The sequence below is a fragment of the Mauremys mutica genome, chromosome 20, assembly GCF_020497125.1.
Source record: "Mauremys mutica isolate MM-2020 ecotype Southern chromosome 20, ASM2049712v1, whole genome shotgun sequence".
NCBI classification, from domain to species: domain Eukaryota; kingdom Metazoa; phylum Chordata; order Testudines; family Geoemydidae; genus Mauremys; species Mauremys mutica.
Window position 1 is genome coordinate 297452 of NC_059091.1, and position 267801 is coordinate 565252.

The following is a 267801-nucleotide window of genomic DNA, read 5'->3' on the forward strand; positions in this document are numbered from 1 at the left end:
TCCAGTGTGTGGGGCGTACGGCCTTGGGGTTTAACGGGGATCTGTTGCTAGGACTCCTGGGTTCAATCCCCCGCTCAGGAGGGGAGTGGGGATCTAGCAGGGTGGACTGGAAGTCAGGACTTCTGGGTTTATCCTCAGCTTGGGAGAGGAGTGGGATGTAGTGGGTAGAGCAGGGGGCTGGGCACCAAAGGGGGGCAGGCCCCACAAGAATATAGTATTTCATAGTATTGCCCCACTTGCCACTCTGGGCGGCCCTGGGGCTGGGAGATCCTGAGCTGCAGAGCCAGGGCGAATTGGGTTCTTTGGAGTCCTGACCGCAAGCCCCCTTCTGCCCCTCCCCCCAAGCAGGAAGGGGACCCAGGAGTCCTGATCCCCAACCCACTAGACCCCACTCCCTCTGGGAGTGTGTGGCAGAGCCAGGACTTGAGCCTGGGGTCAGGGGCGCCCCAGCCTGGGAGCAGGGCCTGGGTGTGTTCTCTGCATGCCCACCGCCGTCAGCGGCTCTCTTTGGAGGGGTGGGAGCGACGCATTCAGGCCAGGGTCAAGCGTTACTAAAAATAGGTTTTACTTAATGAACAAAAGACAAACAAGAGGGGGCACAAGGGGGCACAGGAAAGCAGCCCCCCCCATCCCCCCCCGTTCCCGGCCATGGCGAGGGGGTGCCACAGCTAGTCACGACCCATGCCCGGAGCAGGTGTAGCTCCTTTTGCTTTCACTTCCCAGGATGGGTGGCAGGTCGTTTTAGCGGGTCAGCAGCCTCCCAGTTTGGGTTCAGTCTGCAGTGGGGGGACCTGGGGGGAGCGGGATGCGTGGCTCGTGCTGAAGGATGCAGCCATCGGGGCTGGGAGGCTGGCCTGAGATCATAGGTACACGCGCCGCAGGTCGGCGGGGGACGTGATGGCGTTGCACTGCGGGCAGAGCTTCTTGGAGCCCTGGAAGAAAGGGCAGCGGGAGACGTCAAGCTTTAAAAGAGATCTGGTAAATGGTTAACAATGCACCCCCCCGCCCCCGACTCCGGCCGAGCACCCTGCATTCAGCACGCCCCTCACCTGCCACTGAAATGCAGCTACCTCTGGGTGCTAAGTGTTAGCGCTAGGACTAGGAGCTGAGAACCCTAACCCCTCAATTCACTGGACCCCACTCCTCTCCCAGAACTGGGAATGGAACCCAGGTGTCCTGTCTCCCATCCTGCCCCCCTCTAACCACTAGACCCCACTCCTCTCCCAGAACTGGGAATGGAACCCAGGTGTCCTGTCTCCCATCCCTCCCCACCCCCCTTTAACCACTAGACCCCACTCCTCTCCCAGAACTGGGAATGGAACCCAGGTGTCCTGTCTCCCATCCCGCCCTCCTCTAACCACTAGACCCCACTCCTCTCCCAGAGCTGGGAATGGAACCCAGGTGTCCTGGCTGCCAGCCCCCCTGCTCTAACCACCGGACCAGACTTCCCTTCAAGAGCACAATAAGAAACCAATAGCAGTCATGTGAGTTGATGCATGATGGGCAGGTGCCCAGGGACCATGGTGATGAGCAGGTGCCCAGGGACCATGGTGATGGGCAGGTGCCCAGGGACCATGGTGATGGGCACGGTATGAGAGCTTGAATGGGACAGAACAGAGGGCTGGGCAGGTCTGACCTGCCATCAATGCCTGGAGTCAAGCCAGCATTGGGGGGGCTCACAGCAGCGACTCGGGGAGAGGAGAGCTAGCGGGGGGGTTATGCAGCGAAATGCACAAGGGGTGTATCTGGACTGTGTATTTCATGCTCTGGAGCGGGTAATGGAGCATGGGCAGGGAGCCCAAAGGGAACGGGGGGTGGGGGGCGTTACCAGGGTCCGGAGCCAGCACTGCTCGCAGTGGATGTGCCAACACTGAATCGAAGTCAAAGGCACAGAGTACGAGTCCTGGAAAGGAAAGAGACTGAACGTTGGGAAAGAACTGTAGGGAGCAGGGCAGGAGCGCTGGCTGCGGGGGAACTCCCGGCTAGTCCACCCCCAGCCTCTCCCAGCAGGGGGCGCTGTAGGGAGCAGGGTGGGAGCGCTGGCTGCGGGGGAGCTCCCGGATATTCCACCCCCAGCCTCTCCCAGCAGGGGGCGCTGTCGGGAGCGGGGCAGGAGCGCTGGCTGCGGGGGCGCCCCCAGCTATTCCAACCCCAGCCTCTCCCAGCAGGGGGCGCTGTAGGGAGCAGGGTGGGAGCACTGGCTGCGGGGGAGCTCCCAGCTAGTCCACCCCAGCCTCTCCCAGCAGGGGGCGCTGTCGGGAGCAGGGCAGGAGCACTGGCTGCGGGGGCGCTCCCACCTAGTCCCCCCCCAGCCTCTCCCAGCAGGAGGCGCTGTCGGGAGCGGGGCAGGAGCGCTGGCTGCGGGGAAGCTCCCGGTTAGTCCACCCCCAGCCTCTCCCAGCAGGGGGCGCTGTAGGGAGCAGGGCGGGGGCGCTGGCTGCGGGGGAGCTCCCGGCTAGTCCACCCCCAGCCTCTCCCAGCAGGGGGCGCTGTCGGGAGCGGGGCAGGAGCGCTGGCTGCGGGGGAGCTCCCGGCTAGTCCACCCCCAGCCTCTCCCAGCAGGGGGTGCTGTAGGGAGCAGGGCGGGAGCGCTGGCTGCGGGGGAGCTCCCGGATATTCCACCCCCAGCCTCTCCCAGCAGGGGGCGCTGTCGGGAGCGGGGCAGGAGCGCTGGCTGCGGGGAGGGGAGCTCCTGGCTACTCAAGTATCCAGAATGATGCCAGACTCTGGAGGGAGTGGAATCCAGACCTCGTGTTTTGGTCCCAAGCAGAGATGTGGGGGGAGGACATCACAGCATCTCCACCTCTAACTGCTCTGCACTGGGAGCCAGTCGCGTGAACTTGCTCGTTCAGATGCCAGGTCAAAACCCCCAGATCTTAATATGTCGGATCCGGGTCCAAATTTTGCTTCCTGGGCCCAGTGTGTGTGTGAGAGGGGGTAGTAACAAGCCGGGGGATGGGCCACCCTTACCAGGCAAATGTGGCATTTGTACGAGTCCTTTCGGAGGAGCCGTCGCCGCAGCTCCTGGATCTGAGCCTTCAGCAGCTCCATGGTGAGGGTGGCATCTCCCTCCTCCTCCTCCACCTTGCTGCGGGGACAGGAGAGGATTGGAGAGAAGCCGAGAGGCTGGCACTGGACATGAGCAAGGCCGGGGGGAGAAGGCGACTAGAGATTAAGCTAAGCCAGAATTCGGATCCAGACGACCCGAGGGAGTGCTGGGATTCTGGGGCAGGGCCGGGGAGAGAAGATAGACGGACGGCGCTGAGCCGGGGCCATCTCTTAGCAGGATGGCGCGATGGAGGGGGCAGGTCAGGGCAGTCGAGGGCACACACCCGGGAGCCCTTGGAGCGGCTCAGCCACTGAGCAACAGGGCACTGGAAGGAAGCCAAGAGAAAGCGGGAGCCCCCCCTGATTTACCCTCTTGCCGTCCCAGGTGCACCCAGGCCCCCTGGCTTCCTGCTGTCCTCCTCCGCTGGGGCGCTCTTCGAGACTGGAGACAGGCACCTGGTCAGGTGGCAGTGAAGGAAGAGACAATACCCTTACAGCCCCCTCCCCCCACAGCCAGAGAGCTCCAGGGATCTAGACAGTGTCCCCCCAAAAGCCGGGGCTGAAATCAGAGAGGTGGCCCAGGCTGAGTTTGCCGAAAGAGGCGGTCGTGGAACGTGCCGATTACAGAGCCCGTGGTCCAGGCCACGACGTGATACAGATCCCAAGTGTGCTTTGCCCTTCATTCAAGGATCTCAAAGCACTTTGCAAACTGGCTGGGGAAGGTGGGGAGGGGGAAACTGAGGCACAACAGGCAAAGAAACCTGCCTGAATTAAAGAGGGAGGCAGAGTTCAGTGCCAGGCCCAGAAAGTCATTTCCTGAGTCACCGCCCTCCTGCTCCAACCACTGGACCCCACTGCCCTTCCAGAGCCAGGACTAGAACCCAGGTGCCCCGGCTCTCAGCCCACGCTGCTCTAAGCCCTAGATCCCACTTCATTGAGTGCGAGTTCACCTCCGGCCCAGCACGACGCTTCAATCCAACCTTGGCCTCCGGTTCTGCTCCAGGCTGCCCGAGCGCTGATCAGCTGGGCTGGTGCTGATGGCAACTAGCGTGTGTGCTGTCTCCTCCCCGCTCCTATAGAGGGCGTGGCACATCACCAGCTGCTGGGTCCACGTGGGAGCGACTAAGGGACTTACTACCGCTGCCAGCCGGGGGAGCGCTCCATCAGCTCAAGCTGCAGGGCTGTGCGGCCTGGAAGCAGGGCCGGGCCGCAACTCTGTGAGTGGCGGGTGCGAATGGTGCAGCCGTGGGGTTTTGCTACCCCGCCACTTCTCTGAATGGCCACCTAGTCTAGGGGCAGAAGGGAAACCTCCCAGCCCTTACGCCTGCTCCTCCCTCAGCCCCACAGGGAGCAGGATACGTCTGCTTGGCGAAGGCCGGCAGCTCGTCACCATCCGAGTCCATGTCCGCCTCGTCGCTGCTCTGTGCCACCAAGAGTCTGCAGTCTGGGAGAGATGGGGAAGGGGCTCTTAATACAGCGCTGGGCATCAGCTGTACGGACCCCACCCGCGACCCCGAGATCTAACGGCGTCAGCCTCTGCTGGCTGAGGTAGAAAAGCCGGATCTCTTAGCCAAGGCTGGAGCCCACTCATCAGCCACTACGCGTGGCCAGCCGGGGATGGGGGAGAAACGAAGGGCATTACCGCTGTATTATGGTAGCATCTGACTGAGATTCCTCCCAACTGAGATCAGACTTCCCTCCCTGCCCCACATCACGCCAGGCGCTGCACAGCCCCACACCCGACTGGGATCACGGGCCCCTCCGTTGCACCGGGCGCTGCACAAACACCCGGCGAGAGACAGTGCCCCAGAGAGTTTACAATCTAAGTAGATGGAAGGTAGAGGGGAAACTGAGGCATGGGGCAGGGCGGTGACTTGCCCAAGGTCAGCCAGCAGCATGAGGAGGGAAGGGCGGACGAGGGAGGCCAGCTCATCGCTGTACCCCACTGGCCCGGTGGGGAACCCCGAAAGGACGGTGGCTTTGGGGAGCGGATTGGTGGAACAGATGTGCAGGGAAGGGGGGGCAGGGAGGCAGGTGGTGGGGTGGGCGGCAGGCAGGGGCACAGGCTCCTGAAATAAGGGTAGCAATGCCCCCACCCTGCCGCCCCCAGGGATCGTAATACAACTGTCCCTCGGGGGGAAGTCTCTGCTCAGATACCGCAGACAGAGGGGCGAGCGGAGGAAGTGGGAACCACAATGCCAGGGGATTCCGCCATGACAACCTGAACTGGGAGACACTGGGGGCGGGGAGGGGGGGGCGGGGAGACAGCCTCCCCAGCTGCACTGCTCTAGGGGCAGGAAGCCAGTGTCTGGCTCAGCAGCACCTCCCCCCTCCCAGGGACAGCAGATCCTGTTTCACGACAGCTCAGACAGATCCTGGGTGGCAACAAAAGTGGTGGGGGGGTGCCGGTGGGGGGGTGCCAGGGGAGTGCCAGACAGGCCCCGGTTTTAAGTACAAAATTAAACAGCCCTCTCCTCGCTCCCTTGCAACATTAGCATGGGACAACAGGTCTGTACAGCACCTAGCGTAATGGGGCCCTGAGCTGGACAGTATCACCACAATGCCCAATCGTTAAGAACAGGGGCCACTAGCTCCTCTCCGAAAGCCTCGGGACCCCCTGCCGCTTTTGTCCTCGGCGCCCAGCAAAGCGATAATCCCAACAAAAATTCCGTCTCATGCAAAGTTCACCGGGTTTGACGTTTGTTTTTGTTCAGCAAAACTCAGACTTTGCACAATCTTTTGTGAGGAAGACGGGGGGGCGGAGGATGGCAAGCAGAACTGGACTAAAACTCTGCCCCCCCCTCCCCCCCCGCCAGGACGAGTGTCAGTATAGTTCCTTATTTATTAGGTGTATTACGGTAGCACCTAGGCACCCCAGTCATGGCCCAGCAGGACTCCATTGTGCGGGGCGCTGAACATTATTTATTAGGTGTATTACGGTAGCACCTAGGCACCCCAGTCATGGCCCAGCAGGACTCCATTGTGCGGGGCGCTGAACATTATTTATTAGGTGTATTACGGTAGCACCTAGGCACCCCAGTCATGGCCCAGCAGGACTCCATTGTGCGGGGCGCTGCACATTATTTATTAGGTGTATTACGGTAGCACCTAGGCACCCCAGTCATGGCCCAGCAGGACTCCATTGTGCGGGGTGCTGAACATTATTTATTAGGTGTATTACGGTAGCACCTAAGGACCTCCTTGTGCTGGGTGCTGCACAGACCCAGAGCAAAGAGATCGTTTCTGCCCTAGGGAGCTTCCCATCTAAGATCCCCCAACAGAGATCAGGTTCCCAGTGCGCCTCGGACACAGAACAAGTCCTGCCCTGAAGAGTTTACGCTCCAAATAGACACAGGCTGGGAGGGGAAACTGAGGCACTGAGGGGCAACACAACTTTCCCTAGGCCACACAGTACGTCAGTGGCTGAGCCAAGACGAGAACCCAGGTGTCCTGAACGATCCACTCTATGGAAGCCGCTCCCTCCTTTCCAGTTAAGCCCCCGCCCAGCATCACACTGCAGGATTCCCGCCCCAGAGCCCACATCCTGCATCCATCCACCTCCTCCTGCTGCTGCTCCTCTGCCTCCCATGCAGCCTCTGGAGCCCATGAACTACTGGGCGCTAACAGGCCCTGCGGGGTCACACGCCAGGTATCCCCTCCTGCACTGACCTCTGTTGAGGGCCCACCGCCTCACAGACGGCAGCAACCTCCGCCCATGGCCCTGCTTAGTCGGTGACTCTGCCCCTTGCTCCATCCCACCCACCTGCCCCCCGGCTCTGCTCCAGCTGGGCCTGGAAGCTCTTCCGCCAAGGATCTCCGTCCTGTTCCCATGGGGCAAACCCCCCAGGAAAGGGGGGGGGGGTCTGGGGCAAGTTATTCCACAAGGGCCAGATCCTCAGCCGGTGTAAAGCAGCAGAGCTCCACCAACTCCAATGGAGTGGCACTAGTTTACACCAGCTTGGGAGCTGGTCTCCCACTGTGGAGTGACACCAGTTTACTCCACCTAGGGAGCTGGACCTAGGTGTCCGTTCTGTTGGCTTCCTGCTTTCCATTGAGGGATCTGAGGCTGCCCTCTCTCCTGCCCCACCCCCACCTTTGCTGCTAATTACCACTGATAATTAACAACGCGTTGTATTTTATAGTCTATCTTAGGCGGCCCCCATTCTCATTGCATCTGAGCACCTCACAATCTACACATCCTCACAACCCCCCAGGAGGCAGGGCAGGGCTATTATCCCCGTTGTACAGATGGAATAATACCTGAGGCAGAGACAGGCTAAGTAACTTGCCCCAGGTTACACAGGAAGTCTGTGGCCGAGCAGGGACTTGAACCCTGGTCTCCCACATCCTAGACTCATTGGAGCATCCTGCCTTTCTTCTAGCACCAGCCAGCTGAGCTAAGGATTGTGTCAAAGGGCTTTGGAAAGATTCACAACCCACCCTGGGAAGTATAACTCCCGTGATACAAATAGGGAAACTGAGGCACACTGGGCCCGGGGGAGGGGGGCATGACTTGACCATGGTCACACAGAGGAAGAGAACCCAGGTGTCCTGGGTCCCAGTCCCCTGCTCCAACCACTAGACAATACTCCCTTCTCCCACAGCCAGTGTTCTAAGCACTAGGTAACCACTGCCCTCCCACAGCTGGGGATAGAACCCAGGAGTCCTGACTCCCAGCCCCCCGTGTTCTAACCACTAGATCCCACTCTCCTCCCAGAGCAACTGATAGAAACCAGGAGTCCTGATCCCAAACCTACCCCCCCCCCAGCTCTAATCACTAGACTCCACTCCCTTCCCAAAGTTGGGGATAGAACCCAGGAGTCCTGACTCCCAGCCCCCCGCCCCCCCCATCCCATTAGGTCCTTTGGGATGTGAATGCCATAGCAAGGAACTGAGCCCAGGCTGAACTGAGGGCAGGAAGCGTGAAGTACAGGAAACTGTCAGATTTCTCAGCTGGGTTCTGCTGAGCCAACCAGTCTGTACAAATCCAGGTGTGGGTTTGAGGAACTGAAATTTGTGACGTTTCTGCATCTGGCTGGGGAACGTGCTGTGGAGAGGGGTTTGGATTTTAAAAACAAGAACAAAGCAGAGGGGGTGAATCTGCCTGGAATCTCTGCCCTGCGGAGCAGAGACGCCCTGGCTTTCAGCTAAGCCATACACAGGGGGCCTCGGAGACAGAGCCTTCTCCTCCTCCAAAGGGTTAAACTTCTGCTGCCTGAATTAAAGGAGAATCTCCATTAGCAATACAGGGCTTATGACACATACCGGAGCATTCTGATTCCATCCAGTAGAGGGCAGTGGTCTCGCCCCCAGTACACACAGATGTATCACACCCTACTTTAGTCTGACCAAGCCCATTTTCCAGCATCAAAGGTTCTGCTCCGACTCTAACACCAATGTAACAAACTCATCCGGTAGCTCCACAGCTGTGCACAGCCTCCTCCCTCTCCAGAGAGCTCCTTTGGGGAGGGGGTAGGAACACCAGGCTGGCTCAGAGCCGGTGCAGCCCAGTGCTCAACAGACCCAGCACGGGTGAATTCTCAGTTACTCCCTTCTTGTGCTTGGGACGGTGGAGGGAGAGAGGGAAAGTTGCCTGAAGCTACCTTTATGCTCCACACATTCCCAGCACGTGCTGCAGGTAGAGCAGCCTGGAGGCCGCTCTAAATTATGCTCCGCCCCCTAGGGGAAGGAGAGAATAGCCACAGCCCTAACTACGCCCCGATCCACCCCCCGTGGGCCCTGGAGGGCAGGAATAGCCACAGTGCAGTGAACGACCCCCTCCCTGCCAGACTGGTGCAGAACCCTAACCCCGGCCCCTTGCCAGCCCCAGAGACCCCTGGTGGGCCATTTCCATCCCAATTTAAGGTCACTAGAGCAGCCTAGAGGCACCTGGGAGTAACTGACCCAGAACAGCTCCAAGCCTCGCTCAGACGCAGCCAGAGCAGCAGGGGAGGGGGAAAGCGAGGAAGAGGGAGGGGCGAGAAGAGAATTCACATACCCGGGGGGGCAGGGACCCACACGCATGCCTCCCAAGCCACCCCCCCCCATCTGCCCCCATCGCGAGAGCTGCCCCCTACCTTTTGTCTCCAGGACGTTTTTCTTCGGGCTGCGATATTCGTACCCACCGCAGTGGCTCCCCTCGGAGAATTCGTCCTCCGCCTCGGCCAGCCTGGAGCCCCTGGGGAGAGGCCCCTCCATCTGGGCCTCCGGGAGAGACACAGACGCCGGACGTATGCGGGGGGAGTCTGTCCCTTGCTGCTGGGAGTTCGATCCTTGGTAGGGGTGGGAAGCAGAGACCGTCTCCCCTCAAGGGACACCTCTGCAATCTAGTATCCCCCCACCCTGGCCGCACTGCTGCGGATCAGACCCACGGGCTCAAGTAGCCCCATATCCCCCCACTTCCTGCCGTCCAGGATCAGACCCATGGGCCCATCTAGCTTGGTATCGAGCCTTGCTGGGGGCAGTTTCACTCTCCACACGACTGTCTCTACTGCAATCCCATATTAAAATGCCTGCCCTCATCCTTGGCCCTTAGGCTGCAGTTTAACACGGCACCACTCAGGGGCAATCTCTGGGGCTAAATCCCTTATATGCAGGGCCCGATCCACGCACACCCAGACACCCAGCCCCGGATCCTCACCTGCTCCTCCAGGCAGGGTCTGATCCGTTTAAACCGTCCGGCTCTGGCTGCAAGACAAGGGAGACAGATCGGAAAGCACCTTCCAGGGGGCGGCTGTGCATCCCTGGAGAGGGGGTTGATGGGGAGCGCTGGACAGCTCATGGGGGGTGGGCAACTGGATCTCCGTGGAGGGAGGACCTGGGCAGGGGACAACTCAGGGGGATGGAGTCACTGGATCGGGGCCCTGATTGAAATCCAGCCTGCTCAGGTTATTAAGTTCCAAAAGCAACAGGGTCTGCAAAACCAGGCATGGGCCCAGGGTCCGGCTTTCTGCTTCCAAAGTGCCTCCCCTGTGAGACTTTCCAAAGTGGCTCAATATTATTCATAGAATGTCAGGGTTGGAAGGGACCTCAGGAGGGATCGAGTCCAACCCCCTGCTCAAAGCAGAACCAATCTCCAGACAGATTTTTGCCCCAGATCCGTAAATGGTCCCCTCAAGGACTGAACTCACAACCCTGGGTTTAAGCAGGCCAATGCTCAAACCACTGAGCTATCCCTCCCCCACCACTTGACAAATATGGGGAAACCGAGTCACGGAGCAGTGACATGCCACGCAGTCAGTAAGAGGCATGGCTGGGAAAAGTCCACCCGCACCATTAGATGCTACTTCTCTTCTAAAACTAGAGTCCCAGCTCTAACCACTAGATGACACTTGGTGTCCAAGCCAGGAATTGAAACCCCTGTGTGTGCAGGTCCAGGTCTCGTGCCCTAACCACTAGACCTTCCCACCCCTTATCAGCATGGATCCACCACCAATGAAGGTTCAGTCCGACCCTCCCCTCCCAGTATAAATGCCACCCCCCCAGCCCAGATCCAAGCTGAGTCCCCTTCTCACCTCCCATGCGGCCCTCCCGGTTTGACTTCACCCGCAGAAAGGTCTGTGGGGGGAGAAAGCAAAGGGGTGAGTCTCAGGCGATGGAAGAAAACTGCTCTTGTGTCGCCTCCCCTGCCCAGGCAGGCTCTAAGCGGTTCGCCCCAGCTGGAGAGCGTGGGTGGATGGCGTCCCCTCTCCCAGATGCATCTGCGGAGCCTCCTCCCTGTCCAGGGGTCAGGGAGAAAGGGGATCCCAAGTCAGGCCCCCCAACCCCCACCACATGGCTCCAGGCTGGATTGCTAACCTCGTGCAACACCCTGGCTTAGTCCATGCAATCGTGTCTCCCTCTACTGGCAAAGTCTGGGTACTACAACAGCCAGCTACACCAGCTGGGGGAAGGGCCCCTTTATCTCCCATGTTTGGGGCTAGTGTCTGCGCAGCCGAAGGTCCCCAGTTCGAGTCCCCGTGGAGGGATGTGGTCGGGGGAGCGCACCTGCTGCCTGTCCACTTTGTTGTGCCCGTCCTCGTAGGCCTGCGGCGACCCCTGGGGAGAGTCGGTGCCATCCTGAGCGGAGATCGCTGGAGACTGGAAGGGAAGATGTGAGGGGTGAGCTTGCGCCGCTGATCATGTGGGGCTGGAGCAGCAGGGAAGAACAGCGGGATGGCTGGAGCCCCCGGGGGTTGAGTGATTATGGACATTTGGTGTCCAAGCTCTCCCAGTAGGGGGCGCTGGCTGTGGGGGGAGCTCCAGTCCCAGCCTCTCCCAGCAGGGGGCGCTGTGGGGAGTGGGGCAGGAGCACTGGCTGTGGGGGGGAGCTCCTGGCTGCTCCAGTCCCAGCCTCTCCCAGCAGGGGGCGCTGTGGGGAGTGGGGCAGGAGCACTGGCTGTGGGGTGAGCTCCCGGCTATTCCAGTCTCAGGAGCTCTCTGCGAAGAATCAGTGTTCACCACCTCTACCCTTGCCTCTTACAGCCTGTGAGCTGGGGCAATGGCTGGGCTGGGCTGGGTCAGGATAGCGCCCCCTGGAGTTCACCCACAGGGGAGACTGCAGCCTCTAGCTCCTTAGTGCCCCTCCCCAGGAAGGGTGATGGGGATGTGGGGGGAACCCCACGGGGAGGGGGAGAGGGACAAAACTCCTTTCCAACAGCCGTCCCCGGAGCCAGGAGGGAGCTCACCTGGGACGATCTCTGGGCGTCCTCCAGAGGGGTCGTGGCCTCCCTGCGGAGAGAGACGGAAAGAGTGAGCTGCGGGGGGAGGGAGAGTGCAGAGCCCCAGTGGAACCAGTCCACAAAGCCCCCCGCCATCCAGGGGTCTCGCTGAGTCACTGGGCTAGGGATGCTCCTGTGTCTGTCCATGGTGGGGGGTTCCCGTATCTGTCCATGGGGAGGGGGGAAGGGGACTCCCATACTTGTCCATGGGGAGGAGGTGGGGGGCTCCCGTACCTGTCCAGGAGGTGGGCGAGTCTCTCGATCTCCTGCTGCAGGTGCTGTCCCAGCTCTGTGCACTGCAGCTCCCTCTGGCAAAGGGGGCACCGAAGGGCCAACGGCTCCAGCTTCTTCTCCCCTGGGAAAAAGGAGGCAGCCTGGTCAGACCCCCAGCCCCGGGGACGTCCCGCCCAGCTGGCTGCTCCCCCACACACACCACAGCCAGCGCCCCTGCCCCGCTCCCCACAGCGCCCCCTGCTGGGAGAGGCCAGGGCTGGGGTAGCTGGGAGCTCCCCCCACAGCCAGCGCTCCTGCCCCGCTCCCCACAGCGCCCCCTGCTGGGAGGGCCTGAATCTGCAAGTCCCCGTCTCGCCTAAGGGGCAAGAGGGGCTGGTTGCCGAGCCAAGGCCTCTCCGGGGGGCCAGCAGAGGGCAGCTGGGGCCGAGGAGCCCGGGGAGCGGAGATCCCCAATCAATCAGTCTGGTCAATGAGCTGCAGCCCTCTGCGATGTGACCCCGGGAGCTTCTTCCTTCAGCCCTGGCTGGGGGTCAGGGCCTGGTTAACGAGCTATTAATCAATCCCATTGAGCCTTTGTCCGAGCTGCCTGTTGGGGTTATTGTGTCCAACCAGGGACAGCAGGGCACCTGCTGCCTGGCAGGGGTGGGAGGAAGGTTCTGAATGGAAGGGAGAGATTAAGGCTGGGGGAGGACAGAAGGTTTTGCAGCGAGATCAAAGGTGTGACACTTCTTCCTTACCAGCCGATGCAAAATCAGCCCTGGTTGTAGCGGCCAGAGGCAACAACCGAGACCAGCCTCCCCTCCCCCCACATTGTGCCAGGCGCTGTACGCACCCCAAGAGGCAAGCTGCACGCAGAGGCACTGCAATGTGATCCAGGGCACTGGCCTGAGGTCAGGACCCCTGGGTTCCAGCCCTGCCTTTGACTTCATAGCGGCAAAACTCCCGCTGACAAGCTAAATAGACAAAGGGAGCGGGGAGGGGAAACTGAGGCACGGAGCAGGCACGCTCCTCGCCCAAGGCCGTGGCAGAGCTGAGAGCTCATTGGGTCTCACTGACCTCATGAAATGTTGTTTCCCAAGCAGTGGGTTGTTTTTAGCCTTCCCCTCCGCCCCCACCTCCAATGTACTAGAGCTGAAAAGGGACCACGTTGCCCAGTTTCAATTCCACGTCCCAGGAGGCCAAAATTCAGCAAGGTGCCTCGGTTCTGTTTATTTGCCCTCAAAAAAAACCCAAACTTTCCAGCCGCAAGGTAGAACTTCCTGCGAAACTGACGCCTGCAGAGACAACGTGCATATCAATACTGATGGCTGAGCTTCTCACACAAGCTGATCCGGGCCCAGAAGGGAGGATCTGGGCCTTTGGAGATTTAGCCTCACTTCCCAGCTCTTCCATGGGCTCCCCGCACTGTTCAGGATTTTACTTCCTATTGAAACACCTAGATTTTCACCACAGTCTGGCTCCGTGCCTCGGTTCCCCCAATCTGTAAAATGAGGATAATTATTGTTGTTTCTATCCAAAATCAGAGCCCTGTTGCGCTTGGTGCTGTACAAACTCCAGGGGAGAGCCAGACCCTTCCTGGAAAGCTCTTCAACGTAGAGCGGCAGAAGGGGTCTTGGTAACTTATTTTGCAGATGGGGAAACTGAGGCACAGAGCCGGGCCGTGACTTCCCCCAGGGTACACAGGGAGTCATGGCAGAGCCAAGAATTGCAGCTGAGTCTCCGTCTAATGCCGTCACTACACGAACATCCTTCCACCATGGCAGTGGCTTAGCGCACAGGCTTTCACCCGGCCTTTGTCTGGCTTGTCTATCAGATTGTGAGCTCTGTGGGGTAGGGAGGGATTGTCTCCTACCATGTGTCTGGGCAGCGTCCGGCACAAAGGGGCCCTGATCTCGGTCAGGGTCTGGGCAGCACCTGACACAACGGGGCCTTGATTTCAGTCGGGGTCTGTGCAGCGCCCGGCACAATGGGGACCCTGATCTCAGTCGGGGTCTGTGCAGCACCTGGCACAATGGGGCTCTGATCTCGGTCGGGGTCTGGGCAGCGCCTGGCACATGGGAGGCCCTGATTTCAGTCGGGGTCTGTGCAGCACCTGGCACAATGGTTCCCCCCAGTTAGCGCCAGGGCAGGCGATATTTACAATATGCCATCTGACTGGAGTTCCCTGACAGCACTTTCTCCCCAGCTGATCTGTGCAGGCTCCAACTCCCGAGTTTCGCTCTGAGTCTCCACGTCAGACAAAACCCCGAAGAACCCCTCAAAGTGAAACTCAGCTCCAAATCTCCAACTTCCACCACCGAGGGGGCGGGGAGGGGAGGAACCACCAGTCAGTGCGGAGGCAGGGGGGAAGCCTTCCCACCAGCCAGGGGCGGAGCTTTGAAGGAAACCAGGCAATTCCCAGTGGTGGGGATTCCAATTTCACTGCAAACGTGTCATGAGCTGTAACAACAACACAACAGCGCAGGGGTGGGTGAGTGGGAGTGGAAGTGGGAGTGATTAGCTCAGCTTCATTGGGCATTTCTGTGATGGAGCGCACTGGGCCTCAGCCCTACTGTCAGAGACCCCGACCCCAGACGGGGCTGGGAGCCAGGACGCCTGGGTTCCATTCCTGGGTCTGGAAGGGGGGTAGGGTGTCGTGGTTAGAGCAGAGGGGTGGTGGGAGCCAGGACGCCGGGGTCCCAAAGGGGGTAGGGTGTCGTGGTTAGAGCAGAGGGGTGCTGGGAGCCAGGACGCCTGGGTTCCATTCCTGGGTCTGGAAGGGGGGTTGGGTGTCGTGGTTAGAGCAGAGGGGTGCTGGGAGCCAGGACTCCTGGGTCCCATTCCTGGGTCTGGAAGGGGGTAGGGTGTCGTGGTTAGAGCAGAGGGGTGGTGGGAGCCAGGACACCTGGGTCCCAAAGGGGGGTCGGGTGTCGTGGTTAGAGCAGAGGGGTGCTGGGAGCCAGGACGCCTGGGTTCCATTCCTGGGTCTGGAAGGGGGGTAGGGTGTCGTGGTTAGAGCAGAGGGGTGCTGGGAGCCAGGACTCCTGGGTCCCATTCCTGGGTCTGGAAGGGGGTAGGGTGTCGTGGTTAGAGCAGAGGGGTGCTGGGAGCCAGGACGCCTGTGTTCCATTCCTGGGTCTGGAATGGGGGTAGGGTGTCGTGGTTAGAGCAGAGGGGTGCTGGGAGCCAGGACGCCTGGGTTCCATTCCTGGGTCTGGAAGGGGGGTAGGGTGTCGTGGTTAGAGCAGAGGGGTGCTGGGAGCCAGGACTCCTGGGTTCTGTTCCTGGCTCGGGGAGGGGAGGGGAGGGGAGTCTAGTGGCTGGAGCAGAACTCCTGGGTTCCATTCCCAGTCTAGCCACTAGCTCTCTGCATAATCTTGGGAGACTCACTCCCCAGCGCCTCAGTTTCCCTAGTCTCTAGACTGAGGATAATGCTCCCCTGAGTCCCGATCTTTGTGCTGCTGACTCCAGACTGGGCCCAGTGAGGGTGTGTCTGCAGGGGGACGGGGTGTCCAGCTCCCCCCCCGCCCCCCCGCCCACTGGACCTCTATTGTTCAGCCCCTCCCTGGCACGGGAAGGAGGAGGCGGTGGATGGCTGCACAGTGCGGGGAGGGGGGAAATGGAGGCAAAAGTTCTGCTTGAGTTAAGATCCTGAAGGGCCATTGTCTACTCTGACCCCCTCTCCACCCCACCCCATCTGCCAAAGACAAATCGGGAGGGTGTGTCAGCAGGCATCATTCTGGGTTGCTTCGCAGGGGCTGGATCTGGGCTCCCCCCTCCCCTAGAGGCCGGGGCCCCCCTGGGGAGAATCAGCTACGCCAATTTGTCCTCTTCACGCCCTGTCACCGCCGGGGGCCTGACGGAGAGGCCCAAAGGGGCCTCCACCTCCCAGCCGTGCCGTGGGGGGTCCCGAGCCCGCCCAGCTGAGCGGAAAATAGGCTTTATGCCCCTAGCTGGGCGGCCAGTCACACCCGGGGAGCTGTGAATACATGTGAGATGTAATGGAGTCCCGGCCCCCCAGCACGGCCCCTTCCCCCTCATTTGTCACTGCCGTGGGGCGGGGTCAGGCATTCTCTTTCTAACCCAGGGGGCACTGGGGGGGGAGGATTTGGCCGCTGGGGGTGGGCAGGATCAGCTCCCCAGCCCCTCAGAAACCTGCACAGGGTCCCCAGTGTGTCTTAGCTGGGAGCGTGGGGCAGGGATAGGGGTACCCCCGTCCTGGGGACTGGCCATGCCTGACCTTTCTGCCCGGCCGGTGGGACCCAGAGACAGGCGGATGCTGCGGAGGTTCGGGTCTGAGATTCCCTGCGTTTTTCGGCCAGGGCGGGCAGGAGGCGGGGAGATCCGAGTCCTGGGGACGATGGCGCTGGAAGGGCCTTGTGGGGAGATTCTCAAGCCAAAGAGGCTGTGGCAGTGAAGGGTCATCGAAACGCCCAAGAGCGGCAGCATAGAGCAGTGTCATGAGAGAGCGGCCCGCGCAGAGGGGCTGGGAAGTCGACCCTAGATTGGAAACGCTCTGGGCAAGGCCTGTCTTTCTGAGGGCTGTCTCTGCAGCGCCTAGCACACGGGGGTCCTGGGCCGTGAGTTACCATAATACACCTAATAATGTACAGCACCTAGCGCAATAGGGTCCTGGGGCTCCTAGGCGTTACCGTAATACACCTAATAAATAACCTATAGCACTCAGCACAAAGGGGTCCTGGGCCATGACTGGGAGATCTAGACATTACCGTAATACACCTAATAAATAACCTACAGCACCCAGCACAAAGGGGTCCTGGGCCATGACACAATAAAAACAATGGACCGAGTGAAGTGAGATGCTACAATCAACTCAGCGGCGTGTCTCCATCTGCGCGATAACTTCTGAATGCAACATCTGAGTCCTTCCAAGCTTTCAGGGAATGTTTTCAGCACCGCTGATGTTGGTGAAAATCGGAGCACCGGGAAATCCTGATTTCCTCTCAACTCTGGTCCTGGACAGTGTCCTTTTGGTGCCACAGGCAATGAAATCTCCCTGCTGCTGTCTACACACATCACAGGCATGGGGGCCCCAGGCTGCTCACTGGGTGTAAAACAAGCGACCCGCTAGTAAATAACAATACTAGTGATTAAAGAGCTAGATAAACCCTCGCGAATCCATCGGGTGAAATCCTGGCCCTCTTGAAATCTACAGCAAAGCTCCCGGCCCAGGGAGTTTTTAGTTAAAGCCCCACCCCCTGGAGTCAGGGGATTAGGGGAGAATCTCAGCTTTCCATTTTTTTTCTAGCCCTTGTGGCAGAGAGATGCTGGGAAACGGGTCCCTAAGGAAAATACTTTGTTTCCAAGTGTTTAAGGCCAGAAGGGCGAGCTAGACCATCGAGTCGGACCTCCTACAGAGCACATGCTACAAAATTCCTGCCGGACCCCCCGTCCCATGCTGAGCCCAATGACTTTAGTTAAATCAAAGATTTGAGTCCACGGACGGCTAAAGTGTCATGCGCCAACGGCAGAGACCAGGAGGGACCCAGGTGTCACCAACGCCGGAGAAGTGATTAGGTGAGACATGCCTCTATGATCCCAGCCTCATGCTGCAGAGGAAGCTAAATCGCCCCCAAGATCTCTGCCCATCTGACTTGGGGAATACTCCTCCTCACTCCTAATCGGGCGATCAGTCTGACCCTGAGCAAGCCCCACCAGCCAGATAGCTAGAAAAGGGATTCTCTGGATCTGCTCAGAGCACCGGCCCACCCGGCCCCGTGTCCCAGTGGCAGCTGTGGCTGAGCTCTGATGCTTCAGAGGAAGGCAGGAAAAAAAAACAGGATCCATCTGGCCAATTGTGCATTTGGTGGGGGGGGCCTGGGACATTCCTTCCTGACCCCTGCATGCAACTGGCTGCAGCCCTGAAGCATGAGAGTGGATTCTAGTCATTATCTTAATGCAGAGCTGGGAGCATCAGGAAGCTTCCCAGGCCGAAAGGGACCTACATGACCAGCCCACCTGACCCCTGACCCACCACACACAGCCCGAATTTCTCCCAGAAGCTGGATTAAAAAACACCCATCAGAAGATCCTTACATCTCATTTTAAAGACTCTAAGCAATGGTCAGGCCATCCCCTCTCAGGAAAGCGGTACAATTTAAAATATCTAGGTATTGTTTTTAAAAAATCCCTCATGATTTTTAAGCCAATTTCATGGGGGGTGGGAGGACTTGTGATTTTTTTTTGAAGACTTGAGGGTTCTTGAAGTTGAGCCTCTGTATGAAGCATCGTTCTGTTTAACCCCGTAGGCACAGGTGGGCCCATGCTGTTTGCATGCTGCCCCAGTGGTTAGCAAGGTTCTTAGCCCCATTAGTAATGAGTGCCTGCGGGGGTAGGGAGGGGGACATGAACTGGATTATGGAGACTTTTTACCCTGCATCTCATCCATCTGCCACTGTTCTCCTGGCAGCCTGGAGATAATGAAGGGGATGAATACACCCAGAGAGGGGATTAGCATGACAAAAAGACAAGATCCAAGAGAAAGAGGGGGCCAGCCAGGCCCACCCCGAGCTCCCCCCGCCGGGGTGGGACAGCCGTGCAAAGTGGAGGAGGGGGAGGCCGGATTGCTCAGCGGCTCGTGAAAAGGTTGCGTTTGTACCGTGTGGTTGACTCCTGCTGGGAGATAAACAGAGGTTGCTCTGTTGTGTGCATCGGCCCTGCCATTGCCAAGTTACCACCCCCCCCCCCCGCCCCTCCTGGGCCCAGCCGCAGAGCAGGGACCCCATCCTAGCAGGATCAAAGCCAGCCTGCCCCGGCCCATGCCAACCTCTTCCACGAGACAACGGGGAGACCCCTAGTGGTGAGCAAGCCCGAGACAGCCACCGGGTTTGTCCTGGGTCCAGCAGCCTCAATGCAGAAGGCCCCTTTTCTATGACGTGTTGGCTCGTCTCTACTGCAAGAGATGCCCAGCGAGGCAGGAGGGTTCTAGCCCTGGCAGCTATGGGGCAGGGGGTTCCCAGAAGGCACTGGCACCGCTACAGCTGTAGGGGGCGGTGTTGCTCTGAAGACACACACACCAGCCGAGCAAGAGAAGCAGCCGCTCTCCCCGAAAGGGGTTTCCTCGCTTAGTGTAGACGCGACGTGATCCTGGGAATTTGGAGGTGCGGGGTTAAGGGTCATCTGATCTTAGACCCCAAATAGCCCTTAAAACAGTGGTTCTCAACCAGGAGTCCAGGGGCCGCGAGCAGGTTTCAGGGGGTCCGCGAAGCCGGGCTGGCATGGGTGGTATGGGGCACCGGGCAAGTGCCCTGCTTCCTACCCCATAACGCCGGCCCTGGCTTTTATATGCAGAAAACCAGTTGTTGAGACACAGGTGGGCTTTGGCGTTTTTATAGCAGGGTGTGGGGGGGGGACTCCGAAAGAAACAGGTTGAGAACCCCTGCCTTAAACTAACAATGGGACCCCAGCTCCAGAGACCGGGACCCCCCAGCCCCGGCACCCTGAGGCCGGATTTCTAGGTTCAGTTGTAAATTTGAGGGGCTTGGGTGAGCCATGCGGCAATGGGCGGCGAGAACGCCAGTGTCCTGTCTACACGGGCCTGCAGGTACAACGGCGCCCTCGGTAGGATCAGGAGTGAGGGCAGTTTCCTGGACAAAGCCAGCCTTAATGAGCCCCCAGCCATGGCTAATTCAGCTTATGCTGAGCAGACGCTCAATTTAAGCAGGCCCGAGCCTGCGGCAAAATAGAGCCCATTGGGCCTGATTCTGATCTCACCTACACCAAGGCACCTGCTGATTTACACCGCTTACTCCTGATTTATCCCGATGTGAGGAAGAAAAGAATCAGACCCACTGACTTGCCATCGGCGCCACACGCCTGCAGCTCTGTAGCGATGGGGAAACTGAGGCAGGGAAATGGCTCAAGGCCCCAAAGGGAGTCAGTGACAGGGCTGCTGGCTCGCTGCCTCCCCCTGCTGTCTGCCCAGCCCATGTGGTAACTCAGGAAGATTATGTGGGATCCCTAGAGTTTGCCACAGAGCTGCTGTCTGCGGTGAATTTGTCACAACCATTTTAGCCAGGGCTGTAATCTCCCAACTAGCCACGGCCCTGGCAGGCCCCGACCTGCAATTGTGGTTCACCGCAGGGAGTTAAAACAAACAGGGACGGTTTGCAGAGTGAGCACTTGCTGGGACAAGCCGCCCGCAGGAAAACAGAGGGATTGAAACAGCCTCCCCCCAAACAACAGAGTCCACCCCACGAGCACATCAATTTCAGGGGGCTCAGCAGATTTTGGGGGGGTCAGTGGAGAGAGGAAAATCCCAGCTCCAGATGTCTGGATTTGTGGCACACAGGGGCTGGGTTCTATTCCCCTCCCAGAGCTGGGACTAGAACCCAGGAGTCCTGGCTCTCTGCCCCCCATATTCTAACCACTAGACCCCACTCCCCTCCCAGAGCTGGGGATAGAACCCAGGAGGGCAGCTGGGGGGGCTGATGAGTAGTTTAAAGACCTACCTAAGCTTTGTTTGCTTTTCCCAACCTAAAGTTGCACTGTCAGGGCAGATGGGGAGGGGAGGGGAGTAGAGGGAGGGGGGGGCAGGGCGGGTGGGGGGGGGGGGCGTTGTGACTGTTTATAGGCTGCCCTTTCTGCCTGGTAAACAAAAGCGCGGTGCGGCCTCCCCCACACAATGGGCTTTTCCCTTTTCAGATGCAGCTGCTGCAGATGTGTGTGCGTGGGGTGGGGAGGTCCAGCTGTGTGTGTGTGCGTGAGATTGTCTCTGGGAGCGGATGATTGTGCCAGGGCCTGTGGGGTGTGATTGTGAGAGAGAGGCTGTGATGTGGGGGTGACTGTGTGTATCTGAGCAGGCGTGATTGGGGAAGCGTGCACGTGTGTGAGAGGGTGAGTGTGCAACAGTGTGCAGGGGGCGTGTGATTGTGAGAGAGAGGCTGTGATGTGGGGGTGACTGTGTGTGTCTGAGCAGGCGTGAGTAGGGAAGCGTGCGTGTGTGTGAGAGGGTGTGTGTGTGACAGTGTGCAGGGGGTGTGTGATTGTGAGAGAGAGGCTGTGATGGGGGGTGAGTGTGTGTGTCTGAGCAGGCGTGAGTAGGGAAGCGTGCGTGTGTGTGAGAGGGTGAGTGTGTGACAGTGTGCAGGGGGCGTGTGATTGTGATGGGGGGTGAGTGTGTGTGTCTGAGCGGGCATGAATGGGGAAGCATGCGCGTGCATGAGAGGGTGAGTGTGCAACAGTGTGCAGTGGGTGTGTGATCATGAGAGCGGATAGCGATGCAAGACAGAGTAGGAGCCCTGGGGATAATGACCCCAGAGCAACCAGAGGGCGGGGGGCTGGGAGAGCCATACCCACCTCCGCCCCAAGCCTTCCAGCCCCACTGGAGCAGGTGGCGGCCAGTCCATCTCTATGAGAAAAGCCCAGGGGGAGAATGCAGCTTCATAGGTCCCGGACTCCTGGTTCTGTCCCCAGCTCTGGGAAGGGAGGGCTGGGAGTCAGGACTCCTGGGTTCTATCCCTGGCTTGGGGAGGGCAGTGAGGTCTAGTGGTGAGAGCAGGGTGCTCATCCACTTTTCTGGGGTGACCTGGTCCAGGGTGCAGTCTGAGGGTAGGGAGCTGCGAGTACCTGAAATGGGCCCAGGAACCATCCACCCCCTGAGGCCCCTGGTGCAGTTTGTTCTTGGTCTGTCCTGTGGCTCCCTCGCTACCCACTATCCTGACTCAGATTGATGTGGGGGGGGGGTTCCCCATGAGGCACGCGGGGGGGTTATTGTTCCTTTCCCCGCTTCTGGCACCTTCCCAGCCAATGGTCTCCAACCATGTTGCAAAGGAGGATTGGCATCATTACCCCTCATTATAAACTGGGGGAAACTGAGGCCCAGGCCCAGGGATGACACATGCCCATGGTCACACGGTGAGTCAGTGGCAGGGCTGGAGGTGGAACCCAGGAGTCCTAACTCGCAGCGACCCCTGCTTTAACCACTAGGCCCCACTCCACCCCCCAGCTGGGGCTAGGAACCAGGCATCCTGACTCCCAGCCCCCCTTTGCTCTAACCATTAAACCCCACTCCTCTCCCAGAGCTGGACATAGAAACCAGGAGTCTGGATCCCCAGACCTCCGCCCCCCATTCTCTACCCACTCCATGCTGTCCCACCTGGGAGGTTTGGCTGCTTCACTTTGGGTGGGAGGTCCGGTCCAATCGCCCCCCTCCCACATCTACCCTGACCCCGTATTCAGGGGTCACGGGCCCCAGATCTTCTTAAATAGCTCCCAGGACATGAATACAGCGTGTAAGTGCACCACAACCCACCCACAGCGTCGCTCCCCGTGCGCGCCCCACACCCCGCCACTTCCCCGCCCCTCCGCGACAGCCAGTCAGGGCCGGACGCAGCCGCCAGCCCCTTCAATGGCAAGGGGGAGGTCCTGCGGCCAGTCAGGGGAGGAGTGGCAGCAGGGGACCCCGGGGGGAGGGGTCCCGGGATAGCAAGGGGAGGGGGGGAGTTGGAGACGATGAGGGGAGCTGGGGGTTACCAGGATGGGGGAGCAGCCCAGAAGACCGAGGGGAGGGGGGAGCTGGTGAATACAGTGAGGGAAAGTGGGTGTTGGCTGGGGGGGGGAGATCCAGACGGGGCGAGGGTGGGCTGCTGAGGAGGGCGAGGGAAAGGGGTGTGGACAGAAAGGCGGGAGAAGGGGTTCCCCAGGGGGACCCAGGCTTAGAGCCCATGGCCTGGGCAGGGGGGCAGACAAACCCCCCAAGATCCGTCCCCCACCTGGTTCTCTCTCCCTCTGTTTTCCCCCATTCTGTCCCCCCCCCCCCCCCGAGGGATGCTGGGGGTGCTGCCCTCGCCCCCTACCTGGCTTGCCATGCCGTGGATTCGGGGAGCCCTTATAAGGGTGCAGCCCGGACACCCCGCCAATGGGCTCCGGCCCCATCTGAGCGCGCTGGGCCTCCATCTCCTTCTCCAGCGCCAGGCAGCAGACCTGAGGCGGCTCCGACCCGCTCCGGCCCTTGGGCCTCTTGCCCGCCAGGAAGCCCCCTGGGAAGCAATCGACGTCGTCGGCGAGGTGGAAGGGGGCGAAGGGGGGCAGGGCACCGTAGCCCAGCATGGCCACCCCGCCCCGCTCCAGGCCGGGGGGGCCAAAAGGCGGCGGGAGGGGCAGCAGCTGCGGGGAGTAGTCGCGGCTGGCGGGCGCCAGGCGGTCGGGGTGGGGGTACACCAGGGAATAAGCCGCGCCGAGGAAGGGCAGCTGGGACGGCTTCTCCATGGCGACTGGCACCCCAAAGTGGCGGGGCTGCTGGCACGGGGTGCTGGTGCTCCGGGTGCCCTCCGAAGTGGAGGCCAGGACCAGGAGGGCTGGGGACGCCAGGGGGTTCAGGAGGCCTGGAGAGTTCTCCATCGTGCCACAGCACGGGGACCTAAGGGGAGAGAGAGACAATTAACCAATGAGCTAGGGGGCGCCGTGCTGCAGGGAGTGGGGCGGGGGCCAGCAGGGGGCGCTGTGCTGCAGGGAGCGGGGCGGGGCTCAGCAGGTGGCGCCATGGTGCAGGGAGCAGGGCGGGGGCCAGCAGGGGGCGCCGTGCTGCAGGGAGCGGGGCGGGGGCCAGCAGGGGGCGCCGTGCTGCAGGGAGCGGGGCAGGGGCCAGCAGGGGGCGCCATGCTGCAGGGAGCGGGGCGGGGGCCAGCAGGGGGCGCCGTGGTGCAGGGAGCAGGGCGGGGGCCAGCAGGGGGCGCCGTGCTGCAGGGAGCGGGGCGGGGGCCAGCAGGGGGCGCCGTGCTGCAGGGAGCAGGGCGGGGGCCAGCAGGGGGCGCTGTTTTGCAGGGAGCGGGGTGGGGGCTCAGCAAGGGGCGCCGTGCTGCAGGGAACGGGGCAGGGGCTCAGCGGGGGCGCCGTGCTGCAGGGAGCAGGGTGGGGGCTCAGCAGGGGGCGCCGTGCTGCAGGGAGCAGGGCAGGGGCCAGCAGGGGGCGCCGTGCTGCAGGGAGTGGGGCAGGGGCTCAGCAGGGGGCGCCGTGCTGCAGGGAGTGGGGCAGGGGCTCAGCAGGGGGCGCTCTCCCCTAGCAATCAGTGCTAACCCCAATGTCCCAGCGTGGCACTAGGGGGCGCTGTGCTGCAGGGAGCAGGGTGGAGGCTCAGCAGGAGGCGCTCTCCTCTGGCAATCAGTGCCATCCCCAGAGCCTCAGTGCAGCACTAGGGGGCGATGTGCTGCATGGAGCGTGGGGGCGGGGCTTGGGAGGGGTGCTTGCCTGTCTGAATCAGTGCTGACCCCACTGTGGCGCTAGGGGGCGCTGTGCTGCAGGGAGCAAGGTGGGAGGCTCAGCAGGGGGCGCTCTCCCCCAGCAGGAATGGCTGGCCCCACTACCCCAATGAAGCACTAGGGGGCGCTGTGCCACAAGGAGCGAGTGGGAGGCTCAGTAAGGGGCGGCCGTCAGTGCTGGCGCCAGTGCCCGAGTGTGGCTCTAGGGGGCGCTGTGCTAAAGGCAGCCTAGCATTGTTCACAATCAGCCACCCTTCGGAAAGCTGCTGAACGGTCTCTGCTAGGTCCCAAGTGGCATCCGAGCACGCGGGGCCGGTTCTCAAACCCGACCCGCCATCTTCATCTAGACGGCACTCAAGCAAGGCCGAATTCTCTCCCTGCCTTGGTGGGCCTCACAGTCATCATACAAAGGCCAAATCCTCAGCTGGTACCACCCACCCTAAGCTCAGTCAGCTGAGACTCACAAATGTATTTGGGCACAAGCTTTCATGGGCTAGAACCCACTTCATCAGATGCACGGGGTGGAAAACCCCACTCCATTTTAGTCTCGAAGGTGCCACCGGACTCCTCGCTGTTTTTGCTGATACAGACTAACATGGCTACCCCCTGTCAGCTGAGACTACGGCCTACAGATGCCGTAGGAGGGTTTATGACCCGTGAAGTCACTTCTGCCTCTGGCAGATATTCTGCTGTAAACAGGATTGAAATATACATCGTCTGGAGCTTGGAAAACATTCATTCGAGACTTTTGGTTTACTCCACTATATACGAAGTTCCTATAAGTGACTAGACGAGCAGTTATGTAGCATGATCTATAGATAGACAGGCACAAATACATTATTATCCTTATTTTACCAATGGGGAAACTGAGGCACGGAGCAGCAACATGATTCAGCGGCACAGCTGGGGACACAGTCCCGACTCCCAGTGCCCACTTCTTGCATCATTAAACCCCACTCCCCTCCCAGAACTAGGGATAGAACCCAGGCGTCCTGATTCCCAGTCCCCCAGGGTGCTTTAACCACTAGAGCCCACTCCCCTCCCAGAGCTGGCAGGGACTCCAGGAGTCCTGCCTCCCAGCCCCTGCTTTACCCACTCGCTCTGCGTGTTCCCATGTGGATCCTCTCTGGTAGTGGGGCTCAATGTTATCCGGCAACCCCCCCCCCAGGTGGAAACGCAGGCGGGGAGCACCTAACACCCCCCTCCGAGCCCTGTGGTTCCCTCGCAGCTGGGCAGGCCGGACTGTGGGTGGTCTGGGCGGGTGAATTACAAGGAATCAAGGAAGACCCCCTGATGGGACAAAGGGGAAAGTGAAGAGAGCAGTTAGATAAACAGCTGCTGGGGGGGGGGAGCGAGGGCCTGAGCCGATGGGCCGGGATTGTGGCTCAGGCAGCTCCAGAGAATGGGCTGCGAATTGGGAGGGGGCTGGGTCAGCTGGGAAGGGCCCAGGCAGGGGTGTGAGTCACTGACGCAAGGGGCAGGATACAGGATGCTGCTGGGGGGGGGGAGGGAAGGAGGGATGTGCCTGTTTGTGGATTGCTCCTCCACCCCCGCCGCTGCAGGGGGGCACTTAATCCCATTACTCTGCCATTAAAGGCAAATTAGTGCCCCTTTCTCCTGGGGTTTGCACATGCTGCACCACACACACACACACACACACACACTCGCAGAGGAGAGAGAATCCGGGCCCTTCTCTCTTCCTGGGCTGCAGGGGGCCCACAGGGCCTGCTTCTCCTCCCGGTAACACCAGGGTAATTTCACTGGGCCAAATCCCCAGCTGGTGTAAATGGGGCAACACCGCTTTACCCCGGTTGGGGCTCAGAGAGTGACATCTACAGCCCATTTACACCGGCTGGGGGTCTGCTCCCGTTTGCCCCAATGGATCGATGCAGATTTACACCAGCTGGGGATCTGGCCCTTTGAGGGCAATGGAGCGGCAGCCCTCTACGCCAGTGTATGCAAGAGCAGAATTTGGCCCAGTAAGTCATTTGCTCACTGCTATTGAGGCCAGCGTGTGTGTGTGTGTGTGTGTGTGTGTGTGTGTGTGTGCAGGCAGAAGCATGTGTATTTGTGCAAGGCCAGCATATGTGTGTGTGTGTGTGTGTGTGTGTGTGGGTGGGTGGGTGTGTGGGTGTGTGTGTGTGTTACCAGGCAGAGGCATGTGTATTTGTGCTTAACTTGAAGCAGATGCTAAAGACCAATTGAACGTAAAGCATGTTCTCAAACTGGGACTCCAATTTATGCCAATGTAAATCCCTGGGGATCAAGAGCTTGTTCCAGATTTACACGCATGCAACTGAGATCAATATCAGACTCCACTAGCCCAGTCCTCCTCGGCCAGCGGGCCTGATCCAGCGCCCTGGGAAACCAAGGGAAAGCTGCCCGCTGGCTCCGGATCAGCCCCTGCCACCGAGTCCCTCCTGATTTCAGTTCGTAACAAAATGTTTTCCCACAAAAGCTTTTAAGGGAAGGAAAAAAAAAAAAAAAACCATCAGCCACCACCACCACCACCACCAGAATAACAGAGCCGGCCCCCCATCGCCCGCCCCCCCCCACAACAACCACAACCCCAGAGAAAACCACTTTCACCCACTCTCGGTGTAAATCCGCGAGGCGCCAATGCTCACTTATACCCGCTGGGGAGCTGGCCAAGCTCGCCCAACTGCTGCGTTGGGGTTTGTCTTGTTTAATTCGGTTAGTGAAATCAAAGAGCCTTTTAAAAATGTTATTTCTAAAAATTCTCCCTCAACACCCAGGCTGTGGGTAGACCAGAATCATCCCCCGGCCTGATCCTGCTCGCAATCACAGCGAGGTGAATCAAGATCATTCAGGGCCACCGGGGGCGGGGGGCAAGTGGGGCAATTTGCCCCAGACCCCGGGCCCCACAGGAGCCCCCACGAGAATTCTATAGTATTGCAACTTTTTTTCATGGAAAGGGCCCCCGAAATTACCTTGCCCCAGGCCCCCTGAATCCTCTGGGTGGCCCTGAGATCATTGACACCACTGGAGTCACGCTGGCATAAGCGAGGTCAGAATCAGGCCAGCGGGGTCCAAAATATCGTTCCTCGTTCCATGAACCCCGGGTCAAACCTGGCCCTGAGTTGCTATGGGGTAAATCCGGAACAATAGACCCAAGTCCATGCTCCCCGCAGGGGTAAATCAGGAGTGACCCCCATGGAAGTCAACGGAGTTAAAGGTAAGTGAGAAGAGAAGCCGGTGCACTGATGTCACCGGTGTCCTGATTTACACCAGTGTAAAGAACAAAATTTGGCCCTGTGATGGATTTTTTTTTGTCACCCAAAGCCATGTGAAATAAGGGCCTGCTGCCGCTTTTCTACTTAGGCAGTGGCGTTTATTCCTGATTTACACCAGGGCGAGCGGAGAACTGGGCACACTGCAGTGGCATTTATTCCTGATTTACACCAGGGCGAGCGGAGAACTGGGCACACTGCAGTGGTGTTTATTCCTGATTTACACCAGGACCAGGAGGACGTAACGTCTGCCCCCCACCACATTCCTGCGTGGTTAGATTCACCCCACAGCCCTGGAAACGTACAACCCCCACCCCCCGATCCCCTCCCCGCCCTCCAGAAATGCCCCAGCGGCTCACTCACCAGAAGAGAGAGGACTGGGCCCGGGGCTGGATTTCCCCACAGCACAGCGAGAGGTCCGGGTCCCGAGCGCTGGGGAGGCTGAGGGCTGCGGCTGGGGAGAGCCAGCTCTGCTCGCTGGGCAGCTGCTCAATGCTCTTTCTTCTCTAGGGTCAGGCCAGCGGGGGTCGCCCCCCAGCCCCCTCCCTTCCTTTCACTTTCTGTTGTCAGGATGTTTCCACGCACACAGACTCACACAATGACAGGCAGACACACAACCACCACACAGACACAATCACACACAGATAGACTCACACAATGACAGGCAGACACACAACCGCACGCATACACCACACAGACACAATCACACACAGACCGAGTCACACAATAACAGGCAGACACACAACTGCACGCATACACCACAAAGACACAATCACATATGGACAGAGTCACACAACCGGCAGACACACAACCACATACACACACACTCTGACAGAGACACAATCATACACACACAATAACAAAGACACAACCCCCCCCACACACACACACAGAGTTACAAAGGTGTGTGCACATACACACAAAATAGGCTCCCACACTGACGCATGCATGGGAACACACATAGACTCGCACACTCACTCCCCCACACACAGATATCCCCACAATCCCACGTGCCACACAATCGCACAGCTACACCAGGACACATTCAGCAAGTCACGCCTACGATAACACAGAGACACGTGGACTCACTCACACACAGTGTCACACACGCCTAGAAAGAGGTTCCTAGAGACACAATCACACACCCAGACGCTCACGCAACAACTTTTCCCCTGCTTTTCTCTCTTTGATCACCCGGCTAGTCCATCCCTCTCAAACTCAGCTTAATTCTGTCTCTCTCCCTTTATTTCTCCTTCCTTTCCTCCATTTATCTCCTTTTCTTCTGGGGCCAGTTCCCTAGAGGGGCCGATGGGGGGGGTGCAGGGATCTCTCTCTCTTTCTGTTGCATTTTCACTATCCCCTTTTCTCTGCTTCAACAAAGAACTAATTTGGGCCACTCATCTGCTTTGCTTTTCCCTGCTGCTCAACTCCCCGACCCCCACCCCCGTCCCTTCCCCAGCTCAAGCCAAGAAATTCCCTCCCCACCCCAAGCTCAGGGGTTAAGGCAGGGCCACCAAGGGGGGGACACAAGTGGGGCAATTTGCCCCAGGCCCCACGGGGGCCCCCCGCCGCCGAAGACGCCAGACCCCCTGAATCCTCTGGGCGGCCCTGGGTTAAGGACCCACTTGCTGGCTCGGGATGGGGCAGCGCTGGCTGCAGGTGGCTTCTTCTTTGAGGAGAGAGTTAAAAGACCTGGGTGTGTTGAGTCTTGAGAAAAGAAGGCTGAGGAGGGACCTAGAACAGGTCCTCAGCCAGGGCTGGAGCCGAGGCCGGGGTTGGGGCCAGGAACCAGGGGCCGAGGCCAGGAGCAGAAGCTAGAGGCCACAGGCCATGGGCCATGGTGAGGGCTGGGGCAGGAGCTGTGGCGGTGGCCATGGCCGGGAGCGGAGCTGCAGCTGGGGCTGGAGCCGGGAGTGGGGCCAGTTTCCTCCATGTCCCCCAGAAGGTAGGACAAGAAGCAATGGGCTTAATCTGCAGCGAGGGAGACGTAGGCTAGAATTAGGACAAGGGGGAGCTTCAGCTCTGGATCGGGCTTCCAAGGGGGGAGCTCGGGGATTCCCCGTCCCGGGAGGTTTTTAAGGACAGGCGGGACAAACCCCAGTCCTTGGTCCTGCCTCAGCGCAGGGGGCTGGACTTGCCGACCTCTCAAGGTGGGTCCCCTCCCGCCCGACGTTTCTACGAGTCGATGTGCTGAGTTATCCTGCGCCCGCCTTTGTCTTTAGGCACAGAGGGGGAAGGACCCCAGCTTTGCGCCGGCTCTGTCCCTCCCTCCCTGCTCCCTCGGAGGTGCATGACAGTGAGCTGAAGGCCAGAAGGGACCGTCTGACCTCCCCTCTAACGCAGGCCAGCAAACGTCACCCCGCTCCCTCCCCGTGCCGAGTCCCACGCCTGGCGAAAGCCTCTTCCAGAAAGGCCTCCTGTCCAGGAGTGGCAGAAGCGCCTTAAAAGTGGGGGGGGCCACCGGTGCCTGAACCGTGGCCCCACCTGCTCGTACCGCCCCTTCCCACGAGGCCACGCCCCTTCACCACAAAGCCACGCCCTCTTCCCACTTCTTTCCCCCCCCCAGGCCCTCCCTCACTCCTCTCCACCCCCTCGCCCCAGTCGCTTGCCCTCCCACTTTTAAAAGTGATGGGGACCCCTGGCGGCCCCTGTTCCCACCTGGATCTGGGGAGCTCAAGAGAGAGTTCGATCTAGGGGTTAATCCCCCTCCCTGTTAAAAATCAGTGCCTCGTTATGACGTTGAATCCGTCTGGCTTTAACGTCTCACCACTGGCTCTTGTGAGAAGCTGAACAGATCGGCCCCTTTAAGCCATTCACCGTCAGGCGTTTTTCTCCAGCTCTTGGATCATTTCTGACTCTTTTTGCTGTATCCCCTAGACCATGGGTGGTGCATAGCCCCCCCCCTTTCGGGGAGGCTAGCCCCACGGCCCCGCCCCTTCCACATGAGGCCCCCACGGGCGGAGAAGCCCTGGAGTGGCCGGACCCCCGAGCCCGCCACCCATGCTTTAGATCCCCCTTCTCCTTCACAGCTGGGCTAGAACCCAGGTGTCCTGACTCGGAACAAAGAGTGTCCTGACTCTCAGAGTGGGGGGGACTCTATCCCGGGAAGCAGTGACCCTGACCAAGGTTTGGGGGCCGTGGCGCAGAATCAGCTGAACATGGTGCGTGACACTGGGGCCAAAAGGGCTAATGGGATCCCGGGATGCATCAATGGGGGAATCTGGAGTAGGGGCAGAGAGGTGATTTTCCCTCTGTATCGGGGACTGGGGGGATCACTGCTGGGATCCTGTGGCCGGTTCAGGTGCCCACAATTCAAGCAGGACGTTGACAGATCGTAGAGGGTTGAGAGGAGCCACAAGAATGAACAAAGGACTGGGGAAACCACAGTGATAGACTCCAGGAGCTCAACTGAGACAGCGTAACCACGAGAGGTGAAGGGGTGACTTGAACGCAGGCTAAACGCACCGACGTGGGGGACAAATATTTAACGGGGGGCTGCTCAGGCTAGCCGAGAACGAGATAACGCGCCAGTGGCTGGAAGTTGAAGCTAGACAAATTCAGACTGAAATAAGGTGTAAATACTTAACGGGGGAGAGTAATTAACCCAGGGTCGTGGCGGATTCTTCAGCACCGACAATTTTTAAACCAGGCTTGGCGCCGTTTCGAAAAGCTCTGCTCTGGGGCAGTTCTCCGGCCTGGGTTATCCAGGGGGTCAGACCAGGTAATCAAATGGACCCTTCTGGCCTTGGAATCTATCAATCCCCACCCCCACCCATAGGCGCCCACTCGGTGAGCTGGAGCACCCACAGGGAAAAATTAGCGGGTGCTCCGCACCCACTGCCAGCCAAGCTTCTCCCTTCTTGCCTCTTTCTGCCCCCGCATCCCCGCTCCTCCCCCTCCCTCCCAGTGCTTCTCACCCCGGCCGCCACCTAACAGCTAGGACTTTCCGGGAGGGAAGGGAGGAGCAGCGACACAGCGCACTCAGGGGAGGATGCAGAGAAGAGGAAGGACAAGGATGGGGGTTTGGGGGAAGGGGGTGGAATGGGGGCAGGAAGGCAGCAGGGCTGGGGTGGGGCAGGGATGATGTGGAATGGGGGTGAGGCGAGGGTGGTGCAGAGGCGGGGAGAGGGGGGGTTAAGCACCCACCAGGCAGAGGGGAAGTCGGCGCCTATGCCCCCACCCACTTTAACCATTAGACGCCACTCCTCTATCCCAGAGCTGGGGATGGAACCCAGGAGTCCTGACTCCCAGCCCTTCCCACTCCCATTTTTCAGCATTTCTGTCCTGTCCTTGCTCCAAGCTCTATGGAGATGTTCCCAGATCAGTCTGCTCCTGTCACCATATCCTTGCAAACACTCCCCCAGGCTCAGGCGCTGCTCCAGCCCTGGCCCCTATAACTGTTTGCAATGGGCCGGAATAGGCTACGGTGGGAATGACATGGAGTGTGTGTGTGTGTGTGTGTGTGTGTGTGTGTGTGTGTGTGTGTGTGTGTGTGTGTGTGTAGGGGGGATCCCAAAGCCCCGTTGCTCCTCAAAAGGGACCAGCAACCTGCCTGGAGCAGAAAAGAAGGGACTCAAGAGAGAGGGGAGAGATGCGTTGGCAGGGGACGGTGGGTTCTAGTGATTAGAGCAGGGGAGCCTGGGTAGCAGGACTCCTGGGTTCTATCTCCAGCTGTGACTGTGGGCAAGTCACCCCCCAGCCCCCACCCTGTCTGTGCCTCAGTTTCCCCACCTGCAAAATGAGGAGGATAATTTTTCCTTTTCTGTCTTGTCTAGTTCAGTGTTGAGCACTTTGGAGCAGGGGCTGGCTCTCACTCTGTGATTGTGCAGCACCCAGTGCGATTGGGGTCTGGAGCTCAGCTGGGGTCTGTGCAGTGCCTGGCATTCTGGGAGGGGGGGGGTCAGGACTCCTGGGTTCTCCTCCCAGCTCTGGGAGGGGAGTGGGATCTAGTGGTTAGAGCTCAGGGGGGCTGGGATCAGGACAATAATGGGCACCAAGGAGCCCCTGGCAATCGTCCTGTGCCTTGTTCTCAGCTCATAAGAGAACCTGGTGCCTCCCTACCGCAGCTCAACGCCCCCCCCCCCCCTTTATACTCAGCCTCCGGCTGCATGGTGCCATCTAGTGGCGACAACGGGGAGTTCCCTCCTCCAGCCCCAGCCCCAGCCCCAGCCCAGATGGATTCCCAGCCAAACCTGGCATCCCTGCTCCCAGCACAAACTGGTGCAGGCTGCAGGAGAGAAGCGCAACCAGCCAGAGATGGTAACAACCCCCTCCCTCACTGCTCTATCCTCTGATCTGGGTCTACTCCTGGGTTGGGGAGATGGGAGGGAGCATCACATGCCTGCTTCTTGTTAAATTGCACCGCCACTTACATGCTGCCGAGAAAAGGCTGAGGGGTGGGGCAGGGAGCAGAGGGTCCTTCGCAGCACACGGGGCTGAACCAAAAGCTCAAATGCTGATCCAGATCTGGGCTTCCCGGCAGGCTGGGGAATTACGGACTGGGGTCCTTCCCAAAAGTCTCCTCCCGCCTTCTGTTACCAGCTCTGCCCGTTACTTTGGGGAACACTCATTTATTAGGGTCATTCTTCTGGGGAGGGGGGGGGCTGTTCTGTACTTCTACCAATGTGCTGCTTGTGTCACTTGGGTTCTCAGACGGAGCTCTACTTCTCCCTGCTGCAATGGGGATACCAGTCAGCTGCGTGTTCTTGGGGAACCAGGGCGCAGTATCCAGCCTGCCTGACTCATGAAGGACACCCCCACCCCCCAGCCGCTGCTTGAACCAAAACCGATTAGAAAAAAGACTTACAGAAAGCAATGAAAAGGCCATGGGAGACACCCCGAAACCCCCCCAACAAGGGTGACAGGGTTAAGGCAACTCCCCTGGCCTCATCTGCATCAAAGATGGGACAAGGAGACATCTCCATGAGCACACAGAATGGAGAACAGAGATTCCAAGGCAGGAACTGCACTGAACTCTGGGACCAGAAAAGCAGGGACGCACTGCATCATGGGGGATCTCTGCTCCAGATGCTAACGAACCTACGCCTGCACACACCCAGCTCAGCAGTGATCAGACCAATTCTAGTAATGAATCCTTGACTGATATCCAAAATACTGAAGCACCCTAGTTGCATTGTGAGCTCCCTTGAAGGACCACCACCCACAGGCAGGAATGATCAGCCCCTCCTGTCTAGCCTAATGAAAACCCTTGAGTCACCAGTGTACCCATAAACAAATCTAGTGTTCTGCCTTGAACCATGGTTGTTTCTCTGCAAAACGCCCTACCCATGCTCAAGTGCGTTCTGATGCCTGGATCCAAACAATGCATCAGTTCCACTGGGACTTCATCTTCTCCTGACTGACCATGCTGGGGGCTCTGCCTGTCTCCAGCACTCAGGACCCCGAGCCAGGGGCGGCTCTAGCCATTTCCCCGCCCCAAGCACGGCGGCACACTGCGGGGGGGCGCTCTGCCGGTCACCGGTCCCGCGGCTCCGGTGGACCTCCCGCAGGCGTGCCTGCGGATGCTCCACCGAAGCCGCAGGACCAGTGGATCCTCCGCAGGGAAGCCTGTGGGAGGTCCACTGGAGCCACCTGTCGCCCTCCCGGCGACCGGCAGAGCGCCCCCCATGGCATGCTGCCCCAAGCACGCACTTGGCGTGCTGGGGCCTGGAGCCGCCCCTGCCCTGAGCTACCACCATCACCTGGGAACCCCGACCCGTTCAAGCTTCATGGAAGTGATGAGATCCCTCTCTCGCTCTCTCTGCTTTATTTTCTACCTCGGGTGTAACTTTCTAACCCTGACTTGTCAGGTCTAGTTTTCTATATCTGACTTTTGTAACCTTTAATAATGTAACTCTTATGTTGGTTTAGGCTCTCCTGGTGTGGTTATCACTATGATTCAATAAAGAACTGTTATGGTTCAGCTGGTTGCTTCCCTCTCTCTCTCTCGCTGAACTTCACTCTTTTCAGTTTTTAGCTTCCCCCATTCACGCTACAGCAACACTTCTCTTACCGAAGCTCAAGATCCCTGCAGCGCCCAAAAATCCGGTGGGGTTTGCTCATCCAGCGGGTTGCTACCAGAACAATTGTAACGTGACAGTGGGGATAGGGACGTGCTGAACCTGGGACGTACGAGGGTGGCAGCTTGGACGTGCTGCTCGGCCCAGACTACTGAGTCCAGGGACATATAAGGGCTCAGCTTGAGAGTGCTGATTGACCTGGTTCACTCAGACTTGGGTGGGTGGGTGGGTGTGTGGGTGTGTGTGGGTGTCCCCTGCAGGGTAGCTCCATTGGGAGGGGACTCGCAGCAGGGAGAAGCGGAGCTCCATGTGAGAACACAAGTGACACAAGCAGCACGTTGATAGAATTACAGACCCCCCCACCCCCGAAGAGTAAACCTAATAAATGAATGTACAAAGTAACAGGAAAATCTGGCAACATGGGGCTATCCTGCAGGACCTCGGTTCCCCCGGGCTGGGTTCCTCCAGCCCCAGGATCAGACGAACACAGACACACACATGAACAGAGCCCGTCTGAGCGGACCGGGTTAATCAGCACTCCCAAGCTGGCCCCTTACATGTCCCCGGCCTGAGCAGGCTGGGTCGAGCAGCACCTCCAAGCTGTCGCTCTCCTATGCCATGGGCACCGCACCAGAACAGAGTAACCCTGAGCAGGTTGGGTCAAGCAGCACCTCCAAGCTGCCACCCTCGTATGTCCCAGGTTCAGCACGTCCCTATCCCCTCTTTCACGTTACAATTGTTCTGGTAGCAACCTGCTGGATGAGCAAACCCCACCGGATTTTGGGGCGCTGCAGGGACCTTCTAGCTTGGGTACGAGGAGCGTTGCTGCAGAGCGAATGAGGAAACCAAAAGACACCCACGACGGGGAGAGAGAGAGAGAAGCAACCAGCGTAATCGTGAGAGTTATTTATTGCCAGGTAATAACCGTACGGGAGCCAAGCAAACAAAAGAGTGATGGTATTAAATCTAACTTAAACTTGATTATAAAGGTCAGGTTTAGAAAAGTGTAACTGATCTCACAAGTCAGGGTCAGAAGGCTACACCTAGAGAGAGAGAGAGCTGGGTTCTCACCACTCCGTGAAGCTTGAATTGATCGGGTGGCCCAGGTGGTACCTGAGAGTCCGGCGTGCTGGAGACAGGCAGAGCAGCCAACACGATCAGTCAGGAGAAGATGAAGTCCCAGTGGAACTGATGCAGAGTTTGGATCCAGGCATCAGAACACCCAGGCATCCAGAGCATGGGGAGGGGTTTTTGTAGAGAAACAACCACGGTTCAAGGGAGAACACTAGATTTGTTTGTGTGTGAACAAGGGAGAATAGCAACGTTGCTTTGTTCAGGCTAGACACGGGAGCGGCTCACGCCTGGCTTTGGGCGGTGACCCTTGGAGGGAGCTCACAAAGCAATTAAGGAGTTTCACTATTTTGGATACCAATAACGGATTTATTACTAGAATTGGGCTGATCACTGCTGAGCTGGGGGAGTGCCGGCGTGGGTCCATTAACATCTGGAGCAGAGATTCCCCCATGATGCAGTGCGCCCCTGCTTTTCTGGTCCCAGAGTTCCCTGCGGTTCTTACCCTGGAATCTCTGTTCTCCGTTCTGTGTGCTCATGGAGGTGCCTCCTTGTCCCATCTTCGATGCAAATGAGGCCAGCGGAGTTTCCTTAGAATCATAGAATCATAGAATCATAGAATCTCAGGGTTGGAAGGGACCTCAGGAGGTCATCTAGTCCAACCCCCTGCTCAAAGCAGGACCAAACCCAACTAAATCATCCCAGCCAGGGCTTTGTCAAGCCTGACCTTAAAAACCTCTAAGGAAGGAGATTCCACTACCTCCCTAGGTAACCCATTCCAGTTCTTCACCACCCTACTAGTGAAAAAGTTTTTCCTAATATCCAACCTAAACCTCCCCCTCTGCAACTTGAGACCATTACTCCTTGTTCTGTCATCTTCTACCACTGAGAACAGTCTAGATCCATCCTCTTTGGAACCCCCTTTCAGGTAGTTGAAAGCAGCTATCAAATCCCCCCTCATTCTTCTCTTCTGCAGACTAAACAATCCCAGTTCCCTCAGCCTCTCCTCATAAGTCATGTGCTCCAGCCCCCTAATCATTTTTGTTGCCCTCCGCTGGACTCACTCCAATTTATCCACATCCTTCTTGTAGTGTGGGGCTCAAAACTGGACACAGTACTCCAAATGAGGCCTCACCAGTGCTGAGTAGAGGGGGATGATCACATCCCTTGATCTGCTGGAAATGCCCCTACTTATACAACCCAAAATGCCATTAGCCTTCTTGGCAACAAGGGCACACTGTTGACTCATATTCAGCTTTTCGTCCACCGTAACCCCTAGGTCCTTTTCTGCAGAACTGCTACCCAGCCATTCGGTCCCTAGTCTGTAGCAGTGCATGGGATTCTTCCGTCCTAAGTGCAGGACTCTGCACTTGTCCTTGTTGAACCTTATCATATTTCTTTTGGGCCAATCCTCTAATTTGTCTAGGTCCCTCTGTATCCTATCCCTACCCTCCAGCGTATCAACCACTCCTCCCAGTTTAGTGTCATCTGCAAACTTGCTAAGGGTGCAGTCCACACCATCCTCCAGATCGTTAATGAAGATATTGAACAAAACTGGCCCCAGCACTGACCCTTGGGGCACTCCACTTGATACCGGCTGCCATCTAGACATGGAACCATTGATCACTACCCGTTGAGCCCGACCATCTAGCCAGTTTTCTATCCACCTTATCCCAGGGGTTTAGGGGTGTCTCCCAGGCCTTGTCAATGCTCTTTGTAAGTCTTTCTTCTGATGGGTTTTGGCTCAAGCAGAGGTGGGGGGGAGGGGAAGGTCTTTCGTCAGTCAGACAGGCTGGGTGCTGCGCCCTGGCTCCCCAAGAACACAGAGCTGCTAGGTAACACTGGCTGTGGCTGGATCTCCCCCACGCCACACACAATATTTAATCTGCCTTCGAGCAGGCCCAGGAGAGCGTCTTTCCGCTCAGGTCTTCATTCCAGGATCTTTGTGGGGCCTGCAGGGGATGGGGATGGGTCGGCAGCTGTTGTTTGGCACAGCCATGGTGCGCGCGGCCCAGCGCTCGCGTGCAACCCGGGACGTGCAGGCCAGACATCACAAGCAACCCTACAATAACAAACCAGTGCCCACAGCCCAGCACTCTTAACTCCAGCCTGTTCTCAACCAGCCCCCCTCCCTTCCCAAGCCCACAGCCCCACCGCTTTCAACAGGCCAGCAGCAACACTGGCTCTACATGGAGTGTGGAGGAGATAAAGAGCCTTTCTCAAACTCACCAGCAGGGGGAGCTCAGCTCCCATCCATCTCCCCACGCCCTCACCCTCCTAGTCCCCTCCTGACATACCGGTGGCCAAGCTGCCCCTGCCCTGCTATGGACAGTCCACTCTCCCCAGCAGGGGGCGCTGCATGCATCAGATGCACAAAGTCGCCTTTGGCTGTTCCCAGCCTCTGGTGGAACTGGGAGGATGGGAGACGTGGTGACGTGCAATGGCCAGACCCCTCCCAGAGGCCCCTCTGCAGCTGTTCTGTCAAGCGCTGCCCCAGGTGTGCGTGCGAAGGGAGGGGAGAGCAATGGAAACAGCCCCGGGCTTCTTCTGCATCATCTCAGCTGCTACAGCAGGGTTGTTGTTATTTGTATAACCACCAAGCTTTAGAAGTGCCCAGCTAAGATCAGAGCCCCGTCATGCCAGGTGCTGCACAGGCCCCGCCTGAGATCAGGGCCCCATTGTGCCAGGTGCTGCACAGACCCTGAACAAGATCAGAGCCCCACTGTCCTGGGCACTACACAGACCCTGAGATCAGGGCCCCCGTTGTGCCAGACCCTGAACCTAGCTCTCAATCCCATTAGGCTAGTTGCTGTACGGTGAGAGACGGCCCAATGCCCCAGGCAGCTTATAATCTAAATAGACAAAGCAAACCAGAAAACAAAGGCAGGAAGAGACTTAGCTGGGGATAGAACCCAGGTGTCCTGAGGCCCAGTCCAGGGCACCATCCCGCACTGCCTCGCAGTTACAGAGCCTGCTTTTGCCATTGGCTGAGAGCCAATCCTCGCAATGTACCTACTGAAAAACTTCCCCCCACACCGCCCCCTGCTGTTGGGATTCACCCCTGCCCTGGGGTGAGCAGGGAGCTCACAGCCTGTTCAGTAGGGAGGGGAATCAGGGTCCATTGTGTGTATTTATGGCCGTAGATACCAGTCCTGGAAGAAACTGGGCTGAGACCCCACCCAACAGGCTGAGCTCCGGGGATCGTGGATTCAGAGTGACTCTGGATTGACTCAGGTTTAAGAGGGGAGGCCAGAATCCACCCATCTGGTGATTTAGAGATGAAAGGATCCCTAATCTGGTATACGCCAGCCACCCCACCCCCTGCCAATCTAGACAGGAGTTCAAAGTCACCTCCCTCTGTTTGCTCTGCCCTCAAAGAGGCCGCCACAATGTTACCCTAACAGAGCTGTGACCTCCCCTACTGTTCCTAGCCGGCTGCCAAATTATTTAACCCTTTCACTGCTAACACATTTCTGATCCCCCCTCACCCCCTCCCCATTCAAACTTAAAACAAGGCAACGATCAAGTTATGTGTCATTTTGATTCCTTTTATCCGTGGATAGTTAGGAGGGGCCCAGGGGGTCGGGCACCGGCCAGGGAGTCAGGATGCCTGGGTTCTCTTCCACAGCTTCGCCTCTCAGCTGCAGGGTCAGACCCTGAGCAAGGGGGTTGGACTGAGGACACACAGGCAGCGTTCGGTCTGGTGTTTCCTGGCTGGCGAGAGCTTGGCTTTGCACCCTTAATATTCATTGAACCGCGTTTTTGTCTCATTATCCGTAGTCATTATTTTTACAACCTTTAGGCGCCCGGTCATGGTCCAGGGTGCCAGGTGCTGTACATTTTTATTAGGTGTATTACGGTAGCGCCTAGGCGCCCAGTGGTGGCCCAGGACCCCCATGGTGCTAGGTGCTGTACATTATTTATTAGGTGAATTACGGTAGCGCCTAGGCGCCCAGTTATGGCCAAGGACCCCATGGTGCTAGGTGCTGCATGTTATTTATTAGGTGTATTACGGTAGCGCCTAGGCGCCCAGTGGTGGCCCAGGACCCCGGTGCTCGGAGCTGTACGGACACAGTTTATTGGGTTGGGTTGTATTGCCGAGGCCAGGACTGAGCTCAGGGCTCAGTGTGGGGTTAAAGCTACACTGGTGTAAAGCAGCTTTATACTGGTCTAATGGCAACATCCATACACGGGGCTGTATCCCGATCCACCCCCCCATCCCCACTGGGCCCCTCATTCCCCCCACCCCTCCACTCTGGCCAGCCCCCACCCAGCCAGGCCCCTCCCTCACGATTCCAGCCACTCCCCCATAGCCAGACCTCTCTCCCCACAATCCTCCTCCTCCCAGCCGGGTCCCTCGCCCCCTACTCAGACCAGCTTGCCAGCTAGGCCCCTTGCCCCCCCATTCCAGCCTCTCCCCCCCCAGCTGGGCCTTTTGCCCCCTCACTCCAGCCAGCTCCCCAGCCAAGTCCTTCGCCACCACCACACGTGCACACACACTCACACACACACACACACACACACACTGCTCTTTCGGGCCTCCATTTGCACTGAAAAAGTTGCATAACACCCAGAGTTGGGCCAACCCGCAGGAAGCCTGCAACCCCTCTCTGTACCAGTAAAAACCCCCCAACCCTGAGTGGTGTGGTTAAGAGCAACACCCAGGGGGACAGGCAGACGACTTCCGCCCTTCAAAGTCAGCGAGCGTGGTGCAGAGACGGGTGCAAAGCTGGGGTGCAAATACAGACCTGGAGACTTTAAGGTCAGAAGGGACCGTTGTGGTCATCCAGTGTGACCTCCAGCAGATCGCAGGCCACACAACCTCCCCCACCCACTCCCGGAACAGCCCCCGAACTTCTGGCTGAGTCACTGACATCCAAAATCAGAGTTGAAAGACTTCAAGTTACAGAGAATCTACCAAGTGCTCTAGTCCAACCGTGCAAGTGACCCCACACTGCGGAGGAAGGGGAGAATCTCCCAGGGTCTCTGCCAATCTGAGCCGGGGGCCGATTCCTTCCTGATCCCAAACCTGGTGACTAGTTGGACCCTGGACGTGTAGGCGACACCCACAGCCAGACACTCCAGAGTTCTCTGGAGTAACTCGGAGCCCTCCCCAGCTAGTGTCCCATCTCCGTCTGTTGGGGATCTTTGCTGCTAGCAGCCGCAGATCGGCTTCATGCCATTGTAGGCCGTCCCGTCACACCATCCCCTCCAGCAACGTACCAGTTCCGTCTTGGATACAGTTAGGTTCTCCCCCGACGGCTCCCCTTGGAACAACCAACCGAAGGGGAGAGAAGGGAAGAATTACTAGTAGACAGCACAGGGGATGGAGTCAAATAGAAGGATCCAGCCCCTCCCCCAAACACACATTTTGGGGGCTGCTGTTTCCACGGGCGTTCCTGGTTTTCCCATTGCAAAACAGCCCCCTCTTTTCTTCCCAAACCCGAGGGGACAAAAACTTGCACAGAAATATCCCTGCCCCTACTTGGGAGTTTCTTCCATTTTTGCCGCAAGGTGGTGCTGTGTACCCCCAAGGGCCACACACGGGTGCAAAATCAGATGCAATTTAAAGCCATCCCTGCAAAAAGTACCTGCTCCTGCTTGCACAGGCCCTGGGGTTAGGGAATGGGGGGGAAAGAGCCAGGAGCTTAGCCACCATGTCCTGCCCCACTGAACTCAGTGGGGGTGTTACTGTTGCCTTCAGGGGGTGCCGGATGGAGTGCTAAAGGCCCCCTAGACCTAGCAATGCTCCCTGCTCGCTTGGCTGTGGGATTCCTCATTTGGAGAGACAGGCCTGGAAGGTGCGGACACAGGTCCCTGACTATCTTCATGCATGGGAGGGGGCCATTATGCAGGTATGCAATCTAGTGCAGGGGAGGAAGGCCCGTATAACTCAATAGGGACTGGAGTGAGGGTTCGCAGGGCTGGGCAGCTAGTCGGGTGTGTATGGGGATAGACAGAGAGAGGGGGGTTCCTGGGGATAGATAGCTAGATAGCAACTAATGCAATGGTGCCCCACCTGGAAATCCCTCTCCCAGCTATTCCCGCTCTCTAGGTTGACAGAGGGGAAGCCAGCCCCAGGGGACCATGCCGGTTATCTGGACAGTCCTGCCGCATGGCGCAGGCCAGAGGTGCCAGCGTCACAGCCAGGGGCGGCTCTAGGCACCAGCAAAACAAGCTGGTGCCTAGGGCGGCAAAATCTAGGGGGCGTCCCCTGCGGCCGGGGGGGCGGCAGGCTGGGCCGGCGGACCTGCCGCAGTCATGCCTGCGGGAGGTCCACCGGAGCCCCAGGACGACTGGACCTGCCGCAGGCATGACTGCGGCAGCTCAAGCGGAGCCGCCGGACCCGTGAACCGTCCGCAGCCGCGAGAGGTCCAGCCGAGCCACGCGGGACCAGCGGTCCCTCTGCAGTCATGCCCGCGGGAGGTCCGCTGCTCCCGCGACTCCGGGGCGCCTCCCGCGCATGACTGCTTGGGGCGGCCAAAAATGTAGAGCCGCCCCTGGTCACAGCCCATACCTGGCCAGGGAGCTAACATGGATTTATTAACTCAATTGAAGGTATTGACCTGGACTCTCTTACCGTATTATGTGAGCACCTCACAGCTGCTCTGTTGATCCACACACACACACACACACACACACCCATCCCGTGAGGGAGGGCAAGGTTGTTCGTCCCCATTGTAGATGGGGAAACTGAGGCACACCCTGGTTATAGTGACTGGCCCAAGGTCACAGGAGGGAACAGAACCCAGGCTTCCCCAAGGCAGAGGCTTGAGCCCTGCTCACTGGGCCAGCCGGGCTTCGGGGACCCCCCTCTCCCCACCCTGCTCAGTCCTCTCCACTCCCCTCCTCCCCCTAGGCCTGGGGGGGGGGGTCTCGACCCACTGCTGGCCCCGTGGCGATACACAGGAGGGTCCCAGCCTGGAGAGACGCTGATCCCTGCCAGTCAATCCCGCCCGGCTCTCCCCCCCGCTCCGATCCGTGCTCCAGCCCCTGGCCCGGGCCCCTCCCCAGAGCCCGCGTGGGGCAGGACGGGGAGGGAGGAGCCCCAGTCCCAGCCCCAGCAGCTGGAGGTGGAGGCAGCAGCCGTCGGCGCCTCTCGGTCCGGCGCTGGGCTGAGCAGGAGCCCGGGGAACGAGCGCCCCAGCCCGGCTGCAGGGAGACCCCCTGCCCCGCTCCCCCGGCGGCGGGGAGAGGAGACCGGCCCCAGCGAGGGGGGAGCCCAGGGCCGGTGAGCGCGGCAGCGGCCAACAGGTACCTGGAAGGGCTGCCCCGGGGGGAGCTGGGCCCCCTGTCCTGGGACTCCCCATCCCAGGCCCCCTGCCCCGAGGGGGAACTGGGACCCCGGCTGGCCCCCTGTCCCAGGACCTCCAGACCCCCCTTCTCGGGACCCCTGCCCCCTGAACCTCTCCTCCCCTGGGGGACCCCCCCCGTTCCCAGGATCTCTGCTCCCTATATGCCCCTTCCTAGGTGCCTCCTTGGGCCCCCCTGCCCCCACAGGGAGCTAGGACCCCATGACTAGATCCCCCTGGATCTCACCTGCCTGTGGGGTCCCCCAGAGGGAGGTGCCCTGAGCGCTGATCTTTGTCCCATCTCCGGGATGTGCAGTACCTCCTGGACCCCCCCTTCCTGAGCCCCACTACACCTCCCTTCCTGGGCCTCCACCCCCCTGAACCCCTGCCTAGATCCCCCATGGGATCCCCTGCCCAGATCCTCCTATGCCAACCCCCTGATTGCGCCCACCCATGGGGGGAGCTGGGCCCCCTGCCCTGACTCCCCCAAAGGGGAGGTTCGGGGGGGGGGTCCAGCCAGGGGAAGCTGTGATCTCTGCCCCCCCCCACACACACACCCTGGGCAGCTGCCATCTCCGCCCATGCTCCCTTGCAGCTGGCCCTGTGCGTGCCCCTCCTGGAGCTGGGATCTCTGCCCACAGCCCTTCCGATGCCGTCAGCCCTGGAGCATAGATCCTTGGGATCCCCCCTCCCCGCTACTGAGCCCCCGTCTCCCCGCGCTGCCCCCCAGTGCAGCCGCAGCCTTGGCTGACCTGTAGCTTAGAACCGTTTGTTTGTTTTTGCTGCTTTCCAGGCTCCCTGACCCCTGTACCGAGAGACGAGGAGGAGGAGCAGGAAAGACACCAGCCCTCTGCTGCTCCGTCCTTGTGCCAGGCTGTGCCCGGAATCCGGATTCCCTCCCAATCCCCTGCCCCTCCTGGGGCTGGAAATCCACATTCCCCTGGACCCGCTCTAGGAATCTGGATTGCACCTTTCCTCCCCCGCCCGAAGGCCATGCAAAAGGGCAGGTGTGAACTCCTCCCCGATCTGCCCCCCAGGCTCTCGGTGGAGCCCCAGGCATGGCCGGGAGGCCGAGACGTCCGGGTGACCGTCCGGGCGCCCAGCTCCCAGCCTGAGGATTATGCTGCCCCGGGGCTGGGGCAGAGAAAGACCCTGGTCGTCCTGGATATCGTCTGTCTGCTCGTGGGTGAGTGCGGCGCGGGCAGAGCCCCATGCGTTGTGGAGCCACCTTCCCCGGGACCCCTGGCTCCTGGTTCTCCTTCCCTCAGGGGAGCTGGCCCCCTCTGCCTCCCCGTTCCCTGGGACTCCTGCCCTCTTTGATGTAGTGCTGCGGATCCCAAAGCTGTGCCCTGGCCCTGAAATGCAGCCACCTCTGGGGAGGAAACTTGGGCCAGGACTTGAACTGGAGGGTATCAATGGGGGGAGGTTGACACCAGCTGGTCTGGGGGAGGAAGCAGAGTTACTAGCTGCCCCATGGAGGCAAAGACCATCTCTCCCTGTAGACAGAAGTGCCGGCTCTTATTCTGGGGCGGGGGCAACTCGAATCCAGCGCAGTTTGAAGTTGATGGCATGGAAGCCAGGTTAGCTGGCTGGAGTGTGAGGATCAGTTTGGTTTCATTCCCAGCAAACCCATGACTCCGGGGAGTCTGGATCTGCGCAAACCTGACGATTCAAAGCTCCGGGCTTCATGTGGCGTGTCCGGGGCATCAGTTAGGCCCCACACCTTCTCCTCTGGAAGGATATTTAACGGCACTGTAGCTGCAGGGGTCTCACTTCGATCTAGCCGCCTTTCCCCATCAGGGCTGCGTCTGGACCCCAGAGGGATCAACGCTCTCAGAGCCTGAGACCCACTAAACTGCTGGTGTCGCTGAGGGAAAAGCAAGGAACACACGTTAGGCTAGGAAGGAGAATAAGATGGAAAATATTCTAATGGCATCAATGGGCCAGACCCGCCAGGGGTGCTGGGCTCAGTTCAGAGCCGTCTGCAGAAGGATCCAGCATTAGACGGATGGAGCATGGCTTGAGGCCTGGGGGAAAGCCTCTTACGCGTGAAGAGAGAGATTAACATTGTGGGAGTGTTAGAGGCAAATGAGGCGGAGAAGGTAGATCCGTTGGCTGTGCCTCACGGTACAAGGAGAAATTGAATGAAGCCAAAAGGTGGCTCACTCAAAACAGAGCAAAGGAAATACTTTCCACACGCAGGTTGTGTCCTTGGCCTGTGGAACTCCTTGCTACAAGATGTCCTTGATTTCAGCAGGATTTTGTTTGTTTGTTTTTTAAAGGGGAAGGGCTAATGAGACTATCTGGAGTTAGAGGGCTAAAAATGTAATAACCAAGAGGTTTGAAAGGACTAGAAAGGGCCTGTTTGTGTATAAATCAACCTTTGAATCTTAGAGGTTAATATGTATTCTTCCTTAACTGCTGACAACAGGGTTTTATTCTCTGGCCCTGCCTGCTCTCAGAGGCAGGGTAGTGAGCTAAATGGATCCACCAGTCTGGGTTCTGATGTCTCTGTCTATATATAGGCAGAAATATCCTGGGATAATCTACAGGAGTGATCTATTTTGGGTACTGGGGGCCAGATAAGTAAAACTGGGCAGATAATGGATTTTGGGGGTTTGTTTCTTTCACCGAAACAGCAAAGCAAAATAATCGTTTTGGATGGAAGGAAATATTTCAGTTTGACAAAATCCAAATGTTTTGACTTGACTGCAACTGTTTTGAAACAACCCCTCCCTTCCCCCCACGATAAGTAAAACTGGAGGAAATTTTGGAAGGAAAAGAGTCGTTTCGAACCGAGAAATCGGAATGCTTTGGCTTTATTTGATTTCTGGGCACACAAGTGGTTGAGCAGACTTGATGCGCAGAACAACCCACAGTCAACTTATGGAACTCCTTGCCAGGGGATGTTGTGAAGGCCAAGACTATAACAGGGTTCAAAAAAGAACTAGATAAATTCTTGGAGGATAGGTCCAGCGATGGCTGTTAGCCGGGATAGGTAGGGATGGGGTCCCTAGCCTCTGTTTGCCAGAAGAAATGGGAGATAGGGGATGGGTGGGATGGTAGGGGGAGGGGCAGGACTGGCCTTACAGGTGGGGGACCTCCCGGGGCGCCGTGGTCGGGGGTTGCTGTGGACACAACTCTTTCCCCCCCCCCCCCCCCAGACAGCCTAAGACCCCTTTAGCCCCCGAGTGCTGGGCCCGGAGGAGGAGAAGGGCTGGGACACCCTACCTGGGAACTCCTACCATGAATCAGGCTCTAGCTTCTAGTCCCGGCCCGGCCAGGAAGGGATGGGATTTCCTTTTCCCCTGCATGGACCGTTCCCAGGGCTCGGTCAAACCCACCTCCGGACAGCTGCTGGCTGGGAGCCCTGCTCTGAAGGCAGCACCTCTGCCAGCAGCAGGGCAGAAGTGAGGGTGGCAGTCCCGTGTCGCCCTACAAGAGCCTTGTGACCCCCTCCCCCCCAGGACCTCCATTTGGGTCCGGACCCCCTCGGTTACAACACGGTGACGTTTCAGATCGAAATATCTGAAACCAGGACATTTACGATTTTTAAAATCCTATGACTGTGAAATTGTCCCAAATGGTCCGTGAATTTCATAGGCCCCTACTTACTGGCCAGGGAGCTGACTTAAGTTAAAGGGGTGGGGGGGAAAAGTACGTACAAAACCTGACATCAGTTCAGTTGAAGCTGATTGCACATGGAACCCACTGCAGAGAGGCTGTGCTGGTGTAAATCTGTTTCCGAACCGATTTACAGACCCTATTTCAGTTCCACTTCAGTCAAACAGGAGCATGGCAAAGCCCAGATAGAGCTCGTTCTTGCACGGCAGTCGCGTGCCCTGGTATCCAACCCCTCACCATCTGTAATGTACGTTGCCTCACAGCCCCTCTGCGTGGTAGGACCCCCTGGGGAAACTGAGGCACAGAGAGGCAAGTGACTTGCCCAAGCTCTGTGGCAGGGTTGGGAACTGAGCTCTCCCAGGTCCCAGGCTAGCACACTAATCACTTGGCCATCCTTCTTCTCTATGAGCCCCCTGACCCGACTGCACTAGCCATTGGGCTCAGAGGGGTAGTTAGTGGAGTGAGCCAGGGGAGTATCCTAGCACGTTAGCAGAGCTGGGGGTGCCCTGGGGGGGATCCGAGTCGGTTTGGCTTGGGGAGCAGCGAGAGACGCCGCGTCAGCCCCGCCACTCTGAGGGATGGGGGTTGCTGCTGGACTGGGGGAGCTCAGTGGCTGGGGGGGGCCTTCAGGTCTCAGGGGTTGGACCATGTTGGGGAGGGGGCAAGGTGGGTTGGATCATGGGACTGTGCCAGGGTGGCGTGGATCAGATCCTGGGGGAGAGGGAGGCTGGTGGAGTGGATCATGAGGGACGGGGTTGGAGAAGGGGTCAGATTGGTGGGGAGGGGGGCAGACTGGCAGGGTGGATCGTGGGGGTTGGGACAAGGTGGGTGGTGCTGGATCCTGGGGGAAGGGTGGGGGCAGGGGTTGTATTGCAAAGGGAGGCTATTTGGGGGGATTGAGTCATGGGGGGGTGTTAAATCGGGGGGGAGGGGAGGACCCACTGGTGGGGCAGGTGGTGGGGGTTGGGCTGTGGGGAAGGTGGGGGTCAGGTTGGGTGAAGGATGGACAATGCTGATCTGCTCTGGGATAAGGCATCAGGGGGAGGGGGATTAAGAAAGGGTCACAGGTTGTGCCAGGTCATGACCCCCTACCCCCACCGGGGCTCTGCCCAGATCCCAACCATCCCCCTTGGCCGGGGAGTGCCCACGCCATCGTCCCAACCCACGGGGAACCCCCCGCCCCCTGCAGGACCCCAGTGCTTCCCTCCTTCCGCCGGCACAGCCCACCCCAGGATCGGGACCTGGCTTGGGCAGCTTCCAATGCCCCCTGCCGGTACCTCCCCCCACACCCCATGCCACCAGCTCACTGCCCGCTAGGGGTCTGCGGGGGCGGAGGGGGGCTCCCCTCCTCTGTCTGCTTCAGCCTCTCGCCCGCGTTTCTCCTCCTCCTCCCGCCCTGGTCCCATCCCGTCCCTGCCGCTCTCCCTTCCTGGCCTTGGGCTCTTGGCTGCGGTTCAGAGCCGGCCGCGCCCTGCAGCTGTTCCCCGCTCCTCTCCCTAGGACACTCGCTGGGTGCCCCTTGGCCTCTCCCGCCGCCGGTTCCACCTGCTTCCGCCCCTCGGTGTCGGGCCCCAGCGGTGCCTGCTGAACCTACCCGGGAGTGGGGGAGAGCTTCTGGCCCTATACACCACCCCGGGGGCGGGCGGGAGGGGGGGCTGCAGGGGCACAGGGCTGGCACCCCCGTCCTGAGGGCAAAGGGTGCGAGTGCCTGCAGGCCTTGGGATCCGTTCACCAGAGCAGTCGTCCCAAGAGGCCCCCCCCCCCATACAAGATTGACCCACTGAGGCACTAGCCCCGGGAATCCCTCCCTCCCCCGCAGCACGGTAGGGAACCCCCTCCCGGGCCCTGTTCTCTCCCTCCCAGCCCGGCACCTGGGCCTGACCGGCAGGGAGCCCCTAGCCCCGGGCAGCGAGCCAGGGGGAGGGGGCGACGCCCGAACATGGACAAGAGAGGGGCTATTAATAGCCGAGCCCTGTCCGAATAGCCGGGAGGTTTGGCGTGTCTGAGATGACTGAGGCACCGCGGCTGGGCAGGGCTGGGTCAAGGGCAGGCTGGGGGCACCGGGCTGGCGTCGACGGAGCTGATATAGACCAGGGCAAGGGGCTGAGCGGGCGTCTCCCCAACCCCACCCCTTCACTGTCACAGTGGCGCCCCCCCGGCACACAGGGCATCTTCCCCTGCTGTTCCAGCAGTGCCCCCCCACCCCGGGTGGGTGAAGTGCCCCCAATGTCCTGACAGCGCCCCCTGGTGGGCGAGAACGGTGCTCCCCCGCTCACCGGGCTGAATCACGCCCTCTGTGGGCGCAGACTCATGCCCGGGTACCACGTGCGCTGGCTAAGAAGCTGCCTTCGGCCTGTGGCCCGCGAGGAAATTGACGGCTTCGCACGAGCCGCCGCGCGGTGGATGTGATTGCAGCCCCGCTCGCACGGCGGTGTCCTGGCAACAAGAAGCTCCCCCACGCTCGGCTAGCCGAACCCCCCTGCACACACGTTTGCGCCCCCCACCCCGGGCTGGAGGCTCTGGCGCTCCCCTAAGGAGACAGGTAGCTGAAGGCGTGATGGGCGCGTGCCCCTAAAGCCCCAGGCTGGTCTCTCGCTGCCGCGCAACCACCACTCCCCCCCCCCCCCTCCGGCCCGGATTTCAGGGTGTTTGGACTTTTCTTCTGTCCTCTGTGCTCCAATGGAGGGCGCTGATTTACACCAGCTGGGGATCTGGCCCCATGACTCCAATGGAGCGATGCTGATTTACACCAGCTGGAGATCTGGCCCCGTGGCTCCAATGGAGTGATGCTGATTTACACCACTAGCGATCTGGCCCCGTGGCTCCAATGGAATGAGGCTTATTTACACCACTAGCGATCTGGCCCCTTGGCTCCAATGGAGGGTGCTGATTTACACCACTAGCGATCTGGCCCCATGGCTCTAAAGGAGGGAGCTGATTTACACCAGCTGGGGATCTGGCCCTGTGGCTGTAATGGAGTGATGCTGATTTACACCAGCTGGGGATCTGGCCCCTTGGCTCCAATGGAGGGTGCTGATTTACACCACTGGAGATCTGGCCCCTTGGCTCCAATGGAGGGTGCTGATTTACACCAGCTGGGGATCTGGCCCCAGTGGGTTGGGGCTCCCAGTCACGGCTGGCGTGTCCGGCACCGCTCTGAACGTGCTGCTGCCGCTCCAGCCCTGGGCTCTCAGTACAAATACGGCCCTGCCCAGGCAGGTCACGGCGCAGCCGACTGAGGATGGAAACCTGGAGCCAGCTCAAGCCAGTCCCTGGGGCCTTGGTATCCGCACAGCGTGGGAGTCGCTGGGAGCTGGGTGGGGTCCAGCCTTGGCCCAGGCCAGCCGTCCCCATGAGACTCAGATCTGTGACGTCAAAGCCGGGGGTGGCTCCTTCCTGCCAGGGGGCTGCGTTCCTGAGAACGCCCCCTCCAGGCACCAGGGTGACATGCCCCTCTGGCCTGCCCAGCCCTGGAGGGCTCCTGCCCCAAGCTGGCAGTGCCCCCTGGTGGACAGTCCCAGCTCTGGCATCCTCGCTTTCTCCTTGCCTGTCTTAAGGGTGGTAGCGCCCCCTGCTGGCCCCCCAGGAGAGCACACCCAGCCCTAGCCACTCACCCGTCGCGAGGTGTCCCCTGCTGGGAGGAGGGAGTCGGGCGCCCCCTCCTAGGTCCCAAGGTGCTCTGCAGGCATCGCCCTGGCCCTTGGCAGGCGGCCTAGCCCGTCGGAAAGAGCGATCCTGAGAAAACTCATTTGCCAAGTGAGACGGGAAGGGAGGGAACCTGGGAACCAAACGTGGAAACATCGTTCTCAGCCCCAAAAAGGAGCCCAGAGCCCCCTGGGAGGGTTATGCAGCCTCGTTGTCTCTTAAAGTGACAGCCCAGCACTGCCTGCTAGGACGCCTGGGTCCCACCAGGGCTTGAATCCCACCAAACTGAAGCAGAAGGATGAACCGTTTGCACTCCCTACTGCTCCCTACGTTGACCTCATTGGGATCTTCTTCCATCTCTTCACACTCCCGTCCCAGCCTGCTACTGCACAGGTTCACGCTCCCAGCCTCTGAGTGCACCAGCATCCTCATGCCAGGGCACTAGTGCCAAGACATGCCCACCCTGCTCACCAGGATCCTCGTGCCAGGGTGCTAGTGCCAGGATATGCACACCCTGCTCACCAGGATCCTCGTGCCAGGGTGCTAGTGCCAGGACACGCACACCCTGCCCACCAGGATCCTTGTGCCAGGGTGCTAGTGCCAGGACATGCCTACCCTGCCCACCAGGATCCTTGTGCCAGGGTGCTAGTGCCAGGATTTGCAAGCCCAGCTCACTGGGATCCACACTCATGAGGGCACTAGCACTGTGGTTCCCGCTCCCAGTGTCTGATCACGCTGGTGTCCAAGCACCCGAGGGCCAGGCTTCCTGCTCCCAGCCTCGTGTGCAGCAGGACCCACCCGGCGGGATTCACACTTAAGTCCCCCAGCACGCTGGGATCCAGGCCTGTTCCCTGGTTTCACGCTTGTAGCCCCCACGTGCGACAGGATCTGTGCATGGGAGCATCTGGGTCTCTGCTCCCACCTCACCAGGGTCTGTTCACCGTTGTCCAGACTGGTGCTTCCAGCCCCCAGCGCTGCAGGGGTCTCTCATGAGTGCAGGGTTCATGGTGGAAAGGAGACAAGCTGGGCCACGTGGGCATTTTTCCTCTTCTAACGAGGGAGGGGGAATTTGGCTTTACTGCCCCTTTAAGAGCCAGGCACAGACGTGGCTTCTTGGAATCAGGAACTCACCCGTCCTGGCTGGAAGTTTAAGGCCTAATCTCCTCCCTCCCTGCACCCCCCCATCACTGGCTCCTGCCAGCAGCCCTAATGCAAAGCAGGTTGCACCCCGTCCCAGCATCCAAGGGCTGCTCCTGCTGGGATCAGAGGGGAGATCCCCCCGCTCTGCTCCCAGGTCAGAGTTGAGGGGGCGCTGCCACCTGTTGGGGTCTGAGCCATGTGCCCTGCCTTGGGGTGGTGGAGGCAGGGAGGGGAGAGTCCCACCAAAGCAATGAGGCTGGTTCCTGGAGGTGGGGTCTCAGGAGTGGGGGGGCTGTCACAGGCCAGTCATGGGGGGGGCAGCAGGATGGAGGGGGTGAGTCATGGACCAGACCCGAGGGGAAGCAGGATAGTGGGGGTGGGGTGTCCTGGGCTGGTCCCTGGAGGGGTGGAGGCAGTGGGATGGGGGTTGGGTGGTATGACATGATGCCTGGGGGAAGGGCAGTGGGATTTGGGTGGGGGAGGTGTCAGTATTGGGGGGGTTGTTGCAGGGTGTCATGAGCTGGTGCCCTGGGGTGGGAGAGGCAGTGAGATGGGGGTGGGAGAAGGGAGGGCAGTCCCTGAGGGGGGCAGTCAGACTGGGGTGTCCTGAGCCAGTCCCTGTGGGGGAAGCTCATGGGATTGGGGCGGGGGGGCCCCACAGATGCCCCCTGGGCTGGGTTAGCCCCTGCTCAGCGCCCCGCTCTCTCTTCCCGCTGCAGCCTCCGTCCCGTTCTTGGTCTGTGAGGTTGGCCTGGTCCCCCCCATGCGCCGCGGCTTCTACTGCAACGACAGCAGCATCCACTACCCGCTCCAGCGGGCGGAGACCGTCAGCGACACGGTGCTGATCTCGGTGGGGATCCTCATCACCTCCGTCTCGGTGAGTCGCTGTGAGAGGCGAGCGCCCCCTGCAGCACAGCGCCCCCTAGTGCCGCACTGGGGCCCGCGCTGCCTGCCAGGAGAGAGCGCCCCCTGCTGATCCCCTTGCGGGGTGTCAGGGGCTGGGGGTGAGAGGCTGGAGGTGGCAGAGGGGTGGGCTCTGGGTAGCTCACCCCCGTGTGCCCCTTACAAAATGCTAGCCGTGCCCCTCGGCGCAGAACACCTGTTTCCAACCCTTCCTCCAAAGCATCAGCCATTGGCCCCGGAGACAGGATCCCAGCCTGGGCACGATCCGCTGCCGCTGAACCCCACCTCCAGCAGGCTGCTTGCCTTGTTGAACTCCCTGCTGCAGGGTGTGGGGCAGGATAGGAGGGTGGGGGGCAGGGCTGGCTTTAAAAATGGGGATTGGGTGGGATGAGATTATAGGGTAGAATCATAGATTATTAGGGTTGGAAGGGACCTCAAGAGATCATCTAATCCAACCCCCTGCTCAAAGCAGGACTAATCCCCAAATGGCCCCCTCAAGGATTGAACTCACAACCCTGGGTTTAGCAGGCCAATGCTCAAACCACTGAGCTATCCCTCCCCCAAACCAAGGGGCTGGGACAGGGGATGCAGGGAATTGAGTTCTGCTGGTCTGCAAAGTGCATAGGGAGCCCCCCCTTCCCCAGCTTCCCACGGCCCTCGGGGATGGTCCGTGTCCCAACCCATGGAGCCGGGAGCTGGCTGGGACGGCTGCCCATCTCAAGCTGCCGTCCCCCGGTGCCTCCCCATCTTGCCATGCAGATCGCCCTGGGCGAGAGCTACCGCATCCACTCCCTGCACCTGGGCTCCCGCTCCTTCATCCCCAACCCCTACGTGGCCGTCCTCTACAAGGAGATCGGCGCCTTCCTCTTCGGCTGCACCGTGGGCCAGTCCCTCACCAACATGGCCAAGATCACCGTCGGCCGCCTCCGCCCCCACTTCCTGGCTGTCTGCCGGCCGGACCTCACGCTCCTCAACTGCTCCCGGGGCTACGTGGAGGAGTACGCCTGCACTGCGGGGCCGTCGCAGGAGAAGGAAGCCCGGTGAGCTCCCGGGGGCACCGTTCCTTTAAGGCAGGGTGGGGGGTTGAGGTAAAGGATGGGTCCCCCTCTAGTGGAGCCAGCTGCAGAGTGTGGGCCCAGATTGGGGGGGGGGGTCCCCTGGTGGTGACACCTGGCCTTACAGGCTCGGGGTAACTGCAGGGTCTGTCTGTGTCCAGCAGCCTGGCCTAAAACAAATCCCCTATAGATTCCCCACTGAGACCAGTGTGACGTGATGGGTGGCCAGGGGGAGTTCTGACATTTGACTGCCCCTTGCCCCAGTGTCATGCCCCCCCTTGCCCTGCCCCTGTATCTGGGGGGAGGTCCCCATGGAGAGTGTCGGGGGGATCCCCATACAACTTGCCCCTCCGCAGGGTCCAGGAGTGGGTCCCTTACACAGCTTCAGGGTTACCGCACCTCTGAGCCAGGCCGGGTTTGAACCGGTGTCTGCTCAGGGGATGTCCTCTTAGCCCCCCCGGAGATCTAGGCTTGCAGCCCCTCTGCAATTCCCTGCTGTTCGCCCAGCCACCCGCCTGCCGTTCTGCTCTCTCCCGGGGGCTAGGCCGGTTCTTCTTGGGCCAGAAGCGTTGCAGAGAAAACTCGGCGTAAACCAGCCAAGCTCCACCTCCTGAGACCGAAACCTCTGGGGCCCTCCTGCTTAGGGTGACCTGATGTCCCCATTTTATAGGGACAGTCCCGATTTTTGGGTCTTTTTCTTGTATAGGCTCCTATTACCCCGCCACCCCCCGTCCTGATTTTTCACACTTGCTGTCTGGACACCCTACTCCTGCGTCACGCCCCGAGCTCTGCTGGGACAGACCCCGGGGGGAGGCTTGTCTGCTCCTCAGGGACCGAGGAGTCCCGGTGACGCTCCAGCAGCGGGTTATGTAATCACCTGGGGCCCAGCACAGACCGCGTAGACAGATGGAGACTCGATGAAGATTCTGCTCAGCCCAGATCTCTAGTCACCCCCATTTGCAGGCCCTGTGCGGTCTCTGACTTCCTCCGTTCCCAGGTGAAAGACTCGTCGGGGTTCCCAAGCCAACTTATCCCCCACCGAGAGCAAACGTCATCCCTTCCCCCGCCTCACCGCTGGGCAGCCATGCAGTGTATCAGGGAAACTGAGGCTCACTCCGGCTTCACAACAAATACGACCAAAAATTCCCACTTCGGCAGGCCGCCAACTTCCGCCTGGGGGGCCAGGAGGTGCCCACGTCCTTCAGGCTCTTTGGTAGGGTGCGACCTCCTGGTTAAAGGTCTGGGTGCAGTCGCTCCCAGAGTCTGCAGTAATTGTCCCCGCTGAGTTTAGTTCCTGGAGGGAGCTTGGCACCGTGCCCCCAGGGGGGCAGAACGCGGCCCCTGGCTCGCACAGATGCTCCAAGATACCGTGTGTGTCCGTAATACCCGGAGGGGTCCCATGGCGGCTGCCCTGCCCCGTGGAGACTGCCCCGTGGAGACTGCCACCGCCGTGCTGGACACCCCCCCCCCCCGCCCTGGGCAGCAGCTTCGGAGCCCCCCGGCCTGGCCCTGGATGGGATCTGAGGCAGGCGGAGGGGTTGCTGGCGGGATCCCTCTGCACCCCCGGCAACGGGTGGTGCCGCCAGCTGTAACCCAGGCCTTTGTTTGCCCCCTTGTAGGAAGTCCTTCTACTCCGGCCATGCCTCCTTCGCCATGTACAGCATGACATACCTGGTGGTAAGTGCCCCCACCCGGCCCCACCCACCTTAACATTGCACGGGCCTGAGCTGACCATCCTAGAACCTCCCGCGGCAACATCCCTCGTGGGTCACGCCTCAACGCCCTGGGGCGGGGGTTCCCCTCGCCGGTGGAGCCCTGTGCAGAGGTCACTGGGGGGCAGGGGGAGATCTCCCCACAGAGCCAGACTGGGGGAGGTCACCGAGGGGGCAGGGGGAGATCTCCCCGCAGGGCCAGGCTGGGGGAGGTCACCGAGGGGGCAGGGGGAGATCTCCCCGCAGAGCCAGGCTGGGGAGGTCACCGGGGGGGGCAGGGGGAGATCTCCCCGCAGGGCCAGGCTGGGGGAGGTCACTGGGTGCATGGTGGGCTCACCCTGAAGGAGCAGCTGGGCCTGGCAGCCCCTCTTAGCCAGCGACCCCTGTCCAGGGTCCCACCCCGAGCCAGAGTGACTCCTGCGATTGAGACCTCAGCAGGGAGTGGATCCAAGTGCCTGGAATAACCCAGCAGAGGGTCCCTCCGTGCCGGGCACTTCCTGCCAGCGTGGCAGTTGGAAGGTTACGCACAGAGCTCACGGGGGGCCAGGACGCCTGGGTTCTATTCCTGGTGCTTGGAGGGGCATGGCTCCTTGGGGGTTAGAGCAAGGAGGGGCTGGGAGCCAGGACTCCTGGGGGAGGAGAGTGGGGTCTAGTGGTTAGAGCGGAGGGACCTGGGTTCTCTCTCTGGCTCTGAGAGTGGGGTGGGGCGAGCAGAGAGCCCCCTCCAGTGGCTGATGGCAGAAGAGTGGTTCTGGGCCCCACATGCCTACAGAGGCTTATCCGGCACCTGAGCAGCCAATCGTCTGCGGTGCAGCCAATGTCTGGCTGCCCCGGCTCCTGTCTCCTGACTGGAGGGTAGTGCGGTCCAGTGGGTGAGGGGACAGTCCTGACTCCCAGCCCCCATGCTCTAACCACTAGACCCCACTCCCCAGAGCTGGGGATAGAACCCAGGAGTCCTGACCCTGCTCTCAGCACCTGTCCCACTCACTCCCCTCCTTTCCTCCACTCCCCACACCTGACCGATCTCCCCCCTCATCAAAGGGAATCAGTTTCCGGCTGCCGCCACCGCACCCGAATGGCCCCTTCCCCCGCCCCGGATGCCTGGGTCCATGTGGCTGGCAATGGAGAAGGGCCCATTGTTCCCTTGGGGAGCCGCACAAACAGGTCCTTTATGCGTCCCTGGCTGACGGGTCTGAATGGTGGGTGGTGGGGGCTGGGAACGTGTCTCGGGCGGGGGCAGCGGTGACGCCACCGACTAGGACTGCGAGTAGCCCCCCCCCCCAGCTCAGATGCCCTTTATTCTTCTTGCTGTGCTGGGGGGGGCAGGGATGGGGGGAGCAGCATTTGGGGGTGGGGCGTGAGGGGTGGAGCGTAGGGGGGTAGGGGGCAGGAATCAGAGCGCGAGGGGGGAGCTGGTAGGGTTTTGGGGCGGGAGCAGCAGCATTTGGGGGGAGTGGCGACCAGGAGCAGTGCCCTCCCCCAATGCTCACCACCCCCCTTCTCCCCCCCCGCCCCCCAGTTCTACCTGCAGGCGCGGTTAACCTGGCGGGGCGCCCGCCTGCTGCGCCCCCTGCTGCAGTTCGTCCTGCTCCTGCTGGCGCTCTACACCGGCCTCACCCGCATCTCTGACTACTGGCACCACCCCTCGGACGTGGCCGTGGGCTTCCTGCAGGGGGCGCTCATCGCCTACTGGGTGGTAAGTGTGAGCCTCTGGCTGGCCAGCCGGCCCCCCACCAGCCGGCCCCCCCCCACCTGCCGGCCGGCCGTCTGTCCAGGACAGATCAGTGCCTGGACCCTTCTAGAGTCGACTCTGGCCCGGCTCCCGGAAGTGTGAGGAGTTTGTCTGGTTTCTTAGAGCATCGGAGTCCATGTCCCAGCCCTCCCCACACTCAGTCCATGAGCCCAGCTGGGAGCCAGGACTCCTGGGTTCATTCCCCAGCTCCGGGGTCTAGTGGGTTAAAGCGAGTGAGGGGACCGGGGTTCTGGGAGCCAGGACTCCTGGGTTCTATTCTTAGCTCTGGGAGAGGGAGTGGAGTCTAGGATTTAGAGCAGGATGGGCTGGGAACCAGGACTCCTGGGCTTTGTTCTCAGCTCTGGGAGGGGAGTGGGATCTAGTGGTTACAGTGGGGCGCTGGGAGTCAGGACTCCTGGGTTCTCTCTTCAGTTCTGGGAGGGGAGTGGGGTCTAGCGGTTAGAGTGGGGCGCTGGGAGTCAGGACTCTGGGTTCTCTCCCCAGCTCTGGGAGGGGAGTGGGGTTTAGCGGTTAGAGTGGGGCGCTGGGAGTCAGGACTCCTGAGTTCTCGCCCCAGCTCTGGGAGGGGAGTGGGGTCTAGCAGTTATCTCAGTGTGGGGGCCAGAACCCAGGACTCCTGGGGCTCCATTCCTGGCTCTGCCGCTGACTCGTGTGACCTCGGGCCAGTCCCTTTCGCTCTCTAAGGGGCTGCAGCGGTGGTGGGAACGTGTGGAGAACGCTCTGACCTCCTTGGGTGGCAGGCGCTGGAGCCAGGGCCAGGATTCTCCCCCATGCTCTCCCCACCCCCAGTCTTGAGGGGGTGGGGGCTGTGCAACCAGCCCGGAGCTGAGGGGCTGAAATGCCGTCGCTCCCAGGGCCATGGCTCCTGGGCTGCCAGGAAACAGCACAGGAAACGCCTCCTGCTTCAGCATTAGAACAGGCAACAGGGAGGAAATCTTCCCTCATCACAGGGCTGCTGGGCTCCCGGTCAACCTCCCCTCCCCTTCTGTGGGGGCCCAGCGGCCCAGCTCCCTCCCCGCAACCCTGGGGGTCCTTAGCACAGCCACAGCAGGAGGTGTGAACTCCCTTGTACTCATGTGGAAACTGAGGCACTGAGGGGGGACGCAGCCTGCCCGGGAGCATGGAATATAGAATCCAAGGGACTGGGAGTCAGGACTCCTGGGTTCTATCCCCAGCTCTGGGCGGGGGATCTGGCGGGTCAGAGCATGGGGGCTGGGAGTCAGGACCAATCCGTGTGTGGGATGACTCTTGTTATGGGCACCAATATGGAGGTGATCTGAGGTGGGGGTGGGGCCAAGGGGTTCAGGTGTGGGCTAGGGCAGAGGGTTGGGGTGCAGGGGGAGTGAGGGCTCCGGCTGGGGGTGCTGGCTCTGGGGTAGGGTCGGGGATGAGGGGTTCAGTGCGGGAGGGGGCTCAGGGCTGGAGCAGAGGTTTGGGGTGCAGGGGGATGAGAGCTGCAGCTGGGGGTTTAGGCTTTGGGGTGGGGATGAGGGGTTTGGGGTGCAGGCTGCCCTGAGGCCGCAGTGGGGAGATAGGACTCCCCCCCAGCCCTCTGTCCCCCCAGCAGCTCGGGGCCAGGGGAGAGGCTCCTCTCCCCACCGCAGCAGCTCCGGGAATGGGGGAGAGTGTCTCTCCCTGCTGCAGCAGCTCTGGGGATGGGACCGTGGGAGAGGCACCTCTCCCCACCGCAGCCCTGAGCACCTGCACAGCCCTTGATAGGCTGCTGCACGGCCCTGCAGCTTAGAGGGAACGTAGGTCAGGACTCCTGGGTTCTATCCCCAGCTCTGGGAGTGGGAGGGGGTGGGTTGGAGCTGGGGGGGCCTATTCTTGCCTTACATACTGATTCACCCTATAGCCTGGGCCTGTGGCTAAACTGGAGTCTGCCTCAGTTTCCCCTCCAGCTGTGGAATAAACCCCCACCCCGAGAGTGGGGTGGGGGGCAGGGTCACGTCAGTGCAATTAGCTCCCCCCTCCCTTCCTTTTAGGTCTCACACCCTGGTTTTCTCTCTCTCCTCCTTCCAGGCCTTCCACATCTCAGGCATGTTCCGCCACAAGCCCCCAGCCTCCCGCCTGCCCCCACTTTGCCCCGATAGCCCAGACTCCAGCGGCCACACCAACTGCTAGGCATCGTGACAGAACGGGGGACTGGAGGGATCACCCTGCCGGGACCAGCACCCAGCAGGCCCCCGCATGGCGGGGGGGAGAGCCAGCCCCGCTTTCTGCTCCTCCGCAGAGCACGTGGCCCCATGTGCTTCCTCTCCGGCAGGGCAGGGCTTTCCTGTGTTGCTCTGGTCGCCGCCGGCTGTTTTCCAAGCACTTTAATTTCCTCTTGGATGCCTGCCCTGGGTCAGGTCGTCGCCATCTCCCGAAAGGCTTCCTATTGGGCGGGGTTCTCCTCTGTCCGGCGCAGAAGGAAATCCTGCCTTCCTCTGGCTAGGGCATGGCAGGAAGTCTCACCTTCTTCTAACATGGATATTGCAGACGCATCGCAGGAAGTCCCACCTTCCTCTGGCAAGGGCATGGCAGGAAATCCCGCCTTCCTCTAGTCGGGACATCACAGAAAGTTCCACCTTCCTCCGGCAAGGGCATTGCAGGAAGTCCCACCTGCCTTTGGCACAGACGTCACAGGAGCGCTGCAGGAAGTCCCGCCTTCCTTTGACATGGGCATTACAGGAAGTCCCACCTCTTCCCTCACCGCCCCCACACACATTGGGATTTCTCAGCTCGCGGATGGATTATGATGACGATGTGCATGATACGCTTTGGCCACCTTCCCAGACTCTGCTACCTGCTCCTCCAATGAAATGGCCCCTCCCCGCCCCGCTGCCGGGGAGGAGGGCTGTGATTGGTGGACGGGGATGAGGAGGGCGGGGAGAGCGGCCGGTGGTCGAACATGAAGGATGAACCACAGGCTGCTGGGCAGGAGTGGGGGCCACAGGGACGGCTCAAAGGGGGCTCATCTGTGCCACGAGTGGCTCCCGTTCTCAGACGCTTCCGGGCCCCGCCCCGGGGGAGGGGGGGCGCTGGACTGTGCGTCTCGCCCCCTCCATGCCCAGCTGGCCCTGATAATGTGAATGGTATTTTTGTAATAAATGGTACAGACAATCGACTGGGTTGGCTCTGGGCTGGGGCTGGCTCTGGTGTGGGGCGCATGGGTCGGTCCCGGGGGCTTCAGGCAAGGGGCTTTCCTCCTCTCTGCAAGCCCTGCCTCGGCGGCTGCCCTCCAGCACTCAGGCAGGCAATTGGGGGGGGAAGGGAGGTTGAAGGAGGGGGCTGTCGGGGGGGGGATTGTTGGGGGACGGAGGGGCTGTGAGCCCAGAGCTGAATGGTGGTGGCGCAGGGGCTAATTCCTAGCTCACGCAGGAGCCACCTGGCCGCTGTGTCCTGGCACAAGATCCTTCCCCACATTCCTCCCGGCTGATAAGGCTTCCTCCAGCTGCGTCCTCGGGCCGCGTCCTTGTGCGCTGGGATTGGGATGGGGGGAGGGAAACTATCCCATCCCTGCCCCCCCCCCCCGGCACTGTTAACTAATAGGGGCTGTTGTTTTATTCTCCTTTCGACCGTACAATCAGCTGATCGGCGGATCCAGAGCTGGGCTAGCAGGAGGCTGCGGGCTGGGATTGAGGGGCACCGGCAAAGCTTGGGGGGGGACCTAGGGGGCTAGGATAGTGGGGGGCGGGCTGCTGGTCGGGATTGAGAGGCACCTGCACGGCAGTGGGGTGGAGCGGGGAGCCCAGAGCTAGGATAGCAGGGGGCTGTGGGTTGGGATTGAGGAACACTGGTGGGGCTGGGGGGGGATCCCAGGGCTGAGGTAGTAGGAGCTGTGGGTCGGGATTGAGGGACACTGGTGGGGCTGGGGGGGGATCCCAGGGCTGAGGTAGTAGGGGCTGTGGGTCGGGATTGAGGGACACTGGTGGGGCTGGGGGGAATCCCAGGGCTGAGGTAGTAGGAGCTGTGAGTCGGGATGGAGAGGCACCGCAGGGCTGTGGGATGGAGGGGGGATCCCAGAGCTAGGATAGCAGGGGGCTGCGGGTTGGGATTGAGGGACACTGGTGGGGCTGGGGGGGATCCCAGGGCTGAGGTAGTAGGAGCTGTGGGTCGGGACTGAGGGACACTGGCAGAGCTGGGGGGGATCCCTGGGCTGAGGCAGTAGGAGCTGTGGGTCAGGATGGAGAGGCACCGCAGGGCTGTGGGATGGAGGGGGGATCCCAGAGCTAGGATAGCAGGGGGCTGCGGGTTGGGATTGAGGGACACTGGTGGGGCGGGGGGGGGATCCCAGGGCTGAGGTAGTAGGGACTGTGGGTCGGGATGGAGAGGCACCGCAGGGCTGTGGGATGCAGGGGATATGCCAGAGCTAGGATAGCAGGGGGCTGTGGGTTGGGATTGAGGGACACTGGTGGGGCTGGGGGGGGATCCCAGGGCTGAGGTAGTAGGAGCTGTGGGTCGGGATTGAGGGACACTGGTGGGGCTGGGGGGGGATCCCAGGGCTGAGGTAGTAGGAGCTGTGAGTCGGGATGGAGAGGCACCGCAGGGCTGTGGGATGGAGGGGGGATCCCAGAGCTAGGATAGCAGGGGGCTGTGGTTCGGGATGGAGAGGCACTGGTGGGGCTGTTGTACAGCAGCGGGGTGGGAGATGGGATCCAGTAGCACCCTCTGGCTGACGGTGCCAACCCCAGGGAAAGACACGACTTCGTTCTCCCGCTAGGCTCCGCCTGGCCCCGTCCTGTCCGAGTGGCTCTGGACACTGCGGTAGGCCTGGCGCTGGGAGACATTCCACGCAGGTCCTTGACCCTGGGAGTGGGGCTGCGATGGGGGAGCGGCCGTGCAGGGGAGGCAGCTGGGCCGATGGGGCTGGGGGCCAGCAGGAGGGCCTGGCCTAGATGAGCTGAGTTCACCAGCTGGGCGCAGGAGAGGGGAGGATCAGGCCCAAGCCATGCCCACAGGCAGCTACTGCAGCCCAGCTGGCCCTGGATGTGGCACCAGCAAGGCCCCTGTGAGCTAAGGAGACACAGACATGGTTTGTTCTTGGATGGGAGACCCAAAAAGGCCAACAGTGCCCCTGCTCAGGGGGTGGGGGATCTTAGTGTGATGCTAGGAGGTGCTGTGGGACAGGAATGGTGGCTCCATAGGGGAACACTCTGGGCAGTGTGGCTGTTAACCAGCTGCCAGGCCTCACCCCAGAGCTGGCTGCATCTCAGAGCTGGGCCAAGCAGTCCCTGCCTAGTTCATCAAGTGTTTTGGACTTTTGAGGAATTCAGGACTGGTATCAGCAGGCCCAATAAACAAATCCCCAGGGGGAATCCAGGCAGGCCCCTGTCTGTCTCCTGCCTCCCACTGTTTCACAACAGCCTCTCAGGGGAGGGCTGCGAGTTCCTTTCAAAGCTGCCATGAATGACTCCTTTGTACCCCAGTGAGAACAGGGGCTGTGTGACTCCCAGCGCTAGGCTCAGGGGAACAATAGCGGGAGCCATGTCTGCTCCTTCGGAGCCCCAGGGCAGATGGGGTAACCAAGCAAAGCCCCACTACCAGCCCGGGAGATAAGGGATAATGAGCCATTTTTACCCCGGGGGAAACTGAGGTACAGGGAGAGGCCACGACCTGACCAAAGTCACGCAGCAGGGCACTGAACAAAGAGTCTTGACTGTCTCTTGCTCTAAGCACTACTCCCCACTCCTTACCCCAGAGCTGGCGATAGAACCCAGGAGTCCTGACTCCTGGCCTCCCCGCTCCAACTGCTAGACCGCATGGCCCATTCTGTGATCCCACACTGTGGCTTCTAGTGTCTCTGGATGCCTGTGGAAGAGGGAGCCAGTCTGGCTGCTGAGGGCGCGTGTGTACAAACACACACACACTCTCTCTCTCTCTCAACCTCATTGTACCACACAAACCATGGCTGTGGCTTCCCCAGGGATCCAGCAGGTTTCTGAGCAGGAGGGATGGTGGCTGAGGGTATCACAATTAGGAGGGGAGATGGTTGCTAAGAGCTGCTATGGAGACATAGGTTCTAATCCCACTACTGCCACCATGTTGCCAGCCACTTCAATTGAGAAGCCACTGGCAGGGTAAGAAGCACCGCACCGGACCTGACTGACTTACAAAGAATTTGGCTTTGGAGCAAACTCCTCCACTGCTTGCCACTACCCCCACCCCATAAGAACACACAGCATGTCAACAAACACCACCACACGGCATGTCTTCAAGGACAGAACACTTGCTCGCACGCTAAGAACTTGGAAGACAATGTGCAGTGATCCCCCACCCCATGCCCGAAGGCTCCCGCTGTAACAACAGAAACACTCCAGTAACGACAGCCAGGAGCTCTTTTCTGTATTAGAAATGTGGCCTTTGCTAAGGAAAAATGGTGGCCTGCCCCCTCGCCCTTCCCCCCAGGCTAGCCATGGGGGTGAAGCCAGCTCTGGATGGGCTCCTGGACAGGGGTGGGGGTAAAACGGACCAGCACTCTGGACCCCAAACCAATGCAATTGACGTGAGTTCCCCCTTGGGGATATCTCCAGGGTGGAAAGAGTCCTGATACCGCCCGCTCGGCCCAAGATAAACAGCGGCCGCAGGGACTGACCCAATTCTGGCAGATGCAGTGAAGGCGGGTGGGGGGGGGGAGCTTTGCACCAGCCAACAGCTGGGGGACAGAGAGGATTGTTGTGGGGGGGGGGGAGGCCTGTGGTTCCAGCTGTCCTTAACGAGGTCCAGCTGTTAGCTTGGGGCTCATCAGCTGGGAGAGAAGGGAAGGGGGGAAGCTCCCACTGTGCGGCGGTTGGGGAAGTGTCCACTCACCCCAGCCACGCGCTGCCATGTGTTTGTGGCGTTTTCAAGCTACCATCTGAGGAGTGAGTGAATGGGTACAAAGCAGGCTCGTCGGCTGGATCAATTCCCTCGGCAGGGCACAGCCCCGCACACTCAATCCTGGCCAGGGGCACCCCAGGCCCTCAGAAAGGGGCACGTTAATAGACCAGGGTGACTCGATACCAAATACCACCTGGGGCACAGGGGCAACGGCCTGCAAGGAAGGCACTGAACTAGGAGTCAGGCTGCCTGGGTTCTAGCCCCAGCTCTGGGAGGGGAGTGGGGTCTAGTGGTTGGAACAGGGAGGCCCTGGGAGCCAGGACTCCTGGGTTCTTTTCCCCAGCTCTGGGAGGGGAGGGGAGTTTAGTGGTTAGAGTTGGGGTGGGGTGTTGGGAATCAGGACTCCTGGGTTCTCTCCCCAGCTCTGGGAGGGGAGTGGGGTCTAGTGGTTGGAGCAGGGAGGCCCTGGGAGCCAGGACTCCTGCGTTCTAGCCCCAGCTCTGAGAGGGGAGTGGGATCTAGTGGTTGGAGAAGGGAGGGCTGGAAGCCAGGACTCCGGGGTTCTCTCCCCAGCTCTGGGAGGGGAGTGGGGTCTAGTGGTTGGAGCAGGGACGGGCTGAATGGTGTTGTGACCGTCAGTTCCATCACTCACCTGACTTGTGCCTTTAGGGCCCTGGGTTATGACACCCCCCCCCCCCCCCCCCCCCAGTTTACCAGCTCCTGGCCTGACTCCCACGTGCAGCAGATGGCTGGGTTGGCCACCTGCTCTACCAGAATCCTGCCGGGGCTTGTCCTGGGAGAAAGGAACCAACCTGCAAACGGCAGAGGGCGGAGGCTCGAGAATGGAGCCCCGACTCGCCCTGGCAGCAGCCCCCTTCGGGGCTCAGTGTGGGGAGAGGGGGGAAAGTCCTGCAATGGGATTGGAGCTGGGGGCAGAGGTTGTGTCTCCACGGCTCCCTGCTGACTCAGGTATTGGGGGTGGGGGGGACAGGTCTGCCTGCAGTTCTGTGTGCGTGCCCCCCCGCGCTGGGGTGTGCGTGCGTTCACCATATGCCGCCGTCCCCAGCGTACTTGCACCCAGCCCCAGGGCAGCTGGATATTAATTTCCTGGTTGTTTTTCCCATTGTGTAACTCGCTGGCTCTGAACAGGAACAGTCACTTCCCAGCCTGGCGGGCGGCCAGGCCTGGAGGGAGGCTGCCGGGCGGGAGCAGAGGGGGCACTTCAGCCTTGTCCCCGGGGCATATCTCGCGGCCCGGGGAGCCCAAACGCTACCTGCGCAGCCCTGCTGGAATGCACCCACCTCTGGGGTAGGGTAGGCCAGTTGTTTCCCAGCCGCACCGCACCGCTGCGCGGGGATGGCTCACCCAGCGCTGAAATGCAGCCACCTCTGGGGCGGGGCGCGGCAGCTGGTAACAGAGCACAGTGACGCTGCACAGGGGAATAAGCTGGGGCATTTCCCCACCCCCCTGTAGGAATGGGAGTTCAAATTGTGCCAGCCGCGTCACAGGGCGACCCCTCGTGATGACACCAGGCACCGCTGGCTGAACGCTCCAGCAGCCTGGGGGTCGGGCCTTGTGCCCAGCTGCCTCAACAGAGTCTGGCCAGCCAGCAGCTCTGGAGGGAGCGGGGGGGGGGGGGGGTGGCGCTGCAGAGTGTGTCCTGCCTGGGATGAACTTCCCTGGTGAGCTGGATTGTTTGGATCCAGGGAGAGGGTCAGCCCAGGCCGGCCTTCCTGTCTCCCGGGAGAGGGCCCAGGGAGCTGGATTTGTTTACTGCGTTTCTGGGCCGTGGAGTCTGTTCCGAGAGGCAGGGCCCCCCCCTCGCCGGCCCTTTGCATTAACATCGCATGCAAAGCTGCGTCGCGGGGCCACCGGGGGGGCGGGGGCGCGATGCCAAGAGCCTGGGGCTGCATCTCGGGGTGATCAGGGTGGGTCAGTGCTCTCACTAGGGGGCACACGGTGGAGGGCCAGCAGGGGGTGCTCTCTCTGGACAAGTACCGACAGCCCAGAGTGGGGGGCGGGGGGCCAAGAGGGGGTCGCTCTCACTGGGTATGGGGGGGAACTGGCAGCAGAGGGGAAAGCGCCGTTTGCTTGCCACCTTGCACCGCTGGGGCTGTCTCCCCGCCAGGTGGTGGGCACCCGGGTGAGTGGGGGTGGGGCTGTGTGGTGGACTGAAGGGGGATTTGGGCAGGCGTGTTTAGGAGCTGGGGGCGGGGAGCTGTGCCTGGAGGAGGATGGGGTGATTTGCTCCTTACCCCCGGCCTGCCCTCACTTGGAGCAGGGCACCCCCCGCCGACCACTCAATACAGCGGAGACGGGCCCTTTCCCGCAGCCTGCGGCTATAAATAGGGGTTTTAAATAGGAGGCTTCCCAGAACTGAGGCCAGGGCCAGAGCCAGTGATAGTGGGAGGGGATGATAACAACCCAGCTGCCATCATGGGAGGGGGGGGAATTGCCCCACCCAGACACTGGTGATGGAGATCCAGTAGGGGGCGCTCTCTCCACGCAGGCAGCGCTCCCCCTAGTGCAACACTAGGGGGGCACTGTGATGCAGGGAGCAAGGTCGGGGCTCAGTAGGGGGCGCTTGGCCCACACAGTCAGTGCTGACCCCAATGCCCCACTCTGTGCGTGCACCTCACGGCCCTCTGCTGGATGGGCTCAGCATTACCTGACTGTGTGTCATAGCCCCTGTAGTGCTAGTGTCTAACGGAGATCCTCCCTTACATTCCTCTTCATAGTCAGCATTAGCCAGACTGGGCTGCTGCACTCCTGGATTGGTGCCGTATGGCTAGGAGCCCCTGCCAGCCTCTTCAACTCCCCCCCCCCCCCCGCCGCATCCCCCCCAAACACTCACATGTAGCTGTGAGACTCCCTCCCCGCAGGGACAGGCCCTGCCAGCCCTGGGTCCCTGAGGTGGCAAGAACTGGTTAAACCAAATAAGCCGGGTTAGACGGGGGGGGGGGCAGGGAGAGGTCGGGGGGGGGCGGTTTACTCTGCAGGCTTGATGCTAGTGGGAGAGATTAGCAATGCCTAGAGCACCACCTCCTGGCTGAAAGTGGTATTGCAGATAGAGAGAGGGTGTGAAATCTCTCTCTCTCTCTCTCTCTCTTTCTCTCTCTCTCCAGCTGAGGCTCTCCATATATGAACATCTCCTCCCTCTTCGGCAGCCAACCCCAGCCTCTCCCCCCTCTGCACCCCCCCAGGAGCCCACATCACAGCTCCTGCCATCACCCCACGCCCTGGGGCCCTGCCCCCTCCTTCCCTTTCCTCTGTGGGAATCTGGTACCTGCTCTGGAGGTGATGGGGGACAGATCACGGGGCGGGGCCGTCCTTGGCTCATACCTGTCCTTTGAAAGGCCAGACAGAGATTTCGGCAGGATGGCTCAGCCCTCAAAATACCCCCAAAGGGGGCTCAAGGTACCCAGAGAGGGGGGTGGATATCACCGCTGGCCTTCATGTGTCAGGGGACAGGGCTGCTGCTTTCTAGTGGAGAACAGACCTACTGCGGCCGTCAGTGAGGGGACCCGTGCGGGCACTGCAGTGGTGGGAGCTGGGAGCTGCTGGAGCTGAGGGTCAGGGGTTCTGGACCCCCTACTCCCCAGGCAGATCTGAGGCTTTGGTTTAGATGCTGGGGTCATCCCCCTTGCCGGCTGGGATCTGTTCTGGGCTGGCTATAGTCACTGGGTGACAGGGCATGGGGCAGCCCTGACTGATCGGGGAGAGCACCCCACTCCCTGCGGCACTGTGCTGGGGTGAGCACAACGCTGGCTGCGAGGGGACAGCACCCCCAGCCTGAGTCGCTCGCACCCGTTCAGCAGAAGCCCGTCGGGGGCTGTAAGTGGTTGTGACCCCCATACAACAACAGCTGCCCCTCCCCCCTTGTGGGAATCACACACAAACACACATCATGGTGTGGGGCCTCCCTTCACAAATGCCCTGGGGTCAGACTCATTGAAGAAAGTAGAACCGTCCCCCGCACTTAGAGGGCCCCATTACACAGCAAATGCAGCTGGCTCCCTGCCCATGGATAGACAATCATAGACTCCTAGGACTGGAAGGGACCTCGCGAGGTCATCTAGTCCAGTCCCCGGCCCTCACGGCAGGGCTAAGTATTATCTCAACCATCCCTGGCAGGTGTCCGCCTAACCTGCTCTTAACAATCCCCAATGATGGAGATTCCACAACCTCCCTAGGCGATTTAGTCCAGTGCTTAACCACCCTGACAGACAGGAAGTTTTTCCTAATGTCCAACCTAAACCGCCCTTGCTGCAATTTAAGCCCATTGCTTCTTGTCCTCTCCTCAGAGGTTAAGAACAATTCTTCTCCCTCCTCCTTGAGAACAGTTTTCAAATAGGTAAAAGGTTGTTACATGTCCCCTCTCAGTTTTCTCTTCTCTTCTCCATACTAAACAACCCCAATTTTTTCATTCTTCCCTCACAGGTCATGTTCTCTAGACCTTTAATCATTTTTGTCGCTCTTCTCTGGACTCTCTCCAATTTGTCCACATCCTTCCTGAAAAGTGGCGCCCAGAACTGGACACATTGCTCCAGCTGAGGCCAGGGCCGGCCCACAACATTTTGGCACCTGAGGCGGGGAGCTCAAATGACGCCCCCTCGCTTGAGCCAAAACTTTGAAAGGTCTCAATTCTGCCTTCCTCCTGTTCTACTCCTCCCGTGGTCCTGCTCTGCTGCCTCCCCCAATAAAAGGAGAACTAACAACTTAAAATGCCTTGCTCAAAAATGTTAAGTGACACTTAACTTTCAAATGCCTGAACAGCAAATGTAACATTGCTTGTCTGCGCAGTAAACACTGGCATTTTCATCTGTTTGCACAATCACAGCGGTGCTTTCCGAGCCTTCTTGGTTGCAAAGATTCAAACTGCTTCCTGCTGAAGGGCACAGTCTGGGCCAGCTCGTGCTCTAGTGCAGGGGTGGGCAAACTTCTTGGCCCACCCGAGGGCCACATTGGGGTTGCAAAACTGTATGGAGGGCCGGGTAGGGAAGGCTGGGCCTCCCCAAACAGCCTGGCCCCCGCCCCCTATCCGCCCCCTCCCACTTCCTGCCCCCGACTGCCCCCCTCAGAACCTCCGACCCATCCAACCCCCCTGCTCCCTGTCCCCTGACCGCCCCCCTGATCCCTATCCACACCCCCTGACAGGTCCCCCGGGACCCCACTCCTATTCAACCCCTCGTTCCCCATCCCCTGACCCCTATCCACACCCCCGCCCTGACAGGCCCCCGGGACTCCCACGCTTATCCAATACCCCCCTTCCCCGTCCCCTGACCACCACCCCCAACCTCCACTCCTTATCCAACCCCCCGGCACGGCCCCCTTACCATGTCGCTCAAAGCAGCATGTCTGGCAGCTGCGCCCCCCGGCCAGAGCCAGACACACTGCCACGCTGCTCAACAGGAGTGTGCAACCCCGCACCCGCGCGGTGGTGTGGCTGCGGGGCAGGGGCTGGGGGCCAGCATCCCCAGCCAGGAGCTCAGGGGCTGGGCAGGATGGTCCCACGGGCCGGATGTGGCCTGCAGGCCATAGTTTGCCCACCTCTGCTCTATTGAGATGGTTGCAAGGCCGACCGGCCTCTCCTGTGTCATTGTGGAGCGTAGGTGTGTTTTTATTAACTTCAGCTTGGAGAAGCTGCGTTCTCCACTGGCAACGGGTACAGAAAGCGTTAGACGTACGCGCAGAGCAACAAAAGCATTTGGAAAGAGGTTGGTCATCTTCTTTGTGCACAGATATTCCAGAACAGCCTTTGGAGTTGATCCCGCTGACATGTACCTTGAAAGGACTTTCAGTTCATCACCTAAGTCACACGCATCAATATCACGCACATGTGTCAACACTGTCTCCAGTGCCCTGCATTGCTGGTGTAGGCAGGGCCGGCTCCAGGCACCAGCCCAGCAAGCAGGTGCTTGGGGCGGCCAACGGCGAGGGGTGGCTCATCCGGCTCTTCGGCGGCGGGTCACCCAGTCCCTCTCGGAGCGAAGGACCAGCCACCGAATTGCCACCGAAGACTGAAGCGGCGGCGGTAGAGCAGATTGCGATCGTGGCTTTTTTCTTCTTTCTGGGGGGAGTAGACCTCACTAATTACTATTAATACTCCATTAATGAACAGTAATTAATAACTAATCAATCAAGAATCTCACATCTTAATAAGTGAGACAGGCCTTGAAAAAGGCCCAGCTCACCCCGGGGTGTCGCTACAGCTCGATGCCCACTAGGTGGCGAGAGGCCCCTAGCCAAAGGTAACCCCTGAGCCAGAGGTGGAACGAATGCAGCAGGGCTCAGCTGAGGGGCACCCAGCAGGGGGCAGCGCAGCCCTGGTGTGGGCCTTGCAGAGCACAGGTGCTCATGTTGCAGCCAAGCAACTTTGCAACCACAACCTGTCCTGATTCAGGTGACCCACAGGTCGGGGGGGGGGGGGGAAAGAGGGGTGGCTAAGGCATCCCCAGCATCAGCTCTGCAACCTCTTCCAAATACTGGGAAGGAACTGGACTCCCACCCCCCAACCCCTCTGGCTCTTCCCAAACCAATCCCAGATTCTTGTGGCTAGAACCAGAAATTCCCCCCCTCCAGCTCCTGCTGGGCACCCCCACTAGAGCCACTAGGGAGAGGGGGGGCTGCCTGGGGAACCCGCCCCTGGACACTCCCGTGTGAGAGAGATCTCTAGGGAAAAGAGCAGGCCAGAGCCGGGGACAAGGGCAGCAGCAGGAAGGGCCTCCGGGGAGCTCAGAGCTGGGGCTGGTAACCCTCAGCCTCCCACTGCCCTGCTCTCCCATCCTGCCCTAACCTGGGTCTCCATCCCACAAGCCCCCCCAACAGGGCCATGCCCCATCGCCCCCGGGCAGGGCTGAACCCAGCCACTCTGGCTCTTAGAGCAGGTGCTAATGGCTGAGCAAGGGGCCCGTTGGAGCTGTGCATCGGTCACTGGCACCAGGGAGACACCGGCACCCCCTGGGCAGGGATGGGCTGTCGCTGTGTCTGTGCAGCGCCTGGTGCAATGCCCCCCCCCCCCCCGATCCCAGTCAGGGTCCAGGAAGTGACTGTTGCTTGGGGGGGGGGGGGGGGCTTACCCCAGCCGGCATCTATACAATGCTTCCCTGGCTGGACCTGCTGAGGTGGGAGGAGAGAGGCCAGGATGTCCCCTCCGCACCTGGGGAGGCCTCAAGGACAGACAGCCCCTCAAAATGTGCTATCTGGGAGCAGACCACCACCTCCAGGCCCAAGCAGAGAGCCAAGGTAGATTGTGTCCCAACCTCTGAGACAATGGGGGGGGATGCATCCAGCATCTTCCCCTGTGCCCCCCACCTCACAAAAAAACAAGGGGCCCCCTCCCATCCCCCCAGCCCAGGGATGGCTCATCATGTAACCTGCAGCCTGAGCGCCTCGACCCAGCTTTGCACTTAGCATGAACAAGTGCAAAGGGGACTTGGTGGAGGGCCAAGGGACAGGGGGGTGTAAAAGAGGGCGAGTGGAGGAAGGAGAGAGAAAGGTCCACAGGGAGGGTGAAGGCAGAATGGACGGGAACAAGAGAGGAGCACGTGACTAGGGGAGGGGCCGGAGAAAGCAGGGGATGGGGGGGAGGGGGCGATGGAAGGGGAGGTAGGCGAGGGAACTGGGCTAAGCTCCTGTGCCCATTACTATGGAGCAGGCTCATTTATTCGAGTTACTCTTCTGGGGGGCCGGGGGCGTGTCTGTAATTCTATCAACGTGCTGCTTGTGTCACTTGTGTGTTCACATGGGCTCCACTTCTCCCTGCCGCGAGTCCCCTCCCAGTGGGGCTATCCTGCACGACCTCGGTTCCCCCGGGCTGGGTTCCTCCAGCCCCAGAACCGGCTGAACACACCAACACCCACATTAACAGAGCAAGGCTGAGCGGACCAGGTCAATCAGCACTGTCAAGCTGACCCCTTATATGTCTCTGGACTCACTGGGCTGGAGGAAGCAGCACTTTCAAGGTGTCCCCCCCTTATATGCCCCTGGGCTCAATGGACTGGGTCAAGCAGCACTTTCAAGCTGTTACCCTGATGCGTCCCACATTCAGCCAGGGCCGCCCAGAGGATTCAGGGAGCCTGGGGTCTTCGGCGGTGGGGGGGGCCCCCGCTTCGGCGGTAATTCAGCAGCAGGGGTCCTTTCGCTCCAGGAGCCACCGCCGAAGTGCCCCAAAGACCCGTGGCAGGGCGCCCGGCCCTGAATTCCCACCGAAGACCCGGTACTTCGGCAACGGGTCCCGGGGCGGAAGGACCCCCTGCCGCCGAATTGCCGCGGAAGACGCTCCGGGGGCCCGAGCCCCACGAGAGTTTTCCAGGTCCCCGGAGCAAGTGAAGGACCCCGCTCCAGAGGCCCCAAAAAACTCTCATGGGGGCCCCTGCGGGGCCCAGGGCAAATTGCCCCACTTATGCCCCCCCCCCCCGGGCAGCCCTGCATTCAGCATGTCCCTATCCCCACTCTCACATCACAATTGTACTGGCAGTAACCTACTGGATGAGCAAACCCCACAGGATTCTGGGCGCGGCAGGGATCTTAGCTTAGGTGAAAGAAGCGTTGCTGCAGAGTCAATGGGGGAAGCTAAAAACACAAAAGAGAGAGAGAAGCAACAACTTAACCCTAGAAGTTATTTATTGAATAACACAACACACATTATTAAAGGTTAATACCGAAGGTAGAAAGGAAAACAGAGAGAGAGAGAGAAGGGGATCTCACTGCTCCCCGAAGCTTGAACTGGTCGGAGTTCCCAGGTGATGGCAGTCGCTCAGGGTCCTGAGTGCTGGAGACAGGCAGAGCCCCCAGCACGGTCAGTCAGGAGAAAATGGAGTCCAAGTGGAACTGATGCAGAGCTTGGATCGAAGCATCAGAACACAGACTGGAGGGCGAGTAGGGATTTTTGTAGAGAAAATACAATGGTTCAAGGGAGATTGGTTTATAGGTAAACTGATGACTCAAGGGTTTGCTTTAGGCTAGACAATAGGAGCTGATCACTCTTGGCTATGGGTGGTGGTTTCTTCCAGGGATCTCACAATGCAACTAGGCTGCTTCAGTATTTTGGATACCAATCAAGGATTCATTACTAGAATTGGTCTGATAACTGCTGAGCTGGGTGTGGGCAGGCGTAGGTTCATTAACATCTGGAGCAGAGATCTCCCATCATGCACTGCTTCCCTGGTCCCAGAGTTCAGTGCGGTTCTTGCCTTGGAACCTCTGTTCTCCATTCTGTGTGCTCAGGGAGAGGTCTTAATCTTGTCACCCTTGTCAGGAGGGGTCTCCGTGTGTCTCCCACCGCCCTTCATTGCTTTCTGCAAGTCTTTTCTCTGAGGGGTTTTGGTTTAAGCAGAGGCTGGGGCGGGTGGGGGGTATCTTTCATGAGTCAGGCAGGCTGGATACTGTGCCCTGGTTCCCCAGGAACCCAGAGCTGACAGGTGGTTGGGGCAGGTGGGATAGTTTGGGGCAGGTTGGAGGCAGCTGACCCAGGTGGGATAGTTTGGGGCAGATGAGGGGGTGTCCAGGAGGGCTTTAGTGCTAAGTTTCCAGCTGCCTTTCTCCATCCAGCCCAAATAAGCCCAGAGGCCCTGGCCCCATCTACAGTAGCCAGGAGGGGCTGCGAGAAACCAAAGCTCTATGGGGTGGGCAATTCCCAGCATGGACTGGGGTGAGTATGACTAGAGGGGGCACCATGCATTGTGGGGTGGCCAATTCCCAGCATGCACTAGACTAGCAGCAGGGGGTGCTAACCTTGGAGATGCCTGCAGGAGCCTGCGATGAACAGTCTCCTGCGCAGGGAACAGGCTGAACCAGCCCCAGGAGCAGCGAAGGGACTGCCCCCTTCACAGGGCAAATTCTGCCTCTTCCATTAAAGGGGCTTGGCCTGGGCAGGAGGGTAGCCTGGGGATCCTACAGGGATCAGAAGACCCCGTTGCTGGTGCATTGGGGGTCCCATTACCCAGGGTATAATTTGGATTGCTGGGTTCTCTCAATTCCAACCTGGGGTGCCTTTTACACAGCTACGCTGCCACTCCTGGTCTGCTCACACCCAGCTGCCAGCATGTAAATCACTCCCAGCGATTCTGTATGAGCGCTCCAGGCAGCCAGCAAATCCCAGGCCCAGCCTTTCCCCCGGAAGCGGGTGTCTTGGACTGCCCAACACCCTCCAGGACAACACAAGCTCCTATAAAAATCCATCATTTATCAATAGAAAATGACATGCCCAAATCCTGTTCTCCCCCATGGAGTTTCCCCAAACACTTCAATCCAAACACACTGGTTTAGAGAACACAGCAAAGCAAATGTAATCCCTTAAGATCCATCTCTCTGCAGTCAGCACAAGCAATGAGGCATGGAAATCAGGATTGGTTACAAAGAAATAAAAGGTGAAATGCAGCTAATACCAAACTTAATGAAGCAAAGAACTCTCTTACCCATCAATTACAACAGCCTTACTCAACAGGCAGGGTCTCCCCTGCTCCAGGACTGCTTCTTTTCTTCATCAAGTGTTGTCTACCCCCAGATCATTTGGGCTGATTGCTTTCTCCTCTTTAACGCCCTCTCAAGAAACACCTCCAGCTGGGGTTCATGAGACAGAAAGCCTGAGTGGAGGGGAATTCCCAGCTGTAGATTTTTCTGCTCACACCCTCTTTCCTGCCAAAGAATGGCCACTTAACTAGGTGATGGTCCACTGGATTTCACTGACACCAGGCTGAGGCCTGGGCCAGCTTTTGTTTCTAGGGAACTGATTTGTCCTTGCTCGGGACCTGTCTGAGGCCACATCTACACTAGCACTTATGTCGGCAAAACTTTTTTCACTCAGGGTTGTGAAAAAAACATCCCCCCAAGTGACATAAGTTTTGCCAGCATAAGAGCTCATGTGCACAGCACTATGTCAGCAGGAGACACTCTCCCACCAGCCTAGCTACCGCCGCTCGTTGAGCTGGTTTTATGATGTTAGTGGGAGAGCTCTCTCCCATGGGCATAACACGGCTACACGATACAGCTGTGCCACTGGAAGCTTGTTAGTGTAGACATGGCCTCAGTACTATCATACAGTGGAACGCTACATCTTTACACCCAATGCTGCCATGCATGTTTCATCAATACAATAATGATCAGCAAATTATGAGTTTTCAGATGATACCTCACGAGGCATACTTTGTACATAATTCATCACCTGTCTATGAAAGGGGTGAACATAGGGGGTACAGACTGTCACAACTAGTACCCTCGGAGATGTGAGGGCACAGAGCAATTGCAATGCTGCTGTATTTGTCTGGTTTTAACGTATACTGTCACTCAGTTGTGTTTTCGGAGGCTTCCGCTTGGGGTATGCAGGGTAATCAAGAGGGGAAACTCCCACCATTTAACACCCGGAGGCAGAGCAAGGGCTCATTTGTAGCAACAAGGCCGAGGATGGTGCTGGAGTACAGCTGTAATTGTTTGGAGCTGTGTGGTTTAGCCTTTAATTTCCATCCACATAAAGGCATGAGAGGCCTTCCCCTCTAGGGGGCACAGGCTCAGCTCCAGCCCCAGGTTGGGGGGATTGGCAGGCAGGGGATGGGAACTTTCCCCTATAGGGGGCACTGGCTCTGATCTAGATTCTGGGAATGGGATCTGGGGCCTTTCTCCTATAAGGTTTCAGAGTGGTAGCTGTGTTAATCTGTGTCAGCAAAAACAATGAGGAGTCCTTGTGGCACCTTAGAGACTAACAAATTTATTTGTGCATAAGCTTTCGTGGGCTAAAACCCACTTCATCAGATGCATGGAGTGGAAAATACAGTAGGAAGAGTATCAGAGGGGTAGCCATGTTAGTCTGGATCTGTAAAAGCAACTCTTTGCTGCTTTTACAGTAGGAAGAGATATAGCAGTACATGAAAAGATTCAGGCCTGAATAAAGACTGGGAATGGATGGGTCACTACAAGAACTGAAAAAAACACACCCTAATTTCTCCATGCTAATTTGCCCCTACTGGTACTCACACCTTCTGGTTAACTGTTTGAAATGAGCCACCCCGATTACCACTTCACAAGTGATTTTTCCTCCTGTTGAGAATAGCCCACTTCAACTGATTTGTCTTGACCCCGCACTGGGTGAGGCAACTCCTGTCTTTTCACCTACTGCTATAGATGCATCTTCCTACTGTATTTTCCACTCCATGTATCCCATGAAGTGGGTTTTAGCCCATGAAAGCTTCTGCCCAAATAAATGTGTTAGTCTCTAAGGTGCCACAAGGACCCCTCGTTGTTTCTCCTCTAAGTTCCAGTTCCTTCTCTCCCACACAGGTGAGGCTGATCTAGATGAACCTGTCCCCTAACCTGGAGCAACAGGTGTGGCCTAGATGGGCCCCTTCCTGGTCTGATCTACCTGGCAACGCTAACGGTGAAGGAGCAGGGTCATCAGCACTCCCCAGTGGGCAGGATGCTACTTGCTTACATGGGCAGGATACAGCCGGTCCCAGAATTTGGGCTGTTCCCCTGGGACGTATTGCTTCCCTCCTGAGCCTGGTACTCAAGGAAACCTGGTATTTTTGGCCTGCTTCCCCTGTGCTCCACCCTGGTCTGTTACCCTGGAGCACCCCATCTTTCCTGCTTGGCACCCCCCTGCACCCTGTTTTCCTGCTCAGCATTATAGGAGCTCCCCCACTTTTTTCCACCTCTCTTCCCCCTCATGCTGCAGACCCCCACCCCCCCTTCAGTAAATCCCAAGGAAACCTTAATAAACCCCACGTTCATCTGTGGGGTAAGCGGAGCAAGTCTTTCTTCCAGGGTGGGTGGAGTCTTGGGTGAGCCCAGGCTGGGGATGCAGAGTGCATGGGGTTATTGGGGGGGTGCTGCTGAAGCTGGGGGTACTGAGATGGGGGTGCAGGGTGCATGGAAAGGGGATGCAGGGTGGTGCTGTTGAGGGTATGGAGAATTTGGGGGGTGGGGCAAGGTGCAGCAGGCTGGTAGAGTTTGCAGACCGTGCACGGGGGTGCAGGTGCTGAGTGCTGGGGCAGTTTGGGGTGCAGAAGGCAGGGCCTGGGAACGCAGGAGCTATTAGAGACACGGAGAGGAATACGGGGCACAGGAGGGGTTAAGGACGCCGGTTGCAGGAGCACGGGGTGGGGGTGGGCGCATGAGGAACTGGAGCAGGGGTACGCGGGCTGCGGGGCGCTTTAGCCGGGGTGCACTGGAGTTGGGGTGCAGCTACGGGCGCGCGCACCGGGGGGGGGGGGGAGTCGGGCAGCTCCGGCCCATGCGCAAATTGCGCATCGCCTCTCGCTGGCCCGCCCCTCCCCCGTCTCCCCCGGGCTCCATTTAAAGGCGCATGCGAGGCCGCTGAAGGATTAAGGGACAAGCCGCAGCCGGAGCGAGACCATGCGGGAGATCGTGCACCTCCAGGCCGGGCAATGCGGCAACCAGATCGGGGCCAAGGTCAGGGCGGGGCCGGGGGGGGGCGGGACCCCTAGGTGGGAGCTGGGGGGGTGGGGCTCCGCAGGATCTCAGCCCTGGGGCGGGTAAGGGCTCTGGGTCACCCCCTTTGGTTTCGCTTTCCCTGCCAGGGTCCCTAGCCCAGTGCGACCCCCACCCCTGCCAGTGCCCTGCAGATGGGGGAGACCCCTCACCAGGCGCTTGTGTGGTGGGGCGGGGGCTGGTAACCTGATCGGACAGTTGGTCATTTTGTGCTCAATCTGGGGGGCGTGTTGGTGGGGGGGTCTGGCTGGGGCACCCCCCCCTTGCCACCCCAAGTCCTATCTGTGCCCCGATCCCGCCTGCCTGGAGAAGGACACGCCGAGCAGCTGTTTGCGGCAGCGAGGGGGTGGGGTGGGCAGAAGGGCTGGCTCCCAGCCCCCCCCCCGGTCCCTGAAATAGCTGCGGATCCACAGGGCGGGCTGAAATAAAAGGGCGAGATCGCAGGGGGCAGCCCCGGCCCACCCACCCAGGACGAAAATGCAGCTTTTCCCCCCACTGCGGGCGAAGATCCGTGGACTGGGGGAGAAATCTGCCATTGCCGCATGAATGCGGCTGGCTGGAGAGGCTGCCTTGCACACATTCACAATGGCTCCCTGCAGGGACAGCTAACGCTGCCCTTTGCAGGGAGCCCCTGTGGGGAGGGATGGGAGTCTGGACCGGTCTCTTGTTCTGTGGCATCAGTCCAGAGATCTCCAGCCTCTTAAAATAGCCCCTGGCTTCCCCCTCTGTTTGCGCCGTGCAGGGGCGGCTGGGCAGGGTGGGTCTCTTGCAGTGGCATGAGACCAGGGATGAAGATGGCTCCTCCTGCTGCTGGGCCCTGGGTCTGGCTGGCTGGCTCGTCCTACACCCAGCGGGTGAGTCACCAGAGCACAGTGTGAATTAGTCACCGCCAGGGAACCGAGGCAGGAATGGGGCGCAGGATCCGGTGGCAGTGAGATTCCAGGCCAGGCAGGCAGGGATGTGCCTGCTCAGCTGCCAGGCAGGGGAAAGAGATCTGAGCAATGCGGGAGTAATGCAGAGCCTTTCCCTTGGGGAAGCTGCTCCTCTCAAATGCCGGAGCGACCCACCCATCCCAGAGGGGGCAGAAACCGGGATGCGGCTCCCTGTGGCTCTGGCCCCAGCTTCCCCTGCCAGACCTCCTAAATGAAAGCCTGACAGGTACGGTTTGATGCTAGACAACATATGGCGGCTCTCCTCCCCACCCCCCAGTCGCTGCACACGTTGGCAGAAAGGCCCATTTCTCTTTACTGGCCCGGTCGCCCCATGCTGGAGTGGCAAGGGGCTGGGATGGCAAAGCACCAAGCCTGTACCAGGTCTCTCTCTCTCCACGGAGAGGTGCCACCTTGGTATAAATGCGGCGTGAATCTGACAGGACTGGTGTGGCTGTCTCTGATCAGGAGCGTGGCTGTCTTGCCAGTTGCACCTGTTAAATGGGCTCCATTCAGCCCATAGCCCCTGTCTAGGCTGGAGTCCTGGTCCACTTGTCTCTCTCAACATCCTCCAGCTGGGGGGGTTAAAACCCTGCAAGCTTCCCACCATTGTCTCTGCCTGTCCAAATGGAAGCCAGATCCCCCCGGCATGGCAAGCCCGGAGCGCCCTGGATCAAAATGCTGAGCTGTGGTGGGCAGCAGAGTAGCTTGCTGGGCTTGTTGGTAGCCGGTGCCGGAGCCACCCTGGGGGAATCTTGCCAGCTCTGGTATAGTGATGTCCCCGTCTGGCATGTCAAGATGCTGCCGGTTTTGGGGCGGGAGCTGAGGGCATAAAGTTGTGAGCATTGGGGAGCAAACAGCCCAGCTGTGCCTCAAAGAGGAGGCCACGGGTCACCCTGGGGGAGACCCTCCCAGCCCTCGTCAGCAATGAATCTCCTCTCAGAGGCAGAACTGCTGGGAGCTGCTTCGCTCCCCGCCTGATGCTGCGGTAGCTGCACGACTGATCCAGAAGCGGCACTTTCGCTTGAGGCGGGAGCCTTCCCGGCATGCACTTGGGGGCCTTATCGGCTGAGCTGGTACCTCGCCTGCCTGGCATTGCATCAGCATCGTAAAGCCTTTGTTACGAGGGCGGCGGGCTCAGAACCAGAGTAATTTACCTGCCATGGCCTAGCTCAAAGGGCAGCTTTCCCGCCCGGGGAGGGATTCCAGAGCCCTGAGCCCATGGGACAAAGGTCAGAAAGTAGGAGCCTGGAGCACTGGTTGGAGAGGGCGGATCTGGCCCTACAAGGCAGCTGTGGGCTGGTGACGCCCTGGGACGGGGAGTTCTCCCAGGCGTTCAGAACAGTGGCGGGGCTCGGCCCGGAGTTTCTGTGTCTGCCCCGCCCGGCCTTGTGTGGGGATGGCCTGGTGGCTAGGCCCCAGGCTGGCTCATGCCGCCATAGGGAGCAGGGGCAGGCCCTGAGCATCACCAGGTGGGGCGGACTTGCCCTGCTGCCAGTGGAAGTGGGGCGCGTCCTGATGCAGGCCACGTGGCCTCTCCTTCAGGGGGGGGTCGCTGGCAATGGTGCAGGGCGGCTGGGGTGTCCGGCTGCTCCATCTGCACTGTGTGGGGGGGTGTCCTAGGATCGCCCCTGTTCTCCTAATAGACACTTGATCTGCAGGGTCAACCTAAAAGCCCCTGGCAGCCCTGCTTGCCTGTCCCCCCCCCCCCCGCCCCCGCAGTAAGGCTGCTGGCAGGTGTTGCTTTGGGGGTGCAGATCCAGCCCACTCGGATTGCACTTTCCCCAAACATCTGCCCGCCCCTGGGATCCGAAGGCTTTTAACCAAAACCCAGTGGTGGTGCTAGCCCCTGGGGGGCCATAAGCAGGAATATTTTGGGGTCCCTCCCAACGCTAAAACAGGCACATTCTTATGAAAATAATAGCAAATGGAGGGGGCCCTTGAGCTGCTCGGGGCCCTAAGCAATCGCTTTGTCTGTTTGCACTGTGACACCCCAATTCCAGCCTTCCCTGTAGGGTGCGGGGGGGAGTTGCCTTGTTGGAGTGGCTCACCCATAGCAAGGCCATGCTGCGGGGGGGTGGCTGATGTGTCTGGGGCGGGGGGGGCGGTTCTGCCCAGTGTGGCTGTGGGAAGCCTGGCCCTGTGTGGTAATGGGCACAGGGCTCATGTTCCCACACGCCTCCTGCAGACAGAACAAAGCTCGGATTGAAACTGCCCCTGCGGTTACAGGCCCCTCTGCAAAGGGGGCTGGCGCTGCCCCCTCCCCCCCCCTTCAATTGCCTGTCGCTTTAAAAAGCCGAACCTGTCAGGCCAGGGCTGGTGCAGGGTGGAGGAATCGGCATGGGGGGTGGGGGCGGGGTTGGTGGATTATTTTTGGATCCCTGCTGGTGCTGGTGGGGGGAGGAGTGTTCAGTGGAACCTGGAGGGGAGTGGGGCTGTCTCCTGGAGGGAGGCTGAAACTAGCTCAATGGCTTGTTTCACCCCCTTGTTTTTAGGGGTTCGGTTCCTCCTGTGCAACCTCCCCCCCCCCCCCCACAAGATACCAATTCTCCTTCCCAGCCCTGTACACCAGCAGGGAACTGAACCCCTGAGATTCGGGGGTGAAGCCAGGCACCAGAACAGCTCCCTCCCTTTTTGTTACATCCTTGGCCCCCCGGAATGTACCCCAATTCTGGCCAGCTGGGATCTAACCCTCAATTCGAGGGAAGGACCCTGCTGCCTCCTCACACCCCAGTTTCAGCCAGCCAGGATCTCAGACCCCTGAAATATTAGCCCAGCAAGAGGGGAGCCTTGCAGCCTGCTAAAATCTGAAGCAGGGAGGGGGGAATTGTAGAGACCCCACCCCCAGATCTGCATCCCCATCCCTCTGGTTTCTAGACTCCACTCCAGTGTGGGGTCTAGTGCCTGGGTGGCGGGGGGGGGGAATAGGATGCCTGGGTTCTATTCCAGAATCTAGGGGTGCTGGCAAGGGGGGGCACCCCTTCCTGTAGCATGTGGGGGGGCAGAGGGGTAAGTGACAGCACTACAGCCAGGCAGAGGAAGGGAGGGGTTTTTTAAGGGGTGTGTGTGGGTGTCTGCTTCTCTCCCCCCCCCCCCCCCCCGGTTCTGCCTTTGTGGATTCCTTGCTGCCCACCCCCACTTCCTCCCATGTAGCCAGCGCCGGGTATAAATAGAACCTGCTGCAGCAGCAGCATCATAGTGGCGAGATCGAAAGAGGCGAGGGCTTGCGGCGGCTCCATTTTAGAGCCATGCTGCAGAATGTGTGTGTGTGTGTTTGTGCACACAACTCTGCTGGACAATAGACTGGTGTTAAATCCATGCTGATTTCTTTTGACCTGAATGTTGCAATCTCTTCTCTCTCTCCCCTGACCTGATTGTCTGAGGGGGAGGGGCAACTGGGAGGCAGGACTCCTGGGTTCTTACCCCTCCCTCCCCCCAGAAGTGTAGGGTCTAATGACTGGGGGCAGGGGGGGTCGTCTGATGGCTGGGTTCTATTCCTGGCTCCAGGAGGGGAGCTAGAGAAGGGGGCAGGGCTGAGATTCTGGATTCCTGGGTTCTCTCCTAACTGGGAGGAACTGGGTTTCATGGCTAGAGACTGGGGTTGGGGGTTGGACTCCTGGATTCTCGAGCTGGGACTATTCTAGTGGGTGAGGGAAGCGGGGGAGCCAGGACTCTGTCCTGGGTCCTCCACCCTCCCTCCAGTTCTGCCTGTGAGTGCAGGTGGGTTGATCCCCTCATTGTAGCGGGGGTGTTAGCCAGTTTGAAAACTGCTGTATTTTAAGCTGATGCCACAAAAGTGGGGCTTGTACCTTCCAGGAGGCCCTGGATAGCTGTGTGGTGCTAGAGACTGCCCTGGTCTGCGGGATGTCCCAGTACCCTGCAAATTCCCCTGGGTTCACAGGCGCTTAACCCAAGTACCCAACTGTACATTAGACCAGTGCTTCTAGGGGCGCTGTTCTGCGACTGACCAAATCACAAGAACCCAGCCCCGGGGACTGTGCTCGCAAGCCACCTTCCAGAGATGTCCTGAAACCTACCAGGTCAAACAGTCTCGCGTCCCTCCCTGGCAATGAAAAGGCAGAGATGGCTCTGTGGTGGGCTGGGATGAGAGAGAACTGACTTCAGTTCCCGTCTGGGTTCTCAAAACTCAGCCGTGATGGGTGGTGAATTCTCTAGACAATCTGGGTTTTAAGCACCCTAAATGGAAGTGGAGCCCTTGAAAAAATCTAGCTCTGCCTCAGTTTCCCCATCTGTAAGAGAGAGAACCCTTTCTCTGCAGTGTCTATTCTAGTTTGTAAACATTTGAGGGGGTGTGTGTGTGTGTGTGTGTTGGGTTTGAGGTCTTTAGTACTTCTGCTATTTTAAATAAGTCAGACACTTGTCTTGGGGAAATGGGGTAAGCAATTTTTCCCCCACTCTTTCCTCCTCCCCCCCCTTTCCTCCTCCCCCCCCCCCAACCTCCCCCAGCAAGCTGGGTCTGAGTGAAGTACTAACCCAGCTTGTGGAAAATGACAGATAATACCGCCCGTGTCCCTGTAACTGGTGCAAATGCCACCTGCAGTTAGCCTGGCTAGGATGACAGCCTGATAAATAAATTACACTCCTATCTCCCCGACTGAGGTGCAGAGACCATAGAAAGCAAATACAATACGCTCCTTACAATCAAGGGCATTCGATCAGTTTTCCTAAAAGGATCTGAGGCAGGCAGATGCTAATAACTTGGTGGGCGGGTGGAGAAGGAGATGATCTGGCAGGTATCTAGTTCCATCTTCTCACAGAGGAGGGGGGCAGCTGCAGCAGCTATCAAGCTGAGGCAGACCTGGGTAGAGCAGGTTTAATGATCATGCTTCAAGGCACAATCCAGTCACCAGCTGGTGGTCAGGAAGGAATTCGTCTCTCATGTGGTGGGTTAGTATTGCATAAGCTTGGGTGGGTTTCTCTGCAGCCAGCCCCGCTGCCAGGCTAGATCCAGTCTGCAGCTGCTTGCAGAAGGGTTTGTTTATGTGACTTTTTAAACCCCTTCCTCTACACCCTCCCTGCAGTTCTGGGAAGTCATCAGCGATGAGCATGGCATAGACCCCACTGGTACCTACCACGGAGACAGTGACCTGCAGCTGGAGAGGATCAACGTTTATTACAATGAGGCTTCAGGTACCGAGTCCAGGGCAGGTGGGGGGGGTGGAATTGTGGGGGCAGGGGTCTCTAACCACAGCCTGTCTGTGCATGGTGGGTCTAGAGGGATCTCCCCCATTAACACACTGCTTCCTGGTGGGTGCTTGAAGCTTCCTGGCTAGTTCCTTTGTTAATGTCCCGCTGGGAGGGAGGTGGCCTGGTTGGCAGTGCATCCTAGTGGGTGGAACACGGGACCAGGGAGTCAGGACTCCTGGGTCCTATACCCAGCTCTGGGAGGGGAGTGGGGTCCAGTGGTCACAGCAGGGGGGCTGGGAAGCCGGACTCCTGGGTTCTCTCCCCTGCTATGACCTTTTGTCAGATCACTCAGGTGCTTCATTTCCTCTCCTCGTCAAATAGCTAGTGGCCAGGTCTTGTGGGAGTGAATATGAGGCCGCACAATCCTTCCTGGTGCGCTCTGATGCACGGCAATCAGTGAGAAGCAAGTAGCTGGTGGCACCCACCTGCAGTGGAGAGTCTGGGGGGCTGGGGGTCTCAGCAGCTGCTCTGGCTGCATCTGTAGCAATCCATTGCTTGGGGGAGGGGAAGAAATCCCTCCCCCACCTCCCCCCAATACACACACCTTGGTCTCTGGCCTACTGAGGCAATCCCGGAACTCGGGGCTGGGCCCCACCCGCCAGCTAGACGCCCCCAGGGCAAATGGGTGACACAACCTGTGATGACACAACCCGGCCTCCTGAAAGCATCTGATCTCTCTCTTCCGCCAGGTGGGAAGTACGTGCCCAGGGCAGTCCTGGTGGACCTGGAACCTGGGACCATGGACTCGGTCCGATCTGGTCCTTTTGGGCAGATCTTCAGGCCTGACAACTTTGTTTTCGGTAAGGTGGGCAGCACTGAGGTGCTGGGGTCTTGTGCGGGGAGGGTCCCCATCAGTGCAGGAAGAGCTGAGGTCCCCTGCATGTTTCTTCCCAAAACAGCACTGTCTATAATTGGCTAGTTTCTCCACCACATGGCAGGGCGTCCCTCTTGGTGGGACCCGTGTTTCAGGGACAATGGGTAGGTTAATGATCCTGGCCCCACGAGCTACCCATGGAGGAGACTGACTTCCCCCCACAAGGCGGGATGGGGTGGCCAGTCTATCCCCAGCTCAGCCTGATTTCTCCCAGCGGGTGGGTGATGGCTTCTGTCCCTGCGCTCCTCGTCCCCACCAAGAGGAGGCGACAATGAGATGGTTAGGAAAAGTGGGGCTTGGGGTACCACCCCCCTGTCCCTCTCCCGCTTGACCCCTTGGGTTCTTGTGCTGGTTCTGGACAGCAGCGTCGCCTAGTGGTGAGAGCAGTGGCTGGGGGCAGGGGGAAGCCAGGACTCCCAGGTTCTCAGAAAACCGACTTCCTCCCCCAGAAAAGAGAGAATCTCTCCGAAGGGACCTGGGTGGGGTAGAACTTGCTGAAGAAGCTCAGAGCATGTGTGAATAGCTTTTAATTACTGGGCAAGGCACTTTAATTAACAACCCCCACCTACACCCTCTGCATCTTCAGGAAGGAATTGGAGAGCCCCAAGGCGTTGGCTGATTCATTCAGCTGTGGAGTTTTGCCAGTGTCTGGATCCCAGGCAGGATCAGATGGTGCAGGATCTGAAAGCTGCGGGGTTACCCCAGGCTCTCCAGTGACATGTCCAGGCTTCTGAGCAGAGTTCGGGGCCCAGAGTAGCTAGCGAGAGGCTGGGCCACCCCGACCCAGCTAAGAAGCTGAAGTCACGGGAAGGGGGCAGTATCTTAAACTTCCGCACGTTTGCAGCAGGCCCAACCTTTTGTGGCACCCTGAAGGGGCTGGAGCTCCAGCGGGTGGGTGCTTGGCTGTGTGAATTGGGCCTCTTTGGGGTGCCCAAGCTGAAACGCTAGAGCCAGTCTTGGCTGGGGAAGTTAGTGCGCAGTTGTGGGGGTGCTGTGTCCCCCGGCTCCCTGCCAGTCTTGTGTGCTTCCTTCCTGTCCCGTCACGGACAATCCAGTCTCCTTGGTCCTCTGCCCCAGTCTGCCGAAGGGGCCGGCTGCGTCTGGCAGCTGTGTGCACATGAGCTGTCCGGGTGGCCCATGTGTCGAGTTTGGTGGAACTCAGCCCTGGGATCATCCATAAAGCCACCAGGGCTGAGATCTGCTAAACTCAACACGCTGGTCTTCAACGGAGACCATGTCCTTCTATCTAGGGTTGGCTTGGCAAAGGGTGGACACTCCCATCCCCCTCCCCCCAAGCCATGCAACCCGTAGTGCTCCCGGCGTGTAACTGGACCCCCGTCCCCCCCTTCCTTGCTGCCTAGGTCAGAGCGGAGCTGGTAACAACTGGGCCAAGGGGCACTACACGGAGGGGGCCGAGCTGGTGGATTCGGTGCTGGACGTGGTGAGGAAGGAGGCGGAGAGCTGCGACTGCCTGCAGGGCTTCCAGCTGACCCACTCGCTGGGCGGCGGCACCGGCTCGGGCATGGGCACGCTGCTGATTAGCAAGATCCGGGAGGAGTACCCCGACCGCATCATGAACACCTTCAGCGTGGTGCCGTCGCCCAAGGTCTCGGACACGGTGGTGGAGCCCTACAACGCCACCCTGTCCGTCCACCAGCTGGTGGAGAACACGGACGAGACCTACTGCATCGACAACGAGGCCCTGTACGACATCTGCTTCCGCACCCTCAAGCTCACCACCCCCACCTACGGCGACCTCAACCACCTGGTCTCGGCCACCATGAGCGGCGTCACCACCTGCCTCCGTTTCCCCGGGCAGCTCAACGCCGACCTCCGCAAACTGGCCGTCAACATGGTGCCCTTCCCTCGCCTCCACTTCTTCATGCCCGGCTTTGCCCCCTTGACCAGCCGCGGCAGCCAGCAGTACCGGGCCTTGACCGTGCCGGAGCTGACCCAGCAGATGTTTGACGCCAAGAACATGATGGCCGCCTGCGACCCCCGCCACGGGCGCTACCTGACGGTGGCGGCCGTCTTCCGCGGCCGCATGTCCATGAAGGAGGTGGACGAGCAGATGCTGAACGTGCAGAACAAGAACAGCAGCTACTTCGTGGAGTGGATCCCCAACAACGTCAAGACGGCCGTGTGCGACATCCCGCCCCGCGGGCTCAAGATGGCTGCCACCTTCATTGGCAACAGCACGGCCATCCAGGAGCTCTTCAAGCGCATCTCGGAGCAGTTCACCGCCATGTTCCGCCGCAAGGCTTTCCTCCACTGGTACACGGGCGAGGGCATGGATGAGATGGAGTTCACCGAGGCGGAGAGCAACATGAACGACCTGGTCTCCGAGTACCAGCAGTACCAGGACGCCACGGCTGAGGAAGGCGAGTTCGAAGAGGAAGCAGAGGAAGAAGTGGCATAGACCTTCCCGTTCCCTCTGTCCCCCGACACACGCACCTTGTGCCCACCAGTCCTACTGAACCAATGGACCACGCTGCCCCTGCTGGCGTAGGCTTGAACGTTCTCCACCCAGCTAGAAACCGATGGTGCAAATCCTGCCCCCTACTGGTAGGTTGGGGAAGTTCAAGGTGTCTGTGTAGCGGTGGGAGGGTTTGTCGGCCTTGTTTGGGAATGGCAGCACGTGGTAATAGGTCTAGGTAGAAACACTGTCGGTCTCTTCCCTTTTCATCCACCACATCTCACCCTCCAGAAACACAACTCACCTGCAGTGAATTCTGTCTTCACGTCATGTACAGTCATGTGGTTTCTCGTTTTCTTTCCAGAGATGAGTATGCACTAACTCGTCACTTGCTCTTTTGTTTTTTTTTTTTGTTTGTTGTTGTGCTGGGCTTAAAATTAAAACTAGAGGATCGTGGAAGTCATGGGTGGGGGGGGTTGTGGGATGGAGCAGGCCGAGGAACTGATCTCCAGGGTGGGAATCTCCCCTAATCCCCTCCCAACCCCCGCCTGAGATCTTTCTGCTTTCGAAACAGTTTGTCTGTATGTTTCCACAATAAAATATTGAATAATATTAAAGTGCAAGTGTGCTGTGCTGGCCTCTTTCTCGCAAAGATCAGCCACAAACGGGTGCACTACAGGATGCTTGGGGGCTTCCATTGAAGAATGCAATTAATAAGTGCGGTGATCCTATCGATCCATAAATACCCAGAGGTGGTGGGGAAGGTTTGGACTTCCATTTTTGACTGGAATATGCTGATTGGTCCATATCGAGATCCTAGTGAATAGTGAGCTCCCCAGAGATGTGGATGAGACAGGACCAAGCTATTGACTCTTCTGGGGGGTTCTTTGGGGAGGTTTTTATTTTTATTTTTTGCAGAAAACAAAGGTCCTGATTTTTCCTCCTGCTGTGCAATGGGAATCTTCTTAATCCCCAAAATTCCCATGGGATGGGAAAGCCAATTTCCACCTGCCTCTATGCATAATGGTCATGTCGACCCTAAAAAGGTCTGGGCTCCTGTCAGCAACATGAGCCTCTGTTCTGTAGGCAGGGGAGAGAAGGTGGATGGAACCAAGGCTCTGGACTCAAATCCACTTTTACTTCCCCACAGTCTGGGTTGTGGTCTCTGTTCCTAGTAGACTTACTCATGCTGCAGCACTAACTATGTTCTCTTACATCCTTCAATACCATCATAATGGGGTGGGGGGAAGAGAAATAGCACCCAGAGGTGCTCTGAAGCTATCACCATGGTGTATATGGAGACATACCCTATCTCATAGAGCTAGCAGGGACCCTGAAAGGTCATTGAGTCCAGCCCCCTGCCTTCACTAGCAGGACCAAGTAGTGATTTTGCCCCAGATCCCTAAGTGGCCCCCTCAAGGACTGAACTCACAACCCGGGGTTTAGCAGGCCAATGCTCAAACCACTGAGCTATCCCTCCCCATGGAGGATGGGTCAACATCACACAGGGATTCTGGTAGAGCAGGGAACTGACCTGTCTTGCAGGTTCCAGGGGACCCCCCACCCCCTGTGGTCATGGTGGAGCCCCACTGGCATGGGGCGCAGAAGGCTGGGTTAGGGTGGCCGCATGGCACCCAATATTGCTCATGGCTCCAGAGCCCCAGAACCCTGCTCATCCTCCCTGCCCCAGGCTCCCTGTGGCCTCAGATTCTGCTGCTACTAGCCACAGGCAGTGAAACTGGCAAAGAGGCCAGCTGGGGTGGGGTCAAGCTCTCTGTGCAGGAGAGGCTGGGGTTATTGGATGTAGGAAATGGTGGGGGGGCTCAGCAGACAGCAGTCCGGCTGGGGTGGGCCATCTGGCCTCCCGCCGTGCCGTGGAGCGAGCGTGTCACAGCGCCTCGGGCCGTGCAGTGAGGTGGGACGGGCGCCCTGCTGCCACGCCACCCCCACAGGCAGGAGGCAGCTGGCGATGGAGCGTGAGACCCCCAGGAGCAGTGGTGGCGCTGATGCAGGTGGAGGAGGTAGCAGGGTCATGTCTGGCAAGAGCTTGATGCTCCCGGGTTGGGTTTGGGCTCGGCTCGGGGGTGGGCTTTAAAACTGGGCTCTGACCAAGTCTGGCCCTTGGGGCCAGTTTCCCTCCCCTGCCCACTCTGGCTGGGGAGTTGCATCAATTCCAGCCCCCCCTTTGCCCTTCCTCCCACGGGCGTGATGCAGCCCTGGGCTGGGCTTGCCCCATCATGTCTCCCTTGCAGCTCAGCTGCCCCCTGAAGCGTCCCCTCCTGGCTTTCGCTCCCCTCCAATGATCTCCTGAGCCCCTTCGCCCTTAAAGAAACAAGAGCTGGCAAAGCTGCTCATGCTGCAGCTTCTTCTGCCGCCCAGCTGGGCTTCTGGGAGCCAGCAACGGGGGCTGCCTGCTCCCCCGGCTTCGAAGAGGCCGGTTCTCTTCTAGCCGGAGCAAGGCCCGGGGAGCTGGCTGGGCTGCGGGGCACCAGCAGGAGCGTGCGGTTCTCTGCAAGGCTTCCCTGTGCTGCTACCCTGCCACTGGAGGCCCCAGGGCTTCTCCCGAGCATCAGTTCAGGGTCCCTTCAGGCGCCGAGGGCTTTATATCTCCTGGCTCGGCTCTGTGGTGGCCTGAGGGCGTAGATCTACCCCAGGTGGCAACGAGCAGGGTCAAACAAAAGCCATTTGCCCTCCCCGTGGGCCAGTGTGCATTGTCCAGCAGCAACCCTCCCTGGCATAGCCTCTGCCCAGCGCCATGGCCTCTCGCACAATGCGTTGGGTGGGGTGCATTGCTCCAAATGCATTGGAGGGGGGAGATGTGGGGGCAGCGTGAGATAAAACAGCCCTCCCCTAGCACGGGCTTCTGCAGCGGGAGAATCCCTGCGAGCAGTACAGGGCTCATGGCACGGAGTGGAGGAGCTCCGATTCTACTCAGCGGAGGGGCCATATTGAGCCCTAAGGCCCCAGAGAAAAGCTGCCCCAGTGTCTGTCTCACAGCTGCGGCCAGGGGAGCTGGCGTCCTCCGCCACTTTGTCTAGCAATAAATACACCAGGACTGCGGCACACCTGTTCCAGGCTCTGCAGCAGGCGGAGGGGGGCAGGGAGAACCATGGGGCTTAGGAGTGTTCTGTCCCCAAGGGGATAGGCGATGGGGTCAGGGACGCCGCCTGGATTGGGGAAAAGAACAAGGTGGCCCCAGCTGAGATCAGGGCCCCCGTTGTGCCAGGTGCTGCACAGACCCTGAGCGGGATCAGGGCCCCGTTGTGCCAGGTGCTGCACGGACAAAGAGTGACAGACAAACAGTGTCTGTCCTGAAGAGCTTACAGCCTAAATAAACTCAGGGTGCCGGGGAAACTGATGCCCAGAAGGGTGAAAACTCACCTCAGGTCAGTGGGGCTAGAACCCAGGTGACCTTAACACAGTTCAACCCACTGGACCATGTTGCCTTCCAGCCAAGCTGCGCGTTGAAGGAGAAGGAGGGTGACAGTTTCTAGGGGCGAGCTAGCAGCATGGGCTGAATAGGGCCCTGCTTTAAGAGTCAGGACACCCGGGTTCTGGGCCTGCCTTGAGACCTGGGGCACAGCACGTCCCTCCTCTGTCATTCAGTCTCCCCTGGCAGCCTGAGTCTAGTTAGACTGTAAATTTTGGGGGGAGGGACCGTGTAGCAAAAAGGAACGGGACGGCATCGCTTTAAATAGGTGGTGAGTGCTAGGGCAAGGCTCACTGCGTCCTAAGTCATCAAAAGCCACCCAGAGCAGCGGGCTGTAAGCATCTAGGCCTCGTGTGTGTGTGTGTTTAATGAACACAAACAAACTCTCTCGTTGTGTCTGTGCAGCGCCCGGCGCAACGGGGCCCTGATCTCTGCTGGGGCAGGGACCGTCTCTCGCTGTGTCTGTGCAGCGCCCGGCGCAACGGGGCCCTGATCTCAGCTGGGGCAGGGACCGTCTCTCGCTGTGTCTGTGCAGCGCCCGGCGCAACGGGGCCCTGATCTCAGCTGGGGCCTTGCCCTGCTTGAAAGTTTTCTGACAAAGAAAAGAGCCATGAGAATGACGAAAGGATTGGAAAACAGACAAGAGCAGGATCTATTCAGTTTAACACGGGGGAGGTTAAGGGATGACAATCTCAGACAAATCCCGACTGGAAATAAAGCCTAGATTTTAACCGGGAGGGGATTAACTATGGGAACAACCTAAAAGGGCCAGGGCAAAATCTCCATCCCTGGCAATTTTTGAACCAAGACTGGACATTTTTCTAAAAGCTCGGCTCTGGGTCACTCAGGACTGAATCCAGGCCTGCGTTTCGCATCTAGGAATGGTCCGTTCCCAAAGGAAATTTGGCAGGAAACAGCCCATTCAGGAGGAAAGCTGCTGGAATTTCTCACCCAGCTGAAAACTCCGAGTTTCCCCCAGCTCTAACGGGACCTTTCAACGCTATTGTAATTCACCAGACATGGCTGGGTCTTGGCCCAGAAACGCCAGGCCACAGGGCCTTCACCCAGATTCTCCTCCTTTCTAGCACACTTTTGCTCTGTGTGGGTCCAGCATCTCATGCGATGGGCACCTTGATCTTTGCCTACGGCCCCCAGGCGCCCCCACAATACGAATGAGCAATGTAGGAGCAAGGAGAGGAGATTTTGGCTCAGATCCTCAAATGTATTTAGGTGCCTAACTCCCAGTGAAACCCAGGGGACTTAGACACCTAACTAGCTTTAAGGATGGGGGCCTTTGTTCCTAGGCGCACGTGAGAACGAAACGCCCAGCTTGGAGCACGTTGGCGTGACTCTGTTTCCGCCCGCCAAGTCGCTAATCGGGCTGGGATTGTGCAACCAGCCACAAACTCTCTGAGGTCCTGATGTTCAGCCAATGTTCCCAGGACCTGCACTCCCTTTTGGAGCTCACACACACACCGAGTTTAGATGCTTTGTGTTGTTGCCACCAGGCATTAACTAGTGTCCATGGCCCTCTGTGCCACTTGTCAGAGGGACGAGCGGCTGGCCTGCCGAATGTGTCCCCAGCCCTGACACAGTTTTGTAGCTGCTGACTGTCTGGAAAGTTAGTTGTGTAGTGGTAAAAGCAGTGGAGGGGGTCAGGACTCCTGGGTTCTATCCTCAGCTCTGGGAGAGTAGTGGGATCTAGTGATTAGAGCAGGGGGCCTGGGAGCCAGGACACCTGGGTCCTATCCCTAGCTCTGGGAGGGGTGTGAGGCCTAGTGCAATGGTTTTCAACATTTATTCATTTGCGGACCCCTACAAAATATTGGATGGAGGTGCGGACCCCTTTGGAAATCTTAGACATAGTCTGCGGACGACCACAGGTTGATAGTGATTAGAGCAGGGAGGCTGGCTGGCTGGAAAGTTAGCTGTGTAGTGCCATGTAGTGGTTAAAGCAGTGGATGGGGAGTTAGGACTCCTGGGTTCTGTTCCCAACTCTGGCAAGGGAGTGGGGTCTAGTGGTTAGAGCAGGTGGGAGGGGCTGGGAGTCAGGACTCTTGGGTTCCGTGATTAGAGAAAGGGACATACTCCCCACCAACATACTCACACAGACACAGTCACACATATACACACACCCTACACCCATCGCTGAAACAAGCGCTGGCTTGGACACAAAGCCCCCCTCATGCCCTGGTACAAAACGCACATAGGTACCACCCGGACACATCATGCCCATCACACACAGACATGCCCGCCACACGCACAGAGAAAGCACATGCTCCGATTCCCCCACACGGGCACCACAGCCGCGCCCCACATCCCCCTCTGCCCGACACGCCACACACACGATAGCGACGTGCATGCCCCAGACGCACCGCTCTGGCCCACGCTCCCGGGTGCCATGCACAGACACGGGCGCACGTCTCACACCGACACCAGGCGAGGTACATCACGCACAGGTGCCGCGTGGGCACCGCAGGCATCTCTCTGCAGGCAGCTGGCTCGGGCACGGAAGGGGCGGGGGGGGGGTGTGAATGGCACTGGTAGATGGCAATCTAGGTCAGTGTCATATCGAGGGGGGAGGGGAGTGCTGCAGGGAGCCGACTCCCACCCACCCCCCACGCCAGCCGCAGCGAATGAGGTCAGCGCCAGGCCCCCCCCCCCCCCACGCCAGCGCCAGCCGCGGAACAAAGTGGCATTTGTCTCCATGGCAGAGTCTCCATGCAATCAGCCATGCGCACAGGATCTGGCTGATTGCAAAAAGCCACCCCCCATGCACTCAGGGGGCACGTGACCCACCTGCAGCACAGATTTCCCCCCTCCCCCGCTGCAAGGCTATTCAGTGCAAAGGGGCCCAGGCGCGGGTGGGCTGATCCTGAGGGGTCGTTTCAGGACAACCAGGAAGAGGGAGGTGGTGGAATGACTGGTTCTCTGCAGCTGGGGGTCTGGTGGGGGTGAGAATCAGGCCTCCTGGGTTCAGTTCTCAGCTCGGAGAGAGGAGTGCAGGGCAGTGGGTTAGAGCAGGGTGGGCTGCCCTTTGGGAGGGGAGTTGGGTTTAGTGGTTAGTGGATGATCAGGACTCCTGGGTTCTATTCCCAATGCTGGGAGGGGAGTGGGAGCAGCGGGTTAGTGCAGGGAGTCAGGACCCCTGGGTTCTATTCCCGGAGCCGGGAGGGAAGTGGGGGCAGTGGGTTAGCACAGGGAGTCAGGACTCCTGGGTTCTATTCCCGATGCCAGGAGGGAAGTGGGGGCAGTGGGTTAGCACAGGGAGTCAGGACTCCTGGGTTCTATTCCCAGTGCCTTTTGTTGTACTTAGGTCACACTCAAGTGACATTTGAAAACTTTTCTCAATGAGTGAGAGGGCTAGAAATGTACTTTCCCCCACATTCACGTGACTCTGGGAGCTGGGGCTTTAAGAAAAAACAGCAGATCTTGCCAGAGTTTGCAACACTGGAAAAATCCCATTTCTGCATGTGTCAGAGGATCTAATGTGGGGGTTCTTATCCCAGATTTCACACCCCTCCCACCCCACCCTAGATCCCAGCTAAAAGGGGCTAGGGTGTCCTTCAGAGAGGGATTCTACATGCTACGTTGAAGGTTAAGGATCCCTCGTCTGCCGTCTTGTCAGCACTGGGAGTGCAGCCACTTGTGCCAACCCCTCTACACCACGACAGCCTGACGTGCCCCATTGCAGCTCACCTGGTTTGACACACAGGACTCCTGGGTTCCAGTCTCGACACCAGGGCTCCCGGCTAAGTTGCATCAGAGCAAACTGTGATAGAGCATCGTAAACTGTGTCCGCATGAGGGGACCATAACGGTCCAGCTATAGCTTTGGATCCAGCCCCGGGTGCACCAGACCTCAGGACCCAGTGAACTCAACACAGGCTGGGGCTCCATTTAAGTCAATCGGGCCTGTGTGGACTGGGGCCTGCATATTGCCCTGTAAATGGCTCGAACCCCGGAGTCCTGACTCTCTTACCTCACAGCTAGACCCTGCTCCTCACCCGAGCTGGGGAGAGAACCCTGGAGTCCTGACTCCCAGCCCCCGCTCCTCCGCCATGCTCTAACCACTAGACACCACTCTCCTTCCAGAGCTGGAAATAAAACGCAGGAGTCCTGATTCTCCGTCTCCCTGCTCTAACCAGGAGACACCACCCCAGCTCCTCGGCTCTAACCACCGTCTCCCCGCCCAGAGCTGGGGAGAGAACCCAGGAGTCCTGACTCCCAGCTCCCCCTGCTCTAACCACTAGGCAACAAATAATCCAGGAAATTAATTTGCTGTCTAGGCACAGAAAGTGAAACTGACCGGGCTAGGTTCCCAAGCAGAAGTAGGTATAAAAGGTAGCGTCCCTTTAAATTAACCCCGAGTTGCCTGCAGGATTGTTTGTGGGGGCCCTACCCGGGGCCTAGGGACTGAGCTGTGGGGGGCTAAGCTACGGTGAGGGGAACGCCTCTGTTCCCACATGCTCTGAGCAGGATCGGGCTCCCATACACTGTACAGTCAGCTCGCCCCAGATGTCCGTCCAGAGCTGCATTTCATACCAGCCGCCCGCTGACCTGCAGACGGGGAAGGGAGGGCTGTACGCCCGCCTCCTGGTGGAGAGAATGGCACAGCTCCGCCCTCGAGTCAGTGCCGCTTTCAATGTGTTTCGAGGCCGTACGGCCTAGTGGCTAGAGCATCCGACGGGGACTCAGGAGGCCTGGCTTGGATTCCTGACTCTGCCCCTGGCCCGCTGGAGGATTTGGGCATCCACCACTCTGTGCCTCAGTTTCCCCACCTGTCAGGCATGGGTGATGATACTGACCTGCCGTCCTTTGAGAGCTACGGAGGGAAAGAGCTAGGTGGTGTTATTCACCGGCACGACGAGCGACGGAACCCCCTGCGCCCCTTCCCACCCCACCTGGGGGCTGATCCCAGTGGAGACCCACTCGTTTTCACCTGGATGTAGTGGGGCGCAGTCAGCCTCGGAGGAGGGTGGGGTCCAGGGCTGACCCTGCCTCGCTACATGGAGGTAAAAATTACCTGCTGCCTTCTCTCCACGAGAGAGAAGTGAGCGAGGGGTCATTGGGGTCAGCATTGCTCGGAGGAGTGAGCCCCCCTGCAGAGCCCCCCACTCCATTCCCTGCAGCACAGCGACCCTAGTTCCCCCCCCCCCCCCGGGGCATTGCCGTCAGCACTGATTGAGAGGGGAGAGCGCCTCCTACTGAGTCCCACACACTGTTTCCTCCAGCACAGCGCCCCCTAGTGCTGGGAAACCGCAGTCAGCACTAAGGGGGAAAGAACCCCCTACTGACCCACCCCCACCCTGCAGCACAGCGCCCCCTAGTGCTGGGACACCAGAGTCATCACTGGGGGTAAAGAACCCCTTACTGACCCACCCCCACCCTGCAGCACAGCGCCCCCTAGTGCTGGGACACCAGAGTCATCACTGGGGGTAAAGAACCCCTTACTGACCCACCCCCACCCTGCAGCACAGCGCCCCCTAGTGCTGGGACACCAGAGTCAGCACTAGGGGGTAAAGAACCCCTTACTGACCCACCCCCACCCTGCAGCACAGTGCCCCCTAGCGCCATGCCGGGGCATTGGGGTCTGCACTGACTGCCAGAGGAGACCACCCTCCACTGAGTTCCCCACCCCACTCCCAGGAGCACAGCGCCCCCTAGCGCCAGCATTGACTAGAGTGGCGAGTGCCCCCTGCAATGCCCCGGCCTGCTCAGCACGTGGGATCTGCTGCGATCTGCGGCCGGGGCTCCGAAGAGCAGGGCGACGGATCAGAGACGCCTCCGCCAATGAGGGCAAAACCGGACCTCCCGGCCTCCCCATCAGGCGGCACCCTCCCCCCAGCCGCCCCAGCCTGCCGGGCCCCCATTGGGTGTCACGGTGCTCAGACTTCCTCTAACGAAAAGCCACACAGGAAGCTCTGAAGCAACAAGAGAGCAATTTTTTCATAGTTTTGTAGATGCACCGTAAAAAAAAAAAAAAGGAGAGAGAGGGGTTTTTTTTTGTTTTTTTTTTAATACCCAACCCGGCCTTGAAATTTACCCTCCAGAGGTGCCGCGGGCACCACCCCCGTGGGAGGCAGCCAGCCTGGGATGCGACCGTGACGGGGAATGAGCAGTGAGAACCATGGGCTCGCGGATAAAGTAAGACCCCTTTGATTTTCTCTGGGTGCCGATCTCACGCAGGGCCTGGGCTTTAGCAGAAGGGATTTGCAGCCCCTCAGAGGAGCCCCCCGCCCCCAGCCTTCCTGCTGCATCGTTACCTGATCAGTGGAGAAAGTGAAATTGACTGTGGGCGACACCAAGGGGGGCAGACGGGGCCCTTTAAGACACCCCGTCTTCGCTGGTTTCAGTGCCTCAGGCCCCCACAGAGAGAGTGACACTGAGGGGATGGAAGATTTCTCCCTTCGGTGGGTTGGAGGCTCGGGCAGGGGGACGCCATGGAGAACTGGCCGCTGCAAAAGGGGTGGCAGGGACGGGGATCCCTAGTTTGGCAGGGTGCTGGCTCCTGCTGCTGTCTGGGCTGTGCCAGCTTTGGGATCCATCTCTTTCCAGCGCTGTTCACCAGCCGGGGAACCACGCTCAGGTTTGAGCTAGCCAGGCAGGTGAGCAGCCCTGGGTACCCCTGGGCAGGACTGCAGGAGCCAGGGGTGGGGGTTGTCCGCAGTTGGGAGGGGAGTTCCCCTCCATCCTCTAGGGACAGGCAGGATTATGGGGCGCACCAGGGGTGGTTTTTTAGCCCACTTGTGGAGCTGTTTCAGCTAACCCTGTTGCTGTCCTTTGGCATCTTCTAGCCAAAGATTCATCCTGCTTACGGAAGAATTCAGCCTCCCCTCAGAGAGGCGGGTCAGCGTTAACGTCCCCCTCATATGGGGGAAAACTGAGGCACAGAGAAAGGGAGTGACTTTCCCAAGTCACTCAGGCAGTCAGGGCAGAGCAGGAGTGAATTAGAACACAAGAGTCCAGATTCCCAACACACACACCCCTTCCCACTACACCCTACTCCCCACCCAAAGCTGGGCCTAGAAGCCAGGGGTCCCAGCTCTCAGTAATGTGTCTTATCTCCATGTGAGGGGTTCCCGTTCCATGTGGAGTCTGGATCCGTCGCCAGGTCCCCCTAAGGGGTGCCCAACCCCCAGCTGTGCCTGGCCTGTGCATTAAAAGTCGTGTTCCCCCCCAGGAGACAAGAAGTCTGAGCGGCCTAAATTGGGGCCTTCCTGAAAGGGTTTTCCCCCAGCGCCTCAGTGCAAACAGGCCTAAGATCAGCACGATCCTATGCACTGAGCTGTGTCCGTTCTCAGCCATTAGCCCCGACAGTGGCTGTAGGTTCCTCTCTTCTCCCCCCACCAGGGAAAATCCCCAGAAGACATTTGATTTGTTCTTCGAGGCAGCCTGCCCCACGTCTGCAGATGACGGTAAGTCCCTGAGCCCAGAGGCCAGCGCCGGGGCAGGTGGGTGGTGTGGGGTTTATCTGTGTTCTTAGAGGGGGTGGGCTGCACGGGGAAGGGCTGAGGTGAATGGAGACCAGAGTCATAACTTCAGGTTGTTGGTTCAAATCCAGCCTACCTTCCCTGGGGCTAAAAGTGGATCTCTGGTCTGGCAGTCAGGACTCCTGGGTTCTATTCCCAGGGGCTCATGGTTAGAGTGGGGGGGAGTCAAAATTCCTGGGTTCTAGTCCCAGCTCTGGGAGGGGAATTGAAGGGGGTGGTGCTCAGAGCCAGGACTCCTGGGTTCTATTTCCAACTCCAGGAGGGGCGGGACGTCTAATGGTTAGAGCAGAAGGCGGCCGTGGGAGTCAGGACGCCAGGGTTCTATTTGAGCTCTGGGAGGGTTCTGGAGTGTAGCTGTCTAAGTGGGGGCAGGGGAGAGGACTGAGAGTCAGGACTCCTGGGTTCTTTCCTAGGAGTGGGGGGGGGGTCTAGTGGTTAGAGCAGTTGTGGTTGCGTGTCTCTTCCATTGCCCTGTGAGCCAAAAGACCCATGGAAATAAGGGCCGTCCCATGGCATTTATGGGGGGTTGTCTTCACAAAGGACCCCATTTGGGATGGGTTTGGCAGCTGCAGTTCAGGGGAGACACGAAGAGCCTCCAGCTGTCTGACCTCGGGTGGGGATTTCCTCCGGGCCCCCGAGCCAAGCAGGGTCCAGCAAAGCCTGTGGTAGGGTTAGAGTCCTGGGGGTGCTGCAGGGTGGCAGGGGAACAGTGAAGGGGGGGGCTACGTCCCTTGGAGTCACTATGACTCCAATACCCCAGCCTGGTGCTAGGGGGTGGGGTGCTGCAGGAATTGGGGTGGGGGGCTCAGTAGGGGGTGCCCTCCCCTTGCAGTCCCTGTGGGCCCCACTGCCCCAGCATGGTGATAGAATTGATAGCTTCCCTAGCACTGTTTGTGTGTGTTGTGTGGTCAAGAGCTGAGGTGTTCATCCCACATCCTGTCTGTAGTTTATTCTGTTCTGCCTCCCTAAATCCTCCTGCAGTTTTCTTGTCCTGGAAACTGTTGTTCACTTCCTGTCCTAAACTGCTATATCTGGCTGTTCAACAGCCCTTGCATCCTACCCCAGCAATGGCTGCGCCTCAGTGCCGGGCGAAGGATCCCTGTGTAAACAGCCCCCTGCGTCCCACCCCAGAGGTGGCTGCCTCTCAGCACCAGGCGAGGGATCTCAGTGTAAACAACCCCCCTTGCCCCACCCCAGAGGCAGCTGCATCTCAGCGCTGGGTGAGGGATCCTTGTATAAACAGCCCCCTGTGTCCCACCCCCAAAGTGACTGTATCTCAGCACTGGGCAGGGTTCCATGTTTAAACAGCCCCTGTGCCCCACCCCAGGGGTGGCTGCATCTCAGCACCAGGCGAGGGAGTCCTAGGTAAACAGCTGCCACATGGCACCCCAGAGGTGGTTGCATCTTGGCACTGGGTGAAGAATTGCTATATAGGCATTACAACACAGCTCACAGTGGGGGTTACTGTGAGGTCCTGGGGAAGCAGAAACCCCTTCCCCATCCTCCTGCTGGGGGGAGGGAGCCGGCTCCTTAGGCAGGGCAAGGCCTGGGTTCAGAGGTGCGCCCCCCACCCCCATGCAGAGCCTAAGGGCCCTTCCGTCTGGGCTGCTCTCAGCAGCCACAGGAAGTGGCGAGGCGGGAGGTGGAGGCAGCTACCGTGTCTGGTGCGGAGCAGTGGAGGGGTGGGGGGGCATCCTGCCCTGCATGGAGGTAGTGGGAACCCATGCTCCTGAGTGCTACCTGCGGGGGGAGGGGGGAGCTGTCCCAATGGGAGGCTGCTCTCGGGGTGGGGGATGGTCCACTAAAGAATCCAGGTGCAGAGACCGACCTCCCCCGAGCCCCCGGCTCCCCCAGGGACCTGTGTGCATCACTCGCCTCCTAGGACCTTCGGACCCAAACAGTCCCCAGCTGCCGGGGCGGCTTCTCCCGGCCTGAGTCCCCTCCAGTGTCCAACCCCCATGGCCCAAGCAGCTCCGAGCAGTGGGGCCATCCCCCTGGTACCCCAGTCAGACCCATGGGCCCATCTAGGCTGGTATCCAGCCCCCCTGTGACCCCTGCCAGACCCATGGGCCCACCCAGCCTGGTATCCCGCCCACCCCCCATTATCCCTGCCAGACCCATGGGCCCACCCAGCCTGGTATCCCGCCCACCCCCCCGTTACCCCTGTCAGACCCATGGGCCCACCCAGCCTGGTATCCCACTCCCTGTTCCCCCAGTCAGACCCATGGGCCCACCCAGCCTGGTATCCCGCCCACCCCCCATTAACCCTGCCAGACCCATGGGCCCACCCAGCCTGGTATCCCACTCCCTGTTCCCCCAGTCAGACCCATGGGCGCACCCAGCCTGGTATCCTGCCCCCCTGTGACCCCACTCAGACCCATGGGCCCACACAGCCTGGTATCCTGCCCCCCTGTGACCCCACTCAGACCCATGGGCCCACACAGCCTGGTATCCCGCCCCCCCCCCGTTACCCCAGTCAGACCTATAGGCCCACCCAGCCTGGTATCCTGCCCCCCTGTTACCCCACTCAGACCCCTGGGCCCACACAGCCTGGTATCCTGCCCCCCTGTGACCCCACTCAGACCCTTGGGCCCACCCAGCCTGGTATCCCGCCCCCCGCCCCGTTACCCCAGTCAGACCTATAGGCCCACCCAGCCTGGTATCCTGGCCCCCCCCCCCCCCCCCCGTGACCTCAGTCAGACCCATGGGCCCACCCAGCCTGGTATCCTGCCCCCCTGTGACCCCACTCAGACCCATGGGCCCACCCAGCCTGGTATCCTGCCCCCCTGCTACCCCAGTCAGACCCATGGGCCCACCCAGCCTGGTATCCCCCCCCCATTACCCCAGTCAGACCCATGGGCCCACCCAGCCTGGTATCCCGCCCCCCTGCTACCCCAGTCAGACCCATGGGCCCACCCAGCCTGGTCTGTTCCCTGGGCAGGGGGACTGGCTGTCTCTTAGGGGTCAGGGAATGGGCTAACAGGGCACTTCCCCTCTGGGTTACAAGTTCAAAGCCAGGCCTCTCTAGTAGTATCCTAAAGTCATTACCATCCAGTGGTGCTGATCGGTGGCCTTTATGAAATGGTTTGGGGTTCAGGGGGAGCTGAAAGCCAGGACTCCCTGGTTCTATTCCTGGCTCTGGGTGGGGAGTGGGGTCTAGTGGTTAGAGCGGGGGAGCCAGGACTCCCTGGCTCTGGGTGGGGAGTGGGGTCTAGTGGTTAGAGCGGGGGAGCCAGGACTCCCTGGCTCTGGGTGGGGAGTGGGGTCTAGTGGTTAGAGCGGGGGAGCCAGGACTCCCTGGCTCTGGGTGGGGAGTGGGGTCTAGTGGTTAGAGCGGGGGAGCCAGGACTCCCTGGTTCTATTCCTAGCTCTGGGTGGGGAGTGGGGTCTAGTGGTTAGAGCGGGGGAGCCAGGACTCCTGGGTAATATTCCTGGCTCTGCCACTGTCTTTGGACAAGTCACTTCCTCTCCCTACTCCCCACTGGTGAGGGAGTGTTATAAACAGAGTGGGGGTAAAACCTGTGACAGGGAGGTTGTGGGGCTCAGGGGCTGGGGGGTCTGGGGGGCAGGGGTGTCATCGCGGCTCTCTCTCTGCTTTCCCCACAGACCCCCAGGTGCTGAGGCAGTTCCCAGAGGAGTTCGATGACCAGGTCTGCGCCTCGCTTCTGCGCCCCGCTCTGCCAAGCGCCATGTTTCCCCTGTGCCAGTGGAGGCCAGTTGAGCATCAGCCACTCACCCCACTGTGTGCTGGGGTCAGGCTGGTGTGTGGGCCCGGAGCCATGGATCTGGGCTTAATCTGCCCAACGTGCATCTAACCCAGTATCCCCCCTGCCCAGAGATCACACCCATGGGCCCAGCTAGCCTGTGCTCTCCCCCTCCCTGCCCCCTTGCTCAGACCCATGGGCCCCTGTTGCCCTGCCATCCCAGATCAGACTCATGGGCCTCTCTGGCGGATTAAACCAGCGAGAACCACGGGGGCTGTCTGCATCCAGCAGCCTGGGTCCAAAGAATCCCCCTTAAATTCCTCGCAGCTCAGCCCTGGCTTCTCGTCTGTTGCAAGGGCTGGGGTGTTTGATGGGGCTTTTTGGCCCTAGGGGTCTTTCCCTCCAGGCGGGGGCAAAGAGCAGACAGGAAATAAAGACGATCTGGCCTTCGCCCCCACCCTGGTGTGCTGAGTCTCTGTGATTTCTGCACTCGGGGGGGGGTGTCATTTTCACCTTGCCTTCTCCAGGAATCCATCCAGATGCTGCCCAAATTCTGCTTCCCCTTCGACATAGAGAGGTACACGGCTGCGCGGGTGCACGTCGGTCCGTGCGCGTGCACGGGGGCCGGGGGGGGGGGGGGGTTCTGTCCTGGGGTCTCCTCCGCCCAGTAAATCTCTCCGGTCTATAAGGCCTGGTCCCGGCTGAAAGCCATCCCACGCTGCATGAGGCCCCATTGCCCCTGTCCAAGCTGGGCTGGTGGGGGCGGGGGGCGGCTGTGGTGGAGCCTGGAGGCATCTTGATCCTGCCATTCGGGCCAATCTGATCAGGTGCTTGGTCTACGCCTCCTAGCTGGGGACACCGGCTGTTCCACCCTGCGGTCAGTGGCTCATGGCGGGAAAGTAGCCATGGGTCAGGCCATAGGCGTCCCTGGGCGGTGTCTAGTGCAGGAAGCAGTGAGGGCTGAGGGCCAGCCTCCCCGACCCCGCGCGCTCGGGAGGAGGATGAAAGGGAGAGGAAGGTGCTGAGCACCTGGCAGGATCAGGCCCAGTGAGCCCAATACACCACGGTTGGGCCCAGCAGTGGTATTCGAACCACTAGACCCCACTCCCCTCCCAGAGCTGGGGGTAGAACCCAGGAGTCCTGGCTCCCAACCCCCTTCTAACCCACTAGACCCCACTCCCCTCCCAGAGCTGGGGGTAGAACGCAGGAGTCCTGGCTCCCAACCCCTCTCTAACCCACTAGACCCCACTCCCCTCCCAGAGCTGGAGGTAGAACCCAGGAGTCCTGGCTCCCAACCCCCTCTCTAACCCACTAGAACCCACTCCCCTCCCAGAGCTGGGGGTAGAACCCAGGAGTCCTGGCTCCCAACCCAGGCCCAGGTTGGGATGGCAGGGGGCTGCGGTCGGCCATTAGCTTCCTCCTCTCCCGTCGGTCTCACCGGGTGCCCCCCCGCCCCCGCAGGGTAAAGGAGAGCTCCGTGGTGCAGAACTTCACCTTCGCCCTCACCGATCTGGAGGGGAACCAGCGCTTCGGGTTCTGCCGCCTGGCCGGGGGCTTCCGGACCTGCCTCTGCATCCTCAGGTACCGCGCCATGCAGCTGGGAGTGGGATGGGGGCTCCGCCAGGGGGCGCTCTCCCCTCCCTGTTAGTGTTAGGCGCACTAGGGGGCGCCAGGCTGCTGCAGGCGCCGTGTTTCAGAGCAGCTATAAAACCACGATCCCGGCCAATGTATCAACCCCCACGCTCTGCCAAATTCCTGCTCCGTCAATTGCTTCTATTCCGGTGGAACCCTGGATTTAGGGTTCTTCTTCACTCAGCACCGGGCGAAGGACCCCTGTATAAACAGCCCCCGCGCCCCACCCCAGAGGTGGCCGCATCTCAGCGCTGAGTGAAGGATCCCTGTATAAACAGCCCCCGCGCCCCACCCCAGAAGCAGCTGCCTCTCAGTCACTTCATCGCTCTGTACCTCAGAGGGAACAGCCCTTCCTTTGTCTGTTCAGACCGTGAGCTCTTCGGGGCACAGACTCTCTCTCACTCAAGTCTGTTCAGCGCCCGGCAGGATGGGTCCCCTAGTGGCTACCCTAACACAGACAATAAACTGCCCCCCGGCTTCTCCTTTTTCTTAGTTACCTGCCGTGGTTTGAAGTTTTCTACAAGATCCTCAACAACATTGCCGACCACTTAGCCAAGGAGCAGGTGAGCCTAGGACTCCTGGGTCCTTTCCGGCGGCTACCTCCACCCCCAATCTCGCTACATCCTGAGCATCTTGTCACTCCCTCGACCCCAGCTCCATTTGGACAGATCCGTTTCATCTTTCCTCTCTCCCCATCAGCTGAATGAACTGACCGAGCTCCTCTCCGCCCTCTATTGCCACCCGGTGCCCCAGCTGAACAGCCCCGTCAACCTCGAATTTGTAAGTATCAGCTCAGTCTCTCTCACAGGGGGGGCGCTGCCTTCCCTCCCGGTCCATGAGCCATCTGTATAGGGCGCTACCAAATTCACCATCCATTGTGGTAAATTTCACGGTCGTAGGATTAAAAAAAATCATGAATGTCACGGTTTCCGATATGTAAATCTGAAATTTCGTGGTGTTGAAACCGTGGGGGTCCCGACCCGGAAGTGGTCGTGGGCGGATCGCAAGGCTATTGTAGGGGGTTGCCACCTTCACTTCTGCACTGCTGCTGGAAGGGGTGCTGCCTTCAGAGCTGGGCTCCCAGGCAGCAGCGACATAGCTTCCTACAGTCGAGGGGGGGGGAGGGCGGTCCCGTAGGTGGGTCTGACCTGGCCCCGGGAGTGTTCCATGCAGGGGAAGAGGAAGTCTGGTCCTTCCCTAGCCCAGCCAGGACTAGCAACTGGAGCCCCCAGCCGGGGTACCCCCAACCCTGGCCCTCCCTGCTCCGGGCCATTGCTCAAGGCTTAAAGGGGCCTTGGGCTGGCTCTGTGTGTGTGTGCGTGTGTGTGGGGGGGTATAGTGCCCCTCCATCCCCAGCCACGATGCCCTGGGTGGTCACCCACCCATAGACCAGCCCTTCCCCCTCCCAAAAGTGACACCCCCCCACCCCACCAGACCATGCCACCCTCACTTCTGTGTTGCTGATGGTGGGGCGCTGCCTTCAGAGCCGGGCTCCTGGCCAGCAGCCCCCACTCAGGCCACCCAGTTCTGAAGGCAGCACAGAAGCAAGGGTGGCAATACCGCGATCCCCCTACAGTTTCTTGGGGGAGACCAGATTTCATGGTCCATGATGCATTTTTCAAGGCTGTGAAATGTAAGGCCCTACATCTGTGGCATTGAGGCAGAGCTGTGAAGAGAGAGGCACCTGCAGGGAGGATGGTGATTTTGAACCAGATTCTGAAATGAATGCAGAGCCGGTGTTGGGGCTTTCTTGGTGCACGGGGGACAATATGGACTGGGGAGGATGAGATCTGGCCCATGCCAGACTCTGGAGAGGTGGGAATTGAACACACAGATTCTGGGATTCCCACCTTCTGTCTGACTAAGCTTTGGAACAGGGTAAAACTTACAGCTAGTTGGAAAATAAGTTGCTGATTTCTTTTCCCCCATAGCAAAATTTTGCCAATCAAAACTTTTTAGCTTTTCCGCCAAATTTTCTGCAGAAAATATTCGACTTTTTGGCTGAAAACCAAAATATTTCAATTCAAACTAGTGCTGACGGGCCTTGTGGGAGTTGTAGTTCAAGTGCCTCACGCGCCCATTCTCTATGGGCCAGCTCCCTGGTTGGACTACATCTCCCAGGATGCAGCACCTTCTCCCCTTGTACTGAAGGGCAGGGGTGTGGCCTAGGAGTCCTTGGCTGTGGTGTATCCTGGGAGATGTAGTCAAACCACAGAGTCCTTCTGTCATGGAGTCCCCGGGCAATGCTCTGGAACTGCTCCCCACCAAGCCAGGCAGGACTCTGGGGAGCCTCCTCTCCCTTGGAGCAGACTGTCCCCAGGGCAAGAAGCTCCCACGGCTTCACCTCCTGGGTCTCTCCTTGGAGCATTCAGCATCCTCTGCCCGTCCGTGCGCTTCCCACAGCGAGTCGCCCCAGCGGGGTCCTGGGGAAGCCACAGGGTCCTGCCCCCCCACTTTGCAGTCAGACGTGACTCTCAGCCAGCCAGTAACACAGAGGTTTATTAGATGACAGGAACACGGTATAAAACAGAGCTTGTAGGTACCGCGAACGGGACCCCCTCGGCCGGGTCCATTCTGGGGGGCAGTGAGCCAGACACCCACATCTGCACTTCACTCCTCGTCCCCAGCCAGCCCCAGACTCAAAACCCCTCCAGCCCCTCCTCCTCTGCTCAGTTCCTTTCCTGGGCCAGGAGGTCACTTGACCTCTTTGTCTTCAACACCTTCAGTTGGCACCTTTGCAGAGGAGGGGCCCAGGCCATCACTTGCTAGGAGACAGTGTCAGGCATTTATGTACACTGGCCTTTTGTTCTGCAGCAATCACACACCCTTATTCCATCACCTAGATACTTAAGAACTGCATAGGGGACACTGAGGCACCAACACAGTATTCAGAGAAAACATTAAGAACATTCCCAGTTCGTCACACCTTCCTACAGTGGAGAACGGCAGCATGAGACACCAAGGTGCCATTTTGAGTTGACATATTTTGGTTTGGGGCCAAAATATTTCAGGTTGGGGTATTTTGACAAGATAGCGACACTTTCCAGGGGAAGCAGATGATTTCTGGGAGGTAGCAGGGAATCCATTTAGTCGAAAACTCAATTTTCCATTGAAAAATCATGGCTCTTCAATCTAGGGGCAGAAAGGCTAACAAGAGCCCGTGCCCGGGAGTTGAGATTAGCCAGGTTCAGACTGGAACTAAGGCGTACGTGTGTGGAAACAAGTGAATGGAGAACTGATATTTAGCTTTTCCCACAACAGAAAAACCAGGGGTCACGCACTGAAATGAACAGGCAGCAGATTTAGTCCAAGCAAGAGGAAGTATTTTTTCTACGCAATGCACAATTAACAGTGGAACTCACTGCCTTGGGATGTTGTGATGGCCACAAGCATAGCTGGGTTTAAAAAAAACTAGAGACGTTCATGGAGGCTAGGTCCATCGATGACTATTAGCCAAGGTCAGGGATGTAACCCCATGCTTGAGGCGACCCTATATCATAGACTCATAGAGTCATAGACTTTAAGGTCAGAAGGGACCATTATGATCATCTAGTCTGACCTCCTGCACAATTCAGGCCACAGAATCTCACCCATCCACTTCTATAACAAACCCCTAACCTATGTCTGAGTTACTGAAGTCCTCAAATTGTGGTTTGAAGACCTCAAGCTGCAGAGAATCCATCTGACTCCCAGAAATCAGGAGGGGACAACGGGGGTGTATTTCTCCATAATTGCCCTGTTTTGTACACTCCCCCTGAATCTCTGGCCACTGTCGGAGACAGGATACTGGGCTAGATGGACCAATATGTTCTTACTGGTTGTTTTTCTAAAAGGTCTGATCTGGGAATTATTTGGGGGAAGTGTTATGGCATTTTGGCATTAAAATCTCTTAATCCTCCGGACCCCACCAACCAAGCCCCCTCATCACGCTAAGGTGCACGGTTGTCCTGCTGGTGGAGCGCACGCGCGTCTCTATATTTTTATCCCCTCGTTGTCCCGGAAGGACCAGAAGTTGAACAAACTGAGAATAAGCACCGGCAGCTTTCTGAATGGCCGACACAGAGACCGGAGCCAGGAGCCGGCAGGCGGGACCGAGTCGGTGAGTCGGGAAACTCCGCCCGATTTTAACCAGCCGGAGTGTGCCGACTAACCGAGCGATCCCTGACAGTGCATGGTTCCCCCCCCCCGTCCCCCCCGCTGGGCGGTATGATCACCCCTAACTGGTGGCACTAGGGGGCACCTGGAAGAAGAGGACCCCCGAATCTTCTCCCCTCTCTAACCAGGGGAGCAAACTCAGCCGCCAACTAATTACAAGCTTAATGATGATTAACCCTGTGTGGCTTGGGTGAACAGCACTAACTCCGCAGCACGGCGCCCCCTGGTGGTGGGGGCCGTGCTAATGCCACCCCCCTTCTCCATTACAGCCCTCCTACTTCATTGCCCCGGACCTCGGCAGCCTGCCTACCATCCCGGAGAGCGTAAGTCCCTGCGCCCCCTCCCGCGACGGGCGGGTTTGGGGGCTGATTCAGGGGTGCGAAGAGCAGAGGCAGTGGAATGGGGAGGTGCCCTGGTACTGAGTGGGGGTGGGGGGAGAACACTGCAGGGAGACTGAATGCGAGCAGTGAAGGGAGAGGAGGGGGTGCATTACACTGTATGGGGGCAGGGTGGGGTAGGCAGGGGGCTGAGGGGGAGAGCACAGCGTGCTGCAGAGTAGGGGAGGAGGGGAGTGCATTGCATTGCAGGAGGGGGAGGGGAGAGGACACTGTGCTGCAGAAGCGGGAGAGCTCACTGCACTGCAGAATGGGGGGAGGGGAGAGCACACTACACTGCAGAAGCGGGAGAGCTCACTGCACTGCAGAATGGGGGGAGGGGAGAGCACACTACACTGCAGGAAGGGAAGAGTGGCAGAACACACTACACTGCAAGAAGGAGAGAGTGCACTGCGCTGCAGGAGGGGGAGCGGGTGCTCACTGTGCTGCAGAAGGAGGGAGGGGGAAAGCGCAGCACACTGCAGAGTGGGGAAGGGGAGAGCATAAGGCACTGCAGGAGGGGGAGAGCTCAGTACACTGCAGAATGGGGGAGTGGCAGAGCACACTACACTGCAGGAGGGGGAGAGCTCACTACACTGCAGAATGGGGGGAGTGGCAGAACACACTACACTGCAGGTGGGGAGAGTGCACTGCGCTTCAGGAAAGGGAGAGCGCACTGCGCTGCAGGAGGGGGAGCGGGTGCTCACTGCGCTGCAGAGAGGGGAGGGGGAAAGTGCAGCACACTGCAGAGGGGGGACGGGAGAGCACAAGGCACTGCAGGAGGGGGAGGGGCATGCATTGTGTTGAAGAGGGGAGTGCACTGCATCGGGAAGGACAGAGGGGGAGATGGGAGGAAGGGGAAGAGGGGGGAGCCCGGCACCTCTAACTTCTGCCCCGGCCTCCGCCCGCAGCGGAACCTGACGGAGTTCGTGGTGGCCGTGGATGTGCCCAACATGCTGCAGCTGTACGGGAGCATGCTGTACGAGCGGCGCATCCTGCTCACCTCCAGCAAGCTCAGCACGGTGAGGGGCACCGGGGGGGCGCACTCAGCTGTGCACGAGCACACACCCACTGGGGAGGTCGCAGGGATGTGCCCTGGCACATGCATGAAGGAGGGGGTGTGGCGATGTGCCCTGGCACATGCCCACTGGGGGGGGTCGCAGGGATGTGCCCTGGCACATGCATGAAGGAGGGGGGGTGGCGATGTGCCCTGGCACACGCCCACTGGGGGGGTCGCAGGGATGTGCCCTGGCACATGCATGAAGGAGGGGGTGAGAGGATGTGCCCTGGCACATGCATGCAGTGGGGACGCGAGGACATGCCTTGGCAGGGGCCCTGGGGGTGCTGCTGAGGGAGAGGTGCCCTGGCCCACGCACACAACCCACTATGGCCTAGGGCCAGGACTTGTGACACCCCAACATACACAGGACATTTCTTCAGGCCCCTGCCTCCCCCAGATCTCTCTGTGTCCCCCCTCCCCAGCTCGGTGACCCCTGCCCCCCACCGGAGCAGATCTAAAGCTGTGTCTGTGTCTGTCCCCAGCTCACGGCCTGCGTCCAGGCCTCCTCCGCCATGCTCTACCCCATGTACTGGCAGCACATCTACATCCCCACGCTGCCCCCACACCTGCTCGACTACTGCTGGTAAGGGCACGGGCAGCCTCTGGCAGGCTAAGCAGGAGCGGGCCGGGTGGGCTCTTGGAGGGGCGGGGGACCGCCAGCATGCTTCAGAGAGGTGGGAGGGGCGCTCTCCCCTGGCAGTCAGTATCTCAGACTGGCTCTAGGGGGCACTGTGCTGCAGGGAGCCGGGTGGGGGCTCAGCAGGGGGCGCTCTCCCCTGGCAGTCAATATCTCAGACTGGCCCTAGGGGGCGCTGTGCTGCAGGGAGCAGGGTGAGGGCTCTGTAGGGGGCGCTGTGCTGCAGGGAGCAGGGTGGGGGCTCTGTAGGGGGCGCTGTGCTGCAGGGAGCAGGGTGGGGGCTCTGTAGGGGGCGCTCTCCCCTGGCAGTCAGTATCTCAGACTGGCCCTAGGGGGCGCTGTGCTGCAGGGAGCGGGGTGGGGGCTCTGTAGGGGGTGCTGTGCCTTTTCAGCCAGTGCCAGCCCCTGCTTGGCCCCACGGGGTGCCGTGCCACAGGGAGCGGGGCGAGGGCTCAGCAGGGGGCGCTCTCCCCTTAGGGTCAGTGCCGGACCCAGTGTGGCGCTTGGGGGCACTGGGCTATAGGGAGCGAGTTTTGGGGGGCTGATCTCGTGCATTGATCCCTGTAGTCTCTGCTTTGAGGCACAGGTGCTACCGGGGCCGGGCAGTTTACGCTTCATTTGTCTGCATCTCATCAGCCTCCCTCCCTTCCCGCAGCGCCCCTATGCCCTACCTCATCGGTGTCCACTCCAGCCTCATGGAGGTGAGTCCCGCCCCTCCCCAGCGCCCCCTGGGGAGTGCAGCCTGCACTGCAGGCTGGGGAGGGGGGTGAGTCCCAGTGCAAGCTGGGGCTGCGGGAGGCCTGAATCTGGGGGTCCCCCAGGATGCAGGGGGGAGCTCCATCCGTTCCCAGGAGGAGATCTGGGACTGGGGGAGGGGGGCGGGCTTGTGTGGAGAAAGGGGTCCCACAGCTTCATGGGGGGGATTTACTCAGCCTTTGCACAGGGGGTGGGTCTGATCCCCTGGATGTTCAGTCTGGATCTCGTGTCAAAGCTGCCATGTGCTAGGAGCTGGTGGGGGCCCCGGAGCTGGAGCGAAGCCGGGTGCCAAGCTACGGGCTCTGGCCCCTTGTGGGTTGCTGCCGGAGCGGGTTTCCCTGGGGGAAGGGCCGTGAGCCTGGCTGCCTGGTGGGGAGGTGCTGAGCGCTGAGGCCGGCTCCGGCTCCGGCCCCTTCCCCTCTGGACGTGTCCTCTCCTGGCAGAGGGTGCGGGGCAAGGCCTTGGAGGACGTGGTGATCCTCAACATCGACACCAACACGCTGGAGTCGCCCTTCCAGGACCTGGAGAATCTCCCGAGCGACGTGGTCAGTCCCCTACCCATCCCCTGTCTCCAGCACAAGCAGCTGGGTGAAACCCTCCCCCTGCCCCCGCCCTGGAGGGGACCCCCACAGTCAACCTCCATGATCCTTGGCAAGCCCCACGCTGGGCTGGATCCAAAGCTGCCACCCTGTGGCCTGGATCTCCCCAGAGACCCCTTCTCTCCTGTTCTATGCCCCCTCCTAACACCTTGGGAATGGGGAGGGGGGCTCTGCGCTCCCCCCGGCATCTCGTGGCTTGGCAGCCCGGAGATCTCATCCCCAGTGCAGACGACGCCCTTTGGCTGTGTGAGGAAGGAGGTTCCCCAGCCAGAGCTGGAAGTCGGCTTCCTTCTCTAGTGGCAACGTGATCTCTGGAGATCCCATGGACGGATCCTTCCGTCCCTTTCCAGCGGGACCCCAGGAGATGGAAGGAGCGTGATCTGTCGGGACCCTGTGGGATCTCCCTCCCTCCCCACTCTCATGGACTCTCCCATCTAATCCAGGGATCCATCTCAGCCTGAGTGTACCCCAAAGCCCCCTGGGGTCTAGGGCCCGCACCACGCGGCTGCCCCTCCCCATCCTCGCTCATGTGGGTCCCTCCTCTCCCAGGTGTCTCTGCTGAAGCTCCAGCTGAAGAAGCAGTCGGCCACCACTGGCGACGGGGTGGCCCGAGCCTTCCTCCGAGCCCAGGCGCTGCTCTTTGGCGGCTACCGCGACGCGCTGCTTTGCACCCCGGTGAGGCTGGCTTCCCTCCCCGCCCAGGGCGGGAGAGCATGCAGCGTAAGATAGGATAGAGTCGGGGACTCAATGTCTCCCCCTCGTGGCTAGACATTTATTATTGGTATCTGGGACCCCCAAACCTGGTCCAGGACCCTGTTGTGCTAGTTGCTGTATATTATTTATGAGGTGTATCACGGTAGCACCAGGGAATTCCAGTCAAGGGCAGGACCCCACTGCGCCAGGTGCTGTACAGACACCGAACAAGAAGATGGTCCGTGCCCCATGTGTTCCCCTCCAAGGGTTCCCCGTTCTCTGTATGGCAGCCCATGTGTTCCCCCTTTTTTCCGGGCCCCACCCTGCGAGTGTCTGCACACCCGTAAGCAGCCGTGCTGCCACGGGCAGGGAGACCGGCAGAGTAGCATAGAGCAATCAGCCTTCTAAGTGTCTGTCTTCTCCCCGCGTCCCTCTAATGCCCCCCTTCCGGGGGGGATTTCCTGGAAATCCAGGGGCCGCTGTGGGTTTCTCTGTGCAGGGGGAGGCGCGAGCCCTGAGTGACCCCCAAGGATTTTATGTTGCAGAGCAGCTGCCCTGGGGGTGGGGGGCTGAGTTCTCCGGAAACGCTGAGGAACCATCCAGGGCAGCTGGAGCGCCCGGCTGCTGGCCCAGTAACTACCACATGGTCAGTGCCCTCAGGTGCTTTGGGCTACCTGCCAATCCCCGGTGCCTAGAGCAACCTGGCGTTCCCGGTCTGGGGCCCCGCTCCAGACCCCCCCCCCCCGAGCTGTCTCTGAGCTGGGCCCCAACCTCCTCCCCCCATTCACCCTCTTTGTGCCCTCCTCCCCCAGGGCCAGCCCATCTCTTTCTGCCAAGAGTCCTTCCTCAACCATAAGTCGAGCACCATGCGGGAGTTCCTGCTCAACGCCGTGCACCTGCAGCTCTTCAAACAGGTAAAGGGGGGAGCCTGGGCCTGGGGGTGGGAGGCCCAGGAATTCTGAGGCCTGGACCTGAGACCCCCAGGTACATTGGTAGCCCCCATCCAGTGGGAATGATGCACCCAGCCCCCTCCCCATGTGTGTGACCTTCTCTCCTGGAGGGGTGAGGGGTGCATCTAGGAGAGTTTGGGGGGCAGAGGGGGCCTGAGATGGGGGGTTGGTTGGGTCACCCCATCCCGGGTCATATTTTCTAGGGCTTTAAGGTGTCACATCACCACAAAAGCCATTAACGAACGGCCGCTCTCTCCCCCCATTGCTCCCATTGCCCTCCCCCATGTCCCCCATAATAATTTATGCTCCCACTGTATTATGTGCTCTCCCTGTAATGTCCCCTCTAATGGTTCCCCCCTCTCCATCTGCCCCCCCCGTGCTCTCCTCTAATGGTTCCCCTTCTCCACCTGCCCATGTACTCTTCTCTAATGGGTCCCCCCCTCTCCATCTGCCCCCCCGTGCTCCCCTCTAATGGTTCCCCCACTCCATCTGCCCCCGTGCTCCCCTCTAATGGTTCCCCCCCTCTCCATCTGCCCCCCCGTGCTCCCCTCTAATGGTTCCCCCACTCCATCTGCCCCCCCGTGCTCTCCTCTAATGGTTCCCCCCTCTCCACCTGCCCACATACTCTCTTCTAATGGTTCCCTCCTCTCCATCTGCCCCCCCATGCTCTCCTCTAATTGTTCCCCCATCTGCCCCTGCCATGTGCTCTCTCTAATGGTTCCCCTTCTCCATCTGCTCCGTACTCTTCTCTAATGTTTCCCCCCTCCATCTGCCCCCCATGCGCCTCTCTAATGGTTCCCCCTTCTCTATCTGCCCCCTGTAATCTGCCTAATGGTTCCCCCCTCTCCATCTGCCCCCCATACTCCCCTCTAATGGTCCCCCCTTCTCCATGTGCTCTGTGCGCTCTCCCCGACTCCCCTTGCACCCGCGTCTCCCCCACGCCACCCACTTTTCAGTTCATCGACGAGCGCCTGGAGAAGCTGAATGCCGGCGTGGGCTTTTCAGATGTGTTTGAGCAGGAAATCACCAACAGCGGGTTGGCAGCGGGTAAGGAGGGTGCAGCCACTGACCGCACCTCCCCCGGGGGGGCAATAGGGGCGCGGTGCCCCCAGTGCGTACACAGCGACCGTCAGCAGGCGGGATAGAACCAGGGACCTCTGGAGCTGAGTGCATGAGCCTCTACCTCAGAGGTCTCAAACTTTTTTACTGGTGACCCCTTTCACACAGCAAGCCTCTGAGTGCGACCCCCTGCCAACAAATTACGCACTTTTAAATATATTTAACACCATTATAAATGCTGGAGGCAAGTGGGTTTGGGGTGGAGGTTGACAGCTCGCAACCCCCCATGTAATAACCTCGTGACCCCCTGAGGGGTCCCGACCCCCAGTTTGAGACCCCCTGCTCTACCGCATGAGCTAAAAGCCAACTGGCTGTTAGCTAAAGGTCTAGAGCAGACTCATTTTCTCTCTCTCTCTCTCTGTAAGTGGTCTTGGTGCCACTAGATGGGACAGAACACCACACCCAGGAGGTGTGTGGGTTACACCTGCAGAAGTGACCCTTTAACGGTGGTGCCACCAGGGTTCCCTCACAATGCACCAGGGGTTGGCAGTGATGGTAGGGCCAGCCTGGCAATATGCACCTCCTCACCAGGGCGGGGGTCAGGCTTGGGGGCAGGGTGGGTAAGGACCCCACTTAGGGCCCTGAGTCACTCATGGCCTGGGAATTTACATCTCTCCCTTTTCTGTCCCTGTGCAGGTAACCTGAGGTCGTACCAGCTGTGGGTGGAGAGCCTCAAGGTATGGAGCTGCCTGATAGCAGCTTGTGGGGTCCACTGGAGAGGGTTGTGAAGTGGTGTGAGTGCAGGACTGAGAGCCGGGAATCCTGGGTTCTATCCCCAGCTCTGGGAGGGGAGTGGGGTGTAGTGGCTAGAGCAGAGGGGCTGGGATTCAGCGCTCCTGAGTTCCATTCCCAACTCTGGGAGGGGAGTGGGAACCCGGAGGCCTGGGTTCTATTCAACCCTGCCACTAACTTGCAATGTAACCCGGGGGGAGTCACTGCCCCTTTCTGTGCCTCAGTTTGCCCCCTCTGTAAAATGGTGATAATGCCAACCTAGCTGCATTAAGTATTACCTGCAGCTTCTAGTTCACTGGCTAGCGGCAAAGGGCCAAATTATTCCGAGGCAACATGTTAAGTTCCCTGTCAGTAAATGGGTCAAACTGGGCCCAAATCCAGACCCCCTGGAAATCAAGAGGAATTCTGCAATTGATGTCGGGGGGAATCAGATTTGAGGTTCAACTGGTGCATTTTACACCATGAAAAGCCGGACCCATTGACAGGAGAGGGGCCAAGATCTAACCTCCGCAACCCTGCAGGCTGGGAAAGAGCAGGTGAATAAGTCATAGAAGAGGTGAACGAAAGTAGCTGCGGCCCTGCTTTAATTTACCGCTCGCTGTGTAAATTAACTCCCCTGGGGCGTGTAGCTTACACATGCTCCTTAACACACCACCTCTGAATTAGTAGCTTGATTCTGATCCCGTTAGAGTTAAATCAGGAGCAGCTCCACAGAAGACACTGGAGTGTCCATAGTGGATTGAGAAGCTCAAGCCCTTAGATGCACTGACAATATTATGGTTTACTGTTGCCTCTCTCTTGAGAGGTACCAGATGCTCAACACCTGACATGCCAGCTTCCAATTGGAGGAGAAATCAGTGATATGGAGTCTGGGCATATTTGCAACTAGTTTATGTACACTCTATACACCACTCTTGGAACAGAGGTGTCACCAGCTGCACGCAGGCCAATCCCCTTGTTCAGGAATCCCAGCCCATTGAAAAAGTCCCTGCCCAGGGTGCAACGCTGCCTCAAGAATCGATGCCAATCGGAGACCAAGAGGGAGCAAACTGTCCAGCTGATGTCCCAGCTCCCGCTCCCTGGACCTTAGCACGGCCCCCAAATTAACTGCCACCCGCAGTGTGTGTCTTCCCACGACTGACCGTTCGCTCGCCTGCTGAAAAAAAAACACGCTTGGAGACCACATGTCCCAGCGCCGGCCTCCAGCTGATTCTAGTTAGCAGGACTGTGGCAGAGAGCAACCCCTCACTGCTTGCAACAGCTCCCACTGGAGAAAATACCATTGCAAAACTAGCAACAATGCGGTGCTGCTGAAAGAAAGACTGTGTGCGATAGCGCCACCTGGTGACTCCTGCCACAACTGTAGCCACCCACAGGCTCCCTCTAGCCGCAGGACGGTCAGGTTACTTGTGTCAGGGGGAAAGACGAAGCTAAGGGCTGCAGGAGGCACCAGGGGCCTATAGGGGTCGCTCCAAAGCAACATCTCTGTGCTTTGTCTTGCCAGAAAGGCGGAGGGGCCCTGATCCACACTATGAAGAACAAGACGAACCCAGCCGTCAGGAACATGTACAAATACGTAAGGTCACCAACTGGCTACACGGTCTTCCCCGTTCACTGGGCTCTGATAGCGGGGGGGGATCTTATCCGTGTGTGGGGGAGTTCCCGGGGGCAGAGGTATTGCAGGGGGATGCAGTCGTGTGTCTGTGCGGGGTCCCAGGCCTGGGGTGTCGCAGGGGGAAGCAGTCGTGTCTCCGTGTGAGGGGTCCCAGGCCTGGGGTATCCCAGGGGGATGCAGTCGTGTGTCTGTGCGGGGGGTTCCCGGGGGATGCAGTCGTGTCTCTGTGCCAGGATCTCTGAGTGGACAGTGGTATAACACCATAAAGAGCCAGGAATGGCCTTGTCACCCCTCTCTCTCCTCTCCTCTAGGCCAAGAGCCACGCCCGAGACAGGCTGAAGGAGATGCGAAGTCGCTTGAGGTACAGGGTAAGATTCCTACTGCAGCAATCCTCTTTGGGCTGGGGGATCCCGCCCAGCCTCCCCGCCCCCAACCCCCAACTCGGAGCCAGGGATTCCCCCTTGCTGAGGAAATTTCCCCTCCCTCCAGCTCCCCTCTGATCAGTGCTTCCTGGGGGATTGGGCGGGGCAGGAGCTAGGAGTGGCAGGTCATAAGGAGGGTTAAGGGTAGTAGATTGTGAATGGGGTTCAGCTCTGAGGTTGTAGATGAGAAAGGGTTAGGAGACAACAGGGGGGCTAAGGGTTCGGGTCAGGGGTAATGAGATCCTAAGCTGGCCAAGGAAACTTTCTAGTCTTCTGCCAGGGCAGATTCTACCTGGAGTCCCCATGATGCTCTGCTTGGAGATCCCCCTTGAGGGTCTTCAGAAGAAGACAAGAGGGTCCTTAGGCTGAGGCTCCGGAGATGATCAGGGAGATGCTGGGATGGGGGCCTCATGTAGCCCGTCTGCTTCCTGCCCTCGTCCCACAGGGATAGGGTGAAGCCCCCTCCCCACCGAGATGCATTGAGCTCCAGATGTGCCCCCACCCCCGTGACCTTTGCCCTCACCTGCCGGGCTAGCTGGCCGATTGAAATGTCATGAAGCCCCTATTAATAGCACTGGGGTTTGGAGCTCCGAAGCCACAGGTTCGAATCCCGCCCCTACTCCCATGTCAGCCGTGGCCAAGAGCACCTCGCCATGTGGGAGCATTTACTGCCACCCAGTTGCCAGTGGGCTGGGCCTCCATGTCACCCCCAGACCAGCCACCTGAGGTAGAGATAAGGAGGTGTTAGTACCGTTATACAAGGCACTGGTGAGACCTCATCTGCAATAGTGTGTGCAGTTCTGGTCTCCCATGTTTAAGAAGGATGAATTCAAACTGGAACAGGTACAGAGACGGGCTACTAGGATGAGCCGTGGAATGGAAAACCTGTCTTATGAAAGGAGACTCAAAGAGCTTGGCTTGTTTAGCCTAACCAAAAGAAGGCTGAGGGGAGATCTGATTGCTCTCTATAAATATATCAGAGGGATAAATACCAGGGAGGGAGAGGAATTATTTAAGCTCAGTACCAGTGTGGACACAAGAATAAGTGGATATAAACTGGTCATCAGGAAGTTTAGACTTGAAATTAGATGAAGGTTTCTAACCATCAGAGGAGTGAAGTTCTGGAATAGCCTTCCAAGGGGAGTAGTGGGGGCAAAAGACATATCTGGCTTCAAGACTAAGCTTGAAAAGTTTGTGGAAGGGATGGGATGATGGGATGGCCTAATTTTGGCAATGAATTGATCTTTGACTATTAGCGGTAAATATGCCCAGTGGTTTGTGATGAGAGGTTAGATGGGTTGGGATCTGAGTTACTAAAGATAATTCTTTCCTGGGTGTCTGGCTGCTGAGTCTTGCCCGCATGCTCAGGGTTTAGCTGATCATCATATTTGGGGCCGGGAAGGAATGTTCCTCCAGGGCAGAATGGCAGCGGGCCTCGGGGTTTTTCACCTTCCTCTGCAGTGTGGGGCAGTGATCACTTGCTGGAGGATTCTCTGCACCGTGAAGTCTTTAAACCACAAGTTGAGGACTTCAGTAGCTCAGCCATAGGTCAGGGGTTTGTTACAGGAGTCGGTGGGTCAGATTCTGTGGCCTGCGTTGTGCAGGAGGATCAGACTAGAAGATCATAATGGTCCCTTCTGACCTATTAGTCTATGAGCCTTGCCTGGGAGTCTGCTCACAGTCCTCCTGCCTGGCCCCCTTTCCCCCTTCCAGGACTTGGGCCAGGCTTCATCCCTGCAGCGAGGCGGCTCCCTGAAGTGTGACCAGCTCTCAGGCCCCATCCTCCCCCGGAGCACCCAGTCCGAGTGCCTGCAAAGCCGGCTGCCCATCACCCAGCACTTTGGGAAGGTCAGAGACTGCGAAACCGCTGTAAGGAGGGGGGGGGGGAATCTGGACCGGGGTGGGGATGCACAGATAGTGCTCTCCCAAATGTGGAACATCAGGAAGGAACTAATGGTGGGATGTGGGTAGTTCCCGGTGCAGATGTGCAACATCTGGTGGGAATAATAGGGCATGCGGGTAATCCTCATGCAGATGTGAAGCATCTGAAAGGGAATAAACAGGGTATGTAATTAATGCAGATGTAGAACCACCGGTGTGGGTAACGGGAATGCACAAATAGTCCGGCTCCCCAGATGCGAAACATCTGGAAGGGAATAAAGGGAGTATGCAGTTAATGCAGATGTGGCACATCTGGAGGGAATAATGGGGGTATGTAGTTAATGCAGATGTGGCACATCTGGAAGGGAATAAAGAGGATATGCAGTTAATGCAGATGTGAAACACCCGGAAGGGCATAATGGGGGTATGCAGTTAATGCAGATGTGGCACATCTGGAGGGAATAATGGGGGTATGCAGTTAATGCAGATGTAGAACATCTGGAATGGAGTAAAGAGGGTATGCAGTTACTGCAGATGTGGCACATCTGGAAGGGAATAAAGAGGATATGCAGTTAATGCAGATGTGGCACATCTGGAGGGAATAATGGGGATATGCAGAGCAGTCTCACCTGGATGTGGAACCTCCGGCACGGGTAACATGCACAAATAGTCCAGCTCCCCAGATGTGGAACATCTGGTGGGAATAACGGCAGCGTGCGGGTAATCCTCATGCAGATGTGAAACATCTGGAACCCATAGCAGGTAGTTTGGGAAGTGAATCGCTGCCCCCGCCCAGAGAGCCCTTACTCATCTGAGTAGCATCTGGGGCAGGGGCGCAAGGCGAGCTCTGCCTGGCTGGCACAGATCAGGGAGTGGTGGGCATGGAACGGCCTGGGGGGCAGGGAGGGCCTGGCCCCAGCGACCCCCCCCTCATGCTGGAGGGGCTTGGAGTTGCACTGCCAGGGGTGAGCCGGGGGATCAGCCTCTTTGACCCGTGTTTCCTTGCAGTCCCGACCCCTGCGACCCAATAAACGCTGCAGCGGGATGGAGCTGGAGGCCCAGAGGTAATGGGGGGGCACGGGGGGCTCTGGCTGGGGAGGAGCACAGATATTGGGGGCAGCACAGATGGCCTGGGGTGTGGGCTGCAGGGCGTGTCTGTTTACATGTGTGCTGGCACGTGTGGTCAGCTTCACGCCTGCCACTTTCCATGGGGCTTTTGATGCAGCCGGCCACGTGGGTGGCCAGCTTTAATACATCAGCATATGTGTCACGTGTGTGGGTGGACCTGCGTGTTGGCACGCGTGACGGCTGACATGACTATTCCACTTTTTTTTCCATGCATACTGGCACAGGCTGAGAGTTTGACATGACCCTGTGTTCCCATGTCGGTTGACATGCATTTTGACACATGATGTCTTTCGTGCACCAGCTTCTTGCCATGTTTTCTGTATGTCAGTTTCCACATGTGGCTGTAACATGAATGCCCAGCCCACCCTTTCCCCCACATCTCTCAGGGCTGCCCCGGCAGAAGGCCATGAGGCTCCCCTGGGCTCTGATGCCATCCCTGATGGGGGGGAGCTGGACAAGAGCTTCCTGGAGACGGGCGAGATCGACCTGCTGGGTGAGATCTTCGAGACGCTGAGCCTGGCAGCGCCCAGTGGACGGGGGCTGCTCTACGGGACCCGCAGCCTGGACTTCTGCAACATGGAGGAGGGCGGCTGCTACACCAGGGTGAGCCCCCGCCCCGTGCACCTCCCCCCGTGCTGCCCCTCCCCCACAGGCACCTCCCCGTGCTGCCCCTCCCCCCCGTGCCACCCCTCTCCCACAGGTACCTCCCTGTGTCACCCCCCGCACCCCCCCGTGCTGCCCCTCCCCCCTGCACCTCCCTGTGCCACCCCACCTCTCTCCCCCCAAGTCTTTCTCTTGGACTCTCTCTCCCCCCTGATTCTGCCCCATCCCTCTCTCACCTGATTCCACCTCCCCCACAACTTTTCCTCTCCGCCCCTCTTCTTTAGCCCCTCCCCCCACCATTCCTCTCCAGCCCAGGTCTCTCTCCCTGCCCCTTGCTGCACCAACCCTGGCTCCTTGTCCCTTCCAGCTGAGGCACACGAACCCCAGTGAGGAGAACCTGAGCAGGCGCCAGGCCCGGGACCACGAGTGCTGGCTGCTGGCCGAGGAGGACGACTCGTCCCTGGAGTTCGCCCCCCCCTCTTCAGAGGAGGCCTCCCTGGCCGAGGAGGAGGCTGGGGACTCCCAGCATGCTTTGCTGCTGCCCGCCAAGGCCACGCGCCCGGCGAGCGGGATGTGGGACCGCGGGATCAATGAGGATGAGGAGGGCCCTCCCCAGCCAGCTGAGGGGGTAGCAACGCTCAGGGTGCCCTGGCACAAGCCCTTCCAGCTCGGGGAGGAGGAGCTGGGGGGCAGGGCAGCCGGGGGGCAGGGAGGGGCTGGGGCAGAGCTGACACCAACCACGGGCTCTCTGGGGCCGCCTGAAGAAGAGGGCACAGGAGGCCACCCTGAAGCAGCCACTACAGGGCCAGAGTCTGGGCAGGGGGTGTGCAGGGCAGAGCCCTGCCCCAAACAGGATAGCCCCGCCCCTGAGGTAGAGCCCCGCCCTGAACAGGATAGCCCCACCCCTGAGGTAGAGCCCCGCCCCGAACAGGATAGCCCTGCCCCTGAGGTAGAGCCCCACCCCGAACAGGATAGCCCCGCCCCTGACATTGAGCCCCACCTCCCACCCGATAGCCCCTCCTCCCCTAGGGTCCAGTCAGCTGTGGCTCTGTTCCAGGCCAAAGTCTGCAGACAAACTGACTTCAGGGGCGGGGGCCCCCGGCTGGGGGCAGGGGCCACCCTGCCCAGCTCATCCTGGCCGGAGCTGGAAGAAGCCTCCCAGCCCCCGGCCCTGCCCAAGGTATCGGAGCTGAAGAAGAGGTTTGAGTCCTAAAAGGCTGGCGCCATGGAGAGAGCTGCACCAGGGGGCCCGTGCTGAGCTACGGACATTGCTGCACCAGGGGGCCCCCGCTCAGCTGCACCAGGGCTCCACAGGGGTCCAGGGGGTGGTGAGCTGCACCAGGGGACCCCCAGGCTGCGCTATGGGCAGAGCTGCACCAGGGCACCCAAAAGCTACACTGCCCCGCTCGGCTCAGGACAATGGGGAGACGCTGCCCTGGCTCCAGCCTGCTCCACAAAGCCCGCGGGGGGGGCTCTGAATAAATGCTTATGGTGGAACCGCCAGGTGGTTGCTGTTCAATCGGCCGTCCCACAGTGGGGCTCCGCGCTCGCGGGCAGCTGCAGTTTCCCCTCCCTTGGCTGACCGGATCCCCGCCCTCTGCAAAAAATGCATCACTCCGCAAGGGTGAGAGGGCGTGGGCCCCCGTCCCCATTTTTTTTTTAATTGATCCCAAAGTTAGTTTATTTTACAAAAAAATAAAAGTTGAATTTGCACAGAGGAGGGAAAACACAACATTCTATAAACCCAGCTTAAAAAGCCACCCTCCCAGCACCCAGAGGGGCAGGTAACCCTGCCTCCTGCTCCTCGCTGGCCCTGTAGGACTGGCTTCCTACAACTAGGGAAACTGAGGCACGAGAGGTGACGTGACTTGTCCAGGGTCACCCAGCGGGTCTGAGGCAGAGCCTTCCTGGCACGACCAGCCTCCCTTTCTAGCCGAGCGTCGGGGCACGGCTTGAGTTACATTGCTGCATAGTTGGGTGCAGAGAAGGGGTAAGATTAGCACCATGGGCACCTAAACCCCCTGGGTCCGAGGCCCAGCTCCTCAAAGGGCAGGAGGTGCCTAACTCCCATTGATTCCAACGGCAGCCTAAATCCCACATGGCTCCCAGCCCTGCTTCAGGCGTCACAGCTGAAGAAGAGATTCGAGAGCTAGAAGGCTGGCGGTGGGGACAGAGCTGCACGAGGGGGCCCCATGTGGGTGGAGTTGCACCCAGGGGCCCACCCTGAGCTGTGAACAGCTGGTCCCATGTCAGGACCCCAGCCCTGCTGCAGTTCTTTGTATTATCACAGGGCCCCAGAACCCCAGTCAGCGACCAGCCCCCCCGGTGCTGGGTGAACAGGGAGGTTGTAAGAGGCAGCCTGGGCGGAGTGACCCCATGGGGAGGGCGGGGTGAGGAACTGACCAGTGGGTGGGCATGGGGCCGGGAGATCCCAACTCCGGCCGTTTCAAAGGGCCAGGGCCATGCTCTGGTGACGTTTGCTCCCGGCTCTCACAGCTCGGTTAATTTCGGGTCGTCCCGGGAGGACTGAAAGGAGAGAAGAGGTGACTGAGGCGGAGAACACGCAGCACCAGGTGACGGCTGGAGGAGCAGGGGAAGCTTTCAGCCAGGCACTGAGCATGCCACAGAGGCGCCGGCGGCAGGCAGGGGGACAGATCCCAGACGTAGCCTACAGCGAGGAAGCATCGACCAGGGGCTGTAAAGATGGCAGCTGGTTGGGGAACTGGGTTCCTAGCAAGCCCTGATGCTGGATGGCCCCCTGGGCAAACAGCTCCCCGCCCCCATCTCCCTCCCTTGGAAGCCTGGGGAACTCCCTGCCACTACATCAAAGTTAAGAGGCTGAGATGTTCATAGCAACGACCCACGGGTGGCATAAAGGCACTGCCAGCCCCATGGGCCAGCCTATTGGAAACCTATGGACGGTAGGTGTTCCGCATAACTCAAATGGCCAAGGCACTGGTGGGAGAAAAGCTCTTTGAGTTAAAGATCCACAATCCAAGCCCGAGGCTCGGGAACCGCTCCTGGTACGAGTGATTAATGGGGTGCGGAAATCCGCTCACAAGCGGCTTCTACTGCAGCTGGGTCTGGAAGCTTAAGGCAGGGGACAGTTGCTCCTGCTCCAGCCTCACTGATGAGGGGACAGGCTGCCCCATGCAGGGAAATAACCTTAGCCCCGGTGCTGGCCGGGGGTAGGGGCAGCAATGGGGCGGGGCTGTGCTGTGGGACACTGTGGCTTGGGGGAAAAGGCCCCGACCCCTGCTCCAGGGGGATGCCGCACATGGGAGAAGATTCCAACGAGATTTGGTTTAAGGAAGGGATGAATCACGGCCCTGCCGGAGGACGCAGATTTGGATCATTAAGTTGGGTGCAGTTTGGTTCATTCCCCAGGGACAGGGAAGCAGAAAAGGCCGCCCAGTTGTTTTTTGAGTTATTAGTGTATTTCACTCCTCTGCACACCATGAGAAATGACCCCATCAGCAGCCCAGGTTTGACTCCAGTCAGCCCAACCCAAGGAGCAGCTCCATCAGCTGACAGCCACAGGAGGCTATTATCCTCTGCATTCACCAGCCGCTAGAGAGTGATGTGGCTCCTTCCACATGCACCCAAGAAGGTTTTGTAGAGCACCAGGGGGAGGGGGAGTGATAGATGGGGAAAATGAGGCACGACAGTGAAGGGACTTAAACCTCTCTTCCCCTACCTTCCGTCTGCACCTCGGGCTGATGTGTATTAACTAACCCAGGGGATCGGTTTTTTACACAATGCATAGACACGGTTGTTCCCCTCCAGCGGATTTTTTTTAAAGCCAAAACCTTCCATGGCGGCTCAGGCAGGAGTTTCTAGCTTCCCCTTCCTTCGCTGCCGCGCCAGCCTCGCTTTCAGCAGCCCGGTTGCCAACACAGAGTCACTCCCCATCTGCAGCCTGCAATGCAAGCTGAGGCCGGCTCGGTGACCCGGGCAGCTTCAAGCACAACCCCCCTGCAGCCGGCCCCAGGACAGACAGACGCCGACCGAGGTAGGGGAGATTACAGGACACGTGTGAGACGCAGACGGGGGTGGATGGGGAAGGATAAAGTGGTCCACCAGGAGGCGATGTTGCGCAGCACCAGCATGGCCAGCAGTTTCGCAGGCAAGCTGCCCCGGGCTGCCCCTGGCTGGGCGGCACCCCCCCACACACACTCCCCCGCAGCAGGAGGGCGTAGGTTCAAATCCGATGCATCCAGCGACGAAGACGTCGGCTCCTTCCAGCCAGCAGAGAGCAAGGAGGCCCCCCCCCGCCCGCCAGGTGTGCAGCTGGCTCTGGAACCGCAGGGTCCAGCCGGTGCAGAGTCTGCCAGTCCGGGGAGGGGGTGTGTGTGACCCCCCCCTCCCCCCGGGTCAGATCAGCCGCTCCTCAGGGGGCAGTTGGAGGTTAGTGTTCGTCACCACCCGAGCACCCACCTGCTCCTCGTTGCTTGGCCGGTAGGTGCCCTCCGTCTGCCGCCTCTCCCGCACCTTGAGCGCCCCGAAGATCACGAGTCCAATAAGCAGGAGACCCCCGACTAGGGAGGGGACAATGATGGCCGCCAGCCGCTCCGACTCCTGCCAGGAGGGAGTGGGGGAAGAGTGAGACGGAACCAGAATCATGCCCGGCCCAGCTCCCCGTGGGCGTGGCGGGCAGAGAGGTGCCATGGAGGGGGGGCTGTGTTAGCAATGGGAGCAGGAGGCTGATGCAGAGGAGAACACTCTTGCACAGAGGGGAGAACGCTGCATGCACAAGGGAGCCGGGCATTTGACCCAGGGCAGGGTTGGAGCTGAGGATCGAGGGGGGAGGAAGGGGGGTTACCCCAGGAGCGTGGGAGGTAAAGACAGGGGCTCCCCAGAGGAGGTGGTGGGCAGGGGTGGGGAGCTAGGCCTCCTGCTCCAGCTCCCTCCCCCTTCCCAAATTGGAACCCCCACACACACATACCCTGTACAATATCTCCAAGCTTCCAGCCCAGTTCCACTCAAGTCTCTCTCCCCAGTGCATGCTGGGATAACCCCCCCAACACACACAGCTGATCTGCCCCCCCCACGCCTACTTACCGTGAGCCCCGATGCGGGTGTGGGTGTCGTGGTGCTCCCGTTCGTGGCTTGATTTAAAAGAGGAATAAAGAGAACAGAACAGAGCTTAGCGTGGGGAGGGGTATGGCAAGGGGGTGCGATAGGAGGCTTTGATGTTAGGAGGCCTCTGCTGGTGTACACCCCCCCCCCCCCCCGTGATCAGAGGGCTCAACCATGGCACTGATGCTACGCAGGCACCAGCACCAACATGCTGCCACCTCTGAGGTGGGGTGTGGCAGCTGGTTAGCCACTGCAGAGCAAGACAATAGTTTAGGACAGGAAATGAAGGAGATTCCCAGTTTCAAGTGCACCAGGGCAGGGGGAAGGTTATTTAGGGAGGCAGCAGCCTGGGGTTCTCCAAGTGAGCTGTCACGTCCTCCCTAAACTATCACCACCCCAATTCCTGGAAAAGTGCCATATGGAGTGACCTTTAATGACCCCAATGGGACAGAGCCCCCTACCGAGCCCAGCCCCTGCTCCCTGTACCACAGCGCCCCCTAGTGCCACAGTGGGGCATTGGGGCCAGCACTGACAGCGCCCCCCCAGCCCACTCCCTGCAGCACAGCACCACTCTGGCACCACCCCGGGGGGGCTTCTGATTCTGCCTTCTGGGGGCCCTTCACCAAGCAGACAGTATCACTTCCAGCAGAAACCGCGGTTTGCCTGAAGACCTGCTGCCCCCCGCCCAGGAGCTCAGCTCAGCAAGAGAAACCCATCAACCACCAGCCCAGTCTACCAGCTGGGGAGGTGTGATGGTAGTCCCTGCCCAGCAGGGGGCAGCAGTGCACACAAGCCAGCCCTTATGCTCCTCCAACCCAGCCCTCCCTCCCCCCAGCTCTAACCACTAGACCCCCCCACCCCTGCCGGGGCTGGGGACAGAACCCAGGTGTCCTGATTCCCAGCCCGCTCTGCTCTAACCACTCATCCCCACTCCCCTGCCAGGGCTGGGGACAGAACCCAGGTGTCCTGACTCCCGGCCCACTCTGCTCTAACCACTCATCCTCACTCCCCTGCCAGGGCTGGGGGCAGAACCCAGGTGTCCTGACTCCCAGTCCACTCTGCTCTAACCACTCATCCCCACTCCCCTGCCAGGGCTGGGGACAGAACCCAGGAGCCCCCGATTCCCAGCTCTAACCACTAGCCCTACTCCCAGCAGGTCTCCCAATATCGATGGTACAACTCAACCGCCCCCCTGGGCTCATCCCCGCAATCCAAGCTCTGCTCCCCCATGCACCATCCAGCCTCCTAGGGTGCGGGACTCTCCCTCCAGTCTGTAAGCAACACGCTGTTCTCTGTGCCAGGCCAGCCGCTCCCTTCCTTTGCCTCGCCATTATGCAGGAAGGGAACTACAGCTCCCAGGCTGCCCCTCTCTGCTCCATCCTGCCCTGCCCAGTCGCCAGCCTGGCCTTCAGCCCACGCTCCCAGCTCCAGGGTGGTTGTGCGAGAGCAGGTCAGGCCTGAACAGGCAGCTGGGAGGGGCTGGAGCCCTTCCCAGGACCCAGGTGCGACTCAGAGCTCTGGGATCCAGCAGGAGGGGGGGCCCTGGTATGCACAGGACTCTCCCCGCACAGTAGAGATGGTCCCAAGTCACCCCCACCCCCTCCCCGCTTTGCTAGTCAATGGCAGAACTGGGGATAGAACCCAGGAGTCCTGGCTCTCAGCACCCCCTTCTAAATCCCACTCCCCTCCCAGAGCTGGGGATAGAACCCAGGAGTCCTGGCTCTCAGCACCCCTTCTAAATCCCATTCCCCTCCCAGAGTTGGGGATAGAACCCAGGAGCCCTGGCTCTCAGCACCCCCTTCTAAATCCCACTCCCCTCCCAGAGCTGGGGATAGAACCCAGGAGTCCTGGCTCTCAGCACCCCCTTCTAAATCCCACTCCCCTCCCAGAGCTGGGGATAGAACCCAGGAGTCCTGAGTCCCAGTATACACACCGCTCTAACCACTAGACCCCACTCTCCTCTGAGTGCTGGGGATAGAACCCAGGAGTCCTGAGTCCCAGTATACACACCGCTCTAACCACTAGACCCCACTCTCCTCTCAGTGCTGGGGATAGAACCCAGGAGTCCTGGCTCCCAGCCCCTCCCTGCTCTAACCACTCCCCTCCCAGGGCTGAGAATCCAGCAGCCCCTACTCCTACCCCACCCCACCCCCCAAGCCCTAGATCCTACCAGGGTTGGGAATGGAACCCCAGAGCCCTGGTTCCCAGCTGCCCTGCCCGCCCCCACTCTAACCACTAGCCATTACTGTGCAGCCTGGATACAGTTTCCAAGGCAGGCGGAGTCCTTGCTTGATAAGGATTTTGGACCCTCCCCCTCTTTGCCCAGAGCTGTAAGTTACATACTGGGGGCGGGAGTTGAAACTGTTTGTTTGATGCATTTGGGGGGGGGGTCTTAAAACTCTTATAGGTGTCTCCACCCATAAACAGAGACACACGGGACGGGGTGCTAAGAGATCGGCCAGTCCCAGGGACATTCCCCCAACAGAGGTGACTCACCCCCTGTTCCAGCCGCTCCCTCCCCCACCCCCTCCAGGGTGTGGATCCACCTGTGTCAGGCTCTGAAACCCAGCGCCGGGACAACTGAAACCCGGCTCTGCGCCAGGGCTGGTGCGGGGCCCGGGACAGGACGGGATCAAGCCGCAACAGGGAAGGGGCCTTCCACAAACACACCTGCGGTTTGCCCTGGCGGGAGGGGGGCAGCAGCAATGGCCGTGGGGGGGGGGGGGTGTCTGGAGACTGAGAGCCACAGGATCTGCCCTGGGAAGCTGCTGGGGGGGTGGGGAGGGGGCAGGTGTTGTATGCTGGCCCCATTAAAATCTAGTCACCTGCTTCAGGCATCAACTCTATTATATGGATTACGGTAGAGCCCCCATCATGGCCAAGGACCCCACTGTGGTGGGTGCTGAACATTCTTTATAAGGTGTATTACGGTAGCACCTCAGAGCCCCCCCCCCCCCCCCCCCAGGGTACTGTATGTTCCTTCTCCCATGTAATAACACCAGTGGAAGATTTAAAGGGGGGGGGGGAGAATAATCAAACCTCCCAATCCGGGCCTTGCATGCCAAAGGGTGACACCCCCTCTCCCAACCTCCCTACCATTGCATGCAGGGATCGTTCTTGCAACCACAGAAATGCAGCCACCTCTGGGGTAGAACAGGGCAGCTGGTTAACAGCCACGCAGCTGTTAACTGTGCAGGGATCGCTCAGCCAGTGCTGAAATGCAGCCACCTCTGGGGTGGGGCATGGCAGCCGATTAACTGTGCCCATCACCCCTCTGCTGGTAAACACACAAGAGGGTCAATGCTCTGTGTTTTGGTCTGACCCAGGCAATGCTGGGTTGACCCCAGTGCTGCGGCCGCATCCCCGGTGACCAGAATCTAAAGCCATGGAGTCCCCCCATTCCAGCTGCCCCGACTAACGACAGCCCAGCAGCAACTTTAGTCAAGCTAAGCTGCCGCCTCCTGCCAGGGGGACTTGCCCGCAGCAGATCTTGCTAGCACCGGGCTTCAGTGAATGATTCTATCCACTTTATTGCCGTGGGGGGGCACCGCTGCCCTCTGCTGCATGGAATCAGAACTGCTCAGATGTGTGTCATAGGGCCTATACTGCCTATAGGGAGGGGGAGTCTCCTTCCGGTCCTGGGCCGTTGGAGCAGCAAGATGCGTGTAAGCAGATGCACTTGACAACCCACCACCTACCTTGGCCCAGGGCCGTCTGTAACAGGGACTGCAGGGCCACGACCAGGAGCAAGGGGTGACTGTAGCCCGCCATCGCTCCCCCGGATGTCTGGGAGGGAGGGGGGGACATGGGGCGGTCACGCCCCCTCTCCCTAGGGGGACCACAATCCTGATGGTGCAACCGTAGCCCAGCCTCCTGCTTCCCAGCGTCCTCAGCCCGTTGGGGGGCGTGGGGGGCCCTTGGAGATGGGGATGACAAGGAACCGGCAGCCCCCAAGGTTTCAGCACCTGGGAAAGGACAGTGAGAAAGGGGTCAAAGCCACTAGTAACCCCCCCCCGCCCCCTCAGTGACACCCTCCCCCAGCTCTGCAACCTTTAGACCCACAGACCACCAAGCCTACCCCCCTCCACCAGGTCGGCTCTTCTGGGCATGCTACGATCCGTCCACGTACTTGGATTGGCGTGAAATTTGCTGCACCTCATGGGGGCGCCGGGGAGGGTCCGTGGTCCGAATTTGGGGTCGTTTGAGCAAGGGATTCTGGAGCTCCCCCCCCCCCAGCATTTACAACCTCTCGTGGAGGTTGGTTGGTTTGCTTCCGTTCACCCCCGTGGCTCCAAGGATGGCTGGGATCCTCCCCGGACTGAGCTCGGTTGCTCAGGATTTCTCTCAGCCAGTTCCTTTGGCAGGGGCCGGGGTTGTGCTGAAGTCACTAAAGGGTTAAGTTAGGAACTCAGCGCGCCAGGAGCTGGAGTCAGGGAGAACGGAACCGGGCACGTGCAGAAATAACCCTAGGCTCTTATCTAGCCAATCCCAAAGCGCTTTACAAGGGAGGTCGCAATCATTCCCTCCATGGGGAAACTGAGGCACGGCAGAGCAGGAAAGTGGCTTGCCCAGGGTCACCCAGCAGGCAGAGCTGGGCCTAGGACCCAGGTGTCCCAACCCAAGGCTCCGTCTGCTAGGCCACACTGCCTCCTCTAGCCAGCCTAGGCCTCAGCTGATGCAGCCTTCAGCACCGTGCTAGGCAAGCGTGACGCTGCTCCTCGTGGGGCTGCCTCCGGGATAGAATCCAGCCCCAACGCAGCTGGAAGCAGACATCACCGTGCCAGCCTAGCAGACAGAGCCCTGGGCACTATCCCCAGTTCTGACCCTCTGGGTGACCTTGGGCAAATCACTGCCCCGCTCCGTGCCTCAGTTTCCCCATCTGTACAATAAGAGAAAACAAGACCGCCCTGTGTCCCAGCAGGGATTGGGAAAGTTTGTTTAGACAAGTGCTTCGGGGGCAGGGACTGTCTCTTTTATTCTTTGTCCAGCACCTCGCCCCGGGGGATCCCACCTCATTCTCGGTCGGACCTGCCCACCCAGCGAGAGTGCACACAGCTTACTAAGCTTCTGCCTGGGACCAGCTACGGGCAGGGAGATTCCTCCATCTGCGGCAGCAACTGGGCCCTCGGCAGGCCGGACGTTCCCCTCTCTCCCTCTGGCGGAATCTGCCTGTTCCAGTTTCCACCCCCCAAATCAATCAAGGTGCTTAGAACGTGCCCAGAAATTCTGGAATCATGAGGCTAAATCTGTGAAAGCTTGTGAAGACCCTGGTTTGTAGCCAGACAGGGGCCGTGCAAAGTATCTAGAAAGCCGCACGCCCCACCCATTAGTGGCCAAGCTCAGGAGTCCGTAAGATCTACCTGGTGGCCCTTCTGCATTGTCCGAAACGCAATAACTTTGCAATGCCCTGTCCAATCACTTCCAGGGATATTTTGGGGCAGCACCCTGTCGATTTGGGGGATGATCAGAAAAACTGCAGGGGTGGCGGAGAACAGCAGACACACGGAGCCCCCCCAACATCTGGTGGGTAGATCCCTGAGCTTTGACCAGGGCTGAATCGGCTCCAGATCAAAGAACCAGCAGAAGGCACGAAAAGGAAGTCCAAGAGATAATGGTGGGGAATGGGGCACACAGAGCCCCTGGCAGGAGGTGGATAGGGGGCTGAGAGGAATGGGGAACCCTGAAATGGGGTGCACAGAGTCACTGACAGAGGGGAGCACAGGTAGAAGGAGCCTCCTTGGTGTGTGGAATGAAGTTTCTAGTGATCCAGCCCTTTGGAGATGCAAATGTCTTCATCAGGAGGAGGATTTCAGGCCCTAGGCTGTTCCTGTCACCCAGGGCTCCCCAAATTAGGCAGGACAAAGCTCGAAGGGGCAGGGTGGGGTGTAGCAAACCTGCCATGGCCCCTGCTCAGGGAGCCCTCTCCACAGAACAGACCCTTTTCCCATCCCTGCTGCTCTCAGCAGATCCTCATCCTAGAAACATTGGAGCTGCTGCTGCATCTTCCGTGCAAGCGGCCAGGGTACCAAAGCACCGCACGGACCTTGGCCGAATCCAGCCTCCCAACGCCCCGGGAGGAAGGCAAGTGTTACAGATGGGGAAACTGAGGCACCAAGCAGGGACAGGACTTGCCCCAGCGAGAGGGAGGCAGAGTGCTGGGCCAGCGCACAGCCAGATACAGAAACCAGGAGTCCAGACAGCGAGTCACTGGTAGAGCTGAGAACAGAACCCAGGAGTCCGGGCTTTTGATCCCCGGCTCTAACCAGCGGCAAATGCCTCCAGAACTGGGAATAGAACCCAGGAGTCCTGGCTGTCAGCTCTAAGCTAGAGAAGACACTATTCCCAGGTTCGGGAAGGAATCCAGGAGTCCTGGCTCCTGTCCCAGCCCTCCCTGCTTTACCCACTGCTCCATACTCCTTGTGGTTCCCATCCCAGGAAAAACCCGGCCCGTTTCCCCACCCCCACCCCCATCAGGCAATCACTCTAATAGCAGGTACCGCCACGAACCAAACCCACATTTCTTCCAGTTGCCATCAGAAATGCTGCTCTCTGGTATTTCAAATAAGCCACAGGCCTCTGCAGACACCCACAGCCAGGTCATCTCAACAAATCCCGAACACTCAGCAAGGTCTACGGAGAACCCGGCAGGCAGCGTGGCCTAGTGGCTAGGGCTCTGGGCTGGGAACCAGGAGAGCCCAGTTCCCTTCCCAGCATGGTCATGGACCGTGGACAACTCACTGTGCCTCAGTTTCCCCTCCCACCTATTTAGACTGCAAGCTCTTTGGGGCTGGGCCTGCCTCTTGCCAGAGGCTATTTATCAAGGGGGCCAGGTTAGAAGCCGCACACGCTTGCTTAGGGAGCATGGTTTAGTGGCTAAGACACAGGCCTGTGAATCAGACCCGGGATCCACTCCCACTTCTGCCCGACTCCCTGAGCCTCCTCCAGCCAGTCACTCTCCCGTGCCTCAGTTTCCCCTGCTACCCTGTGAAAACTCTTTTCCCCTCTCCTCTATTTTGATTCCCTGCCCCCACAGAGCTTACATGGCAAGAGACGGTGTCTCCACCACACCCAACACACCGGGGCCCTGCTCACCTTTGGGGGCGCTAGAGGAACCCAGATGATAAGGTAAAACCCACCAGGCCCAGAGTTCCCAGGGAGAAGCCCAGCCCGGCGCTAGCAGCCACTCTCCATACCCCTCCTCCCGGCCAGGGGGATGAACAGCGGGGGGCAGCTGTGCAGGTGAACGTGGTGGGGTGCAGGTCCCGGTGGGCCACGAGGGGGCTGCCACACCAAATTTCCCTGGTGTGGACACACATTTGGGGCAGGGCCCACCTTTCTACTGAGGCTCCCGGGCGTGTGCAGAGCAGGAGGACCTTGGGGACTTTGGTATGCGGGGCAATGGGGGGCACACAGAACCCCCTTGGGAAGGGGGTGCCCTGGTATGGGGGAGGGGGAATGGGGGACCATGGGATGGGGGAAAGTGAGGGAGGTGAGACACAGAGCAGCTGGCATGGGACAGCCCAGCATTGGGGAAGGGGGCACAGAGAGGAGGGGACCTTGCCATGGGGGGGGGGGGGTCTGAGGGGCACAGAGCCTCCGGCATGAAGGCAGCGGCGGGGGGAGATAGCAAGGAATCATTCAGTCCCCAGCCAGATTCCTGCCCCCCTAAGCACGAGCCCAGGTCACAGATCACAGACCTCATTTTTGGCCCTCAGCAGCAGGAGCCACCAGCCCCGCAAGGGCAAATCTCCAGCCCTCTCCCAGATCCTGCGGCAACATCCCAAGCCACTCAGGGCTAGCGATGGCCCCCCAGGGCTAGTGATGGCCCCCCAGCCTAGCCCACTCCAGCTCCCCCCCCATGCAAGGCCCTGCCAAGTCCATCTCAGGGCAGGGAGATGGTTTTAAAGAAACGGGGGTGCCCCTGGGTCCCATCCCCCCATATCGACTCCCTCTGTGGGTCCCAGCCCAGCTGGGCCTCGCTGGTCAATTTTTAACCCAGCTGATTAAGCACAAACCCAGTGAAAGTCACCCAGAGCTCATTAACCCCGCGTGTGCCACCCCCGCCCAGAGCGACCCCCTCCCCAGCCCCCTCCAGCCGGGGCTACTCCCGGAAGGGGGGTGGGGCTCCCCCGAAGGAGGAAGCACCCGGGGAGACCAGGAAACCCGGTCTCCAATATGAATCAACTCCAGGCACCCGATCGCCTGGGTTCCCAGGGGCGGCCAGGCCTCTCGCCGCCTGTGCCCTGGGCTGGGATCACCGCTCCCACGCCACGGTGGGCCCAGGCTGGGGGTGGGTGTAGGTAACCCCGGGGGGGGCATCTCCCCACCCCGATCTGTGGCACCGGAGAAACCAGACACAAGGTACAGCTGGGGGGCACAGACCAGCCTCCACCAGCAGCAGCCAAATTCCAAGGGGGAGGAGGGGGGAGTTGCCTCCCCCCCCGCCCCGGAGGGTCCCCTGGCATTAAATGAAATGGGAGGGGGGAGTCCAGGCTCTCTTAAAGGGGCAGAGGGGGTTTCTTTAGCCCTGCCTGCTCCATAGGTGGGGGCTGCCCCATAGAGCCCCGATCCCCTTCCCCGCACTCACCGGCCCTGACCCTCCGTCCGCTCCCTCCCAGGGCTGCGATCTGGCCAGCTCCGCCTTCCCTCTCGCCCATGTGACCCAGGGGAAAGCAGGTGCCTCCCTCCTCCCGCACCTGAGGCAGCCAGGCAGGTAGGCCCCGCCCCCCTGCTCACCTGGGCGGGGCTCACCTGAGCCCCAGCGGCATCAGCCTGGATCAAGGGGCTCCCTCTGACCCCCCTGTCCCAGGATGCCCCAGAGAGCTGGCGATCTCCCGGGCCTATCTGTAGCCAAGGGGATCCTGCCCCCCAAGGTAAGGGGAGATCGGCCCAGCCCGCCTGAGCTCGGCTCCGGGGCAGCCACCCCCACACCTGCCCCACCCGGAGAGGATGGAGCCTCTTTTCCACACGCAGCTGCAGCCATAAGGTGCGCAGCCCCCGGCTGAGATCAGGGGCCCCATTGGGCCAGGCGCTGCACAGACACAGCGTGAGAGAAAAGCCCTGCCCCAAAGAGCTCAGATGCTAAATATACAAAAGGTGGGAGGGGAAACTGAGGCACGGCACCGGGGGGGGGGGGAGTGAGTTGCCCAAGGTCAATGGTGGAGCTGGGAGTCGAGTTAAGCTCTCCTGACGCCTAGCCTCGTGCCTGATTCCACTCGATCCCATGTGCAGCTTTGCTCACGTACGTAGCCCATTGGCTTCAATGACGGTTACTTGCCTGAGTAAAGCAGGTCACGCTTGCAGCAATTAACCAGAAAGGCTGTTTTTGCAGTTGAGGCCGTAGCCTGGAGAGAGAGGGAAACTGAGGCACAGAACAAGGACGTGATTTGCCCAAGGTGAATGAGCAGCAGAGATGAGAATAGAACCCAGGTGTCCTGAGAGCTAGCGCACCCGCCCATCCCGCCACTCACTCACCCACCCCCCTCCTGCCTGATTCTGGGATAGAGCCTACAAGTTCTACTAATTCACTCTCCCTGTAGCTCTAACCACTAGCCCACACTCTGTCCTAGAACTGGAGATAGAACCCAGCAGTCCTAATTCCCAGCCCCCCTGCTCTAACCACTAGGCCCCACTCCCAGACTTGGGAGTAGAACCCAGGAGCCCTGACTTCCTCTACCTCTTGCTTTCCCTCACTAACCTGCCTCCCCCTAGACACCTGCTGCCCCCCAGCGTCTGACTCAGGCTCCCGCAGGCTCGGAGCCCGCGCTGGGATTCCTAATGGAAGCACGACCCCTGCCGGGGGAGATTCCATAAACCCCAGCAACCAGGCCGGAGGGGAGCCAGCCGTGCCAGGCAGCGGGCAAAGGGCCCCTGCAAACCGACTTGGCACTCAGAGGCAGCCGCTTTGCCAAGAAGCCCCTGACTGCTCCCCCCACGACATTCCTGGGCGAGAAAGCTGCTGCTCTCCTGGCCAGAATGGAATTTAACTAAGCTACAGTTATAAGCCTCTTGAACCCACCTGAGGACAGGGCTGGGCCTGGATCGGCTCTCTCCCTGGGGGCTGGGCTTTGGCGCTTCCTGGAGTGCAGGGGGCCGGATCCTGCTCTTGCCTCCAATGGTAAAAACCCAGCTCAACCGCCCCTCGCAGCCCCCGGATTAGGGCTCTTGTTTATGGGGAACTCGACCCATAGAGCCAGAGGGGTGAATCATTCTGCTGCGGCTAGATCAATTTCCCAGCAGCATAGGCACGACGGAGCAGTGATTACCGAACTAGCTTGGGAGCAGGAGACCAAGACGCAGTTCCTTGCTTGGGCACGGATGCGCTGTGCCTCAGTTTCCCTGTTTGTGTGTGTGTCGTGTAAGAGCACTTCTCTGAGACTGTCAGATACTGGGGGGGAGGGGGTCATCTGAGCACATTAGACAGAGAGCAGCTGGTGCACAACGTGTTAAAGACGATGGTTTCCCTTGGATGTTTGGCTGAGAGGCTGCAGCGTGGCCTAATGGGTGAGCAACTGGGGTCTTTAGGGCTGGATTTTGTTCTCAGCCCTGGGAGGGGAGGGTGATCTGGTTGGGGGGGGCAGTGGGGACTAGAAGCCAGGACTCCTGGGTTCTATTCCTAGCTCTAGGAGGAGAGTGGTGCCTAGTGGTTAAAGCTGGGAGCTAGGCTTTCCCCAGCTCTAGGAGTGGAGTGTGATCTAGTAGGTTAGAGTAACGGGGAGGCCCCTGGGAGTCAGGACACCTGGGTTTTAACCTGGGGGGGAGCATGGGTCTAGTGACTAAAGTAGGGGAGAGTATGAGTCAGAGCACCTGGGTTCTAGCCCCAGCTCTGCTACTGATTTTCTTTGTGCCAGTGACTTTCCCTGTCTGTGCCTCAGTTTCCCCCTCTGTACACCAGTGCTGGCGACCCTCCTTTGCAAAACGCTTTGAGATCTATGGAGGATGCGGGACGCTATAAGAGTGGAGTCTGATCGTGCCCCCAGTTTGCCCTGTCAGTGTTTCTCTGCTAGGACCCAGAAAGTCTAGGCTAAGGGACCAATCACTCTCCGGCCCCGATTCTGATCTGAGCACGGATCTGGAGTAAATCCATTTACTTCCATGAGGTTCCTCCAGATTTACACCAGTGTCGATGAGTCCAGCATTAGGCCTTTCCTCTCGAACCCTCCTGGCGCAGTTGCCGTGAATGGAAGCCAGTGGTGCTACATGCCACATTTTCCGTGGCCAGGCAAACAGCCCGTCAGACCATGCTGGCGTTAGCCTGCTGCTAGCCAGGGCTGGATCAAACAAGCCGTGAAAGGCTCCGTCCCTCCTTCCCAGCAGCCCGTCATCCTGAACCTCGCTACTCCTAATTCCCGCCTCTTGAGGTCCCCGTGCGGCGCGATCTGCAGAGAGCGGGCAGCTCGCGAGGGGCTGGCTCACTTTTTTGATTTCCACTTGCTGACTTGCAGGAAGCGAGAGCTCAGGGAGGAAGAGGAAGCGGAAGCCTGGTTTGGAGGATAAGTTGTGAGGCTCGGCCCTCAAGAGAGCTGCTTTCCATTCCCAGCTCTTGGGGTGAGCGAGTCGTGTCATTGCGCCATGCCTCAGTTTCCCCATAAGCCTTCCTTGGTCTCATTCGATTGTCAGTTCTTGGGGGAGGGGACACTGACTGTCTCCCTGTGGGTGCCCTTTCACTTGGAATAAGGGTAGTGTCAGCTAACAGGAGGTCAGATCCATGGCCGTTTGTAATGTTCACATGAGTTAGAGACTATGGGGGTTTCCTAGGGTTTACCTTGTCCTGATAACGCATGTGAAAACTACAAACCCTAGCACTGCCCTGTGTTAGCCAAAAATAATCCTTAGCTCTCCTCATCAGTAAGGAAAGCAGGAGCATTAGCTTCATTTTACAGACGTGGAAACTGAGGCACAGAGCAGCCCTGTCCCAGGGTACCCCACAGGGCCAGAACCCACAGCTCAGAAGTCCTAGTCTAGTACTCATCCACTAGGCCATACTGCCTCTCCAAGAACACACTTTTCTTCCGAGTGAAGACAAGGCCTATGTGAATGTGCAGCCCCCTGCACCATGGGGCCCTGATCTCAGCTGGGTTCTAGAGGTGAAATTTACTGCACATAATTAACAACATTCCAGGAAATACCTGCCCACTGTTATCTTTCTATGCCACAAGGCACTGCCACCATAATCTGTATTACCCCAATACAGTGCCTGGCACCCCGTTGTGCCAGGCGCTGTACATTATTTATTAGGTGTATTATGGTAGCTCTTAGGAGCCCCAATCACGGCCCAGCACCCCATTGTGCCAGGTGCTGTCCATTATTTACTAGATGTATTACAGTAGCTCCTAGGAGCCCCAGTCACGGCCCAGCACCCCGTTGTGCCAGGCGCTGTACGAACACAGAACTCAAAGACAGTTCCTGCCCCCCCCCAGAGCTGCCAATCTCTCTATAAGACAAGAGATAACACATGGAAACAGACAGATGGACAGTGGGAGCACAAGGAAACAATTCAGTACCGGTCAGTGGACACACGGTGGTCTCAGCATGCTCGCGCCCTGACCTTTGTCGGATTTCTGGAGGCGTCCCAGGCCAGGGGAGTTTTAAGGAGGCGTTTGAAGTTGGACCATGTGGTAGCTTGGTAGATGTTTACGGGGAGCGGCTCCCAAGTGCGAGGGGAAGCAGGGGAACCAGCATGAAGGCCCAGATCCTTGAAAACATTTAACTGCCGTGGGCATTCGGTGCCTAAATCCCCGTGAGGATCTGGGCCGCAGGGGCAGGTTGAAAACTACTGTAGCCAGTAGGTGACGGAGGCTGGCGTCACGGGCCGATCGGAGGCGGGAGCCGGCCGCAGGAGATGGCCAGAAAATAATCGGTGTAATAAGCTGTGGTGCGCACTCTGGGAAAATCAGAGAGCTGCGGCTCGAAGCCCAGGCTTTCTGCCTGGACAAGCCAAAAGACTGGGGTAATCCGTGCCCCTGGGGGATTACTCTGGACTCAGAGCTGCTGAGGAGGTGCAGCTAATAGGGAACATTGGCTATAGGGTAAAACCATTTGCAAAGGAAGGTAAATACTGGGAGGCAGGTAATAGCCAGCACAGCCGCCAGCACATCCCCCCTTCCCTCAGCTGATGCACAAAGCTGGAGCTGCCAGAAGGCATTGTGTAAAACAGGAGGGTAGTGGGGTTAAAAGTCAGGACTCCTGGGTTCTCTTTCCAGCTGCGAGTGTGGAGTGGGATCTCGGAGCAAGGGGTGGGCATCAGGACTCCTGGGTCAGGGGAGTGGGATCTGGTGGCTAGAGTGGGGACGGGGGCTGGGAGTCAGAACCCCTTGGTTCCTTTCCCTGCTCAGAGATGGAAATAGGGTCTAGTGGTCAGAGCAGGCTGCAGGAATGGGCGCCAGGACTCCTAGCTTCAACTCTGCCAGCACCTCTATGCATGACCCTAGGCACGTCCCCCCCGTACCTCAGTTTCCCCACCTGTAGAACGAGGACAGTCAAGCTGCTCCAGCAAGGTTTGCCACGCGCGTGGGATCGTGCTGCTAGGGGGGTGCAAGCCCCCTCTCCCCCCCCCCGGTTTCTGGAGGAGAGGGGGAGCCCTACATGAGTGCCCCTGCCGCTTTAAGACCCGGTCTGCGTCATCCTGGCCCTGGCTGTTATCCCCGCCCGGCGGCCGAAGGGTTAACAGCGGCTCCCCGGCCGCCTGGCTCTTTAGGGCTGCGAACAGCTGGGAGCGGGGCAGGAGGCGACTCCACCAATCAGGAGCTGGGAGGAAGCAGCCCCGGGGGGATGATATTTGGTTTCACGTCTGCCTTCTGCGTCCGAATTGAGGCGGGAGGGTGTACATGCATTATTCTAGTGGGACCTGTCTGCTTTCCCCTTCTCTTCCATGGGTCCTGCCAAACCGCCCCGCAGGGGGAACAAAACGCCCCATTCAGGGCATTGCCAGGGGACTTGCGACAGCAGGGATTAGACCCATTTATGAAATCGTGGCACCAGCAGCAGGCATGAAACATTGAAGCCCCTGTGACCGGCTAATGCACTATGCAGGGATTAGCTTGGGCGTCAGCAACCGGGGTGCAGGGAGGTGGGCAGCTTTTGCTGCCACCAAGAGCAGCATGCAGGCTGGCTCCTCACAGGTGTCAGGCGGGTGACAGGGGTCCGACCTGCCTCGTGGCTTCCATGGGAGTTTGGGCCTTGGCAAGTGAGGCCTGGATGTGTTCCCAAGGGTGGGGTGAGCTGGAGCTGTGTGAAGGCAGGTGGAGCCATGCAGCAATGAAGCCTTTAGCCTTGCATTTCAGCACAGTTGTTGTGCCTGACCCCAGAGGTGGCTGCATATCAGTGCTGAGTGAGTGATCTTTGTGCAGCGTCGCTGTGTGACTGTTAAATAGCTGCCCCAGAGGTGGCTGCATTTCAGTATAGGGCAAGTGATCTGCATGTGTCCTCTTTGCTGTGCACCTGATAATTAGCTGTCATGTCCCACCCTGGAACAGGCTGCATTTCAGTGCTAAGCAAGCAATCTCTGTGCAGTTTGACTGTTAAGCAGCTGCCAGGTCCCACCCGTGAAGTGGCTGCATTTCAGCACTGAGCAAGTGACCCCCCACCCAGTCGCCACGCCTCATCCCACAAGAGGCTGTATGACAGCTTTGGCAAGTTATCTCTATGTAGTTCTGCTATGCAGCTGTTAAACCACAGCCGTAGCCCACCCCAGAGGTGGCTGCATTGCTGGGGCGAGTGTGATGCTCTCTGTGACTCATTTTGCTTGTGCAAAGTGTTTTGGGATGGGAAGTGTCACATTTCCAGTGCAAGGAACTTGGCACGAAGTTGCATTTCAAGAGACCGGAATCAAGATTGTGGCCCACCCTCCTAGCTGTCAGGTTTCAGCGTAGCCGCCCTGTTAGTCTGTATCCACAAAAAGAACAGGAGTACTTGTGGCACCTTAGAGACTAACAAATTTATTAGAGCATGAGCTTTCATGGGCTACAGCCCACTTCATCGGATGCAAGCAGTGAAAAATACAGTAGGAAGATATATACATACACAGAGGACATGAAACAATGGGTGTTACCATACACACTATAAGGAGAGTGATCAGTTAAGGTGATCTATTATCAGCAAGAGAAAAACAGAACTGTTTGGCGTGGTAATGAAAATGGCCCATTTCCAGTAACTGACAAGAAGATGTGAGGAACTGTGGGGGGCGGGGTGGGGGGAAGATAAGCATGGGGAAATAGTTTTACTTTGTGTAATGGCCCATCCACTCCCAGTCTTCAATCAAGCCGAGGTTGATGGTGTCCAGTTTGCAAATTAATTCCAATTCAGCAGGCTCTCCTTGGAGTCTGTTTTTGAAGGTTTTTTTGTTGTAATATTGCAACTTTTAGGTCTGTAATCGAGTGGCCAGGGAGATGAAATGTTCCAGGGCCACGCAGAGGATTCAGGGGGCCTGGGGCAAAGCAATTTCGGGGGCCCCTTCCATAAAAAACAGTTGCAATACTATAGAATACGATATTCTCGTGGGGGCCCCTGCAGGGCCCGGGGCCTGGGGCAAATTGCCCCACATGCCCCCCCAGACAGCCGTGAAGTGTTCTCCAACTGGTTTTTGAATGTTATAATTCTTGACGTCTGATCTGTGTCCATTTATTTTTGTGCGTAGAGACTGTCCGGTTTGGCCAATGTCCATGGCAGAGGGGCATTGCTGGCACGTGATCACGTTGGTAGCTATAACAGCTGGGCTGTTCCTGACCGAGATTTCAGAACAACCAACGAAGACGTCCTGCCTGTTGCGGGATTTGCCCTGAGCCCAGCCCCTGCTGGCTCCAGGACTTTCGGGGTTTAGTCTGTGCTGGGTGGATGCCCATGCGGTGCGGATCTGACCCATCCGGCTCTTTGTTATGGGCCCCAGGCTGGCGACAGCAGGTGGTTTAAGGAGCTCCTGGTTCTGGGAGATTCCTGATCCATTTTCCCAGCCTGAAATGCAAAAATAACTGGGGACTTGGTCCAGGGTTAAGGCAGGCGGCGACATCCACCCAATGGGCCACATCCCCCGCTGGTGTCAATGGGCATCACACCATTGGCATCAATGGGACCAGATCCCCCACTGGTGTAAATGGGCGTCACTCCATTGGAGTCAGTAGGGCCAGATCCCCCACTGGTGTCAATGGGCATCGCTCCATTGGCGTCAATAGGGCCAGATCCCCCACTGGTGTAAATGGCCGTCGCTCCATTGGCGTCAATAGGGCCAGATCCCATGCTGGTGTAAATGGACGTCGCTCCATTGGCGTCAATAGGGCCAGATCCCCCGCTGGTGTAAATGGCTGTCACTCCATTGGCATCAATAGGGCCAGATCCCCCATGGTGTAAATGGGCGTCGCTCCATAAGAACATAAGAAAGGCCGTACCGGGTCAGACCAAAGGTCCATCTAGCCCAGTATCTGTCTACTGACAGTGGCCAATGCCAGGTGCCCCAGAGAGAGTGAACCTAACAGGCAATGATCAAGTGATCTCTCTCCTGCCATCCATCTCCATCCTCTGACGAACAGAGGCTAGGGACACCATTCTTACCCATCCTGGCTAATAGCCATTTATGGACTTAGCCACCATGAATTTATCCAGTTCCCTTTATCCAGTTCTGGTGTCAATAGGGCCAGATCCCTGGCTGGTGTAAATGGGCGTCACTCCATTGGCATCAATAGGGCCAGATCCCCTGCTGGTGTAAATGGGCATCTCTCCATTGGCATCAATAGGGCCAGATCCCCCGCTGGTGTAAATGGGTGTGGCTCTGTTCTCAGTGAAGCTTGGCTGATTTGCACCCGCTGGGGATCTGGCCCAGCATCTCAAGCTCTGTGCACCCTGGGGCGCGAAAGGAGTTAGCTGAGCAGGGACGACCCCACCGGCCAAGCCCTACACGCCCATCCCCGAAGGGCTCCACGCTCCTGCCCATAGGGGACCCTTTCTCTGGGCAAGCCGGGCCTCTGGTGTCCCTGGCCCATCAGGGCCATGGCCTCTCCGCTGTGGCTGCCAGCGCAGGGCCCGGCGAGCACCAATCACAGGGGGGCAAGCTGGGCTGAGGCCCCCCAGGTTTGTTTCGCATGCAGGCTGCCATGCAGCTGTGGGCTGGGAACAATCCCGTATCCCTTACTAGCAGCCCAGCGTGAATGTCTCCACAACACGCTCTTTAGCCAAAGGGCACGTGCCCTGGTCACATAGGGAGACAATGGCAGATCCAGGAATGGAACCCAGGAGTCCTGGTTCCCAGTCCTACCCTGCTGTAACTACTAGACCCCACTCTCCTGGAGCTGGCACCCAGCCCCCTGCTCTAACCACTAGCCCCCACCCCCCTCCCAGAGCTGAGGATAGGACCCAAGAGACCTGGCTCCTAGCCCCGTGCTCTAACCACTACCTCCCCCCTCCCCCAAAATTGGAGATAGGACCCAGGAGTCCTAGCTCCTAGCCCCCCCCTCCCTGCTCTAACCACTACCACTCCCCCCAAACTGGGGATAGGACCCAGGAATCCTGGCTCCCAGCTCTAACCACTAGCCCCCACTCCCCTCCCAGAGCTGGGAATAGGACCCAGGAGTCCTGGCCCCCTGTTCCTTTGTTAACTTTCCCTGGCAGCGGAGAGCTCCTGGCAGAATGGGGAAGGCTGCAGCCTGTCAGAGGGGCCCAGGACTCCTGGGTTCCACATTCCCCCCCCCCCACACCCCGAGCCGTACGCCAGCGGGTGCAGAGTGGGCGAAGCGGCGGGGGCGGGGGGAAGGGTTTGGGGGCGGAGGAAACAATCTCCGTGGGAGGCGACGCCAACCAGCGCATTGTGCCATGCCCTTGCGCTGGCGGCGCGGCTTTTCCCGGAGCCGCCTGGCAGGGATCGCGCCGCCCCAGGCGGGAGCGGAGCCCCGGGGTGTCCGCACCTAGGCCATGCAGCGCCGAGCCGCGCCGCCCAGCCCCAGCGCCCGGGGAGGGGCCCGGAGGCGCTGAGACCCCAGCGCTGGAGCCTGGCACGCGGGGCCCCCCCAGCCCCGGGGCTTAGCGGGGGGCACCGCCATGCCGGGGGGCCGGGATGGGGGGCCGGCGCCGTGCCCGGAGGGCCGGGACCCCGAGCGCCAGAAGCACTGGGCCGAGCTCTTCGACCAGCTGGACACCAACAAGGACGGGCGGGTGGACATCAACGAGCTGCGGGAGGGGCTGGCGCGGATGGGCATGAATGCCAGCTCCCGAGCTGAACAGGTGAGCGGGGAGGGGCCCCTGCCGCCGGGGGGGGGGCTCCTCGCTGGCCGGGAGTGGCACGGCTTCACTGGCCAGTGGGGAAACTGAGGCACGGAGTAAGGGGACGTGCCCAGGGTCATGCAGGGAATCAGTGGCAGAGCTGGGAATAGACCCCAGGCGTTCTGGCTCCCAGCCCCCATTGCTCTAACCCACCAGACCCCCACCTCCCCCTCCACACTGAACATAGAACCCAGGAGTTCTGGCTCCCATCCCCCATTGCTCTAACCCACCAGACCCCCACCTCCCCTTCCACACTGAACATAGAACCCAGGAGTTCTGGCTCCCAGCCCCCATTGCTCTAACCCACCAGACACCCCCCCCCCCCCCCCACCCCACACACTGAACATAGATACCAGGAGTTCTGGCTCCCAGCCCCCATTGCTCTAACCCACCAGACACCCCCCCCCACCCCCACACACTGAACATAGAACCCAGGAGTTCTGGCTCCCAGCCCCCATTGCTCTAACCCACCAGAGCCCCCCCCCGACACACACACTCACACTGAACATAGAACCCAGGAATTCTGGCTCCCATCCCCCATTGCTCTAACCCAGCAGACCCCCCACCCCGCACTGAATATAGAACCCAGGAGTTCTGGCTCCCAGCCCCCATTGCTCTAACCCACCAGATCCCCACCTCCCCCTCCACACTGAACATAGAACCCAGGAGTTCTGGCTCCCAGCCCCCATTGCTCTAACCCACCAGACCCCCACCTCCCCCTCCACACTGAACATAGAACCCAGGAGTTCTGGCTCCCAGCCCCCATTGCTCTAACCCACCAGACCCCCCCCCCCCACACACACACTGAGAATAGAACCCAGGAGTTCTGACTCCCAGCTCCTTCCCGCTCTAACCACTAGACCCCACTGCTTCCCATTTTGGGTACCTCCTGAGCTCTGCCTGGGAAGTGATGGGTCTCTAATGTGGGGCTGGAAAGTCCTTCCCTCCCCACTCCCCCACCCCCGGGCAGCAGGAGCAAGAGGCAGAGCTGGGGATGGACAGTGACACTGGGAGCTACTCCCCCCTCCTCCGCCTCCCAGCTCCCTTGCTGAGATGGGGCGAGGCGGGAACCCCGCCTGCTCTGTCCCACTGATATTCAGGGGGCCCCCGTAGCTCTCAGAGATGTCGCTTTGGCCTCCGCATGCCAATGCATCCAGGAGTGGATGGGCATTGGGGTCATGGCGTGCAAGGGGGGGATCCCCTCTCCCCCAGCCCCTAAGACTTTGACCCCGTTTGTGCCCTGTGCCAAGGAAGAGGGAGCTATCCGAGTCCCCTCTCCAGGTGGGACAGCGCCCGCCTCTGGGGAGGGACACCTGGGGCTCAGAGAGTGGGAAGATGGGTCCCCCATCTTGCACGCAAGCAGGGACGTGCTTGACTGAGGGCACGCGGGCGTACACGCACCCCAGCCTGCGTGGCGGGCACACACACGTGCACGTGACCACACGCGTGATGGCGTGCACCTACGCAGGTGTCCGCACACGAAGACGCGTCGGGCGTCTGAGCAAGCACACAAGCTGTACACGGACCTGGGCACCCGTGTGTGAGGGACATGCACACGCATGGGTTTTTTCATGGGGGGGGACGTGAGCCCACACTCACTTGTATATGGACACGCATACCCAGGAGTCCTGGCTTCCTGTCTCCCCTGCTCTTACCACCAGGTGCCCCTCCCCTCTCAGAGATGGGCATGGAACCCAGGAGTCCTGGAGTCTCCTTGATAGATATTTGTCCAGAAAGTGCTCCCTTGTCTTCAGGGTATTTTGGTCTTTGCTTGGGGTCCCCGTAGCTTTACCCATGGGGGAGGGGACTATCCCACAAACCCCGGGAGGGTGTGCAAATGCCTGTGCGCACATCTGTTCCTGCGTGAGCTGCCCCATGTGTGGCTGCAACCCAGAGGTGTGTCTGCCTGTTTCTCCACGTGCAAGCCCATGTCTGTGCAGACATGTGCCCTCGTGCAGACGTGTGCCCTCGTGCATGTGCTGCTGTGTCCTCTTGCACATGTGCTTTATGGCCCTGCCTGGGGGTGCCCTCATGCCTGCGTGTGCCCACGTGTCCTCGGGCATGCGTGGGCATGGTCACGTGCAAGCGTGTGTGTGCCCCCGTGCACACACTTCTGTGCCGCTAGGCGGCCCTATCTGCCAGGCCCACCCTGCAGCGGCTGGGGGTGGGGAGCAGGCCTCGGCAGGGCTTTTCCAGCTTGGATTGATCCTGGAGCAGGCTGGGTCCATTCTGCGCCCCCAGTTCTGCCCCCCCGGCTCCAGCCAATGGGTTCAGCAGGAGTGGCCGGGGGCCCCTCTGCTTAGGAAGCCCAGTGTCAGGGGAAACGGAGCTGGGGGGGTCTGAATGAAACATACAAACATGGGGAGGAATAAATAGGCCCCGACTCATGTCTCCGGCCTTATGTTTAGTCCATTGCTCGTGGCCTCTTTACTATCACAGAACTGCAGAGGCTGGGGAGCCGCAGGATTCCCCCCGCCCCGATCCCTGAGCTCACGGAGCATTCTGCCAAAGTCACACCGGGAGCTGGCGGCAGCGATAGGACTAGAACCCAGGAGTCCTGATTCCCAGCCCCCCTGCTCTAACCACTAGACTCTACTCCCCTCCCAAAGCTGGGAATCGAACCCAGGAGTCCTGAGTCCCAGCCCCCCTGCTCTAATCACTAGCTCCTACTCCCTTCCCAAAGCTGGGAATAGAACCCAGGAGTCCTGACTCCCAGCCCCCTGCTCTGACCACTAGCCCCCACTCCTCTTCCAAAGCTGGGACTAGAACCCAGGAGTCCTGAGTCCCAGCCCCCCTGCTCTGACCACTAGCCGCCACTCCCCTCCCAAAGCTGGGAATAGAACCCAGGAGTCCTGACTCCCAATACTTCCCACTTCCTTCCCTGGGTTTGTGACGGAGCCCAGGAGTCCTCACCCCACCCCTGCTCTAACCACTAGCTCCAAAGCAGGGAATCAAACCGAGGAATCCCGACTCCCGGCCCCCTGCTCTGACCACTAGCTCCTACTCCCCTCCCAAAGCTGGGAATCGAACTCAGGAGTCCTGACTCCCAGCCCCCTGCTCTAACCACTAGCCCCCACTCCCTTCCCAAAGCTGGGAATAGAACCCAGGAGTCCTGACTCCCAGCCCCCTGCTCTAACCACTAGCCCCCACTCCCCTCCCAAAGCTGGGAATAGAACCCAGGAGTCCTGACTCCCAATACTTCCCACTTCCTTCCCTGGGTTTGTGACAGAGCCCAGGAGTCCTGACTCCCAGCCCCCTGCTCTAACCACTAGCTCCTACTCCCTTCCCAAAGCTGGGAATAGAGCCCAGGAGTCCTGACTCCCAGCCCCCTGCTCTAACCACTAGACTCTTTTCCCCTCCCAAAGCTGGGAGTAGAACCCAGGAGTCCTGACTCCCAATACTTCCCACTTCCTTCCCTGGGTTTGTGACAGAGCCCAGAGTCCTCACCCCACCCCTGCTCTAACCACTAGCTCCTACTCCCCTCCCAAAGCAGGGAATAGAACCCAGGAGTCCTGACTCCCAGCCCCCTGCTCTAACCACTAGCTCCTACTCCCTTCCCAAAGCTGGGAATAGAACCCAGGAGTCCTGACTCCCCATCCCCTTACTCCAAGCCCTGGATTACCTAATTTCCAGCCTGTTGTGATTGCACGTGCCTGGAAATGCCTCACGGAACAAGTGCCCAAGCTGTGCCCTCACATCCGCCCCCGCCCCGCCGCCCGGCTCCTCCTCAGCCTCTCACATGAGCGGCTGGGACGTGCAAGCGCGCCGGACCGGCATGTGGAATGTAAACAGAACAAGGCGAAAATAGCTGGGCCCGATCCAGGCCTGAACCGTGTCCTAATAACAAGGGACACGTGGCAAAGCCAGAGAGGCCAGCGCGGGGCTGTTGGTTCCGGTCTCCTGGGCCAGGGACCCCCGCCCCGCCACAAGGTCCCGGTGGGGTGTGGGAAGAGCACAGAGGGCTCGTATCCGAACCCCCTTTTGGACACTGGTGCTTGGGGCCCAGTGGAATCCAGATCCAAACCAAACCCAGTTCTGGAGTCCTGGGCAAGGGGCAGTATGGGCCAGCGGTTAGGGCACAGGACTGTCGGCTAGAGGAGGGGCGTCTGGGAGGCAGGACTCCTGGGTTCTATACCCAGCTCTGGGGACGGACGGACTGGTGATTAGAGTGCAGTTTGGGGTTGTCTGGGAGGCAGGACTCCTGGGTTCTCTTCCTGGGCCAAGTCCCTGCCCCACTTTGTGCCTCAGTTTCCCTTGGTGGAAGTAGGGATCCTGGCACTTTGTAGAGCTGGGTTTTGCATGGTGGTGGAGACCTCCCCTGCGACGCTGGGAACATTTGGGCTGGCCAGAGGCCAGGTGTGTGAGAGGTGGCATCAGCTCAGGTACAATAACCGCTCTGTCATTGTCAGGGGGAGACATTCCCAGGGGCACACGGCCTTGGCTTTTCCAGCACCGGCCCCGGTCCACCCCCCTGTCCGGCACACATCAGCCAGATGGGGCTGCCTGGAGCTCCCTACGGGTGGGTAACGCCACCCCCCAGGGCAGGGGGGCAATTCCCTGCAGTTGGCATCCCGGCGCATGGGAATCTGCCCTGCAAACTCTCTGCTCGCACAAGCACCCTTGCACACTCAGCTCACTCACAACCTTGCACGCTTACCTTCCCGCCTACCTGCACTCACACACAGTAACACATGCAACCAATCTGATATTTCCTCGGGGGGATATACACCCTCCCCCCATGGGTGTGTTCTGCCACAAACACACCTTCTCCCACAATCCAAGTGTCACACACAGAGGATGCCCCCTTCCCCCTCCCCCCTCTATCCACTAGACCCCCCCTCCCTTCCCCTCCCCTCCCAGAGCCAGGGATAGAACCCAGGTGTCCTGCTCCCAGCCCCCTCCTCCGCTCTAACCAGTAGACCCCACTCCCCTCCCAGAGCCTGAGATAGAACCCAGGCATCCTGCTCCCAGCCCCCTGCTTTAACCCACTAGACCCCACTCCCCTCCCAGAGCCAGGGATAGAACCCAGGCGTCCTGGCTCCCAGTCTCTCTCAGCAGTGGAGGTGGGATGTCGGGCAGCAGGTCCTCACGGCCGCTCTCCCCCCAGGAGATCCTGCGCGAGGGCGACACGGACCGGGACGGTGAGCTGGACTTCGAGGAGTTTGTGTCTTACCTGCAGGAGCGAGAGCGCAAACTGCGACTCATGTTCCACAGCCTGGACCGCAACAACGATGGTACGGCCCCCTGCCCTCCCCCGCCGCCTCTGCCCCTCCGCCGCCTTCCTTCCCTCCGTCCCGTCCCCCTGCCCCCCACCACCTCCCTTCCCTGCGTCCCCCACCCCACTGCTCCCCCAATGGCCCCTCCCTTCCCCTTCCATCCCTCTCTCCACGCCCACCCCCCTGCCGCCTCCCTTCCCTGTGTCACCCCCCCGCCATCTCCCCTCCCCACTGCTCCCCCAACCTCCCCTCCCTCCCCCATCCATCCCCCAATGGCTCTTCCCTTCCCCCTTCCATCCCTCCCTCTGTCCCCCACCCCACTGCTCCCTCTCCCCCTTCAATCCTGCCCTCCCATCAGCCCTCCTCTCCCTCTTTCCCCTTCCTTCTTTCCTGTTTCTTCCCCCAAGCCCTGCCCTCCTCCGGCCTTCCTCCGTCTCCGCTCCCCCCTTCTCTCTGGCCCCGGTTGCTCCAAGCCCTACGCTCAGTGATGGGGGCCAAGACGGCTTGGAGCTTGGGGATCTCCTTGCAGCTGCTCCCTGCGGGGCAGAGAATAGCCAGGGCACAGAGGAATCTGGCCCCACACCTCCCCGCTCCCCAGGGCCACCCGGCCCCACACCTCCCCGCTCCCCAGGGCCACCCGGCCCCACACCTCCCCGCTCCCCAGGGCCACCCGGCCCCACCCCCTCATGCTCCCCAGGGCCAGCTAGTCATGCCCCCATCCAGTCCCTGATGCTCCCCCATCTGTCCCCTGGGCATGGGGCTCAGATCTGCCGCCTGTGCCAGGGGGCTGGGAGCAGGGCCCATGCGCCAACTCTACACCAGCCGGGGGGACCCTGCTGGAGGGGCCCGAGTGACGGAGAATCAGGCCTGTCTCGGTCAGTTCCAGCTTCCTTCCCTGGTTCCCTCAGGCCGTCACCAGCCGAATCTGGCTCCAACGAGCTCCCGACCCCACCCAGGCTCCTGGGTTGCTCCCTCAAGCAGCCCATTGTGTTTGAAAGGACCATCCTGAATGGGACGGGGCCCGGTGCCAGGCTCAGCCCCGCCCGGGGCTGCTCCCGTCCCTGTTCGCCTGCTACCAGGTGATGAGCCCCTGACGTCAGCGCCTCGATCTTCGCTCATTCTGTCTCTAAAAGGAGGGAGTCTAGTGGTTAGAGCACGGGGAGCTGGGAGCGAGGATTCCTCGGTGCTGTCCCTGGTTCGGGGGGGGAGTGGGGTCTAGTGGTTAGAGCACGGGGAGCTGGGAGCGAGGATTCCTCGGTGCTGTCCCTGGTTCGGGGGGAGTGGTGTCTAGTGGTTAGAGCACGGGGAGCTGGGAGCAAGGATTCCTTGGTGCTGTCCCTGGTTTGGGGGGGGGGAGTGGGGTCTAGTGGTTAGAGCAGGGGGAGCTGGGAGCCAGGATTCCTCGGTGCTGTCCCTGGTTCGGGGGGGGAGTGGAGTCTAGTGGTTAGAGCAGAGGGAGCTTGGAGCAAGAATTCCTCAGTGCTGTCCCTGGTTCGGGGGGGGGGAGTGGGGTCTAGTGGTTAGAACAGGGGGAGCTGGGAGCCAGGATTCCTCGGTGCTGTCCCTGGTTCGGGGGGGAGTGGGGTCTACTGGTTAGAACAGGGGGAGCTGGGAGCCAGGATTCTTTGGTGCTGTCCCTGGTTCTGGGGTGGGAGTGGGGTCTAGTGGTTAGAATGTGGGGCTGAGAGCCAGGATTCCTGGGTTCTACCCATGGCTCTCGCAGGGGAATGGGGTCTAGTGGTTAGAGCAGGGGGGAGCTGGGAGCCAGGGCTCCTGGGTTTTATCCCCAGCTCGGGAGAGGATCTGTCTGTCTAGGAGCTTCTTCCCCTCTCGGTTCCAGACCAGTTTCCTGTTGTGTCTGGCTGCTTGGGGGGTGGCAGGTGTCCAATGCTCCCTGTCGCCTGGGGGATGGGTGCGGAGCGATGGGCATGGATGAGATCTGGCTCCCCGAGAGAGACGGGGTTGAGGGTCAAGTCCAGTCGGGTATAAGGCCTGAGGCTGCGTAATGAGTGAGATATAAATATGGGGGCTCAGTTACCTTGGGTGTAAACCCGACGGAGTGGAGCGACTCTGCGTTTACACTGGTGGTGGTGAGAAGGGAATATGTCCCAGTAAGTCTAGTAGTGGTGGGGCGGGGGCTGGGAGTCAGGACTCCTGGGTTCTATCCCTGGCTCTTAGAGGGGAGTGATGTCTAGTGGTTAGAGCAGGGAGGGTCTCAACTCTGGGAGCCAGGACTCCTGGGTTCTCTGAGAGCCAGGACTCCCGTTTCCGGCACCATGGGCCCCCAGTCTCGGTTGAAGGCTTCTGGGCACTACCATAATAACACACACCGTGCCCCCGGCTTCGACAGTCTCGTCATCCCCCTCGTCCTTGGCCTCCTTGCTGGGACTGCCAGCGCATGGGGCCCTTCGATGGGGCCCTGGGATCAGGAGCTGGACTGAGCCCCAACCCACTCGGCCCACATGGCGAAGTGGTGGGCGGGGGCGCAGGGCGTTCGACTGGAAGCCGCTTCCAGCCTGAGACGGGGCTGGATCCGGGCTGGTGCCGGGGAATTAAACGACTCCCGGCCACTTGATCCCCACCCCCACCTTTTTAACCCCCCCTTCTGAGCCGGGAGCTTGTGTGGGGGGGGTGTCTCCCTCAGCCCCATATCAAGGATGAAGCTGGAGCCCCTGCTCCCCGCTCTGGCCCTTGGGATCGGTCCCCTGGGGTGGGCACCGGCCCGTGATGGGGAAGGGGGCAGGGATGCCGTGCCGTGTGTGGGCAGCGGGGAGATGAGAAGCAGGCGCAGCTGGCGTCACTCCCTGGCAATTTTTAGCCTGGAGGGTGGGTGGCTTTTCAGTCCTCCCTCTGCTGGTGCTGTCAGCTCGGAGATACACCTATGGGGGGATGGCCCAGCCTGTCAGCCAGCGCCCGCAGGGCACGTCTGCTGCCGCCGGGCCTGTGCCAAGCAGGGCCGGACTGGGTCAGATCTGCTGCCACCGGGCCTGTGCCAAGCAGGGCCGGACGGGGTCAGGTCTGCTGCTGCCGGGCCTGTGCCAAGCAGGGCCGGACGGGGTCAGGTCTGCTGCAACCGGGCCTGTGCCAAGCAGGGCCGGACGGGGTCGGGTCTGCTGCCGCCGGGCCTGTGCCAAGCAGGGCCGGACGGGGTCGGGTCTGCTGCTGCTGGGCCTGTGCCAAGCAGGGCCGGATGGGGTCGGGTCTGCTGCCGCCGGGCCTGTGCCAAGCAGGGCCGGACGGGGCCGGGTCTGCTGCCCCCGGGCCTGTGCCAAGCAGGGCCGGACGGGGCCGGGTCTGCTGCCCCCGGGCCTGTGCCAAGCAGGGCCGGACGGGGTCGGGTCTGCTGCCGCCGGGCCTGTGCCAAGCAGGGCCGGATGGGGTCCGGTCTGCTGCCGCCGGGCCTGTGCCAAGCAGGGCCGGATGGGGTCCGGTCTGCTGCCGCCGGGCCTGTGCCAAGCAGGGCCGGACGGGGCCGGGTCTGCTGCCCCCGGGTCTGTGCCAAGCAGGGCTGGACGGGGTCAGTGCTTGGATGGGAGCCCTCCGAGTAGCAGGCGGTGATGCGGGGGGGCTCCCTGGGGGCTTTTTTTCCTCCTGGGTCAGGAATGAGCCAGTCCCTTGGGGCGCGCACTAGGGGGCGCTCTCCCCAGGCACGCCGTGCGAACCCCCATGTGGCACAAGGGGGCGCTGTGCTTCAGGGTGCGGGGTGGCTCTCCCCTCCCCGTTGAGGTCTGGGCAGCGACTGCCGATTCTGTAGCACTTTTGCAAGTGACAGGGATATTATTGGCTGCATTCCCTGATTAAATTCCACCGACCTCAGCTCCCCCCTGCAGTTTCTTCTTGGCTCAGGATTATCCGGCGCAGCCCTGCCTATGCTGCAGTGCAGCGCTGGCCTGTGCTGGCAGGCGCCCGCCGCGTCCCACCCCAGAGGTGGCTGCCTCTCCAGAGCAGGTTGGAAACGATCCCTGCGTCCCCCCTGCGCAGAAGTGTCTGAGCACCTCACAAGCCCCATCTTCCTGATAGGGGAAACTGAGGCACCCAGCACTACAGGAATCTATAGCAGAGCAGTGAATTGAACTCAGCTCTGCCAAGGCCCAGGCCTCTGCTCTAACCCCTGGGCCATCCTTCCTGCCTATGTAGGGGGTGGGGGATGGGTCTGGATAGGTTAGCTCTCGTCTCTCTGGTTCAGGGGTTACTGGGATAGTAGTGGATGGATGAATGATCTTGGGATGGGAGTGGCACAGGATGGGTGGATGGGGCTGGCGGAGGATGGTTGTGTGGATGGGGCTGGCTGAGGGCAGTGTGTAGATGGGTGGATGGGGCTGGCACAGGATGGGTGGATGGGGCTGGCGGAGGGTGGGGGGTGGATGGGGCTGGCACAGGATGGGCGGGTGGATGATACCACAGCAAAGCAGACAGCGCTGAGCCCTCTCTCTGTGCCTCGCAGACCAAGAACTTCCTAGGGCCGGATCCCGCGCCGCCCCCCCCCCCCCGTGCTCTGCCCCAGCTGCTCCATGCCCTGGGATCTCAGCCCGGCCCCCGCTGGGCCCCATGCCGGGCTAAGGGCCTGGCCAGGAAATCAGCTGGGGATTAATGCTAAGGACCTTAGTTCCCCGAACTGAACTGAGCCCCTTATGTAAGAGCCCCACAGAGGCCCCTCGCGGCCGGCACACGGGGGTGGCTCACGGAGGCCAGCGGCTGTTTGATCTTGGGGCTCCCTGCCCAGGTCGGGTGAGGGCCCCCGAACCGAAGCCTCCGTGGGCCCTGGGCCCCTCCAGGCATGTGCAGGGGGTGACTGGCTCCCGTCAGCACTGGGCCGGGGAGACCCATCGGCTGCCCCTCCGCTCCATTCGCCTGGCACAGCAGCGCGTTGGCAGAGCTGGCAGCTGCAAGGGCTGGTCCCCCTGTGGGCACGGGCTGTGCCCAGCTGGGACCCAGCAGCTGGCTGCCCCATGGGTGGCTTGGGGCACCGCCGGCCGGTCCCTCAGGGTGGCGTTAATCTCTGCGCCAGGGTGGCCAGTGAATTGCTTCACCTACATAAATACATTTCTCTCCACTTTCCCCTCTGTTCCCTTTTTCCTTCCCTTCCTCCGTTCTCCCGTCCCCTTTTCCCTCCTCCACCTTTCCCTAGGGAGGGCGTTTTCTGTTATTCTCCATCCCCCTCTCCCCTCGCACGCTTTCATTTTCTTTTTCTCTCACTCTTTCTTCCAGACAGGATTTACTTTGATTTACCTTCCCCTCCGTCCCACTCCCTCTCTCCTCCCCTCCGTCCCACTCCCTCTCTCCTCCCCTCCCCTCTCTGGTCCGACCCTCCACCTTTGACGCTCTTCCACCCCGCCCAGAGTGGTGCCCGCCGGGCAGGAAGCAGCCCACAGATCCGCGTGCGGGCACAGACACAAGCACAGACGTCTCACCGCGCAGGGCCGGAGACACGCGTGTGTTCACACTCCCTTGTGCACACACGCGCCCGTGCCCACACGCACGCACGGCCCCACGTGCCCGCCCGCAGATCCAGACCTCGCACCCGGAGCCCAGCTGCCCCCATTGGCGTTCCCACCCGCTCGGGACCCCCTAACGACACCAGCTGCGGAGCTCAGGGCAGACTGGGGCTGGGGCTCTGGGGGGCTGAGCCAGGGTGGGTGCGTGCCCCCAGCCCCGCTCCTCCCCCTCTGGGCAGACCTGGGGCTTTAAGGAGCTCCCAGCCCCGGCAAGCTCACTGGCTGCAGCCTGGATTGGCCCCTCCCCGGCTGCCCCCTGCCCATGCCCCAACCATCCCAGCCTCAGCTCTGCCTGCTGTTCTCCCTGGGCCCGCAGCGTGGGGCGGGGGGAGGCGTAGAACCCCCCCCCCCCGTGTCGCGGTTCTGTTGATGCCCCCTGTGTGCAGCTCTATAGCCCAATAGGACCCCCCCTCCTAGACCCCCCCCCCGAATCCACCCCCCCACGGTCCCTGCTGACCTGCATGGTCCCTGTGCTTGTGCCCAGGCCAGATCGACGTGTCCGAGATCCAGCAGACATTCCACAGCCTCGGAGTCTACATCTCTCTGCAGCAGGCAGAGAAAATCCTCCAAAGGTGAGACCGGGGCCCCCCGTTCCCCCCAGCACGGCCTGTACGCCCCCAAACCCTGCCCCACCCCGCGAGATCAGCCTCAGCTGTGCCACGCAAGCTGCATTCGTTACTGCTGCAATCTAGTGGGGTAGAGATGGGGGGCTGGGAGCCAGGACTCCTGGGTTCTCGCCTCAGCTCCGGGAGGGAGTGTGGTCTAGTGGGTAGAGCAGAGGGGCTGGGTTCCCGGACTCCTGGGTTCTCTCCCCAGCTCCAGGAGGGAGTGGGGTCTAGTGAATAGAGCAGGGGGCTGGGCTCCCGACTCCTGGGTTCTCTGCCCAGATCCAGAAGGGAGTGTGGTCTAGTGGGTAGAGCAGAGGGGCTGGGTTCCCGGACTCCTGGGTTCTCTCCCCAGCTCCAGGAGGGAGTGGGGTCTAGTGAATAGAGCAGGGGGCTGGGCTCCCGACTCCTGGGTTCTCTGCCCAGATCCAGAAGGGAGTGTGGTCTAGTGGGTAGAGCAGGGAGGCTGGGTTCCCGGACTCCTGGGTTCTCTCCCCAGCTCCGGGAGGGAGTGTGGTCTAGTGGGTAGAGCAGAGAGGCTGGGTTCCCAGACTCCTGGGTTCTCTCCCCAGGTCCGGGAGGGAGTGTGGTCTAGTGGCTAGAGCGGGGTCTTGGTGGCTAAGCGTCTGCACAACCACCTGTGTCCCCGGGCTGGTGGGGGCTGGCGCAGGCCAGCGAGGGGGGCAGGGGGCGGGGCACGTGAACCGACCCTCACCCTGGCTCTTGTCTGCTCGGCAGCATGGACAAGGACGGCACCATGACCGTGGACTGGCTCGAGTGGAGAGACCACTTCATCCTCAACCCGCTGGAGAACATGGAGGAGGTCGTCCACTATTGGAAGCACTCCACGGTGAGGAGGGGCGCGAGCCGGTCCCCGGCCGGGAGCCCAGACTCTGCTTCCCAGCTGGGAGCTCCCGGCCGGTCCCTGGAGACCCCCAGGTACCCCTCGCTGCCCACCAGGGGCTCTCGCTGCCCAGCCAATGCGCTCCGTCGATGGGCCGGAGCGTATCTCCACCGGGCACGAGGCCGAGACCCACCGGCTCGTGTCACCAACCTAAGGGCGCCTGGCTGGGCTGGAATAGGACCAGCAACCCGGATCCCAGCAGAGAGGCACAGGGGAGGGGCTGGGGTTTATTCCTGGCTCTGAGGGGAGTGTACTGGGTAGAGACAGGAGTTGGGATGCCCGGGTTTTAGTCCTGGCTCTGGGAAGGGAGTCTAGTGGTTAGAGCAGGGGGGGCTAGGAGCAGGACTGCTGGGTTCTCTCCCCAGCTCTGGGAGGGGAGTGGGGTCTAGTGGTTAGAGCGGGGGGGGCTGGGAGCAGGACTCCTGGGTTCTCTCCCCAGCTCTGGGAGGGGAGTGGGGTCTAGTGGTTAGAGCAGGGGGGGCTGGGATCAGGAGTCCTGGATTCTTTCCCCAGCTCTGGGAGGGGAGTGGGTTCTAGTGGTTAGAGCGGAGGGGCTGGGAGCAGGACTCCTGGGTTCTCTCCCCAGCTCTGGGAGGGGAGTGGAGTCTAGTGGTTAGAGCAGGGGGGCTGGGAGCAGGACTCTTGGGTTCTCTCCCCAGCTCTGGGAGGGGAGTGGAGTCTAGTGGTTAGAGCAAGGGGGGCTGGAAGCAGGACTCCTGGGTTCTCTCCCCAGCTCTGGGAGGCATGTGATGTCTAGTGGCTAGAGCGAGGAGCCGGGAATGGAGACTTACGGGTTCTGTTTGTGGATCTGTGAGGGGCATGGGGTCTAGTGGGTTAGGGCAAGGTGGGGTGGAGGGGCCGGTGGCAGCCAGGACTCCTGGGTTCTATTCCTGCCACCAAGGTGCTCAGGAGTCTCCTTGCTCTAGGTTCTGTCTGCGGCAGAGGGGACCAGCAGCCCTCCTGCCCCCACCTCCTCCCCCGGGGAGCCGTGACCTAACCCGTCCCTGAGCCCAATCCCAGGGAAAAGGGTGCAAGAGCCCCCTTCTTAGCAGGTGCCCGTAGGCCAGGGCCGTTTCTCTGCTGGGCTAATCTCAGCTGGTGATCAGCAAACAGGCTGAGATATATTTAACCCTGATTTATGAGCTGTGGAAAGGAGGGGAGTGGATCGGCTCCAGCGCTGGAGCTGCAGGCTGGGACTCAGGATTCCTCGGCTCTGTCTCCAGCTTCAGGAGAGGAGTGGAGTCCAGTGGTTACAGCGGGGGGCTGGGAATCAGGACTCCTGGGCTTTCTTCTTGACCTCGGGCAAGTCCCTCCCCCTCCCTGTGCCTCAGTTTCCCCTCCCTGTGCCTCAGTTTCCCCCCCCAAAGGCAAACGGCAGGATGAGCTAGAGGGCAAAGCCCTGTCCAAGTCCCTCCCCCACCGCAGAGCCCCCTAATCTAATTAGAGGGATTTCTAGGAGGCTTTATTGCCTCCCCTGTCCTCTATATCCACTCTCACCTTCCTCCGCTCGCCCTGCCATGGAGGAACCCGCAGCAGCGGCAGGGGATCCGGCTGGCGCGTGCCCCACCGTGATCCACAGGGCGGCTCTCGGGGGGCTCCCGAGGCTCCGGGTGCTGGCCGGGCTGTGGGAGGCTGAGCAGAGGCACCCCCGGGGCTTGGAGTCTATCCTGGGGGATCCCCAACGGGTAGGACATGTGGCTATTCACCCGCAACTCGGGCCATCCCCCACTTCCTGCCAGCTGGACTCAGTAAACAGCACCTGCGTGCCGGGAGGCAGGACTCCTGGGTTCCCAGCTCTGGGAAGGGAGTGGAACCTAGTGGTTAGAGCAGGGGGAGGGAGGGGGCTGAGAGCCAGGACTCCTGGGTTCTATCCCTGGCTCTGGGAGAGGAGTGGTGTCTAGTGGGTAGAGCAGAGGGCTGGGAGCCAGGACTCCTGGGTTCCATCCCTGGTTCTGGGAGGGGACGGGGGTCTAGGGGGTTAGAGCAGGGAGAGGTTAGAATTCAGGATTCCATTCCCAGCTCCACCGCTGTCTCCATGTGCGACGCTGGCCAGGTCCCTTCCCCGCTCCGTGCCTCAGTTTCCCCATCTGTATAACGGCGACGATCCCCTGCCTTTGCGAGGCGCTTGGCAATCCTCCTAAGCACGGGACTCGATCAGTAAGAAGCAGTGTTATTAGGGCTCCAGGCAGTCTCAGGGGCTTTGCTCGCCTGAATTTTTAATCCTACTGGAGGAGGGCTCCGGACACGTTTCTTTATGGCTCTCGGTGTTGATGGGCTCCCTCGGCATGTGGGCCCAACGGGTGGTGCCCGGAGGAGACTCCTGGCCCGCGGCGGTAGAGATGGCGTAAATCCTAAGCCTGCCTCCCCCCAGGGAAGAGCTCCGTATGTAGGCTACTCTGATTCCCCGGCCCGCCCGGGCCCCCCCAGCTGCAGGTGGCTTCCCGTTGGCAGGCCTGTGAGTGGCTGCAAGGGGGAGCTAACTCTGAGGCAGGGCAAGGGGGTGATTCCCCTCGGGGGGGGCAGTAACCGCCCGTGGAAGGGGGAGAGCCAGGGTGGGGATGGGCTCTGGGGGTCGGTCAATACCGGCCTGGTAGCCCCCGTTATCAGATCCCCCTCCCGTCCCCCGTGGGGTCCTGCCCCGCTCGCTCGGGGCGTGAGACGTGACGACCGGCCGAGCTAAATGAAACCCGACCTTGGCCAAGCCGCAAGGCTGCTGTGAGGCCGGATTAGGTGAAGGTGTCGGGGGTGGGGGGAGAATTTCCCTCTAGGGGGCGGGGTCCTGATCCAGGGCTGGGGGGTGGGGGACTGCCTGGCTCAGGAGGCCAAGGAATGGGCCATGGGGCCTTTCCCCTCTAGGGGGCGCCAGCTCCAGGCTGTCGTACCCAAACATCATCACCTGCCCTCGGCTGAGGGAACGTGTCGCCCTCACATGGCATCAGCCCAGCGCTAGCTGCCGTGCCGGGGACCAGCCTGCTGCTCCCCTGCGGGCACCTCCGTGCTGAAGTGTACATGGCCTGGCAGCTAGAGCCCTGGGCTGGTGCTCGGGCCACCCGGGTTCCGTTCCTGGCGCTACCTACTTGGGCAAATCACTCCCCCCTCCCATCCTCCGTGCCTCAGTTTCCCCATCTGTAAAAGGAGGGCAATGGTACTGATTTCCCTTGTGAAGCACTTTGAGGTCGGCTGCTAACAGCCAGGGGGTGCTGTTCTTCGGGTGTTTCCTTCCAGGGCTTTGCACTGCCCTTGGGGTTCTGGTTCTGAGCCACTCGTCTCTCCCGGCAGGTCCTGGACATCGGCGAGTGCCTTACGGTTCCTGATGAATTCTCTGAGAAGGAGAAGAGGACGGGGATGTGGTGGAAGCAGCTGCTCGCGGGCGCCATGGCTGGGGCTGTCTCCAGAACCGGAACCGCCCCGCTGGACCGGCTTAAAGTTTTCATGCAGGTAAGTTTTAAAAAAAGGCTCCCAGCTCATTGCTCGGGCCGTGGCTACAGGGAAATGGGCGTTATGCACCTGAATAGCCTGACCCTGCATTGACGCCCATGGGCATGGGCGGGGGTGGAATGTAGCAGCCGCTGGGCATTGGTACAACAGGGCAGAGCTGATGGCTGCCACAAACGCACCCCATGATTCTGCATGCAGTTCTGGGGCACCCCAGCTCCAAAAGGACATTGCAGAAGGAGAGGGGGTTTGGAGATGGGCAGTGAGACCAATCGAGGGCCGCACCCCAGAGGTGGCTGCATTTCAGCGCTGAATGTGCAGGCTCGGTGTAACATTGCTGTGCAGGTGTTAACCAGCTGCCGGACGCCACCCCAGAGGTGGCTGCATTCGGCGAGGCCGGGGTTCCTAAGGAGGCTGGGCATCCAGCCCCTCCAAGGCAGGACACCCTCCCCGGGCACTCATGCTGCGGCATCTCCGGCGCAGGTTCACGCCTCCAAGACCAACAACATGAACGTGTTTGGGGGGCTGAAGGGCATGATCCAGGAGGGGGGCGTCCGCTCACTCTGGCGCGGCAACGGGATCAATGTGCTGAAGATCGCGCCTGAGTCTGCCATCAAGTTCATGGCCTATGAGCAGGTGGGTGCCATGGGCACAGAGTCCCGGGTGGGGGGGCAGGGGGAGGAGTACAGATACAGGGATGTCGGGTGTCTACACTCCCCTCCTCGAGCTAGGGAGAGAACCCAGGAGTCCTGAGTCCCATTAATCTATACCACTAGACTCCCCTCCCCTCCCAGAGCTGGGGAGAGAACCCAGGAGTCCTGGCTCACAGTCCTATCCCCAAATGCAGACTGCTCCCCCCCACCCCCCCAAGAATATCTTTCCCGTGGGACTACAGCCTGGGACCCCATGATAGGACCCAGCCCCTGCCTTTGCCCACTAAAAGGTGGGGCGGGGATCGCAAACTGGAAAATGCCTTCTGGGCACAGGCGATTGATCTGCTGTTTCTCATCCCAGATCAAGCGGGCGATTCGTGGGCAGCAGGAGACGCTGCGGGTGCAAGAAAGATTTGTGGCCGGCTCACTGGCCGGTGCCACTGCTCAGACAATCATCTACCCCATGGAGGTAAGCACACACACACACACACACACACACACCCCTCTCTAGGAGGCACCACTCTCCAGGATTTGCATCCAGCGCGGTAGCTACAGCCCAGCCTCCTTGAAAGCTCCCCTGTCCTGTGTGAAAGCAGGGACTTTGGGGTGTTATCAGAGGAATGGTTAAGGCACGGGCCTGCCATTCAAGAGACCTGAATTCAGGTCCCAGCTCTGCTACTGACTGGCTGTGTGACCGTGGGCATGTCCCTCAGCCTCCTTGCCTCAGTTTCCCTAGCTGTACAATGGGGATAATAGCAGCATGAGCAGTGAGGGCACTGAAGATTGGGAAAGGTAATGGGATAAGTACCCGTTTGCTATGAGGGACTCGGTAGGGGGCGCTCTCTCTAGGACTAGGCACTAGAGAGTTCTGTACTGCGGGGGAGCGGGTGCTCTGAGCCAGAGCTGATCCAGATGTGGCACTAGGCGGTGGGAGGGTGCCCAGCAGGGGGCGCTCTCTCCTCACAGTCAGTGCCGCACTAGGGGGCGCTGTGCTGCAGGGTGGGGGGCTCAGGAAGGGGCGCTCTCCCCTTGCAATCAGGGCTGGCCCCAATGCCCAGCATGATGCCCCAGGGAAAAGTGCCTTTCACATGAGCTGTACGACCTCATGATCATTAAAGAGCCCTGGAAACTCCTTCTAGGAATGGCTGTCGGGACATTAGGACCAGTGCCCAGGCCAAATCCCAACTCAAGAAATGCCGTTCTCTCTCCCTCGGTCCTTCCAGTGATTCCTTATTTCAATCATAAGCTGTTCTGTCAATCATAAGCTGTTCTGTTTCTGCCCCACCCCAGGGATAGCTGCATTTCAGTATTGGGTGTGCCCGTGCTATGCGGCTGCTAGTCAGGGGCCGTGCCCCACCCCAGAGGTGGCTGCTTTTCAGTACCGGCTGAGCCATTGCTACGCTGCTAGCCCATGGCTCTGCCCAATCCCAGAGGCAGCTGCATTTGAGTGGCGGGCAAGGGCCCCTCGCCATTCTGATGATCCTGAATGAATCCGTTCCCGCAGGTGCTGAAGACCCGGCTGACCCTGCGGAAGACGGGTCAGTACTCGGGGGTGGCCGACTGCGCTAAGAAGATCCTGCAGAAGGAGGGAATCCGGGCCTTTTACAAGGGCTACCTGCCCAACGTGCTGGGCATCATCCCCTACGCCGGCATCGACCTGGCTATCTACGAGGTCAGGGCCCACGGGTGCACAGGCCTGCAAATGAGGTGGAGGGGGTGGAGCCTGTTTGCGGATAGGCTCCTCCCACACCAATGGGTGTAGGGGTCTGAGAGCTGAGAATGGGCACATGCTGGAGTCCTGACTTCCAGCCCCCACCCCCTGCTCTAACCACTAGACCCCACACCCCTCGCAGAGCTAGGGGTGGAACCCAGGAGTCCTGGCGCCCAGCCCCCCCCCGCTCTAATCACTAGACACCCTCATCAGCTCTCCTCTCCTCCCCTCTGCAGACGCTGAAGAACATGTGGCTTCAGAAATACAGCAGGAACACAGCAGACCCCGGCATCCTGGTGCTCCTGGCCTGCGGGACGATATCCAGCACCTGCGGGCAGATAGCCAGCTACCCCTTGGCCTTGGTGAGGACCCGGATGCAAGCCCAAGGTGAGACCGGGGGACATGCACTGAGTGAGGGATGCCTTTGGGGGGCTGGGGCAGTGGCCCAGATACCCCGGAGATGGGCATGGCCTGAGGACTCCCAAAGCAGAGGAGATTTCTGCATCCCAGGGCAGGACCCATGAGTTGCATGGCTGACCCGGGTGCATTATGGGCTAGGAGAACCGGTGGTCCAATCCCCATGGGCCAACAGACCAGGTAGCCAGGGTGGTTGGGGGACCAGCTCCCTGCTTTCCGGCTTGGGGCCTTGGCTACTGGAGCGACGGGTTCTTCCTCCCAGTGCACGGCAGGTGCTCAGCACTCGTCCCTCTCCCCACAGCACTTTGCCTGGACCAGCGCCTGGGGGCAGATCCGTGGGGCAAGGGGCAAGTGGGAGTTTAGTGCAGGTCAGCGGCAGCACTAGGACGAGCCGTCCCCGTGCAGCATGGCCGTGCCCAGGTGCCTCACCCCAGAGGCAGCTGCATTTCCATGCGGGGCAAGCCATCCCCTTGCTGCGTGGCTGCGTCCCAGCTGCTGCGCAATGCAGTCGCCATGTTTGAGGCCCTCTGCCTGGCTCCCTGCGTCAACAAGAGCAGCCTTGGGGCTGCTCTAACTCATGCTTCGCCCCGTGGGCCCTGGGGAGCAGAGAATAGCAGCAGCAGGGCATACTCTGGCAATGGTCCCGAGCCCCCGCTGCATGGGGGGCTGGGAGCAGGGCTGGGGCAAAGCTCCCTAAAAGCTTGGGGGGGGGGTCAGGTGGACGTGACAGTGAGTGGCAGGACCTGACCGGGACCCCTTCTCCCCCCAGCCTCCATCGAGGGCGCCCCGCAGCCAACCATGCTGGGTCTCTTCAAGCACATCCTGTCGCGGGAGGGGGTGCTGGGCCTGTATCGGGGCATCGCCCCCAACTTCATGAAAGTGATCCCGGCCGTCAGCATCAGCTACGTGGTCTACGAGAACATGAAGCAGGTGCTGGGCGTGACGTCCAGATGAACCCGCCGGCCCGGCGGGGCCCGGATGCCCCTGGCCCACCGCTTGCTCCCCGCCCCCTCGCTGCACTTTGGAGGCTGGCGGAGCAGGATCGGGGCCGGGGGGCGGCTCCGGATCCAGGAGTGTTAAGAGGGACGCTGAGAGATCTCAGCTGGAGCCCCCTGACACACACACCTGCCCCGATGCAGCAGGCCTGAGCCGGTCCAGCGGACCAAACCCTGGAGCAACCCTGAGGTGTTGGCTCTGAGCGTGACCGGAAAGGGGAACCCCTCACCCCAACTCTGCCATGCAGAGCATGTCTGCTAGGGGCACCCTTTGCCAGGGGGTGTGGGCTAGGAGCAGACCCGGAGCGTTTGTGGGGAGGATTAATACAAAGTTCAGGGTTTGACTAAATTTAGTTTGAGGCTTGACAAGCTCAGCTTCCAACCACCCCCCCGCAGGTCTGCTGCGGGGGGCGTCGCTCCTGGAAGCGCATGACACATGTACGCCCCGTTCCCTGCATGCTACGGCCTGGGGCATGGCATGTTTCCTGCACCGGGGGCTTTGCTGCCCCCCAAGCACTCGCTGACACAGCCCTGTCAGTGGATCCCAGTGGAGACTCCTCCAACCAGCACTGACACTGGATCCCACGGGAGAATCCCTCCAATCAGCAGGCCTTTACTCAGCACTGACACGGGATCCCAGGGGAGAATCCCTCCAATCAGCACCGACACTGGATTCCGGGGGAGCCTCCTCCTATCAGCAGCCCCTGACTCAGCACTGACACTGGATCCCACAGGAGAATCCCTCCAATCAGCACCAACACTGGATCCCAGCGGAGAGTCCTCCACTAGCCACTCTCCCCCGCCCCACATCCACAATGATACAGGACTCTAGGGGGAATCCTTCTAGAAGGGCTCCCCAACACAGTGACGCCACTGGATCCCACGGGGGGTCCCCTCCTGTGGAGAGGGTCACCCCCCAAGGAGCCTTACCAGAGCCCAGCTGGAAGCGCTGCAGCTCCCCCCAGCCCAGGTACTGCACCGGATCCCCCAAGGGCAGCCTAAAACCCACGTGCTTGTGCATGGAGCTTGCGAAACGGGGAGGCCACGTGTGACTTGCCTGGGGGGCTACCTTGAAATCAGGGCTAGCCCAAGTTCTTCCTCCATTGCCACCCACTGTCCTTCTGCCCCCGCCTAGGCAGGGGAGACCTGGCACTGGTCGCCTCTTCCCCCACCCAGGGGAAGCCAGGCAGCCTCAGAGGTCTCCCCCTCCACACACCGAGCGGATCTCCTCCTGCGCAACATGGGAGACCCACTGGCCTCCCGGCACCTGGGGCTGTGGTTGGGGCAGGGCGCGGCCCCGTTGGGGGGTGGGACGCAGGGTGAGCCACACCACGCCCGCTGGCCAGAGGGGGTGGGATGCGCCGAAGGCTCGTGTCGCCAAGGCCAGCCCGTGGGTTACCCCAGGGTAACGTTGCCTGGGCAGATGGGGGTGAAATTCCACCCAGCAGGGGGCAGTGCTGTGCATGCACAAACCAGTCGCTCTGACATGTCCCATCCAGCAGGGGGCAGCATGACGTGCACACAGTGGCCCCCCTACCCCCACCCCTCTCTACACACACACACACACACACACACCCTTCAACGAGCCGCTCTGACATATCCCATCCAGCAGAGGGCAGCATTATACAGCCCCAGTGGGCCCCCCGCCCCTCCCAGCATGTAGGAGTGACTGTCCATCCAGCAGGGGGCAGTGTTATACACACACACACACACAATGCTTCCCCCTCCCCCAACCTTGGGCAGAGGTGCCATTCTAACCTGCAGGGGGCAGCCTCACCCCGCTGCATGCGCACTGCCCCCCCCATATACATACTTGAGCATGTGAAATTCCACCCAGTAGGGGGCAGCACACCACCCCCTTCAGCTCCCCTAGTGGTGCCCTGAGCCACACACGGAAGGTGTCGGCCTCTTGCACAGGGATGGTTTTAACTTGGGCCCGTTACGGACTCTGCCTCGTTTTCTATGGCCCATGAGGATGGCCCCACCCCTCAGGTACCGAGGCAGGGGATTGCCCCCCAGACACACACACCGGGGAGGGTGGATCCCACAGGCAGGAGCCGCAAGGGCTAATATTCTTGCCTTACGATTTTGCGTCGGGGTATTTGTTACGGCGCCTGCCTGCGGGCTCCCCGGCCGCTTCTTTGCACCGGCTCCGTTGGGATCCGCCTGGATCCTTTCCCCAGGTTCCAAGCCACAATCTCTTCCCGGCTCCACCCCGTCACTACGGCCGCATCAGTCACCATCTCGACCCTCTAGCAGACACACACACACACACACCCCGCCTGCCCAGACCTTGGCCACAGACATTTTTCCACGGGGCCGCCCAGAGGATTCAGGGGGCCTGGGCAAAGCGGGGGAGCTGCGGTGCTTGTACTCACCCGGCGGCGGTCCGGGTCTCTGGCGGTATTTCGGCGATGGGGGGCCCTTCGGTCGCTCCATGTGTTCGGCAGCACTGAAGGGCCCCCCACTGCCGAAATGCCGGCCGAAGAGCCGGACCGCCGCCGGGCCAGGGCTCGCAGGGCCCCTGCGGGGCCGGGGCACTTACCCGCCCCGCCCCCTCTGGGCGGCCCTGTTTTTCCACATCAATCCTTAGCCGACCTGCCCTGCTCCTGACACCAGCTCCGAGCCAGGGCCGTGGGGGGTTACAGAACCCTTACGTCCTGTGAGGGTGTCCTGGACTCCCCGGGGGAAGGGGGACCCTAGAGAAGACCAGAAGAACGGCCCAGACAGGGTCAGCCCTATGGTCCGTCCAGCCCGGTGTCCTGTCTTCCGACAGTGGCCGGTGCCAGGAGCTTCAGAGGGAACGAACAGACCCGAGTGATTAGCGAGTGAGCCAGCCCCTGGCCTCAGAGCTTAATTTGTGATGAAAGAGGAGCCGGCGTGCAAGCAATTTTTTTTTTTTAATCTTTCATAATGGATGCAGCAAGCCCCATGGTGCCGGGCTCTGAACGGCCAGGCCCAGAGGTGCCGGGGCTCTGAACGGCCAAACCCTGGCACAAATTGAGCACTGCCTGTTGTCCAGTTTCCACCTCTGGCAGCCAGAGGCCCAGGGATTGAGTGGGGTGTGGGATTGATTTATGTTGAGGGGGGGGATCAGTGTGGTGAGCTCCCCCAGTAAAACCAGAACGGACGTCTGGGTGGAACCCCCCCCAGCTGGGTCATTGGCTGGGACCAAACCTGGGACCTATGGATTCAAAAAGCAGGCACCTCTGCTAACTAACCCAAAAGACCAGACTCGCAGTAGCTGACTCCTGAGCCGCCATACAAAGTCTGACCACTAGAGGGCAACAGAGAGACTTGCCCCCCCCAGGCAATATTTGAAGAGTGCTGGGGGGGTGGGGGGCAGGAAGGATTCCCCCTCCCTCCACTGAGAGCATGGGGCTGTGTATGGGCAGGCTGCGGGGAGGGGCCTGGTCCCAGAAGGTAAGAGCAGGTGCTGAGCAGCTGAGGACTGGGGAAGTTGTGACACGGGTGGGGAAGGCGCCCATGGGGGGTGGTGGGGGGGACAGGACACTGCAAACTCCTGGCATTGTTTGAAGTTTATTATTATTGTTTTAATCTTATTTAATTCCCCCCTTCCCCGCTCGAGGTTCGTGTGGTGAGAGGGACAAAGGGTTAAGGAGACAGTAGGGGGCAGAGGCAGGTTCTTGGAGGGGGGCAGAAACAGCCCCTCCCAGTATGGGGCAGAAGAATAACAGCCCTCCCCCAGTGTGGGGCAAACAGGCTTCCCAAGGGGCAAGTGGTCCCTCTCCAGCAGGAGGCGCTGTGAGCACCCCGGCCCTGTGGAAGGGCCGAGTTCGAGTTTCGCCATCCTAGCCTTTCCCCTTGGAGCCGAGGACGCCTGACCCTGAGATGGAGCTCCATGGTGCCTTGCATGGTGACCAGTACCCGGTGGGAACAGCACGACGCTTGCCCCATCTCGGAAGGGCCTGGCGCTGCCCTGCCCCCGCCGACGGGCTGGCTGCAGGGCTGGCTGGCAGGCCCGACTCTGCGCCCGGGGGGCTGCCACTTCAAAGGGAAAAAGAGCTAATAAAGTTTTCTAAACTTTCCTCCTTGTTCTGTCGCCGGAGGGAGCTGGGGGGATTTTAATGGGGGGCGGGGGGCTGGGAGAGCTCCATGCACCACATCAGCCAGGCCCCCTGATGGGCAGGAGCCACAGGCACCAGGGACCCGAGCAGCTGGGCCTCTCCCAGCTCCCAGGGCAGAGCATTGCAGCCCCATGGCCGTGCCTCTGCCTCCAGATTCCCTACCAGCTCTTGAACTGGTCAGGCCAGCTGGGCCTCAGTTTCCTCAGAGCAAGCCCTCCTTTCGCCCTTTGTAGCTGGGGAGCTCTTCCATGCAGGGGCTGTCTCTCTAGAGGTGTAGCCTGCGCCGAGGCCCTGTCACGGGTAGCAGGGCTGGGATTCCTGCCAGCAGGGGGCAGTGTGACGCCCGGGGGTATTCCAGCCAGTTACACAGTTTCACGCAGCGAGGAGCAAGCCAGAGCGCTGGCTGCTGAGTCAGTCCAGCAATTGGGGGTGGATCCTTAGGGTGCCATTGGGGTTCAGAGAACCATGGCAACAAGAGATCTCCACTTGCACTGGCTCCCAAGATTATGCTGAATCCTACAGGGCACAGATTTGACCAGGGTAACTCCCACCTGGATCATCCACACTCCTGTCTAAGATCAAAAAGGGTTCAAGTCCTGCCTCTAGCACAGACTTCTTGGGTTGCATTGCTTTAATCGCTCTGTGCCTCAGTTTCCCCCAGTCTGCAAAATAGTGGAGAATGACCCTGACCTGCCTTGGGGTAGGTTCATTCTGAGGCACTATGAGGATGGGGTGCCACAGAAGGGCCAGCCTGGAGCTCCGGGGCCTGCAGGAGCCAGTGCCTGTGGGCGAGTGGGGAACTCCCTCCTCTCCGACACACGGGCTCCCTCCTCACCAACACACTGGAGCAAATCACTAAAGCTCTGCATGTGCATCTCTGTAGCAGTATGGCTGGAACCAGACCATCACCCTCATAACACAGGGGCCCCTATTGCTCGAGCTATCAGGGACTCTCCCTCAGCTGTTAGTTCTACAGGGACTATGACACACAGTGGTCCGGGTCATCACTTCACCACAACAACCAGGCTACAGTGCAAATCAGATTAGAATTGATTTTAACGCCTCACATCCTCGTGTAAATAAATCACCGTACAAGGCTCAGTGCAACGGGAAATCAGGCCCGGGATCCTTGGCCCAACTCTCGGGTGCTTTGTGTTATTTGTTTGTGCTAGTGTCGAAGGCTCCCTGCAACCCCGCCATGGGAGCCTTCGACACTAGTGCAAACAAATGCACCAGAGTGTGGGAGCGCCCCTGGCCATTTACAGGGTGTGCAACTCTATGGGAAAGTCAGTTGGGGTTGAGTAGATTTGGAAATGCTGCTGTGGTGCCTCATGGGAGTTGTAGTTCAGTGGCCTCAAGCTTCCATTCTCCCCTATGAGCCGGGTTCCTTAGTTGGACTATGTCTCCCATGATGCAAACCCCCCCTCCCAGCGGAGAGAGCATGGTGCATCATGGGAGATGTAGTCTGACCAAGACGCCCACTCTACAGAAGAGAACAGGAGCACAAGGCACCTGAACTACAACATCCAGGAGGCATTTCAGAAAAAGTAGCTCCGATTTTTGGTCAAAGATGTTCAGGACACGAATTTTCACTGGGAAAAGCCTGAAATGTTCAGTGGAAAATTGAGATGAAAATGGATCTTCCCCCTCCCCCAACACCTGTTTTCCAGCATGAGGATCCTGCAGCAAGCTCTGCACAGGAAACCTCCCCACATCTCCCCCGACACCCCTCCCCATCTTACAAACACAGAGCAGTTGTCACAGATCTACGTGGGGGTTCGATGCCCCAGCCTTCTGCAAAGCTGCACCTAGGGCTTGGTTAATAGACGCACACCCAAGAGACTGCGCAGCTGCTGAGGCATCAGACCCCCGTTGGATCCGTAGCACCCACGTCAGCGCCATCGAAGTCAACGGAAGTCAGGCCAATTTGCGTCAGCGGTGGGGGGCCTGGGCCTGCCCCTGCCGCACCACCTCTGAGGTCCGGTGGATGGGCTCATGTTCCTCATCCCTCCACTGGCCGTGGTTGCTGGGACAGAAGAACCCTGGCTTGGGGATAAGGAAAGGGAAAATGAATCCATTGCATTGTTGTCAAATAGAGAAACAGTGGGACACCAGCCCAAGAGATCTGCCTCTCCTCATAAGGTTCCATCCTATTTATTTATGACAACAATGTGATCGCTGGGGCGGGGGGAGAGAGGGGCAGAAAGAGAGGAGCGGAGGTGGGTGGAGTCTTATCTAGGAGGAGCAGCGGCTGGACTGCGGGGGCGGAGTCTCTTGCTGTTGCCGATGAGGATGGAGTTGGTGGCCAGGCTCTCATTCACCTTCTTGCAGATATTGTCCACCAGGCGCTCAAAGACCTGCTTGACGTTGATGTTGTCCTTGGCGCTGGCTTCGAAGAATTCAAACCCTGTGGGAAGGGGAGGGAAGGAAGGGAGAGAAAAGAGGGAAAGAGAAAGAAGAGGAGAAGGAGAAAAATCGTGTGTTGGTGACTGAAAGTACACACAACGCACAGTCAATCTGTGGAACTCCTTGCCAGAGGATGTTGTGAAGGCCAACGCTAAAACGGAGTTCAAAAAAGAACCAGAGAAGTTCATGGAGGATAGGTCCATCGATGGCTATTAGCCAGGATGGGCAGGGATGGTGTCCCTAGCCTTTGTTTGCCAGAAGCTGGGAATGGGCAACAGGGGATGAATCACTTGTTCATTCCTTCTGAGGCACCTGGCATCAGAAGACAGGATGGGCTAGATGGACCCTTGGTCTGACCCAATATGGCCATTCTTACGGTGGATCCAGGAAGAGGATTTGAACCCTTAGCCTTTGGCATGAAACCCCCAATCCCTTAACACCTGAGCTAACGGAGCAATAACCTGATCCCCCTCTATAACTACCTACAGGTCTCTGGCCTGTGTGATGCAAGATGTCAGACTAGCTGATCACAATGGTCCCTTCTGGCCTTGGAATCTAGGACTGTAGAGGCCAGCAGCAGTAGGACTTTTATCTGTTGACGTTGGCCACTAGGGGGCGAGGTGACACAAAAAACAAGAGTTAAGGGCGGCGAGATGATTGGGAGAGGCCCCTTCTGTTCATGGAGAAGTTTGTGATTGCAAATAAAACATTAGCCAAGTGCCTGAGCCCTCAGGCCTAAATTAGGTGCCTACCGACTGCTGATTTTCATGGGAATTTGGTTCTGCCAAATTGTTGCAGTTGGAGGGGAAGAAAACCCAAACCAAAAAACAACCCCCCTCCCAAAAAAATAAACCAACAAAAAAAGAATTTTTTAAAAAATAACACATTTAAGTTTTTTTCCTCTCAAAATTTCCTTCAATTGTGTTCTTTAAAATTAAACAAAAGATGTTAAAAATGCTCCAGTTCAAAACTTCTGCCTCAAGTTGAAACAAAATAGTTTTCAACATGCTGAACGTTTTGAAAAACATTGACACCCACCACCACGAATGTTCATTCCTGGGGTTTTTGGAATTGTCGCCAAACAGAAAAATCTGTTCCAGGTTCTCCAGCCGCTGCGGGGCTGGAGTGGAGGGCACCTACCTAGCTCATCTGCCAGCCGCTTGCCATCCTCCGTGGCCACCACTCGGTCGTCTTCCAAGTCACACTGGGCGTTATCCCACAAGTAGGTCTTGATCTGGGTTGCCCTATGGAGCAGGGGTGGGAATTGAACTCGGGCCTTGCTTACAAGCCGTGCCCACCCAGCTGTCAATCACCTTCACCCCACCCCACTCTGACTCCTCCTTTCCTTATAAAAGAGCAGGGTTACAAATCCAATGTGTATTTTATCGCTGGGGACCCCGCCCCACCCCGTCTTAAAGCAACATGAGCCCCACACCAGCCAGGAATTTGCACAACATATAGGCTCTGTCATAAACAGTTAGTTAAGGGTTAAGGGTTTTTTCTACCTGTAAAGGGTTAACAAGCAGTACCTGTGAACACCTGACCAGAGGATCAATCAGGGACAAGATATTTTCAAATCCCTGTGGAGGGAAGTTTTTTTTCTGTTCTTTGTTTTAGAGAGTCTCTCTTGGGAGTTAAGGGAGTACAGACATCTTAATCAAGTCCTCCCAGGTTTCTGCAATAAATTCTTCTATTCAAGCTAGTGAGTATTAGCAAGGAACTAGTATTCTTATACTTTTATTTCTGTATTTGCAATTTTGTGTTTTGCTATAGAATTTCTTTAATTCTGTACTGTTATTGCTTTTACTGAGAAAGAAGGGAGGGGGAATTCTCTCCAGAGATTGATAAATTTAGACCCTGTGTATTGTTCCATCTTGGTATTACAGAGATTTTTTTTTTATTTTTTAATAAATCTTTTCTGTTAAGGACTTGGTTGATCTTTCCTTGGGTGAATTCTCAGGGAAAGGGGAGGAGAGAGGAGGAGGCATCCCTCTGTAGTTGGATCCCGATATCTCTCCTAGGAAAAGGGAGGGGGGAGGAAGCAGGGGGGAATGGTTTATTTCTCCTAGGTGTAAGAACTCCATGGATTTGGGGCTCTTGGGATCCCCAAGGATTTTGGGGAAGGACTGTGTCCCAATACACGTACATTATTGGGTGGTGGCAGCTTTTACCAGATCTAAACTAGGATTTTAGTTTAGGGGAGTCCATGCAGGTCCCCATTTTGGAACCCAACAGCTCTAAGTGGGGGTGAGACCTATGACAGGCTCTTCCACGGGAAGGACTGAACGCCCCAACTCACATTGTTTACTATCCTTTTGAGGTCAGGACTCCTGGGCTCTATCCCCAGCTCTGGGAGAGCTTTGGGGGTCTAGTGTTTGAGCTGTGGGGCTGGGAGTGAGGAGTCTGAAGTTCTATCTATGCCCAGGCTTAGGAGGGGAGAGGGGCCTAGTGGGTAGAGAGGAGGGGGTGGAAAAGATGACTACTTTGGGTGTCTCTGCTACCTTGTGCCTCAGTTTCCCCTTCTGTGAAAGAGGGATCAAAATAATAACAATAAATACCAAACCCTGTTTGTAAAGCACTCGGAGATCTTTAGAGGGAAAGTGCATCCATCAGTGTTCAGCGGCGTTAAACACAGTCCCAGGAAGAAATGGCACCCAGTGGGCTTTGCGTGAGTGAAAGCAGCTGTCCGAGGGCTCCCCTCCCAGAACAGAACCTCAGAGTCCTGACTCCCAAGCCCCCTGCTCTAACCACTAGACCCCACCCTCCTTCCAGAGCAAGGGAGAGGACCCAGGAGTCCTGGCTTCCACTATATCCCTGGGCTAAACCCCTTCCCCATTCAGCCTGGCCCGAGGCAGCTCAGGGGCTCCGAGCTGCAGCATCCGCCTCGGACAGCCTGACTCCTCCTCCCTAATCCCGGTGACTCACTGTCAATCTGACTCATGGGTGGCCCCAGCAGATTTGCGCCTCTCCCTGCGGGAGGCTGCAGCTGGGCACGGGGGGTGATGACAAACAGACCCCAGAGAGGGGTGAAGCCAGGAATAAGGAGCAGTGAAAAAGTCGGGGGGGGGGGGGGAAGAGCCCCATCTCTGAGGTCGACCCCGCCCCGGTTTTCCCCATAGTTCAGTGCAGTGACCTGCCTCTTCCATCCCCAACACTGCCCTGCCCCCCATAAAAGATCTTAAAAATCCAGTGAGTCTTTACGGATGGGCTCTTCCCCATGACGCCGTGTCTTTAAGGAACATGAGCGCTGCAACCTTATCAGGAGTTTCCAATGGAGGCAGGGCCCTCCCCAGGGCAGGAGGGATTGAGGGGCCCATATTCCCCCCCCCCACTCTCACACACAGTTTGCTTTCTGCAGATGCAGGCAGCTTGGCTGCATCAGTTACACGCAGCGCAGCTGCCCCCCTCAGGCGGACGGGCTCAGGCTCTCGGCAGACTCAGGCAGACGTCCGTTTTGCTCGACTCAAGCTTTTCTTCACCACCAGCACCAGTCAGAGAACTCATTTTCCCCCACGGAGATCTTGACCTCAATCCCTGTGACCCTCAGGGAGCCAGGGGCCCTAAACAGGGGCCCCCAGTGCCTGTATCTTCACTCAGCCCTGGACATGACTGGCTCTCATGGTACAATGCAAGGGAACAGGGGGTCTCTTACCAGTCCTGCACGGCATTGAAGGAATCCTGGTTGGCGATGTCGTATATTAACAGAAAGCCCATGGCTCCTCGGTAATAAGCCCTTGAGATCGTCCGGTATCTCTCCCGCACTGTGGTGTCCTTTAAACAATCCCGTCCCCACAACACACACAAATAAGAGCTGCTTCTTTGCAAGATCCCCAGCGGCACAGGGGAAGATTTCAACCCGGAGGCAGCGCTGCGGGAGGCTTGGGGGTTAATGCTCCCCCTCACTTCCTGCCAGAGACTCCCGCCACCCCGTGCCTCAGTTTCCCCATCTGTAAAACAAGGGATAACCCTTTCTTTGGACTGCAAGCTCCCTGGGGCAGGGCCCATCTCTCCCCAGATGTCCGCAGGGATGCTTCAGTTAGGGGCTGTGAAGCGGTGCATTGTGGGAGGGTGAGAAATGTCAGCTGCCTGCTATCTGCTTGGCCTTGTACGGCTCTTATCTACTCTCGGGAGCAGGAGGAGACCAGAGATGGGCCTGTTACTGTGGAGCCCAGAGAGCACCCAGAGGGCCGTGACAGACGGATCTTTTCATTAAAAGGCCTGGAAGTGTCAGGCTGGTACCAGGAACTGGGGCTCGTTTCCATGACAGCTCAGAGGCACGTAAGACGCACTGTTTGCGTGTAATTAAAAAAAAAATCTATTACTAAGGGGCCGGAATGGAAAAACGGGCTGCTGTTAAAAATAAAACACTGGCGAGCTGGAGGATCCCCTTTCTGCCGTATGGAGACAGAGCGAAGCGTGGGCGGCTTGCCTGGATGGGGTGGGCAAGGAGGGGACTCGTGGAGGGGTGCGGGATAGGGAAGAGACCGGGTGGGATCCTAGTCAGCCCGCTGCGGAAGGCAGGACTACAGGGATGCTGGATGGGTTGGAGGGAGATTGGCGGCAAGAGTTCTCATTGGTAGATTGCTTGCGCAATCACTGCTGTTTAAATACCCTGGTGTCTCCATTCCAGGGCCGGCTCCAGGCACCAGCCTACCAAGCACGTGCTTGGGGCGGCACCTTGGGAGGGGGCGGCACTCCGGGTTTGTTTTTGTTTTTGTTTGGGCAGGCGGCGCTCCACCAGGATCGCTCATTCCACCCCACCTCACCAAAATCACCACGCCCAGCAAAAGCAACGCTCGGCTGCTATAACCGCGTCTCCGGTAGGGGTTCTGCTGGGTCGGCCAGACCTCACCCGTCTACACGGCCCTGACTAGCAGAGTCTGCTGGCGGCGGGTGTCTGGAATGGAGAGCCGGCCTTACAGCTGATGGGAGGACATCACAGGTTTTAGCCTGTGGAACTCACTGCTAGGTGATGGGATCAAAGCTAGGCCTTAAACTAGTCTCTGTTAAATTAGTTGAATTTAGAGGTTCAGCACCCTGGGGCAGGGACCGTCTTTTTGTTCTGTGTTCATGCAGCGCCCAGCGCAATGGGGCTCTGGGCCATGGCTGTGAGGGGGTGGGCCCTAGGTGCTACCGTAATACACCTAATAATGTACAGCGCCCAGCGCAATGGGGTTCTGAGACATGGCTGGGGGGGGAGCTAGGTGCTACTGTAATACACCTAATAATGTACAGCGCCCAGCGCAATGGGGTTCTGGGCCATGGCTGGGGCTCCTAGGTGCTACCGTAATATACCTAATAATGTACAGCATCCAGCGCAATGGAGTTACGGGCCACACGACTGGGGCGCCTAGGTCCTACCGTAATACACCTAACAAATAATGTATGGCACCTACCATAATTGGATCCCAATCCATGGCTGGGGCTACTGGGTGTTACCGTAATCCACCTAATAAATAATGTATCGTGCTTGGCCCTATGGGGTCTTGGGCCATGGCTGGACTCTTAGGCACTACCATAATACACCTAATAATGTACAGCCCCCAGCGCAGTGGAGTCCTGGGCTATCACTGGGGCTGCTAAGTGCTATCATAATACACCTATTTATTGACCTCCCTCTTTTTCGGAGGGTCAGGCAGAGACACTTCCACGAATCCTTTTGGGAGGTGGCAGGAAGGCATATGTCCATCTTCATTTCAATGAGCCCCTCTCCATTCAGCTGTGTCCCCATAAAGCAAAGCACAGGCGTAAATACTTATTTATGAGGCGGATTGTGGTAGCGCCTCAGCGTCGCGGCCCAGGAACCCACGCGCCAGGTGCTGTACATCCGCAGAACAAACAGATGGACCCTGCCCCAAAGAGCTTCAGATCTAATTAAGCAGGGGAGTGACTCCAGCGAAGCCAAGCCAAAGGGTTAACCACCTGCTACCGTAATGTCGCTCCTACACGTGCCCCTGATCTAAATCACCCATCCCTCCTAGTGGTCAGGTCAGTGCCCAGAGAGGGCTTCCATTAGCCAACACTGCTCCTCCGGGTCTCTCCCGCCTATCACAGTGGGTCAAGAGGTTACAGTGGAAAAAAAAACAAACTGGGCCAAATTCCCGGCTGGAGTCTGTGGAGTTACGGCCTGCAAAGATTCAAGCCACAGCACGTGCAGAGACCGCTCAGCCTTATAGAAATCCCCAGAGCAGGGCTCCACCTGGCCAGGCAGCCTTTCTCCAAAAGTGGCCTCTTGCGGCAGTGAGTTCCTCAGGCTAACTGCATTGACAGAGGGTAAATGAGGAGGCAGACATTGTTCAGAGGTGGCATTAGGAGGCTGGTGAAGTTCCCACCATGGAAAAAAATCAGTGGCAATGAGTTCCACAGGCTAAAACAGAATAAAAAAAGGGGGACAGATTGGGTCTCTCGGTCCCCAGGTTGGTGGGGGAGACCCCAGAGGATTTGGGGGCAGGGGGGAAATAATCTTTTTCGGGTGGAGCCTTTGCATGATGGTGCCCGGCGGCATTTACCGGAGTCAAGGTAACGCCAGCTGCTGCCCGAGCCAAAGCACACGCAGGCTGGTGCCATTACCATGGTGACTGCCAGAGGCCTTCAGGAGCAAAGAGACTCTGACCCCCCTCCCTCCCCGCGAAAGCCAGTGACAGCTGCAGCTGCCGCGTGGGGAGGGGAGGCATGTTTACCCTCAGCACCGGGGGATCCGGCTGCACTTAGGGACTTCGCCGCAGCTGCCGGCCATGGAGATAACAGGAAAAGAACGTGCTGATCCGGGCCCGCCAGCCGGGACCGTGGGACGGGGCGGCCAGTGGGGCCTCAGCTTGACGTGGGCCCGACCCCCACTCGGCCACAGAGCCAGTGGAGCCAACGGGCCAGATCCCCGGCCGGTGTAAAGTGACCTGGTGCCAAGAGAGCGAGGCTGAATCACACCAGCTGGGGGCCGGGGTCGGGGCCACGTTGCATTCAAGAAATAAAGAGAGTCTGAAAAAGTGTCACTCTCCACAGAATGGGTCACAAGGCCTTTCCCCTCTAGGGGGCGCTGGTTCTGGGCTGGGCCCAGGGCAGGGGACTGGCTGGTTCAAGGGGGCTGGGAATGGGGCACGGGGCCTTTCCCCTTCCAGAGGGTGCTGGCTCTGATCTAACTCTGGGCAGGGGACTGGCTGGCTCCGGGTCGGGAGGTGGGGCCTCTTCCCTGTAGGGCCGCAGCACTGGACAGAACGGCTTCCTCCAACAGAAGAGGAAATGAAGTTTTAAAAAGGAAGCGTTGCAGCACTCCAGTGATTACGGTAACAGCCCCCTCCCAGTGGGGGGGGGTGTGGGGGAAGTGTGCATATTTCACGCCCATTTGCTACACACAAGTGCTGGGAGCCACCAAGTTCTGATCCACTCCCCATGTGGGGAGCTGGCCCAACACCCCACCACGCAGGGCAGAGCCTCTCCAACTGCCAGGCCTCCGAACCGCCTCCTGGGCAGTGGGGGCTCAGGGCTGGCTGCAGGGGTGTGTACAGACAAGGGTGCTGGGGAAAGGTGCGCGCCCCGCGTGGGGCCAGAAGTCCCAGGAATCTGGGACCGAAAGGCCGGCACCTGGCGAGGATTGAAAGGAAAAGGGCCATCAACCCTCATGCTTCAGGGCACAGGCCGATCCCCAGCTCGGGTCAGGAGGAATTCACCTGCGGTATAGTATTGCCCTGCTAGGGGCAGCAGGATGGGTTGGACGCCTCTCTCTCTCTCTCTCTCTCTCTCTCTCCCCTCCCAGTGTCTGGTGCCGACACCAGAGCATACAGGGTGCTGGATCTCTTCTGGCCCGAGGCCCCTGATCGATAAGCGCGGGGCCGCCTGGACCATGGCTAATCCTCATTCAGCTACTATCAGTATTACGGTAACATTGGGCGTCCCAGCCATGACCCAGGACCCCATTGCGCTAGATGCTGTACAAAACACAGCACAAAGAGACAGTCCCGCCCCCAAGAGAGAAACTGTCCCGCTGGGATCCCCCGGGGCCTCCCTCCCTCCCCGCCAGGGTCTCGCTTCCCTCCCCTCCCCAGCGCTCACCCAGATCTGCAGCTTGACCCGCTTCTCGTTCCAGTAGACCGTCTTCAGCTTGAAGTCGATGCCCACGCAGTCGTCGGCGTAGCGGAACAGGAAGGACGTCTTCCCCACGCTGCTGTTCCCGATGATCACCAGCTTGAACATGTAGTCGAATTTCTTTTTGGCGGCATCTTTCTGGGCCTGCTGGGTGTCGTTGGCAGAGGCCATCTGGGGGGGGGGGGCGGAGAGGGGGCATCAGCAAGGCAGAGGGGTGGGGAGTGGGGGTCTAGTGGCTGGGAGCCAGGGTTCCTGGGTTCTCTCCTGGCTCTGGGAGGGGAGTGGAGTCTAGTGGTTAGAGTTGGGGGGGGAGGGGGAACTGAGAGCCAGGAAAAGCCTCTGCTTCCTGCAGAAAAACTGGATTTTTCCACCGCAAACCAGAAGGCCCGAAGCCCAAGAGACGTCTGTTGGCAAACGCCATCGCAGAGCCTCAGGGGAGCTGTAGTGCTGGTGCCTCCTGCCTGCCCCAGTTCTACCCCGAGGCCCAGGTCATCACGTGGACTACGTCGCCCATGATGCACCAGGGCCGGCCACTCCCATGATGCCCCACCTCTGCTCACTAGGAGGGTTACCGGGCTGCTTCATGGGAGTTGTAATCCGAGGACGACCAGGCAATGGAGTGAAGTTCCCGGCTCCCACAGCAGACGTGTGTTCAGCCCCCAGCATGCACTGGGGGGCCCGATCCCGGAGGCGGCCTGCACGGCCCCCGGTGCGTGCTGGGGGCCCGATCCTGGCGGGGGGGGGGGTCTGCGCAGCCCCCGCGCCAGCTGCTTCTTCGCCAGGGCCTCCAACCCAACCAGCCCGACCAGTTCGGATCCCTGTGGCTCCGGGCCAGTCAAGTGAAGCAACCGCTCTGGTTCCCCGGCTTGTGCTGACAGCCATTGGGCTCTGCCCTCCTAGAGCCGCCGCGTGGTGCGATGGAGAGGACACCAGCTGAGGCCCAGGGCAGCTGGGCTCTATTCCCAGCTCTGCCAAGGACCTGGGGCAAGGCACTTCCCCCTTTTGTGCCTCAGTTTCTCCTCTTGTCCTTCCCTTGTTTAGACAGTGAACTCTTTGGGACAAGGACTGTCTGGCTAAGTGTCTGAGCAGCGCCCGGCGCCAGGGGTGCTGATTTTGGTCAGGGTCTCTATCGTGCCCAGCACAATAATTGGCCCTTGAAGCTGGGATCCGACTCTCTTCATTTCATATGAAAAAAACCCCAGTGCGTCCTCCCGAAACGGACAGTCCTCGCTCTCCCGGGACAGAGTGAACTGGCTGAGAATTCGCAAGGGAATTGGTTAACTAATTTAGGAGCTAGAATTAATCCCAAACTGGGTCCTCAGTGACCTTAACCCCTGGATAACGCAGACCCCTCGAGCTTACCATCCTGGGAGCTCGCGCGCAGACTGTACCTGAAGCAATTCGGTTGCGATTAAGCAAAGTTGTTAATCGCTGCATGTAATAACTGTCATCATAACAGTCTCAGCAGGGCTGTTATGACATCAGAGGTAGCTTAACCAATCCTCGCCCTTCTTCCACTGCTAATTTGCATGCCATGGGTTGGAGGGAGATTGGTGGCAAGAGCTCTCATTGGTAGATTGCTTGCCCAATCACTGCTGTTCAAATACCCTGGCTTCATGCTAGTGGGGCATCATGGGAAGGTTGTCTCCATCCTGCTGTGTGTGGAGGCAATGCTGCCGGGGGAAACTGAGGCAGGGGGAGCCTTGAGATCATAGAGCCACTGGGACTCATCACCGAGCTCTTTCCATCCGGAGCGATGAAACATCCCACAGTAGCGCTCTCCTCGGGGTTGTGTCGGGGGTGGGAGCTGGCACGGAAGGGTGGAGGGATGCGGGAGGGAGTGGAGGGGTATCGGGTGGATGACAGGGCAGATGGGCACAGGCATGGAGCAGCCCACGGAGGGGCACGTGCTGGATGGGCACTGGCACGCAGCAGTGCAAGGGAGGGACGGCATTGCTTAGGGGCCGGCAGGCAGCAGTGACTGGCCGGGGAGGCACTGCCAGGAGCTGGCATGCAGCCATCCCGCGCCAAGGCATGGGCACGGCCAGGGCAGATGCAAGCCAGGAATCTTGTGCTGACGGCCAGAGCAAACCAGCCTCGGTGCAGGGCCCTGACTCACAGCCTGGGCTCTCTGCCCTGCCGGGTGGAGACTCTGGGGCAAGAACTAACAGGGAGGGGATCGGGGAGGGGGCACTCGGCCCTAGGAGAGCTGCACAGTCCCTCCCTCCACCCCAGCCTGTATCCCCCCACCCCCTACACACACACACCCGATCTCACATGAGGCCCTGAAGCCTCTAGGCCAGCCCCCCAGCTGGTGTAGACCAGCGTTGCGCCACCGGAGCCAGCGCAGCTGGGCCCATTTACACCAGCCGGGATCTGGCCCTTTATAAATGTTGATTCTGCAAAGCGAAGGGCTTGTTTATTTATGGCTCCAACAGGGGCCGCTCCCTGCAATTTACAACCAGAGGGAGCCCAGGCAGAGCAAAGACAAACTGCTGGGGCCAGCTGCCCCACTGGCGTAACCTGGCATCAGCCAGGGAACTCCAGGGGAAGGGGCCGATTCCCCTTTAAGGCCCTGCTTGACTGATCCTTGCCCGAAGTACCACCTCTTACGCGTAATCAAGTCACCCGCCGCGTCCCGGCGGCGCTGACCGGCCTTGGTTCAACGCACCGCTGTGCCGCCCCTTATGCATGGCGCAGATTCTCTGCAACGATCTGCAAGGCCACCCCATGATCCTGCTTCCCGCTCACCTCGCACTATTAGGTGTATTACGGTAACAGCAAGACACCCCCTGCCCCCCAGACAGAGATCGAGGGCCCTATCGGCATGGACTCAGAGTGAGAAGCAGTCCCTGGGAGGGGGCAGGATCCCTGCACAAACAGCCCCAACGCACCACCCCAGAGGCGGCTGCATCTCCCTACCAGGTGAGGGACCCCTCTGTCACCGCAGAAGGGGTGGAGGGGAATGGCAGATGTTTATACAGGGATCCTTCACCCGGCGACGAGATGCAGCCACTTCTGGGGTGAGGCACAGGGGCTGCTTCACCCAGAGCCCCTGCCCAAAGGGGTGATTCTAGCAGGGGCTTTTCCCTCCCCCTCTGCACAGCCTAGAGGGGCCAGAACATGACTGGGAGCCGCTTGAAGGAGTTAAAGTGGCAGGGCCCGGGATGCTGGAGGCAACAGAACATGGCAGGGCAGCTCTGGGGTGGGCACAGCGGCTGGGAAACGAAGCCCAGGCCAGACAAGCTGAAAACCCCAAAAAACCCAACCAACCAAAACCCGGCCCCCAAACGTGGAGAGCTCGGCTATTCTTGGCTAAGAAACTGCAGGCTACTACTCCCCTGCAGATGCTGCTGTGTCATCTCTTCCACACAGACACCCAGGGGGCAGGGAGTGCAGAGACACAACCCAGACAGGAAGGGGCTGGGGGTGATCACAGCTCGAATTAGCCACCTGCCGGCAGGGGCAGGGTTGTCATGACAGCGGGTAGTAAGAGGTTGTCGGCAGAGCTTAGCCACGCCTAGTTGATGATAGACAAGGATCCCACCTGGTGCTGAAATGCAGCTGCCTCTGGGGTGGGGTGTGGCAGCTGTTTATATAGGGATCCCTCACCTAGAGCCACAATGCAGCCGCCTTGGGGTAGGGCACAGTGGCTGTTTATACAGGGATGGCTCACCCTGCACTGATGCAGCTGCCTCTGGGGTGGGGCGCGGCAGCTGTTTAGACAGGGATCCTACACCCAGGACTGAGTGACTGGGTCTGGGCGTGGTGTGGGGCACAGCGACTGTTTATCCAGGGTTCCCTCACCGGGAGCTGAGATGCAGCAGCCTCTGGGGTGGAGCACGGCGGCGGTTTCGCAACGCAGAGCAACACCGCACAAGAAGTGAGGATACCATATCCAATCGAAGTGCTGTGTGCGGGGGGGGGGGCATTTTAAGGGGGCACCAGCAGCTGGAGTTCACAGTGGGGGGGGATCCCAGCAAGGCTGCGGCTCCTGCCTGCTGAGAGGTGAGCCTGACCGGAGGGGAAGGCTGGAGGGACACGTGGCAGAGTCTTCAGGGCAGGACACGTTTTAACTCTGCGGGGGCCTATCCAGCCCCCGATGGATTCTCATCCCGCATCCCTTCAACTTCCTCCCCCAAGGATTTTCAGGAGGCTCCAGGGGCCCCCCACTCTGGGAAGGAGACACTTGCAAGGCACCTGACATTTGCGGATCAGCCCAGACCAATGCCCGTTGCACCCAGGGGGTGATTATCCCCCATCAGCTCAGCTCCCCGTTGTGGAGACCCGCCAGAGACTAGAACCGGCCCTGGGCCACAAAACCTACCAGAACCTCCCAGCTCGGGGGAGTCCTGGGGGGTTTAGCCTCCGAGACAGACCCTCTTTAGCATCCGTTATGCTGTTGCCACCAAGGAAATACTCGGCCCGTTTTCTAGCCAGACACACGGCACCAGCGAGAGAAGGCCTCAGACGTACACTCCCTGCAGCATCTCAGTGACCAGACAGCAAGTGTGAAACATTGGGACGAGGGTGGGGGTAATAGGAGCCTATATGAGAAAAAGGCCCCAAAATCAAGATGTCTGGTCACCCTGTCTCAGGATCTTAGCTCCCTGCATAGCGACCCACGATGCGACCCCAAGCATAGGCACGACTTGCACCCAGGAAGCAGCAGCTCCACTGCCCTGGAGCCTCTCTGGGGCTACTGGCTCGTTCCTCAGGATCTCGGCTTTCACCCTCGCCAGCTGTGCTGGGAGTGGGGGAGCCTCAGAAAGGGGAATCCCTCGCAGGGGCGGTCTGGGAGGAGCGCGCACAGGGGTACGAAGGGCGCCGCTGGCGCGCATGCCCCCACGATGGCTGGCTGAAGGCCGCCATCGGTAACGTCCCTCCTGTGAGAACGGGGGCTGGGAGGTGCACGGAGGCAGAATGGCTCAGTAGTTAGTGCACTAGCCTGTCTTGGGAAAGATGAGGTCACTTCCCTGCTCTGTCACAGACGGCCGGGGTGACCTTGGGCAAGTCACTGCTCCGTGCCTCAGTTTCCCCATCTGGACAATAGCGCTGCCCTGCCTCACAGAGCGGGCTGGGAGGATACATACAGTAAAGATTGGGAAGCGCCCAGATACCACAGTGATGGGGGCCAGCTAATCACCTTGACTAGCTACACTTGTGCAAGCCATGGTTCACATTGGTGCCACACAGGGGTGGAGTTTGGGAGGGGGCACCCCTTAATTTCCCCCCTCCATCAAAGAACTGAGCCCATGGGCCACGCTGCTCCCCCACCCCACACTGAACGGATCATAGCCCCAGAGACCCAGCAGGCAGCAGGATCGGACCCGGAACCACAGCACCATCCACTGTAGGTGGCGGCTCACGTGGGCGTAATGTAGTTTGTGGGCGGGGCATGGAAGGGCCCCTCCCTCTACTCTGACACCGGTGGAAGTGGGCATCCGGCTGCAGGTGCAGACGCCACCCAGTGGCGAGGGCGGCGTGATCTGTGCCCGGCACCAGGAGGGGCAGGCAGCCACCTCACCCGGAGAAATCCCCAGCGAGGGAAGGGCTCAATTCTGCGAGAGATTGGAGCCGCCCTGCCAGGCCGATGCCCTGGCCGTTATCACCATCCTGTCCCCGCCCCTTCCCTTCTCCAAATGGCTCCTGTTTCATGACATGGAATCCCCACCCCTACGCGTGAATGGTGCACGTGGACCGTGCGTTCCCTGGGGCTCTACGCTCCCTTTGCCAGTATTCTGGGCCCTGCCCCCGGTGGCAGCGAGAGCAGCCTCAGGGCTGCTCTACTGCTGCTCCGCCCCCAGGAAGCGGAGAACAGTGTAGGGCCTGCTGGCCGTTCCCCCATCAGCCCCTTACACCGGGAGCAGGGCCTGTGCATAGCCCTTGGGAGGGGGGGGGGTCAGAGAGACCCCTCCTGCAATGGGGGAATCTTGAGGGGACCCTTAAAGGAAGCTGAGTGTAGAACCAGACCCCATCGCTTTACACTTGCTGCAGAGGCTGTGGGTGAATGAGAAACCAGCCAGACCCACAGATCCAGGCAGGCTGGTCACCCAGAGAGCCTCAGACCCAATGTGAAATGCCCTGGAGCCACGCAGCCGCCCCCGAGGCGTACCCAGGAACCGAGGGTGCCCCTGGCTCGGGGAACCTCCTGAATCAAGCCTTAGGAGAGCAGCCGTTCCCCTGCGGCTGATCCCTGCCTGGGAAGCAGCCGACTGCTTCCTGCCGGCCTCCGAGCTGTCACCCGGGCTGCTTCCTGCTGCCTCATCAGTCGAAACCGACTTCCCTGCTACTCAGCCAGGAATCTTCCGAATCAGAACATGGGTCAGTGCCCCCCGCAGCGCCCACTAAGAGCCACGAGTTTCCACAAGCGCTCAGCTGGGGGGGGAGTGACCCCAATTTACACCCACTGAGGATTCCTCTCACAGGAGCACCTGGAAGTCTCAACAGAGATTGGGGCTCCCTGACGGGGGGGAGAGGGGGGGGAGGGGCCGTGGCACTCTGGGCGCTGCCCGGACCCCAACCAGGGCCCCCTCCTGCCAGACGCTGCCCAGACCCCCGACCAGGGGCCCCCTCCTGCCAGGCGCTGCCCAGACCCCCGACCGGGACCGGGGGCCCCCTCCTGCCAGGCGCTGCCCAGACCCCCGACCGGGACCGGGGGCCCCCTCCTGCCAGGCGCTGCCCAGAGCCCCGACCGGGACCGGGGGCCCCCTCCTGCCAGGCGCTGCCCAGAGCCCCGACTGGGACTGGGGGCCCCCCTCCTGCCAGGCGCTGCCCAGACCCCCGACCGGGACCGGGGGCCCCCTCCTGGCAGACGCTGCCCAGACCCCCGACCCAAGTGTTCACAGCGCGCCCCTCAGGCAGGGGAGCGCCGGTAAATGTTCACAGCGCGCCCCTCAGGCAGGGGAGCGCCGGTAAATGTTCACAGCGCGCCCCTCAGGCAGGGGAACATCGGCAAGTGTTCACAGCGCGCCCCTCAGGCAGGGGAGCGCCGGTAAATGTTCACAGCGCGCCCCTCAGGCAGGGGAGCGCCGGTAAGTATCCCGGTCCACGAACCGCCGACTCGGTCGGATAGACCGCGGCAGGCAGGTCCGGCTCCGCGGGGGTTGCCGGGTCCTCTGCCTCCCCGGAGTCGGCAGCGAGGGCAGGCGGAAGCGGCTCGGCGTCCGTGTCTACCTCCGTCCGTGATGCCCCCCCGCGGAGCAAAGGGCCCTGCCCTTTGTAGTCCCTGCTCTGCCCCGCCCATAGCTGGGGACGGCCCTGGCCCCGCCTCCTCCGGCATTGGTATTGTCCTGGAAGCTTGTGGAGGTCATGACAGAATACAATAAGATCCAGACTCAGTTTCCAGAACGCAGCAAAGGACGGACACAGCGACAGTTAGAAATAAGTAAGTGACCTGAATTTTCTTCTGATATAGGTGGCTGAATTAACTTTTTTAATGGTCTTTGTTTGGTTTATTTTACATCTTTTTGTTGCTTTGGTTTATACAGAATTGAAATAATACCCCCAGTCTTCTAGTTTTATTTTCCTCTATTGCAGTTTTTACTTTGTACCACCAGACAAGGTTTTTTTCAATAAAAAAGGAAACCCTGCGTCGCGGATGGGGTGTGTTCCCACGTTTCCCGCAGGAGGTCCAACACGCCGCGGGGTCGCCGCCCATAGAGGAGCTCGAAGGGCGAGAATTTCGTGGAGGCCTGCGGGACTTCGCGGATTGCTAGTAACAGAGGGGGAAGTCGTTGGTCCCACTGGCGGAGGTCCCGGGGGGGGAAGCGTCGTAGCATCCCCTTCAGGGTGCGGTTAAACCGGCGGGGGCCGTGGCACGCCCCTCAGATAGGGGACACGGGCAAAGGTCCACTGCGCGCCCCTCAGGCAGGAGAGCGCCGGCAAGTGTTCACAGCGCGCCCCTCAGGCAGGGGAGCACCGGCAAGTGTTCACAGCGCGCCCCTCAGGCAGGGGAGCGCCGGCAAAGTCCACAGCGTGCCCCTCAGGCAGGGGAGCGTCGGCAAGGGTTCACAGCGCGCCCCTCAGGCAGGGGAGCGTCGGCAAGGGTTCACAGCGCGCCCCTCAGGCAGGGGAGCGCCGGCAAGTGGTCACAGCGCGCCCCTCAGGCAGGGGAGCGCCGGCAAGGTCCACAGCGCGCCCCTCAGGCAGGGGAGCGCCGGCAAAGTCCACAGCGCGCCCCTCAGGCAGGGGAGCATCGACAAGTGTTCACAGCGCGCCCCTCAGGCAGGGGAGCGCCGGCAAGTGGTCACAGCGCGCCCCTCAGGCAGGGGAGCGCCGGCAAGGTCCACAGCGCGCCCCTCAGGCAGGGGAGCGCCGGCAAGTGTTCACAGCGCGCCCCTCAGGCAGGGGAGCGCCGGCAAGTGGTCACAGCGTGCCCCTCAGGCAGGGGAGCGCCAGTAAATGTTCACAGCGCGCCCCTCAGGCAGGGGAGCGCCGGTAAATGTTCACAGCGCGCCCCTCAGGCAGGGGAGCGCCGGTAAATGTTCACAGCGCGGCCCTCAGGCAGGGGAGCATCGGCAAGTGTTCACAGCGCGCCCCTCAGGCAGGGGAGCGCTGGTAAATGTTCACAGCGCGCCCCTCAGGCAGGGGAGCGCCGGTAAGTATCCCGGTCCACGAACCGCCGACTTGGTCGGATAGACCGCGGCAGGCAGGTCTGGCTCCGCGGGGGTTGCCGGGTCCTCTGCCTCCCCGGAGTCGGCAGCGAGGGCGGGCGGAAGCGGCTCGGCGTCCGTGTCTGCCTCCGTCCGTGATGCCCCCCCCCCCCCCGGAGCAAAGGGCCCTGCCCTTTGTAGTCCCTGCTCTGCCCCGCCCATAGCTGGGGACGGCCCTGGCCCCGCCTCCTCCGGCATTGGTATTGTCCTGGAAGCTTGTGGAGGTCATGACAGAATACAATAAGATCCAGACTCAGTTTCGAGAACGCAGCAAAGGACGGATACAGCGACAGTTAGAAATAAGTAAGTGACCTGACTTTTCTTCTGATATAGGTGGCTGAATTAACTTTTTTAATGGTCTTTGTTTGGTTTTTTTTACATCTTTTTGTTGCTTTGGTTTATACAGAATTGAAATAATACCCCCAGTCTTCTAGTTTTATTTTCCTCTATTCCAGTTTTTACTTTGTACCACCAGACAAGGTTTTTTTCAATAAAAAAGGAAACCCTGCGTCGCGGATGGGGTGTGTTCCCACGTTTCCCGCAGGAGGTCCAACACGCCGCGGGGTCGCCGCCCATAGAGGAGCTCGAAGGGCGAGAATTTCGTGGAGGCCTGCGGGACTTCGCGGATTGCTAGTAACAGAGGGGGAAGTCATTGGTCCCACTGGCGGAGGTCCCGGGGGGGGAAGCGTCGTAGCATCCCATTCAGGGTGCGGTTAAACCGGCGGGGGCCGTGGCACGCCCCTCAGATAGGGGACACGGGCAAAGGTCCACTGCGCGCCCCTCAGGCAGGAGAGCGCCGGCAAGTGTTCACAGCGCGCCCCTCAGGCAGGGGAGCGCCGGCAAGTGTTCACTGCGCGCCCCTGAGGCAGGGGAGCGCCGGCAAGGTCCACAGCGTGCCCCTCAGGCAGGGGAGCGCCGGCAAGTGTTCACAGCGCGCCCCTCAGGCAGGGGAGCGCCGGTAAATGTTCACAGCGCGCCCCTCAGGCAGGGGAGCACCGGTAAATGTTCACAGCGCGCCCCTCAGGCAGGGGAGCATTGTTAAGTGTTCACAGCGCGTCCCTCAGGCAGGGGAGCGCCGGCAAGGTCCACAGCGTGCCCCTCAGGCAGGGGAGCGCCGGCAAGTGTTCACAGCGCGCCCCTCAGGCAGGGGAGCGCCGGCAAGGTCCACAGCGTGCCCCTCAGGCAGGGGAGCGCCGGCAAGTGTTCACAGCGCGCCCCTCAGGCAGGGGAGCGCCGGTAAATGTTCACAGCGCGCCCCTCAGGCAGGGGAGCACCGGTAAATGTTCACAGCGCGCCCCTCAGGCAGGGGAGCACCGGTAAATGTTCACAGCGCGCCCCTCAGGCAGGGGAGCATTGTTAAGTGTTCACAGCGCGCCCCTCAGGCAGGGGAGCGCCGGTAAATGTTCACAGCGCGCCCCTCTAGCAGGGGAACGCTGGTAAGTATCCCGGTCCACGAACCGCCGACTCGGTCGGATAGACCGCGGCAGGCAGGTCCGGCTCCGCGGGGGTTGCCGGGTCCTCTGCCTCCCCGGAGTCGGCAGCGAGGGCGGGCGGAAGCGGCACGGCGTCCGCGTCTGCCTCCGTCCGTGATGCCCCCTCCCCGGAGCAAAGGGCCCTGACCTTTGTAGTCCCTGCTCTGCCCCGCCCATAGCTGGGGACGGGGCGAACACGCCCTGGCCCCGCCTCCTCCGGCGGGGAGCGTGGCGCGACCCGGGCTGCTCCGCCGCTCCCACCGCCGGGGTCGGAGCGAACGCGCCCTGGCCCCGCCCTTTCGGGCGGCGAGCGCGGCGTCTCCGGGTCCGGCTCGGTAGGGGGCCATCCCGGCTCCCTACAGATCATTAATAGGTTTAGTTTTTATTATGTGGTGAAACTCTTTTTAAAGAGAAACTACCTTTTTGTGGGTAGGAAACAGAAAAACAATACTAATTGTGATTTATAAAATGTTTATGTTAAAACTTTTACTATATGTTGCATTCTTAACACCTTACAACATGAATTCTTATATTCTTCCTAGCTATTGAACAAAGTTTTGATCAAGATGGGAATGCTAATGGAACATCAGTTGAAGTCAGGATACAAAAAACACAGGTATGATCATCAAGTACGCATTGGGAAATCTGTTGATTTTAACAAAATCAACTAAGCTCCAGAAGACACACAATATTGTGGGGTGGGGAAAGGAAAGGGTTGGACTTTGCTGGAGCCTACATACTATTTTATACTTTGGGGGGGGGAGGGAAGGGGAAGGGCAAGTGCATTTTGTTGTAAAATAATGTACTATATACTTTTACTCCTCAAAACTAGCACTCGGTATTGTCCTGGAAGCTTGTGGAGGTCATGACAGAATACAATAAGATCCAGACTCAGTTTCGAGAACGCAGCAAAGGACGGATACAGCGACAGTTAGAAATAAGTAAGTGACCTGAATTTTCTTCTGATATAGGTGGCTGAATTAACTTTTTTAATGGTCTTTGTTTGGTTTTTTTTACATCTTTTTGTTGCTTTGGTTTATACAGAATTGAAATAATACCCCCAGTCTTCTAGTTTTATTTTCCTCTATTCCAGTTTTTACTTAGTACCACGAGACAAGGTTTTTTTCAATAAAATGGCAGTGTAGTCCTGCATACTTCTCTGTAACTGTTCCTTTGGAACTTAACTCTTTAGATGATGAACACAAATAAGCTTCACTTGTTTGTTTTATGTTACAATTTAACCAGCTATTTATATTATGTGTAACTGTCTAATAGCTTCCGATATGGAAGAACTGATCATTCTGCAGATTAAGGTTAGTTTAAACATTGATTTTGTTCTCAGTAGATACTTCTAGACATCATCATTCTTTTACTAAAGTTACCGTCATGGTTTCTGAACATAGTCAAATCAGTGGCAAAAAATCCCATTGACTTCAATGAGCCAGAATTTCACTCACTATAGTATTGCCAGATTATCACCCAGAAAGATTGTTGACCTGTGCTGTTGAATGTTCTTATGCCTCTCCTGCTTCTTAGAATTGTAGCCTGTATTGTACAGCTATACCGAAAGAAGGACAGGAGACACTTGGTATGGTTTTAATCAGGCCACAACTTTATTATTAGATGTAGGGAACAACCGGGCAGATAAGTGTACGTGCAGGAAACTTCATGTTCATTCAATAGCTACCTGGCGGGCTTGTGCCAGCCCTGCTTTTTTTCCATCCAGGTCCACCAGCCAACCCAATCCTGCGACTTTACTATTCCCCCCACTCTCAAATGAGGATTAAGGTGGCCTATAAGAAAGTGGGGTTGGCTCCTTGCCATACCAGTCATAGGCGCCCCGATTTCTCCCCCCCTCCCCCAATTCCATTCCTTTAACCAACACCTCCCTTTTAAGTCCTTTACCAAGCCATTTATCCAGTCACTGTATACCTTCCCCCTGTAGTACTAGCCCTGGACATCCACCCCCACTTACATGATGAGTTGTGACGTAATAGCCTAACACCCTTCCTTCTTCACCATAACAAAGCCCTTCCTGAACCTGCTGTGGGGAAGGTGGGGAAAACCCCCACTCCACCTAGGCCAATCTGGTGGTGAGGGAAAAATTCCTTCCCAGCCCCCCTAGAAAGAAGTGGCTAGTGTGATGCCCACAGGAGGTCCTTCCGAACCTGGTATTTTGCCACCTCAGTGGGAGGAAGGGTGAGTTGTGCTCCGCCTGGTCTGGGGAAAAGAGGCTTCCTCTGCCAGGCTTGCCCCTTTTGAATTCCCCAGCCTTTCTAGTCCCTGAGTGTGTCCGTTTTGCAAAGCTGACTCACTCCCCCTTTTGCAGTAGCTTCTAAGCCTTGCTCCCCTTCCCTCCCTGGCCCATAAAGCACTATTCCCTCTCCCCCAGCAAGCCAGACACTCCCCACTGAAAGAAGGTGGTCATTTGTGTAAAACAGAAGATACTGGATATCCTGTTTGGGGGGGTGGGGGGTGGAAGGGGCTAAAACTTGGTTTGTCTTCTCTTGAACTTTTTCCACTATTTAACAATTAGTGTAATTCATAAAACCATCCATGAATATCTCTGGAGGAAGTGAAATATCACTATTTTGGTAACACCATTTCACTACTAACTTTCCCTTCCTCACTAGTTAGGTACATCTCTTATAATCTAAGGCAGGGATTTTCAAAGAAGCCTAAGGGAATCAGATTACTGAACATGTTGTGGACATCCCCTTAAGCTTCTTTAAAAATCCCAGCATTAAATGATTCACCCACACAGAGTGTGGCTATGTTGGTAGGGATGCTGCCCAAGTCATTGTATATTTGATCTAAAAGAGCATGAATTGGATAAAACAATCTTCACTGTGTTGTATCCAAACTTATAAATTGAAATGACAGGTTCATGGGAAGTGTAAATCACATCTGAGGTTTTGTTTTGTTCTGGTTTGTTCAACTTTGTTTATCATTGCCTGGCTACAATATCGGTTGCTGTAAGTGCTTTATACAGAATGATTAAACTTGTGGGGGATCACTTCTTTCTGTTACCTTCACCTAAGTTAATGGAGGAGCAAAGTTTTCCACATTAGAAAGTTGTGAAATATGTTTCTAGCTGCTTTTTTCTCTGCATTCTTAACCAGAATCATGTCAAGTTCTAACAAAAATCAAGAACTTATTCTTCAAAGAAATTACTGAATAAACTTTTTGAGCAGAAATTAACACACACTCTGATATTTTTGGACAACATCTTAATACAGAGGTTCTTGTGGACTTCCTGCCCATCCATTCATGATTTTATAGACCATCACCTCTCTAGTTTTTGATTGTTACATTCCCTATGGCAATTGCTTATATGAAAAAGTAATATTAGGAAATTATTTAATGCATTGGTAGCAGTCTGGCTGTATTTGCCTGACCACCCACCCATTTAGCAGGAAATTAAGTCACTGGCTTTCTGGAGCACATGTATGGTGTAGCTGAACAGTCCTTACAGAGAGGAGCTTAGGAGAGGAGAAGCCAAGCCTTGAAGCATAGCTTGGGCAGGATTTTGTGGAGGTCCTTTTGTGACTAAAGCCAAATCCAGTAATGGGGTCAGGAAGTTTTGATGCACCACAACTTGTTTGGACTCTGGAGTAAGGCGGAAGAAGCCAGCACCATATGACTGGCCAGCTATTAGCAAACCACCAAAGTTTGACAAACCAGTCTGTAAATTTCTGTATCCAGGATTAGATCTTTGTGCTATGTGAAATTCCTGTTACATTCAATCTGGTAATATATAGATCTAAAAACCAAGAGTCTCTTTTGTCTGTTAAGTGCTATTTAGAACTTGAATTTCACTCTCGTTCATGATCTGTTCTTATTACCACTAAGAGCATTTATTACACTTCAACCTGCCTCTGCCACTGAATGATCATAAATGACTACCTCATCCTGCACTGAACCTGTAAAACATCTCCAGATACTATACAGAAATTGAGAATGATTGTCATTTGGTTTTGCTGCAGTATCCTAAATCATTGAAATCTTTTTCTTGTGAGTTTAACAGGCTGCCACCAATGCATTACTTCATTGTAACTTGTTGCTCTCCACTCAGTGTTTCATACTTGTATTCTTTTAAGTAAAATATTTGTTTATTAGTGATGAATGAAGAAATAATTCAAGGATGAACCAGCCAACAAATGACAATCATTTGTGGCCAAAATGTAATATGACTGGTGTAGTAATAGAAATGAAAACAATTGATGGTCTTTAAACTAAATAAATATCCCTTACGTTTCTCCCTGGCTTTTATTTGTATGTTAACTTTTAACATTTAAGATCTCTGGGAAACTTTGTACTTGTATAACCAGAAGAGATAAATATACTCAAATGATGCCAAATTAAAACTAGGCCTTGCTTGAGCACTAGCTAAGCAAGGTCTTCTGGGGGTCCTGTGTCCCGTGCAAGTTCTGCATTTCACAGGATGGTCCTGTATCCCTCTCAGGAATGGTATTCAGTGGGGGAAAGAAAAGATGAACTTCTCAACCCAGTCTTCCTTGCACCAGTGAAACCAGAGAGTGAGGAAACAATTTACTACTAGAAATCCTACCCCAAACCTCTTCTGGCAGTGGTACTGCTAAAGAGGGAAACTCAGGCCTTTGTTTTTGGGGGTGTTTTTCCTTGCCAATCTCCTTCCATTAGCTTGGGGTCCTCCTTGTTATGATGCCAACACTGATTAGGAGGTGTTGCAAAGAGCAGTGGGTCTAGAGGAACAAAACAGAGACTTGTATGTAGAATTAGAAATATATGCAGGAAGCAATATAAATAAACACAAGTTAATACATCTGAGTGGAAGGTCTGCAACCCAACTGTTCAGTGGGAGGAGCTATGTGGAAAGCAGTAAAACCAAAGAGATCTAAAGTGAATCTAGGACAGCAAATCTGATAAGCTCTCTACCATATTAAGGGAAAGAGGGAAGATCTCATGAGGCAGTGGAGAATTAAAACTCTTTGTTGCTGCTCCTTTTGTCGTTGTAGTAACAGAGTCCTTTTGTAACTGAGTTGCTGCTTTCCATTGGCTTCTCCTGCCAAGGTAATGGCACTTGATTAATTTTTTTGGCAGTTTGGCAATATCACGAATTATGGCTACTTTTATTTAAAGTTGTTTAAATTATTGTTTCTGACTAAAGTTAAGTCTTGTGTGCACTAAAGACTTAAATGAAGCCCTTGGGTTTAAGATTTGGGGCACCCTATTGTTTGTTGCCCCACCCTGACCTAGGGCTGGGGCTTACTGACTATTGTTGCTCAGCTCCTGATACAAGGACCTGAGCCCTGAACTATCATTGCTGCTCAGCCCCTGCTGTAAGGACCTGAGCCTAGAACTGCTGTGTTGCTGCCCCGCCCTGACTAAGGGCCTGGGCTTCCTGACTTTGTTAGTGCTCAGCTCCTGCTGCAAGGACCTGAGCCCCCCCTGGACTCTTGTGTGTTGCCCCGCCCTGACTAAGGGCCTGGGCTTCCTGACTTTGTTATTACTGCTCAGCTCCTAAGGTAAGGACCGGAGCCCTAAACCTAGCACTAAGTGTTTGGTGCCCCGCCCTGACTGCAGGCCTGGGCTTACAAGTGGCCCTGGGGGTTCAGCTCCTGCTGAGAGGAGCTGAGCTCAGGACTGCTGTGTCACTGACCCGCCCTGATTGAGGGCCGGGGCTTAGCGTATTGACTTTATTGGTGCTCAGCCTGCAGAAAGGATCTGAGCCCCTGGACTCTGGTGTGCTGCCCCGCCCTGAGCTAGGGTTAGGGCTTCTTGACTTTGTGTTTGCTCAGCTCCGGCTGCAAGAACCGGAGCTTAGAACTGGCTTGCTGCCCAGCCCTGACTGAGGGCTGAGGCATTGCAGTGACCGTGTGCCTTTGGTTTAGTGCCTGCCTGAGGGGCAGAACCCCGACACCTTCAGAGCCCGAGGACTGATTTGGGGCCGTGTAGTGAGGCGGCCTGGCTCCCGACGGCCCCTGAGAGGGCATGGTCCCCAACACCAGACTATTACATATGCTTTCTTCCTAGCTGGGAAAAACACCACTGATGAAGAACTGGAAGAAATGTTAAAAAGTGGTAATCCTTCTATTTTCACTTGTGATGTATGTATTCACAGCCCACTTTATGGCTATCACATATTCTATTTCTTCTATTCAGGAATACGTCAATCACATACTTATTAGTTATTTCCTATTTTCCTCCTTCAAAGATTATATCGGACTCCCAAATTACTAGACAAGCTCTGAATGAAATTGAGTCACGACACAAAGATATTATGAAACTGGAATCCAATATGCGGGCGCTACATGACATGTTTACGGACATGGCTATGTTTGTTGAGACTCAGGTAACTGAACCAATTCAAATATTGTCTTAGTAATGAAGTGCTTTGCATGTTTTGTAGTTTTCCTGTGAAAACAATACAGGACATTGACATATACTCAAATATCTAGCAATCTTGATAACTGCAACATTTTTAGATACCATTTTTTGTTTAAACACTATAATCATAACCCTGTACAAGTAAAGGCAAACTATTGAAGATTACACATCAAAGATGTTTTTTTTAAAAGGCCAGAAGGCATCATGTAGTCTGAGCTCCACGTCGACCTTCAGCTACGGGAATAGCGTAGCTGAAGTCGACGTATCTTATTTCGACTTCCCTCCCGTCCTCACGGCACAGGATCAACAGCTGCAGCTCTCTCGTCGACTCCGCTTCCACCTCTTGCCCTGGTGGAGTTCCGGAGTCGACGGGAGCACGTTCGGGGAAATCGATATATCGCGTCTAGACGAGACACGATATATCGATCCCCGATAAATTGATCGCTACCTGCAGATCCAGCGGGTAGTCTGGACATACCCTGAGTTATGCCAAGGTGACAGAAGCTGAAGACCATGTTTCCAGAGTCAGAAGCCAAGGCATCGAAGGGTTGAGCCACCAATACAGTTAAAATGATGCACCCTCGTGTTGACGCAGTTATGCTGGTATAGGAGTGCTAGTCCTGGGATAGCGATTCCTATAGGAGAAGCGGAATAAACTCTACTGGTATAAAGATGCAGAACTGCATCCACGCTAGGGGTGGTACTGGGGACTACAGTGCTAACAAGTCACACCCCTCACTGACCTAACTGCCCCAGTACAAGATCTGTACACAGACCAGGCCTTAGGGTCACATGTTACTTATACAATTTGGTGTGCGCTATATAGCCCCCCTCCCCCGTCCCCCGAGAGCTTCTGACTCAAAAGCAACATCAGCCTGTTTCTAGTCGTGGAGGAAAGTCCTCTAGGACACCGAGCTTTGAGGAAGTGACACTAGTTCAGTAACATTCACTTTGGGCAGGGAGCAGCTTTGCTGGCATCCTCCACCCTCCTTTGCTTCCTCATTCCATGGGATTGTTGGCTCCCAGCTACAGGACATGTTCTGCTCATGAAAGCAGTGTGCCTTGAGCAAGTACCTTAGTAACTAGAAATAAAGGGGTTTCTTCCCTTCAGAGACCAGACAGCAAATGTCCTAGAGATGAGTACAAGACACGAGTACAGTAAGACCCAGGGCTGACCCAGTGCAGCTGGGCTCTTGTGATAACTTGATGTTTCGGAAGCTGGTCACCACCCTTCCCCACCTCCCAGACAGAACAGTTTAGTGCCCCCACCCCGTACCATTTCTCCAGGAGAGACCCTTCGGAGTCCACGCTGCTGTGGTGCTCATGGCCTGCATTGGCTGGTTTCTATCCCGGCCTGTCTCACCAACACTGATCAATGAGATGAAAATGGAGAGGAGTTAGTACACATACACCAGGGTGAGCAGCCAGCATGGCCCATGTCAGGCTGCCCGATATCCATAGGACATGCCTGCATCTCAGGACCTGCCTCCATAAGCCCCACCCCACATGCAGCTAGATGAGACTTGTCAGCATGTCCCCACCTTAGTCCAGGTTACCCAGCTCTGAAAGCAGCTCTAAATAGGACCCCCATGGCATCCCCTGGGATCTGCCACTGTCATGTGCTTGATGGGCCTTAGGGATTCTATGCTGTTCCATGCCAGCGAGCACTGGATTGTTCCCCACAACACCCCTGGTAACAGGTAAGTCTTGTCCCCAGGGCAGGGGCAATGCCTTGGTTGTAAGCTTCCCAGGGCAGCTCACACGTGAGCTTGGACCTTCAGCCCAGGTGAACGATGGCCCCCTCCCACCTTGGCAAACAGCAGCTGTTCAGGCACCTGCATGGATTTTACTCCTGGCCAGGAGGGTTTGTGCAGAATGTGCCCACAGTGGCTGGACCACGAGCTCTCTGGGGCATGAACAGTCTGGCTTGTTTGCCCACCCCCTAGCACAGCGGGGTCCTGCTCCCCATTTGAGGTCCCCAGGTGCTACCACCACTCAGACCCTGCTTAGAAAGCACATTTGCATTAACTGGGTTAAGTTGGCATTTCCTGCTGCCATGGGGTACCAGCCATGTGTTAAACAGGAGAAGGAGTGAGACATGTTACACTCACAAACAAGGATTTCAGAGTGAAGCAGCCAACAGCTGACTGCTCCTGCATAGCCAGTCTTGCCTTGGAACTGAGCCTGCGTTCCCTTAGGGAACGTTTCACTTCCAGTAAGACACCCCGCCCCCCCGCCGCATCTCTGGTGTTCAGCTGTTTGTCCCCCAAAGCTACCATGTGGCTGCGTACCCATGCAATCTGCAGCCCTTAGTCAGGCTGTACAGGTGTAATGTGAGCAGAAGCAGGCCCATTACAGCCCTGGGCACTGCAGGGGTGTGTCTAGGGAAGTTCCGTTAGATTTCTGGCCGCCCAACTAGAACAGCAGCATCCAAGAGTGACTATTGCAGGAGTGCACGGAACTGTTGGAGGGGCAAGAGCCCAGCTGGCCAGATGGTGAGGCCAGCCCCAAGTCTTAAACACAAACCAGCCTAAGAGTCAGGCCCCAAAACCCCATGACATCTTAGGAGTTGGTTTAGTTTTGCCTGCTGGTTACAGAGCACATAGGCTTACACAGTCCATGTTTTCAACCTTTCCTCTCAACCAGGGGAGGGCACATCTAGACACGTGTTTGAAATCATTCTTAGCTTCCCAGCTGCTGGGGCTTTACAAAAAAAGCCACCAAGGATCATGAGACTTGCAATAAGTTACCAGTGCCATAGCTCTTGACACTAGCACGGCTACCCCTCTGATAGTAGAGCTGGGACATTCACACCAGTGGGGGACCCGGCCTGATCTGTGGCCCTCTTTTCCCAAAGGGGTGCAAAGTGGCTGCTAGAAGAGGAGAGTTAGCTCTTATCTTTGACTTGTGCTTAAGGTGCGATTTGCCTTGAAGCCAAGAACAAAAGGAGAAGTGGCAGCAGGCTCATCTGCATCTGAGGAGGAAAAGCCTAGTGTGAGTGCACAATGAAAGGCTTCTGGACAGGTTTGAACACACCACCACTCTACACTCTCAGATCACATGAACAGGAGACCATTGGCCCTGCTCTCTCCCCAGCCTGCTTACTTGGAACAGATCCTGTTCCAGAGTTCTCCTGAGCTGTGCTTTAGAAGGAAGATGCAACTCCATGCTCTGGGTGTCCTAATCCTCTTAACTGCTAGAAGCTGGGAGTGGACCACTTGGAAGTTGACCTGTTCTGTGCACTCCCTCTGAAGCAGCTGGTGCTGGCCACTGTCAGAAGACCAGACACTGGACTAGACTGACCATTGGTCTGACCCAGTATGGCCATTCTTATGGGTGCCCACTATGCTAGACCTGATCCTGCTGCCCTCCTGAGTTATAAGGGGCATGGGCATGCAGAGGAATCACAATGCCAGGGGTGCTAGCTGGTCTGTTGGAAAAGGTTCTCTCTTGGGATTTGGGAGCGTTGCCAACACCTGTACGGTACATGCTCAGGCCCTCGGTAACAATCCAGAGAGGTTTTATTACCTGCACAACAGTTAAGCTTGCTATTGACAGGCGGGGGCCTGGCACAGAGAGTTGGAGCAGGATATAGACTTGTTTGCAAGAGACTTTTCCTGACCACAATGCTGACAACTCATGAGATGTTTGCAGTGTTGGTGTAGCAGTGCCTGTCCCAGGATATGAGAGAGACAGGGTAGGGGAGGCCATATCTTTTATTGGATCAAAGCCAGTTGGCGAGAGACACAAGCTTTGGAACCATGAAGAGCTCATTTCAGGGCTGGGAAAGGTACTCAGAGCATCACAGTTAAACACAAGGTGGAACAAATTGTTTAGAATATGTGCTAACTACTGATAGGAAGGGACCATTCAAGGTGAAGTGACTTGTTAACCCCCCCCCCCCCGCCTCCACTTCCCCAGCAGCTGCTTTTCCCCTATGATTGGAGGGGAGGGGGAGGAGAGTGTTAGTGGGTTACAGATTGTTGTAACAAGCCATAAATAGAGGGACCATTAAGAGGCTCTTGTCATGGGTCTACCCTCACTTGAAACTGGGGGGTTTCAAAGTGAGGACCCGCATGCCACCATGTCAAAGGTCTCACCCCCACTTGGAACTGTTGGGCTCCAATGTGGGGACCTGACTTGGTTTCCCTCTAAACTAAAATCCTAGTTTAGATCTAGTAAGCTGCCACCACTCAATCAGGAAATGTGGATTGAGACACAGTCCTTCCCCAAAATCCTAGGGGATTCCAAGAGCCCCAAATCCATGGAGTTCTTACACCCAGGAGAAACAAACCATTCCCCCTGCTTCCTCCCCCCTCCCTTTTCCTAAGAGAGAGATACCTGATTCAAACTGCTTGAATCAAACCCAGGAGGAACTGTCTCTTCCCCCCTCACCTTCCCCTGAATTTCCACAGAAGAAGGAATTAACCAAGTCCAAAGAAAAGAAAAGAATTTATTAAGAGAACAAAAAGAAAATACAGAATCTCTATGAGCCCAAGCTGGACACTCATAGGGTATAACCTTATCAATCTCTGGAGAGAATCTCCTCTCCCCCTTTCTTTCTCAGTGAAAGCAAAGTAACAGCAAACAGGAATAAAGAATTTTCTTTAGCAAACACACAATTGCAAATATAGAAATCAAATCATAAGACTAATTTGCCTTTCTAATTAATACTCACTATTAATTAGTAGAAACTACTCCAGGAGAACTTGGAGACATGACTGGTCTCTTTTAGATTCAAAAGAGTTCTGAGACAAACAAAGAAAACACAGACAAAAGCTTCCCTCCACAGAGATTTGAAAAAATCTTATCTCTGATTGGTCCTTCGGTCAGGTGGTCATCAGGTACTGTATGTTAACCCTTTCCAGGGAAAAGAGACCTTAACCCTTAACTATCTGTTTATGACAGCTCTCAAAAGGTGAGTGGATCCCTATTATAGGGCCCAAAAGGAAAGCTCCATGGTTTTAAGACATTTCTCATTTGTGTGGAATAATAAAGTTCAGGGTTGGCTCTAGGATCTCACTGCTCATTGCTGTAGCTCAGCTAACACTGCTGCAGAGCACTCTGTGTGTCTGTGCCTGTGTGGTGAAAACCTGGCCCCCTGTAAACACACTCAGGGTCAACCTATGATGCAGCTCTTATAAAATGCAGCCAATTAACACCACAGTGACCATGGGTGTAAAGCTGTGGCCTCTTTTTGAGGGTCTGCTATTGCCCAAGATCTAAGTCAAGCTGAGGCAGTGTTTGGGTGATGATGTGCTAACTTATGAACCGCTTGATGCCTGCACAGTATTTGTCATGGCTTTGCCACACATAATGTTGTTCTGTTGTTGATCTTAATTTGTTCTGTTGTTGGAGTCATTAGGCATATCCCTAGATAACTCAGGAGGGTAGAAAACCACAGTATTAATGAAGCTTTTCTGTACCAGGCCTGAATGGACCAAAGTTATTTTATGCTTGTCCAAAGTGCTTCCATATTAAACTCTAATTGAACTCCCAGGCTAGTATTGAGAATGGAATGTGTAACAGCTTCTTATCAGTGTAAGACACCAGAAGATAGGGCCCCTTTTTACTATCTCCTGTTTAGTTTAGAAAGAGGGGAGGGGAGGCGAGGCAAGGTAATAAATTCAGAAGTAAACCAAGCTAACAGCCTTGAAAAGTTACGAGATGAATTGTCTGCTGTCAAGGATGATTTAATTGTTAACTATACACTGTATAGGAGTGGGGAGGAGACTAGTGGGGGGTAATGAGGATGCCTTGTTGAAATCATGTATAAGAAGACACACACAGCTTGTATCTGTGTGTGCAGGATTTGAGATGGTAAATATCTCCCTGGCACCTTACTTGAGCTCAAATAAACTTTTTCTGCATTCTCCACCCTGGTGTGATAATTAGTGCGACGCACACCGGGCAACGAACCACTGTTTGCTGCCTCAGGCCTTTTTGGGCCGGCAACAGTCTTGGCGTCCCTGGGTGGGCTCGAGGCAAAATTATGCCTTGCCCGGACTCCTCCAATGGCCGGTGGACGACAGTCACAGCCGATGCCCAGCGCGCACCGGTGCTTTTACCGGGGGCCTCGGCAGAGACGCGTCAGGCTGACCTTGGAGGACACAACGGTGCAACGCGCTCAGATAGTGGAGAAGCAGCTGCGGGCGACGGTGAGGAACCGGTCCTGTGGAAAAGGTAGGAACAGTTCAGTGCTGTTAACCTTTTGTTTGCCTGTTAAGACCTGGGGACGCCCAGTGTCTTCCCATAGGTATGGGGCAGGGATGGAGTACAGGCAGGGCATGGTGTATGCCCCCAGAATGCATTCTAGCAAATTGGAAAGTGTTTGGTTTGGATCCAATGATTAAGGGTAAACTAAAAAGGTTCTGTACAGTTGACTGGCCTCAATATCAACTAGAGAGCCAGGAAAGGTGGCCACCAGAAGGATCACTTAATTACAACATGATCCTTCAATTACTTTTGTTTTGTTAGCAAATGGGTAGCTTTTGAAACTGTTTGTATAAAGAGCTCTTGTAAAAATCCCCCACCATATGCCCCAGAGCTGCACTGGGAGGAGGATTGTCCGTGGGAATAATGGTCTTGGTGTGTGTGTGTGTGTGTGTGTGTGTATACCAGTGTGAGTGTCTGTTACTGGAAGACGCCTAGATTAACCTGTGAAGCAAATGCTAATGATCAGGAGTAGTCTAACGCAAGCCCAGTAACTAGTGGATCTTTAGGAGATCCGACCCACGGTGGGCTGACTCAGCCTGGCATCGTCCGGCGAGGAAGCTGCCTGGGTCTAGGAATGTGTGAACCTATCTTCCCTCCCCCCCCCTTCCTTTCCGTGTGGGCTACTGACAGTCTGATCATCTCATTGAATGCAATTAGAGTATACGGCGCTGTGTCTCCCAGAGACTAGCCGACGCTCTTTGCTGAAGGGAGATGTAGAAGAGTCAGTCATCCTCGTTAATCTCTCCTGTGTGAGTGTCCTGTAGGGAGAGATTCTTAGTTTATGAGCCGCTAGCGCGGACAGGGCCCCCTCTCTGTGTGTGTAAGTGGAAAATGGGGGAAGGGACAGTCTAAACGTTCTACCTCACCCCCTAAGGGTACCCCAGCATAGTACATGTACGTACATTATGGTCCTGAAACCTGCAGGTATTTAGAGAATTGGAATCTTTACACGCGTGAAAATCCATCTAAACAATGTCCATTAGAAGGTACCTTCAATCTAGATAAGATCATATATCTCAGAGGAGCTTTTAATTACCAAAGGAAAAGCCTCTGACACGGTGTGAGCAATTCGTCTAGGAATGGGTTAATTTGAAACTCTGCTAAGCCCAGAGATAAAGAGAGAGCTGCTCTGTGTATTAGGTCAGACTATGTTAAGTACAAAGAAAAATTGCTTTTAGCCCCAGCTGGCTGTGGGAAAATATAGACAGAGGTAAATTAAAGGTAATATAAGTTACAGAACTGAGATTGCATTTGCAAAGCTTAACTGTTCAGTGAGATTTAACAGTCTTTGCAATCCCAGAGCTGGTATGGCTTGGTGACCTGAACTGGAATCTCTGAAAGAGACACTGCAGGAGATTCCAGGGTGTAAAAGAACAGCTCTCCCAAGAGTGGAAGCATGTTGGAAATACTGGACAAGCTATATACAGAATAATCTCCCGTCCACCTATTCCCCTTCACTGAATGTTATATACAGACGTGGTCAGTCTGGATATGTGTGAGTATTAAAGTGGCTTAAGGCTTGGGGAAGCTTTGGGGTTTGGTTATATGGTGTGTTTTATCCTCCCCCAACGTCCTGCAGTAGATAAATTGGTAACAGATTTGTCACAGTTTGGTGAGTAATTGAGAATGGGGGAGCCCTATAGAATTTACACCATCTATTTGTTTTACCTTTGTTATGTTGTGTTTCTTTTGTTTGGAACTGTTGGTGTTATATGTTGAGGATTGCATGATTAAAGGTGAGCCTACTCTCAGCTGCAGTAAGTCTGAGAACTAGAAAGGGGTTCTACCCCCAGTTGCAGCAGGACTGGGCAATAGAGTAGTTGGAGAAAAAGAACAAATATGTACTTGATAACTAGAATTGAGCAATTAAGAGCATAGATCATGACCCAGACAGCAACTCAAACCTGCGCTCAGGGTAAGTTGCAGGCTTTGAGACAGGATTTTCAGTTAGAAAAGGAAGCCCTGGCTAAGCAAGTACCAGTCCTTCAGGGACTTGCCAAAATTTAACTATTTGTGCTCAGCATACACCGTAATAGTAGTGTGTTTGCTACAAGGGGAGATTAAATAATTAAACACCAGTGGGCCATGTGTTTTGCCCAGGTGGCAAGCCTCACAAGGGAAGACTTAGGTAGTCTTGTGAGTTAAAATGTTTTAGGGAAAAAAGACCAGAAGGGTGGGGGCTAGTTGAGAAGCCAACCCCCCCTTAGTTAAAACTGGCAGTGGAGCAAATTGATGTCTAGGGAAAGAACGGTTCAGCTAGAAAAGAAGGATCGGGCCCAGGCAGGCAGGCAACAGACGGAGAGATTGGAAAACAAGTTGGAAACTTTTGAGGGTCTAGTGGAAGAAAGGAGTAAATAGGTATAAACATGGGGATTTCAAATATCCAGGAGGATACTTGTCATAGTGATTTAAGTTGAGAAAAGTGGTTGTTGGAGAAAACGAGTGAGTGATTTAAGGCAGTGTGAAAAGTTAACTCCGTAGTTGCTGGAGGGAACAGCAGTTGAACTTTGTAAAAATGCTAAAGAGAAAAATTCTTGGTGTCTTTGAAATGTTTGTAAATAAATTCAGGCAAAGAAATTATTAGATTGCAATCATTTGGTTATGACCCATTTAGTTGAATTATCTAAAAAATGTTTATATAGTGCTATGTAATTGAAATCTTATTAGGTTCTAAAGGCACTATAAGTGTTGATGTTTTCTTTCAGTGTTTAAAAGCAGGAGTTAAAAGTACAAAGCAAGTCAGGAAGCATCTGTATTGATGCAAGTTATCTAACTGATAAAGTAGAAGTCACTGAGACCTAAGCTGCCTATGAAACATATATATAAAAATATGGGGTAATTCCCCTGTTTTGCCTGAAATCAACGAAGGTATTTGTATATTTTCAGTGATGATTGACTACCCAGAAAAGGTAGACCCCTGTTTTTGTCTTTCAGATAATCAGAGAAAACTGATGCTAGCTGAACAGCATTCAACATACCATGCCTTTGATGGCACAGTAAAAATTATGTTTTGTTTTATGTTCTGTCTTGTGGTGTCTGTCTGGTGGCCAAAATTGTTTTGTTTATGGGATGGTCTGGATTGGAATACAGATACTTGTTTTGTTCAACTTGGAATACAAAGTGCTTGGATAAATTGGGAAAAATGTGATATACTAAAGTCTAATACATCTCCTTAAATAAGAGAGAGAAACTTTATTGGCCAAATCTTTTAATTGAAAATTGTTAATAAAACTTGCATACTAATAGTTTTTGGAAGCAAGGACATGGAAAGTTAACCCACTCCCCATATTATATTTGGATCCTTCTGGCTATCTCAGATTTCTAGCCAGAGGGCTGGGGATGGTGGGAAACTATTGGACTAGAGGCTCTATGAAATAAACTCATCAAAGTGGGTGTGCTTGTCCTAGCTTGTTGTCCTAAAGCTTTGACGAAAGTTATTTTAGTAAAAGGATAGATGTGACAAACTTTAAATAATAAGACTAATGTACTGTATAAAGGCAATGTATATGTGTTCATTGTTAGAAAAAGATGTATAAGTGAAGGCTAAGTTTCCTTTGTAGGTTAAAAGAAGCCAAACAGGAAAAAGGAAGAAGAACGAGTTAACTGAGGAAAAATAGCTAACATGCTGAGTTTAAAGATAGGGCATTAGCCCCATTTCAGGACACTGCTCTCAACTAAGACTTAGCTAACAACCAAGACAAGGGGGGGGGGCTTAAATGTTCCCACACAGCTGTAAAGTCTGCAAATCGCTGACAGGCACTAATGAAATGTGTTAGGTTTCTTTTTTACAGGTACAGACGCACTACACAAGGACCCTAGGAGTCCTGCCACCCTTGGAACCAGGAAACTGGATTAATGTAAAGCTCCACCAGCGAAAGACTGTTTTGGCTCTATGCTGGAAAGACCCTTATTAAGTCCTGGTGACCACCAACAGCGTTGTGCAGTGTCAGAATCCAGGATTTCCTGACCAAAAAGGACATTAAGGACTGACCCTGGTGTAGAAACCAAGAATTATACACTGGCAGGAGGAAATTTGTGGGACCCCTGTTTGAGACTGTGGTATTGATTAGTTTTTGGGGTTTATTCTACAGGCTGCGTCCTGTGGTTTGGATAAATCCTCCAGCATGTATTGCTCACAAGGGGCTGCCATTAGATTAGCACAACAGAAAGCCTGGGTTGTTTCCTCTGCAAGAGGAGGGAATTGACCAGATCTCTGTGGACTCAGGCCAATAATATAGCAACCATTTGAAATATTTTTAAAAAAGCTGGGAACATGATAAGAAATTGGGCCAACTAGAAGGGGCCACTAGCCTTATTTTTAGAGCTCAGCTATCCCAAGGACAGGCTGGAGTTGGTGGCTTACATGTCATTTCCACCCTCAGTTCTATGACCCAGAAGTTGCTGACAGAGATGGTATTGAGAATCACTGAGACTGGGAAGGTATTGCAGTGGGATCTGGTATATTTAGATGGATCTTGAGCACCAGACTTGGCCCACTGCCCTTACAGACTATCAGGAACCATCTGATCTGTGGTCAGGGGGTTGACATACTTGGACACTTTCTGGATGGAAGTATGGACATTCACAATGCTCCTTCCAGGCATGAGGACCGGTTAGGGTGGGTGTGGGCTTCCACATACCGAATCCTACCGGGTCCATAGGGAGGATGGATGTGGAACTGAATACCCCAGCTCCCTAGAGTTTAATTGTTTTTTGTCTTCAAAGTATGAGAAAACTCAGCCAAATGTTTGTTGAGTATTCTCAAAGGGGGGGATTGTTGGAGTCATTAGGCATATCCCTAGATAACTCAGGAGGGTAGAAAACCACAGTATTAATGAAGCTTTTCTGTACCAGGCCTGAATGGATCAAAGTTATTTTATGCTTGTCCAAAGTGCTTCCATATTAAACTCTAATTGAACTCCCAGGCTAGTATTGAGAATGGAATGTGTAACAGCTTCTTATCAGTGTAAGACACCAGAAGATAGGGCCCCTTTTTACTATCTCCTGTTTAGTTTAGAAAGAGGGGAGGGGAGGCGAGGCAAGGTAATAAATTCAGAAGTAAACCAAGCTAACAGCCTTGAAAAGTTACGAGATGAATTGTCTGCTGTCAAGGATGATTTAATTGTTAACTATACACTGTATAGGAGTGGGGAGGAGACTAGTGGGGGGTAATGAGGATGCCTTGTTGAAATCATGTATAAGAAGACACACACAGCTTGTATCTGTGTGTGCAGGATTTGAGATGGTAAATATCTCCCTGGCACCTTACTTGAGCTCAAATAAACTTTTTCTGCATTCTCCACCCTGGTGTGATAATTAGTGCGACGCACACCGGGCAACGAACCACTGTTTGCTGCCTCAGGCCTTTTTGGGCCGGCAACACTGTGGCATTACATAGTTCGTGGTGTTACTTGTCACATGCACAAACACTCTTCCTATCACTGGTCCATCCGTAGTGGACCTATATGTGGATGCCTTGCCCTGATGTTAACAGCTGCAATGGACAAGCATTACTACAATTACCTGTGCTCCTACACGATGCTGCATTTTTGAAAGGCCCGATTTTATGGAGCCTGGTGTAGACACTGAGGGGTGCATAACACCAGCACAGAGACAGGCAAACTCTCTGTGCTGACCAAGCCCTTAGTTTCTTGCAGAGTGGCCTCCTGTTAATGTACTAAAAATTAAGTAGGCCTCAACTGTGTGCTGCTGTATACTTTCCATCTTGTGCAATTATACAAGTCCCCAGTTTACACAATGATATGGAACAGGGGCTTAGTTACATCAGACCCTGAATCAGGGAGAAAGTTCCTTAAATATGTAGCCTTATATTAGTTATATGCTGGTACCTGGTCAAAGGGGGCTTTTTTGCTTGCTTTATTATTCTCTTGTCTGTTTGTTGTGCTGTTAATATGTGTTAATTAATGGCAGTTAAGGACCATCTTGTTCTGTGTTTGTACAGGTCCTAGCACAATGGGAATCTGGTCTGTGACTGGGACTATGAGGCAGTACTGCAATACAAATAATCACATGCTGATCTACAGAAATACTTTTGTACCCTGGCCATCCCCATTGGTTTAAGAGATTAGTCACTGAAAATGGAAGTATGTGAACTTGACATCTGCAGTTTAACTCAGTCCCATTGTCTCCTGCACTGAGTGTTCTTTCTGCTCAGTACACGCTGTCTGAATGCACAGGAGAACCGTGCTGGATGGTGACAAAGGTAAGTGGTGTTTCTTCTCCTTCTCGCTTTTCTCTTTACAGATCAGGCTGCAAGTAAGACCTGTGATGCATGACCATCTCTGGCTGCCACTCAGATGGACAGCCCTGAGGCTGTGTCCAGGACACCTTTTATACGCTTGCCCAGGAAACCCCTTAAAAAAGACAGCCCCTGCTTGGGGCTTGGGAAACCCCTTAGAAAAGACAGCCCCTGCTTGGGAAACCCCTTAGGAAAACTGGTTCTGACTGGAACTTGTTTACAACTTCCAGGAGAACTGTTCAGTGTAAGGGCAGAGGGGCCCAGTGCTATGAACTAATGTCTGCAGCCCTTAGTTAAGCAGAATAAAAGTCAGGAGGAATTTACCTGAATGAGGATTGAAGGGTCTGTCCTGCATTCCATGCACCCCTTGGTATCCTCAAAACTTGCTCTGGCTGCAGTTGGCATTTTGTTGTGTCAGAGCACAGCCTGAGCCCAGAGAGAGAGCTGCAGTATGTGGCTTTGTGAAGAAAAAGGAGAGTGAGCCACAGTAGTAATAAATCTCTGAGGGCTGGTCTTGTGTTGGGGGTGGCATGCACTGGACAATGTCTACTGAGGTGATCATGAAATGCCATATTTCATCAGAGAAGCTATTAATTTAAATCCCAAATCTAACCTCACTGGGGCAAGATGTTGACTGATGTTACAGATAGAGATTGGCTGCTGCACATCACAGAAGGGCTAATAACTATTTTGTGGTGCCCAGATGGACGTTTTAGAGTGTTTACAATGAGGGGTCTCAATCTTTTTCTTTTGAAGCCTCCCGCCCCCAACATGCTATAGAAACTCCATGACCCAGGGAGGGAGGGCCCTCCAGGATTCAGATGGGGGGGGGCCCTCTGGGCTTCAGCTACGGGCAGGATTCTGCCCTATGGGGCTGGGACTGGGGGGCTCAGGAGCTCCACAGGATGTGGGGGGGCTCAAGACTTGCCCCGCAGAGCAGGGGGATTGGGGTCCAGTGGGCCGTGGGCCCGCAGTTGAGAACGGCTGATTTACAACACAGCACTACAATAATGAGAGTGAGCGATTACTCCAAAGAGAGAGACAGTTTGTTTGAACATGGGTGTAACTAGCTGCAATTTACATATAAAACAATGTAGATTACAACAGTGCTCCAGGAGCTACACTGGCATGGGAGGCAGCTATACTGCCATCACCAGCCATATACCTGCGGTGATTCCCTTAGACAGGAGGAATTCTCTAACATCAAGCTGCAGCTGGTTTAAGTTCACTGAGTGCTAGTTACATGGTGCAAAATGAACTTGGTGGGCCAGAGAATACAGCCCTCTGAGCTCACAAGCCACAACTCTGAGTAGCTGTCTATTAACATTTATTAAAGAGACAAGGTGGGTGAGATCATCGCTTTTATTGGACCAACTTGGAAGTGGGAAGTTGGAAGCAACTTGAAAGTTAGTCAAATAAAAAAAAATTCCTTACACACCTTATCTTTCTAATCTCCTGGGACCAACTCGGCTATGACAACACTGCATATTAACATGTATGTCCTGCACTTTCCTTGCATGTAGGATGGTGAATTATACCAACAAACTGAGACATGAGGAAGTGGACCAAGCAGTAGAGATGACTGTAAATGTCTGAAGTGATATCACACCACTACATTTTGTGACAGTAGACAATGGCAATGCTAATACCATGATTACATTTGCTTCTAAAAGCTGCCTGGTTTCTTTGGTGGTGCTTCCTTAAAGAGCATTTCCAAAAGACATTTTGAAGTGCTAAGGAAAGTAAACAACATGAATTTCAATGCTGCCTATCTTCTCATATCAAGTCAGGTGGCTACTCCTATTGATGTGCAGTATCTGGCCCCTATCCTTCCTATCTGGTGACTATTACAAGCCAGTGTAAGCTGAGCTGCCTTAAGGCTGCTCTACTTTATGGCAGCCCAGGGGATCGGGAGAATATAAAGGTGGTGTACAGATACTTTTCTCCTTTCCTGTCACGTCCTGCACAGAGTGCAGCTGAGCAGAAAGCACAGATTGGAGACTGAGTATAAGGCCTCATTCGGCACTCAGATACACATGTTAAACTTCCATTGAATGCAATGGGAATACCATGGTTGTAACTGAGGGCAGAATTTAGGCTTTAAAAGGAATTACTACTCAAAAGATTTCAGGATTGGGGCCATAGTGTAAATCAACCCTGTAAGGAAGATACCAGTCTCTTCATAAAATTGATTACTTTAATAGGAATCATTTAAATTAGTTAAGAAAAATCTGGGAACTCACACAGAAACAGTGTTTAATATTTAGAAATACATGTGTGCAGGACAGATGTGAAAGAAATATTCACAATGTTGAAATTGGATGGCCCAGATCGTTACTTCCTTGTATGTCCCCTTTGAGCCACTGCATTGGCTCAGAGGGCAAAAAGGGAACTAAATATTGCTTTAAAGTGGCAGCTGAAGATTCCCCTGTAAGTACTAGGAGGCATCCTGGGGCAGGCTAAGGACCAGGAGGGGGCATGGCAAAGGTATGAGAGGTGGGACTGGAGCATGATGTGCTCTTGCAATCTTGGCCAGCAGCATCTTGGGAGTAGCTACCTGGCACAGAAAGTTAGAACTTGGCCCCAGGCAGTTTAAGAGATTGCCTGGGTCAGTAGAAAGGTGGCTTGAACCTACCTGTGAGCCTCTGTTTCCCCAGAACATGAAGCAGAGCTCTGGACAATCTGGGGGTCTAGCTCTGAGTTGTTGACCTAACACATGCCTGTGTGGTTTGAAACATTAGCAACAAAGAGAAGTTAAGTGAGATGGAAAGTTTGAGGACCATGTTTTTATCTTTGCTCAGATTATGGTAGTTTGAAGTTGAGTTGATTATTTGGTTCCCTCAACTGTCAGCTAAAACCTTTATGTACTTTGCCAGAGCCTGGAGACTTTTTCCCCATTTGATGGGTTTTGTGGTGAGCTGGGTCATGTATATGGACCTGGAGAAGAAAGAGGAGGTGTCATTCATTTGGATGAAGAGGAATTTTGGACAATGGATTATGTCTGGAAAGGCAGGTGTTCTGTTTCACTGATCAGCTCTCTCCCCAAAGTGCAGGGAAGCAACAAGCATTAGCTTCAGACTCTTGCGGCAACTTTATTCACAGTGAATTTCATTGCATATGTCCCGCTTGCTGATGCCACCATGGCAATAGGTAACACATGAATACAAGCCAAGTTTGATTTAAAAAAAAAATTGCCTCAGGTTAGGCTGTTGTGTTCATATCTAGGTCCCCAAATAAATGGCTTGACTTGTACTAGCACTGAGTGCTAAGAAATTCCCAATAGGTACTCATTTTTAAAAACAATATTGAACAAAGTCCACTGGGAATGTGAAGCAGTTTTGCTATATAGAAAGAGTAGCAAGCTCCAGCAAACAGGCTGCTTTCAATTATCTTTGCACTATACCCATTATTGGAGCATGACTTTAGTCTAAGTCTAACTTTTCTATGTTGCAGCTGTGCGGGTATTGTATTTCCACTAACCCCACCTCCCAGGCACCTGGGAGATGCAAGGGGCTAATCATCTGTATTGTAAAGTTTGAGCTGAGTTTTTGGGGGAGAAAAACCCAGAGCTGGCGTTGCTGGGCAAAGTAATGTAAAACCTACCATCGCTCATTTCTCTCTCTCTTCCTCTCTCTCTCTGAAGGAGGAATCATTTTCATTCGCCTCTAAATGTCACAGAGTTGAGAAGCTTTGACCCAGCTGTTAAACTTATTGGCCCACCCCGACCATTTCACCAGTAGCTGCTTTTTTCTCCCTTTTCCTTTCTCTGCTAGAACTTTTCAATCCTAAATTCTCACAGAGGTGGTGAAGGACTCCATTTTTCCTCTCTGTTTCCATGATTTCTAAAACATGCATTCTTGGAACAAAATGGCCTCTTCCATGTTGTGCTGGGACTTCTGGGGGTGATGCTGCATTTTGATGTGTAGAGGGCGATGGGGGAGCTCTTAGAGGGGTCACACGACCCTCTTCTGTATGGGTCATCTCGCCCAGAGCTCCCTTCCCCCCCGATTGGTCAAATCCACTCTTGGGAAGGTCCTCAGTCGCTGAAGCCCATCCTGATTGGCAGAGGGCTATGGAGGCATTCTTAGAGGAGTCATGTGACCCTCTTTCGGCCTGATCACTCCACCCCGGAACACCCCCAGATTGGTCAGATCTCCTCTCAGGGTGGTCCTATGGGTGTGTGTGTGTGTGTGTGTGTCATCCTGATTGGCAGAGGGCGGTCGGAGGAGTTCTTAGAGGGGTCACATGACACCCTTTACTTCTGTGTCCGTCTTGACCCTGAAAATAGTATCCCTGGGTCAGAGATGTCAGGTTGGAACTGGCCAACTCACTGGGTAGAATGTGCATCTAGGGCTGCATTTGGTGAAGAGAACCCCCACTTGCTGCAGTGCAGTGGGAATCCACATGAAGTTTCCTTAGGATCATTTTCCTAGCCAACAAAGGAGGAATTGTGAGCTGTGTCAGGTCAGCTAGTCAAGTGGGAAGGAGCTGGTACAGTCCAGAAAGTGAATCAGTCCTGTCTGGGAAATCAGACCCATGTTGATAAACAGTGTGATTGGAGGTTTTTCCCTGGGAGACTGAGTATTCAGTTAATCTCTTTCCTGCTTAGCCAGCATGAACGCAGAGCTATAAATAGAAATGCAAAGGAGTGAAGTGATCTACCTGCGAAATACATGGATTCCAGTGATAGCCCTGGTTGGGGAGAGCTCTTTCTGGGGCCAGTGATACCATCTTCTAGAGTCTGTGCTGGCTGGAGGGGATTATGGATAACAAGGACCACTGCCATTGTCCAGACAGGTGCTCAGACACCATGATGATACATGCAGTGTAAACCCCAGACAGGCAGATTAAATAGACAGAAATTGTGGCTCACATGCTGCCAACCACTCGTTCTTTGCCCTTGCAGAGTGTGTTCCTCAGTTATCAGCATCCTTTCAGCCTAAGGTTGTCTAATGTTTGCCTAGATTAAGAAAGAAGTTGAGGTCCCATGCTAATACTAACCTTGTTTCCCAATCTAGACAAACCTAAAACTAGAACAGGTGGAGTTACACTTATTGGAATCTGTCATGTCACGGGGTATTGTGGTGATAGCAACGCAGCCTGGGGAAAGCTTGTAAATACCCTAGGCAGACCAGCAGGTTCAGAATATGCATAGGCCCCAGCAAACCCTGTCTCTCTCCATTGCTCCCTGCAGTGAACACAGCCAGTCAGACTCCTGTGGCAGGTTTCTTCTCCAGCCCTTCAGGGAGGGCGCAGTGCTCTCAGAGAGTATTTGCAGTGACACAGGCAGTCTTTCCAAAACAAGGTAACAATTTATTAGTTTATTGGCCTAAAGAATCTGAAAGTCTTTAGGTTAACAAAGAAAAGCCAAGGTTAAGATAGAGTTCAGCCTGGCCAACCCTAGGCCTGGGCTCCCTAGTGCTAAGTGTGTGTGTCTCTCCAAAGGCCAACTCTTAACCCCCCCACCTTCCACCTTTCCTCTTCGTTCTCTAGCTGGAGCCTTTGTTCCGAGTACCTGTAGGAAGGTGGGGGAAAACTCCTTGTTGTTGGTTGCTAGATGGGAACATCCCACCCACTGTGGTTCCCATTGTCTTTCCAGATGCTCCATTGATACGGGGCGGTTTCAGCCAATGCTTAACTACCTCTACCACCCCAGACAGATGTGTGACACAACGCCGCACGTCCCCTCCTGCCTCAAGAGCACATTTTTAATCCTTTATGTTCCATGCATAGCAATTCAAAGCACAGAGGGAAAATGAGGCATGCGTAAGAATCATAAACATATTACCAAAATTCCCACTTTGTCATATTTACAACCTCAGGGAGGCAAACCGAGACCGTGAGGGGAGAGCCTACACCTCACTGGGCTGATACAGGGGATGGATTCAGTCCTTCTCTTGTTTTTTGCCTTCAGACAGTTCATTGTTTGGCCAATTTAGCCCAGGTGCTTCTTTCTGGAAAAACCTAGAGATATTTTACTTTTCCTTGTATTAAGCTTATTTTTCACTCTGGGCCAGAAACTGCATGCAACTCCAAGGGGGGAGATTATCACAGCTCCTCCAAGAAGCAAAAATATTGGGGGCATTTAAGGTGAATCACTCAGTTTGTCAACACCTCCAAAGAGGTGCCACCCCAGGGGCGGTTGTATATACTGGCTTGAACTGGGTTTCCCAGAAACCAATGGACAAAGAAAAAGGGTTTTATATAAAAAAGCTGGGTTTAAACTGACTCAGGGCTGTCTTCTGCCCAGGAGGGGCCTCAACCCTTGCGGAAAGTTTGGAAAGACTTTGGCCTATTAGGGCTCCATAAGACTAATTGGTGATTTCTGGTGTGTTTCGAGTGTTTAAATCTGTTTGTTGTTTTTATTATGGTTTCTCTGTAATGCTTTTATCTTAAAAATAAATGTGCTTGTTTAGAAGGAGCTTTGTGATAATGTGTAACTGTTGGCAGTACACAGTTCCTAGCCCTTGGAGAGAAAGCAAAGCACGGGCCGCTAGGCAGACTGGCTTGCTGGGAATATCACAGTGTAGGGTAGGAAGCTGTGCAGCCCTAAATTCCCTGGTGAAAAGGAAGTTGGACAAGGGTCCCTGCCAAGAGGCAAGTGACTGCAGGAGAGCTGAAACCTGACTGAGCATTCCTGGAGTGTACCACAAAGGGAGCAGACAGAAACAGGTGCAGTTACCCTGAAAGTCTGACAACCATGCACCTGGGGATGGGTTAGATAGGACAACAAAGCTTTTTCCAGCTCCTATGATGCGGTGGTTGTGGTGTCTCACTGTTCCATGTATACATCCTTCCTGGGCATAACTGGTCTTCCTGGGGATCCTTTGGCAAGACATATCTAACCCTTAGATTTTGGCTAATGTTGGCTTTTTGTATTCATCCCATTTTGTTGTCTGAGTTTCACTACACAAAAGAACAGTTCATCTGAAAAGTAATCTTGTTCTTCAGAGACAAAACCAAGCAGGTGCAGAACTAGCAATATAAGGCTGAGTTGCTGCTTTCACAGGTGAGGCAAGGTGGGGTGAGCAATTTAGCCACAAGCTCACCACGCAGGCTGCTCCTTGGTTGGAAGCTCCTTTCTTCACAGATGAATACCTTGATCTTAGCTCTCTCCCTTGTCTCTTCATCACCTCAGCAGCCCTGGGTGGTCTCTCAAGAACTACACACCTGACTCTGGGATGCTGAGTGCTATCAGCTGCTGAAACCACAACTTGGACCAAGAAAGCCTTTGCTCTCACTCACTAACTCAAGATCAATTTGTATCTAATAAAAAGAAAAATGAACCAGACTGTTCTGTCTTTCTCTTTAAAATTAACGTGTAGCTCAGTAGGCAGGAAGTTATAGGCATGACTGTGACAACCAGTTCACTGGCCAGACTCAGCATCTAACTGTGACACTGACAGACTCCAGTCATCAGTGGATGGGATTGAACCTGGGACCTCTGGAGCTAAATGCATGAACAAAAAGTGACATGGCACTTGGCTGAGGCTGTACCACACTCATTAATCTCTAAGTCAGGGGTTCTCAAACTGGGGGTTGAGACCCCTCAGAGGGTCATAAGGTTATTATGTGGGGGGTCATGAGCTGTCAGCCTCCACCCCAAACCCCCTTTGCCTCCAGGATTTATAATGGTATTAAATATATTAAAAGGTGTTTTTAATTGATTAGAGGGGTCACACTTAGAGGCTCACACTTAGAGGTCACAGGGAAGGGATTGACAGCATGCTTGTTAACCACCAGAGCTACTTGCTGCAGCAGAGCTGGCTGCAGCCCCTGTCTGATCTGTGCTATTCTCAGGAGCTGAGAGCAGTGCTGGGGAGGTCAAAGTCCTGCTCTGTGCACACCCTGCTGCTCTTACTCCTGTGAGTCCCCCCAGGGATATTCCTGAGGCTCTTGCCAAGCCTCCCTGTCACAGGTGTAAGCACTATCCCCATGTTACACGGGGGAAACTGAGGCATAGAGCAGCGTGCCAGGAGTAGGAGGCAGAGGCAGGAATAGGAGCCAGGAGTCCTGACTGCCCAGCCCCCTTCATCAGAATCCAGACAGCACACCCACCGCAGGGCCAGGAGTGCTGACTCAAACCCCTCTGCTCTGGGCAAGGTGGGGTGACCCGATGGTTAAGCCAGGCCCCATCTGCAGTGGGGGATCCCTCCAGCAGAGCCTAACTGGCAAAGGTGTGAGCAGAGTCCGGGGGTGGGGGGCATAGCAACCCCCCCAGGCTGGGTAGGTCTGGAGAGCAATGATGGCTTCAGCTTTGGGTTCATGTCCCTGCTCTGCCACAGACTCCCTGTGTGACCTTGGGTGAGTCACCCAGCCTCTCTGGGCCTCCATCCCCCTCTGCAATGTGGTGACAGCGCTGCCCAGCCCCACGTGCATGGTTTGGGGGGAGGCAGGATGAAGCAATGATAGTGCTACAGTGATGGGGGCCAGATACTCCTCCAAGAGAGGCGCTTCCCCATCAGCCTCAACTAGGGTGACCAGAGAGCAAGTGTGAAAAATCAGGACGGGGTGGGGGGTAATAGGAGCCTACATATGAAAAAGACCCCAAAATCAGGACTGTCCCTATAAAATCGGGACATCTGGTCACCCTAGCCTCAACCCATTTACCCAGAGACTGTGGAGACCTGCCAGCGAGTGGGTGGTGACTGGTCCGAGGGTCTGCTCCCAAGTGTGGCTGAAAATCGGGCCATGTACTGAGGTGGGACAGTTGGGGAAGCGTCAGGGCCTGTACGTCTCCGCTCCCCCCTCCCCAGACTGTCTGTGCTACCCAGCGAAGAGCAGACGCAGCCCCTTGCCGAGGTGCTCCTGGGTGGGCTTGGGTTCCACTGGGGCTGCTGGAGCTGGTTTCAGAGCCGCCTGCCATGGGAGCGCAGGGCTGGTCTCCTATCGCCACCTGCTGTGCCAAGAGGGCAGTGCATGATGATCTGGCAGGGAGCAGGGGCTGGGCCACCCTGCCCATGATGTGGGTCTGAGATGCTGAACATTTGAGTGGTCTCTGTCCAACTGGATGCTGGGGGCCACCCAGGCTGGGAGTGGGGAGCTAGAGCCTCACATGGGTCCCAGCTCAGATGCAAGGTGGGGCATCGGGATAACGTCCCATTGTCCCCCTCTGGGACCTTGTATCAAAGAGTCTCTGGGCCTGGTGTTGGTTAACGATAGACTAGCCAGGGCCTTCTGGTGTAGTTCCCCCCACCCCCACACAGCATATGGGGCAGGGGGCAGTCGGGGGGCTGCCTTGCAAGGGGCATGCTCCCGTTGGTGGAGAGGCACGAGCAGAGAGCATGCTTGGGGGAGGGGGGGCATTGCTATTTGCACGAGGGGCAGGTGGCCCATCCCTGCAGGGGGCGTTGCAACGCAGCTGGGTGGGGAGCTCTCCCTGCTGGTCAGGTCAGGACCCCAGGGCACGTCCCAGCTAGCTTGGGGGGTGTCTCTTGGCTTCCTGCTGGGGTTGGGGGCTGGGCCGCAGAGAGGGCGAGTGGTGAAGTTTCAGGCCACCAGGGCCCATTGGATTGTGCCATGTGAGCCAGGCCAGGACCCCTCTGCTGGAGCAGGGGGTGACGGGTCTCTCTCTCCTTTGCCCAGGGCCCCGACAAAGCCCACTCTCAGCTGCTGATCGTAGACCGGAGCTTCGACCTGGTGTCCCCACTGCTGCACGAGCTCACCTACCACCCCCCTCAGTGTCCCACCCATCCCTCGGACACTCCCCTCCATGCCCCACCCAGAGCCGGGACTGCCCCTGGACACACCACTCCATGCCCCTCCCAATGCCAGGACCTCCCCCCTCGGACACACCTTTTCCCACCCAGTGCAGGGACACCCCCCGCAACACACCCCTCTCCTGCTCACTGCCAGGACTCCCCCTCCCCCTCCCCCTCAGTGCTGAGGCCCGTCCCCCTGACATGCTCCTTTTTGAGTGCTGAGACCCCCTGGCCCCAGCCCCTCTCCCCAGAGGACCCCTGAGCGCTCCCTTCCAGAGCCACTGTCTGCATCTCCTCTCGGGGATCCCCCTGGACACTGTCTTCCCCCGATCCCAGGATCTCCCCATGCGCCTCACAGACCCCTTGAGGGAGTCCCTCACCAACCTCCTGCTGGGCCTGCCGCTGCCCCCAGACCCACCCAGCAAGGCGCCAGGAGCCCCCAGAGGTGCACTGAACTCTCTGCCTTGGGATAACTTGGGAAGAGCCCCCCACACTCCCCCCGCCCCATCTGAGGCTCTCGAGGCAAAAAACCCTGGTGCCCGTGGGGCAGGGGGCTCTATCACCTGTAGTATAGGACAGGACACCCCCTACCTCCAAGGCAGTGCCTGGCTCCAGTCTGACCCCTCTCCCTGCTGCAGGAAGGTGACGGAGCTGCTGGGCACCTTCTCTGAGCGCAAGAGGCTGACCACGGACAAGGTGCGGTGGGGGCTGGGGGGGAGCGATTGGGGAGTCCGGGACGGGGGAACCCATCCCAGTGCCACTGATGGGGAGGGGAGGCTGCTCTGCTGCCCCAGGAGGGATTGGCGGAGGCGGGGCTGTCCCATTGCTCCCAGGGTTTGCCTGTAAAGGGCTAAGAAGTGTATGTGCAGCCCCCAGCCAGAGCTCTGGAACTCCCCAGGGTGTGGGAGGGCAGAGGCCCATGGGGCGGGGTCAGACAGCAGGATCGGGGCCGCGCAGGAAGAGCTGCAGGGAGCCAGCGCTGGCATCTCCCCGGCCTGCTGCCGCTTTACACCTCGGGGGCACTCGGGTTGCGGGGCTCCTGTCTTACTCCAGCTGGCCTGGGAAGAGCAGCTCTAACCCAAGCCGCAGCTACGTGTGGCCTGAGTGACCCGCCCTGGCCCTGGTACGCGTGGCTGGGCTGCTGTGGCCGGCCCCAGGCGAGGCCTCTGCCCTGCAGGAGGCTCCGTGTGCTGGGAGGGGCTGGGGTCTCACCACCGCCTCCCTCCAGGCCACCATCAAGGACCTGTCCCAGATGCTGAAGAAGATGCCCCAATACCAGAAAGAGCTGAACAACATAACGGGGCTGGGGCTGTTAGTGGACGGGGGGCAGGGCATTCAGTGGGGCTGATGGGGGGCCAGGTGCTCTGTGGGGCTGGTGAGGGACAGTAGGACTCTCTGGGGGGCAGGGCACTCTGGGGCACTCCGCTTTACTGCAGGGCCACCCAGAGGATTCAAGGGGCCTGGAGTCTTTGGCGGCAGGTCCCGGGGCAGAAGGACCCTCCGCCGCGGGTCTTCAGGGTATTTCGGTGGTGGGTCCCAGAGCGGAAGGACCCCTCGCCGCCGAAGACCCAGAGCAGAAGAAGCTCCGAGGGCCCGGGCCCCATGAGAGTTTTCCCGGGCTCGGGCCCCGTGAGAGTTTTCCAGGGCCCCCAGAGCGAATGAAGGACCCCACTCCAGGGGCCCCAAAAAACTCTCATGGGGGCCCCTGCGGGGCCCAGTGCGTGGGGCAAATTGCCCCACTTGCCCCCCCTCTCCCAGGCGGCCCTGCTTTACTGCCTGATGAGAGCTGCTGACCTGTCCCGTCGGGCAGAGCCATTTTCCCCCCAGGTGCTGTGTGGCACCATGGGCAGCATCCTGCCATCAGTGCCCAGAGCTGCCCCGTTAGCCCCAGCAATGGCAGCCCTGGGGTAATGCCCATGCCTTGCTGCTGCAGCTCTCGTGAGAGGGCCTTGGTGGGCTTCCAAACCAGCCCGATGGAGCCACTCCTGGTGCCACTGGGCCATGTGCCAACGGAAAGCTCCTGGCCACTGGCACAGGTACCCCGACAGTGGCTGGTCTCCAAGCCCCCAGCCTCGTGGTGGCTAACAGAGAAACCGTGGGCTGCTTTGGAAGCTGCTTCCTCCTCCTGATCCTCCCCTCCAGCTGCCCCGCTCCACCCCAGAGGTGGCTGCACATCAGTGCTGGGCAAAACAATCCCTATATACTCGCCTTATACAGCCAGTTGGGGCTGCCCCTCTGGCCGAGCGGCCCTCCTTGGGGGTTGGGGGGTGCAGGTGCTCTGGACCAGCCGGTGATGCGGTAAACTCCCCCATGCTCCGGTCTCTCCCCACAGTACTCCACACACCTGAACCTGGCTGAGCACTGCATGCGGCACTTCAAAGGATTGGTGGAGAAGCTGTGCAGCATGGAGCAGGTGGGTCTGTGGGCAGAGCCTGGCTGGGGGGGCAGAGTCTGGCTCATGACTCAGCCCAGAGAGAGGGGTCTCAGACCCACAGGCTCGCTGCAGCCAGGGCCAGCCCCACCATGCAGCACCAGGGGTGCAGAAGGGGGACATGGGGCTCGGGTTACTCCCTGGGGGCCCGTTGCTCACCCCAGGGGGAGCTGACCCCAGGGAGGAGGGGGCCCTGGCACAGGGGGTAGGCGAGCTGTGGGTCGTGGGGCCATCGCGTCTCCCATCCTGCTGCGGGGGCGGGTGGAAGCGAAGCGGCCTGAGCTGGGCCTCGTGTGAGCGGCCCCCTCGCCCCCCAGGACCTGGCCATGGGGACAGACGTGGACGGAGAGATGATCAAGGACCCCATGAAGATCATCGTGCCCGTCCTGCTGGAGCCCAGCGTGCCGACCTATGACAAGATCCGTATCATCCTGCTCTACATCTTTCTGAAGATCGGTAACGCCACAGGCCTGCAGGGGGCAGCACTGGGGGGCCTGCTGCTGCAGGGGGCGCCCCTGGAGGCGGTGCCTTGGCCTGTGGGGCTGGGGGGAATAGCCAGGGGCGGCTCTAGGTTTTTGGCCGCCCCAAGCAGTCATGCCCGGGAGGCGCCCCCGAGCCGCGGGAGCAGCGGACCTCCCGCGGGCATGACTGCAGAGGGTCCACTGGTCGCGCGGCTCGGCTGGACCTCCCGCAGCTGCGGGCGGTTCGCCGGTCCGGCGGCTCCGGTTGAGCTGCCGCAGGCATGCCTGCGGGAGGTCCAGCCGAGCCGCGGGACCAGCGAACCGTCCGCAGTCATGCCTGCGGGAGATCCACTGGAGCCGCCGGCCGAGCGTCCCCTCCGCAGTCATGCCTGCGGCAGGTCCGCTGCTCCCGGGGCTCCGGTGGACCTCCCGCAGGCATGACTGCGGCAGGTCCGCCGGCCCAGCCTGCCGCCCCCCCGGGAAAGGGCCGCCCCAGGCAGGGGCTTGCCCCGCTGGGCTCTGGAGCCGGCCCTGGGAATAGCACTGCTCAGACTGGCACACCCCCAGCCATGCAGGGCGCCTCCTGGCCAGCTGCTTCCCGGGGCCTGTGTCCAGCCTGGCTCTCCCCTCTGTCCACTTCTCGGTGCCTGCGAGCCAGCCAGTGTGGCCTTTGCTCCCTGCGGCTGCCTTCCCAGCAGTGTCCACCCTCCACGCTCCCCCCAGCCCGTTCTCTGCAGGGAGGGGGGATGGAGACACACACCCAGGGCAGCCCCCCAGCCCGTTCTCTGCAGGGAGGGGAAATGGAATGAGGGACCCTCCGTGGAATTGCTGCCGAATAGCTGGGCCTGCCGCCCCTCTCCGGAGTGGCCGCCTCAAGCACCTGCTTCCTAAGCTGGTACCAGGAGCTGGCCTTGATGGAGACACACCCCCGGAGCAGCCCCCTGGCCCGTTCTCTGCAGGGAGGGGAAATGGAGACACACCCCCGGAGCAGCCCCCCAGCCCGTTCTCTGCAGGGAGGGGGGATGGAGACACCCCCGGAGCAGCCCCCCGGCCCGTTCTCTGCAGGGAGGGGGGACATCCCTCCCTTCCTGCAGGCTGTTCAGACACCATGTTCTGCCTCTGAGCCCCCTGCGACCAGCTCCCTGCTTCTTGCTGCATCCAGCCCCTTCCCCCAGCTCACCAGGGCCTGGGGAACCTCCCTGCCCCTGACATTGGCACAGTCCCTCGTCCCCCATCGGTTCCTGCCCCATGCTGGCTCGGTGGGGCGGGGCCCTTCCTGTAACCCTGCTCAGGCACTGCCCCTGCGCCCATTGCCCAGGCCAGGTGCCCTCATGCGGCTCCTCTGGCTGCCCAGTTTCCTGGCCAGGGGGCGCTGTGGAGTTGCCAGGCCTCCCCCTCTGCACTAAGCAGCAGTAAATGGTTTGGGGGGGTTGCCCTCCCTCCAGCTCAAGGCCTCACAGCCTTAAAGAGCCAGGCCTCGGCTCTGACACTGCACCTGACTGGCCGCAGAAGGGGAAGCCCAGATTAGGGGGAGGGGGGCTCCCACTGCACTGCTGGGGGGAGCTAGAGAGACCCCTGCCCCCAGCGTCCGAGAGAACCTGCAGAGGGAGGAGCAGCAAGAACCTGAATTTGATCATTAACTGCATGGGGTCCAGTGGGTTAGAGCGGATGGGGCTGGGCGCCAGGTCTCCTGGGTTCTACCCCCAGCTCTGGGAGGGCAGAGGGGTCCAGTGGGCTAGAGCGGGTGGTGGGCGCCAGGACTCCTGGGTTTACCCCCAGCTCTGAGAGGGGAGTGGGGTCCAGTGGGCTAGAGCGGGGATGGGCGCCAGGACTCCTGGGTTTACCCCCAGCTCTGAGAGGGATGCCCCTTCTCCTCGAGAGCCCGCACTCGTGCTGCCCCTTACCTCCAGTCCCCACCCTCATGCTGCCTCTTCCCTGCAAGAGCCCTTCTCCACCCCGCTAGCCCTTTTGAGGGCTTCCTGCTGCTGGTGAGGATGTGGATACAGGGAAAAGACAGCTAGTGCAGTGGTCTCCAAAGTGGGGAGCGCAAGAGGATCCTTGGGGGTGCGCGGCAGGAGGCGCGCGTCGGGTGGGAGTCCTCACAGCAAGATCAGGGCCCCCTTGTGCCACAAAGCATTTACAATCGAGCTAGTTGAAATGTTTGGGCTGAAATGTTTTTTCAAGAGAAAAATGCTGATTCGGTGACCCCAAAACCTTTCTCTCGAACATGCTGCTTCTCGACGGCTGTTCATGTCAGAAAAATAAATCAGAAAACGTTGCAAGGTTCCACCGTTTTGTTGCGTTATTTCCTTCCATTTTATTTTCTTTAAATATAAAAACAAAACCCCAACTTGTAATCTAAGCAAAACATTCTGTTCAAGCCAAAATAATCCCCCCCCCCAACTTTTCCCTTTGCTGAGAATTTCGAAAAGGTTCTGCAATTTTGAGGGGGTTGAGTTTTTCAGAAGTGTCAGCGAACCAAAAAAACCGCCATTATCGGCCCAGCTCTCATTCCCAGCCGAAATAGCCAAGACAAAAGGCAGGGTTATGAGCCTTGGTTTGTGCAGGGGAAACTGAGGCACAGAGTGACAGGCATTGAATGCAGGTCTCAGGCCAGGGCTTTTACCACGAGCCCACCCTTCCTGACAGGCTTCATTACCCCAACGCTTGCTAAAGGAAAGGTTCGGCTTTGCTTTTCTTCACCCACATCCTTTGCTTCCCTCAGCCATTTGCCATTAGCAAGAAGCACGAAAAGCCGCTGGCCGCTGGCAAGGTGCCCATCTTTAATTAGCCTTCCCCTAATGACAAATCACCTCGTTCGTTTAACCCCACTCCTGCCCCTTAGCAATAAGTGCAAAGAACTCATTAGCCAGGCACATGGCAGACGCAGCCGTTTCCCCAGGGGCCATTAACATCACCGCAAAACTGCAGGCGCTTTGGTAGATTTTCCGCCGATCGCCCCCAGACCCCACCCCGCAAAAAGAAGATTTGGAAGCAGTTTGTTGGGTGAAACTGACAAGCGAGAGGAAAGAGGGAATTAAAAGGCGTGAGGGTCTGTATTTCGCCTCCCTACAGTCTCCTGCTTTTTTGGGGTGCGGGCGGGAAAAGACAGCTGGGAAAAGGAACACGGGCGCTATTTGTGCGGTCGCCACCATCCTGAATTATTAAGGACAATTGGGCCAGACCCTCTGTACAAAGCTGCCGAAGACCCCGGCCGTTGTTTTATGTAATTATAAGATTTTTTTGGGGGGACTTTTGCCAGATTGTTAACAGAAAAAGGCCATTTCTAGAAAAGGCCGTGATTATATGGAGCTAGGAACAGCTCTGAACTCAGGATCATTCCTTGCAAGCAGGCGAAAGCCCCCCACCGATAGATTCAGCAATACATGCACGTTAGCTAGGCCGGGGTCGCGTTTCATCGGGAAGGGTCGATAAACGGCAATTTCACCAGACACCCACAAAGGAGGCAAAACGATTTCCACTGATCATTGACACTGAGAGCCGGGCAACGTAAGAAACATGCTGCTTGAGAATTTACTAGAGTTTGAGTGAAGGGTAAATTTTTGACGTGTGATGTTGCCAGCTTGTGTGTTGATGGCTCTCAAGCTTTCTTTGTTGAATCCCAAAGTCGAGTGTCATGGTCCGCTCCCCTCCCCGTCTCTGATCCCCCCCATATTTTCCCACAACTGGGAAAATTTAAATACATAGAAAAAAATGCTTTAAAACCCATAATTTTGTGCAATGGTGAACAGGTAAATTGGTTCCAAACAATCAAAAATGTGCTTAAAATAAACATCCCTCGTAGCCATCGAACTGATAGAAAAATCAAAGTTGAATTGTGCCAAAGCTAAACTTGGGATTCCTTCAGGTCCCGCAGAGGAGCTGCCTGGCGCTCGAAAGCTTGTCTCCTTCACCAGCAGCGCTTGGGCCAATAAAAGCCATTGCCTCCCCCCTTGTCTCTCATACCCTGAGCCAGAGACGTTTCCACCACCACCTAATTATATCATCTGTCCCGTGGAGGGGGCCCGAGACCCGCCTGCGTAGAAATCAGTCAGTCATCAGACCCTTCCGTTGGGATTTTCAAAGGCATTATTAGTCTTTATTAGGCATATTATGGTAGCGCTCAGAAGCCTGGTCATGGCCCAGTGTGCCAGGCCCTGTACAAACACAGAACAAAAAGCCCATCCCCGCCCCAGTCATACCTAAATCCCACTTTGGTCAGGTTTCAATTTCTTTAGGCCTATTTTTTGGGGTGGATGCCACCTTCCAATGTTCACATGCTACATCAGTTATAACACCCCCCCCCCCCACACACACACACCCTGTTACAGAGATCTGACCGCAGGGATTTTAAAGATCAGTGCCAGCGTATCTATCTTTGGCTCAAGACAGGGGTAACTGGATGAAGTTTCATGGCCTCTGATTCACAGCAGGTCAGAGGAGATGAGTGAATGATCCCTTCTGGCCTTGTACTCTGCGCATCTCTCTCTCAAATAATTCTGGGAAGGGTGTAGGGGGAAGGCATAGGTCTGGCTAAGAAGAAAAGAGCGTGAGGTTAAACAAGACATTTACCACGGGGCTACAGCTTAGCTGGGAGCGTGGCAGCTACACATGACTGATCAAGAGTTTGGCTTTTGCTAAAGGCACTTTTGTTTCTTTTTTTGTAAAAGTAAGACACTGGCCTCTCCTCCGTTTTTAAAGATTGCACATCCCCTGGAAATCTGAGAGATGCAACCCCCACCCCGTGGCCAAAACACTGCACGGCTGGGGCACGAAGCGTGTAAGTGTCGCATTGTGAGCTGAGGGATGGTGCACCGTAGGGTGACCGGATGTCCCGATTCTATAGGGACAGTCCCCAGATTTGGGGGTTTGTCTTATATAGGTGTCTATTACCCCCCACCCAGAACCCGAGTTTTCACCCTTGCTGTCTGGTCCCCCCAGCGCACCAGTCCCTGCAGCCGCATCCTGAGCGCTTGCTTCACAGAGAGCCGTGAGATCGGACTCCAGGAGAGCCCAGTTGTCGCACAGAAGCTTGCTCCAGCGAGGAGAAGCTAATCGATAGCCGCAGAGGGGCTGAAATGACTGGGACATCAAGGAGCGTTTCACGTCACCCTGGAATGTGTCTGACTCCTTTTTAAAGGAGCCGAGTCCCGGTACAGTAAGGGGCAGCTGACACACAAGAGTCCAGATTCGAGAGGCTGATTCTCAGTTAAGGCCTCTTTAAGGCTGAATAAAGTGGGCAGAGACAGCCCAACCTGAGAATCCTGCCTCCCCCGCTCCCACACACACTGTGCAGGGGCAGGGCCGACCCCAGCCAATGGGAAGCTGGTAGAAGGGCACTGAACCTAGTGTGTGGGGTGTGTGTGAGAGGAACACATTGCATTATGGGTACTCCATGCTTCAGCAGGGGCTCTTGGGAAACAGAGCATGAATTAGAGCAGCCCAGTGGCTGCTCTAGCTGACACCAGGTACTAGGCACGACCCCAGAAGTAGGGGAACAACCGAGTCTCATGCCCTGCTCCAGGTCCAAGCATAGCCATCCCCTGATGGGGAATCTAGTGATTTTCCTCCCCTGGGGGTTATCCAAGGCCCATCTACCAGCTACAGCTTTCTGGAAGGTGCCCCATTGGGTGCCTGCACAGCACCTACCAAAAATAACAGCACTGGAGTCTGTGGGCCTGATGGGGATATTTAATGCAGGCTGGGGGCAGAGGGCTCACAAAGGGAGTCAGATGTCCTCAAAACCCAGGGAATGGCAAGAGGATCTAGGCCCCAGGCCCTGCGAAGCTTGGTTCTAGGGCAGCTCTGCCTCAACTTCCCCACAGCGCACCAGCCCCTCACAGTGTAGGACACCGAACCAAATAGTGATGGATCCCGAAGCCTCAAGCCTGGGGCGCGCTCTCACGTTGCCTGCATTAGATTAGGGTCTCAGTCACTGCCAAGCCGGGCTCCGGCCTGGAACCAACACCCCAAGATGGAGGCAAGTCTCTCTACCCATTGGCCCTTCCTGCCTCACTGGTCCAACTCCCCAGTGCCCTGCATCACTAGTGCAACCCCTCCCCCCATGCACCATTAGTGCAAATCAGATTAGAATTGATTTTAACCCCTCACATCCTTGTGTAAATAAATCACCGTACAAGGCTCAGTGCAACGGGAAATCAGGCCCGGGATCTTTGGCCCAACTCTCGGGTGCTTTGTGTTATTTTCACTGCAACCCCGCCATGGGAGCCTTCGACACTAGTGCAAACAAATGCACCAGGGTGGGGGAGCGCACTAGGCGCCCCTGGCCATTTACAGGGTTGCGACTCTATGGGAAAGTCAGGTGGGGTTGAGTTGCTTTGGAAATGCTGCTGTGGTGCCTCATGGGAGTTGTAGTTCAGTGGCCTCAAGCTTCCATTCTCCCCTATGAGCCGGGTTCCTTAGTTGGACTACATCTCCCATGCTGCACCATGGCCAGGGACTCCCATGATGCAAACCGCCCTCCTAGCAGAGAGAATGTGGTGCATCATGGGAGATGTAGTCTGACCAAGGCCTCCGTTCTACAGAAGAGAACAGGAGCACAAGGCAGCTGGACTACAACATCCAGGAGGCATTTCAGAATAAGTCGCTCCGCTTTTTGGTCAAAGATGGTCAGGACACGAATTTTCACTAGGAAAAGCGTGAAACGTTCAGTGGAAAATTGAGATGAAACTGGATCTTCCCCCTCCCCCAACACCTGTTTTCCAGCATGAGGATTCTGCAGCAAGCCCTGTGCAGTCCCCACATCTCCCCCGACACCCCTCTCCATCCTCTTACAAACACAGAGCAGTTGTCACAGATCTACGTGGGGGTTCGATGCCCCAGCCTTCTGCAAAGCTGTACCTAGGGCTTGGTTAATAGACGCACGCCCAAGAGACTGTGCAGCTGCTGAGGCATCAGACCCCCGTTGGATCCGTAGCATCCACGTCAGCGCCATCAAAGTCAACGGAAGTCAGGCCAATTTGCGTCAGCGGTGGGGGGCCTGGGCCTGCCCCACCACCTCTGAGGTCCGGTGGATGGGCTCACGTTCCTCATCCCTCTGCTGGCTGTGGTTGCCGGGATGGAAGAACCCTGGCTTGGGAATAAGGAAAGGGAAAACGCATTGTTGTCATAGGCAAATAGAGAAACAGTGGGACACCAGCCCAAGAGATCTGTCTCTCCCCATAACCTCCCATCCTAATTATCTATGACATCAGTGTGATCGCTGGGGCGGGGGGCGAGGGGGGCGGAAAGAGAGGAGTGGAGGTGGGTGGAGTCTGTTATCTAGCAGGAGCAGCTGTTGGACTGTGGGGGTGGAGTCTCGGTCAGGGCCCCGTTCTTGCTGTTGCCGACGAGGGTGGTGTTGGTGTCCAGGCTCTCGTTCATCTTCTCACAGATAATGTCCACCAGGCGCTCAAAGACCTGCTTGACGTTGATGTTGTCCTTGGCGCTGGCTTCGAAGAATTCAAACCCTGCGGGGAGGGGAGGGAAGGAAGGGGGAGAAAGGAGGGAAAGAGAAAGAACAGAAGGAGAAGAAAAATCGCGTGTTGGTGACTGAAATTACACACAACGCACAGTCAATCTGTGGAACTCCTTGCCAGAGGATGTTGTGAAGGCCAACGCTATAACGGGGTTCAAAAAAGAACCAGAGAAGTTCATGGAGGATAGGTCCATCGATGGCTATTAGCCAGGATGGGCAGGGATGGTGTCCCTAGCCTCTGTTTGCCAGAAGCTGGGAATGGGCAACAGGGGATGAATCACTTGATGATCACCTGTTCTGTTCATTCCTTCTGAGGCACCTGGCATCAGAAGACAGGATGGGCTAGATGGACCCTTGGTCTGACCCAATATGGCCATTCTTACGGTGGATCCAGGAAGAGGATTTGAACCCTTAGCCTTTGGCATGAAACCCCCAATCCCTTAACACCTGAGCTAACGGAGCAATAACCCGATCCCCCTCTATAACTACCTACAGGTCTCTGGCCTATGTGATGCAAGATGTCAGACTAGCTGATCACAATGGTCCCTTCTGGCCTTGGAATCTAGGACTGTAGAGGCCAGCAGCAGTAGGACTTTTATCTGTTGACGTTGGCCACTAGGGGGCGAGGTGACACAAAAAACAAGAGTCAAGGGCGGCGAGATGATTGGGAGAGGCCCCTTCTGTTCATGGAGAAGTTTGTGATTGCAAATAAAACGTTAGCCAAGTGCCTGAGGCCTCAGGCCTAAATTAGGTGCCTACCGACTGCTGATTTTCATGGGAATTTGGTTCTGCCAAATTGTTGCAGTTGGAGGGGAAGAAAACCCAAACCAAAAAACAACACCCCCCCAAAAAAACAAACAAAAAAAAACCCAAAAGAATTTTTAAAAAAAATAACACATTTAAGTTTTTTTCCTCTCAAACTTTCCTTCAATTGTGTTCTTTAAAATTAAACAAAAGAAGTTAAAAATGCTCCAGTTCAAAACTTCTGCCTCAAGTCGAAACAAAACAGTTTTCAACTTGCTGAACGTTTTGAAAAACGTTGACCACACCCCCCCCCCCCCCCCCGAAAGTTAATTCCTGGGGTTTTTGGAATTGTCGACAAACAGAAAAATCCGTTCCAGGTTCTCCAGCCACTGCGGGGCTGGAGTAGAGGGCACCTACCTAGCTCATCTGCCAGCCGCTTGCCATCCTCTGTGGCCACCACTCGGTCGTCTTCTAGGTCACACTTGTTCCCCACCAGGATCACCTGGGCGTTATCCCACGAGTAGGTCTTGATCTGGGTCGCCCTACGGAGCGGGGGTGGGAATTGAACTCGGGCCTTGCTTACAAGCCGTGCCCACCCAGTTGTCAATCACCTTCACCCCACCCCACTCTAACTCCTCCCTCCCTTATAAAAGAGCACGGTTACAAATCCAATGTGTCTTTTACCGCTGGGGACCCCGCCCCACCCCGTCTTAAAGCAACATGAGCCCCACACCAGCCAGGAATTTGCACAATATATAGGCTCTTCCATGGGAGGGACTGAACGCATCCTTCCCCCACCAACTCACATTGTTTACTATCCTTTTGAGGTCAGGACTCCTGGGTTCTATCCCCAGCTCTGGGAAGGTTTTGGGGTCTAGTGGTTCGAGCTGTGGGGTTGGGAGTGAAGAGTCCAAGGTTCTATCTATGCCCAGGCTTAGGAGGGGAGAGGGGCCTAGTGGGTAGAGAGGAGGGGGTGGAAAAGATGACTACTTTGGGTGTCTCTGCTACCTTGTGCCTCAGTTTCCCCTTCTGTGAAAGAGGGATCAAAATAATAACAACAATAACTACCAACCCCTGTTTGTAAAGCACTCGGAGATCTTTAGAGGGAAAGTGCATCCGTCAGTGTTCAGCGGCGTTAAACACAGTCCCAGGAAGAAATGGCACCCAGTGGGCTTTGCGTGAGTGAAAGCAGGCGTCCGAGGGCTCCCCTCCCAGAACAGAATCTCGGAGTCCTGACTCCCAAGCCCCCTGCTCTAACCACTAGACCCCACCCTCCTTCCAGAGCAAGGGAGAGGACCCAGGAGTCCTGGCTTCCACTATATCCCTGGGCTAAATCCCTTCCCCGTTCAGCCTGGCCCGAGGCAGCTCAGGGGCTCCGAGCTGCAGCATCGGCCTCAGACAGCCTGACTTCTCCTCCCTAAACCCGGTGACTCACTGTCAATCTGACTCATGGGTGGCCCTGGAAGATTTGTGCCTCTCCCTGTGGGAGGCTGCAGCTGGGCACGGGGGGTGATGACAAACAGACCCCAGGGAGGGGTGAAGCCAGGAATAAGGAGCAGTGAAAAAGTCGGGGGGGGGGGAAGAGCCCCATCTCTGAGGTCGACCCCGCCCCGGTTTTCCCCATAGTTCAGTGCAGTGACCTGCCTCTTCCATCCCCAACACTGCCCCGCCCCCCATAAAAGATCTTAAAAATCCAATGAGTCTTTACGGATGGGCCCCCTCCCAACGACGTCGTGTCTTTAAGGAACATGAGCGCTGCAACCTTATCAAGAGTTTCCAATGGAGGCAGGGCCCTCCCCAGGGCAGGAGGGATTGAGGGGGCCATATTCCCTCCCCCACTCACGCCCTCAGGCGGACGGGCTCAGGCTCTCGGCAGACTCAGGCAGGGTCGCTGCAACAGACAACTCCGCGCTCTTTTGAGCTATCAACTCAGGCTCTCGGCAGACTCAGGCAGATGTCCGTTTTGCTCGGCTCAAGCTTTTCTTCACCACCAGCACCAGTCAGAGAGCTCATTTTCCCCCACGGAGATCTTGACCTCAATCCCTGTGACCCTCAGGGAGCCAGGGGCCCTAAACAGGGGCCCCCAGTGCCTGTATCGTCACTCAGCCCTGGACACGACTGGCTCTCATGGTACAACGCAAGGGAACAGGGGGTCTCTTACCAGTCCTGCACGGCGTTGAAGGAATCCTGGTTGGCGATGTCGTACATCAACAGAAAGCCCATGGCTCCTCGGTAATAAGCCGTCGTGATCGTCCGGTATCTCTCCTGCCCTGCGGTGTCCTTTAAACAATCCCGTCCCCACAACATGCACAAATAAGAGCTGCTTCTTTGCAAGATCCCCAGCGGCACAGGGGAAGATTTCAACCCGGAGGTAGTGCTGTGGGAGGCTTGAGGCTTAATGCTCCCCTTCACTTCCTGCCAGAGACTCCCGCCCCCCCCGGGCCTCAGTTTCCCCATCTGTAAAACAAGGGATAACCCTTTCTTTGGACTGCAAGCTCCCTGGGGCAGGGCCCATCTCTCCCCAGGTGTCCGCAGGGCTGCTTCAGTTAGGGGCCGTGAAGTGGTGCATTGTGGGAGGGTGAGAAATGTCAGCTGCTCGCTATCTGCTTGGCCTTGTACGGCTCTTATCTACTCTCAGGAGCAGGCAGAGACCAGAGATGGGCCTGTTACTGTGGAGACCAGAGAGCGCACAGAGGGCCGTGACAGACGGATCTTTTCATTAAAAGGCCTGGAAGTGTCAGGCTGGTACCAGGAACTGGGGCTCGTTTCCATGACAGCTCAGAGGCACGTAAGACGCACTGTTTGCGTGTAATTTAAAAAAAAAATCTATTACTAAGGGGGCGGAATGGAAATTTGAACGGGCTGCTGTTAAAAATAAAACACCGGCGAGCAGGACGATCCCCTTTCTGCCGTGTGGAGACAGAGCGAAGCGTGGGCGGCTTGCCTGGATGGGGTGGGCAAGGAGGGGACTCGTGGAGGGGTGCGGGACAGGGAAGAGACCGGGTGGGATCCTAGTCAGCCCGCTGCAGGAGGCAGGACTACAGGGATGCTGGATGGGTATGAAAGGGAGGGGACTGAAGCCCGATCTCGCTGAAGAGTGCTTTGCCGGGTAGCTACAGCCATACGCAAAGGGCTCCTCGCGGGGACCTGGCTTACCCCAGTAAAGCTGTGCGCTCCACCAGGATCGCTCATTCCACCCCACCCCACCGAAATCACTGCACCCAGCAAAAGCAACGCTCGGCTGCTATAACCGCGTCTCCGGTAGGGGTTCTGCTGGGTCGGCCAGACCTCACCCGTCTACACGGCACTGACTAGCAGAGTCTGCCGGCGGCGGGTGTCTGGAATGGAGAGTCGGCCTTACAGCTGATGCAATGAGTTCCGCAGGCTAAAACCTGCGATGTCCTGCCTAGATGATGGGATCAACACTAGGCCTTAAACTAATCTCCGTTAAATTAGTCGAATTTAGAGGATCAGCACCCTGGGGCAGGGACTGTCTGTTTGTTCTGTGTTCGTGCAGCGCCCAGCACAATGGGGTTCTGGGCCATGGCTGGGGGGGCCCTAGGTGCTACTGTAATACACCTAATAATGTACAGCACCCAGCGCAATGGAGTCTGGGCCATGGCTGGGGGGGCCTAGGTGCTACTGTAATACACCTAATAATGTACAGCACCCAGCGCAATGGAGTTCTGGGCCATGGCTGGGGGGGGCCTAGGTGCTACCGTAATACACCTAATAATGTACAGCGCCCAGCACAATGGAGTTACGGGCCACACGACTGGGGCTCCTAGGTTCTATCGTAATACACCTAACAAATAATCTACAACACCTACCATAATTGCATCCCAGTCCATGGCTGGGGCTACTAGGGGCTACCGTAATACACCTAATAAATAATGTATCGTGCTTGGCCCTATGGGGTCTTGGGCTATGGCTGGACTCTTAGGCACTACCATAATACACCTAATAATGTACAGCAGCCAGCGCAATGGAGTCCTGGGCTATCACTGGGGCTGCTAGGTGCTATCATAATACACCTATTTATTGACCTCCCTCTTTTTCGGAGGGTCAGACAGAGACACTTCCACGAATCCTTTTGGGAGGTGGCAGGAAGGCATCTGTCCATCCTCATTTCAATGAGCCCTTCTCCATTCAGCTGTGTCCCCTTAAAGCAAAGCACAGGCGTAAATACTTATTTATGAGGCGGATTGTGGTAGCGCCTCAGCGTCGCGGCCCAGGAACCCACGCGCCAGGTGCTGTACATCCGCAGAACAAACAGATGGACCCTGCCCCAAAGAGCTTCAGATCTAATTAAGCAGGGGAGTGACTCTAGCGAAGCCAAGCCAAAGGGTTAACCACCTGCTACCGTAATGTCGCTCCTACACGTGCCCCTGGTGTAAATCACCCATCCCTCCTAGTGGTCAGGTCAGTGCCCAGAGAGGGCTTCCATTAGCCAACACTGCTCCTCCGGGTCTCTCCCGCCTATCACAGTGGGGCAAGAGGTTACAGTGGGAAAAAAAAAAAACCACACTGGGCCAAGTTCCCGGCTGGAGTCTGTGGAGTTACGGCCTGCAAAGATTCAAGCCACAGCACGTGCAGAGACCGCTCAGCCTTATAGAAATCCCCAGAGCAGGGCTCCGTCTGGCCAGGCAGCCTTTCTCCAAAAGTGGCATCTTGTGGCAGTGAGTTCCTCAGGCTAACTGCATTGACAGAGGGTAAATGAGGAGGCAGACATAGTTCAGAGGTGGCATTAGGAGGCTGGTGAAGTTCCCACCATGGAAAAAAAATCAGTGGCAATGAGTTCCACAGGCTAAAACAGAATAAAAAAAGGGGGACAGATTGGGTCTCTCGGTCCCCAGGCTGGTGGGGGAGACCCCAGAGGATTTGGGGGCAGGGGGGAAATAATCTTTTTCGGGTGGAGCCTTTGCATGATGGTGCCCGGCGGCATTTACCGGAGTCAAGGTAACGCCAGCTGCTGCCCGAGCCAAAGCACACGCAGGCCGGTGCCATTACCATGGTGACTGCCAGAGGCCTTCAGGAGCAAAGAGACTCTGACCCCCCTCCCTCCCCGCGAAAGCCAGTGACAGCTGCAGCTGCCGCGTGGGGAGGGGAGGCATGTTTACCCTCAGCACCGGGGGTTCCGGCTGCACTTAGGGACTTCGCCGCAGCTGCCGGCCATGGAGATAACAGGAAAAGAACGTGCTGATCCGGGCCCGCCAGCTGGGACCGTGGGACAGGGCGGCCAGTGGGGCCTCAGCTTGACGTGGGCCCGACCCCCACTCGGCCACAGAGCCAGTGGAGCCAACGGGCCAGATCCCCGGCCGGTGTAAAGTGACCTGGTGCCAAGAGAGCAAGGCTGAATCACACCAGCTGGGGGCCGGGGCCACGTTTCATTCAAGAAATAAAGAGAGTCTTAAAAAGTGTCACTCTCCACAGAATGGGTCACAAGGCCTTTCCCCTCCAGGGGGTGCTGGTTCTGGGCTGGGCCCAGGGGGAATGGGGGGGACTGGCTGGCTCAGGGGTGTGTGGAATGGGGCACAGGGCCTTTCCCCTTCCAGAGGGTGCTGGCTCTGATCTAACTCTGGGCAGGGGACTGGCTGGCTCCGGGTCGGGAGGTGGGGCCTCTTCCCTGTAGGGCCGCAGCACTGGGCAGAACGTCTTCCTCCAACAGAAGAGGAAATGAAGTTTTAAAAAGGAAGCGTTGCAGCTCTCCAGTGATTACGGTAACAGCCCCCTCCCTCTGGAGGGGTAGTGTGCCTATTTCACGCCCATTTGCTGCACACAAGTGCTGGGAGCCTCCAAGTTCTGATCCACTCCCCGTATGGGGAGCTGGCCCAACACCCCACCACGCAGGGCAGAGCCTCTCCAACTGCCAAGCCTCCAAACCGCCACCCCCTGGGCAGTGGGGACTCAGGACTGGGGGCTGGCTGCAGGGGGGCTGTACAGACCAGGGTGCTGGGGAAAGGTGCGCGCCCCGCGTGGGGCCAGAAGTCCCAGGAATCTGGGACCGAAAGGCCGGCACCTGGCGAGGATTGAAAGGAAAAGGGCCGTCAACCCTCATGCTTCAGGGCACAGGCCGATCCACAGCTCAGGGTCAGGAGGAATTCACCTGCGGTATAGTATTGCCCTGCTAGGGGCAGCAGGGTGGGTTGGACGCCTCCCTCTCTCTCTCTCTCTCCCCTCCCAGTGTCTGGTGCCGACACCAGAGCATACAGGGTGCTGGATCTCTTCTGGCCCGAGGCCCCTGATCGATAAGCGCAGGGCCGCCTGGACCATGGCTAATCCTCATCAGCTACTATCAATATTACGGTAACATTGGGCGTCCCAGCCATGACCCAGGACCCCATTGCGCTAGATGCTGTACAAAACACAGCACAAAGAGACAGTCCCGCCCCCAAGAGAGAAACTGTCCCGCTGGGATCCCCCGGGGCCTCCCTCCCTCCCCGCCAGGGTCTCGCTTCCCTCCCCTCCCCAGCGCTCACCCAGATCTGCAGCTTGACCCGCTTCTCGTTCCTATAGACCGTCTTGACCTTGAAGTCGATGCCCACAGTGCTGACGAAGGCCGAGGTGAAGGAGTCGTCGGCGTAGCGGAACAGGAAGGACGTCTTCCCCACGCTGCTGTTCCCGATGATCAGCAGCTTGAACATGTAATCAAAGTTCTGGTCGGCGGCATCTTTCTGGGCCTGCCGGGTGTCGTTGGCGGAGGCCATCTAGGGGGGCAGAGAGGGGGCATCAGCAAGGCAGAGGGGTGGGCAGTGGGGGTCTAGTGGTTGGGGCAGGCTGGGAGCCAGGGTTCCTGGGTTCTCTCCTGGCTCTGGAAGGGGAGTGGAGTCTAGTGGTTAGTGTTGGGAGGGGGGGCTGGGAGCCAGGACTCCTGGGTCTCATTCCCAGCTTTGCCAAGGACTTTACTCTGTGACTTTGAACAAGCCATTCTGCCTTGCTTTCCAGCCAGCCACAAGGCTAAGAAAAGCCCCGCGATCATTCCTCTCCCAGGCCAGCTAGGACATGCAGCGCTTGTGAGGTTTCCAAAAGAGAGGATGTGACCCGATTGTGGGTGTTTGAGGGGATCCCAACTCCTTCTCCTTTGGAAAGCCCTTTCTGGGAGCAGCCAATCCCTGGCGATCGGCAGAGATCCCAGCCCAGAAGAGTCATTTACCACCAGTAACACACAGATCACCACTGGATCTTTGGCAGAGTAGATTGTCAAGCCCTTGGGGGCAGGGCCAGTCTCTCTGTTCTGGGGTTGTACAGCACCGAGCGCAACGGGGTCCTGGCCTGTGACCAGGGCTCCTAGGCACTACCGTAATACACCTAATAAATAACGACTCCCAGGTTCTAGTCCCAGCTCAGACCTGCTGAGTGACCTTGGGCAAGTCACCTCCCAGCTCTGTGCCTCAGTTTCCCCTCACACCCATTGTCTCATATGTCAAGTGCTCTCACGATGCAAATAGGAGCCCCAGCCATGGCCCAGGACCCCCACTGTGCCAGATGCTGTATGTTATTTATTAGGTGTATTGCAGTAGCACCCAAGAATCCCAGCCATGGTCCAGGACCCCATTGTGCCAGGCGCTGTACATTGTTTATTAGGTGTATTACGGTAGCACCCAAGGGCCCCAGTGTCTCAGGTCCTGCACAAAGACATAAGAGGCTAATTAGCTCATTCAGGGATTGTATTCGCGTGGCAACCAGCACAACAGGACCCTGAGCTTGCTTGGCGGCTTCTGAGCCCTACTGTAGAAGGATGCGAATGCCGCTCTCCCAAGCTAGCACCCTAACCACTGAGCCATCCTGCCTCCCATCGTGGCAACCTTGTCCGAGCTCTGGCATAGCCCAGGCCGGAGAATTTCACCCAGCTGCTCGAGGACTTGCTCAGGTGCCCGTCTCCTCCGGCAGAGACGATCCTCCTGTCCCGGGCGGGGTTACCCTGCTCCCTGGGCTGGGCTGGGTCACACCTGACAGGGGCAGGGTGTGCGTAGGAGGCTGCCTAAGCTCAAACACGGCTGTTTGCTAACTGGGAAGTGGCAGGAACTGTGGCTTTTGCTTCTCACCCCTACTTCAAACCAAACCAAAACCAAAACCTGTTTACCTAGAGGGAGAAGGGAAGAAATCCACTCCCGGCGGCAGAGGGGGGTGGGCTCTGATTGAAGAATGGCAGGTGTGGGGTGAAGGTACTGGGCTTCAGGAGATCTGGGTTCGAGTCCTGCTTCTGCCACTGGGTGAGACCAGGGGCGAGTTGCTGCTGTTTTTCAGAGCTGGCACAAGTGCCAAGGTGGGGGCTGAGTGGGGCCGGTTGAATATTATCCACCCAAGCTGTTTTCTGAGGGGAAATGGAGTTTTTCGACTAAATGAAATTTGTCCAGAAAAGCCTCTGCTTCCTGCAGAAAAACTTGATTTTTCCACCGCAAACCAGAAGGCCCGAAGCCCAAGAGACGTCTGTTGGCAAACGCCATCGCAGAGCCTCAGGGGAGCTGTAGTGCTGGTGCCTCCTGCCTGCCCCAGTTCTACCCCGGGGCCCAGGTCATCACGTGGACTACGTCGCCCATGATGCACCAGGGCCGGCCACTCCCATGATGCTCCACCTCTGCTCACTAGGAGGGTTACCAGGCTGCTTCATGGGAGTTGTAATCCGAGGACGACCAGGCAATGGAGTGAAGTTCCCGGCTCCCACAGCAGACGTGTGTTCAGCCCCCAGCATGCACTGGGGGGGCCCGATCCCAGAGGCAGCCTGCACGGCCCCCGGTGCGTGCTGGGGGCCCAATCCTGGGAGGGGGTCTGTGCAGCCCCCACGCTCAGTTAGGATCTCTAAGTGCTACCGTAATGCGCGTCCCTGCTAAGGATTCTCATTCGGACGCAGCGCTCTGGTGGTGGCCTCACCCGACGCATGGAGGGAAGCAAGATGCCCCGCGCCTGCCACAGCTTGCAGACAGGGTTAAACACTGCCAGGCAGGAGCCAGCAGGACTGGCTTTGTAACGGCTCTTGCCAGGGTTCAGTGACTCACGCGCCCCACCCCCGCGCCAGCTGCTGCTTCGCCAGGGCCTCCAACCCAACCAGCCCGACCAGTTCGGATCCCTGCGGCTCCGGGCCAGTCAAGTGAAGCAACCGCTCCGGTTCCCCGGCTTGTGCTGACAGCCACTGGGCTCTGCCCTCCTAGAGCCGCCGCGTGGTGCCATGGAGAGGACACCAGGCTGAGGCTTTGGGCAGCTGGGCTCTATTCCCAGCTCTGCCAAGGACCTGGGGCAAGGCACTTCCCCCTTTCGTGCCTCAGTTTCTCCTCTTGTCCTTCCCTTGTTTAGACAGTGAACTCTTTGGGACAAGGACTGTCTGGCTAAGTGTCTGAGCAGCGCCCAGCACCAGGGGTGCTGATTTTGGTCAGGGTCTGTATCGTGCCCAGCACAATAATTGGCCCTTGAAGCTGGGATCTGACTCTTTTCATTTCATATGAAACGTACAGTCCTCGCTCTCCCGGGACAGAGCGAACTGGCTGAGAATTCGCAAGGGAATTGGTTAACTAATTTAAGAGCTAGAATTAATCCCAAACTGGGTCCTCAGTGACCTTAACCCCTGGATAACGCAGACCCCTCGAGCTTCCCATCCTGGGAGCTTGCGCGCAGGCTGTACCTGAAGCAATTCGGTTGCAATTAAGCAAAGTTGTTAATCGCTGCATGTAATAACTCATCATAACAGGCTCAGCAGGGCCCGTTATGACATCAGAGGTAGCTTAATCAATCCCTGCCCTTCTTCCAACGCTAATTTGCATGCCATGGGTTGGAGGGAGATTAGCGGCAAGAGCTCTCATTGGTAGATTGCTTGCCCAATCACTGCTGTTCAAATACCCTGGCTTCATGCTAGTGGGGCATCATGGGACGGTTGTCTCCATCCTGCTGTGTGTGGAGGCAATGCTGCCGGGGGAAACTGAGGCAGGGGAGCCCTGAGATCATAGAGCCACTGGGACTCATCACCGAGCTCTTTCCATCCGGAGCGATGAAACATCCCACAGTAGCGCTCTCCTCGGGGTTGTGTCGGGGGTGGGAGCTGGCACGGAAGGGTGGAGGGATGCGGGAGGGAGTGGAGGGGTATCGGGTGGATGACAGGGCAGATGGGCACTGGCATGGAGCAGCCCACGGAGGGGCACGCGCTGGATGGGCACTGGCACGCAGCAGTGCAAGGGAGGGACGGCATTGCTTAGGGGCCGGCAGGCAGCAGTGACTGGCCGGGGAGGCACTGCCAGGAGCTGGCATGCAGCCATCCAGTGCCAAGGCATGGGCACGGCCAGGGCAGATGCAAGCCAGGAATCTTGTGCCGACGGCCAGAGCAAACCAGCCTCGGTGCAGGGCCCTGACTCACAGCCTGGGCTCTCTGCCCTGCCGGGTGGAGACTCTGGGGCAAGAACTAACAGGGAGGGGATCGGGGAGGGGGCACTCGGCCCTAGGAGAGCTGGACAGTCCCTCCCTCCACCCCGGCCTGTATCCCCCCACCCCCTACACACATGCACCCGATCTCACATCAGGCCCTGAAGCCTCTAGGCCAGCCCCCCAGCTGGTGTAGACCAGCGTTGCGCCACCGGAGCCAGCGCAGCTGGGCCCATTTACACCAGCCGGGATCTGGCCCTTTATAAATGTTGATTCTGCAAAGCGAAGGGCTTGTTTATTTATGGCTCCAACAGGGGCCGCTCCCTGCAATTTACAACCAGAGGGAGCCCAGGCAGAGCAAAGACAAACTGCTGGGGCCAGCTGCCCCACTGGCGTAACCTGGCATCAGCCAGGGAACTCCAGGGGAAGGGGCCGATTCCCCTTTAAAGCCCTGCCTGACCGATCCTTGCCCGAAGTACCATCTCTTACCCGTGATCGAGTCACCCACCACGCCCCGGCGGCGCTGACTGGCCTCGGTCCAATGCACCGTTGTGCCGCCCCTTATGCACGGTGCAGATTCTCTGCAACGATCTGCAAGGCCACCCCACGATCCTGCTTCCCGCTCACCTCGCACTATTAGGTGTATTACGGTAACAGCAAGACACCCCCTGCCCCCCAGACAGAGATCGAGGGCCCTATCGGCATGGACTCAGAGTGAGAAGCAGTCCCTGGGAGGGGGCAGGATCCCTGCACAAACAGCCCCAACGCACCACCCCAGAGGTGGCTGCATCTCCCTACCAGGTGAGGGACCCCTCTGTCACCGCAGAAGGGGTGGAGGGGAATGGCAGATGTTCATCCGGCGACGAGATGCAGCCACTTCTGGGGTGAGGCACAGGGGCTGCTTCACCCAGAGCCCCTGCCCAAAGGGGTGATTCTAGCAGGGGCTTTTCCCTCCCCCTCTGCACAGCCTAGAGGGGCCAGAACATGACTGGGAGCCGCTTGAAGGAGTTAAAGTGGCAGGGCCCGGGATGCTGGAGGCAACAGAACATGGCAGGGCAGCTCTGGGGTGGGCACAGCGGCTGGGAAATGAAACCCAGGCCAGACAAGCTGAAAACCCCAAAAAACCCAACCAACCAAAACCCGGCCCCCAAACCTGGAGAGCTCGGCTATTCTTGGCTAAGAAACTGCAGGCTACTACTCCCCTGCAGATGCTGCTGTGTCATCTCTTCCACACAGACACCCAGGGGGCAGGGAGTGCAGAGACACAACCCAGACAGGAAGGGGCTGGGGGTGATCACAGCTCGAATTAGCCACCTGCTGGCAGGGGCAGGGTTGTCATGACAGCGGGTAGTAAGAGGTTGTCGGCAGAGCTTAGCCACGCCTAGCTGATGATAGACAAGGATCCCACCTGGTGCTGAAATGCAGCTGCCTCTGGGGTGGGGTGTGGCAGCTGTTTATATAGGGATCCCTCACCTAGAGCCACAATGCAGCCGCCCTGGGGTAGGGCACAGTGGCTGTTTATACAGGGATGGCTCACCCTGCATTGAGATGCAGCTGCCTCTGGGGTGGGGCGCGGCAGCTGTTTAGACAGGGATCCTACACCCAAGACTGAGTGACTGGCTCTGGGGCATGGGTGTGGGGCACAGCGACTGTTTATCCAGGGTTCCCTCACCGGGAGCTGAGATGCAGCCGCCTCTGGGGTGGAGAACGGCGGCGGTTTCGCAACGCAGAGCAACACCGCACAAGAAGTGAGGATACCATATCCAATCAAAGTGCTGTGTGCGGGGGTGGAGGGGCATTTTAAGGGGCACCAGCAGCTGGAATTCACAGTGGGGGGGATCCCAGTAACGTAGTTTGTGGGCGGGGCATGGAAGGGCCCCTCCCTCTACTCTGACACCGGTGGAAGTGGGCATCCGGCTGCAGGCGTGATCTGTGCCCCGGCACCAGGAGGGGCAGGCAGCCACCTCACCCGAAGAAATCCCCAGCGAGGGAAAGGCTCAATTCTGCGAGAGATTGGAGCCGCCCTGCCAGGCCGATGCCCTGGCCGTTATCACCATCCTGTCCCCGCCCCTTCCCTTCTCCAAATGGCTCCTGTTTCGTGACATGGAATCCCCACCCCTACGCGTGAATGGTGCACGTGGACCGTGCATTCCCTGGGGCTCTACGCTCCCTTTGCCAGTATTCTGGGCCCTGCCCCTGGTGGCAGCGAGAGCAGCCTCAGGGCTGCTCTACTGCTGCTCCGCCCCCAGGAAGCGGAGAACAGTGTAGGGCCTGCTGGCCGTTCCCCCATCGGCCCCTTACACCGGGAGAAGGGCTGGTGCATAGCCCTTGGGGGGGGGGGGGTCAGAGAGACCCCTCCTGCAATGGGGGAATCTTGAGGGGACCCTTAAAGGAAGCTGAGTGTAGAACCAGACCCCATTGCTTTACACTTGCTGCAGAGGCTGTGGGTGAATGAGAACCCAGCCAGACCCACAGATCCAGGCAGGCTGGTCACCCAGAGAGCCTCAGACCCAATGTGAAATGCCCTGGAGCCACGCAGCCGCCCCCGAGGCGTACCCAGGAACCGAGGGTGCCCCTGGCTCGGGGAACCTCCTGAATCAAGCCTTAGGAGAGCAGCCGTTCCCCTGCGGCTGATCCCTGCCTGGGAAGCAGCCGACTGCTTCCTGCCGGCCTCCGAGCTGTCACCCGGGCTGCTTCCTGCTGCCTCATCAGTCGAAACCGACTTCCCTGCCACTCAGCCAGGCATCTTCCGAATCAGAACACGGGTCAGTGCCCCCCGCAGCGCCCACTAACAGCCACGAGTTTCCACAAGCGCTCAGTTGGGGGGGGGGAGAATGGCCCCCAGGACCAGATGAGTGACCCCACTGAGGATCCAGCCCGTTATCATTCCTCTGACAGGAGCACCTGGAAGTCTCAACGGAAATTGGGGCTCCCTGACGGGGGGGAGGGGCCGTGGCGTCCTGGGCACTGCCCAGACCCCCGACGGGGACCGGGGGCCCCCTCCTGCCAGGCGCTGCCCAGACCCCCGACGGGGACCGGGGGCCCCCTCCTGCCAGGCGCTGCCCAGACCCCCGACGGGGACCGGGGGCCCCCTCCTGCCAGGCGCTGCCCAGACCCCCGACGGGGACCGAAGGCCCCCTCCTGCCAGGCGCTGCCCAGACCCCCGACGGGGACCGGGGGCCCCCTCCTGCCAGGCGCTGCCCAGACCCCCGACGGGGACCGGGGGCCCCCTCCTGCCAGGCGCTGCCCAGACCCCCGACGGGGACCGGGGGCCCCCTCCTGCCAGGCGCTGCCCAGACCCCCGACGGGGACCGGGGGCCCCCTCCTGCCAGGCGCTGCCCAGACCCGGGACCGGGGGCCCCCTCCTGCCAGGCGCTGCCCAGACCCTCGACGGGGACCGGGGGGCCCCCTCCTGCCAGGCGCTGCCCAGACCCCCGACAGGGACCGGGGGGCCCCCTCCTGCCAGGCGCTGCCCAGACCCCCGACGGGGACCGGGGGCCCCCTCCTGCCAGGCGCTGCCCAGACCCCTGACCGGGACCGGGGGCCCCCTCCTGCCAGGCGCTGCCCAGACCCCCGACGGGGACCGGGGGCCCCCTCCTGCCAGGCGCTGCCCAGACCCCCGACGGGGACCGGGGGCCCCCTCCTGCCAGGCGCTGCCCAGACCCCCGACGGGGACCGGGGGCCCCCTCCTGCCAGGCGCTGCCCAGACCCCCGACGGGGACCGGGGGCCCCCTCCTGCCAGGCGCTGCCCAGACCCCCGACGGGGACCGGGGGCCCCCTCCTGCCAGGCGCTGCCCAGACCTCACCCAGGGCCCCATTGTGCCAAGCAGGGGGTTGCTGGCCCCTGACCGGGGCTCCCGGCCACTCCCACCCTAAGGAAAAGCTTCTCTCGCCCGTTCAATGAGCCTGGCGGATCCAGACATTCACCAGCCCCCGCCCGGCCGATCACCCCCCCCCCCCCCCCAGCGAACGCCCAGAGCCCCGGGGAAATCCGCCCCCCCCCCAAACCCGGCTCCTGCCAAGTTACCTTCCAAGGTGCGCGCGGATCTCCCGCTCGCGCGCCGCTGGGGGGGCTGGTTCCCCCTCTGCCCCCCTCGGCTGCTGCACCCGGATCTGCGGCGCTGGGGCCGGAGGAAGGTGTGTCTCTCCCCAGACCTCAGCAATCGACTTCCCGCAGCCGATGGGCCGCCTCCTCGGGCTGATGTGGCCGCACCGGGGGAAGCCTGGCCCAGCCCCCGCTCCCCCCGCGATCCGGCGTGACGAGCCGAGCGGGGGTGGGTTTGCAAACAGTTCACAGGTGTAAACGGCAGTAACATGAACCGCTCCAGATTCGCAACTAGTAGCAAAACGCGAGGGTTTCGCGATGTGCCGTCACACCGGCCCCACCTCGGGGCGGGCCAGGGCGCCGCGCACGGCGCTGCAGGGGGAGGGAGCCGGTGCACGGGGCTGGATCTCGGGGGGCCCGATCCCCCGGTGTAAATCAGCCTCGCTCCTTTGGAGTCAATGGGGCCAGATCCCCACCTGGTGTAAATCAGCATCGCTCCATTGGAGTCAATGGGGCCAGATCCCCACCAGGTGTAAATCAGCATCACTCCATTGGAGTCAATGGGGCCAGATCCCCACCGGGTGCAAATCAGCATCACTCCAAAGGAGTCAATGGGGCCAGATCCCCACCGGGTGTAAATCAGCATCGCTCCATTGGAGTCAATGGGGCCAGATCCCCACCGGGTGTAAATCAGCATCACTCCATTGGAGTCAATGGGGCCAGATCCCCACCGGGTGTAAATCACCATCGCTCCATTGGAGTCAATGGGGCCAGATCCCCACCAGGTGTAAATCAGCATCACTCCATTGGAGTCAATGGGGCCAGATCCCCACCGGGTGCAAATCAGCATCACTCCAAAGGAGTCAATGGGGCCAGATCCCCACCGGGTGTAAATCACCACCCATTGCTCCATTGGAGTGAGGCCTATTTACTCCACCTAAGGATCTAGCCCATTGTTACAGTAGCTGCTAAACGCCTGTCAGAGCTGGAGGCTCCCTTTGTGCCCAGCCACAGTGAGGGACAGTTTTCGCTCAGTTAGGTTTGTTTGTTTTAATCTCATTCCCACTTGGGACAGCTGGAAATTTCAAAACACCTGGATTTCGAGCCGAAGATCCTGAGTTCTGATCTGCTTTGGGGAAAAAAAGCCATTTTCCTCTAAAGAAATTTTTTAAAAAGTTTTGAACCAACTTTTTTCCCCTGGCTCCGATGGTTATTGTTATGTTCCTGGCGTACAGACAGAGAAGTTACACAGAAACATAAAATCCTCTCACGAGGCTGTTGCAATATAACACAGCTTTATTTCTCAGCATTCAGAATGACAACACACAAGAACCAAAAATCCAGGGAGAGAAAACAGGCTGCTCCCTGCAGCCCAGCTTACCCCTTACTCTAAACCGGCTCTCTGCAGACTGACAGCTGCGACCCAGATTCCACACTTCCCTACAGAGCCCCAGTCTGCCAGCAGGACCAGGAAGCCCCCCCCCCCCCAACTTAAAGTGCTAGCTTACCATTTGAAACCTGTTTCAATACATTGTGGTTATTAGTCTCAGCAAAAGGAGCTCTTGTGTCAACAACATGCAATGAAGGGGGAAGAGAGGCTTGCTCTCAGAACAAGCAATGAGGAATTACAAACCCTTGCATCAGAACCGACCTTGCACAATGCAAAGGAGAGCGTGAGCGCAAAGCTAGAACGCAGGGGCTTCATTGGCCATGTAGTTTGCAAGCTGCCCTCTCTCTCCTGGATCTCCCCAGCTCCCTGCCAATGACCCACCCTACTCCTTCTAACCTCCTTCCAGCTATTCTAAAGGACTGGCCGGCTTCCTGCCTCACCCCAGAGGTAGAACGCGCTAATGGATCCAGTCAGGGGGTCCCCGGATGCTCCATGCGTTGCATGGCCTGTCTAAGTCCTGCAGGGCTGCTCAGCAGAGGTGAGCCGGAGTTTTTTCCACAAAAGTTTGTCTCCAATTCAAGTTCACCGCAACTTCTTGCAGGAAACTGATGCATTTTCAGGATTGACAAAGTTTGGAGGAAAACAACGCTTTGAAATGGGCAAAGCATCCTGTTGGGACATTTTCCCACCAAGAATTCTGGATTCCTGATTCAGAACGACGGCTGGATTTGAAAATTGAAGCGCAGCAGAGTACAAAGAAATGAAAATGGCCAACGTCAAAGTGCTGTGACACGATCCACGTGAAACTGGTGGATGGGCCCGACGCAATTTTCCTTCCCAGCTTCCGTGAAACTTTTGGAGACTTGAACTTTTGGTCCTGATTTGGGACGGGAAAATTATCCGCCGTCGTGAAAGTGTTTGCAAGACAGGACATCTCTTTCCAGCCCAGCTCCTCTGCTCTGACTGACTGGTAGGGACGTCTCTGGGACCAACACCAAATGACGCACAGGCCCCTTTCTAACACCCCCCACCCACACAGACACACTTCTGTGGCCTGTGCAGGGGCCCTCCCCAGCTGGTGTGGAACTGGCTTGTGGTGTGGCCAAAGCACACTGAGCTACAGCTGTTGTCAGCTCCTGGGGGTTATGGGAGTGGAGAGCATGAGTTAGAGCAGCCCCAAGGCTGCTCTTGCTAAGAATGGGGATCAGATAGGACCCAGCATATGGAGAACAGCAAGGTGGGTCAAAGCTACGGCTGCCTCCAACCACTTCTGGGCATGTCCCAAACACGGGGAGCACTTAGGGGAGAATTAGGTCTCCCAGTCCAATCCCCCCTTCTCTAGCCACTGGCTCCCACTTCCCAGGAGTCCTGGCACCCATGAGCTCTGCACTAACCACCAGAACCCCCCCTCTCCTCCCAGAGCCCGGGGTAGAACCCAGGAGATCTGACTGCTGTGTCACTGCTCCGTGGTGCCTCTCGGCAGCAGGGCTGTTTGCCTGGCACGTTTCACCAACGCTTGGCTCACATGCTTGTGTACATGTACCCGCTGATGGGCCCTCCCCCCTCACTGTTGCAAGGAAGGAGGGGAAGGGGCTATGCGTGAGTGAGTTCCTCCTTCGTAACCGCCTTCCCCGGGGTCAGCTGCCGCATCCTGTTTCTGCAGAGGTCCCCAGGGAATTGGAAAGGAGCCGTGGGTTCATGCCCCTGATGGCTTGGGTGAGTCACGTTATTGTGCTGGGCCTCAGTTTCCCCATTTGTGAAACAGGGATGATACTTGCTTTGTCTAGTTGTTCTCTAGGGCAGGGACTGTCCCTCATTCTGTCTGTGTGACGGCCCAGTGGGGCCCCGATCTCAGCTGGCACCTGTGCAGCATCAAGCCCAGTGGCCTGTGTCAGTCGGGGTCTGTGCCGTGCCCTGTTCTCCAGTGTTGCCATAATAAGTAGTAATAAGTGACTGGCCCAAGGTGACTCAGAGAGGCTGCTTCAGAGAGGAAGGATGGCCCAGTGGTTAGAGCACTCAGCTGGGACTTGGGAGAACTGGGTCCAAGTCCCTGCTCCTCCCCTCATGCCTTGTGTGACCTTGGGCAAGTCACTTAGCCGCTCCGTGCCTCAGTTTCCCCATGCATACAATGGGGATAGTAACCCTCAGCCATGCAGAGTTACACCAACTGGGGGTCCAGCCCAGTGACCCCTAATGAAGCTGTGCCCATTTACACCAGGATCTGGCCTCAGTGACCCCCCCCACAGCACAACCCCCTTTGCACCAGCTGTGGATCGGGCCCCCGCTTTCCGAGCACGCAGCCCCTCCACTGAGGCTGCCAGGGCTGCTTATGGCAGGTTCAACCTCTGCAGTGACTCTTCTCCGGTGCGAGCAGCCAGCCTGCCGGCAGCTCTGCCAGGGAGGATGAGGGATTGCTGAGCCGTCTCTCCGTGCCAGCCCTGCAATGCAGCCACTCCCACGCCCTGGCCCGGGCACGGCTCTCCTCGCGCTGCCTGAAGGCAGGGTGCTGGAGAACCCAAGGCCCTGGGCTGCCCATGGGCAGCGGCAGAATGAAAGCCCCATCCTCGGAGCCAGGCCCCCGGCGGGTGGAAACGGGCATTGCTCCATTGGAGTGCAGGCAGCTATGTCACTTGGCCTCACTGGGCGGAGAGTTGCCAGGTGTCCGAACACCCAGTCGAAAAGGGGCCCTCCCCAGCCCAGTGAACATGAGTGAGGCGGGTGGCGGGAAGCGAGCGAGGGAGCGAGTCTTTCCCCCATTATCCCCCCATCCCTGTGTTTTTAAACAACAAAAGGGAAGAACTCGAACCCTCTGAGAAACACCCCCGAGAAAAACCCTTCCTCTGGGGAACGCGGCCTCCCACCTTTGCCACCCGGCCATTCCTCATGCCCCTTTCCTAAGCATCCCTAGGGACTGCGGATTCATATTAAAGACCAGCATTTATATTTTAGGGGCCGGGTGCTTCTTTGTAAATGACATGCCTGAGCTCAGCCAGAAACGGGTGGATCTTCCCCCCCAAACCCCCACCCTTGCCGTGTATAAACTTTTAAGCAGCGACCAACCCTCGATGATCACATGTAAGGCCGGAAGGAACCACTGAGCTGCGCCTGGCCTCTTGGATAACTGGATTCCTGCTCGTCCCTGCCGGCCATAAAATCCGTCGGTCCTTCCTGGAAGAACAAAACCCCAACGGTTTGGCGGCCGTAAGCCATCCAATCGGAGCCGGTGCTCCAGGCTGCTGCAACCAAAGCCAGTCTCAGCGGCACCAGGGGTCGCTGCACCTTGAGTGCCGGGGCAGGAGAGAACAGGCAGTGGGACCCTGCTATTAATCCAGCAATGTGGAATGCAGGTGCCCCAGGCCGCCTTCACAGGCCCAGTTCTTGAAGATTTCCAGCAGCCTGGGTAATGCTCAGACAACCCCACGCCACCTTGTGGCCAAATGAGCACAGCCCTGGCCCTCAGCAGGTGCCAAGCTGGCCTGCAGGAGTGGCGGGGAATAGGAGACATTCTTCTCACCAGAATGCTTGCCGCCCCAATTGGGGGGGATACACCAACCAGGGGGGTATCATTAAACATTTTAACTCTGATGTCCCCCCCAGATCCCAGTTCAAGTTACACCTTATCCCGCTCGATCCCCACGCACCAAGGTTCGGTGGCGTTGCTGTGTGCCGCCGTGACACGCTGCCCCCCAGAGGCAGCTGCAGTTCGGGGAAGGCACATCGTACAGCGTGCAAGGCTGCTCGCGGGAAGCCGGGAGGTCCAAAGAACTGCGGTTCAGGATCCACCGTCCAGGCCTGGGTTTTTATCATTTGTATTACGGCAATGCCTCGGCACTGCACTCTTGGCCCAGGGCACCCACTGTGCCAGGCGCTGCGCATACATCGTGAAAAGAGACAGTTCCTCCCCCAGAGAACTAGTCATCTAAGTAGGACTGGCTGAGGTTTTTTGTTCATACCTTTCTCTGCACCCCCACCCCCCAGGACAAAAAATGGCTAGTTTTGTCAACACACAAATGTCCGTTTCCAACAACATTTTGCAGGCGTTTTGCTGAAACCAACTCCAAAAACTGCCAGTGGTTAGGGGTAAAAAAAAACCCCAACATTTTAAAAAAACAATTTGTTTTCCACCAATGGAAAAAAAATATATAGAAAAATCCAATGAAACAAATTATTTCCCCCGGTCTAATTCCTCCCCGTCCTAAGGGGAAAAAGCCAAATTCCCAGAGCAGCGTTGGAAAAGTTTTAGCCCAGGTCGCAAACTAGAAATCGTGCCGCTATTTCTGTCGGTGAGTTTGTAAATACGTCCTTTATTAATGGAAAACTTTAGAACAGAAAAGCAGCTCAGAGAATAGGATTCTTTATTTCTATTGCAACAGCATCTGGGAGCCCCGCTCATAGCCTATTACCCTTTTGTGCACGGTGCTGTACAGGCACAAAAGAGCCATTTATTTTCCCCCAAAGAACCCCACTGGAAGGTGACTTTCATTTGGAGTTTTTCCCCTCTGATCGGTACAAACTGGAATAAAAAGCAGGGCAAAGAGTGCGTCTCAATCTCGGCCGGCCAAGGCTCAGCAAGGAAACGGAGCGCAGCGAGAACAGAACAGGAAGCGTGAAATAGACAAGAGGACGCCAGAGCGGAGCGCTCCGGAGAGCCAGCCTAAGCACTGCCAGTAAATCCCGCAGAGGTTCTGATAAGGGGCAGCGTTGCCCAGTCGACCGTGACTCAGGAGACCTGGGTTCTATTCCCCGGCTCTGCCACTGCCAGCTGGGTGACCTTGAGCATGTCACATGCCCGCTCTGTGCCTCAGTTTCCCCTCCCATATTTTGCCTGTTTCAACTAAGCTCTTCTCTAGGTGCCGCGCCATGGGGTCCCAACACAGCTGCTGCTGCCGCCGCCATGGAGCTAATAACAATGATCTCTAAGAGGGAGCGGGACCGTTTCCAAAGGGAAATGGGCATTCGTCTCCCACGGTGCCCTTTGAAAGAGCCCGGTGTGAAAAAGGCCTGGGGACCTCAGCACAGGGCAAATTTCAGTCCCCAGCTGGTTCGATGGCACATGTTAGCAGAGGCAGCTTTAACCCACTAGACCCCACTCCCCTCCCCCAGCTGAGGATAGAACCCAGGCGTCCTGGCTCCAAGCCCCCACCATTGCTCTAAGCCACTAGACCCCACTCCCCTCCCACAGCTGGGGATAGAACCCAGGAGTCCTGGCTCCCAGCCCCCTCACTGCTCTAACCCACTAGACCCCACTCCCCTCCCAGGAGTCCTGCTCCCTAGCACACCTCCCCTCCCCCACCCGCTCTAGCCACTAGACCCCACTCCCCTCCCAGAGCAGGGGAGAGAACAGGGAAAAGCACTGCTGAGTCACCAAGTCGGTTGCGTCCCCCGCCCCGCCCAACACACGAACTTCCAGCTGGTGCCAGACGTGGGATACAGGCTTAGAAAGCGACACCAATCAGACCCCGGTGGGGGCAGGGACTTCCAAGCCCCTCGCTCAATCAAGTCCCACCTAGTGAGTGGGTCCCCGCCCCCCAACGACAATGCCGCTGCCCCCTCCCCGCGGGCAGGGCCCCCGCCTACAGGCTGCTGAGGTGCAGCGCCATGCACAGCAGGTTGACTCCGTTGCAGGCGAGGCAGACGAGGTTGCAGAGGGTCGACAGCCCGTGGCGTTTGAAGAACGTCTGCCGCGCGGCCTGGTACTTGGGGTCCCTCTCCCGCAGCTGCTGGTACGTCTCACGCCGGGCCGCCAGTCCCACCTCCCCGCCCAGGCCATGCTCCCGCTCGATGGCCTGCAACTGGAACATGGCTGCCGTGGTGGCCGGGGACAAGCCCAGGGCATTAACACTGGCCAGGAGAAGGCAGACGAAGTAGAGCGAGCCCTGGGGGAGGAAACAGAGAGATGGTTGGGATGGTGGCATGGGACACTGGGTGTCAGGACGCCTGGGTTCTGTCCCCAGCTCTGGGAGGCGAATGGGGTCTGACAGACTGAACGGACGAAGCTGGAGATAGAACCCAGGCATCCTGACACCCAGCCCCCACTGCTCTAACCACTAGACCTCACTCCCCTCCCACAGCCAGTGTTACCTAGCAGCTCTGTGTTCTTGGGGAACCAGGGTGCAGCATCCAGCCTGTCTGACTCACGAAAGACCCAGCCCCCACCCCCAGCCTCTGCTTAAACCAAAACCCATCAGAAGAAAGACTTACAAAGAGCATTGACAAGGCCATGGGAGACACCCCTAAACCCCTGGGATAAGGGGGACGGGATTAAGGAAACTCCCCTGGCCTCATTTGCATCGAAGATGGGACAAGGAGGCACCTCCATGAGCACACAGAACGGAGAACAGAGATTCCAAAGCAAGAACCGCAGGGAACTCTGGGGCCAGAAAAGCAGGGGCGCACTGCATCATGGGGGATCTCTGCTCCAGATGTTAATGGACCCACGCCGGCACACCCCCAGCTCAGCAGTGATCAGCCCAATTCTAGTAATAAATTCTCCATTGGTATCCAAAATAGTGAAACTCCTTAATTGCTTTGTGAGCTCCCTCCAAGGGTCACCGCCCAAAGCCAGGCGTGAGCCGCTCCCGTGTCTAGCCTGAACAAAGCAACGTTGCTATTCTCCCTTGTTCACACACAAACAAGTCTAGTGTTCTCCCTTGAACCGTGGTTGTTTCTCTACAAAACCCCCCTCCCCATGCTCTGGATGCTCTGATGCCTGGATCCAAACTCTGCATCAGTTCCACTGGGACTTCAGCTTCTCCTGACTGACTGTGCTGGGGGGCTGCCTGTCTCCAGTACTCCGGACCCTCAGCTACCACCTGGAGTGGTGACACCCCAGCTCTGGGTATAACCTTCTGACCCTGACTTGTGCGACCAGTTATAACAGGGGTGGCCCCCTGCGCTGAGCCTGCAGCGCCCTCGCTGCTCCTCCTCGCCCCCACAGCCTCTTGCACGCCAGGAAACAGCTGACTGGGAGGTGCGGGGAAGGAGGGGGGGTGCTGATCGGCGGGTGGGTGGGTGGGAGGCGCTGGGAGAGGCAGGGGGAGAGCTGATAGGGGCTGCTGATCTATTACTGTGGCTCTTTGGCAACATACATTGGTAAATTCTGGCTCCGTCTCAGGCCACCTCAAATTATCGTTTTCTCAAGCTGACTTTTATAGTCAAGCGTAAGTTCGATTTAATATTATCACTGCTTTGTTTGCTTGGCTCCCGCCTGGTTATTACCTGGCAATAAATAACTTTCATGATTAAGCTGGTTGCGTCTCTCTCTCTCCCCCTCGTGGGCGTTTCTTTGGTTTCCCCATTCGCTCTGCAGCAACGCTCCTCGTACCCAAGCTAAAGATCCCTGCAGTGCCCCAAAATCCGGTGGGATTTGCTCATCCAGCGGGTTGCTACCAGGACAATTGTAACGTGACAGTGGGGACAGGGACGTGCTGAACCTGGGACATACGAGGGTGGCAGCTTGGAGGTGCTGCTCGGCCCAGCCTGCTCAGACCGGGGACATATAAGTGGCCAGCTTGGGAGTGCTGATTAACCCGGTCCGCTCAGACGGGCTCTGTTCATGTGGGTGTGGGTGTGTTCGTCTGATCCTGGGGCCGGAGGAACTCAGCCCGGGGGAACTGAGGTCCTGCAGGGTAGCTCCATTGGGAGGGGACTCGCAGCAGGGAGAAGTGGAGCTCCATGTGAGAACACAAATGACACAAGCAGCACGTTGATAGAATTACAGACCCCACCGACCCCAGAAGAGTGACCCTAATAAATGAGCGTACCCCAAAGTAATGGGCAACGCTGGTAACACCAGGAATAGAACCCAGGCGTCCTGGCACTAAGGCCCTGCTGCTCTAACCACTAGACCTCACTCCCCTCCCAGAGCCAGGGGCAGAACCCAGGCCTCCTGAAACCCAGGCCCCCACTGCTCTAACCACTAGACCCCACTCCCCTCCCAGAACCCAGGCATCGTGCACTTTAACCACTTTCCCATTCTCAGCTAACCCTGGAAGTCACCGATGGCAGGGAGCTGACGCGAAGTGGTGCGACCGACCCACCCGCCCGACGAGGGGGGGGGGCGGCTCACGAGGGGCCGGGGCTGTGCCTGGCCCCTCGATGGTACCTGCAGGGTCTCCCCACTGCTCAGCAGCTCTCGGGGGTGGTAGCAGGCGAAGATGGAGAGGTTGAGGAAGGCGCAGGCCACCAGGGTGTAGAAGTAGAAGGGGAAGAGCTTGCTCTGGACGAGGCCAAAGGTGTGTCGGCTCACGCTCCGGATCAGCACAAACCCTAAGCCAAGGAGAGAGGAGGAAATCAAGGCACGCAGAGAGCGTTAGAGCCATGGGGCTGGGAGCCAGGACGCCTGGGTTCTACCCCGGCTCTGGGAGGGGAGTGGGGTCTAGTGGTTAGAGCCATGGGGCTGGGAGCCAGGACACCTGGGTTCTACCCCGGGTCTGGGAGAGGAGTGGGGTCTAGTGGTTAGAGCCATGGGGCTGGGAGCCAGGACACCTGGGTTCTACCCCGGGTCTGGGAGGGGAGGGGGGTCTAGTGGTTAGAGCAGGGACCCAGGACTCCTGGTTCTAAGAAGGGAGTATGGTCTAATGGTTACGGGAGGGGAGGGGAGGGGCTGGGTGTCAGACTCCTGGGTTCTATTCCCAGCTCTGAGAGCCAGAGGGTCCCTTCCCAGAGACCCAGGCAGCACATCCCACCTGAGATGAAGGTGACCCATATCTGCATCCCCCAGGCCAGAGACAGGATGAAGAGCTGAGCGACTTTAGCCAGGCTGCTGGGCTCCCCTTCCAGCGGCATCTCGGCTGCGTTTGCAGACCTGGAGGCAGAGAGGTGGGGAGACCCCACAATGAGTTCTGGGGGGCAGGGACGGCCATTCCCAGCGCTCTCTGGGTCACTGCAGAGTAACGAGACCACGCATGGGTGAGGTATCCTGGGCAGGCCGCAGGCCGAGATCAAGGCCCCTGGGGCTGATCCTGGCTGAGATCAGGGCCCGTTGTGCCGGACGCGGCACAGACACAGCAAGAGATGATCCCTGCCCCTAAGAGCTCAGTCTAAACAGACAAATAATAAAACACTCCTGAGCTCTTCCCAGCCAGAGATCTCAAAGCACGTCACGATTATCCCCATATCCCACATGGGGAAACCGAGGCACAGAGCAGGGAAGCTCCCGGCTCTGCCACTGGTCTGCTGGGAGACTGGAACCCAGGTGGTCCCAGTCCCGGCACTAGCTGCTAGACCACACTCCCCTCCCAGCAAGGTCATCCCACCCAATGTAAAGGTGGGGAAACTGAGGCACGGAGCAATTAAACGACTTACAAAACCGACCCGAGAGGGGGGTGAAGATGGCGGAGCAGCCGGGGGCTAGAACAGCAGGGAGGCCGGGCTCAGTCAGCGCTGGTACAGGAGAGCACCGGGGCTGGGGAGTGGAGATAAGGGTGGGGAGGGGGGCGGGGATGGGCAGAAACCTGGTGTAGGATCATGGCTCCCACGGCCAATGGCCCAGATAGAGAAACGCTGCCCCGCCCTGCCCCCTAGAATCGTCGGGGGGAGGGGGTGGGGGGGGCGTAGCACGACAGACAGATCTAGGGAGACCCGTCGTGGGGGCCTCAGGACGCCTGGGTTCCCTTCCTGCCTCTGGGCTAAGGTCACTTGGCGAGCCAGCCACACAGCTGGGCAGGGAACCCAGGAGTCCTGCCCCCCCTCCTCCGGCCAGGGCTGGGAGCAGCGCCCAGGAGCGTGGGGTCGGGAACCGGGAGGTTCCCAGCCTTGCACACGATCGCCGGGGGGGGGGCAAAGTCCCTGCCCAGCCTCGGGGCCCCACACGAGCCAACCGGGCAAGCCAGGGACCCACGGGAGCCTCCCCCCCCCCCACCCCGCGTGGCTGCTCCCCCGGCCCCACACGTGCTCTCGGCTCTTCTCTTTGCCCCACTCCTGCCTGTCCCCCCCACACCCCGCCCCCTCGCCCCGTGCACAGATCGGGCCCGAGGGGCGGGGGGGGGTGCGGCTCCCTACCTGCCCCGCCCGCGGGCTGCTCCGGCCCGGGCTCAGCTGTCCCGTCGCTCTGGTCACGCCCCCTTGCCCTCAAGGCTCCACCCCCTTCCTGGCCCCTGCCCAATCACTTCGCGAGGGGAGCTCCAGGCCAATAGGGACTGAGGGGGGGGATGAGATCACGCAGGGGGTGGGGCTAGAAAGCCACGCCCCTTGGCCTTTGTGATTGTTTTTGTTACATGGGGGGTGTGGCGGCCTGGAGGGGTCAAACCCCGCCCCCCTTGTCCCCCCCCCCCCCCCGCGCGCTTTGGGGTCCACGTGGGCCCCTGGCAGCGGGGCAGAGACCCGGAGGCGATGGATGCGCTCAAGGGGCAGGTCCTGACCACCAAGGTACCAGGGCAGCCGGGCTGAGCCCCGACCCAGCTCATCACCCCGGCCCCAGGCGGGCAGCGCCGGCCCTCGCACAGACCCACCGGGCGACCCACCCGCCCCTGCCCAGATCCGGGGGGAACAGGGATCGCTGCAGTGGAGCAGAGCAGGGGCCCATCGACCCTGGTATCCTGCCCACTGGGAGCCCATCGACCCCAATATCCCACCCCCTGGGGGCCCATCAACCCTGGTATCCCGCCTCCTAGCCCCAGGTCAGACCAGGGGCCCATCAACCCTGGTATCCAGCCCCCTGGGGGCCCATCAACCCCAATATCCCACCCCCTGGGGGCCCATCAACCCTGGTATCCCACCCACCAGGGGCCCATCGACCCTGGTATCCCACCCACCAGCTTTGCCAGTACCCCTCATTCCTGACCCACAGCCCCCTACTATTCCAGTCTAGGCCCTTTGCAGGTGAATTGAGCTTCCCTGTATATGATGGTGTGTTGATTTTGCAAGGCAGACGTCACTGCAGGGAGGCAGGTTGCAATGCAGCATCCCCTTTCCATTGCCAAGCCGAGCGGATACCCCCCCTTTCCCGGGGGAGGGGTAGATGGGGGTATGTGGGTAGCTGAATTCTCCCCCTTTGTTTCCAGGAGACCACTTTGATCACAGTCTCCAAGGAGGACAAGAATAGGGGCAATGCACCCAGCTGCTACTTATCCAGGGCCAGCAGCAATGCAGGGCTGGTAAGCGACTCCGCGCCACTGGGAACGGAAAGAGAATCCTGGTCCTTGCCGCTGGAAAGCCCGGAGACCCCATCGTGCCGGGGCTCTGAGTCTGCCTGGCTCCCCATCACCCCACTCCCTAGTTTGGGGCTCAGACAGAGGGTGATGGCTCTAAACCCTCTTTGCGCTGCTCTTCTTTCTGTCTCCAGTGACATCGAGAGCAGCCTCGAGGCTGCTCTAATTCGTGCCCTGCCCAGGGAATGGCCAAGCTCTGGGCATGCCCCCGATCCCGCCCCCCCTTACTCTGCTTTCACACCAGCCGGGAGGCCCCTTGCCCAGAGGGATACTCCGGGGGGGGCCTCTTCCCACCCCCTTTGTGCTCCCAGAGCGGCTATAAAGGGGCCTGAGCGTCAATGATAATGGGGTCCCTGTCCCCCCCCCAAGGACACAGGATTCACCCCACACACACCTGAGCCACTCCCAGCCTCATCCCCATGGGCTGAGTCCATCACTCAGACCCCTAGACAATCATCTCTACCCCCCCCCCCACGCCGAGCTCGCAGGGGCTAACGGGGAGAGTGGTGCTGTGGGTACAGGCTGACGCCCCCTCTGATCCCCTCCCTGCAGAGCCAGCTGGAGACGGAGGCCTTCGAGACAAATGGTGAGAGACGATCCCACCTCCGTGATGGGGGCAGGGGGCAGACCTGGCTGATCCTTTGTGGGGACGGGGTTACTAGACCTGGAGGGCAGCGAGTGGGCGTGGCCAGCCAAGACACATCCCCTCCTCAGCGGGCAGTGGGGTGGGATGCCCTCTGGGGAGGGAGCCTGGCTTCCTGGCCCTGATTGGGGAGTGGTAGGAGGAGTCAGGGTGGACCCCATTAGGAGGCAGATGAGCTGGCTTTGGGGTCAGGCTGAGGGGCAATGTCCCAAGCCGGGGGGGGAGGAGGAGGGCATGCTGTGGGATTGAGGGGGGACCTGGTCAAGACACCGGTGGTAGGGAGAGCAGCCTTGGGGCTGCTCTAACTCGTGCTCGGCCTCGTCCATGGGCCCCTGGGGAGCAGAGAACAACCACAGCGCAGTGTACCCCAATCTCCCCCTATGCCAGTGCAGAGCCAGGGTGGCACAGAGAAGCAGGCTCCGCATGTTTTTAAGTCCTTCCTCGGGCTCCATCCCCATGCCAGCTCCAGCTCCCCACTCACCCCCAGCCGCCTTTGCTCTGTGGCAGGGATGATCCAGGCGATGCTCCCAGATTCCCAGAAGATCCTGAAAAATGAGCTGGAGATCATCAAAAGCCAACTCCATGCCCAGGCAAAGGTAACCACAGCAGGGAGAGGGGATTTGTTGTGTGCATTACGGTAGCATCTAGGATTCCCCACTGGGCTGGGCGCTGCACAGACCTCGACCAGGATCAGGGCCCCATTGGGCCGGGTGCTGCCCAGACACGTAATGAGGCCCAGTCCCTGCTCCAGCTTACAATGTAAACACACAAAAGGTGGGAAGGGAAACTGAGGCACATAGCAGCAAAGCGATTTGCCCAAGGCCACCCAGCAAGTTCAGTCCAGAACTGGGACTAGAACCGTGGTGTCCTGTCACCCAGCCTGGTGCCCCATGCGCTAAACCCCACTGTCTCTCCAGCCCAGCTCCCTTTCCGTCTACACTCAGGGGCCCTGGGAAACAACCAGAGGCAGCGGGGCTGGGTGTCAGGGCTCGGCCCATGAATCCCCTCTGTTGCGTGTCTCTGTGACAGGCCTTCGAAGCCCTGAGCCACTCGGTCTCCCTGCTGGAGCAGGAGAGCAGCCTGCAGCAGCGAAAGATCCAGCAGCTGGAAGGTGAGACACAGTTCAGTCCCCGTCGGAGCCGGCTCTCCCAGCAGAGGGCTCTGCAGACCAGGGGATTATCTCCAGTCATTGGATTATGGCAGCTCCATTGTGCTGGGCGCTGCATAGACACCCCCCCGGACCAAGATCGGGGCCTCCGTTGTGCCAGGCGCTGCATGGTTCCCTGCCCCTGACCCCTCCGACCAAGAACGGGGCCCTGCCCAGTCATAGGGCAAGCGACAGGTCCTGCACTGAACATTTCACCATAGAGAGAGAGAAAGGAAAGAGCGTTATCCCCATTGTAGACATGGGGAAACTGAGGCACAGGGCAGGACAGCAACTCACCCAAGGTCACACAGGGAGTCAGTGGCAGAGCTGGGAGTTGAACCTGGATCTCCTGAGTCCCAGTCTGGGGCCTGAACCACCAGCCCAGCCTCCATCATTTCCCAGAAGGGCTGGGATTGTCAAAGGCACCAAGGGCCCCTGGGCTCCTAATTCCCCTTTAAAACCTCCGCCTAGAACGTTTTCAGTAGCTCCTCCCCCAAATAACCCCTCTAGCTCCTCCCTTCTCTGTAGCTCCTCCCCAAATAGCCCCTCCCTCATCAAGAGCCCCTCCTTCCTCTATAGCTCCTCCCCCACCAGTAGGTCCACCCCTCAAATCCACATGGTAATGTTTGAGTGGGTGTAAAGAGCCCCCCTCTTCTCCCCACAGAGGAGCTGAGCCGAGCCTGCGGCCCGGCCCAGGGGGAGATGTTCGAGCAGCTGGTGGACGGGAAGATCCTGGATGTCTGGGCTGCCATGGCCAAGGAGGTGGAAGGGCTGCAGGAGTCTCTGCTGGAGCGCCCCGACCACCGCATGATCCAGCGGGGGGACTCGCTGGAGAACCTGTCCTTGGAGATCCTGGAGAGGTTAGACCGGGCATGGGGGGCTGATTCCACAGCAAGGGGGGGCTCCCAAATCTGCTGCCCCCAGGATCCCGATACCCCTCCCCTGACTGGATCGGGGCCCTGCACAGTCATAGAGCACGAGACAGGCCCTGCACTGAAGATTGTACCCTCTAGACAGACAAAGGAAAGATCATTATCCCCGTTGGAGAGATGGGGAAACTGAGGCACAGGGCAGGGCAGCAACTCACCCAAGGTCACACAGGGATTCAGTGGCAGACCTGGGCATTGAACCTGGATCCCCTGAGTCCTAGTCCAGGGCCCGAACTGCCAGCACTTACCCCTCTCCCAGCAGCCCCGTGCACCCATCACCTGCCCCTGCATGAGACAGGAGTGCTGCTCGCACAGTAATAGCCCCTGTGGGGCCAAGCGTGGCACAGACACCTGGTGAGAGACAGTCATTGCCCCAAAACTATCGACAAAAGCTGGGAGGGGAAACTGAGGCACGGAGGGGTCCCAGCTGCAGGGCTGGGAATAGAACCCAGGCATCCAGAGTCTCAGGCTGGGTGCCAAGTCGCTGGAGCCTGCCTACCCCCCTGTGGCGTTACCACATTGAGCGTCACGGAGCTTCCAGCCGCAACCTGTGGTGGTGGTTTCAGAGCAGAAAGGGGTGAAATCTTGGCCCCACAAGGCGCCTAATTCCTGTGTGACCTTTAAAAATCTCCCCCAAGAACATTTTCAGTGGGAGCCCCTCCCTCTTCAGTAGCTCCTCCCCCCCTCCTCAGTAGCTCCTCCCCCCGGATTGACTGCCCTGGGCCCAGGATATCACCCGAGCGGGGTACCCAGACCACTCCTGCTGGTGGAAGCCCCCTGCTCCGCAGATTTCCCCAGCCCGACCTGGGGCAATGGTGCCAGGAGCCTGTGGCTTTCAGACGACTTTCCTCTTCCTGTAGCAAGAAATTCCTCTGGGAGGAGCTGGAGTCAGTGCAAGGTGAGATGAGGAGGATCCATCAGAAATTGAGTAGGTACCCTGCAGAATATCCCTTTCTTTGCCCCCAGCCCTCAGGTGGCTATGGGTAAAAATCCCCCCCATGGGTGCATGGCACAGTACGCCCTCCAGAGCACCCTCCAGCCCTGGATCTCCCAGCTGGGTCAGCGTTGGCTTGCTTGTCCAGAGGGGAAACTGAGGCACGGAAGGGACTGGCACAAAGTTCAGGCCATGAGCCAGTGATAGAACTGGGGATAGAACCCAGGAGTCCTGGCTCACACCCCCCTTAATCTAACTTTTACACCACACTCTCTCAAGGAACCAAACCCAGATCTCTGCCTCCCAGGCCCAGTGCCTTAACCACGGGGTCACCTGTCCTCTCTGCCTTGTAGCCCTGCTGGGAGGCAGGTCTGCATCATCAGCCCCATTTTCCAGGTGGGAAAACTGAGGCCCGGAGGTGCCTTGCGCTCTGCTGAGGGCCCCACTGCAAGTCGAGGGGCGGGAGCAGTGCTGGGCTCCAGTGATTCCAGGCGGCAGGGCCAGACGTGCCACTAGGAGCATTTGGTTAGCGGTGGAGCCCGTTCTGGGAGGGTCTGGGTGGGGTGTGGGGAACCCTGAACTGGGGGCTCTGATTTTTCTCTTCTGCAGAGGATCAGGAGGATGATATAACCAAGAACCTCGTCAGCATAAAGAAAATGCAGGAGAATCAAGTGAAATGCAGAAAGGTGAGACGTGGGGGAGGGGCGGAAGAGGCAAGGGGGTGGGGCTACACGATGCTCCTCCCCCTTTGTGGTCCATTCACAAACCAGGCACACACTGCTGCCAGGGGAGAGCGCCGGCTATGGAGCCTCTCCCTGCAGGACAGCGCCCCCTAGTGCCATACTGGGGCATTGAGGCCAGCCCTGACTGTGAGGGGAGAGCGCCCCCTGCTGAGCCCCGCAAGCTGCAGAGCAGATCTCTGTGCCCCAATGGTCTGGTCGGGTGGAACCCCAGTTACCAGAACAGCCCCCCTCTCTCCCCAGATCCTGTCGCAGCTGAAGGGCAAAGGGCCGGGCGCAGAGGGGGCCCCGGGGTCCGTGGGCGGAGGCAGAGATGGCCGGCCGGTGAAAGAGGAGCTGAATGATATATGGTAAGGGCGGCCAGGCTCCCATCCCCCAGCCCCTCTCCATGCTGAGCTGTACTGAAGCCCCCCATCTGTCCTGTTCACCCCCTTCTCTGGGCTCTCATTGCAGCCACTAGGGGTCAGCACTGACTGCCAAGGGCCCTACTGAGCCCCCGCCCCACAGCACAGCTCCCCCTAGTGCCACCCTGGGGCTCTGGGGTCAGCACTGACTGCCTGGGAGAGCGCCCCCTACTGAGCCCTCGCCCTGCTCCCTGCAGCACAGCGCCCCCTAGCGCTTTCTGCATGGCCTCCCTTTGCCCACCGCTGAGGTGAACGCGCCTGCCTGCTCCCAGGTTTGAACCCTGGGCCCTGCGGGGCTATAGGCCAGAGCTAAAGGAGCAGCTCTGTGAGCAGGCAGCAGTAGTAGGTTGTTATGTTCTTTCACACATCAGTCACTAGAAGGCGCTGAAGAGAAGCCCAGGCTGGGCTTGGCTCAGTCCCTGCGTAACTGAGGTATCCCCATCCCTTGCAGTCTGTCTGCACTATCACCTCAGCACCCCCGGCCTAGTGGGGGGATCTGTTAACGGGGTCTCCCCATACAGGTCGGCCGTCAACACCCTGCGGAACTCCGTGGCCCACTGCAGCCTCCGGGGCGACGGGCAGGCGGCGGTGAGGGTCACAGGTGAGCGGGCGTGGGGGGGGAGGGCAGGGTGTGAGGTGGGGGTCGGGGGGCTGGGTGTGGGATCGGGGGCAGGGAGGTGGAAGGGGCTGGGTGTGAGGGGATGGGTGAAATGGGGGAGGGGCAGGGGGCTGGGTGTGGGATGTGGGGGGCTGGGGATGTCAGTAGGGAGCTTCAGGGGGTGTATGTGTGGGGCTGGGGTAAATCCACATGGCTCCACTGGAGTCGAGGGGGGTCAGTTCTCAGTAGCTGGGGGTCTGGCCCCTCTGTGTCGAAGCTCCCTGGGGCGGAGCCCCCCCCCCCGAGTGCCCTCCCCCGTGACTGAGAACCCCCCACCCCTCTTGCCCCGCCAGGCCGTCAGAGCCGTCGGCACCGCATGTCCATCTCGGCCAACCCGCCGGCCCCTGCCGCGGAGCCAGCCCTGCGCCTGTGCCAGGAGGAGAGCAGCTCAGACCACAGCTCCTGCGAGGGCCCCTGCCTCTAGGGGGGGCTGTGCTGGTAAGACCCCTCCCCCCCACCCTCCCTGCTGCTGGTCCTGGGCTGTGCTGGGCCAACCGGGGCAAACCCCTCACGGAAACGCACCTGCACAGGGACTTGTGCCTGCAGCCCCCCGTGGGATGAGGCCCTGGGCAGCAGGCCATGGCTGAGAACCCAGGTGTCCGGCCATCCCATTCCAATCTCTGCAGATCCCGGGCAGCAGACCATGGCTGAGAACCCAGGCGTCCGGCCATCCCATTCCAATCTCTGCAGACCATGGCTGAGAACCCAGGCATCCGGCCACCCAGTCCCGATCTCTGCAACCCCTCTCCCACTGTGCGGGAAGGCTGAGAACCCAGGCGTCCGGACACCCCATTCCAATCTCTGCAGACCCCGGGCAGCAGACCATGGCTGAGAACCCAGGCGTCCGGCCATCCCATTCCAATCTCTGCAGACCCTGGGCAGCAGGCCATGGCTGAGAACCCAGCCATCCGGCCACCCAATCCCGATCTCTGCAACCCCTCTCCCACTGTGGGGGAAGGCTGAGAACCCAGGCGTCCGACCATCCCCTTCCAGGGCTGCTGCCCCCTCCCCTGGGTCTCTGCAGCTGAGGGACTGTTGTGCCCTGACAATTAAAGGGCCAGCGTGCTAATTTGCCCTCCTCTCTTTCCCCCAGTCTGAGAGCAGAGTGTGCCTGGGACCTGCCGGGACTCGGCCTACGGATGAGACAGAATTAAATGGCTGCTTGGGAGTGACTGGGTCTGGGGGCCTTCAGTGGTGCCCGAATCCCTAAGGCCAGATCGGAGGAACTCAGGGGCCCAACCCAGCGGGGATGGTTTCCTGGCCAGACAGTGGATCTCCTGTCCCTGGCAGGCACCATTCACGGCCTCCCTGTGAGATGCCCTGTGGAGGTGGAATCCCCTCCTCTTCTCTCACAGCCCTGGGGGTGGAACCCGGGGTCCTGGCTCCCAGCCCCCCCTGCTCTAACCACTAGACCCCATTCCTCTCAGGGAGCTGGGAACCCAGGAGTCCTTGTTCCCAGGCCTTCCTGCTCTAACCACCAGACCACCCTTCCCTGCCTGAGCCAGGGAGAGAACCCAGGCGTCCTGGCCGGGCAGTTTGCTCTGTGTGAAGAAACCCCTCCCCCCAACCCACCCCCGCATCCAGCGCCATGAACTGGGTGTGGAGAGTTTGTGGCTCTCGGCAGCTGCCGTTCCCTGACCAAAGGATTCAGATGTGAGGGTTGCAGCCGCACTGGGAGAAAGGAGGGTGTGAAAGCCCCTGTATCCGATGCCTCTTCCAGCCCTGCAGGCTCTACTGGCAGCCACTAGGGGCCGGCACTGACTGTGAGGGGACAGCGCCCCCTACTGGGCCTCCACCCTGCTCCCTGCAGCACAGCACCCCCTAGCCCTGCACTGGGCCAGTACTGATTGCCAGGGGAGAGCGCCCCCTACTGTGCATCCACTCTGCTCCCTGCAGCACAGCGCCCCCTAGTGCCACCCTGGGTAATGGGGCCAGAACTGACCGCCAGGGACCAGCGCCACCTGCTGAGCCCCTACCCAGCTCCCTGCAGCACAGCGCCCCCTAGTGCCACCCCGGGGCAATGGGGCCAGCACTGACTGTGAGGGACAGCGCTCCCTAGTGCCACTCTGGGGCAATGGGGCCAGCACTGACTGTGAGGGACAGCGCCCCCTAGTGCCACTCTGGGGCAATGGGGCCAGCACTGACTGTGAGGGACAGCGCCCCCTAGTGCCACTCTGGGGCAATGGGGCCAGCACTGACTGTGAGGGACAGCGCCCCCTAGTGCCACCCTGGGGCAATGGAGTCAACACTGTGAGGACAGCACCACCTGCTGAGCCCCTACCCTGCTTCTGGCGGCACAGCGCCCCCTAGTGCCACCCTGGGGCAATGGGGCCAGTACTGACTGCCAGGTTTCTTGCACGACAGCAGCTGGTACCGTCCACCTTTGCGGACGGGGATGCCCTTCTGCGGTGAATGAACAGAGCTGAAGGTGGGACGGGTCCGTCAGATCTAGTCTGACCTCCCGGGTAGGGGGGAACGGACACCCTGCACATACAGGGCTGGGAGGATAGGAGGGGAGGTGGGGGGAGGTGGAGGTGGGGGGAAGCTGGCTCCAGGCTGGGAAGGAGGGTCCTGGAGGTTCCTACTGTGCCTGTTCCAGCCCCTCTCGCCTCCACCCCTGCCCCGCCCTGTGGATCGCAGGCCAGAGAATTGCGTCCACCGGTTCCTAGAGCCAGCTCCGAGCTGGAGCCTTTTTAGAAAGTTCCCCTGATCTCCAAGTTGTGAGGCTCCACCACTGCCCTGGGTCAGTTCTCGGATGGTTCATTCCCCACGCTCTTAAAAACGGGCTCCTTATTTGTAGTCTGAACATGCCTTGCTCTGGCTCCCAGCCGCTGGATCTTGCCGGACCCTTTTCTGCTGGATCCCAGAGCCCGCGAGGATCCGAAATCTCCTCCCCAGGCAGCTACCCGGAGCCGGGATCGAGTCACCGCTTAACCTGCGCTTGGCTCAGCCAGGGCTTCCCAGATGTGACGGAGCGATTCTGGCGGGACCCAACTGAGAGTGCCAAATCAGGACCAATTGCTCAAACAGGGCAGTCACAGCCCTAGGCTGGGGTTTTTCCACCTCTAAGGCAAACCAAACCAGCCAGACAAAAAGGACTTTGGTCTCACCCCACTGGCTAACCACAAGTCACACAAGCAATTTCCTTAGACACTCCAGTCTCCCAGCATCACCACCAGTGCACTCGTCCTGGGGATGAACGGTTATGAAAACCAACACCCCAATAAAAGAAAAAGGTTCCCTCGATCCCAAAGGACCAAGCCCCAGACCCAGGTCAATATACACATCAGATCTTACCCACAAATCACGCTGTTGCCAATCCTTTAGAATCTAAAATCTAAAGGTTTATTTACAAAGGGAAAAAGGTAGAGATGAGAGGTAGAATTGGTTAAATGGAATCAATTACATACAGTAATGGCAAAGTTCTTAGTTCAGGCTTGCAGCAGTGCTGGAGTAAACTGCAGGTTCAGATTAAGTCTCTGGAACATCCCCCGCTGGGATGGGTCAACAGTCCTTCGTGCAGAGCTTCAGTTTGTAGCAAAGTCCTTCCAGAGGTCAGAAGCAGGATTGAAGACAAGATGGAGATGAGGCATTAGCCTTATATAGACTTTTCCAGGTGTAAGAATCCCTTTGTCTTCACTGTGGAAATTTACAGCAAAATGGAGCCTGGAGTCACATGGGCCAGTCCCTGCATACTTTGCTGAGTCACAAGGCGTGTCTGCCTTCTCTCCATGGGTCAATTGTGTAGCCGATGGCCCTTTAATGGGCCATCAAGCCAGCTATGCCGGGCTAACATCAGCTTTGTCTGGGACACTTCCCAAAGGCAGAGCATAATACAGAATACAGACATTACAGAGCCAATACTTATAACTTCAACTACAAAATGATACGCAGACATACAGACAGCATAATCATAACCAGCAACCCAGAACCTGGTCTTAGACACCTTAGATGACCCCCTTTACCCAAGGTTTGGTGCCACTACAGGACCTTGGTTGCAACCCATGTTCTATATGGTCCCCATTTATATCAATAACGTCACACCAGAGGCCCCGGGCCCTGCAGGGTCCCCCACGAGAATATCGTATTTTATAGTATTGCGGCTTTTTTTTATGGAAGGGGCCCCTGAAATTGCTTTGCCCCAGGCCCCCTGACTCCTCTGGGCGGCCCTGGGCTCAGCTTCTTGAGTTTCACGAAGGGGGCGCCTCGTTCTCGTAGCCCCTGGGGGAAGCCCGCACCCCAGTAACTGGCTTGCCAAGCGCTTCAACGACTCCGTCACTGTTCACAACCTGCCCCGCTGCCGGGACGAGAGGTCTCTGCGTTTTCCAGGGGGGCTGGGCCGCTTCACCCCCGTGCGTGACCCATTCCCGGCCCCAGCCGCAGACAGATTGCACCATGCTGCCTTGCAGGCCTCTTGGCTAGTCCCTGGTGATAGCGATCGCTCGTCTCCCCAGTCCTCCGTTTCCGTCCCGCGTCCTGCGCTGACTCTCCTCCCATCATCCCCCAGGAGTTACTGACCAGAAGCTCCTCCCGAAATGATCCCACGAGCCTGGGAATATTCTTGACATTTGAGATGTTACAGCTGCTTCACTGGGGCATTTTCTGTTCTACTGATTCCGGGCTGGGGCTTTTCCCCATGTGTTCCTAGATCCAAACTAGCCTCTTGCTAATTAGTATTTTTATGTTAGAAGCCCCAGCTGAGATCAGGGCCCTCTTGGGCCAGGCGCTGCACGGACACAGCGAGAGGCAGTCCCTGCCCCAGCTGAGATCAAGGCCCCCTGTGCCAGGTGCTGCACACAGCTCCAAAGAGCTCACAAGCAAAGGAGACACAGCAGGGATCATTAGCCCCATTGTACAGATGGGGAAACTGAGGCCTGGCAAGTGTGTGGCAAAGTTGGGAATTGGACCCAGGTGTCCTGGCCCAGCGCCTTGAGCCCAAGGCCACCCTGCTGCACTTGCAAGCCTGCTCAGGCCAAGAAGCCATGGATAAGGAGCTTCCATTTCCCTCTGAGTTGGGGGTCCCACCAGGGCCAGGCCAGTCTGTTGCTAGGAGCGTCCCCCGCCAGCCTGGACCTGCTGTAGGGAGGGAGAGGAGTTGCTCAGCCGCTGTGGGGCTGTAGATCTCTCTGAGCAGTGCTGGGGGTCGGGGAAGGTTCCCAGGTATTCGCTCCTCCATGGGGCAGCTGTAGGGGGCGTGAGGGTGGATTTAGCGTTGAACCGGGGGGCACGGGATCCACAGAGCACAGACCTGGGCCTTCCAGCTTCTTGGATGCATCCAAGAAGCAGCAGATATTCCACAGGAAGCTGCGCTGGGACAGTGCTGCGTTTCACACGAGCACTTGTGAACGGAACGTGCCATGTTTCTCACCAGCGTGCGGAAGTGGAACCTGCAGCATCTTGCACAGGCGCATGGGAATGGACGCCCTTGTGTTTTACACGTGGGAATGGAGCAGACTGTTTTGCACAAGCACTTGGGAACGGTATCTGTGGTGATTTGCACAAGCACGTGGGAATGGAGTTGACTGTTTCCCATGAGCGTTCACGTCTCCGTTGCGTTTTCCAACCGGTTCTTCCCTCCCTGGATCCCCGTTATCTCACCCCTGCCTGAGAGAAAGCTGCCCTTACTCACACGCTTCGTGCACTCCCCGGGTGCAGGGTGAGTCACGGCTGCCTGCTCACAGCTTGGCTTGTCTGTACCCAATGCGGGAAACACCCCCAAACGATGAGCTGCTGGCTCTGCAAACCTGACGTTTACCTCTGCTGGCTCCCTGGGTGAGTGCTTGGATCAGAGCAGAGATAACTGTGGCCAGCTCCATGGAGCTAGTTGGCCACCCTGGGTTTACTTTGGCCTGCGGCACAGGTCCCTCCGGCCTGTCCATGCACCCTGCTGCGTTACGCTCGAGCGCCCGGTCCCTCATCCGAAATGCACGCGGATGCGCTGCCTCTCCGGAAGCAGCCCCCCCCCGCCCCCGTTCAACACACACGTAGCCGTGTGCATCGTCGTCACATCATGATGTGAGAACTTCAGTAACTCCGCCAGAGGTTACGGGGCTATTCCGGGGGGTGCGGGGGAAGGGGAGGTCCCGGGATGTGCAGGAGGTCAGACTAGATCATCGGGATAGTAAAGTCTCCGAGTCTAAACCAGGGGTGAGCAAACTTTTTGGCGTGAGGGCCATGTCGGGGTATGGAAATTGTCTGGCCGGCCATGAGATTGGGGGCCAGGGTGCAGGGGGGGGCTGAGGATGAGGGGTTTGGGGTTCGGAGGGTGGAGGGTGGAGGGCCAGGGCTGTGGCAGGGGATTGGGGCACAGGGTGGGCTCAGGGGTGCAGGCCCCCGGCGGCACTTACCACAAGCAGCTCCAAGAACCATGTCCCCCCTGTGGCTCCCGTCCAGGCGGCTCTGCGTGCTGTCCCATCTGCAGGCACCACCCCTGCAGCTCCCATTGGCCGGGAACCATGGCCAATGGGAGCCGTGGGGGCGGCGCCTGCGGACAGGGCAGCTCACAGAGCCTCCTGGCCACGCCTCTGCGTGCTTCGTAGGAGCCGGAGGCGGATCATGTCGGCTACTTCCTGGGAGCCGCACGGCACGGGGCAAGCCCCCGACCCTGCTCCCCGGCTGGAGCAGAGCAAACCCCCGATCTTACTCCTCGGCGGGAGCTGAGGGCCGGATGAAACTCTCCGATGGGCCAGATGTGGACCATGGGCCGTAGTTTGCCCACCCCTGGTCTAAACCCACCAGACGGTTATTTGACCCAGCTTAAGGAAAAGATTCACACAGAAGCCGTGTCATGGACACACAGTCCCTGGGCTCATGCGGCCCCTGGGAGGGACCTTCTGCGTGACAGCCCCCAGTGAGGGTTGCACTCTCTCCCGGGGGTTCAGTTCTCTGGCCCTGCCACCCCCTGGGACCTTTCCTCTGGGCTTTCTGCATGCCTGTCTCTCCCCATCAGGGAGTCCCTCGCTCCCCACCCCCGGAGGGACCAACGCCGCCCTGATCTCTACCCCGCAGTGACTAGCAGCCAGCGGAACAGAGGGTTTATTGAACATCTGGACCCAGCACAGGGGTTCTCAGGACCCCGGGCCAAGCAACCCTCAGCCCAGTTCATCTAGGTCTGTCCCACATCCAGGTGGACTCAGGCTGCCCCCTGCTCCCAGTCCCCACGCCCCCTCCTTCCAGCTGCTCATCCTACAGCCCCTCCTCCCTCCAGACAGGTCCCCGGGGCCCTCCCTCTTCTGTCCTTTGTTCCCACACCAGCTGGGACTGGCTGGTCAGGTCACCTGGGTCCTCCTCGGCCCATTGTCCTCCCACTGGCCACAGCCGACGGGCTCCCAAGACGGGGCAGGCCTCCCGGTCACCAGTTGCTAGGGTCCCCACTCTCCAATCCATTGTCTGGGGTCCCGGCTGCTAGGTGAGGTCACACCTGGTCCTCTGCAACAGCAAACACCCTCTGCACCACCAGGTTAAACATGCTGCACCCCGGGGAAACTGAGATACACACAGTGTTTGTGAAAAACTCCGAGACCCCCCAACTTCGTCACAAGCGCCACGGTACAAGGCTTGGAAACACGGTTATGGATAAAAGACAAATGTAAACCGCAGTCTGGCACCTCTAGGAATTGACAAGAGCCTTCTCTGTCCAATAAGGGTGCACTGGGGGCCCATCTTGAAGCTTTCTTCACAACCACGAGGGTTAGAAACTTCCTTTTTCTTTAAGACCGAAGGCTGAAATCATCCCATATCCACTGACTCCAGGACCTGGGGCTTTAAGGAAGCCAACAATGATCATGAGACTCACGAGCGTTGGCCACACGGGACATCTCACCCAACGATGAGTCTCCCAGCCGTGGTCCACACACGAGAGCCGGGATCGTCTTTTCATGAGACCCTCCGTCCCGGCCATGTGTCACCTCCATAATGGACCCCCATCTTGTCCCTTTCTTGCTCCTGTTATACAGTTCCAGAGCTTTTGTCCCTTTTCATAACCAAGGTGTTTTATTCACGTCAATCGGCCGCAACAGGCCCCTAGCTAAGGGTTTGACCTGGAGTCTGGAAAGGCCCAACCCTCTAGAGAGTCAGCGCTAGGCTGGGGTGAAAGATCTCAATTGTTCTCACGCGCTGCGACCTGCCCGGCCCAGGTGCCCTGTCTCACCCCCGGCAGCTTGGGAACGTGTTATTCTACACATCTCAGACCGTTTCCGAAGGGCCCGTCCCGCAATAACCATGACCACCAGCTCTCAGCCGAGACCAGGCTTGTGGAAACAGCGTCAAGGTGGCGCTCACTGGGCAAACACGGACCCTGGGCATAGGCTTGTAACTGGGTCCTGGCCCTCTGTTGCCAATATGGGGCACTTGAGGGGGGCACGCTCCCCCTGGCACACCTGTGACACACTTGCACAAAAGTGCTCTTGATGGGGCACGAGCATTGCAACCCCTGCTTGTGCGAAACACTGGGTGTGCCCCAGTAGAATGAGTGGGTACAGCAGGAGGGCTGGGAGAAGGGACGCCTGGATTCTCTGCTGGCTCTGGGAGGGGAGTGGGGTCTAGTGGTTAGAGTGGGGGGGGCTGGGAGCTAGGATGCCTGGGTTCTATCCCCAGTTCTGGGAGGGGAGTGGGGTCTAGTGGTAATAGCAATGGGAGCTGAGAATCAGGCACCCCAGTCCGTAACTAGAAATGCCAATGGAGTGACGGAGGAGGAGGTGACAGTGGGTGGGTTGAGCAGGGAGGTTAGCAAAGTGATCCCCAGCCGTGCACCCTCTCAGCTCAGGCAGGGGCAATTTCGCCTGGGGCAGCTGCCCAAAGCCCAGCCTGTGGGGTGCAACCTGTGCACAACCACCCCTCCCCCCCAGCCAGAGGGAAGGTCACCCTGGGACCAGTGTCAGCCAGGCCGACTGTGGGCCACAGTAACCCAGGGTCTCTCCTGGCTGGTGGATCCACCACCCGCAGCAGCAGTAACAGCCCTCAATTACTGGGGGGGGGGGGGCAGCACAGGGCTACAAGGATTAGGGATG

General features: G+C 58.3%; 10 protein-coding genes and 2 long non-coding RNA genes across 21 annotated transcripts; 6 read left to right on the forward strand and 6 right to left on the reverse strand.

Annotated features, from left to right (window-relative positions):
• Window positions 1-706: 706 nt before the first annotated feature.
• Window positions 707-23321, reverse strand: LOC123354097 (E3 ubiquitin-protein ligase Rnf220-like). The gene is made up of 13 exons (XM_044995768.1): window positions 22778-23321; window positions 11982-12102; window positions 11715-11757; window positions 11035-11127; window positions 10563-10605; window positions 9689-9735; window positions 9126-9306; window positions 4371-4492; window positions 3899-3902; window positions 3418-3490; window positions 2971-3088; window positions 1829-1903; window positions 707-932 (listed from the first exon to the last, which is right to left on the reverse strand). The coding sequence occupies exons 1-13, from the start codon at window positions 23319-23321 to the stop codon at window positions 861-863; spliced, it is 1536 nt and encodes a 511-aa protein (XP_044851703.1). The 3' UTR covers window positions 707-860.
• Window positions 23322-42584: 19263 nt separating this feature from the next.
• LOC123354062 (phospholipid phosphatase 3-like) lies at window positions 42585-58904 on the forward strand. The gene is made up of 7 exons (XM_044995690.1): window positions 42585-42773; window positions 43605-43997; window positions 51940-52097; window positions 52883-53163; window positions 54798-54855; window positions 56410-56586; window positions 58666-58904. The coding sequence occupies exons 2-7, from the start codon at window positions 43805-43807 to the stop codon at window positions 58765-58767; spliced, it is 969 nt and encodes a 322-aa protein (XP_044851625.1). The 5' UTR covers window positions 42585-42773; window positions 43605-43804; the 3' UTR covers window positions 58768-58904.
• A 17031-nt stretch (window positions 58905-75935) lies between these two features.
• LOC123353609 (tubulin beta chain) lies at window positions 75936-86931 on the forward strand. 2 transcript variants are annotated; one of them, XM_044994850.1, is made up of 4 exons: window positions 75936-75956; window positions 82859-82967; window positions 83714-83824; window positions 85260-86931. In XM_044994850.1, the coding sequence occupies exons 3-4, from the start codon at window positions 83764-83766 to the stop codon at window positions 86315-86317; spliced, it is 1119 nt and encodes a 372-aa protein (XP_044850785.1). In that variant the 5' UTR covers window positions 75936-75956; window positions 82859-82967; window positions 83714-83763; the 3' UTR covers window positions 86318-86931. The 2 variants fall into 2 exon arrangements, with proteins under 2 accessions (XP_044850785.1, XP_044850784.1); XM_044994849.1 differs by lacking the exon at window positions 75936-75956 and adding an exon at window positions 76700-76848.
• An 8835-nt stretch (window positions 86932-95766) lies between these two features.
• On the forward strand, window positions 95767-120785 carry LOC123353482 (DENN domain-containing protein 1B-like). Of its 5 annotated transcripts, none has more exons than XM_044994579.1 (23): window positions 95767-95890; window positions 97097-97161; window positions 100843-100886; window positions 101468-101517; window positions 102402-102521; window positions 103066-103135; window positions 103272-103352; window positions 106576-106671; window positions 106997-107050; window positions 108013-108123; window positions 108644-108744; window positions 109454-109499; window positions 109998-110099; window positions 110703-110828; window positions 111659-111760; window positions 112753-112843; window positions 113552-113592; window positions 115152-115223; window positions 115574-115630; window positions 117398-117553; window positions 118574-118629; window positions 119080-119296; window positions 119664-120785. In XM_044994579.1, exons 1-23 carry the CDS (start codon window positions 95874-95876, stop codon window positions 120507-120509), a joined length of 2721 nt encoding a protein of 906 aa, XP_044850514.1. In that variant the 5' UTR covers window positions 95767-95873; the 3' UTR covers window positions 120510-120785. The 5 variants fall into 5 exon arrangements, 3 of the variants coding, with proteins under 3 accessions (XP_044850514.1, XP_044850515.1, XP_044850516.1); XM_044994580.1 differs by having other exon boundaries at window positions 117398-117532; XM_044994581.1 differs by lacking the exon at window positions 106576-106671.
• Window positions 120786-121967: 1182 nt separating this feature from the next.
• On the reverse strand, window positions 121968-133025 carry LOC123353491 (protein crumbs homolog 3-like). 2 transcript variants are annotated; one of them, XM_044994594.1, is made up of 4 exons: window positions 132963-133025; window positions 128074-128340; window positions 124358-124404; window positions 121968-123874 (listed from the first exon to the last, which is right to left on the reverse strand). In XM_044994594.1, exons 2-4 carry the CDS (start codon window positions 128180-128182, stop codon window positions 123671-123673), a joined length of 360 nt encoding a protein of 119 aa, XP_044850529.1. In that variant the 5' UTR covers window positions 128183-128340; window positions 132963-133025; the 3' UTR covers window positions 121968-123670. The 2 variants fall into 2 exon arrangements, with proteins under 2 accessions (XP_044850529.1, XP_044850530.1); XM_044994595.1 differs by lacking the exons at window positions 128074-128340; window positions 132963-133025 and adding an exon at window positions 125610-125966.
• Window positions 133026-142373: 9348 nt separating this feature from the next.
• On the forward strand, window positions 142374-165976 carry LOC123353484 (calcium-binding mitochondrial carrier protein SCaMC-3-like). Its single transcript, XM_044994583.1, has 10 exons — window positions 142374-142579; window positions 147726-147852; window positions 153814-153901; window positions 154673-154784; window positions 158118-158276; window positions 158757-158909; window positions 159288-159395; window positions 160431-160598; window positions 160874-161024; window positions 161824-165976. Exons 1-10 carry the CDS (start codon window positions 142397-142399, stop codon window positions 162006-162008), a joined length of 1434 nt encoding a protein of 477 aa, XP_044850518.1. The 5' UTR covers window positions 142374-142396; the 3' UTR covers window positions 162009-165976.
• Window positions 165977-168054: 2078 nt separating this feature from the next.
• LOC123353488 (ras-related protein Rab-3D-like) lies at window positions 168055-185318 on the reverse strand. Of its 2 annotated transcripts, none has more exons than XM_044994589.1 (5): window positions 185244-185318; window positions 176590-176793; window positions 172196-172314; window positions 169684-169787; window positions 168055-168544 (listed from the first exon to the last, which is right to left on the reverse strand). In XM_044994589.1, exons 2-5 carry the CDS (start codon window positions 176791-176793, stop codon window positions 168369-168371), a joined length of 603 nt encoding a protein of 200 aa, XP_044850524.1. In that variant the 5' UTR covers window positions 185244-185318; the 3' UTR covers window positions 168055-168368. The 2 variants fall into 2 exon arrangements, with proteins under 2 accessions (XP_044850524.1, XP_044850523.1); XM_044994588.1 differs by lacking the exon at window positions 185244-185318 and adding an exon at window positions 177985-178550.
• Window positions 185319-187289: 1971 nt separating this feature from the next.
• LOC123353492 lies at window positions 187290-211447 on the forward strand. The gene is made up of 5 exons (XR_006574514.1): window positions 187290-187364; window positions 187581-187689; window positions 192945-193082; window positions 205296-205556; window positions 208469-211447. It is a non-coding gene; the product is annotated as an uncharacterized LOC123353492 (long non-coding RNA).
• On the reverse strand, window positions 190174-197852 carry LOC123353493. Its single transcript, XR_006574515.1, has 4 exons — window positions 197796-197852; window positions 194394-194485; window positions 193596-193752; window positions 190174-191792 (listed from the first exon to the last, which is right to left on the reverse strand). It is a non-coding gene; the product is annotated as an uncharacterized LOC123353493 (long non-coding RNA).
• Window positions 211448-224977: 13530 nt separating the features above from the next.
• LOC123353489 (ras-related protein Rab-3D-like) lies at window positions 224978-241093 on the reverse strand. Of its 2 annotated transcripts, none has more exons than XM_044994590.1 (5): window positions 240781-241093; window positions 232886-233113; window positions 228568-228686; window positions 226824-226948; window positions 224978-225654 (listed from the first exon to the last, which is right to left on the reverse strand). In XM_044994590.1, exons 2-5 carry the CDS (start codon window positions 233111-233113, stop codon window positions 225467-225469), a joined length of 660 nt encoding a protein of 219 aa, XP_044850525.1. In that variant the 5' UTR covers window positions 240781-241093; the 3' UTR covers window positions 224978-225466. The 2 variants fall into 2 exon arrangements, with proteins under 2 accessions (XP_044850525.1, XP_044850526.1); XM_044994591.1 differs by lacking the exon at window positions 240781-241093 and adding an exon at window positions 234490-234714.
• Window positions 241094-247466: 6373 nt separating this feature from the next.
• LOC123353490 (transmembrane protein 205-like) lies at window positions 247467-252311 on the reverse strand. 2 transcript variants are annotated; one of them, XM_044994593.1, is made up of 4 exons: window positions 251495-251648; window positions 250876-250994; window positions 250293-250456; window positions 247467-248064 (listed from the first exon to the last, which is right to left on the reverse strand). In XM_044994593.1, the coding sequence occupies exons 2-4, from the start codon at window positions 250973-250975 to the stop codon at window positions 247762-247764; spliced, it is 567 nt and encodes a 188-aa protein (XP_044850528.1). In that variant the 5' UTR covers window positions 250976-250994; window positions 251495-251648; the 3' UTR covers window positions 247467-247761. The 2 variants fall into 2 exon arrangements, with proteins under 2 accessions (XP_044850528.1, XP_044850527.1); XM_044994592.1 differs by lacking the exon at window positions 251495-251648 and adding an exon at window positions 252191-252311 and having other exon boundaries at window positions 247468-248064.
• Window positions 252312-252432: 121 nt separating this feature from the next.
• On the forward strand, window positions 252433-259961 carry LOC123353487 (coiled-coil domain-containing protein 159-like). The gene is made up of 12 exons (XM_044994586.1): window positions 252433-252556; window positions 253192-253284; window positions 253891-253924; window positions 254489-254577; window positions 255011-255092; window positions 255793-255988; window positions 256918-256985; window positions 257601-257677; window positions 257975-258081; window positions 258657-258736; window positions 259087-259231; window positions 259887-259961. Exons 1-11 carry the CDS (start codon window positions 252521-252523, stop codon window positions 259215-259217), a joined length of 993 nt encoding a protein of 330 aa, XP_044850521.1. The 5' UTR covers window positions 252433-252520; the 3' UTR covers window positions 259218-259231; window positions 259887-259961.
• Window positions 259962-267801: the final 7840 nt, after the last annotated feature.

Excerpts from the sequence above, each read along its gene's own strand:
- LOC123353491 (XM_044994594.1), bottom strand. The coding sequence starts at position 128,182 with ATGTCCCCCCCTCCCTCCCAGACATCCGGGGGAGCGATGGCGGGCTAC. Across the intron at positions 124,405-128,073 it reads ACAGACGGCCCTGGGCCAAG|CCACGAACGGGAGCACCACG; the intron begins GTAGGTGGTGGG and ends TTTTAAATCAAG. Across the intron at positions 123,875-124,357 it reads CACCCGCATCGGGGCTCACG|GAGTCGGAGCGGCTGGCGGC; the intron begins GTAAGTAGGCGT and ends CCCTCCTGGCAG.
- LOC123353484 (XM_044994583.1), top strand. The coding sequence starts at position 142,397 with ATGCCGGGGGGCCGGGATGGGGGGCCGGCGCCGTGCCCGGAGGGCCGG. Across the intron at positions 153,902-154,672 it reads GCAGAGAAAATCCTCCAAAG|CATGGACAAGGACGGCACCA; the intron begins GTGAGACCGGGG and ends TCTGCTCGGCAG. Across the intron at positions 161,025-161,823 it reads GACCCGGATGCAAGCCCAAG|CCTCCATCGAGGGCGCCCCG; the intron begins GTGAGACCGGGG and ends TTCTCCCCCCAG.
- LOC123353487 (XM_044994586.1), top strand. The coding sequence starts at position 252,521 with ATGGATGCGCTCAAGGGGCAGGTCCTGACCACCAAG. Across the intron at positions 253,285-253,890 it reads CCAGCAGCAATGCAGGGCTG|AGCCAGCTGGAGACGGAGGC; the intron begins GTAAGCGACTCC and ends CCCTCCCTGCAG. Across the intron at positions 258,737-259,086 it reads GGCGGCGGTGAGGGTCACAG|GCCGTCAGAGCCGTCGGCAC; the intron begins GTGAGCGGGCGT and ends TTGCCCCGCCAG.
- LOC123353488 (XM_044994588.1), bottom strand. The coding sequence starts at position 178,059 with ATGCAGCGATTAACAACTTTGCTTAATCGCAACCGAATTGCTTCAGGT. Across the intron at positions 172,315-176,589 it reads GGGTCAAGCTGCAGATCTGG|GACACCACAGTGCGGGAGAG; the intron begins GTGAGCGCTGGG and ends GATTGTTTAAAG. Across the intron at positions 168,545-169,683 it reads GCGGCTGGCAGATGAGCTAG|GGTTTGAATTCTTCGAAGCC; the intron begins GTAGGTGCCCTC and ends CCCTTCCCACAG.
- LOC123353482 (XM_044994579.1), top strand. Across the intron at positions 103,136-103,271 it reads ACCACTTAGCCAAGGAGCAG|CTGAATGAACTGACCGAGCT; the intron begins GTGAGCCTAGGA and ends TCTCCCCATCAG. Across the intron at positions 115,224-115,573 it reads TCAGGAACATGTACAAATAC|GCCAAGAGCCACGCCCGAGA; the intron begins GTAAGGTCACCA and ends CCTCTCCTCTAG.
- LOC123353609 (XM_044994849.1), top strand. The coding sequence starts at position 76,792 with ATGCGGGAGATCGTGCACCTCCAGGCCGGGCAATGCGGCAACCAGATC. Across the intron at positions 82,968-83,713 it reads TTATTACAATGAGGCTTCAG|GTGGGAAGTACGTGCCCAGG; the intron begins GTACCGAGTCCA and ends CTCTTCCGCCAG. Across the intron at positions 83,825-85,259 it reads GCCTGACAACTTTGTTTTCG|GTCAGAGCGGAGCTGGTAAC; the intron begins GTAAGGTGGGCA and ends CTTGCTGCCTAG.
- LOC123354097 (XM_044995768.1), bottom strand. The coding sequence starts at position 23,321 with ATGGAGAACTCTCCAGGCCTCCTGAACCCCCTGGCGTCCCCAGCCCTC. Across the intron at positions 12,103-22,777 it reads TCCACGGCATGGCAAGCCAG|GGGAGAAGAAGCTGGAGCCG; the intron begins GTAGGGGGCGAG and ends CCTTTTTCCCAG. Across the intron at positions 9,736-10,562 it reads CCGGGAGGGCCGCATGGGAG|CCAGAGCCGGACGGTTTAAA; the intron begins GTGAGAAGGGGA and ends CTTGTCTTGCAG.
- LOC123354062 (XM_044995690.1), top strand. The coding sequence starts at position 43,805 with ATGCAAAAGGGCAGGTGTGAACTCCTCCCCGATCTGCCCCCCAGGCTC. Across the intron at positions 43,998-51,939 it reads TATCGTCTGTCTGCTCGTGG|CCTCCGTCCCGTTCTTGGTC; the intron begins GTGAGTGCGGCG and ends TTCCCGCTGCAG. Across the intron at positions 53,164-54,797 it reads TCGCAGGAGAAGGAAGCCCG|GAAGTCCTTCTACTCCGGCC; the intron begins GTGAGCTCCCGG and ends GCCCCCTTGTAG.
- LOC123353489 (XM_044994590.1), bottom strand. The coding sequence starts at position 233,113 with ATGGCCTCCGCCAACGACACCCGGCAGGCCCAGAAAGATGCCGCCGAC. Across the intron at positions 228,687-232,885 it reads GGGTCAAGCTGCAGATCTGG|GACACCGCAGGGCAGGAGAG; the intron begins GTGAGCGCTGGG and ends GATTGTTTAAAG. Across the intron at positions 225,655-226,823 it reads GCGGCTGGCAGATGAGCTAG|GGTTTGAATTCTTCGAAGCC; the intron begins GTAGGTGCCCTC and ends CCCTCCCCGCAG.
- LOC123353490 (XM_044994593.1), bottom strand. The coding sequence starts at position 250,975 with ATGCCGCTGGAAGGGGAGCCCAGCAGCCTGGCTAAAGTCGCTCAGCTC. Across the intron at positions 250,457-250,875 it reads ATGGGTCACCTTCATCTCAG|GGTTTGTGCTGATCCGGAGC; the intron begins GTGGGATGTGCT and ends TCCTTGGCTTAG. Across the intron at positions 248,065-250,292 it reads GCAGTGGGGAGACCCTGCAG|GGCTCGCTCTACTTCGTCTG; the intron begins GTACCATCGAGG and ends TTCCTCCCCCAG.